This window comes from Xyrauchen texanus, chromosome 2, assembly GCF_025860055.1.
Source record: "Xyrauchen texanus isolate HMW12.3.18 chromosome 2, RBS_HiC_50CHRs, whole genome shotgun sequence".
Lineage (NCBI taxonomy): Eukaryota > Metazoa > Chordata > Actinopteri > Cypriniformes > Catostomidae > Xyrauchen > Xyrauchen texanus.
Genome location: NC_068277.1, coordinates 33698583 through 33942719, shown reverse-complemented (window position 1 = coordinate 33942719; position 244137 = coordinate 33698583). Strand labels below are relative to the sequence as shown.

The window sequence follows — 244137 nt, the reverse complement described above, 5'->3', positions numbered from 1 at the left end:
TTGTAGAATATGCCATTTCTCCCTACCACTGGCCCGTCGCTTGGCCAGCAGCATGCCACGCGTGCAAAGCAAGCACAGGAAATCTGTCCCCCAGGAGACAGCCAACCAAACTATGACCAGGCAATTCCCCTCCGCACCATTCGTGTGAATGAACATATACATTATACATACTCAGCCGCCATGTGCAATCAATTACAAGCCTTAATGAAAGCCAGCCAGGACTCACAGTGTGTGCAAAAGTGTGTGCATGTGTGTATGTTTAGGGTCTGAACAGGCGCTTTACCATTGAAGTCTGAACAAAAATTAAAGCTGCAAAGAAACATAAATAAAAAACGTATTACAAAATAACAAAAAGAAAACTAGAATATATTTTTACTTAGTCAGGGTACAAACGTTTATCAGAAGAGATATAAAGCAGGCGTCGCCACTACCCAAGTATTAACCTTGTTGATGGTAACATGCTGGGAAGGGTGGGTGTAACCCAGCCACTTCATGCAGGGTTGTAGTTTCCATGGCAGTCTTTTCTGTGTTTCCTGTTCAATGAAAGGTCCAAGAGACATGCAACAGGGACTTTCCTGACGCGTTTCCATGCCGGCTTCCGAAATGTTCCCGGTAGTCATCAAAAAGACTCCTGACAGACAAGGTCTAAACGTAAAATATTCACACAAACCAAGAGAGTGTTCAATACAGACTGCTCATAATGGGGTTTGATAACCTGACCGGATACTATTACGAGTCCAACTAGCTATATCAGGGCAAATATATTTAAGCCATTCTAAAATCCTAATAAACCCCTTGTGCATTGTGGTCTATTCTCTATGTCAGTTCCAGTTCCTCAAAACCATTCCCACCACCATCATCATTATCTGCATGCCTCCATGACTTAAGACGTTGGTTGGATGCTAACTTCTTGAAGCTCAATGCGGAGAAGACCGAGATTTTAATAATGGCCTCAAATCATTTGTGTCATGATGTTCAGACCTTACTTTGGAAGTTGATGGTACTGCCATTAAGTCCTCTCTCGCTGTTTGTAACCTTGGGGTGATTTTTGATCCATCACTCACCTTTGTGGCGCATGTAAATAACATTATAAAGATGTCTTTTGTCACCTACGCAATATTGCCTGTCTCCGTTCAGTGCTCAACACGAACGATGCAAAAACACTAGTCCATGTGTTAATTTCCTCTAGATTTGATTATTATAATTAACTATTCTTTGGTTAACCACTAAGACCCTAAATCGCCTACATTACATCCAAAATTCTGCAGCTAAAGTCTGCACACATCACCCCTATTCTGCGACAGCTCCATTGGTTATCGTATTCAATACAATATATTGATTACAACTTTCAAGGCTCTTCACATACATATGGATTTGCTCCACCCTTAAACTCCCGCTCACACTCTAAGGTCTACTGGTGCAAACTTCCTGTTTATCCTGAAGTTAAGGTTGTCTTCTATGGGAGGCAGGTAATTTATGACTGTTGCTCCTCGACTTTGGAATACTCTCCCACAACCCCTTCGGGAACTCACCACTCTCTCATAATTTAAATCAAAATTTAAAACTCATCCCTTCACTCAGTGTTATCACTCGGCTGTTAGTTACTTACTTAGGGAATGGGGGGGGGGGGTATATCAGCCCATTTGCTGATTTACATGTATTTACTATCATGTAAAGCGACCTTGGGTTCAAGAAAGGTGCCATTTCAAATAAACGTATTAATAATAATAATAATAATAATAATTATTATTATTATTATTATATTATTATAGGCCTTTGACATTGAACACAAAACACAAAAACAACTTTTTCTATATTTTTTTTCTAATTCCTAAACTTGCTCAAATGGATTGAGACCTGGGGAATTTGGAGACCAGGGCAACACCTAGAACTCTTCATCATGTTCCTCAAACCATTTGCAAACAATGTGTGCAGTGTGGCAGGGCACATTATCCTGATGAAAGAGGCCACTGCCATCAGGGAATACCACTGGCATGAAGGGGTATACCTGGTCTGCAACAATTTTTAGATAGGTGGCATGTGTCAAATTAACGTCCACATGAAAGGCCGGACCCAGGTTTTCCCAGGAGAAAATTGCCCAGAGTATCCCTCTCCACCAATTCGTCATCTTCCCATAGTGCATCCTGGTGCCATCACTTCCCCAAGTAAATTGCACAGCCGTACATGGCCATCAATGTGATGTAAAAGAAAATGGGACTCATCGGACCTGGCAACATTCTTCTACTGCTTCAAGGTCCAGTTCTGACACTCGCGTGCCCATTGTAGGCACTTTTGACAGTGAACAGGGGTCATTATGGGCACTCTGACTGGTCTGTGTCTATGCAGCCCCATACACAGCAGGGTGCGATACACTGTGTGTTGTGACACATTCCTTCTGTAACCATCATTAAAACAGTGACTTGTGCCACAGTAGACCTTCTGTCGGTTTGTACCAGACGAGATAGTTTTCGTTGACCTCACACATCAATGTGCCTTGGGCGCCCTACACCCTCTCACTGCATGATCAACATTATTTGCTTTACCAGGGAGTGATCATAACGTATTGGCTCATTGGTGTGTATGTATGTATATCTATCTATCTATATATATACACACATACATACTGTACATACATATATATATATATATATATATACACACATACATACATACATATATATATATACACATACACACACACACTGTATATATTCTCACTGAGCACTTTATTAGGAGCACTTTATTAGGAACACTATAGTCTTAAAGTGCCTGATGTGGTCTTGTGCTGTTGTAGACCAACCGCCTCAAGGTTCGATGTGTTATGCATTCTGAGAAGCTATTATGCTCACTATGTATACATGTATACATAGATTGGAAGGCTGCAATTTAGTCTGCAAGTGCAGCATGCATTAAAGTTTGTGAAGCTGATTAAACACTACAAACTCCACATTATGAGCATCACACATGCTGTGGATATTGTAGGAGATGACAGAGCAGAGCACTCATTCAATGTAAACTACCCAAAAATGAAAATTATCTCATCATTTACTCACCCTCATGCCATCCCAGATGTGTGTTTTCTTTCTTCTGCTGAACACAAACAAATATTTTTAGAATAATATCTCACCTCTGTAGATCCATATAATGTAATTGAATGGTGACCATAAAAGTAGCTCCTTTTTCACTGTACATCTTGACATCAGCAGTCTCCTTGGCAATCATGATTTCAAGCTCGATTACACTTCCTATAGTGCCATCTAGCGCTTTGCGCATACGTCTAGCACTACGAAGTGTAACCAAGCCTGAAATAATGATTGTGCCTAGAGACTGCTATGGCAAGACTTATTGTAGTTATAGGAGTTTTGTATTATTGTATTATTATTTTGGTCTGTTCTCACTCAAAACCAACTGTATAAGAAAACATTGATTAAACCACTGAAGTCTTATGGATTATTTTATGTCCTTTTTGGAGATTTGGAGTTCTGATCATAATAAAAAATCATTGTGTTCAGCAGATGAAAAAGTAATACACATCTGAGATGAAGTGTGAGTAAATGATGAGACAATTTTCATTTTTGAGTGAACTATCCCTTTAAAACATGGAATTATGAAAAAATTTAATGGAAAACACGGAATTTGGGTAAAACTAAAACAGATTTCAGTACGGCCATACTTAAATTTCAGTGCTTAATTGAGACACACATCAAGAAAACATGCATTTTTTTTTTATTTATAATTTACATTGACATTTCACTTTATATAGGCTAAAGAAGTGTGTTCAATAGCATATTACCCATTTTTATGTGGTATTGAAATTGGTGTCAAGAATCGTGAAATATCACTAGAATCAATATGGGTCATGATAGTGTTGACCTTTGCTTTCTCTTTTTAAACTCACTTCCAATTCACTCATTTCTTATACAGTACATACATACACACACACACACACACACACACACACACACACACATACATATATATTATACACATATATATATATATATATATATATATATATATATATATATATATATATATATATATATATTATACACATACATGTAGGCACACTTTATGTCAAGATGGATCCCCTTTCAAGGGGAAGAAGCTTTTAAATGATTTAACACTATGATCTAGGAGACATTCCAAGCAATTTCATACACCACTGATATTCACAATGCCACTCTTAGGAAATGTGTAGGGCATATGCTACCCCCACCATGCACAAACACACAATAGCAATTGTGACATTGATGGTAGATATAAAAAATAATGCAGGGGATTATGTCCTGATACTAGGCCTTATTTACTCATGGATGTATTAGGAAAAACACCTGCCTCCAACTCCAATAGGATCAAGAGATTAATCTTATTGAGACTTAATACATACAGCTGGTCAGACAAGAAAAAATAGAAAAATATGAAATATGAATACATTCGTCTTGTATAATATAAAAAATGATTCATCTCTTGCAGAGATTATAGCTTGATGTATTAGTGTACTTAACAGGGAGACAAAGTTAATTTCTTTATAGGCCAAATGTTGCTGGCACGATCCGTAGAATAATAATGATTCTTCTGGGAATATTATATAAATTAAACTTAAGCCATCTTCTCTGTTTGCATATTAATGGCTTCTGGTGCAAGGCTGTTTTTGATTCATATGCTGTCACAATGCTCTTCACCTAACATCTGACAGCTCAGAACGGCATTTATTTATTCAACACTGAAACACGCTCACCTTTAATGCTGAAGATACTCTACACAGAGCAGGCATTTTGCAATCTTGGGCTTTATTCTACTTCTAAAATAAGATTACAGCTGAAATACTGTTCTCCTGTTTACTGATTTAAATCTAAGATGCTGCAGTGACATGGATCTACTAACAATGCTTACAGTGGAATTTCTTATCAATGGAGACTCGCTGAACACAATGATTTATTTAAGTACAGTTCTAAAAAACAAAACATCATGGAATAGGAATTAAGGCAAGCACTGATCATCTCACATAAAGCTATAATAAAGGTTCTCAAAGGCTCTGATTTTCAAGCTTTGCATTCATTAAAAACAATCCAATTAACAATAACACTAAGACCTCTCATTATGATGCAACACTTTCAGCACTCTGTTTTTAACCATAAGCCTTGGGTACCCACAGTCTGAAAAGTTAACATTGCATCTTTTTTAGCTACACTCTGAAAAGTGATCCAGTGCTTTGTGTCTCTTTCCTCCCCAACACCCCATGGGCCTCTACTTCCTGACAAAGGTCCTTCTCAATAACCTGAACAGAGACTGAGAGGGTAAGGTATGAGTAAGTAAGAGAGACAGAGAAAAATCAACAGAGTGAGGGAAAGGAAAGGAGAGAGATGGCGTGCCAGCTACTGCTTAAAAATAAAGAGAGGAGGCCATTTAGGCAGGACTTAGATCACAGGAAACATAAATAATGGGAGGCAAGACGTCTGCACCAGAATAATCTACATCTTTACTCCCTAAACACATGCACACATCACAACAGAGTTACTAGTTTTATGCAGCAGACACAGACGTGACTCTACTTTTTTCAGGTGGCACATTCCTACAAGAAAACCACTAGCATGACTTACTATGTCTTGTAACACAAAGTCCTCAGACGTTAGCCTCCAGGCTGGATATGACCCACATTCTAATCACTATGGCCTCTTGAAAAAATTTGAAAAGAAAACTAAATCCAGACCTATTAAAATATCTGCCTAAAAAAGTGATGACCACGGAACTTCCAGGAAAAGATCATTTAAATTTGCATAGCCGCTAGGGGGGCACCATTCTCATTCAATTCAATGTGGCTGAAAATATATCTAGATCATTAATTAACTATTAAAAAATCTTCTAATATATTTCTAATGTTCACTAATGCATTTTGTTAGACGTCTTTTCTGTTCCTTACTTCTTTCTTTCCCTTACCTGTTTTTGTTCTCAGCCAACATAAAAATCAAGTGTACAATGAAAAGGAAAACTGAAAAGAAAAAAAGAAAAACAGGAAACAACTTCACAATTTTTGGTGGCTTTAATTAGAAATTCTGAAGTAAAGCAAACTTGGCAATACTCTATTTCACATTTTGTACATTTTAATCAAGCAATGTTGAATTAAACCATATTTTTAAGTATATTAGCATTTCATTTATTTACATTATTTACATAACATACTGTAGTCATATACCAACATGACACAGGGATGCTCAATTCATGCTATGTAGTCTATGAGACAACATCACCTTGCTTTATAGCAACAGAAACAAATTCCAGTGCTTCGAACGCAGACCTGAATACATGGTGCACAAAACATGATGACGGTAACAATCAATAGATTTTATTAAATTTTTATAAAAAACAGGAAATTATTTAGTAGAAAATGAACTTCAAACCTCAAATCATAAAAGCTAATTAATTATTCAGTCCTCATAAACACTGGGGACACCAGCTTCCAACATGACATAAATGTGTTATTTCATTTACCTGTGAAATTTACTCAAATTAGCTAATAACTATGACAATGGTCCCTACCTTTAAGATTGATACATGATGATGCATTTTAAAAGATAACAAACAATCATACATAACATTTACTTAATTAAAAAATGTAAAAATGTATGTTCAAGCTTAAGTACAAATGTAGAATTTACTTAATATTTTCAAGTTCACATTTTAATTAAATATAGAAAGTCTTAATCTTTTCAGCTATATTTATCTCCACAAAATATGTTTTCAGTGAAGACCTTTATTTCTTCAATGATTTTATTTTGTTTCACTAACAACATTTTTCAGCAGTTATTACATCTGCTTATGTAATTTATGAGTTCTTATTTAAAGTAGCAGTGTGTTATGTGCATAACACATGTAAATACTTATTCATTTTCATAGTTATGTTAGTAGGCCATTTCTAAAAAACACTGAATTGAACTTTTTAGTGACAGCAAGAACATGCAATCTGCTTTGGAAATTGTGATGGGGGACAACCCAAAGTAGTTAAATAATTCAAATCCATATTTGCACACAGTAATTCAAATATGCTCTTTGATATAAGGCTATCTGTGAAATCCAGCTCTTACTGCACCCACATTTCTAAAGCTGATTAACCGAGTATATTACAACAGATCTCAATCAAGGACAGCGGGACGGAGCAGATTTTAATCTATGTGAGAGACAAACATGCTGCAAACCAATCTAATATCACACATATGTACACACAAAGTGCACAGAGTAAAAACAGTTCATGTCTGAATCCATATTCAAGCAGTATAACATCAGAGCACATGGCTGCCCCTGGGGTTACACTTAGAAGGGACGAGAGTAGGAAAGATATTTGAGGAAGTAACAGACTGATGTGACACTGTCGTCGCCAAAGCATCTGAATCATTGCATCACATTTTAAATAATTATTTTTTAATCTACAACAAAACAGTTTACATTTTTGTTAGTATTTGCATCTTTAAAGGCAGCGACACAGATTTGAAAAAATCTAAATGTGAAAAAGTAATCATGTTCTGTCAACCTGGTGAGAAACAGCCCTGTAATAATACTGTAAATATTTTAAAGTAACTAAAAGCAATTCAAGGTACCCATGAATGTTTCATCTGAATGTTCACACACTTTTTGACATCCTTTAGAGTAATTTGTATGTGGCTTGAGAAAACATAAATATTTCAAACTGGTAAAGGGTAAACAGATTCAGAAAATGCCTAAAGGGTGATTCGTATTCTCAGAGTTGAATTTTCTCAGTAAACTCATCCACACCATCTGCACCAAACAGCACTAGTATGAATATGCCTGAGTTTAGATGAGGTCCTGTTGCCTACTAATCTAAATGTCAGTTACGGTCCGATTGCTCTGTGAGGGATATGTGTGTATGAGTTTGAGCAAATGCACATAATACAAAGGCAAAGCAATCACTCGAACTTGTTTCCACACGCGCCTGCGGAGCACGCTCATGCCGGTGGAGAATACGCACTTGCGTGTCCTATAAAGGCACAAATCATTTACATGCTTGTCTCATCACAGGTAGCTCCACTCATCTCAACTGAGATTTTCCACCGTTCAGAGTGCTCCAGTTGCATCTCCAAGCGCAATGGGCTAGCCTTTGCGACTGTCAAGAATGTGATTAATTTTTTAAATACAGCTGTTGACCTATTATTGAGACGAAGAGACGCCACAGGAGACACTCCATGCGCCAACACCATCATTAAGGAACGTGTTATTCCATCAGTGTTTACAAGTTCACGCTCAAAAAGTAATACGCTCGTTGAAAAGGTGGTAAATCAAAATAATTCCACAAATGCTGTTCTGGGCCATTTTCCTGAGCAAAACGTCAATCAAGCCAAAGTCCCTAGATTCATTGAAGACTTTTGACAGGAAAATAGTAACAACAATAGAGAAATAATCACTTCAAATCATTTGAATAGCTTGTTAATGCGCTCATGAATAAACTATGCCGGCGATAATGGGTTTGTTTTCAATAATTCATCGCAATATGTCATGTAACTGTAACAGCATGCACTTCACAAATTGAGCTCCACAAATGTACTTAACAAAATTGGCCTAACCCGTTCACTCTTTCAGGAGTCCTTTTTAGACGATATTTATTTAAGATCGGTGTTGAGTTACTCAAAAATAGTAATCCACTACAAATGACTAATTACTTCTCTAAAAACTGTAATCAGAATACTTTACTAATTACTTCATGTGTAAAGTAATCGAATTACAAAATACTTTCTAAAACAATTTTTTCAAAAAATACTTTAAAAAAAAAAAAAAACATTGCGCTCCACAAATTCTAAATAATGTCTGTATTTTCACATTATTAATTATCACAATATAGACAATTATCAATGTCTTACAACAAAAGTAAATGTACATATGAACATAATTCATGTTTCAAATGTATTCTACATAAATAATATTGTGGTTATTGTGCACTTTATTGTTTCCACATACTTTATTGTGCACAATAATCGTGGTTATCTCTAATAACCATGGTTATTATGCACTTTAAATTCCAATCACATTTCACATTTATGTTTCAAATATAAACAAGGATTTTAGTGAAAATAATGTGCTTTGTTTCACTTTAATGTAACAATCATGTAATAGCAAATGTTTTTTTGTGTTAATGACACACAGTGACACAGAGGAGCCCTGCGTCACACACAAGATGATATAATGAAGAAACACAGAATCTCAAAGATCTTTCTTCTTGTGAAATAAGGGCTCATGGGTTTAAAATGAGAGACTTAAAGTAATATGTGAAAGTGAAATTGGATAAATATATTTTACTATTGCATGGTATAATACAGTATACAGTAATATAATATCATATAATAGCTATTGAGGTTGCCTGGGTTCCAACAACAAAGGTGCAAATGCAAACTGGACCAAGACTACATTTGAGAGAGACAGATATGTTAAGTATTTTAAAATATATTATAATGTCATTCAAATGTTTTAAAGCCATAAAGGAATTAAACAAATTCCATTAAATATAAACAAATAACTTCTTAAGGTTTATGAAGCACACATACACCTATGAAAAAACATGACAATTTGTATAACAAACATCATAATAGTGAAAGCCCTACAATGGACAATTAATCATCATAATCGTGAGAGCCCTAAAAAAAAACAGAAAATTAATCGTCAGCCAAATGGTAGGAAGGTCAGACTTGTACACTTGCCCTTTATCGAAAAATGCATTAACTTTGTTCTTAGCACTTGAACACACTCACATCCAAATTGGAACAGGACCACAAGTGTCAAGTGTAGAAAAGACCAGCAGGGACAGGTCACAGATCTGTGGCACATAAGAACATGGTCAGAACATGTCCCAAATGGACTGATGTGCCGACAGTGATCTGACGTGTTGACAGAACTTCTAACATGACCCAAATTCATCCCAACCCAACACTATCGAGTACCCTCCAAAAGAGGGTAGAATGAGATGAGATGGCCCTTGAATAGACACAGATACTGGCCCATTGGAACTAACCAGAGAGAAATGCCAGGCAGAGTGAAATATGATGTTTTCACTATGTCAAAGGGTTTTCCGACTCCCACAGAGTCATCTTATGAATATAGCCTATTTAGTTTTAAACTCAGCCAAGAATGTTGATTAAATGTTTTATCAACCAACAGATGAATAAGATGTGCATTTGCATTCTGGTAGAGAAAAAGTGTGTGTGTGTGTGTGCTGGGGTTGGAAGTATCAGCGAGAGAGACAGAAAGGAGAGAGCAAGCTATAAGTAAAGGATCTCTGGCAGTCAACAAATGCAGAACAAAAGAAACAATTTGCATACAAATCAAAGTTTATCAGTCTCCCTATGCATGTTGTGCATTCATACACACATACACACACACAAGTCTTGAGAGAACAGGACACCTCTTACTGTTCTCTACACTGATATAGGCCTTACAGTATTTTCATCATAAAAGAGGATGGAGAAAGCTGTTGAAAGCAGAAAAAGGGAGCAGTGAGGGGAGGATGAGATAATCACTCCACACTTCAGTGAAAATTTGTTTCCTTTCTGAATATGTTCCATGAAATGAGCATGAAATGAGTCTTGTCTCTGAAAAGAGATGAACACTTGCACATCATTGGCAGACTAACATTACACACACAATTTCCATCTGCAAACACTTACAGATAAAAAAAAATTAACTCTTCTCTGTGCAAGGAGAATTGAAAGGTGAGATATGCATTAGAAACCCCTTTTGAGAGCTTTCAGCCTGTTCGATTTAAGTCCTCTAGCTTTCTCCTACAAAGAGTCCACATCAATACACTGTCATCTTTAATCCCTTCACTGGATGAAAAGAAAGATGTCAAGAGGAGTTAGAGGAAATCCAGGGGCAAACTGCGGGCCTGCTGAAGCTCAATAAACCCCACCGAGGACACATGTAAGACCTCATGTCTACCACCAGAGGGCATACTTAATATAATTTGGATTAATTTCAAGAACACCAATTCTAATCTATTTCAATCTATTGCATTTGCAGCATTTTGCAGAATTCTCTCTGGGGATGTTTTACTGTGCATTGATTTTATTATTATATATATAAGCTGTATTATTAAAAACAACAAAAATGGCTTACAAGGACATTGCATTCATAGACTTAAAGGAACAGTATAACCAAAAGTCTCATAATTTACTCACCCACATATTTACATTTACATTACATTTATGCATTTGGCAGACGCTTTTATCCAAAGCCACTTACAGTGCACTTATTACAGGGACAACCTGGAGTTGAGTGCCCTGCTCAAGGACACAATGGTGGTTGCTGTGGGGATCGAACTAGTGACCTTCTGATTAACAGTTATGTGCTTTAGCCCACTGAACCACCACCCCTCCAAGCCTGTATGCTATGTTTTTTCTTCCATCAAACACAATAGTGGATATCACTATTCACTTTCATTGTATGGAAAATAAATGCAATGAAAGTGGATAACGTCATATGTGTTCAACAGAGGAAAAGTCATACAGGGAGTAAATGATGAAAGAAGTCTAAATTGAGGGTGAACTAAAGATAAAAATAAATTATATGTCAGGATTAAAATGTGTCAGTTGTTAGTTGTATGGAGACGGCATCAAGCTGCTTATCATAGAAGAGAGAGGAGTAGGCCTATATTAACAAATTAGTGTATATTTTTCCTAGAGCAAGCAAAAAGTGCTTTTCAAGGCCAGTCATTCTACCAAGCAGCCATCTTTGGAAAGATCCCAGGCAGCTATGTTGTATGGATACAAAAGGCATGAAAGTACAGCTCCTATCAATTTGAATAGGTAAAGACCAAAACCTCCAAAAAGGTAGGTCAAGATTATGATCAAGGAACATTATTCAAATCAGCAGTCAAATCTTACAATAATTGTTTAATACATTGTGCTTCTTTAGCTCAGATCATGCTAAAAAACACTATTTTCCCAGCTGTTCTAAAGCTATTAGCCCTAGCTAATGTGGATGCGCTTTCAGGAGCTGATTGACAGGTGATGTCTGTATCTAAATGGCTCTTTTACCTGTAATGCAGGACTTCTTTTTCTACATCCACCAAATTGGGTATTCCAAAACCTCCCATTCATTTTAATACAAGTGTTCCGTCTTGGGCTAAACAGTCTTTGGCGCAAGAATGAGTTTAGCAGCTCCAGTCTGGAGAACTGCAGTGAACACATGGATGAATCTCCAGATCATGTTAGGCCAGTATATCCATTGCTCTGATCTGAATTTTTTTTAATGGCATTTATTTATTTATTTAAAAATGTAGGGCAAAGTCACATTTAACTCTTAAATGCACAGGAATTTCACCAAACACTCATTTTCAGGTCTTTATAGACCTGGCACACAACACAAATGGATCTACAAAATGCAGATGGTGTAACATTTAGAAAATTATAGAATAAAATATATTTTCATATACCTCTGTTTTATTTTTTCATACATCAAAGAGATAATGCAACAAATCTGGACAAATCTAGAACAGAATTCATTCAATGTTTGGTTCAAGACAAGGCTTTGGGCATGGGGCTGAAGGTGAAGGCGAAGTGTGTGCACGGGGGTATTCAGACTACCCTGTAGTGACAATAACTATTCAATTATGTGGGACAAAAACAGTGTTGAGGCTGTGGTTAACTCCCACTTCACCCATCCACTAATTCTGGGAACGAATTGGCCGGCATTTACGATTTAATTGAGGGGAATGTGTGTGGATGGGTCCAGCAACAATGCGTATCGGTGTGTGGAGTGACGTGCTGGTTGGGGATGCGGAGCTAGGGCCGTCGACATCACCTTCATGTCAGGATGACTTAGGGGAGGGGGAAGTCTCGGCTTCCCCAGCCCTTAAAGGGTTCCCTGCTAGGGATTTCCCTAAGGGGGAATCTAGCAAGACGAGTCCCTTAGGCACGCGTTTGATCAAGTGAAAGTGATTGATGGTCAACACCTCCAGCCAGAAGTTGCACTTGCATATCTGTATTTTACCATTTTTAAAGATAGGTTGTATCGAGTGATGCAGAACTCTCACACACTAGAGGATACAACCCAATTGTTCATACCGAAAATCCATCGGAAAACGCTATTCCAGACAGCTCATAATAATCTGATGGCGGGTCACTTAGGGCGAGAGAAAACAATAAATTGTCTGATGGCCCATTTCTACTGGCCAGGCAATCATGGGGATGTCCGCACGTGATGTGCAGCATGCTGCGTGAATCCGCCGGCTGCCCCAGAGTCGTCATTGTGCCCTCTTCCATTAGTGAAGTTCCCCTTCAAAAGAATTGGTATGGACCTCGTCGGGCCATTAGAAAGGACTGCACGGTTGTGTCGTTTTGTGTAAATTCTGGTGGATTACAAAACGCGATACCCAGAAGCAGTGACTCTCAGCATGTAGTTTTGCGGAGGCACTCTTCAAAATTATCTCCCAAGAGGTGATTTCTGAAAGAAATCCTCAAGGATCAAGGCACACTACGCAAACTGTATGAATTATTGGGTATTAATTCGATTTGCAGCAGTTTTTATCACCCACAAACAGATGGTTTGGTGGATCTAATTATTAAAACCCTGAAAAATAGGATTTTTAAGTTCGTGCACAAGGACACTAGGAATTGGGATAAGTGGCTCAAACACCTATTATTCGCAGTTCGAGAGGTCCCACAAGCCTCCACAGAGTTTTCCCCATTCGAGCTGCTGTATGGGCGTCGGCCATGCGGTGTGCTTGACATCAAGCGAGAAGCTTGGGAGGAGGGACATTCAAACAGTAAAAACTAAATTCAGTACGTTCTTGATCTTAGAGCAAAACTCCACACTTCAGGTTGACTAACACAGGAAAATTTGGTCCAAGCTCAAATGTCAAAGCCGGCTGTATATCAAGGGCACTCGGCTATGGGAATTTGCACCAGGAGACAAAGTGCTTGTATTACTCCCCAAGTGGCAAGGGCCCTTTGAGGTTGCACGACAAGTGGGAGGTCTCGATTATGAGGTAAAACAAAAAGATAGAGGCGGTCAAATATACTATCTCAACCTCCAAAATGATGGAGGAAGGCGGTCCCTGTGATGTTGGGTCTGGAGAGGGCGGAGCTCGGGCCGGAGGTGAACTTAAAAGCCAATCATCTCACCCCAGTCACTTGTGGAGACTACTGTAACGCGATGAGCAAGGAGGCGGCAGGAACCGGCTGAGCAGTCAATGTAAACTTTTAATGACACAAATAAACAAAACACAGCATAAACTGACGCGCGCACGCACACACACACACACACACACACACAGCTTCATGCATCTGTCTCTGTAACTGGTGTCCCAGGCTCCTCTTTATTCCTCTCCTGGCTGATTGGGCCGATTCAGCATCGGCATCCATCATTATGGCCCAGCCACACCCTCCTCCTCGTCACATATCCCCAAAGCCCGATTCAGGCTGGGGAAACCTCTGACCTGACTTACTCCCCCCACCCTTCCTGGAGGGGAGGTGTTGCTCTTTCGGCCATCCTTCCAAGCCTCCTAGGAATCTGAGTTGGACGAGGGGAGGGGAGGGGAGAGAGAAAGGGTGAGCAGTAGAGACAAAGAGAGAGGAGAGAGAAATTGAAAAAGAATGGCTCGGCGTTCCCCACGCTGTCAACTGGTCCTCAGCCAGATGTAAAGCAGTACTCCGCAACGCTGGGCGATTGCACTGGACCTCGCCTCTTGGTGGATGGCAGTGGGACCCTCCTCCGCCCCCTAGCGAATGACAGCGGGCTTCTGGTCCACCCCCTTGCAAACCACTCCAGTACCACTGAACCTCCATGGCGTCGTGACCCTCCATCAGTGGTGAGTGCTCTCTGACAGCGCATCCCTCCTCCCTCCCGGGTTTCGGCACCAATGTAATGGATAAGCTCATCGGGAAATGAGGAAGCGGGAACCAGAATAACTATTAACAAGACTTAAATTCACATTGAGACCACGCCCGGGGTAGTAGTATGTACTCGTCCCAACCAAAATAAATGGTATGGAAGAATTTGACGCTATGCTCGAGATGGGAGTAATAGAGGAATCACCACAGTGAGTGGTCCAGCCCAGTGGTGCTGGTTCCTAAGATCGACGGTAAGTCCAGTTCATTGTGGATTATCAAAAAGTAAACGCTGTGTCTAAATTTGATACATACCCAATGCCTTGTTTTGATGAACTGCTCGATCAGTTAGGCACAGCTCGTTTTTATTCTACACTGGATTAAACAAAGGGCTATTGACAGGTCCCCTTAACACCAATATGCCGTGAGAAAATGGCCTTCTCCACACCGTTCGGCCTACACTGATTTGTGACACATCCGTTCAGTTTGTTTTGGGCTCCGGCTATGTTCCAGCAGCTAATGGACCGAGTCCTCAGACCGGACATTGCTTACACCACTGCCTACTTGGTTGATATCATTATTTAAAGTAATGATTGGAACCGGCACCTGTAAAATTTGAGGGCTGTCCTAAGGTTGTTGAGGCGAACGGGGCTCAGGGAAGACCCAAAAAAAGTGTGCAATTGTGCGAGTGGAGGTATGGTATCTGGGCTTCCTCTTGGGCCATGGGCAGGTGCAGCCCCAGATTGATAAAACCACAGTGATTGCAGCCTACCCGAGACCCAAGTACAAAAAGGAGGTAAGACGGTTCCTGGGGCTGGCTGGCTGGCTGGCTTCTATTGTAGGTTTGTACCTAATTATTCGGCTGTCACCAGCTCGCTGACTGATCTTACTAAAAAGGCAGCACCAGATCTGGTCCAGACAGGGGGTTGGGTGGTTTCCTGAGTCAGGTGGTGGGGTGTGTGTGGCGAGGGCGTGGTTGAGCATCTTTCCAGGGAGAGGGGAAGTGGTAAGTATTCGTCCCAGGGTGATAATGTTTCTTGTTGCAGTAATCCGGAGTGAGCGATAAGAGGTGCCCATGCGTGAGTCGTGAGAGAGAGAGAGTGATGCACAGGAGTGCAATACATTAGACTGTTTATCGACGTTAAAGAGTGTTATTTCTTGTAATAAAAGAGTCTGAAGATACCTGAACCACATGTCCTCATTGCCATACAAACCAACCCTGTTACACAAGTCAATAACTGAAACAACAGTGCCACCTCTAGTAAGAAATAGCATGTATAATATTTATACATGCAAGCAATACTGATAATTCACCACTGTCACACAGAAAAACAGTGTTATATAGTATTTATTTGAATGAATATAGTACTCATTTATCTTGTAATAAAGAAAAAGATATAATGTGATAGTAAACTTATATAAATAGGAAAATCATAAAAATAGAATTTATGGGTGTGCAAAAAACAAACAAAAAAAAAACAACACTATTATATACCTAGGGTCTCTTATGACCCTATACACATTTGGTACTTAAGCCATTATAAAAAAAATATTATTTTTTTTGTGTTACGCTATTTATAAGAGAAAGATTGAGAAATACTAAAGAGGTGTGGGCAAAGCTCCAAAAAATGTATGAGTTACAAGGGGTGGAATGAGGTACTGGGTCACTAAAGACCCGTGGTTTGGATTTAAGTGTTAAACAAATTTTTCTATGTTTGGAGCGTTTGAGGATAAGGTCCCTAAACTGTACACCACTAACAGTATTACAGGGATTGAACACAACTACAGTCCTGCTCTTGTTGAACTGGGGAATGATAGTTATCCAATATAGAGTAATATTCTATATTTAGTCATTGAGTCAAATGTCCTCAAGTCAATCAAAAAGGAGGGTTTAAGTTATTGAATAAATATGTTTTACTGAAAGAGTTAATCATCAGCATGATGGTGATAGTATAGTTTTGTGTTTTTGAAAAAGTATCCCAAGTGAATATATAGGAAAAATAAAAGGGTGTAGATTTCCAATGCCTGTAAAGAGATTTAGGCTCAAGTTTCCCGGATCTTGTCGTAGCCCAATCTGAGAGGGGACATAACCAAAAGGTTAGATGGATGATATTATGGTATTAATCTTTCCAATAAAATACATTATTAACGAGGTGAATTTCGGTCGCTTTATTCACATTAGGCCACTTTTACGGCATCATTTAATTATTTCAAAATGCATTTTCACGACTTTGCCACCAGAGGGAAGGCTTTACATTCTTTACTTGTAATATTACTATCTTTTTTTTTGGCACATTAACTCCTTTTTACTATGTCCCCAACGGAAATTTTCAGTTTCAATGAGACATTTGCAAAATAAATGAATTTTGCATTTATTATTGTGTGGATCAAGTTAAAATCTCTCTAATTATAAATATATAATCAATAGAAACAGTAGTTATTATTTTAATAATTTCCTGTGTGTCCACGAAATCACGTTCCACACTGTTAGTTTGTGGTTTATCGTCACCTGAACAACAACATAAAAAAACAAACTACAGTTTCCATGAATCCACATCAGGAAATGACATCACTGTTTTGGATGTAATATAATGAAGCAAAGTGAGTTGAGCAAAAATATATATTTTTTATGATGTTAACCTGTATGTCCTACTCTTAATTTTACACCCTGTTAGGTTAATTATGAAGTAAACAACATTTAAAAAATTTTACAAACATGTTTGATAGATATATTACTATTTGTGTGTTGAGAGCTAGCTAAGTTTGCTGCCTCAATTAGCAATGGCTAATTTGTTGAAAAAATGCCCACCCTGTTAGGAAAGTCTATTATGGCAAGTGTTGTTGTAATGTGTTTACAGAGTAATTAGTTACTGTAATCTAATTACTTTTGACCAAAAAATGCAGTGTAACACATTACATTTTAGATTAGTGTAATCAGATTATGGTCACTGAGTTTTAATTCATCTAATTACTTGTGAGGTCAATAATATAGTGAGTAATGTGAGGTGCTGAGTGTATGATTTATGAACAATAAAGAGGAAAGAGAGACATTATTTTGAGCAAGGTAGGGGAGTAACGGAATACATGTAACAGGATTACATATTTAAAATACAAAATATAAGTAACTGTATTCCACTACAGTTACAATTTATATCATTGGTAATTAGAATACAGTTACATTCAAAAAGTGTTTTGATTACTGAAGAGATTACTTTGCATTTTATTGTCATTTGTTTCATTTAATATTTAGTCCTTTCAGATGGAAAACATTTATACATATAAATGATATGATTCAAAATGCATTTGAACAGAGGTGAAACACTTTCTTATGATGTGTTACATTCATACGAGCAGACAGAGAAGTTTGAAATCAGTTTGGAGCAGAAGAAACAGAAATAAGCCTTGTGTAAATTGTCAGCTTTACGTTAAGCTAAAATGCTATTTCTAGCCATTTTACATGCACACATTACCAGGCAAAATATATATATATATATATATTTTTATTAATGTTAGATCATATTTTTTTTTTCTAGTAAGACCTTTGATAATAGGGCAAAAATCATATTCTTGATCATTTTTCTTTTAAAATATCTAAAAATCAGAAAGAGGGGGAGAAATGGCAGAGAGACCAAATGACAGGGAAAAAGAATGCTGAGCTTAGTGAAAGAGAGCAGTGTGCAAAGGTAGAAATGGACACAGAGGAAGAGGGAAGTAAAACTCAGGGAAAATGCTAGGGCAGATATACCTTCACCTACAGCACCTCTTGGGGAGCTCAAAGAAGCAACTCTGCAAGATGTTGTGGCTCCAGATGTCCTTATAACTAAAACCCGTTGGCATCCAGAGGCTATTACCAGCAACCATTTTGGGAGGTGGTGTGTGGTGAGGTACGATGATGACCCCCACCCTGGCATCATAATGGCCGTTGGAGAAAATAACATCCAAGTTTCTTGGATTCACACATTCTTCTGGGCTGGCCCTCGCAAAGATGTCAACTGGTATGCTGACAGTCAGGTATTTGTGCCTAATTGAAGTGCCTCAAGCACTAAACAAAAAGGTCGGTGCAATTGGACATGGCAACATCAAGATATGTTGAAAAATCTGAGCATTGTAGGCAGGTTGAGAATTCTGCTAACATGTTGTTCTGCTATGTAAACATGTTCAAAGTTGGCTATGGAACAGTAGTCTTCCCGAAGGTGACACAACAGTCTTAGAATGATATTAAATTTGCCTAGAGACACACACGCACACACTTTCGGACTACTTTTAAATGTGTCTCAACATGCCATATGTTTCAACCACTGCAGTACCAATCTTTCCCAGTGAGAGATTCACCAAGGCTTACAATAAAATAACTTATATACTTATTAAAAAAATATATCAAATTAAATATTGGCCTGTACACAAACTGTGTGCATCTCTTAAGTTAGGGAATGGTTGGGGAAGAAGCAGTTTTGTTTGTAGGGAGAGGCATTGGTGTATATTTGTCCATGTGTTTAATGTCCTGTTTTTACGATAAATGTTAAATGATCTGCGAGTTAATAATACAATTATTGTTGAAATTCACAGAGTCATTGTTGGTAAATCCACCCTGTTTAGGTCCTTTCCACCCTGTAAGGCACATTATATATTTTTTTAATAACATAAATATTTTTAAATTTTTGCATGTTTTTATTTTAATTTGCAAAGCCAAAAAGGATTAACAGAATACATGTGTTTTTTATGTGCAAATTTCTGTTATTATCTACCATTTGAAAATGTAAAAAAGGCAAAAATGTGACTGTTCTAAATAATGAACACAACCTCTACTCAACAATTCTTGTTTCATTATTATTCAAAGAAAAAACAAAAACTTATATGATGGAATAAGGGACACATAAGGTGGAGGAAAAGTTAACTATTGTTGAATATTTACATCATTAACACTTTGAAATATATTATGTATATGTCCATAACAGGGTGGAACTCTATTACGGTCCACGTCTGAATGCAATACAAGTTCCTGAAGGTTACACATGTCATTTACCTGATATAATGTTAAAAACATGAAAGTGTATTCAAAGTTATCACATTGAAAAGTCACCAATAGCTAGGAATGACTTTATTTTGCAATACTTTATATTTTTGCAAATGTGGCATGGAATTGATTCCATACGCGCCCACACATCTCTCTGCTCGCTCCCGCTGTCGCGCGTCTCCTATTTCACTGCTTTCCTAAATTCTTGGATCTGGAGGCTGCGCAGTCTCTAGCATCAGAAAAGTGCGTGTGCAAGCAGAACCTATTCCACAGACCACGGGAGCAGGATGTGTCGCTGAGGAAAAGAAAGAACATTTGCAGTGCAGTCGAGAAACTCGTCTTAAAGGCTCTTTCGCCACCTTATTTTCAAGACACAGGCATCTTTGAACCGGACCAACATGATGCGCTTTACGTTTTTCAGCTGTAGGCATTTCGTCCTCAAAGTTTTCCTCGTTCTGTTTCTTGCTTCCCTGCAAACCTTAGCTGCGCCCTCACCCATCATAAGGTTCCCAGGCGATGATACTTCTCACACAGACAAAGAGGTGGCCCTGGTGAGTGTAATTTCATTTCACTGGAAGGATTAAAACAGTCCTAACTTTAAAAAGTTGTATGTATTTTCTTAATAAAAGAAGCATTTCATATATGATGACCCTTGAAATGAGGGATTGTTTAGTTTGATTTTTAATCTCTCTCTCTCTCTCTCTCTCTCTCTCTCTCTCTCACACTCTCTCTCTCTCTCTCTCTCTCTCTCTCACACTCTCTCTCTCTCTCTCTCTCTCTCTCTCTCTCTCTCTCTCTCTCTCCTACAGCACTATTTAAATAAGTTCTATGGCTGCCCAAGAGACAGGTGTAATCTGATGGTGTTGAAGGACACACTGAAAAAGATGCAGAAGTTTTTTGCTTTGCCGGAGACAGGGGAGATTGACCAGAATACGGTAGAGATCATGAAGAAGCCACGATGTGGAGTTCCTGATGTGGCCAATTACAATTTCTTTCACAGGAAACCCTTGTGGGGACAGAAAAACGTTACATACAGGTGTGTGTGTGTCTGTGTGTTTTTTCTTACTCCCTTGATTCCCCACCATTTGTCAGCCGCTCCTAGTATTTTGAAGACCTTGTGAAATCAAAAGTAAAGTTTTTCTGCTTTTAGTCCATGTCTATTAGCTTTAAGGTCATCTATGTGCTAAAAGTTGACAAAGCATTTGACAAGATACAAGCATTTAATATCTGCAGTCTCGCTCTTCCAGCTAAAAAGGCTCAGGAACATCCATGATATCACATAGAGGTTCAGAAACCCTGTCCATTCAAATGCTCTCTTGATCTAAAACGGCTTTCGCAGGGCACTTTGAAGGAAGCACAATCCATGTATTGTTATTCTAAACACATTTTCCAATAAGAATAGTTTAAAAAGTGAGTTCTGACTGACCGTTATCGCCTTTCAGCAATCTGAAGCTCTCGAATGTTGTCTTCGAAGGGAAGAAGGCGTAAGGATGATCACTTCTAAATCGGACAGGCCAATGCGGGAACTAGAGGCAAGGAAAGTTGATAGAGTTTATTTATATTTTTTGTGCAGCCTGAGGTTTTTTGGGATGTACAGCTTAGGTACTGTAAGTGTTCTTTATTCATCATGCTTAGTGTATTGTGTTTCAAAACATGGATGATTATCTTTTACTCACTTGTTTGTTATTCATCTGTTTTGTCACGGGCTCCAGCCTTGTTGTAAGCAAAGACCGCAATGTGCTGTGTTTGTTTGTAGGCTGGTTATGCAGTAACTTGTTTAGATTATCATTTGGTCCTCAAGTCTTAGAAAAGCTGTCCAGTATTGAGACAGCTTTTCAAGTTTCCCTGGTAAGCTGCTCTGACATAAGCAGCATGGTGAAAAGGGTGTGTGTGTTTGTGTGTACACTATAGCTTATTGGCTATTTTTAAAAATGGGATGAGTCCTTCAACATGTCCCACCCTCACTTCCTGTTTCAGACAGTAGGAAATATTTCAAAACACCAAATCGAATCGTGCTCATCATAGCACTTCACAGGGACTATAAACATATTTAACACAATAGAAATCAACGAAGTTCTTTAACATTAAATGTATTGTATCTTATATGATCTTAAGGGTGTTTTTAATAAAAAAAGAAAGAAAGAAGTGATCCTGTTTGAATTACTTAAAAAGCCATACATGAAAAAAAACATACATGATTTATCAAAAATATTCCTATTAGGACCTTTGTGTGTTATTTGAACAGCAATTGATGTGGAACTTCAAAAGAAAAACAAATCTAAACTGATTAGAGGTTATAAAGTTACTGTGCTGATGACATGAAATGTTTCTCAAAGGAATGTTGGCCAGTTGACTGAATTGGTGCTATTGGTGAAAGAAATTGACCAATATTCAAAGCACAACATAGATTGTTATGAATAAGGACTTATACATATTAGAACACATACTATAAGCTTTAGAAGGTTAACAGTCCATTCTAAGAAAAGAGAGGACAACAATTGAGAGCTCTGGGAGATTCACCGTCCTTTATGTCGAGGCAGTGTTTCATTTCATGAGTCATTACCACAGCTATGTTGTTTTAGCAGTAGCAGTTTTCAGACTCCGTATGCAGATTATGGAATAAAGGGTTCATCTTTAGCTTTTCTGTCAGCATGCAGCTTTGCTCTGTTTAGAAATATATGATGCAATTCAAAGACAGTAAATGAGATTGTAACAAGGTTGGGAAAGGAGGCGGCGGGAACCAGCTGAACAGTCAAAATAATTGTTAATAAGAACTTAAACAAAAAGACACACAACATAATCCCACACATGGCAGCTGCATGTGGCTCTCTCTCTTCCAAACGGCCGCACACGCCCGTCCCCACCCTCCTCATCGTCACACTCCTCTCTCCTTTGCCACAGGCCAGGGAACCCCCGGCATGACGTGCACCCACCCCCCCACCCCCCCATCGTGGGCCTTGGTGGAGTGCCGAGAAGACGATCGAACTTTACTAGCTAGATGAAGTTGTGGCCAGCAGGCTTTTCCCCACCTCGCTAGGGCTGGTGAGGGAGAAAAAAAGAGGTGAGGAAAGAGCAAGGCAGAGCAACACTGAGAGAGAGAAAGGAGAGAGAAAAACTTTGTCGTCGGTTCCCAGACATGCCATCGCCTGGTTCTCCATCACTCCTCCACTCTTTGGCTGATGACAGCCGCTCGTCCCCGTGCGGACCGGAGCCAGTCCTCCAACCTCTGGTGGATGGAATGGCCCTCCGCTTTTTGACGGCGGGTGGGGAACTCCTCCACCCCTGGCAGCGGCTCCACCGCTCCAGGTGGACGGCAGCGCACCACTGCTCCATGCCAGCTAAATCTTCCTGCAGGGCGTTTGTAGTGATATGGGGGTTTTCTTTTGGATTTCTGACCAGTCTACAAGCCTTTTCTTGGTCTTCCAGATATTGTCTTGCCTTCGATATCTCTTTTTTCAACTTTTATTATGACATTGTGGACAGTAGAAATTGCAAGCAGGAAGCATTTGGAGCTTCCCCCTGTTTGTTATGTCAATTATCTATATTGTTTAAACCACAGTCAGCTGCTTAGGAGTGCCCATGGATGGTAAATGCAAACACATCACCATGAGAGATTGGAAGAGTCAGATACAATATTACGCTTGATAATTTATAAATTATTAAGCTCTGTAAAGCGTTTAACCTTGTATACTTGTTGGTTTTGATGTGATGATTGTGTGGAAGATTTCATGAGATTTCATGAATTTACCATTGTAAATTCTTTCTTTTATCAGAGATAAGTTGTATCTGGCTACATGTGTCTTTCAAAGTGGTCTGCATAACAATTTTTGCATCATACTCATCTGGGCATATTTAAGACCTTTAAATACTCTCTTACTAGTAAGTAGAGAACCCTTTTAGATTTTGCACCCGACTAATGTGTTTGCAGCCTCTGATGTTGCTCCATTTTTCTTCTGCAATAGGTGTCCTGTAGGGACCTTTTCAGGCTGCCTTGTAATGCCAATACAGGTTTGGATTTGACAGTCCTGTTTTGGTTTGGAGCAGAGCATCTTCCTTAGGAGAAACCAGACCATCTAGGTGTGTTATTTCAGAATTGATCAGTAAAGGTGTAATGGGGAGACCTTGGATATCCCACACCTCTTTTTGATGAAGAATTAATTGATGACGGAGGATTTTCCATTTATACTGTAATTGTATGGCAACGAAAAGGGAAACATGGAAAGAATATGCCTCCCATCGTACTCTATGGGACCCAAAGGTTTACTGCATATGATCAGTTTGGATCCAGGAACTCCCTCCAAACAGCATGCCATTTGGGAACTTGACATTTTCTCAGAGAGTTGTTGCCTGAACTTCACTTAACCTTTTGGATCCCTGAGCAACTATACCAAAAAACACTATGTCCTAATAAAGAGCCTGATGTGGTCTTCTGCTGTTGTAGTCCATCTACCTCAAGTTTCAACACATTCTGAGATGCTATTCTGCTCACTACAACTGTACAGAGTGGTTATCTGAGTTACAGCTCAAATCAGTCTGGTCATTCTCCGTTGAGCTCTCTCATCAACAAGGCATTTTCATCCACAAAACTGCAACTCACTGGATGTTTTTTGTTTTTGCTTCTGAGTAAATTGTAGAGACTGTTGTGCATGAAATTCCCTGGAGATCAGCAGTTGGAAATATTCAAACCAGCCCGCCTGGCACCAACAATCATGCCATGGTTGAAATCATTGAGATCACATTTTTCCCCATTCTGATGGTTGATGTGAACATTAACTGAAGCACCTGACCCTGATCCGCATGATTTGACGCATTGCACTGCTGCCACAAGATTGGCTGATTAGATAATCACATTAATAAATAGGTGTACAAGAGTTCCTAATAAAGTTCTCAGTGAGTATAATGTATAATCAAACTGGAAGGAGATTTTATGATTAAGAAACCTAACCAGTTTCAATGAACAAATCTGATCATGATGTAAAATGGCTTTTCTTCCTTCAACAGGATCTTGGGTCACACCCCGGATCTGGATGAAGAAACAATTGATGATGCCTTCTATCGTGCATTTAAAGTCTGGAGTGATGTCACACCTCTTAACTTCACCAGGATCATGGACGGAGATGCTGACATTATGATTAACTTTGGCCGAAATGGTAGCCCAGAAAATTGTTTGTCTTTCAATAGAATAAGTTTTAAAATGTGCAAAGTACTCTTCTTTAAACTTACAAACCTCAGTTTCTTTTTGGCCTTTTTCTGAATCCTATTTAAAGCTCTTGAAGCTCTTTTCTTGTCTTTTTAATACCATGTAAACCACAGTCACTCTAGTAAATCTCAGCACCTGAGACTGTTGGCTTTGTGGTCTTTAGAAATACTTTCTTGAGTGCAGAATACAATTACTTAACAATATCAACTGTTTAAATTAATCTTTACGAAGAACCCTTAAAACCTTGCAATTAGCTACCTGTGTTCAATTATCAAAAGGTTAGCCCTGGTGCAGTAGAATCAAAATAAGTAAAATGTCTGTTTTTTTCTGTAGAACATGGTGACGGTTACCCATTTGATGGGAAGGATGGTCTGCTAGCTCATGCCTTCGCCCCTGGACCTGGTATTGGAGGAGACTCTCACTTTGATGATGATGAGCTGTGGACATTAGGAGAGGGACAAGGTACCAATTACTATTTCAATTGTCTTGCTTCTTGTAACTTGTTCTTTAAGGTTCCTTTTGGTCAAGCAGTTCAGTTTTACAATATTTCACTCTGAAATATACTAAATCTGTTCATCAAAAGTCACATAATGTAGTTACAAATGTCTATCTCTCTCTCTCTTTCTCTCTCTCTCTCACTCACTCCCTCTTATTTTAGTTGTAAAGGTCAAGTACGGTAATGCAGAGGGGGAGTTTTGTAAGTTTCCATTTTTGTTCATGGATAAAGAGTATACCAGCTGCACCTCTCAGGGTCGAGATGATGGGTTCCTTTGGTGCTCGACCACATACAACTTTGATAAAGATGGAAAGTATGGCTTCTGTCCTCACGAGCGTGAGTACCCTTTGTGCTAAATTGTACAATGTATTATTTTTTATTCAAGTTAAATTCAACAAGTTCAGAGAGTTAGAGCTTAGACTTAATTTGAGGAAGAAACACAAAAACTATCATGACCAGAATATGTCACAATCAATGACTCAATGAGGTTTGCATCCCTCCCTGTGTTGCAGTCCTGTTCACATTGGGTGGAAATGCAGATGGAGTGCCTTGTAAATTCCCCTTCACATTCCAGGGAGATAAATATGATAGTTGCACAACTTCAGGCAGGGATGATGGGTACCGTTGGTGTGCCACCACAGACGATTATGACCGGGATAAGACTTATGGATTTTGTCCAGAGACGGGTGAGTCTATTAGTTTCACCTGTTTCTTCAAAATGTCAAAAATGTATCAAAAGCTAATCATATAGTTTTTGTGGTTCATTTAATGGGTTTATTTGATGTCATCATTATCGGGCTGATTGATTAAACATTACAGTTCCCTTTACAAAAGCTTCACTAGGGTGCTGCACTGAGAAAACACATCAATGAACATTGACTGGAATTTATAGCCTCGGTTGGTGTAATCATTAGATGCACCTGTGACCGGGCTATAAACGACTCAAAATCTTCTGAGGAGTTACTCGATGTGGTTACTCATTCGGTGGCCAGACTCCAGTTATGCTGGCCACGCGATCAAGAGACCCCCAAACGCTCCAAATTAGAGGACAGATTTCTGTCTGGTGGCCAGAGGAAGGGAACGCCTCATCAGTCCCTTCCCTTCTTTTAGGCCTTATACCTCTCGCGTTTATGTGCCCTCGACGTCGTTATATTTGACTATCGTGGGTGCTGGGGCGCGAGGGTATTCAATGATGCCGCCAGTCGAAGAGACACTTGCGGGTTATCTCTCGCCGGGTTCAGCATCATCACTGAAGAAACCCGCTCTCCCCACTAAGCCATGCAGGACTACCTCCATGCTAGTGGGGAGGGCTTATCAAGTGGCAGGTTAGGCTGGTGCTGCGCTGCACACCATGGCCGTGTTACAGGCTTACCAGGCTGACCTACTGAAAGACCTGAGTGCGGGTGCAATGCTTGACGAAGAAACCTTTCTGAACTTCGTCGGGCCACAGATTTTTCTTAAAAACCTTTCGGGCATCAAGGATAAGGACAGAGTTTTCCTACTCGATGCCCCATGTGGGAAGGCCAACCAGTTGGAGTGGAAAAAAAGGAAATGACATGCTGTACAAAAAAGTTGATGCAAGATCCAAAATGGTGTTTTATTGGAGAGTGCTAAAATATTTACAGTGCAGGAGAAACAAAAATAAATAAAAACTGTACAAAACGAAAAGAAAACCGCAACAATGTGCTAATTTTGGCTAAACCAAATGGCCCAACGTTCGCAACACTGCTTACTATACAAGTTCACAATCAAAAGTGCTATCCTTTAAGCCAGCAAGCTTATTTATAGGCTGAAGCCCCGCCTATAGGGCATACCAACCAGAGGTACAAAAGTAAAACGTTTGTAACAATCAATTTAAATAATATAAACACCCAACACAACACTTAAACCTTCCAAACAGCTAAAACAACAACCATTAACAGAAAAAGAGTTTAACAACAAAATATATGACAAACACAACTGTTTCCAAATCCCCCCTTCTCTGACATCACACCCAAAATGGTATCTTCCACAGGAAGTGATGTGGCTGTTGCTTTAAAAAACAGTTTAACCTGGATTATGGGTTTGGTTGTGCAGAGTATGAACCCGGGAAGTTTAACTGCAATAAGGTTTGTGGAAAATATGTGGGAAAATAAAGGTAATTATCATATAAATTATTGCGTGTTCTGGCATTCTGTTCATTTAGGAAAATAATGACAAACTTTAAGAAAAACTATAAAGAGTTGCAAACTTTAACAAAACACAGCAGTGACAAACTTTGGACTGAACAAAGCAAAAGATACATAACACGTTCCTGATGTGTACACAGATGTAAATATTGCCGGCAATGCACAGTATCCATGAAATGGGTGTATGTTTGTAAGTCCAAGTTTATAGAGTCACTAGGTTAACCTGTGACACCCCAGTTTCGCCTTCTGGTCTCTTCGGAGACGTCATGAATACGGTTATCTCCAGATTCCAGGAGGCGAAAAGCCACGAGGAAGCCTTCGGGCAGTTTTTTCCTCGCCGCACTCAGGGGCCGTCGGCCACCCAGTCCCGCCCCGACTCTGCGAGGAGGGAGGCTCAGAAACAGAGCGTGGGGCGAGTCGTGCTCCCCCTAGTAAAAGCTTGGGACAGGCTCGTCGCCCTCAGCAGCCCCCCAAGCAGGACCTCATGGTCGTGATTTCTAAAAGAAAGAAACCCTAACGGTCTTGTACCCAGCCTTGTGGGTGTAATTCCCCTCGGGACGGGGCGCGTGTACCATCCACTTCGGCCCTCCAGATACCCTCACGAAACCTCTTCACTCCCGCCGCCTTTGGTGTTTCGGGTGACTGAGGCTTCCAACAAAGAGTTGGGTGTACCGTTGCTTCCTGCCTTAATCCAGGACGCGGAACACTAAACACCCCCTCAACAGGAAGTCTTAAATTAATACCATCTCAGAGTACATGGCAGCGTGGAAACTTGTGCCAGATACTTCTATGTGGGTCCTAAGAACAGTAGAAAAGGGCTACAGAATTCAATTCGCTCGCCTCCCTCCATGTTTCAACCTTGTGGTCCCCACTACCGTAAACCGGAGCAGGCATTTCTACTGTGGAAAGAACAGCGAAATCTCTCGGTCTAGGGGCCATAGAACATGTTCACCTTCCAGAGAAAGAGTCAGGTTATTACAGCGAATACTTCCTGGTTCCCAAGAAGGGTGGGGGGTTGCGTCTGTCCTTAGACCTTCAAAGCTTGAACTGCCCAGTCAGGGTGTTCAAGTCCAAGATGCTAACTATCAAGACGATCGTGTCACAAGCACAACATCACGTTTGGCTGATCACCATCGATCTCATGGATGCATTTCCCTCTACTAAAAGTTCATAATGCAGATCCAGTTAACTCCTAGATTGTTTCAGTTCTTGACTTTCTGCAGGGAAAAACTGTCAGCAGGCCTATTCCCTGCTACTCTCAGGGTTTATGTGGCCGCCATTTAGGCTTGCCATGCGTTGATTGACGGGGTGCCTTTGGGGAGACATCCTCTACTCGCTCGCTTCATTCGTGGAGCCATGCGACTGACACCTCCTGTTAGGATTAGGACTCCTTCTTGGGACTTAGCAATAAGTCCCAAGAAGGGAGTTCTGACTCTCAAGATGGTCTTTCTTAGGGCGATCACCTCTCTAAAGAGGATTGGGGATATACAGGCTCTGTCGGTTTTGCCGGCCTGTTTAGAATTTGCCCCAGGTATGGCTAAAGTTATTTTGCACCTTCATCCTGACTACCTTCCGAAGGTGCCTTTTTCGACATTACATCCGGTCACTCTTGAAGCTTTCTGCTGTCCGCCGTTTTTAACGCCGGAGCAGGAAAGACTTCACAGACTTTGTCCAGTCCGTGCCCTTCAGACCTACGTCCACCGCACAAGCCAGTGGCGTAAGTCAGGGCAATTATTCATCTGCCATGGGGGCCGCAACAAGGGGGCGGCCGCCACAAAGCAGACAATATCGCATTGGGTTAGGGATGCTATTACCCTGGCCTACGAGGTGCGCGGTCAATCTTCGCCAGTAGGTATCAGGGCTCACTCCACCAGAGGGGTCGCCTCCTTTAAAGCCTTGGCTAGAGGGGTCCCTCTGCAGCAAGTTTGTGATGCGGCAGGCTGGTCCTCTCCGCACACATTCATCAGATTTTATAGTTTGGATGTTCATACTACTCCAGGCTCTTATGTCCTTGAGTCGACCTCTCAAGCTCTTATCTGAGACCTCTCACGTTCTTGTGAGCACACTTCACAACCGTAGGGGTCCGGACAGCCTCAGTGAGGCGGCGTCGGTATTCTCGTTCCCAAAGCGCTTTTCTCAGCGCAGCATCTCGTTCCGCTTTTTTCAGGGAACAAGGGTTACAATACGTAACTCGAGACGTTTGGTTGCCGAAATACATTAAGAAGGGTGGCAATACTTTGATCATGCAACAGGTGTCATTAATTCATAATTAATAAAAAAATAGGTGAATGTGGAATGGGGGCGTGGTCGTGTGTCGGTCTGCGGGAGAGAGAGAGAGGGCGGAAATTCTCTCCCCCTCTCTCGACACTTGGCGTTCCTTAAATGTCTCTCTCCGTATCACTATAATAAGACACAGGTGTTAGAGGTAATTACAAACCAGGTGACAAGCCTTACCGCTCTCTCTCTCTCTCCCGCAGACTGACACACGACCACGCCCCCCATGCCACAGTTAATTCAACACAGTTTTATCAGTTTCATACATATTGTCACATAGTTTTGATGGTTAATAACTGGCCCCAGCAGAGGAGCATCACACATTTGTGTTTCTGCAACAGCAAGTTACTTTACAAGCTGACTGATTCAAATTGGCTTTTGAACTGACACACAATGCTGCACTGGCCAAGCGCCTGTAACTCATTTTCGCACAAATATTGAACCATACTGTCCTTATAAGCACATGATGTTTATTTAATAAAACAAAGTACAAAGTACCACGAAAACAGTTTACAGCTCATATACGCACAGTCATCAGTGAAACGGAATATTACCAGTGCACGCAGGCATGTCTGTTTACATGAGCTTGTCATTCATAAGTCACAAACAGCAACTTGAATAGTATTGTCATGCACATGATACGTTTGTTTTATAAAAGAGACGAAAGCTTTACGATAACAGTTTACAAATTGTATACTTAGTCAACACATCTATAAACACGACCTCTGTTTACATTAGGTAACTGTGATTTTCAATTCAGAGAACCAGTTATATTGATTTCTTTGAAAAACAAAGATTAATGTAACTCTTTTTTTAAGCCTGTTGCTATTTTGTTCAAGATTTTTTAACAGCTGATGATGGAGATTATTTGACATTTTACCTAAAGCGACAAGAGTCTTTGCCGAGACTTTAAATCAATAATGTATTTAATGATGCATTTTATTTTTTAAGATAAGTCAGTTATTAAAGCAGTGCCCCATAGCTCTGGCCTGCATTCACTCTTTAATTTTCAGCAGACTGTAAAAGTTTCTCTCCTTATTACAGAATAGTTTCCATTGTATTAGTGATCTGGCATAAGCAAGCCAGGAGCACAGAAATCCTCATCTGGTTGTAATTCTCTGGGTATGTAGCCCAGATCACTCCCTATTTGTGTGCTGAATAAGAGTAACAGCTGAATAACAAAACATGTCTGGTGCAAGCATCAGCACAATTGGAGATTTGGACCACAGGAAAACAGAAGCCACTTATTTTAGCTGCTTTAACAAAACACAGCTCTGTTTATGCCTTGCAATTGGTGTGGGCTTCATTTTGAGGATCTGTTTGATTTAGAAGAACTCCTCCCTGATTTCTCTCTTTGCTATAGTCCTGTAGTTTTTCTTAAGGTTTAAATGCCAGGATCTAATGACACTTAGGTAATATATAGGTTTACCACTAACTACCAGTTTTACAGCTGTGACATCAGATTTGATAAACAGATACACTTAATGGCAACGTTTGTTAAGCTCAGAGAAGAGGAGGATAGGATTGATGAACCCAAACTCTGATTTATTAATTACACAAAATAACAAAGAACAGAACTGGATATCGAAAACAAAGTCAAACTTTTTGTTAAAGTCAAACAAACTAATAACTTAACTCAAACACAGGCAATATTCTTCTGGAAGAGTGACAAGGATGAGTAGTACACGTGAGAGGAGAGTAGGAGTTTGAGGTGAGTTTTTGTAGTGTCTTTGATGAGGTGGCTAATGAAGATCAGGTGAGGGTAATCAGTCAGGAGAGCTGGAGTAGGGAAGAGAGGAGGCAGAGGCTGATGAGGGGCCTGACACCCCTCCCACCACGTGTGGCTCCCGATGCCCAAAATGAAGATGACACCGAAGGCCAGATGATCAGGAGGTCTGTGAGGTGGCCACAAGGCAGGGTCAGGAGGCCTGGGAGGAGGATCAGGTGGCCAGGACAGAGTTAGCGGAGGATCAGGTTTGCAGATGGCCATGGAAGGCTTGGAGGAAGGTTAGGAGGATTTGGGAGGTGGAGCAAAATGAGGAGGCAGAGCTGGTGAACCTGGAGGCCGGAGTGTAGATGAAGGCTCCAAGGACCAGGTTGGAGCTGGAGGCTCGGAGGACCAAGGCAGCACCGGAGGCTCAGAGGACCAAGGTGGAGCAGGGGGTTCGGAAGACTGCGGTAGAGCTGGTGGGACTGAGAACCAAGTCTGTAGGGATGGATGTCCCCTGTGGAGCCAAAGGATCGGAGAGCCAAGGTGTAGCTGCAGGATCGAGAGCCAAGGTGGATACAGGGGACCAACAGACCGAGGCAGAGCTAGAGGGACGAGGAACCCCGGTGAAGGTTATAGGCTGGAGGACCATGGTGGAGTCGAGGGATCGTAGAGTCGAGGTGATGTCAAGGGATTGAAGCGCCAAGGCGGAGTCCAGGGCTCGGCTGTCCTAGGCGGAGTTGGAGGGTCGAAAGATCCTTTCGTCTGTGATGTCATAGGTCGAGCCGGTGACTTTGGGAGAACCGGCTGATCAGGAGGAGGAGGAGCAGCTAATGTCCTGGGCGGGGCCTGTGGAGGAGGAATGTCCATCATGCTGGATGGAACTAGCAGAGGAAGAAAGGTACTCCGGGTGGGTACAAGGGCAGGAACCAGCTCCAGATCTAACAGCGTAGCGAGCGCTGGCTCTGCGGTGGACAAGGCTTACAACGCAGGCTCTGGGATGGGCTCAGCTTGAGACGTGGGCTCTGGGACAGATGCGGCTTGGAACGCAGGCTCTGGGATGGACGCGCTTGCAACGCAGGCTCTAGGATGGACGAAGCATGCAACCCGGGCTCTGGGACGGACGAGGCTTCAAGAACTGGCTTGTTGACCTTGGCAGGAGTGGGTATTGGCTCGTTAGCAGGTGTTTGCTCATTGGCCCTGGCTGGTGTGGGCATTGGCTTGTTGGCCAAAGAAGGCCAGGAGGGCAAGGCCGTGGAAGGCCAGGAGAGTGGAGCCTTATTCAAACCCTGTTGATAGCAGATGATCAGTGCTGGTTCATTCCAATGGCTTACTGAGGCTAGCATGCGGAAGCTCACCATCATGGAAATCCCCCGCAACTCGCTCCAATACCTCCTGGAAGTGCATTGTGAAAGCCTCAATGGATTGCATGACGGAGCCTCCCTGTTTCCACATCGCCATTTCTGACGAGGGGAGAGATGATAAAACTCGGAGGTTCCGGATTTCATCAAGCATAACATTGTGTCGCTGAAGCTAATGTTTGAGTTTGGTTTGTCGCTCAATGTGAGATGTTGCTTCTGCTTTGTTCATTCTATAGAGGTCTAGTCTTCTGTTAAGCTCAGAGAAGAGGATTATAGAAGTAATTAACCCAATCACAGATTTATTTAAGTACACAAAATAAGCACGGGTATCACTGAAGAACAGAAATGGATATAAAAAAGGAGTAGTCAAACAAAATATTAACTTGACTCAAACATATGCGATATTTTTCAGGAAGAGTGACAAGTATGAGTAGTACACATGTGAGGAGTCAAAACGAGACTAGACCAAGAGTGGGAGTTTGAGGTGAGTATTTGTAGTGTCTTAATGAGATGGGCAATGAAGATCATGTGAGGGTAATCAGCGGGGAAGAGAGGGAGCAGAGACTGATGAGGGGCCTGACAACGTGAGAGTCCAATACAGTAATCTATTTTACAAATTTGTCTTTGCAATAATTCAACCATGTTGTTAATTTTTTCAAAATTTTTACTAGTGCTGTCAATTAATTATTTGAATTAATGGCATACATAACTATTTAATAAGAGAGCTCCTCAAATAACAATAATTAAATATATAATGATTGAAAAATTATAAATAGTTATATTTATATGCTAGAGATAGATTTATTATAAGGGGCTGTCTAAGGATGCGTCAGTGTACACTGCGTCTCAGTTTACTATGTCAATTTAAACGTAGTTAGAAAAACACATCTTGAGGCATTCTGATTTGCACTCCATCAAGCTGTGTTTGAAAGCAAAAATGCATCTGTCCTCATCTTGTGTTGTCTGCTGTCGGTAAGTTTGGTTTGTTCCCTGTATAAGCTGCACGTTGCCTATACAGCTGGAGTTTTCACTTACTGATGGTACTTTGTGCTTGAATTGCTCCATTGGTAGTATTCCTCACAGACTGGTGACTTGATTAATTGTGTAAAAAAATACATATATATATATACACACACACACACACACACACAAGTTATTTTCATATAAATTGCACTGAATTAACATGTTAACTCGACAACCCTAATTTTGGTCCTGGTCACAATAGCTTGGTTTAAAGCATGATGTTTAACATACTTTCAACTAAATGTTGCTCATAATTATCAGGCATTGGATGCTTTTATTACACAATTTTTTGTCATTGCCAACATTTAAAGATTTTGTCTATTCGCATTACCATTACAGCCATGTCAACAGTTGGAGGAAATTCAGAGGGTGCGCCATGTGTCTTCCCTTTTACATTCCTGGGCAATACCTATGACTGCTGCACTACCTCGGGGCGCAGTGATGGGAAGATGTGGTGTGCTGTCACCAAAAGCTTTGATGATGACCGCAAGTGGGGCTTCTGTCCTGATCAAGGTGGAATAGGAATATGTTTGTCTTTGTGTTTCATTGTTTGTACAATTATGGCTATAATATACAGTAGCTAGCCAAGAAGCCAATGCTATTAAGTTTTTTTTAATTGTATAGCAGTCTCCTACATATGAGTAGCATTAGTGATCTTAAGCACATTAAATCAGCCATTTGGCTTATTTTTTTGCACTCACATCCAATCGCTTCCTATTTCTGTCTCTTTTCTCTTGCTTTAAAGTACAGTATATTTTGATGCTATGCTTTTTATGTAACTTTGGCAAACATAATAAATCCACCTCTGTTCCTGTTTCTCAGGCTACAGTCTATTCCTGGTGGCGGCCCATGAGTTTGGTCATGCCCTGGGATTGGAACATTCAGAGGACCCTGGAGCTCTCATGGCTCCCATCTACACCTTCACCAAAAACTTAAGGTTGTCTGACGATGACATAAAAGGAATCCAGGAGCTCTACGGTAAGTGTCAAGTGTCAAAAAAGCTTCCAGTTGTTATGGGTCATATCATATGATATTCATATACCTTTCTCTCTTTCTGCCTCTCTTTTCCTTCTTGTACAGGTGTACCAACAGACAAACCTTTGCCTACTCACACCCCACCAGTCACTCCAATGGATGTGTGTAATGAAAACATCATATTTGATGCTGTAGCCCAGATCAGAGGAGAGATTTTCTTCTTTAAGGACAGGTAATTACAGCTCAACTCTCCAAAATTCAAAGAAATTCCAGAATGTGGTAAGTGGTATGATATTTTAACTTTTACCTCATTCTCAAGGTTTAAAGAACATGACAAGATGAACATCTTATGTTACTTGGTAATAAACTTGAGCAGAAACGAAATACTGGTTACTTTATGCTCCTTACACACAAAACTTCTATGCAAGAAGAATTTGACCTGTCAAAGAGAACACCATGATTCACTGCAATAAATGCACACTACTGTGGGTAGTAGTTTTTTTTTAAGCAATTTCTGGCAGGCCCTGCTCTATTAATGTTTTTGCGGTTTCAGAACCTTTCTGCTTGCATGCACAGGAAATGGCCCCACAGCCACCTGGGGACAACTTCATGACCCATTTTATCTGCTTTTAAAAACTAAATCATATCTTTTTTAAATCCATTATGGCAGCAGGAATTCATTTTTTACAGTGATTGGAATAACAGCATAATGATTTAAACAGGAGAAGAATCCAAGTTACGCTGAAGCTTTAGCCACATTGTTAGTTCAACATTTTAAGTAAAAGAAAGAATTAAGCCTGCATACTCAGGCATTGTGGTGAGACTAGAAGAGAATGTCCACAAAAACCACATGGACCTAAAACCTAAATGAGCCCAACTTAAATCACAGGAAGTGACAACAAATTGTCTCATCTGATAATTAGTCAAATGGAGGCCTCTCTCTGCTTGCTCTTTAGTACAGTATTTATTGAGGTGTTTAGGTTAACCCAGTCTGATATTGCCCATTATCATGTGAAACAGCCAAAATAAATTTACAAACGTTTGCTGGTTGTATGCATTTAAATATAATTTACTGATTGATTAATACTAATTAAAATCTTTTAGATTTTGTCCTATTGCTTTTTGTATTCAATACCTCACAGTAAAATATTATGGCTCATTTGCTCATTAGAGGTGTGTGTCATATCCAGAATTAAAATGTTGGAGAGGAGTCAAAGCAAATATTAGGACAGCATAATCTTGCACATCTTGCTCTCATTGGTTCTCACCAACATGCTCATGGATCAGGACCTCTGGAATGAAAAAAGCCTCCCACTATCCTGCACACACCTTCAGTTTTAAAGCTGACTACTCTGTGGTTACAGTGATCATCACAGGACCACACACACACTGAAAAGAGTGTATGCTGTTCTTGAGAAAATTTCTGCATAGTACTCAATGGGCTCTTGTACAAGACAACATCATGAGAAAATTATTCAAAGACCCAGATCATAATCTGAATAACGTAACACAAAGTTTATGATTTTGATTCATTCTAAATCCTTTATTCACCCACTTAGCTCTTCATTAGGAACATTATTTAAATAAAGTGCATGACGTGGTCTTCTGCTGTTGTAGCCCATCTGCCACAAGGTTCAACGTGTTGTGCATTCTGAGATACTATTCTGTTCACTACAATTGTACAGAGTGTATCTGAGTTACCATAGCATTTCTGTCAGCTAAAACCAGTCCGGCTATTCTCTGTTGACCTCTCTCATCAACAAGGCGTTTCCGTCCGTAGAACTATCGCTCAGTGCAAAATGTATTTATTTTTTTCACCATTCTAGAGTAAATGCTAGAGACTGTTTTGCTTAAAAATCCCAGAAGAACAGCAGTTACAGAAATATTTAAACCAGCCCATCTGGCACTATCAATCCCCATTCTGATGGCTGATGTGAACATTAGCTGAAGCTCCTGAACATTTTCTGCGTGATTTTCTGTGAATAAGTATGTTTACAGGTGTTCCTAATAAATTGCTCAGTATGTGTATATCTTCCATAGAACATACTATAGCCTACTATACCAAAAGGAAAGATATGGAAGTCAAGCATCTTCAGGAGTTTATTGTTTGATTGATATAGAGTCTATTGCGCTAATGTTTTATATGGTATTTCCATAATCTTTATTGTTTTATTATCAGTGGTGCTTGCTAACTGTGTAACTATTACACATAGTTTGGCATTTAAGCAAACCCTTACCCTAAGTATTTAACGCACCATGCACTGTTTGTGCAGTGTACATGAATGATACCTCAAATCATGCTTTGTCTTGAGCCATATCTAAGGACTTTAAAGCTGCACTACGTAACATTGTACTCATTAGCAACATCTGTGGTTGAAACATAAAATTGCAAGTAATTTATGGAGGAACACTTTAGTCAGTCATGTTACCGCACTGCTCTTCTGGCAGATTAATCTTTTTATTTGAGCTTACCTGGACATCGCCTTTGGGAGATATTCAGAGCCATGTTGAGATTATGTTATGTTTTACAATTAAGCATTTAAAACGTCTCGGGTTACATTTGTAACCCTTGTTCCCTGAAAAAAGCGGGACGAGATGATGCGCTGCTAAGCGCTACGGGGAACAACTCTAGCTGTGAACCGAGCTGAAATAGTGTGTGTAACACGTTAATGAACATTGACTGGAATTTATAGTCTCGGCTGATGTAATCATTAGATGCACCTGTGGCCAGGCTATAAATGGATACGTCACCAGGTGTCGTCACCGTTTTCAGGGAACAAGGGTTACACATGTAACCCGAGACGTTCCCTTTACAAAAAGCTTCACTTTGATGCTGCGCTGCTAAGCGCTACGGGGAACGCAATACCCACGCCGCCGCACTTGGGGCTGTCCGGACCCCTACGGTTGTGCAGTGTACTCACAAAAACGCGAGAGGTCTCAGACATGAGCTTGAGATGTTGACTCAAGGGCATAAGAGCCCGGAGTAGCATAAACATCTAAACCATTCAATTTTGATGAATGTGTGCGGAGAGGACCAGCCTGCCACATCACAAACTTGTTTAGGCATGGGCTGAGATGTCGACACAAGGGCATAAGAGCCCGGAGTATCAAAGCATCTAACCCATAAAATTTTATGAATGTGTGAAGAGAACCCTATCGCAACACAAACTTGTCATAAAAACTGATGAATGTGAGCGAAGAGGACCAGCCTGCCGCATCACAAACTTGTTCAGGCATGAGCTGAGATGTCGACTCAAGGGCATAAGAGCCCGGAGTGCAGAACATCCAAACTAGAAAAATCCAATGAATGTGTGCGGAGAGGACAACCTGCCGCATCACAAACTTGCTGCAGAGGGAGACCTCTAGCCAATGTTTTAGAGGAGGAGAGCCCTCTGGTAGAGTGTGCCCTAAAACCTACTGGCGAAGCTTGACCGCGCGCCTCGTAGGCCCGGGTAATAATGAGGATGCCTATTTGAGGGCACCCCGCCCACCAAGCCGTGGCAAACCGCAGTGGCCACATAGAAACTGGCAGTGGCGAGGCAAGTGCCCGCTGACAGTTCTTTCTACAAAAAATCCAGAACTGAAGCAAACTGGCAGTTAGCTGGTTCTGCAATAAGAACTTTAGTAGATGGAAACGCATGCAGGTGCATTTGTGCTATGAATGCGTTACTACGATCAGCCCCTCCATGGGGTTGCTGGGCGACTCGGGGAGAAGTAGAGGAGACATTGCGCTATCAACAGAGGCGAAGAGGTCCTCTTCTGCCCTGAAAAATCTACCCAGATCAGATCCAAGTGGAGGGAGCCCTAGCACTTGAAATGGTCTCGATAACCTCAAGAGAAAACCCTGTGAACCTTAGGGGCCAGGCATGAAAGGTTTCACAATTTGGGCCAAGGATGAGAAGGTCCTCCCTGTTCGGAATCGCCCAAGGCGAGCCATCGAGGAGAGGAATTAACTCTGAGAAACATATCCTGTTCGGCCAGCGCAGTGCCATTAATAGGAGGCAAGACCCTTGCTGGTGAACATTGCCAAGACTCCCGGGAGCAGAGAAACCGGGGAAAGAAACGCATACAGACGCATTCTGGGTCATGTATGTGTCTTAACGTCCAGTCCCAAGGGGGCTGGGTGATTTCAGGGAGAAGTAGACATTGCGCTATTCATAGAGGCGAAGAGGTCCTCTTCTGCCCTAAGATCTCACCCAAACTTGTTCCAAGTGGAAAAAGCCCGGCATTTAAAAAGGTCTCGATAACCTCAGGAGAGAGCCCTGTGTCCCTCAGTTGGTACCCTTAGGGGCCAAACATGAAAGATTCCACAATTTGGGGCAGGGATGATATATTGCCCTGTGCCTGAGATAGAAGATCCTTCCTGTTCAGAATCGCCCAAGGCGAGCCGTCGAGGGAAGAGATTAGCTCCGAGAACCAAGCCCTGTTCGGCCAGCGCGGTGCTATCAGTAAGAGGCAAAAACCCTTGCTGGCGAACTCTGGGCAACTATTACCTTAGGGTGGAGTTCTTAACTCCCCCGTTGGTATTTTCTGTCTGGACCATAAATCTGCTCCCATATACGGGCATCCAGGGATATAACTGACCTGAGAGACAGGAGCTTGCCCTGGGCCCTAAGGAGAACCCAACATGTCAGAAATACAGCTGACAAGAACGTGGGTCTCCTTGATGATTTATGTAAGAGGCTACCGCTGTATTGTCCACCCGCACCAAGACATGGCAGCCTCAGGAGGAGGTATTTCAGGGCCAGAAATACAGCCATCAACCCGAGACAGTGACTGTGACAACCGAGCTGACGACCCTCCTATCCCCTTAAGCTGGACGACCACTTAAGGCCGCTACCCCGCCCATCAGGGAGGCGTCTGTCGTTAGCAGCCTTCGACAACAAGACGCACCTAGAGTGGGACCCAAGGCAGAAAACCGGGTTCTGAACCACATAGAAAGGGAACGAAGCCTGAGGCGCGTAACCCTATTTAGCCTAGGGGTTTTGACCCTTGGAAGAAATCCCCTGGCTTTTGGCCACAACAAAAACGGTCTCATGAGCAGAAGGTCCAGAGGGATCACCATGGACGCGTTCGCCCTGAGACCTGGAAATCGTTGATACTGATAACAGTGCAACCTTGACCTAGCCTGACTTTGCTCAGGGTGATCTGAATGGACTCAATACTAGCGGGAGACAGTTGTGTCCGCATTGTGATTGAACTCCATATGATGCCTCGATAGACAGTGTTCTGAGTGGGAGAGAGGATGCTTTTCTTGGCGTTGAGCCTCAACCCCAGAGAAACAGATGAGCTAAGACGATGTCCCTGTGCTGAACTGCCAGTTCCTGGAACTGCGCTAGGATCAGCCAGTCGTCTACATAATTCAGAATGCAGATGCCCCGGAGTCGCAAGGAGCCAGCGCTTCATCATGCATTGTGAATGTGTGGGTAAAAAGGGCTAGGCTGAGTGAAAGAACCTGACCCTGGAAGACTTCGCCCCCGGAAGTGAACCTCAGGAACTTTCCATGTCGTGGCAGAACTTCTAAATGAAGTATAGAAGTGCGTCATAAGATCGATATTGACCAGCCAAACGAGTTGTAGGGCTTGAGACACGACCGTCTTGACAGGCATCATCTTGGACTTGAACACCCACGGGTAGTTCAAGCTTTAAGATCTAAGCCAGACGCCACCCCTCACCCTCCATGGGAAACGGGAAGTATATAGTGTAATAACCTAACTCTCTCTCTGGAAGGGGAACACATACCATGGCCCCTTTAACCAGGAGATTGAGTTTTTTGTTTTTACAAAAAAAGAAATCCGGTTTACGGTAGTGAGAACACGCCGTTGAAACACGGAAAAGCGGCGAGTGAATTAAATCCTGACGCCCTAATAAGACCCACAGAAAAGAATATATCCAGCAGAAGTTTCCACGCTGCCAGGATCTCTGAGATGGGTATTATATTTTAACACTTCCTGTTGAGGGGTTGTCGGGTGTTTCGCGTCCTGAATAAAATGCAGGAACAGCGAAAACACCCAATTCTGACGGAAGCCTCTGCAACCCGAAACACCAAGAGGTGGCGGGAATGGAGGGGCTTCGAGGGGGTACCGGGAGGGGTGAAGTGAAGCACGTGCCCCGTCCCGAGGGGAGCTACCCCCTAATCTAGGCGCAAGACCGTCAGGGTTTTCTCTTGGGTCTTGCTTCGGGGGCTGGCGAGGGCGGCGAGACTGTCCCCAATCCCTGGGAGGAGGAGCACGACTGAGGGTCTGAGGCTTGCTTGTCAAGCGCAGAACCCACACTCAGGTCGTCCAGGAGGTAAGCCTGGTACGCCTGTAAAACAGCATAGTGTGCATAAAGTGGAGGTTGTCCTACAAGGCTTTGAGGGGAGAGAGAACTTCTTAAGTGACGATGCCGAGCCCGGCGAGAGATAGCCCGCAAGCGTCTCTTCTACCGGCGGCATCACTGAATAGCCCTGTGCCTCAGCACACACGATAGTCAAATATAATGACGTCGAGGGTATGTGAACACGGGAAGAAATCTATATATATATTTTTTTTAGGGGTTCTCCATGAGCGATAAAGCTCTTCATGGAGGTTATCAAAGAAGGGAAGGGACCCATGAGGCGTTCCCTTTCTTCGACTGGAAGATAAAATCTATCCCCTAATTTGGAGCGTTTGGGGGTCTCTTTTTCGCGTGGCCAGTCCAATCTGGCAACCGCACGAGTAACAACATCGAGCAATTCCTCCGTAGATTTTCTATCGCGGACGGAAAGCTCGGAGGCGGGAAGAGAATCGCGATCCACCTCATGATCCGAAGAAGCGTCGGAACGTGCTTCAAGATCATGTGAAGGACCAGCTGGGTTTGGGGAGAAAGTGAGAGAAAGGGAACAACCCGTCTCTTGCTCCTCAGCCAAATCCATGCAAGAGCCCCACGAACAATATATATTTTTTTTCGTTAGTGCTGACTCCCGGAAGCAAGCGAGGCGAGCACGACGCACTCTGCCTGTTAAAGCAAATCGCAGTGCTCGCACCCGCCCTGCTGCAACGCGAGAGCAGCGTGCTCTTACCCCCAAACAAACAGAAAAAACTGATGTGTGTCGTCTTTAGCTATAGAGCGAGAAGAGGGGAACACGCACCGTTTATGGCTTTCAGTCATTCTCTCTTTTTTCTTTCTTTTTAGAAATATATATATATAATATTTTCTAAACAGAAGAGAAAAGAGAACAACGTTCACTGCACACTGCCTAACTGATTCTAACTTCTAACAGAGGAAAGAAAGTTTTGACAGGGTTTGTGTAACACACAGAAACAGAATCGCTCTGAAAAAAGAGTTTCTGATCCATTTATAGCCTGGCCCAGGGCCGGTTCTAGACATTTGGAGGCCCTATGCAAAATGTATGTTGGAGGCCCCCCGCCATGCCCTCCTCCCCTCCACCTTTCAGAATTCACGAGTTCACACTTACATCAAATTAAATAGAGTAAAGATTATGGGTATTTGGCATGCTGTCCAGGGGAGGTCTCCAGGCTCTGAATTTTGGCCAGATTTACACAGTATTACATTGGATTGCATTGTATTTTGGATTGTGTTGTTTACATCCAATAAGAGATTATTAAAAATCAAAGTGAGGAGATGGGGGCGGTGGAGGGATGCTGATAAACTGTCAATGAACAGAGGTAAGTCTGCAGTATATATACCTCTTATCTCGTTGATTATCTGAATGTGCTCCTCCCGAACTTTGTTAATAAAACATCATTTAATAAAACAAATATGATTCCTAACCATTTTATTTATACAAAACCTGTTATCAGTATTTTTATATTTTTACTTAAATGTGCATATTAATGTAACTTTAATTAAGGTAAACAAAAAAATAATCATCTGAAAAGTCTTCTATTTTTTTTAATAGCAGTCAGGAAGTTTTTTGCAGTAATTTGTTCAGTAATTTATTTATGGTAACACATTAACCCACTATTTGGGATAATGAACCGTTTTGTTTTGATAGACTAAATATAGTCATATTAGGTATGTATTGTAGAGAAATACCTTTATGATACACAAATCAGCTGCTAGTGGAAGTGAAAAGACAAGTTAATTTCGTCAACTGTAATTGTGTGCTTATTCATATGCTTAAGATTGCATACTTATTTTCAATAAATATTGCAACAGTATTTATGATTGGAAAACGAAAAAAATTAAGTCTATTATGGTCTATAATCTATTATGATAGACTAGAGCAGTTAATGTAGGCTAAACATCTGCGTTTTAGAAGATATACAGACTGTTTTAAAACATAATAAACAATGCTTATAGTGCGTTTGCTCTTTGACTGACAAACTTTACTTTTTCTGTAGTATTTTGCGAGTCAGCTCCTGACTAGGGCTGGAAATCGATTCTAAAAGAATTGATTCCTTGATTCAGAGGCGTTAGGAATCAAGATTCTATTCCACAGGTTGTAATCGATTCCATCGAGGAGAATCGACTCCTTTGTAAGATTCAGTTCAACAGTTAATCATGAATTCGCCTCTATCTCTCCAACAGTGACTGGAAGTCCGATTCATTTCCGCGAATCAGACTCTTTCAGACGATTCATTTAGAACGTATTTCTTTTTTCTAACAAAAGTCTGCATTGTAGCTACAAACGCTCGGATTAAAAGTGTCAGAAGCAAATTCAGTCCATCAACGGTGCTCTGCTTTTGAACTGGAAATAACCGTCAAATGATCCATCTCAAAATGACGCTGATTGTTAGAATCAGTTTATTTTTTACAATACATTACAATCACTCAAAAATAGATGATACCTGAATCACGAGCTGCACTTTCTTTGCGTGCCTGCTTAGCCTTACGCTTAGCAGCCCCTGAAGGATGAGTTCGTTTCGACGCCATCAGATACATTTGCAGAAAAGTTGTATTTTATTCATCTACAATCTCTTCATTCATAAATTCAGAGGTTGGGAGTGACTCGCATGTAAACGGTGATATTAATTGGTTTAACTACAGGTGAATGACAGTTGTTATATCCAATGGACAAACAGCATAGTATTTTGCTGCTCTTGATTGGTGGATAAGCATGTGTATGTTTTGGAGGCCCCGCCTCCAAGGCCGAGGCCCTAGGCAACTGCCTAGTTCGCCTATAGGTAGCGCCGGCCCTGGCCTGGCCACAGGTGCATCTAATGATTACATCAGCCGAGGCTATAAATTCCAGTCAATGTTCATTAACGTGTTACACACACTATTTCAGCTCGGTTCACAGCTAGAGTTGTTCCCCGTAGCGCTTAGCAGCGCAGCATCAAAGTGAAGCTTTTTATAAAGGGAACTGAAATATTCCTTGCTTTGATAAATAAAAAAAACCCACTCCTATGTACATATTTCAAATGTATTATTTTTACACTTGCAGCGAAGTCATGAATATTAGTAAACCGTCAAAGTAACTTCCCCCGACAACGCAGATGCATCACGATTGGTTAACACATGAGTAATGTTCTATTCAAACAAGCATGGCAAGCATTATAAGCTTCAACAATCCTACCAGAAAACATATCCAAGCATTATAGCAGGTAAACAACTTAGACAAATGGATAAACATCCATCCAGATTGATGCAGTTAACTTTGAGTGTGACTAACCAAACTTAATGTAGTTTCTCCAGCTGCAACATGAGACGGGCGGTATTTCTTTCCAGTGTTTATGGACATGATGTAATGACACAAGGATGACCGTTATGAGCCAAGAATTTCGCGTTAAATCTGATCCAACAGCTCAAAATACAAATACTTTTTATAGGCTTACCGTAGTGAATCTGGGTAAGTTAAAGACATTGTTTTGAACACTGATTGTGTATGTACACAATCAGTAATAGCAATTTGATAATTTTTAACCAATAAATCTTACCCAGTGTAGATTTAATAATATAATTAATAAAACTTGGAGTGGGCTCTTTTGACCCTTTTGAAATTATACCAACCACATGCCCTAGCAGCAGCCCAGGAGACCTTAGAAACCACATTTCAATGTACTAAAAACTACTCTAAACACAGTAGCAACCGTATGCTGTAGCAACATCTTGCAATGTGGCTGTTAGTTTGCAAGCATCACACACTTTTTTTTTTTCTTTTTGAAAATTTAGAAATCTAGATGTTATTATTTTGGGATTCATAACACAAAACAAAACAAAAAAAACATTGTTTCTAAAGCAATACAATTCTTAATTGCAATATATGATCCAAATGTTGATAGAATATCCCTGGTGGTTCCTTCCTCTAATATTTAAACCTATATCTTAAAATCAATACAGCCTAAAGCTGTCTTTTCTTCTCTATGTGTGTGTGTCCCCTCTCCCTATTTTCACTGGTTAATATTGTTAGTCTGTGAAAGCTAAGAGTAGAACAGTTCAGCAGTGGAAATGTCATTATATAGTTCTGATCATATTACAGTGTAATTCTGTGAATCCCTGCAACAGCAAGTCTCCCTTTGCTGTGTAAAAATCTGACATTCACCCAGCTAGATAAATGCTACAGCTGTATAAGCCATTCCAAAGAGAAAAGGGAGAGGTTGACATGAGTGTGAATGAGGCCAGAGAGTGCACCCCCAAAAGGTTCACTAATGCTTTGTTTATTCAGCTGCATCAGAATGTCTTTTATTTTATAAAAAATTTTTATACAATCTTTGACTCATATTTATACATCTGAGGCATTCCACCAAATAAATTATTCTTTTGTTTCATTGTGTTTCATTTATTGCACAGTTGCAAGTCAGAGCAGACCTGCAATAGAGTCTCAACTACAAGAGTGTTCCTTTGGATGTTCTGTTATAACATGTTTAAGTGCGGAGAGAGAAAAGGGAGGGATGCTAAAATCGCTGTGTCTTTTAAATCACTATGTATACTGCTGAAGGAGTGGTGCTTTGGAGCAAGAGACTTGATTACTCATCAGTAATTCAGTCAAACTCTCTAAGCTGACACTATAATGTAAAATTTAACTGTGCAGCTCACAGAACATTTCACTCTGGTGAGTTATATTCACATTGCTTAAAAGTCCAAATATCTGCATTTTTCACTGAAACTGTGAAATATTGGCCTTTGAAAAATAGGTCAATGGAAAGATGTCTGGGGTGGTGGGTTTTGTTTCTGTCGTTGATGCTGGGTCAGCAGGCATGTTAGGATATGTCCAACTGGCTCTTAACTCACTCTTCAACAATAATAAGAAACAGCTGCTCAATGAATCACCTCATTGTAGCTAGAGTGAAGTGCTCTCTCTCTCTCTCTCTCTCTCTCTCTCTCTCTCTCTCTCTTTCTCTATCCTACTTTCTTGGTTTTTTTTCTCATGTGTCATCCCATCTCTTCTCTGCATACACATATCATTATGGATGAATGGTACCACTTCTTTTATTTTCAATAAAATAAAAGAGTAGTAAAAAGTCAAAAATTGCTGATAGCAATACAATTTCTAATTTAAAATGTTTTTGTTTGTGTGTGTTTTCTGGAGCTAAAATGAGTAACTATAGGCATTACACATTAAAATACATTTTTAACATTAAATTAGCCTAAACTGCCAATTATCCCACCACTTTTTTTTCCATTTATAAGTAACAATTATAGAATATTATCAATAATTTACACTGTTTTGTGGAACTGTTTTGCAAATTACATTTGAGCCATCATTGTTCACAATGTCAAGTTATTTTTATTTGTATAGTGCTTTTCACAACACGCATAGTTTTAAAGCAGCTTTACAGAAAACCATGCATTAACAGAAAATGAAACTACTATATATGTATAGTCTTAGTCATCATTGTGCTTAAGTAACATTAGCTGATCACAGCATATAAGAGACGAGATAATGATCTGAAATGTCATCGCTCTGTGGCAGAATTTCTACAGTATCAAAATCAAGTCCATATGACAGAATTAAATCTAGACTATGATTATGCCGAAGAGTTGGTCATGTCACATTTTGTCTGACTCAAAGAGAGTTGACAATATCGATAAATGCTAATCCCAATTTGTCATTTTCATTGTCTGTGTGAATGTTGAAGTCACCAACAATGAAAGCTCTATCCACAGTTACTAGTAGATCTGTTAGAAAATGTGCAAATCCAACAAGTAAATCAGAATACGGCCCAGGTGATCTATATACTGTGGCAAGGGCAAAAGATGACTGAGATTTTTTATTTGTATCTGATGGTGTCACATTAAGCATTATTAGTTCAAAAGACTTTATCTTTTATCCTGTCCCCTGAGTAACAACAATAAAGTCACTGGAAATTGCAGCAACCCCTCCTTTCGACCCTTCAGGTGAGGCTCATGTTTATAACATACCGGCTTCTCTTTCTCACTGACCTCCACTAGCATTCGGATGCATGCCTCTAACTCAATAAACTTCTCCGTCAGCCTGACTAATTCCTTACATTTATCACATGTAAACCGCTCACTGCTGATGGAAGAAGCTATAGTAAACATGTGGCATGCAATGCAGGAAGCAATAATATGATCGGATGCCATGACATACCACAATTTTTTGTTGATGATGTTGTTATGGTTGTTCTTGATCGGCGAGGGTTTGAGATCGATGTGAATCCCTCACTCAATTGTTTGCTGTTTTGTTGGTTCCTGATCAGCAGATGTTTGAGACTGATGTAAAAATATTTGTAAAACACAGAGGAGAAAACAAATGTATGCAGTCAAAATGCAAGATGTAGACAAGTGGGAAAAAAAAGAAAACAGGTGTGGGTGGTAATATACATGCAGTAGAAAGCGTAGAAAAAAACTAAACACACTGTAAAATGGCAAAGGATAAAAAATGAGAGTAGAGGAATAAGCAATGATAAGAAGGCTAGCAAGTTACAAACAAACTGACTTTTGCAGTGTGCCGGCAGTGTGACACGATAAACAAAGGCCCAACTAAAGCAGAGGTTGCCAAATTACAGCAACTCACCCAGTCTGAAAAGATTCAGTAAACTGTCAATTCATTAATACTGTACTGTAAGAGTAGAGTAGTATACAGTACAGTGAATTACATTACAGTGTACATAGCTGTACTTGTTATACAACTGTACTATTCTTAGTGTCACTTATGGTATTGACAGCATTCTTTGTACTCTTAGAATTGACAAAGAACGTCAGTCCAATTTCATACTGTATCTTCGTTGATCACACCTTTTGATTGAAATTGAGTTGATATTACAGGCATTATGAATTTACAGTAATGTCAATTTGGTTACACAACATTCTCTAAGTGTATTTCCTAATACAATTCTGCAGTACTGTAAAATAATTTATTCAACACCTTTTGAGGTAAATTTAAAACATGCACATGTATCTTACATTGTTTGCTAGTTAATTAACTAATTTGTTAAAATTACTAAATTGAAAGTAATACATTCTATTGTGTTTTGGTGATTAAACCAAATATTTTCATTACTTGTTACAATGAAACAATGATTATATGAAATGAAACATGTACAATCCTAATGAGTATTTGATAGAATAACCAGGTGTGATCAGTTTAGTATTTTGTATAGAGTGTTTTAAAAATGTACCACTTACTTTTACAAATAGTACCAAAGTTACTAAATAAAACCTGTAATAAATTTTACTGTTGTATAAAGTTATATATATTTATATTTGAATGACTGAGCACTGCCTGAGTTGCCTTTTCTCTCTTTAACTCTAACCCTCCTGTTACAGATTCCTCTTCAGGACTGATGATGCAAGGAAGAATCCGACAGGCCCCATGCTGGTGGCTACATTCTGGAGTGAACTTCCAGACAAGATTGATGCAGCATATGAGAACCCTCTGGAGGAAAAGACAGTATTCTTTGCAGGTAAAGTAGTGTGTACAGTATACAATTTTGGGCAATGCAGTAACTAATTGAGTGTGATAATACAAAAGTTAGATAATTATATGAAACATTGCATGTAATTGCAAGGATCTTCTTTTGATTTCATAACTTGCATGTAAATTAAATTATATTTCATCTTGATTCTGCTTTATTTCACTTCTCTTGACATTTTGTGCATGCGTGTGTGTGTGTTTACTGGAGATAAAATGAGTAACTATGGCCATCACACATTAAAAGCCATTTTTAACATTAAGCCTAAACTGCAAATTATCCCACAACTTCTTTTGTTTCCGTTTTTAAGCAACAATTATAGAATATGATCAATCATTTACAGTTTTCTACCTCAAAACACAATAATTTTTATTAAACTATTGTAATTGTTATTATAACTGTTTTCTAGGTGATGAGATGTGGGTATATTCTGCCAGTACTCTGGAGAGAGGCTATCCCAAGAAGATCTCCACCATGGGTCTTCCTTCAGATTTGCATGGAATCGATACTGCCTACTCCTTCCACAAGAGCAAGAAGACATACTTATTTGCTGGCAACAAGTTCTGGAGGTAATCCTTAAACATTTTGATCAAGTATACATCAATCTGTGTTGACTGTGTTTAATGGACAAAACATTGTAGAAGAATACAAGCATTGTAACAAGGGATGTGCCATGGTGCTTTACTAATCGACTAGTCGTCCAAAAAAAATGACTAGTTGATTAGTGGGGTCGACTACCAAAATGTATATTTTAGTGGTGGTGGTTTTAATGGTAGACACAATTCTCATATTAACCCTCTGGGGTCGACGGACGCGCCGTCCTGCTGGATATTTTCTTCATTACAGCGGAAACAGCTTAAAGTACTCTGGCATTTTTGGGTATACAGATAAGTGTAAGACATCATTAGAGACTATAAAGGGTCTACTTTTATTTGTGTACACTCACAATAACAACAAAACCTTTTGCTTTTGTAAAATAAAGAAAATGAAAAGGGTGAGCTATCTGACGTCTCTGTCTCCACGAGCATATTTCTGAAACGTGTCACAAAAATGAACTGAAACTCCGCGAATACTTATCACACAAACATGAAACATATGTCTAAAGAAAGCTTAAAATTTCTAATTTTAAATAAACCAATTCAAATTTAAAACAAATATTCTCCTGCAATGTAATCTGTATGAAACCAAGCGATGTACCCTTTTTAATGACTCAGCTCATTATAGCTAATGTGATCACACACACCAGCAGAGCGTGCCATTCATACGCTAATGTGCTGAGGCGATCAATGCAAATGGTAAACGCCCCCGACAGTGAGGTTTGATGTAAACACAATTCATTCACTTTACTGCGCATTTGGAATGATACACAGGCGAGGAAACTCCTGGATAGTAAGGAAGAGTTAACATTTTCCTCAGAAAAAGAGCGGGACTCCGATGAACGTTTGTATTTTGAAGAGAGACTTGATCCAGTCGAGGATACAATTTCGGACGAGTAAGTCATTTAGTTTTCATTAGTTGACATGCTATTTTATATAAACATGTACATATTTTACTAGTAGGTCTGTTTCCAGACTTGTCAGCCAGGATTCAGAGTATTGAAATTTGAAATATGTCCTGATAGGCAAGTTTTAGTTACATTTAAATGCTGTTTCGGCAAAAGCAGGTATTTAAATTGTATGCTATATGATATAAATGTGATATGTAATATGATATAAAATTATATGAATGTTTAGATTATATTTTATCGAGTGTTTATGCTCCCACATTATCATCAATGCTTGTGCTTGCAAATATCTGTTCAGGTGTAAATGAGTAAAATGCACTTTTAAATATGCCCATATTAGAAAATCACCATCTTTATAATGATTTATGAAGGATCATGTGACACTGATGACTGCAGTAATGATGCTGAAAATTCAGCTTTGATCACAAATTGCATTTTACAATATTTTCAAATAGAAAACTGTTCTTTTAAATTGTCATTGTCAATTGTCAACTAGTCATTGTGTGAAATAGTTCACCCAATGTTTTTACTGTATTTTGGATCAAATAAATGCAGTCTTGGTGAGCAGAAGAGACTTCTTCTAAAACTTTTAAATGGTAGTGTAGGTCTAAAATTAAGTCTTTATGTAAAAAAATGTGTAGTAAGATTACTTCTTTTAACTTAACTTAATTTTGATCATTAAGTCTCCTCACATTCATTCTCTTTCTGTCACATTCCTCATTGATAGTCCCAGGGGAGGGGTCTTTGTCTCCTCAAATGTGAATCACCTCAATATTCATGATAGTTCACACCTCCTTGCATATGAAATTTCTAACACTAAAATTGTCTTACAGAAGTTAAATTAGTATATTGTTTTGTATGAATGAGTGATCAGGATGGTTTTCACATAATTTTGTAGCAAAAACTCTAGGCTACAAGATTCAGTTCTCAAATGTCTTGTGGACAAATGTTTAGTGTGTGTTATATGGCCTTATTTCAATGACTTCAAAAACCACGCATAAACGTTATTTTCTCAAAAGTACAAACCTGTACACACATGTTGCTCACATATTATTGTAGCCCAATTTGTGCTGAATACAGTGTTATCAGACTTTAGCCATTAATATGTTATTAAGCAACTGAAAAAAGCACAAATGTCAAGGCAAGTCAAAACTTCTCCAGGGCCCAAAACACCCTCAGATCCCAGAGGGTTAATTGAGAGATGCATCATTTTTGCATCAGTGCAGTAAAACCCTCTGCAAGAACTTTTGTCTCTTTTATGCTTTAAGCTTAGTCCATTTATGCACCGCTCCTGTTACAGCCATCAAAGCACCGCATTAAAAATGCATTTCAAGACGCTTCACTGTTGGATGTTAAATCCTCTGCTGTTATATATGTTCCTGTATTTGAGGTGCTGTGGAGAGACTGAAGTCTTTTGCTGATTCTGTCTGAAATTGCTTAAATAAATAGCTGCAGTAAAGTATGTTTAAAATTCTTAATGTTATAAACTAGACTTTTACCCAGGTTATCTTGCAGTTCTGCACTTTTAAGTACACAGTAAGGATAACTCTGTGACTCCCAAACGCTCTGTTTACATTGAAGCAAATCATTCTGCCTTTAGGTTTCGCATAAGCGGTTTTATGCTGCTCTGTATTGAAGCCTTTCTTATTTTTTACTTTTTTTACTTTGATAGTTTTTTGCAATAAGATATTATAGTTATTTAGTAGAGCTGTTGGAAAAAATAGTTGCAGCGATGCATCGCAATTCATACTCAAATGATTCTGAGCCGATTCTTAAAAGTTCAGAGTTCAGTTTAAATCATGGCAGAGCAGTGGTGCATGCCAAAGACAGATGTGGAAACAAAGACGTGAGTTAACTGCATACACTAAAGTCAAGTGCACAAACACGACTGTTTGCAGACCAGCTGTATGAAACACATGACCATTTTTACCCAAATGAAACTACGATCCTGTAGATTCTTTCACAAACCCAAGCACATATCAACAGGAGAGTTTATTCGTGCTAAGAAGCCAACAAACGGCATGAAAGACGAGCTTGCACCCATAATTGCACTGATTTGCACACAACGGGGGAAATACAGAAGAAAATAATGATGAGGCAGTGGTTCGGGAGATGTTTTCATTTAATAATTTAAATGAGTTACAAGAGTAGACTTTCTTTACTCTTGTGCACTCGCCATTTCACTGGCTTTTGTCATTGCCGGTCACTCATTTGTCAGGACAGTGCGTACACCTGATGATAAAGGTTTTATCTTCTACTCGCAGAGCAAACAGGTAGAACAGTGCATACAGGAGGCTTGATCAATTTCTGAAGCAACAACTGCGCTATTTAAACCACTTTACTATCACCTGTGCAGGTGAGGAGAGGAGAAGCTGACAGCTGCACACTCATAGAAGCAGATATATCTCCCATCCTGGTCCAGGAACTTCCATTTGTGCTTAAAAATGAAAATGAATAGCATGGCATAGATTAATTTTAAATATTAATTAAATACTATTAAATGATTTACAATGCTTAAACAAAAATAAAAAATAATAATATAATCAGTTGAATTAATAGTATTCAGTGTTTTGATAGAGAACCAATATATTTTTTGTGGTTTTAAGAGATTTTTTACAAGGATCTAAAGAAAGAAACTGAAAAACTGAGATACTCTTTTAAACTATAGAACCATTTATTTTAATCTTGTGGATGTTCCATGTTTTGTTCACTGCTCATACTGAATGTAAAAGGCCAGTTTATGTAATGTGACTCATTCTGATTTTTAAAAAAGCTGTTAAATGAAAAGCTGAAAGGGAAAAAATAGAGAGTAAAAACGTCTAGGTTACGTATGTAACCTCCGTTCCCCGATGGAGGGAACGAGACGTTGTGTCAGAGAAGCGACACTAGGGGTCTCTCTTGAGCGCCGATATTCACCTCTGAACTATGAAAAAAGGCCAATGAGAGTTGGCAACCAGTATTTGCATGTCCCGCCCCCGGACATACGGGTATTTAAGCGGCGCAAATACGGGAGTTCATTCAGGATTTTTCTGAGGAGCCGGAAATGGTCCGGCCACAACAGGGGCTCGGCTCAGCGACGTGGCAGGGGAGACACAGCGTCTCGTTCCCTCCATCGGGGAACGGAGGTTACATACGTAACCTAGATGTTCCCCTTCTGTCGCTCTCTCCACGTTGTGTCAGAGAAGCGACACTAGGGGTCCACTTAAAAGAGCCATGCGCTGAGCCGTGTACGTGATCTGCTGATACAGGAGCGAGCAGGTATTCCTACGTGCAGAACGACCAACTGTATCAGGCTGCACGTACCCTTCCCCAATGCCCCATTTAAGCCATCAGAATTCCTTATTGTTACCCTGGAGGGGGAAAAAAGGTGACAGCCGCCAACATGGGAACGGGCCAGCCTGGCTGGGCCTCTTTTCTCTCTATGTTTCTCGCATAGAGCAACTACGGCCAGGGCCCTTACACGCATTGAGGGAAGGGGGTCTTAGCCCTTATTAGGGCGGAGAAGACCCTGCGGAGGCCACACCTACCCGGGAGGGGAGGCAAATTTTGAGTGGCAAATACATCGCATGGCCTATACTTAGGTCTTATGCGGAAAAGTAGTGTGGTGGTAGATCCAGCCTCGCAGAGGGGGGAAGCATACAGCACGGCAACCGAGGCAGCTGTAACTGCCTAAGGGAAACACGGAGTCAACTCGTGAGGGGACAGAACCGTGGTTTTACACACAGGGGGAGTCCGAACAGGAGGCCTTACCTGTGGGGCACCTATACCAGTACAGGGTAGCTTGCGGTACCCGTAGTGGTTTGGGTCGGCGAGTTCCTCCACGAGAACTGCGACCCACGAGGGCTAGGGAGGAGTCAACCAGTGTCCCAAACCTGGGATCTCCTGGGAATGAAGGCGCACTGTTTCCCTGGTTAGGGGAAGGGCACTGGGTGCAAGCGATTCACCCGGTCAGATCGTGGGCGTGCCACCGAGTTCTCACGGGCTCGGTACCTGAGAGAACACGGGACGATACTGACTCAACTTCGGAGATTGTAGAATCTTGCAAAAGTGTTAGGTGTTGCCCAGCCCGCTGCTCTACAAATGTCTGCTAGGGCAGTGCCCTAGCCAGTGCCCATGAGGACGCTAACACTCCTGGTGGAGTGGGCTCGGACCCGCAAAGGGGGGCACGGCCTGGGTGTGATAAGCCAGGGAAATGGCGTCGACAACCCAGTGGGCGAGTCTCTGCTTGGAGACAGCATTCCCTTTCTGCTGTCCCCAAAGCAGTCAAAGAGCTGCTCAGAGCGTCTGGTGCTCTGTGTGCGGTCCAGGTAAATACGTAAGGCACGTACTGGACACAGCAGTGAAAGGGCTGGGTCTGCCTCCTCCCGGGGCAACGCTTGCAGGTTCACCACCTGATCCCTGAAGGGTGTGGTAGGAACCTTGGTCACGTAGCCCGGTCGCGGTCTTAGGATCACGAAAGTGTCCGCCGGACCAAACTCCAGGCAAGCGTCGCTAACAGAGAACGCATGCAGGTCCCTGACCCTCTTGATGGAAGCGAGCGCGATCAACAGGGCGGTCTTGAGAGAGAGGGCCCTGAGTCCAACTGAGTCAAGCGGCTCGAAGGGGGTCTCTGGAGTACCATAAGGGCGACCGAGAGATCCCAGGAGGGAAACAGGTTAGGCCGGGAGGAGTCATCCTCCGGGCACCTTTTAGGAACCTGACGATTAAGTCGTGCTTACCAAGAGACTTGCCATCTACCGTAGTCGTGGTGGGCAGCGATAGCGGCAACATACACCTTGAGGGTGGAGGGGACAGCCTCCTCTCCAGCCTCTCCTGAAGAAACACGAGCACTGACCTAACTGCGCACTTCTGCGGGTCTTCGGCTCGGGAAGAACACCAGTCCATGAACAGGCGGCACTTCAGAGCGTAAAGATGCCTGGTAGAAGGGGCTCTGGCTTGGTTAATAGTGTCTATGACGGCCGAAGGTAGGCTGGCTAGATCCTCCAGCGTCCCATCCAGGGACCAGGCGTGGAGATTCCAGAGGTCTGGATCGCGGATGCCAGAGCGTGCCCGTCCCTGAGAAAGAAGGTCCTTCCTCAGGGGAATTCGCCAGGGAGGGGCTGTCATGAGGAGCGTGAGATCCGAAAACCACGTCGGTTGGGCCAGTAGGGGGCCACCAGAGTGACTTGCTCCTTGTCCTCCCTGACCTTGCATAGCACCTGTGCAAGAAGGCTCACTGGGGAAAAGCGTGCTAGCCCAGCGGCCAGCTGTCCAGAGCATCTGTCCCAAGGGGAGCCTCTGTGAGGGCATACCAGAGCGGACAGTGGGAGGTTTCCTGGGAGGCAAACAGGTCTACCTGGGCCTTGCCGAACCTGTCCCAAATCAGCTGGACCGATTGGGGGTGGAGCCTCCACTCTCCGCCGGGCAAGTTTTGCCTTGACAGCGCGTCCGCTATCACATTGAGGTTGCCGGGGATGTGAGTGGCGCGCAGTGACTCCAGTCGCTGCTGACTCCAAAGGAGGAGACGACGGGCGAGCTGTGACATGTGGAGGGAGCGTACTCCGCCTTGGCGGTTTATGTAGGCCACCACCGTGGTGCTGTCTGTCCTGACTAGGACATGCTTGCCACGAATCAATGGAAGAAATTTCTTCAGGGCAAGAAAAACTGCCAGCAGCTCTAGGCAGTTGATGTGTCAGCGCAGCGGGCCTCGGTTCCACCGGCCTGTGGCTGTGCGCCCGTTGCACACGGCGCCCCAACCCAATTTGGAGGCGTCGGTTGTAACCAGAACGTGACGGGACACCTGCTGCAAGGGTACTCCTGCCCGTAGAAAGCAGAGGTCTGTCCAGGGTTTGAAGGTTTGGCGGCAGGCGGGGGTAACTTCCACGCCGTGCGTGCTGTGGCGCCATGCTCGTCTCGGGACTCGAGTCTGGAGCCAATGCTGAAGTGGTCTCATATGCAACCCCAGTGGCGCGGCCGCCGTGGAGGATGCCATATGCCCCAGGAGCCGTTGGAAGCGTTTCAAAGGGACCACGGTGCCTGGTTCGAAGAAGCGAGGCATTCCAGCACTGACTGAGCACGCTCGTTGGAGAGACGTGCTGTCATTGAGACTGAGTCTAACTCCAAACCGAGAAAATAGATGCTCTGGACCGGGGTGAGCTTGCTCTTTTCCCAGTTGACCTGAAACCCTAAGCGGCCGAGGTGCTCGAGCACCTGGTCTCTGTGTCGCATAGTAATTCCTCGCGAGGAGGCCAAAATGAGCCAATCATCGAGGTAATTGAGTATGCGTATGCCCGCTCCTTGTAGCGGGGCAAGAGCCGCCTCTGCGACCTTCGTGAAGACGCGAGGGACAGAGACAGGCGAAGGGGAGGACCTTGTACTGATCACGCCTGGCCGTCGAACGCGAACCGCAGAAAGGGTCGATGTCGAGGGCTAATTGAGACATGGAAGTACGGCGTCCTTCAGGTCTACCGCTGCTGAACCAATCTAGATGCCGGACGCCAGATAGAATTTGTTTCTGGGTAAGCATTTTGAGCGGGAGTTTGGACAAGGTCCGATTGAAAACTTCGCGAGGTCCAAGATCGGTCGTATGCCGCCGCCTTTCTTGGGTACAACGAAGTAAGGGCTGTAGAAACCCTTCTTCGTTTCGGTCGGAGGGACAGGCTCTATCGCGTCCTTGATTAGAAGGGAGGCGATTTCCTCGCGCAGGGAGTGGGCATGTTCGCCCACTCAAAGCACTTACCTTGTTCCGCGCACCCGGCAGGGGGCGGGTTCGTGACTGAGGAGGAGGTCTGATGCTGGCGTCCTCTGGACTCGTCTGAACCGGCCGGCCAGGGAACAGTCATGGGGCTGAGGGCGGAAGCACCGCATCCTGGGCGCCGAGACTGTTGAGGCCTGAAAGCAGAGTGCCGTGAGAACGGCATTTGCGGGCCATGTGACCCAGAGGTAAAGGAAATAGCTCTTTTATTGAGAATTTGGGTACCGCAGCCCCCGTCAGGGGGTGCCGCAAATGAAAAAACAAAAGATTCTCCTCACGGCCCTCCACCGGGGGACGGTGTGGTCTTACCACCTCCGGAGCTAACTTCTTGTCCTCTGGGTCCGCTGTCTCAGGGACACTTGGGAGCCTTCCGGGTCCTCGAAGGGGTCCGTGAGGCAGGGGGCGTACGCTTCCTGCGGTTTGCTCGACGCCGGGGCTGAGAGCTGGGCCCAGGTTGGGGCGGAGCAGAAGGTCTTCTGGCCGCGGGAGGACGCCCTCGGCGAGCAGGTGAGGCCTGGGCCGTGGCGGCAAGCTTGCGGCGCGGCATGATGTGCGAAATGGCCTCCGTCTGCTTCTTCACCAGGGAGAACTGCTGGGCAAAGTCCTCAACGGTGTCGCCGAAGAGGCCGAACTGGGAGACGGGGCGTTGAGGAAGCGAGTCTTGTCAGCTTCACACATCTCAACCAAGTCCAGCCATTGCTGACGTTCCTGGACCACCAGAGTGGCCATCGCCTGCCCGAGTGCCTGTGCTGTGACCTTCGTCGCTCTCATGGCGAGGTAGGTCACTGAGCGCAGTTCCTGCAGCGTGTCGGGATCAGGGCCACCCCCGTGCATGTTGCGAAGTGCCTTGGCTTGGTGGACCTGCAGGAGAGCCATGGCATGCAGGGCGGAAGCGGCGCGTCCGGTAGCGCTGTAGGCCTTCGTGGTGAGCAAGGATGTTGCTCTACAGGACCGGGAAGGGAGTACAGGGCGGCCCCGCCAGGTGGTAGTGTACTCCCGTATTTGCGTCATTTAAATACCCGTATGTCCGGGGGCGGGACATGCAAATACCGGTTGCCAACTCTCATTGGCCTTTTTTCATAGTTCAGAGGTGAATATCGGCGCTCCCTAAATAAAGAAAACTGAAAAAAGAAAGATACTGAAGGGCAAGATGCATCGTGATGCATCGAGAATCGTTTATAATCGAATCATTACCCTTTGAAACGTAATCTAATCGTGAGGCCAGTGAAGATTCATAGCTCTATTATTTAGCCTGTTTATTTGTTGTATAACCATTAGTTTCTACACCGATTAGCCACAACATTAAAACCACCTGCTTAATATTGTGTAGGTCCCCCTCGTGCCGCCAAAACATCACTAACCCACATTACATTCTGAGATGCTATTCTTCTCACCACAATTGTACAGATCTGTTATCTGAGTTACTTTAGACTTTGTCAGTTCGAACTAATCTGGCCATTCTCTGTTGACCTCTCATCAACAAGGCATTTCCATCCAGAGAACTGCCGCTCACTGGATGTGTATTTTTTTTTTCATCTGATTCAGATACTCGTCAGGAGCTTTAGTTAGTGTTCACAACAACCATCAGAATGGAGGAAAAAAATAATATCTCAGTGATTTTGATTGTGGCATGACTGTTGGTGCCAGATGGGCTGGTTTGAGTATTTCTGTAACTGCTGAACTCCTGGGATTTCCATTTCCATGTCTCTAGAATTTACATCTGAAACACGTCTGATCGGGGTCATGTGATCATAACGAAGCCTATATTATACATTATTATCATAAACACTGACTGGTCGACTAGTCGTTCAAACAACTTACCAACTAGTCATTATGAAAATTTGAAGTTGTGCACATAACTAGTTGTAACTATAATGTAACTAGTGATGTAACAATAACTACTTTCATAATTGCTTGTTCTTGTGCGAGTTATAGCGGAATCTGGAATCATGAAATATGTTTTTTCCAGAGTTTCAATGAATATTCCCTCATTCCCATCATAATCAACACTTGTAAAGCCTTTGTTGCTCCATATTATAGCATAATGTCTCCAAAGGATGTGGGTTTGTAATAAGGAATAATTTAAATATATAACAGTGTGATGTTAATTACACTGTTATTTAATAGGTTTACTAAAATGTACACATTTTAAAATTACACACCCACTGCAGGATTATCAGGAGAAATTTTAAAGGAGGAGTAGAAATGTATTCGTTATAACCGTGTAGTTGCTCACATTTTCCATAACTTTTCAGATACAATGAAGCCAAGAAAAAGATGGATCCAGGCTTCCCTAAACTTATTGCTGATTCTTGGGCCGCTGTCCCTGATGACCTTGATGCTGCCTTCAGCCTTAATGGTGATGGTATGAAACCTACTTGCTTCAGATCCAATGCTGTCTGTTGTAAAAGTCTGTGGTATTAACCTCTAATCTGAATGGAGTTCATCTAATTTATTTCTACTCCCACACCTACACTCTGTTAGCTCTCACAAATATGTCTGAAAATGTCTGAACTGAATGATGTGTCGTATTTGTGTATGCTCCTTATGAATGTGTTGGGCCAAAGTAGATCCTGATAGAGAATTCTTGGCAAATAACTCCAACCCAATTACTGCTGGCATTAGGCCTTCAACAGCAAAAAGCCCAGCAATATGGTTCCCCAGCTCAAGATGAGTAGCTTTTTTTTCCAGCTCTGTCAGAAGAGCACATAAAGACTCTAAATGAGAAACATTTTTAAAGGAAATGGAGAGAGGTGAAGGATATAACAGTTTTACGGAAGGCGCTCTTGTTTCATTTAGATTTACAGGAATTTACTTAACATGCTTTTACAACCACCCAACTTTTCTGTCCATTACTAAGGCACATATACATTCATACCGGTATACACAAACACACATACACACCTAATAAAGCAAGTGTGTATGTGTGTGTAACGTAGTTCAATGGAAAGGAGGAGGTGAGAACCGGCTTGACAATATAAATTATATTTTAATTATAAACTTAAACAAAAGACACAAACACACATGACAGACATGTCCGTAAATGATCTCTCTCTCCTGCACAATCCTCCGCAGTCGGCCTTTATCCCTCTCAGAGAATTGATTAGCCTGATAAGGGACCGGGTGTGTATAATCACAACCCGGCCCCGCCGTCCGCCCTGCCACAGTGTGTGTTAGGGTGAGTTGGTTTTTGTGGTTTGAGGACATTTGTTTTAGGTTACACACGAGTAATTCTGGGAGTATTATGCTATAAATGTGGTTTATGTGGACACCCCTTGTACCACTGTAATTGAAACGGCTTTAAAAACATACTAAACATGTTTTTTTTTTTTATGTAAACATTTTTAGGGGTAGGGTTAGGGGATAGAATATATAGTTTGTACAGTAAAAAAAAACAATTATGTCTATGGAGAGTCCTCGTAATGATAGGACTACCAACTAGGGTTGCATGGTTTATCAGTGCTAATGAAGTATCGCGATACCAAAAAATAAAATAGTACAATATCATCAATTCCGGTGACATATTAGAGTATGCTGTCATTAGCAAAATGAAATGAGATGTGACAGTTTTTTGAAAATATATTAAAATACCTCTGGATATGGCCAAGTGTGATCTTTAAACAGGATGTAATTTTATTAAATAATATACAGTCACATGCCCTGCATGCTCCAGAATGATCAAGAGGTGCCGCTCTGCTCTGTCAAATGATACACACACACTCACACAAATGCAACACACATTACTGGTGCTTGAATTTCATGCAGTGTGTTTAGAGTGTAAGTGGCTGTTAACACTTAAATTAACTCCTCCAGTGCAGTTTGGTGATTTTAGCTCGAGAGTTGCGACAGGAGTATACCAGTATTAATGTGAAGTTTGATATAACTAACCAGTAAAAACAGGAAGAACTAAAAGTCTGTCAAAATAAAAGTCCAGCTAACATGAAAGCACTATTCAACTAGATGTGTTAAATTGAAGACAGAAAAATATAACTACTTTATAAAAATGTATAATAATAGCAATAATACTCATAATAAGAATTATAATGTTAAATGAATGTATTATCATTATTATTATCTGTAAGCAGTATCACAAATGCAAGTTATTTATCAGCATGTTGTGATTAAGCCATAGCAGCCTTGTGCCACAGGTTATAAGATTGTTTTCATCATTAATGTTTTCCTTAAAACTGTGAAGTTCTATTGAAGCTCAATTTATTTTACCAAAATGATATATACAGTATATAATATATACAGTATATAATATATATAAAATATTAGTATTTTATTAAAGCTAATATTAGTATTTTTATTAAAAATTATCAATTTGATTAAACACCATTTTATTATAACATTTAATTAAAACATTAACATGAAATCCAGAAAATGTAAATGCTTTGTATGTATCTGTGAGACTTGTATTAAAAGAAATATGTATTTCTTTTAATCAAGGCTGAGGCTTTTTATTTGTTGATTAAAGTATCTATTTAGTATTGATACGGAGGTACCAGGGCTGGTGTCAACCGAAGCCAACATTTTGTTATCTGAGCAACCTACTACCAACGTGTGTGTGTGTGTGTGTGTTAGGGTGTGTGTGTTATGTGTGTGTGTGTCAGTTCAGTCATTAGAACCTTTAAAAAAAAAAAAAAAAACAGAATGTAGATTTCATTTTGATTAAGTATTTTGATTTGGCTTTTACACTTATTGCATTCTTTCAGGTCACAGCTACTTCTTCAAAGACTCCCACTACCTGAAAATGAACGACAGCAGTCTAAAAGTGGTCAAAGTCGGGGAAATCAAAAGGGATTGGCTACGCTGCTGAGCACCAGTAGAACATTTAGTCTGTAGCACTCTTTGATGATCTTCATCTCTAGGTAAACAAAGCCAGTGTGCCATATGACAGCACTTACATTTACAATACTGCCCCTCTTGGTTACCCAGACCCTATGAAATTATAACCTGTCATTAGCTAACCAGAGAGGCCTGGTGATTTCATTGACTGCCTGGACGTATGTAAAACATAGCTAAACAAGAATTTACATATTTATAACTGATGTTGTTTTGTCATAACTTGAGATGTTTCTTGTTTATTTTTCATTTGAAAGTGTTTAGTAGAGTCTCTGCCCCTTAATATATCTAGCCTATGTGTATATCTTTAGATTTTAAAGGACTTCTGACATTTCCCATTTTTTTAGCAGTGAGATGCATCTCCTGGTTTTTATATATATTTGCACAAAATAAATCCATCCATCAGTATGTCAAAAGCACAAATGTAATATGTTGATGGTACTGATATTAATTCATGTTTTATTATGTATTAAATACTATCGAATAAAAATGCCTACATTACATTTAATTGGAGAACACATTTTAATACATGAATATTGTGTTGCGTACAAACACAGAGACCAAACATCTGTCAAAGCACATCGTTTTCGTTAGTCTTGTTTCTTCCTCCCATGGTACAGAGAGATTCACCGCACGGGTTGCCTGAAGACTGTATAGAGTTTGATGCATGATGGACTCATGTCAAGCAAGTATCATGAGAATACAGAATAAAAATATTTTTTTCTCTATTTTTTTTTCATTGACATATGCAATCTGTTTATATTTGTACTGTTTTTTTTTTTTGTTTTTTTTTGTTTTTTATATATATAACCTTTGTCCAATTTTTTACTATCTGTCTCATAATAAAGATTAATTATCTTTTTCGTGGGTTTTTAATATTCAAGTTGTAATTTTTGGAAAGCATTCTACAGCATTTACAGTGTTGGTGCTTCACCTTGCATCAACAAATCAGTAGGTACTGTATGGTCCCCATTATGTTTCTCCTCTAATTGTCGCAATAATAATAATAGATCAGTAAGAGCCCTATTCCAAGAAGACAATGTTACATGACGGAATCAGTTTGGGGATGATGTTAAATGAGCAAATGAGATGTTAAAAGTTTAACTCCAATTTTTGCAATTTTTGCAATATATGTATGAAATCATGACCACTCACATTAAAATTAAGACTCCAGTCATATAAGTAACATTATAAAAGCTGTTGTATTCTACATGGTGAGGGTCGGCACATGGGGACTGTTAGAATAACATGGCCATCCGTATAATACTTGCTTAATCTCAGTAACGTCCTGTTATTTGACACTTTCACTTATTGATTCAAGTAATCATGGCTGACTATTAATACTAAATGTCTGCAATGGCATCTGAAACTGAAAACAATTGATTTTAAATGACGCCGCATCCAAGCCACTAGGAGTGCACCTTTAAATGGAAAAAAGTTTGGCTCTTACCTAATCATTATCTAATAACAAATAAGGTTAAAGAATATAAGCTTGATAAGCATTGTTTCATTTAATTTAAAAATATATATAAATGTAAGGTGCAGCTTTTGCAATCAATATACAGAGAAGGCTATTCATTTGTTTTGGCACTGCCCATTTATAGAGTAATTTTTTGCTAAATGTATTTAATTTTATTGTTGAAAAATTAAATGTAAATATATTTACTCAAATATATTTGATCAACTTTTTTCTTTTAATGCCAGAATTTAATATTGACAGGGATGTAAATTACTCATTTTTGAGCTAATTATTACCTTAAGCCGAGGTAAAAAAAAAAAAATATATATATATATATATATATATATATATATATATATATATATATATATATATATATATATTAAAGAAGAAGAGGAACGAATCAACCAGAAATATTAATTTAGAACACCAGCTATGACTTTTCTCACCTCTCATGAGTTTGCATCTCTGCATTCATAAATGCAAAATCTCAGGAAAGAAGCCATGTTTTATAGTGTTTAAAATTAATTGTGCATAGAGTTAATTCAGTATTGCTATGACTTTTCTCACCTCTCATGAGTTTGTATCTCTGCATTCATAAATGCAAAATCTCAGGAAAGAAGCCATGTTTTATAGTGTGTAAAATTAATTGTGCATAGAGTTAATTCAGTATTGCCCTTGCAGTAGCAAAACGCTGCATGTATTGGGACTTTATGTAATCATGTTAATGATAACAACAACAATAATACACTTCAATAGAAAAAAGGTATGGTTCCCAGTATTTAGTTTAATTCCCAGTGTCATATCTGGACAAACAGCGATATCTAGTGGTATACAGAGCACACTTCTATCGTGCGTAACACTTGGGTACAACATTACTAACTGCTTATTATTTAAGTTATTTATGAGGTGAGAACATTATAACATGTTTAACGTACACCTAGCAGCGGATGCTTACTTAATTGGGTCATAAAAGTACATGAATATAGGCGTAAAGTTAATTTCCTTGATGTGGTACTTCTAAGTTTGGTTAAATTTTTCCGTAAAAACAAGCTTGTTAGGTTTCAAATAAACCTTATTTCGAGAATAACGACGAGGGCACCAACTGCTCTAAATGGCTACTACAGGGCTAAATAGGATTATGTCTGTAAGAGGTGGAGTGTAAACGTAAACACACAGGCTGTGTCTCAAAAACAATTGAACTGCCTACCTAGACATGCTGCATGCTATGATTCCCAAATATAATTCCTAGTTAAGTGCTATTCACACCGAACGCGGATTTTTAGGACTGTGCTGTTTTTCGAGTGTTTTTCTATGTAAACATGCGCTAGACAGACGTCTTTGACCGTTGTGCAGCTTTATTTTCCACTTGCTTTCAGTTACAGACAGCGCTGCGTCTGCCTTGTTTGCCGCAAAAATCTCTCTCTCTCTCACTCTCTCTCTCTCTCTCTCTCTCTCTCTCTCACACACACACACACACAGTGTTTCAAAATCTATGAGCTGCCTAGTGCCTTTTTTGCCCTCACTAGGCAGCTCATAGATTTTGAAACACTGTGTGTGTGTGTGTGTGTGTGTGTGTGTGTGTGTGAGAGAGAGAGAGAGAGAGAGAGAGAGAGAGAGAGAGAGAGATGAGAGATGCGCAATCAGGAAGCGCTTCCGTCATAGAGGTTTGAACACATGAAGAAGCTGCAGTGATCTGTGAAGATGCCGCCGCAGAGAGTGTTCGCGCTTCCCCGTCAGAAGTCCCTGTTTCTACCGGCTGTCCTTAATCCATTCGTGCACGACCTTAAACTAACCAAAGCCGATCAAGTCAAAGTGAGTCCATACTTTTCATTAATGTCATGTATATTCATATTATTCGCTAATTCTTCATTGTATTGACTATGATAATGGCCTACTCGGACAGCACATTGTTTTCTAGACCTGGCAGAAAATACTCAAAACAGACACAAGCAGTGTATCTATCAACCACCAGGGTTGGGGAGTAACAGAATACATGTAACAGGATTATGCCTTTAAAATAAAAAATATAAGTAACTGTATTCCACTACAGTTACAATTTAAATAAATTAGAATACAGTTACATTCAAAAGAGATTACTTTGCATTTTATTATCATTTGTTTCATTTAATATTTAGTCCTTTCAGATGGAAACATTTAAACATATAAATGATGCAATCCAAAGCGCATTTGAACAGCGGTGAAACACTTTCTTATGATGCGTTACATTCAAACGAGCAGACAGAGAAGTAAGTTTGAAGTACGAAAAATGCTATTTCAGTCCATTTTACATGCACATTACCAGACACGATCATATTTTTATTATCAAGAAAATTCACGCTGGATGTGTAAGAGGATCGGTTGATATTAGAGCAAAAATCATATTCTTGATCATTTTTGTATTGTTTTCCTGTTAAAATATCTAAAAATCCTTAAAACAAGATCAGGTTGATTGATCTTGTTTTATAAACAACAATAAGATATTTTGGTTTTTCAAAGAATGTATTTTTAACATGTGTATTTTGTCTTTCTGTGCTGACAGAGTTTTATACTCAGAAGAAGTAATCCAAAGTATATAGAATATGTAACTGACCTTGAGTAATCTAACGGAATACGTTACTTTCAACTGGTTGAACCAGTAGACAGATGGCATTTAAATGAGCTACTTCTGGTGTTTGAATATTTGCAAATAATTGTTAAACTTCATGCTTAGGGATAGTTATAATTTGTGTCTTGCATAATACATTTCCCTCAAACCAATTAAATGAAAGAATACTGTAGTAATAAAGTCCCTATGGAAACATTTCAGGGAGGTTGAATTGCTGCTCCCTTGACTTGAATACACATGCACATATAATTGAGTCATTTGCCTCATGTTAAATTATAGCTTATTATGTGGGTCTGTCTGTTTATCCTGCTCATGTCTCTGTGTGTAGTGTTTTCTTCTGGGAATCATCCTTGTGCCTCTCCGATCCATTTTCTTGATTCTCGTCATCATGGTCATGTGGCCAGTTGCTGCAATGATAACATTCAGACAGCCTCTGAAAGGAGCTGTGGAGCCTGTGACTGGCTGGAGAAGGTACATACAGATCTTTGTGATTTCTCCCATTGCTTCCATTTAAAAAAATGTTGTGGCCAAAATCCAATTCAAGACCATGTTTTTTGGCTTGGGTATTTGGGATACATACACTGTATCTTTGCTAATTACCTTTGCCGTTTCAGGTTCATATATGTAATGATGGTTAATAAGTATACTCTTTGATCAGAAGGAATAAATGATTAAATTACTCACTTTTGTCAACATCAAAACTTCAGTCTTCTCTCATGGCAGGCATGTACACCTCTCTCAGTTATTATTTCCATGGTTACCACTCAAACAGGTGTTACCCCCTCAAAGATTCCCACAGAAATGATATGCTGTGATGGTAATGACGAGAATGTTGGGGACAGTGATACATTGTCCAAAAATATATACAAATTGTACAGATGTAAAATAAATTAATATAGCTCCTACCTTAAACTACTATGAAGACACACGATGAGAATTGTGCATGATTTGATCACTTTTCATGAGTTAATCGAAACAGAGATGGTTAAAAGTCTGGGTTGGGGACAAGGCCAAAGTAGCAAAGTATTGGTATTTAAAATAAATAAATTAGAAAGTCAACATTAGTGCATTTTGTCAAGTTAAAATAACTATTGTTTTTAATTACTAAACATTTTGTTTAATAGTTAAGTGTTTTTAGATGAATTTGTGGTCCAGAGACATAAAAGTGCCTCCAATTGAAGAATCATCCACATGTACACCTACAATACCTAAATTTAAGGACGTGATTAAAATGCACCTTTCCAAATTTTATTGTATTTAACTCTTAAATTAATTTACCAAATACTCTTATATTTAATTTATTACAGACTAAGTAACTTCACACTGAAATTTCATGAGACGCAACTGACTGTCAAACACATATTGAGCTGTACATAAGATACACACAAGAATTTTCTCAGGCCCTTATTGAGTCTAAATAGATGCACAACTTATATAATTTCAGTAGTACACCCAAATGACAATAGTCATATCATACTGTTCATATGCTGTATTTGCTATAGTTTACTTCCACATTGCTTCTTTGTCAAACAGCGAAGTCAAATGTAAATCAGTTCAATCACTGAAACAATTTTTTTGTAGAAATCATGCTTTTTGTAATTTTATATAAATATTAAATAATCATATACATTTATGAAGGAGAAAAAAAAAACAGACACTATTGCATACCTAGGGTCTCTAATGACCCTATACAATTTTGGCTTAAGTCATTTTATTATAATAACAATGATTGCAATAATTTTTGTTTTTGTCACACTATTGATAAGACAATGATTGAGTTAAAAAAAAACTCCAAAAATATTGTTGAGGTACAGGGGGTGGAATGACGTCCTGGGTCACTAAAGACCCTATTAGTTAGTTGGCCAAAAGAGTGAAAAAAATACAAATAAAATCTGACTTGTTTGGCCAACTAACTAAACCAGACCTAGCACTTCACCTTAAACCTTACACTTTGGCCTTACTGATAGAACAACCTTTTAGCATTTTCGTGCTTTGTCTTCATTCATGATTTGAAGCTTTTGCTACAAGATAAATTATAATTGTAATTTACAATGAAATTGGAATTAGAATTTGTAAATTATAGGCATTGTTTTGTTTTCGGCATAAAAGATGTGCATTGGTGATGTGAAATGTGTGGTCATTGCTATTAATGGTTCAGTGGACGGTATCTGGTTTGTCAAAGTTTACTGGTCTGTTGAGAAATCAGACCACTGTAGCCATTTTGACACAAGGGTTCTTACAAAATGGCTTATATTTTTGTTTGCCATTTCTGCTCAGAATGACCACACTGATCAGATAAATTAACTCTTATCGTAGAAGGTAGTTGGAAGGCTGTCGGGGGATGTGGTTATTCTCTTAACTGATAAAACAACATGCTTATCCGACACCTGATGAACACACCAGTGTCAAAGCCGTTAAAGCAAACATTTTGTTTTTGTGTGCTTGTGCACTCATTGTGATTCACCATGTTTTGTGCATTTGTTTATGTGTTTATGAGCAGGTTTATGTGCCAAAGAGTGTTTACATTTCTGGGCCGGATGTATTTCTTCGGGATGGGCTTCAGGGTGGTGGTGAAGGGGAAGCAGGCCAGCAGTGTAGAAGCTCCCATTCTAGCTGTGGCCCCCCACTCTTCTTTCTTTGATGCTATCGTCTGTATTGAAGCTGGTCTGCCCTCTACAGTATCCCGCTCAGAGTCCTTGGAAGCACCAATCTTTGGAAGTAATCAATATGGATATTTACACCAATAGGGGCTTATACAATAAGTAACACAAAAGGAAAATGCAACATCAAATTATATTAAATGTTTTTCTGTAGCTCCTGAATATATTTTACCTACTTCATAATTTTATGTCACTTTGACCCAGTAACACATTTTGAGAACTAAAGTGGATTAGGCTCTGTCAGTAAACATTTAAATGATTATATATCTGCAACAGTTTGGAGTAGACAAAACAATGATGTCATTTGAAAATTGAAACTTTCCTTTTTGCCTTAAAAACTCAAAATGTGTTTCTGGGTCATAGTGACTCAAAATGATGGAGTAGGGAACATACACATTTTATCAGTCAGGTTCATATCTGATCAGTCATTGCAAAACTGTCAGATGGCACAGTCCACATTAAAATACTAATCAGTAGCTGAGGCGGCTTCTCATACATATTCAGCCAATGGCAAAACAGGATGAGAGCAGAGCAGAGTCCTGATTGGTTTCATTGAGTGGCCATTGCTGCTACCGAATGTGGAATTTCCCAGCAAAAAAAATTAAGAATTAAAATTAAAGGAAGCATAACATTGTTAAGCCTTGAAAATTACCCATTATTGTTCACATGTGTTATTAATGATAATATGATGTGATACCAACTAAAGAATCAAGTGCATTTTATGTTCATCAGGGTTTTTGCGCTGTGTGCAGCCAGTGCTTGTTTCACGCAAAGATCCAGATTCTCGTAGAAACACTATCCTTGAGATCACTAGGAGAGCACAATCAGAAGGCCGCTGGCCACAGGTGAGTGCCTCCCTTTACTTTAGGTTATGCTCAGAATTCTAAAGTCTTAATACCTTTGACACCAAAACCTGTTATGCTTAATTTGCCACAAATTAATATTATTAAATGATTCACACCAGGATTTACTATTTTATTTTCATGTGAGTTGTGAGAATTATTTTTTGAAAATTGCTATGATAAAATTGTTAAAAAAGTTTAAAAGTTCTTGCTCTGAAAATGAATTTCACAATGTGTCAACAAAGTGAGTTTCAACTTTTGAAAGCAGGAAATTACTTGAGACCCATACTTCCTCATCCAGAGTTCCTAAATATCCCTCATAAAAAAAACATATAGCAAGTTATGTTGCAACACTGTGGGTGTTTACTTTCTTTTAATGTAAAAACACACATATTGTTAAGTGTGAAGTGTGTGTGTGTGTGTGTGTGTGTGTGTGTGTGTGTGTGTGTGTGTGTGTGTGAGCTTGTATTTATCTCTTTGTGGGGACCAAATGTCACCATAAGGATAGTAAAACTCAAAATGTTTGACCTTGTGGGGACATTTTGTTGGGAAATGAGGAAAACAGCTTATAAATCTTACTAAATTATGTTTTTTGAAAATGTAAAAATGCAGAAAGTGTTCTGTGAGGTTTAGGTTTAGGGGTAGGATTAGGGGATAGAATATAAAGTTTGTACAGTATAAAAACCATTATGTCTATGGAAAGTCCCCATAAAACATGGAAACACAACGTGTGTGTGTGTGTGTGTGACCGTGTGTGAGACCGTGTGACCGTGCGTGACCGTGTGTGTGTGTGTGTGTGTGTGTGTGACCGTGTCTGTGTGTGTGACCGTGCGTGTGTACACCCAGAGTGCTAAATCGGACAAAACCTCCCTTTGGGGACATTTTGGGATATCTTCATTTGAAAAAAAACAGTCCATACATAAATTAAATAAAGTGTAATAATAAAATAAACTTTTTTTTAACTATAATAATGGTTTACTGTGCAGTTTAGTTTAAAGTAATTATATTTAGCTTATATAAAAACAATAGAAGTCTGTGATATGTCCCCATTTAATTCACACCATGATAGCACTCACTGAAAACATTGCAGGTGTTATTTTCTTTTTCAGATGATAATTTTTCCTGAAGGAACATGTACAAACAGGTCATGTCTCATTACCTTTAAACAAGGTAAGTAGGTTTTGTGTTTAATTTTGTTTGTTGTTGTGTGTTTTTAGTATTGTTTTTTTCTAGAAAGGTTAATTGTGATTAAACATTAAAAAAAACATTAAAACAATTAAAAAAAAAAATATTTACAGTAAAATGCAATAAACTGTAGCAAAAGTAAATAATTCAGTAGGTAATTAATGAAGGAATTGAATGAACTGTGTATGAAAATCATGTTGGCTGTTATCAGTCAACTATGCAATGCAAATATAAACAAAAACATGCACACATACGGGAAGAGAAGGGAAAGAAAAACTTTCATGGAATTAGTTGCTGTTTGTTGTGGCTTGCTGGGGTCAGAGAAAGAGTGTTTTGCCTATGAATTGTATTGTTCTCATCAGCAGGACAGTTTGATATTTATGTCTGTGACATGACTTATTGATTCTTTCTACATTCAGGTCATATCATGAGGACAGTGTTTGCTTCATTGATACTCATTGATTTCCCAATTGAGTTAATATAACCATTCAAATTGTTGTGACCTGATATGTAGGGCATGTTGTGAATAGAGTGTCAGACAAGCATTGAGCTTCATTCTGAAGCATATGACTCCAAACAGAAAAAAGATATGTTTTTAGAATTGAGGACAGTCTCTATATGATTTTCAATGTTGCACTGTTGTACTGAGCTGTTTATTTAGGAGGTATGAATCAAGGTGAACAACTAAGGCTGAAAGGAAAAAAAAAAAAAAGAACAAAAGTGATGAATGAAAGGTACTTATGTGCTTGTCTATTTGCCTCCACAGGTGCCTTTGTCCCAGGGGTCCCAGTGCAGCCTGTTCTTATCAGATACCCAAATAAGCTGGTCAGTATTCATCAGAAATTCATCAAAAGTCTCATATTATTGTGTTAATTTCTGTTGACCAACTCAAATGGATGAACTGGAATGGATTTATATTTCTAAAAGCAAGCATTGCGAAAATATGTAAAATAAATTATACTGCAATAAATCCATAATACTGTAACTCTGAGCCAATAGCATAAAGTAGGATACTAAAACATGGGACCACCAGCCAAACTTGTAAACGATATAGTGTATACTCAAAGGCCTTCTCAGCTGAGCTCATTTACAATATGCTGCTTTTTTGCTGTTGCAATTCTTGTATAAATTGCAATATTTATATCATCTCTAAATAGCTTTTGTCTTTTTATTACAAACAGGACACGGTCACATGGACATGGCAAGGCCCAAAGTCGTGAGTAATATGAAAAATAAAAAGCCTTTAAATCATGCATATAATTGACTAAATGTTGTCTGAAGTTTGAGAAAAAAAGTATATAAACATAATAAAAATTTAGAGCCACTGCATGCTGACTCCATGATCATCTCAGAGATGTTTTCTTTGGTTACTGACATTGGAACTAGGAAAAAGGGGGATAAATGTATTAAGTAGATCAAAGAAAGGTAAACAGTCTGCTGTCTGACTAAATTATCATTTTTAAGATATCTATCTTCTCTGCATGTGCAGAAAATATCTGGTTGCTCACTTTCTTAGATAAGCTCAGCTTGCAGACTTGAGTATGTTGTACTGTAACTGTAGTTGCACATTAATGCATATAAAGAGGGCAATACTTCCTGAGAATGTTGGTATCGAACCTCACCACCAGTTACTGTTTTAGGGCCAGACTGCTGCTGCTTACACTCTGTCAGCTCTACACAACAGTGGAAATTGAGGTCTGTGAGAAACATTTGTGCATTTTTTTCGGGCAATGTTCTTTTCTTATAAAACTTTGATTTAGAAGCATTTTAACCCTTATATGCATACCTCGGGTCTTTAGTAACATGCAACCTAATTCCACCCCCTTTTCTCCATCCATCTTTTGGAGTTGTGCCCACACCTCTTTAGTTGTCCTCAATCTCTCTTTTGTAAATGGTGTAACACCAAAAAAAAAAAAATGCCAAAATTGCATAACAAGTTATTTTTTTCAGTGATTGTCTTGATTTACATTTGACATTACTATTTGATGAAGTAAGAATGTGGAAGTAAACTACAGCAAGTACAACATGTGAACAGTACGATATGACTATTGTCATTTGGGTGTAGTACTGAAATTATTTAAGTTGTGCATCTATTTATATTCAATATCTGCCTGCAAAAATATGTTATTATGTGTATCTTAATATGTGTTTGACAGCCAGTTACATCTCAGGAAAGTTCAGTGTGAAAGTAATGAATTCTGTTCTAGATTTGTCCTTATTTGTTGCAATTTATCTTTGATATATTAAAAATTAAACATTCAAATATATTTTAATCTATTATTTTCTAATTGTCTTGAAAATATTTTGAAAATGATTATTAACTATTTGGACATTTTGTAGATCCATTTGTGATGGATATATATGCCGGGCAGGGTTGGGGAGTAACGGAAAACATGTAACAGGATTACGTATTTAAAATACAAAATATAAGTAACTGTATTCCACTACAATTACAATTTAAATCATTGGTAATTAGAATACAGTTACATTCAAAAAGTATTTTGATTACTGAAGAGATTACTTTGCATTTAATTGTCATTTGTTTCATTTAATATTTAGTCCTTTCAGATGGAAAACATTTAAACATATAAATTATGCATTTGTGTGCATTTGAACAGTGGTGAAACACTTTCTTATGATGTTTTCATACAACATTCATACAAGCAAACAGAGAAGTAAGTTTGAAGGAAGTTTGGAGCAGAAGAAATTGAAATAAACCTTGTGTAAATTGTCAGCATGATACTAAGCTAAAATGCTATTTCTAGACATTTTACATGCATATGTTACCAGGCACAATCATATTTTTATTATCAAGAAGATTCACGTTGGATCAGAATTTTGTTTTCTTTCTAGTAATACCTTTGATTATTAGGGCAAAAATCATATTCTTGATAATAATGTTTGTATTGTTTTCCTGTTAAAATATCTAAAAATCCTTAAAACAAGATCAATTTGATTATCATGTTTTAGAAACAACACTACATAAGATATTTAGGTTTTTCAGAGAATATATTTTTAACATGTGTATTTTGTCACTGTACTGGCAGTTTTTATTGTTAAATCAAGTGAAAAATCTACCAGTGCTGAATAAGTAATCCAAAGTATTTAGAATCCGTTACTGACCTTGAGTAATCTAACGGAATCCGTTACAAATTAAATTTTACAGCATGTATTCTGTAATCTGTAGTGGAATACATTTCAAAATGAACCCTCTTAACCCTGGTGCCGGGTCTCTAATGATACCCTTTTAAGGGTTAAAATCTGAGCAGCTTTATGGTGTTTACAAATCACATGCAGCTTCAAACAAGCTCTTTATATATTTTAAATGAGTCCACATTTGATTGTCTCTGTGTTTTAGTTTCTACCCCCTCATATTCCTACCGAGACCGAGAAAAAGAGTCCTACCAAGTTTGCTCAGTCCGTGAGAGCTGTCATGGCAGAGTAAGCACATCATGTTTCTCCTATTCTTTTGTATTTGGTATACCTACACATGGGCATCTACAGTGTAAGCACAATGAAACAATCATGTTGATAGATGATTCACAAGTCAATACAGTGCCAGCCTGAACTGTATGTGTGTTTGGAACTAGGTCGCTGGGCTTGTTGGTCACAGACCACACTTATGAAGATTGTCGTCTCATGATTGCAGCTGGAGAATTGACCCTGCCTATGGAGGCAGGTCTTGTGGAGTTTACCAAGATCAGCAGGAAATTGGAGTATGACTGTTTAATCTAAAAATGCATTACAAATTACTTCATTGACATAATAAATTATATCTATAAAAAAATAAGTCAAAATCATTCCCAATGACAGTTGTTAATTCGTCTCCGTTGCTGTTGTAAATTCAGATTAAAATGGGACAATTTGAGGAAGGAGTTGCAGAGTTTTGCCAACATAGCCTGTTCGTGCAAAGGTGGAAGGATCACAATTGAGGAGTTTGCCAGCTTCCTCAAACTGCCAATCAGCCCAGCTTTGCAGGAGCTCTTCGCTCTGTTTGACAGGGTGAGTGTGTCCATAACTAACCCCTTGAAGTTAGATGCCGAAAAGAATTGAAAAAGTACGAAATACTAGCTTTAAGATATGCACAGTTTTTAGTCCAAATATGTAACATTGTTAGAATTATATATATATATTTAAACAATTTTTCATCACTATTATTATATGTTTTCTGTTCTTTCTGTAGAATGGGGATGGCACTATTGATTTCAGAGAGTATGTCATTGGTGTAACTGTTTTGTGCCGACCAGCTAATAATGAGGATGTAATTCAGACTGCATTTAAGGTAACGATATTAAAGATGCCACTAATGCCATTACAAGAATATAACTGCAATGCCTAGATTCTCAAACAATGACAATGACAATGAAAAGATTAAATAAAGACCAAAAAACATAAAGGTAGTCATGTGTCAGTGGTGATTTGCACCTTATGGAGGTTTTAAACAGATAAAAACACAACAAAAAGAAACCGCATTAATCGAGTCAACAGTAGAGCATAAGGATGGTTGACATTGATGTGATAACATTGATAGTCTTGTGATAATTTGTTCATATATATATATATATATATATATATTAGGGCTGTCGATTTAACGCGTTAATAACATGCGATTAATTTTAACGCATTTAATCGCAATGCCCACGGACCATAATAAGGAAGAGTCCTGAGAAATTCAAGCTTGTAATACCACCTGTTTACTCCAGAGGGCTGTATGTGAAATTTCAGCTGTGTGAGCAACACACAGTTTATTACAGTGAACAAAACATTAACAACTCTTCAGCAGACACACAACACAAACTCGCATTATGTTATAAAGGCCCTATTTGCACTTTTTTGTAAAGACTTAATATTATTTAAATATTCTTTGTACCTCCAACAACTCCAAAGCATTGAAAACCATTGCACTATGTAATGAATATAATGTCTTGGCATTATTGTAAAATATATCTGTAGTATTGTGTACTATGTATACCCCTGGCTTGTTTCTAAAAAAAAGAAAATGTCTGACGCAGGTGTACATTGACGGATCCTTAAACAATCCCTCATAATAAATCTCCAACTCCAATTTTTTTATATTTAAAGATAACTATGTATAATTATTTCATCATTATATATTGAATTATTGTTATATGAGGGGCTTTCTCAGCAAATATTTGTATATGTGATTAATCGTGATTAATTAATCGGGACGCCATGTAATTAATTCGATAAAATTTGTTAATCGATTGACATATAGTTAGTTAGTATATATATACATACATACACATACAAAGGGGTAGATTATCAGTCATGTCTGTGAACTCTTTCTGCAGCTGTTTGACATTGATGAAGACAACTGTATCACACGTGAGGAGTTTAGCAGTTTGCTACGTTCTGCTCTTGGAGTGTGTGATCTAGACGTCCACAGCCTCTTCACAGAGATTGATGCAGATCAATCAGGACATATAACTTATGGTCTGTATGCCTGTGTAACTGCCACAGTGCTAAAAATGTCAGTCTTATTTGCAGTGCTATCATTCATACTCCAGATAATACCACTCATTGATTTGAAGAAGCTGTCTTGACATTTTGCCATATTTATGTTGCCAATTAATCGGCATACTAAGAATCATAATTAATTATTTAATTGTGTTTTTGTTTATTTTTCTTCTTCTAGGCTATGTTTTGGTTGTATAATATGTTATTTATTTTTTTAACTTGTGCCATTTGGTATTATCAACTTTTAATTTAAGCACTCCAGCGCTGGTTTTGGTGTGTATTTTACTTCAGACATTGCAGAGCCTGTTAGTTTGCATAACCAATGTTATTAAAATGGCATAATTTGATTTGAGGTTAAGACTTTTTTGTGTGCATGCACTGAGCTTGGAATAATGTACAGATTTTGCTCATATAAAAAGACATTGGTACTTTTATTCACCAAAGTAGCATTCAACTGATCACAACGTATATTCAGGATATTAATAATACGAAAAATTACAATTTGAAAAAAATTATTCAGAACTTCTTAAACTACAAAGTGTTCTCGTCAAAATATCCTCCATGTGCAGCAATGACAGCTTTGCAGATCCTTGCCATTCTAGCTGTCATTTTGTCTAGATACTCAGCTGACATTTCACCCCACACTTCCTGTAGCACTTGCCATAGATGTGGCTGTCTTGTCGGGCACTTCTCACGCACCGTACAGTCTAGCTGATCCCACAAATGCTCAATGGGGTTAAGATCCATAACACTCTTTTCCAATTGTCTGTTGTGTCTGTGTTTCTTTGCACACTCTAACCTTTTCTTTTTGTTTTTCTGGTTTCAAATGTGGCTTTTTCTTTGCCATTTTTCCCATAAGACCTGCACCCCTGAGTCTTCTCTTCATTGTTTTCACTGTATTTCAAGCAAGGCATACCCTTCATTTCTCAAAACAATGATTGACTGACGAGTATCTAGAGAAAGCTGTTTCTTTTTTTGCTATTTTTGACCTAATATTGACCTTAAAACATGAAAGTCTATGGCACACTGTGGAAACTCAAAAACAAACACAATGTTAAGCTTCATTTAACGATCCAAATATCTTTCAACTGTGTTTTATATAATGACAAGGGATTTTTCTAGTACCAAATTATCAATTTATCATGATTACTCAAGGATAAGGTGTTGGGGTGATAGCTGCTGGAAATGGGGTCTGTCTAGATTTGATCAAAAATGACTTTTTTCAAATAGTGATGGTGCAGTTTTTTACATCAGTATTGTCCTGACTATTCTTTGTGATCAGTTGAATGACACCTTGGTGAATTAAAGTACTAATTTCCTTCTGGAACCGCAAAATTTGTACATTATTTCAAACTTTTGGCTGCCAGTGTAAACTATCAAATCTTTTAGTGAATCCCTCAGAGGATTCAACAGTAATCTGTGGTATTTATTGAGCATCACCTTGAAGCCCAGGGGCTTTGTCTACACCTGAAAGTATCTTAGTTAACACTCTTGATTTCATGCTTGTGCATGTGCTTCTGTTGAGGCAATAAATATGATACATTATCTCTCTCTTTCTCTCTTAGATGAGTTCCGTTCATTTGCTCTCACCCACCCCGAGTATGCCAAACTTTTCACCACCTACATCGAGCTACAGCGATACCAGGCTTTTCAGGGAGAGGAGTCAGACTTTGACGCTGATTTTTCTGAATGCTGTAACGCTTCTCATGATGATCACCAAGAGGACAGTCAGACTTCTGATAAGAAAGATGACTGACACAGCCAAAGAATGTAAAGCAACAAAATATGAAGCAGAAAAAGATACAGCCATAAGCATGATATTCTGTCTTGCCATTTGAAGAGGTACCTTAGGCTTGGGTGGATTTTGTTTTTGTACACAAGCATACGCCCCTTCACACAGTTAAGCAAACTTGGTTTTCCCTGTAACCCTTTTTTTTTTTTTAAACGTTTTCATGTTTTATTTCAAGGCCTTCAGATAAGTGTTTACAAACTGTGTTCACAAAATATGTGCTATGATATTTCTTATTCTGACACAATACATAATCTCATTTAATTATTCTATACCCCTTGATTTATTTTTTTATTTATTTTCTTTCACATAAATCTTGTAGTCCCAAATACATTTTTCATTCATGTCATTATTTGAAGTATGATATCATAAATATAATTTGCATACCTGTAATAGAGAAAGTGATTTTCTGATCTGGTACTTTGAACACAGGGCCCACAATAAGGACAAATGTCAAAACTTAAGGGTGTTTTTTGAATAGTGGATACTATAGTGGATTTTCAGATAAGATGAAAGTGATTTCAAAATAGATTTTATACATATACAGTAGTCTTTATTTCTTTCTATTCTCTGCTCAGGGACTGGGGTGCAGAAATTGTATCAAAGGTTTTGCTTTGCATTTCCATTGAGGGGAGATGTTGCTGAGTTAGCCCCTGCTGCTTGTTCTGACTAATATTCTGTTGCATCCACTGAAAATAGGCCAATTTGTGAGCAAACAGGCAACACAACACACCCACAACAGCATGCACCTGAGGGCTTGGTTCCAAATTATCCCACTGCAGTTGTATTTATTTAGCAATGCAGCTTGCAATTATGATTTTTGTTAACACAGCAAAGTTAGCTTATTTTGCAATAAAAAAATCCTTTGAATTTTAACTAGTATTTGTTGTGCCTTTTATGTTTGAGTGCATGAACACTTGTTAAAAGAGTTTTTACACTCTTGAGAACTATCAGAATATATAATGGGAAAACTGCTGAAGCTGCTTTCCTGCAGACAAATACTCTCATACTTAAAGATTCCACTAGGTGGCAGCAGATCCCAGTATGTCAAAATAGGCTGGTGGCTGTCGAGCCTGCATAAGCAGCTCACTCATTTCTAGAAATGTGTCGGAATGTCAATCCGTAGTAGCAGTGCAGGTACATTTGCAATAGTGGACATCTCATTACTTTATAAAGGAAATTGCTGTGTGGGCATGACTTTCGGTATGCATGTTAAAAAACATTTAAAATTAGAAGCAAGACTCCCTTTGTAACTTCCCTAGGGCCACAAAAGTGCACAGAAATAATAATCAGTGTTTTTGTATTGTTGTCCTTTAAAAATATGTAAACATCCATAAAACATGAGAAATTAAGAGAAGGTTATGCTATAAAACTAGAAAAATAAAATGGTCAATTGGGTGAGAAAATATGTGTTTTCTCTTTAATTAATCAAATAAAAATTTTCTGGCCCTATTATTGGAAAGATGGATGAATAAGTGAAGGAATAGTTCACCCAATAATGTAAATTCTCTCATCATTTACTCACCCTCATGCCATCCCAGATGTGTATGACTTTCTTCTTCTAAATGCAAACGAAGTTTGAGAAACATGAATATTTAAGGGGCTTTCACACTTGGTTCGATTGCCTGTTCCGAACCAGAGTTCGATTGCTACCCCCTCCCCCCTGCCCCCGATGGACTGTGTTCACATTATATATTTGTATCCGAACCGCGGTACGCTTGCGTCATCAAGCTGCAGCTGGTGCGTAATCGTGTTGCTTGATAACCGCAAAATGAAAAGGCATCAAAATTCAATGAATAGACTTGCTCGGTTCACATTTGTTCTTCTTTTTTTTAACCTTTGGTTTTGTTTTCAACATCAAGATACAGAAACACGCTTGCGTCTGTCTGCCGCAAAAATACTGAAATCGTTCAAAAGACAGCGGGCTGTCCGCCGAAGACAATTTTTGCGAAGGCAAGCAGAAATCATCTCTCTGCTTGCAGTGCGTGTGCGTGTGCGTCAATCCCGCTTTTCGTCAAGGTAAGTGTATACACACACGCACGCACGCACGAAAGTAAACCCTTTCCGCTCATTTTGAAAGTGACGCGTGTGAGACTGACGACCACATTATACGTCATTAATAGCGGTTCACTTCCGCGGTTTGGTTCGACTGCGTTCATATAAGCAGCGAACCGTACTGGAGTTCACATGAACCGTACCCCAGACCAACTTTTTAAGCGGACCCGAGTACGGTTCGCGGGTGCGCACCCGAGTTCGGAAGACAGCGTTCACATCATCCAAACGAACCTAACTCTGACGTCATTCGAACCGGGGTGCGCACCAAAAGTGCTAGTGTGAAAGCCCCCTAAGTCATTTTTACTATAAAGCTCCACTTTCACTTTCATCTTCTTTTCAGTAGTTTGCAAATTAATGTAATCCTGCATTTGAAGATAGTGTAAACGTGTTTGTCTCGCTGTCCTGGGCGAAGGGCTCGAGGCTCAAGACTTGACCCAAGATCAAATACCCCACAAAAAGAAGCCAGGAAACAGTGAACAGCTGGCTACAGAGCCTTGTACGAAGTGGAGTTTACTATGCCTCTTATTCCCTCCAAAAGAAACGAGCATGAAACAACGAAATAGGGAGGGGAGGGGGCACTTGCTAAGACCTGTGTGAGATGGGCAGAGGTGTCAAAGTTGATAGAATGAGCAGAGCCGCTAGCAGAGGTAGCCTCACATACGGTACTGACATAAGGTTTGCATGGCGAATTGGATGGGTAAGCCCAGCCTGCATTTGAATGGGGGTCCTTCCACGTTAGAACGAAAGAGACCTATTGCGATTCGAACAGGAGAGCCCACAGCCTAGGCATGGTGACTCTTGCTGCATTTGAATGGGAGAGCTCCTTACTCCAATTCGAACAGGTGATCCCGTGCTGCTTTCGAACAGAACAGCCCTCGAGGCTATTGAAACGGGAGAGCCCATGGCCCAGACGTGTTGACTTGTTGCATTCGAATGGGGGAACCCTTACTGCGATTTGAATGGGACAGACCATGCTGCATTTGAATAGGAGAACCGTACTGGGTTTGCTCATGGTGTCTCTCACTGCCTTCGAATGGGAGAGATCTTACTATGATACGAATGGGAGAGCCCCTGCTTTTGTGTGAAAAGTTTACGTTGCATGTAAACAAGAACTCACTCTGTGATACACTGGTTGATTCGACGAGCACAGTATTCGACGTGGGGGTGTATAGTAGGCTATGTTAGAATTAATTGATAGATGCAGAAGCAGGCTTGTGGAGAACTGTTATGGGAAGACTCAAAACAGCCAGATGTCGTTGATAATTAGATGGGTAATAGTTTGTTGACACAACATGGGTTACAGAGCTATGGATGATCGGACGCATAGCGATCACAGTTGCGGCACCTGGACAGCACATTTGTGCTGCTTAGGTATGTATTGAGCCAATGGCAGGGGCACCGGGGTTGCGGTGTCACGAAGATTGACTGGTAATAAATTCAACAGGAAATATAAATGTTGAAAGTATGAAGCAAAATGAGAAGACGAATCATCTGGCATTTATTTCAACACATTTCTTTAAACTTGGGTGGAGTGCAAGATTACGATATATTGTTGAACACTTTTAAAGTCATGCTGAAATTAGGTTCTATGGTCGAGCTTGTTGAGAGTTTGTAATCCAATGAAGTAGAAGAGAAGACTTGTCTGTAAAATTAAAATGATGGATTGATTTTACCTGTGTGAATGCTTGTCCTGGGTGGGAGGAGATAAAGTCATGTTATAGTCTAGAGATGAGTAACATTTTTTAGAAGCCCTTGCTTCATGGTTATCAGGGCTGCACGGTGAGAATGAGAAGGGATTCGGGACCATGTTCGCTTGCGGAGGCAGCCTCACGGAAGGAACGGTTCCGGAGTAGGGGATATTAGAATGATAGAAAGGAGGGGGATAAAATGAAGAGGGGAATAATCTGGAGCGGTGTTCTCATGTGGGAATCCACTCCAGTGGCCATGGATAGATTGTCCTGGGCGGGAGGAGAGAAAGTCATGTTATGGTCCAGAGATGAGTAGAAGATTGTAAAAGTGCTTGCTTCATGGTTATCAGGGCTGCACGGTGAGGTGAGAATGAGAAAGGATTCGGGACCGTATTCTCTTGCAGAGGCAGCCTCACGCAAGGAACAGTTCCGGAGTAGGGGATATTAGAATGATAGAAAGGAGGGGGATAAAATGAAGAGGGGAATAATCTGGAGCGGTGTTCTCATGCGGGAATCCACTCCAGTGGCCATGGATAGTTTGTCCTGGGCGGGAGGAGAGAAAGTCATGTTATGGTCTAGAGATGAGTAGAAGATTGTGAAAGCGCTTGCTTCATGGTCATCGGGGCTGTGCGGCAAGGCAAGCTCGAATGCTGCGAGGAGGCGAGACACATTTGAGGAATGATTTGTGAACGAGTTGTGACACGGTGCGACCCGCCTCTAGCAGAGCAGAATTCAGCTTGTGTCTGTTCAACAGAAGCTGTATATAGCTGTAGTGAGCTGCGGCATGATCAGAGCATATGCTGCTGCAGTGGCAAGCTTGCGCTAATATGTCTGCGCTGATTTTGAAAGATGTTTGTAGCAGTTGTTGCAGAATTGCCCCTGTGTTCCAAATAGATTAAATCACACTCCGAAAGACACGTTGAAGGGAGAACAATCGTAATAGTTGTGTTGGAAGATGACTTCAAATGGAATCAATGAATGGAACATGCCCTAAACGAGCTGTGTGGTGAGGTGTTCAGGCTGATGGGAATCACCTGTGTGGGAGTATTGGGTTGAAACACTGGGGAGCATTGGAAAGATGATTGAGTAAAATCTATTGTTCTTTTGTTTCCCTCGCATTTGATTAAAGCTGTAATGGAGCTCAATTGGCATGAAGCCGGAGCCACGCTCATTCACGTAAGCCTGCTCATAACAGAACGCTCCGGGTGGAACGTTTAGTTAAGAGAACATGTAAACAGTCATAGAGAGCTGTTTGACATGTATACAGTGCCAAAGCAGCCAGTTTGTGGAAGCAGCTTTACACTATTATCTGCTTCGGTGAATGGAAATAATAATAAAAAAAAGCATAGCACTTAAAGTGGTAGCGGTCAAATGCTGCAAAACACAAATGAGCTGCGACTGCATTTGTTGAATAACAAGATTATTTAGATGGAATAGCTGTTCTGGTGACGGTGAATGCTTAGCAGCGAAGTGGGTAAATGGGTGGGGCCAAATTCCAGAAGGCTCGAAACTATGTAGAGATAAGTAGCTGTTTATATACCCTTGCACTGTCAGTGTGATTGGTCGGATTAAATTAACTTGCTCCTCCCAAACTTTGTTAAAGATATTCCATTTGTTTTTGATGATCCTTATTTTTCGTGCATATCGCCACCACCTGGGTAGGGAGGAGAATTTATATTAGAAAGGACGTAAATATTAATCTGTTTCTTACATACACTTATCACTACTGAAGACAGATTTAAAGGGATAGTTCACCCCAAAATGAAATTTATCTTGTCATTTTCTCACCCTCATACCATCCCAGATGTATATGACTTTTTTGAAGAAAAATAGCAAAATATCTCAGCTGAGCCGGTCCTTATAATGGATGTACATGGTAACATAATTTTTGATGCACCAAAATGCACAGACAATCAACATTAACGTAAACTATATGACTCCAGTGGTTAAATGAATGTCTTATAAAGCGATACAAACGTTTTTGTTGCAAAAAAAGATCAATATTTAAGTAATTTTAACTATAAATAATTGTGTCTGGTAAGCAGCAGTATGTGTGTTTGAGAGAGGGCTGAGGTGACAAGGTCTTTCCAGCGATGGCATTGCAAAGTTCCATTCAATGCAGCAGACACTCTCTACCTGTGTTGGCATTGCCTACATGTGCACCAGCTCATCTCCTGTGCTCTCTCTCTCTGAGGTTTGTTCCTGGTCAGAATGCTCTGGTTCAAATAAATATGGCTGTCCAAAATGTTTTATCTCCTCTTATCTTAAATCAAAATCTTCTGGCATCTTTGCTTAAATTTGCTTCAATTTGTTTATGGTGTTCAGACAGACAGCATACACAGTAGTAAACAGCACTGCTCTTCCTTGTGTGACGCGCATGCTTCACTACTTGTTTGAACATGCCAACGCCAATATGCTCGTGAATGTGCATACTGCTGCTTAAAGGAAGTAATTATTTATAGTTCAAAAGTACTTTAATATTGATCTTTTTCATCAAGAGTGATCATATCGCTTTATAATACATTCATTTAACCACTGGAGTCATATGGATGACGTTAATGTTGATTGTCTGTGCTTTTTGGAGCATCAAAAATCGTGTTACCATCCACATCATTATAAGGACCTACTTAGCTGATATATGTATTCTTCAAATGTGTTCTGCTGAAGAAAGGAATCATATACATCATATACAGCTGGGATTGCATAATTTTTGGCTGAACTGTCCCTTTAACCACTGGAGTCTAGATTACATATATGCTGCCTTTATATGCTTTTTGGCCCTTCAAAGTCATGGCTACCATTCACTTGCATTGAAAGGACCTACAGAGTTGAAATATTCTTCTAAAAATCTTTGTTTGTGTTCAGCAGAAGAAAGAAAGTCATGCACATTTGGAAGGCATGAGGATAAGTAAATGATGAGAGTGAATGATGATGAATTTTTAATTCTTGGGGAACTATCCCTTTAATGCATCCTGATACCCAGCAACACTCCTGTCAGCTTGAGACAAAGTTAAACTGCTTTTCCATTAATGGCAATAGGTTAAATACCTGTCTTTCAAAAATATTATAAAGGAGAATTGTAAATGAGAAACATTAAACACTAATGAGAAACAAGTTTATCATTAAGCAGCTTGTATAATGCGCCTTTTATTGTGCTGAGCTGCACTGTATCAAAAACAAGTTAGACATCCTGTGCAGCACTAAAGAAAGATAGTTTGTAATGAGTGACTTGCAGAGTACTTTTGTCAATAAAATATAATTAGAGGGCAGGTCAGGGACGATGATAATGATGATGTCTTATGAGAGGCTAATGTTCTCTCCCTCGTCAGATACAGCAGGATGAAGAATGGGATTGCACTCAATTCATTAAAGTCCTGCTGTTCCACACGCTGTGATAACCAACTGTAATTTCCACCGTTAATTTGTTTTAACCTTTTTAAACGTGAGGGGGCATTTCATTTTAATCACAATTGATGAGATTGCATGGAATCAATTAAGTCACATTGTTGTTTCATTCCCTCCCTTCCTTTATCTCTTTGTCGCTGACTCCCTTTCTTTCACAGTACTTTCTCCCTTTTTTCACTCACAATATTGCTTCATTCATTTGATTTCAGCCTGAGGTGAGTCTGCCTAGTCAAATTGTGGACATTCAGCCCAAGTAATCGGGTTTTATTTGCACAATACCAAACAAGCATTAGCTGGTAGGGCTTTTTGCTGGGCTGTCTGTACTCGAAAAAATGAGGGGGCTGATCAGGGCCTTGCCTGAAAAGGTCAGTGCTGACAAGTTGCACAGCTAATTGACGGCTTGCAAAATAGCTGCAAATAACAGACTCTTCACTCCCCATGCAAGCATAGACAATGTATGAAGTAAATACTTTTGAATTAGGAGATATCTACAAACATATTACATTCTCTCTATTCTCACTTTTATATGTTATGTTTAATTTGCATTGTCAAAATGTCAGAACATGGCTTTTTTGTCTCTCTGTGTGTTTTTCATTTCCTTTGCTAGCAGGGCAATCTTGGACACAGAGAAGGGGGTCCAGATCTTGGCGAGAAGCATCTTAAAGTCATCTCAGAGAGAGTACATAAACCATGCATTATCCATCCTCAAACCACTGGATAAATCTATGCTGATTTACTAAACTAAACCTCTCAAAGAGGTCAAGCAAAACACAACCTTACATTTCATTCATATCATCACCACAGCTACTTCTTCAATTATTATTTTCTGGTTATATATTATATTATTTTATAAATTATTGTATCATAAGTAGTCCATAATATACAATTGTTAAGGCCTAAATATTGTAAAGTGTCTCCTGATTGTAGTTAACACGTTGACTTTTTCATCCATTATCCATGCCGGTGCTCATGCATCTATTCATCAGAAGAAAGAAATCAAGGTTCCCACAGAAAATCACATTATATTTCTCAGTCCTATGAAAATGCACCACTGTGTGCTCTCTCTGTTATTTTTTTTTTGAGGGAAAGAGGGTACCTGTGAATATTGTATTGATGCAGGTGGGGGGCTTTGTTTGTGTTCAGCAAAAAGAAGAAAGTCATACATGTGGGTCGGCATGAGGTTGAGTAAATGTTGAAAGTATTTTCATTTTTGGGTGAACTATCCCTTTAACCTTAGGAAAATACAGTACTATGAATTGAGTCTGTACAAACAGTTTGCAATTTCTAAAAGTTAAGATTTGAGTCCACATGTTCTACAGCTTTTAGACAAATGCTAACATTACTTTGAGCTCAGGAATCACATTATTGATGATACAGAACGCTCAACAAATGTAATTCCAGTTCAGTTTCTCATGATGAGGAAATTTGATATAACGAACTACAGATGTAAAAATATACAATAGTTCTGTGGTTCAGTGAAGAAGTTATTGCTGTCCAGTCTTTGTTTTTGTTAACATTTCATAAACAAAAAATAAAAATAAATTGCATTATAACACCTTTATAGTGTTCCTTCTTTACTCCGAATGCAAACATTTTCTTATTGTGACAGAAAAACAAAAACAGGAGTCTTCAAGCACTGTCACGCTGCTTCTGTTGGATTTTGTAACAAATGCAATTCTGTCTTTTATAACTGACATGCCGGTTGTGATGCACAGCTCAATTAATATTGATATTTAATATTGTCTAGTTAAACAAAAAGCTGTATGCTGCCAAGTTTTGCAGACAAGAAAACCTTTATAATGGTGGCTGCACTGTCCCTGCACTACACTATCCTATACTTTCCTTTAAACTTTAAAGACATAAAAGTTTTCCTATTGAAAAATCGACTAATATTCCTATCTTAATCAATACGTTGAAAAGTAGGTTTTTCTATTTGATGATCATCTCTTAGTAAATGTGCATATGTTTAATGGTCAATGTACACAATATCAAACATTTGCAGAGTAGGAGTATTGATCTATGATCACATTCAAACTACATGTAATACTTTGATTAGAAAATTAAAGGGCACAAACAAATCCTAGGTTATCACACTTGTGCTGATTGACACACATGACCCTATATTTGAGATATTGATCTGTCAGGGAACTGGAAATTTAAGAATACTAATGTCTTGACATTAGTAGTTTAAGTCAGTTTAAATCTAGACTAAAGACTCATCTATTTATCCAGGCATACACCTAATTTTCCATCAACTTGTTGCATTTGTTAGGTCTGCTAGAACTGGAAAAAACTTATCATATTCTATAATTCTGTTTCAAAGTGAATGGCATCTAAGCTAATATTATTCTATTTGTTCCCTGTCTTAACCTCGGGATACATATCCTGAGGTTACCAGAGCCTGCCATATCCAGCTCCAGTCCTGCCTGATGTCTGACTACCACTACTACGTGTTGCTGAGTGATGACAACTAACTGCAGCCAGTGCCCGCCAGATATCACTTCAGTTTACTATGATAGACTTCACAGAGGATGAATTGAGGCCAGCACCAACCATCAGCAATGGGAAACTTCACTGGACACTGCCTGAAACTTGGACTTAAGATGGACTACACTGGAAATGAATCTGCCACAAGTTTACAGTCGAACTGCAGTGCACTTCACTGACCTCTGCCTGCATCACCTTGGTCTAAAGACTACACTCTTAAAATGGAATACATCGATAATAGATTTATTACCAACTTAAGCCTTCATCAGCCAAATATCAAAGGAAAATACATCTATGTGAACTTCTGCATTTAATCAAGGATGGACTTCTAAGACTTTAGTCATTAATCTTAAAGTTCATACAGAATCTTTTTGTTTACAAATTAGCTTACTGTACTTAGTTTACTTATTTTAAACCATGACTTGTACATAAATAACAAATATTGGCATTATATTTATGCTGTTTAGCCAGAGGGGAACTGGCCCCCGTAGTGAGCCTGGTTTCCCTGAGAATATTTTTCTCTATAAATCCAACATTTTATGGAGCTTTGTGTTTCTTATCACAGTCGCCTTTAGCGTGCTCACTGGGGGTCTAAATACAAATATTATTTATTTATTTATTTTATTATTTATTTTATTGCACAATTTACAATCATGTTTTGTTTTTTTTAATGACTCAAAGACATTACTATATTACAGCTTCTTTTTCTGTTTAAGCATAATTTTCTGTAATTTTCTGCTTTGAAATGATGCACAATAAAAATGTTTCAACTTGACTTGACTTGAAGGTCTATGGTCCAGAATTTTTTTTTTTTTAAATCCTGCAGAGCCCTGACAATGTCAGTCCTAAATGCATAAAGAAACATTAGAAACTTGAAGCTTGTTTTGTTTTCACTACAAATAGTCTTAAATTTAACTACAGTATACTGGGGTTATATAGGGTTATGAATCCGACCCAGCTTATCTATCAAATAAAGTGTGGGTCATTTGGTCTCTGCTTGATGAAGATACAGTGTAGGGCTACATTCAAAAGTGTTTTATAAGAAGAAAGGAAATAATACTCTAAGACATTCATTTGATGGGCCAAAACACATTTTAAAGGGCAAGCTAGCTTTATGATCTTTAGATCCTGAAATGAATTATAGCTGAACCATACTAAATCTATAATATGTAATGATTGGATATAAATAATAGATAGCAATGGTAGTAATTCTGTAATTCTCATTCTGAGATAGATTTCACGGTTTAAGTGAGACTCCTCATGTCAAAGGTCAAAGGTTATCTAATGGCATTATGGTAAATCCCAGGCAGGGCAAATATACTCCTTCAGCAGGATGGTAGTGGATCACATAGTCACAATCCATCATATATGGTTATATGTAGAATAACCTTTATTTATCATGTGCAATAACAGATATCGGAGTGGTGGTGGCGTAGAGGCTAAAGCACAGGGCTGTTAATCAGAAGGTTGCTGGTTCGAACCCCAAGGCCACCACCATTGTTCCCTTGAGCAAGACACTTAACTCCAGGTTGCTGTAATAATTGCACTGTAAGATAAAAGTGTCTGCCAAATGCATAAATGTAAATGCAATAAACTGAACTTTATGAAACACTATTGAAAGTCTGTTTCCTGATTGGCTTGTTGCAAGATACCAAAGAGTTATGGTATAGTAACTAGCTCTACCTGTCAAATGGAAACACTTGCAATATTAATTCAGAATATTTAAAAATCCTTTGTTTTACAAGGAAAGAGATGGCAACTTGTTTACTCTAAAGGTGCCCTTTAGCACCACCCTTTCTCATATAAAATCATCATGAAATAGAGATTCCAGCTCCTTTGGAGGAACAATGTGTGTTGACAAAAAAATAAATCAGCATCTAAAACCTTATTCCTTACTTTTGTTATTTAGTCTGGACCAGAATATGTACAAAACTGCAAAAACAGGCCTGTGAAGGTTTCATAAAATAAATGCTGGATAGCTTTAAGGGGACATTCATTGACTTTAATGGGATGAACTGATCGCCCATATTTAATAGAAATCGTGGCCTATGGCTAAAGTGGGAGTGGAATTAGATTACATGTGGAACACTATGCTTTTACTGCTTCTTAGTAAACAACTAATTTAATATGTGAAGAATAAGAGAAGAAACAGGCAAATCAAAGGAAAGGGATGGGTGGGGGTAAAAACAAACTTTTTCAAAAACAAGTGGTAGGAGACAGATTAAACATAGTTGTATAATTCATGGTTTCTAATTGTAACTTAGCCTCTTAGAAATATTTAACGTGTTTTTTGTAATTGAGAGTTGACCTTCTTTAATGACGATTAATTTCAAGCATAGCATTTAATCGCAGTGCATGTTAATCGAACTCATGTAGTAGGTTACGACCTGGTTACAATTGTCCAGTTGCTATTGGGTTATTTACAGTAGAAAACTTTGATGAGATTCATTATTAGAGAAAAAATAATGAATGAGTCCGGTGGCGCACCATGTATTTGTGGAAGAAGAAGAAGAGTGTCACGTTCAAGGGGGCGGAGGGCAAAAAAAAAAAAAAAAAAAAAAACAGATTAACAAGAAGGGGTGGATGACAATCATATAGAAAATATCACGTGGAGGAACTGGATGTCGCTTTTAAAAGTTCACGATTTAGTCACTAGCTACAAGGGAGGGTAGAGTAAAACATCCACGAGAAGCTCCAGCTTCCCATTTTCTGAATCAAGCAGGAGGGACGGATCATGGAGGAACCCCCTCAGGATGACAAGTACAGAGTGAACTTTAATATGAAATACATTAATTTCGAATTGAAAAGCGACGCAGCTTCACTTTATACATATATTCCATGAATTGTGACGCTTCCAAGAGTAAATTGCCACTTGTAAAGTTTTCTTTTCCTCGTTAACCGTGACCGAATGATCTCGCGCATTCATTGCAGGCTGTTTTGCTCTTTATTAACTGTGACAGGCGAAAGTACTCACTGAGTGAGTATGATGACGCTTTATTGGCCATTCATTCTGAACGCGTTCTTGAAAAAAGTTTGACGCAGCGCAACGAAAATAACAGAACGCAACGCAGGTGAGATCGCTTTCAGAACGTGTTTGGTGTGAGCTGTCTTTACTTCGCTCATTTTGCTAAGTTTAGCGACACAGCATCACTTCATACAGATAGTCAACGAATTATTGTGGCTTGCAAAGTTTTCTCCTCGTTTACCGTGACAGAATGGTCACACGTATTCACTGTAAACTTTTTTTTTTTTTTTTTTTACTAAAGTGACAGACAAAACTACTTAAGAGGGTGCGTGCAGATGCTTGACTGTCGTATCATAGCAGAAAACTTCTAATTTTCTCTCTTTCACAGCTGATGAAACCTTGGCAGAAATTTCCACCTCACCTGGATAGCAATTGTAGTGTTCCTATTCATCATTGTCGTCTTCGTCCGTGCGAACGGCGCGCGCCTCACTTTCTCCGCATCATTGGGGCCTCGAGAGCGCCAGGGCGCGAAGATGAACATCCAAGTCCTGCCCGAGCACAAACTGTCCGCGGTGGCCCCGTTAAACCCGTTTAACGGGGAGAAGAAGGAAGTGGAGCTGATTCTGGTGAAGGAGCTGAACGGTGTGCAGTACACGAACTCCTCTGTCGTGGCCTCTCCGAGCTCCACTGAGGATGGGGAAAGGGAGACATGGGGCAAGAAACTGGACTTTCTGCTCTCTGTCATTGGCTTTGCGGTGGACCTGGCCAATGTGTGGAGGTTCCCCTACCTGTGTTACAAAAACGGAGGAGGTAAGATTTTTTTTTATTTTCAGGGTCACTCTTTACATTACTGTGTTACCGTGTATGTTTGGTTCACTTTACAATAAGGTTCAATTCGTTGGGGTTAGTTAATGCATTATGTATTATGAATTAACAATGTATATATTTTTATAGCATTTATTAGTCTTTGTAAATGTTAGTTAATAAAAATACAATTGTTCATTGTTAGTTCAATGTTGTTTGCTAATTTTATTAAATGGAACTGTATAGTGTTTCCATGTGGATTTACATAAGTGGCTACTAATACTAATTAGCAACATTGTACTTAATGCAATGTGTTTACCTGTTATATTCTGGCACATCTCATAAACACGTTGTGTTTCTTGTTGTTATTGAAAGTCATTTTATTTATTATATGGTTATATACATTAATGATGTTTAACAGACACTGTAATATTAAGTGTTACTATTATGTAGCCTGTTCAGTCATCAGTTACTGTTCTGATGAGTAAGTGTCAAGTGGGTCTTATAATAAAAGCTTTTTTTTTTTGTTGAAAAAATGCACTAGGTCACAAAAGTGTTAAAGGTATGTTCCGGGTTCAATGCAAGTTAAGCTCAATCCACAGGATTTGTGGCATAATATTAATTAATACAAAAATGAATGTTGACTCATCAATCCCCCTTTCCTTAAAAAAAAAGCACATATCTGAGTTACAGTGAGGCATTTGCAATGGAAGTGAATGGGGCCAATCCATAAATGTTAAAATACTCACTGTTTCAAAAGTATAGCCACAAGACAAACAATATGTGTGTTAACATGATTTTAGTATGATTAAATCACTTACTAACCAATTTTACAACTTCGTTGCCATGACGATGTAATGTCAACAAATCCTAAAATTACTCTTAAGTATTATGATTTAAACAACTTTATAGCTCAAATAATGCATGGGTTTTAACAGAATAATGAATGTAAGTGTTTTTATAAAATTATAAGCTTCAGATTTCTGCATTTAAACCATCCAAAATTGGCCCATTCACTTCCATTGTAAGTGCCTCACTGTAACCTCGATTTTTGCTTTTTTTTTTTAAAGGAGGGACGAGTCAAAATATTTGTTGTGGCAATCAACATTATGGCACAAATGCTGTCGATTTAGCTGAACTTGTATTGAACATGGAATATTCCTTCAAGAAAGACAACAGTAAATTAATAGGAATGACTCATCATTCAAACATGAAACAGTATCTGAACAACCTGCAAAATCACAAACCTGATTTTGCTTGTGCGTTTCAGAAATAAGACATTAACCACTATTGAGCTATTGTTTAACAGTTTTGTGATCTGTTATAATTAATGAATAACTGAATAAATGTTGTCACTCTTTGTAAATAAGGCAGATTTCCTGCATTTCCTGAAGACAGGTCACACTCAGAAAGATATTGGCTAATAGTGATACAGACATGCACATATTTAAATGGTCATTTCAGTTTCAATGAGAAGGTTCAAACAGTTTAATGAGAAGGTAGCAGGTTATACCTCTGAAATCATAATTTCATTTTACATTTGGCCTTTATGTAATTGTTACACCATGAAGAATTGTCCACATGAATATATACTAATACAAATTCTAGATTTCTGGCAAACCCCTATAGTAAATTCGCTTATCCTTATTTTCACATGCAAATGAGCTCTGCGCCAAACTTTTTATTTTTGCCACAGGTTTGCCATATAATTGTTGCCAAACAATGTTGCCAAATGTTTTTCTGCAGCTTCTCCATTATTACTTCTTGCAATAATGTGCAACAAATTGTATAATTTGCTGCAAATTTACCTCATATTAACAGGCACTTTGCCACAGTTTGCAAATAAACCATTATTGCAAAAGAACTACAGACTGTCAGAGTTACAAACTATGATACTGTACTGTAAGTCATACTGACTCTAGCTCAAAGTTTACTGGATTTGCCATGTAGCTTTTGTTTAGCTATCATTTATTCCTTGGCTGCCCTGAGGAATAAATTATCTGGTAAAAAGTGTCAAATGTAATGTGTCCCCCAGGTGCCTTTTTGATTCCGTACATTCTGTTCCTGTTTATTGCTGGGATGCCGCTGTTTTACATGGAACTTGCCCTGGGTCAGTATAACAGAGAGGGAGCAGCAACTGTTTGGAAGATCTGCCCTGCATTTAAAGGTAGGTTTAATGACATGAAAGTTGTTGATATGGAATGTACCATGTTCTCAAACCAGAGTTGCAACACTAACAAATTCCAATAGACATTGTAGTCATTACAATGCATGCAATTTAAAGGGATAATTTGCCCAAAAATTCTAAAATTTGAAAATTCTCTAATCATTTACTTACCCTCATGCCATCCTAGATGTGCATTACTTTTTTCTGCAGAACAAAAACAAAGATGTTGATATCTCAGAATATCTCAGCTCTGTTGGTCCATAAAATGCAAGTGAAATTTACATTTTACATTTACATTTTATGCATTTGGTAGACGCTTTTATCCAAAGCGACTTACAGAGCTCTTATTATAGGGACAATCCCCCCGGAGCAACCTGGAGTTAAGTGCCTTGCTCAAGGACACAATGGTGGTGGCCGTGGGGTTCGAACCAGCAACCTTCTGATTAACAGCCCTGTGCTTTAGCCACTACGCCACCACCACAATGTGACCAGACTTTTGAAGCTCCAAAAATCACACAAAGGCAGCATCCATAGACTCCAGTGGTTAAATCCATGTACTCAGAAGTGATATAATAGGTGTGGGTGAGAAAAAAATATCAATATTTAAGTATCATTTTTTTTACTATAAACAACCACTTTCACATTCTGAATAAAAAAGAAGTGAAATATTGATCTATTTCTTAACCAAAGACATATATTAAACCACTGGATTTATATGGATTACTTTTATGCTGCCTTTATGTGATTTTTGGAGCTTCAAAGGTCTGGTCACATTTCACATGCATTGAACGGACCAACAGATATTCATGAGATATTCATCTAAAAATCTTAATTTGTATTCAGGAGAAGAAAGAAAGTCATGCACATCTAGGATGGCTTGAAAATTGAGTAAATGATGAGATAATAATTTTTTTTTTTTTGGGAACTATCCCTTTAATTTCATATGAAGTAAGCAACTTTTTCCATTTAATAGCAATCTTTTTTTTTTACTTTCCTCCTCAGGGGTTGGCTATACTGTGATCATCATAGCATTGTATGTTGGGTTTTACTACAACGTCATCATAGCTTGGTCACTGTATTACTTATTTGCCTCGTTGACGAATGAGCTGCCCTGGCTCAAATGTGGTAACTTGTGGAATAGCCCCAACTGCACAGATCCACAGCTTATTAATGGTACCTTCTTGGGTAACGGGACTTCCTATGCCAAGTACAAAAACACACCTGCCGCCGAGTACTATGAGTAAGTTCTTTGAGTTCTTAATTACATGATATCGTTGTCTTTTGCCCTGGACCTTTGCCATTGCAATCAAGTATCTTAATTTCCTCTCCTTATGTGTATTGTTTCACCAGTTTCTTTGCAGTAGTTTTTTGACATACGTTTGAGAGCATAAAGCTGTACAATGTGAATGTGAATATCAATATCAGTTTTATGAATCTGGTTGCAAAGCTGGCACTTTTTCATGTTGATGGACTAATTATTTAATCCACTGCAGTCAGCTCGAGATTTTCTCAAATTAATAGTGCAAGTACCATGATTATTTGCTTTCATTTTGTCTTGTGAGTAGATAGTTTTTCCAAAATTAGAAGTAAATTAAAAACATCACTACTAACAAAACCAATTAGGTTTCTCTTGGCAGGCATATCCTTATGCTTAACAATGTCTGTGATGTTAATACAAAGTTACTCTATTGACATTGTTCCAATTTGTCATGTTGTACCAGTCATTTGTCACTTCCTTTGGAGTCTTGCTGATATGGCACCTAATGGAGCTATCGCTCAGCAAGCGCTGTTCTGGATTTGTTTTCCATCTATTCTTTCATTCCATTGTGCAAGTAATATGTTGCAGGGCTGGCACGAAGCATGGGAAATCTGACATTATTGCCTGTGTGTTTGTGTTTGTGTGTGTGTGTGTGTGTGTGTGTGTGTGTGTGTGTGTGTGTGTGTGTGTGTGTGTGTGTGTGTGTGTGTGTGTGTGCGCGTGCATGTGTGTCTGCGTGTGCTTATAAAAACATTTTCTTTTAGATTCAGTATCAAGGATATATTTAGAAAAACATAAAAAACACATTTGAAACCTGGTTGTGTCTCTGTCACGCCATATTGAGGGGTTTTGCTTTGGTTAATCATTACTGGTACCTCTAGTTGACTGAGGAGTCAACATTGAGGGAGGTTTTGTAGCCTAAATGAGTCAGGTTTTATCACTAGTTTAGCTGGTTAATTTTCAGCCATATTTTTAGTGTTATTATCATTTAAACAAAGGATGACAGTTCTTGTTTTTGCTAAAGGAGAATTTGGAAGCACCCTGATGATATAATTTTCTTCAAGCAGATTGTATCTTCAAAACACAAATAAAGTCTAGTTTTTTTTTGTTGTTGTTGTAATGTTTCAATAATACGTTTAAGACATATTCTATATATATATATATGTATATATATATATATATATATATATATATATATATATACACACACACAATCTATTATGCCAATATTGCCATTTCTAAAAAGAGATATTTCTGTTTTGAAGGCCTTCTGCCTAAAAAATATGTTTACATCCAAAAAAGATTGGTGGGATTTCCAAATTGAGAATTGCTTCAGATATTAAATATTTAAATCATCCAGGTGTCATCCATTCTTCTGCCTGTTGTTGCTCTGGGGTACAGCACAGGCACAGTGATTAGCTTATCATATGGAATCGCTTTTGCTTAACAAAATTAGGTCAATATCACTGAAACTTGTATGAAGCACTTTAAAGTCTGAAACTCCTGCTAACACTCTATTACGCTGTACCAGGCTATGTAAAAAGCTCAGTTCTGTAGCTTTTGATGTTGACTGAAAGAAAGGCATCCGTTTGCACTTCAGTGGAAAGCAATCATTTTCCCTGTGTTAGGGAAAACCAGAGGAATGCCTTGAACAATGAAGAATGTTTGTTATCTTGCTGATTTTTTAATAGCCAGTTATGAACACACACACACACACACACACACACACACACACACACACAAATCAGAGAGACACTTTTCACCGGTGTCTAGTGAGAGATCCTATTGTTGTCCCTATAAACGATTACTTCAGCCATTCTTTTCTGTTTACATTGTGTGAAAAACTTCTGTTGAATAGAAACAGATATGTCCTTTGACTTAGAATTATTGTGGATCATTGAAGGAGAAATGTAAGCTTTGGGCAACAATGACGCCAAGCCCAGCATAGATGTTGTAACACTGTTAGTACAAGCAACAAACAAAGAAATATCTTGATTCCATCTGCACCGCAAGACTTCATGACAACGGTTGCGCTCTCTCATTGTCTCTAGTGAAGAGCGCAATAGAACAACAGCTCTGATCTTTCTGTGCTGTAATCTTGAATATTGTTCTCTAGCACCAAACATGCATAATGTCTGCCCTGTCCCGCTCGCGTTTTCCCTGCATGTGTGTAGACATGAAGCGCTGCATGAGTTAATTTTGATTTCAAATCACCTTTTAGACCATAACGTTTTTCCCTTCTAAATGTATCTTTATTAATCAGCATGTTACGAGCCTTTAATAATAAACAAATTGAATAAACAAATCGATTTCTGTTCTAATTTTGTGAAAATTAATTAGATGTATGGAATGGATAAGGAAAGACTAAAATTACTAGTTGGTAAACTAGTCTCTCACTTTAATGAAAATATACAAATGCTTTTTAAAAAAAAAAAAACGTTTTCTAAATTTTCTCTCGGGACACCCCTGAACCACATTCAGCATCATTCCACAGTCACAAGGGCTTCTATGCCCCATACTTGGCTATCTGAATCTAAAGAAATATATAAAAATATTTAATTTGAATGTAAAAATATTCCAACAAATACTGGACTGCTGTCACTATGCTTCAGAACAAACAGATGATTTTTTAACATTCATTTTCAATTGATAAAGATGGTAAAAGATACCAATTTTCTAACCCCACTGCTTTGGCCATCTCTGGACCCCCTGTGCAGTTTTGTAGAGATTATTTTGACTTTTTAGAATAAATTTTTTCTTCTTTTCTTCCGTCAACTTTGAAATAAAAAAAAGAAAGTGCAATGTGTAAAAGTATATTGTGATACATATCGATATCGAACAATATGAAAAAGATTATCGTGATAAAAATTTTGGCCATATCGCCCAGCTCTACTAGGTGTGCATTAAACGATTTTAAATGCACAACGTGGAGGTGAAGAACCACCCAGATTATCCTGCTTTTACCATTTGCTAGCATTGATTAGTAAAAGCTGTCATTAATTAATGCGGTGCAAATTTTGACTGGAAGAAAAAAAAATACGATTAACTTTGTCCAGGAGTTCTGTCCATTCTAAATCAGATACAAAAGATAAAGTAGTGTGATAATATAATTTTTTGGAGACCAAACTCTCTTTAAAAACTGTGAATTGAAATACTCAATCCAGAAATAATAATAGTTACATAATATAGAGGGGTTGGCATTCCTGAGAACATTGTTATTTTCACATTAGTGAGGAAAAAGTGGCGGTGCTGACGTGACAGTTGAAAAAGATTGATTGAATTAAGAATAAAAATCTTGATGTGGCATTGCTCGATATCAAAACAGCAAAAGGCTCGCTTTAGTCAGCGATGTCTAATCGCAAGACGCCCCCTATAGGTGCATGTGTGGAGTAAAGCAGCAATTTTAGATTTTTTTTTTTTTCATATTACAATATAAATATATAAATAATCTTGAAAGATGCATTTGATTGGTCCTGGTTACCTTCTCTTCACCTAGCGTCACAGTTGATTTAAAGATGACACGGCTTGACTTGATGCTGTTATTTTGTGATGTGATAGTTAATCCCAGCTCTGACACTATATTTGCATCCAGAGTTAATTTGAACAGAGGCATAATACTCTCGTAATGTGTCATTACGGAGGACAGCGAGAAGGCGCATTAATATAGAACAGTGATTAAAACTGACCGGGACTACCTGTGCATTAAACAGTTTGATTTAATCTTTTTTGGCACCATTCTGAGTAAATTCTAGAGACTCTTGAGCGTGAAATCCCAGGAGATCAGCAGTTACAGAAATAATTAATCCAACACGTCTGGCATCAACAATCATGTCGTGGTCGGAATCATTGAGATCACATTTTTTCCCATTCTGATGGTTGATGTGAACATTAACTGAAGCTCCTAACAGTAGCCTAAACACATTTAGAAACTATAAATACAAAATATGAAAAATAAAAAAAATGATATAGTTTTATGTAAATATGGTATCAATTTATATCTTTAGATAAATTAAGCCTGTTAAAAAAAGAAATATTTTGGAATCTCAAACTGATAGTTCCTGTTGACACACTGAAGCAGAAGATATAAAACTGCTGACAACTGATTGTAAATTAATTGGGAATTCTGTATTCTTACCAAACTGTAATGCCTATTATTTTTTTTTTAAAACAAATCTTTTATTTTTATAGGTTAAGCAAAGCAAAATTTTTGTGTATCCCCTGGAACCTGCTTACGTGCCCTCGGTTGGGAATCACTTCGTAATAGGACAGCTTTGCAGTGCAGTTGTGAGTCAAAATGTCTGCCTCTTTTGTTTCTTTACTTTAATTTATCCAATCCTTCTAATTTCTTTCACCATTTTCCTGTCTTTCCTGGCTATCACTTTTTCTCTCACACTTTCTTGTCACTCTGTTTTGTTCTCAGAAACTGTTTAGCTACTTATCTCATTTTCTCCTTCTCCTGTATTCTTTCCCTGTTTTGGAATGGTTTCCCACTCAGAAGTGCTTTGATGTGTCATTTCCCCAGCTGTCTTCTATGTGTAAGGGCATGTGGAAATCTGTCATTTCCTGAGCTCTTCGTCCTCACACTCTTTTATAATGTGGTCTTCGGCCAGCGGTAATCTTGGCATCATGGGACAGCACACAGGGCACTAGAGAACATTCATTACTGTCACACATACAGCGGAGTCATACACTCAGCAGGTGTGCCACTGACTATTATATTAAACAGAGCTCTGCCTAGAATAGCTAAAAATGACAAAGAGAGCCACAAAGCCATCACAGAAAAAGGTGTTTTACCAGCAGCTGTCAATCCTGAATTTCAATCAAACACACCAAGTTAGTCTTACACAAACCATAATGTCACACATTTTTCAATAATAACTGACAACAAGACAAAAGCAAAATAAAGTTATATGACAAGCTCAACAAAGCAAATTTCATCAGCTTGTGTGCCACCCACATAGCCTAGAATTTGACTACATTGTCTCTGCCAATTTTGAGAAGTCTAAATCTGTCACTGTTTGTTGAAAATAATGAACAGTTACTGCTCTGTTCTATTGTTTTACACAGTGAGTGTCCTGAATCGAATTATCTCGTAATTACTGAAATCTTGTTACATCATACACAGTCTCAGAATAAACAAATGACTGATGTCGTAAAGACAGAAATAGTAGATTTTGAGGAAAAATACAATCAATTGACGAGTCAAGAAAGAGACTTTAACCATACTTAAACTTTACTTTATAGTGCTTATATATAAGCGATATCTCCAGCACATCCCAAAGACTTTCAATGAGGTTAAGGTCAGGACTCTGGTGGCCAATTAATGTGTGAAAATTATTTCTCATACTCCCTGAACCACTCTTTCACAATATGAGCCTGACGAATCTTGACATTGACGTCCTGTCCTGAAATATGCCTCTGCTGTCAGGAAAGACATTTTTGATGGGATAACCTGGTCATTCAGTACATTCAGGTAGTCAGCAGGTAGTCATAATTATATTGCCGCATAACCTTTCTGAGACTAGACCTGACCAATTGAAGCAACCCCAGATCATATCACAGTGGGCACTATGCATGATGGGTGCATCGCTTCATGCGCTTCCCTTCTTACCCTGACACACCCATTGCATTGGAATAGGGCAAATCTGAACTCATCAGACCACATGACCGTTTTCCATCGATCCACAGTCCAATCTTTATGCTCCCTAGCAAATTGAAGTCATTTTTTCCAATTAGCCTCACTAACAAGTGGCTTTCTTGTGGCCACACAGCTGATTAGTCCCAATCCTGTAAATTCTTGTTACATTGTGCATGTGGAAATGCTCTTACTTTCACTATTAAACATAACCATGAGTTCTACTGTTGATTTTTTTATGATCTGGCTTCACCAAGCGTTTTATTACGACCAAATGTTTTCATATTTCCAGGTTTTAATAATGTGTTGAACAGTTCTTATCCCAATTCCAGTGATTTCAGCAATCTCCTTACTTGTTTTATTTGCTTGATGCAGGCCAATAATCTGCCCCTTCTGAAACACAGTAACATCTTTTCCATGACAATGGGATACGTCTTCCGACGTGGTTGTTTAAGAAATAAGAAGCTACACACTGCATCAGTTAGGGTTAAAAGAATTATTGCCAGCTGAATCATATTAATCATTGCAATAATGATCCAATCATATTCTCTTATTTAAATGCAAACAGCTACCTTTTTTTTTTTTTGACCAGGCATTGTATGTTAAGCAACTACTAATAAATAATGTGATATAAATGTTAGATGTCTAACAAATACTATTGCCTGTATGTTCAGAAATGGCAAATATCAAAACAGCACTGAACTTGAACTTGTGTCAGCAAGAAGGATCCATAACAACACTAATGTGCGGCTTCACAAAAAAACATTTGAGACATTCTGTTATTTGCTATGAAAACAAAGGTAATACGCTTTAGATTTAAGCAAGCTGTGAAGAGACTCCAATTGCCATCATAGTTCTCTTCTGGGTTGTTTTCTGGCTGAGAGCACATGATTGAAGATATGTTGAAATCATAGGAGTTTGGATTTTGCTTGGCAAGGACAGGACCTGTGATGAATGGAGAGCTCTTGAGGGAACAATTGCCAAGATACTCGCCAATCTAATGTAATTATTGATTTAGAGGGTCTGTGATAACATCTGTCCTGACCTAGCGAGACAGAGGAAGCTCCAGATCTGTTGCCATAGATTGAAAAGAGATGGTGGTTTATAACGTTTTGTGTCTAGAAAGATAATCCAGGATACAACTTTTGTCTTTGTGTGCGTGTTTGGACTATATATTAAGACAATATAATGGCTTGATAATATAAAAAGACTTCTAGCATTGTGTAGCACCCAGTTATGCACTATTGACCAATGATGTTTCAGTCTTGTCTTTTGTAAACACAATAAACATTCAAGCATTGAACTCTTTCATAAAGTACATAAAATTCAATGATCCCATTAATATTGTTAATAAAATTCAATATCCAAGGCAAAGCATGAACAACAGATGACCAAAGTGACCAAGTCATTCCTGATTCTGCCTTTTCATTATATTATTTTTAAGGGGATTAGAGGTCTGAATGGGCCTTAAAATCAAGCTGACCTGTGCACTAGACCGTGTGGCTGGACCCTACCAGACTGGTACCATCAGATGTTAAGCCCGAACCCAACCCAAACCCGAATTGCTCACTCTCTTTATAATTTCTACCCAAGTACATTGGTTGTTAGGCTGTATTTTATGTAAGCATCATAGGCAACATACATAACAGAATAATAACCATAAACATAAACTGTTTTTGCAAGGCCAGGCCCCTCAGCACTCTGAAAAATCATTGGCTTAACGTTTATCAAACATCGAAACTTTGCTTGATGCAGAACAATCTTGAATCACAAGTTAAAGTCTAACAGTCAGATGAAGTCCTCTTTGCAGCCTTAACTTCTTCAGAATGTCAAATCTTTGTGTCTTGAGATGGTGTCTAAAAAATGTGGCGGGCCTGCATGAGACACTGATGGCAAGATGTGGTGCAACAATCAAAGTTGTCTTTACAACAAGTGTTTCCATAGGAAAACTATGAAAACAGGGCAGAATGCACAAAAATGTTTGGTGTGAATGGCCCCTAACTCATTTGCGTGTCTGAGAGTGAAAGCATGGGTACAAAATTTGTTAGGTTGGCCTATTTATTTTTTTAATTAATTACAAAACCGACAAAGCCCGAACCCAAAGTCATACAGTACTTGAAAAACTGACCTGAACCTGGCCTGAAACATGGAAGTTTCTCATGTCACAACTGACGCATGACACACTAGGGACAGAGAAATTATGCAGTGACATGGTTGCTTCAACCAGTGTGCTTTCCATTTCTTCTTCTTCTTCTTTCTTTCACGTATTCTGCATTTTATAACACTATCGGTTAAGGTTAGGTGTTGGTTAAGAGTAAGGATGTCTGTTTTGTTAAATACTCATTTCTCTTTTCCAACACTATTGTGCAATTTTAGGGTAAAGTTTTAGGTTAGGGAGGTAAGTTTTATTAAAACCTCTAAATCTAAAATTCACCTTCAAAACCTTGTCTGATTACATCTTCATTTCGCTCGGTTTAGGTGCCCCCTGCTGGACATTTCACTTGAAATGTGCAGCCAAATGTTTTACGAAGGACGTCATTTCAGTTTTGCAAAAGCGTTGCAATGCTCATGTAAATTTCACAAGACCAGGCTTTAACTTGCAAGATGATGTCAGGATCAAGGTTTTGTTATACCTGTAGTCTACTGCACAAGTCATATTTTTTATTTTTTATTTTCATAATACACATTGTTTTATTGCACCTTAATGATGCCTTAATTTCCCCAGTGAACAATCCATAAGTGAATTGTGGCAAGGGAAAATTCCCTAAATGCATTTTTTCCACTGCAGTGTTACCTGTAGTTTACTGCATGTCACTCATGTGCATATAAGCATTTAATGTCATGGCCTGTCTAGTATTGGATGTAAAAGATTGTCTCTTTTAATCACTTTTTAATGAAAGCCCATGTCACACTGTCACATCTGTTTTTTTATCAACAACAATGTTAAAAATCACCTTTGTAAATTCTTATGTAAATAAGTTAACAATTATGGGTAGTTGACCTGGAATATTTTGGGAACTTTAGCCTGTCACACCACAGGACATGGATAACATTTTTAACCTAACTCTTGGAATCCATGGACTTCCCTTCCCTTGTATAACCAGATTATTTATTATTATACATCTTAAAGTGTGAAGGAACTCATTTGTAAAATTATTTATTTTCATGACAAACCGTGACACTAAACATTGTTGTACCGGATTTGTATGTTAAAGTGCCTGAGGGTCAAATTAAATGTCACATAGAGTGGATTAAAGGTCAAACTGTAGCAGGACAGACAGGTCGGCAGGTTCCAGCATGATGTTATTGGAATGACGCAAATTGGAGACTTCAAACGACAGTTCCTAAATGAGCTGACTGAGATTCGACCATCTCTTGAGCTCTCAGGGTTCGTCTGGTTTTCCTTTTCCTCATTAACAGAGCCATGATGGCTTCATCACCCATGATGGCTTCATCACCCATGATGGCTTCATCACCTCACTCACGTTTTTCCTGAGTACAGGACTGAATTACTCTTCTGATGGATTCATGAGAAGTTAAGCAACTCTTAAACAGAGAATACTGCCAAACCAAACCTGTACGTCTGATCCACATTGAATCCTTTATTGTTATTGTTGACATCAAAAAATAAGCTATGGCGTATAACACAGAAATCGTTCATCTGGGAGATTAATCGGTAGGGTGGAAAGATGGTGAAAAAATAGCAAGAATTTGTGAATGACACGTCACTTGACAACTGTGCTAAGGCTGTTATTCTGGGTCTGAAAGCTTGGTTTTTAAATGAATACTATGGGTTCAATACAAGTTAAGATTAGTTTAGATAAAATCCCTTATTAATCTGTAAAGTTATATCCAATTTTACAACTTTGTTGCCATGATAATCTAATGTCCCTAAAACCCTAAAACGACTTTAAAAATTATAATTTGTAAAACTTTACTTTTTTATATTATAGGCTTCACATTTTTGCCTTCAAACCCTACAGAAATTGGCCCCATTCACTTCCCATTGGTAAGTGCCTCCTTTGAAATGTAACCTGCATTTTTCTTTTTTTAAAGAATAGGAGGGACAAGTCAAAATAATTTGTTGTGGTAATCAAAATTATGCCACAAATGCTGTCGATTGAGCTTAACTTGTATTGGACCTGGAATATTCCTTTTGAAGTTGAAGACAGATAGATCAAGTCTGCTTCATATTTGGAGAGATTCTTTCATTCATACCAAGGTTTCATGGCCTAAGAGTGTTCATAGAGAGCACACCGCATTCTTTTTCCCCCTGCAAGAGACCTCTTTAAGAAAGAAAGTCTACATTAATATTCTGGCAGTCCTATAGGGGTTTGTTTACAATGGCCTTTTCTGTTTCATCTCTTTGAACTTCACTGGGAGGTAAAGCACAGGAATCATTTAGATCCCATTCTACACTCTTAAGAAAAATGGTTTTAAATAGTACCAAATAAGAGTTCTTCAGCTTACAGTAGCAGAACCCTTTTCGGTACTAAATAGAAGATTTTTTTAAAGGTTCCATAAAGAACCTTCCTTTAAAAGTGCAATAACGAATATTTTATGCTCTATATTTCTGCTCCTATAAAACATTATAACCTCAATTATGGTTTTATATTAAATATAAAAACAAACATACAAACACATAAATAAAAGTAAGGCATTTGTTCTTCCATACTGACAACTAACCATTCAAGGAAGAGTAATGTCCCATGGAAACACAAAATAGATGCAATGAAGGCTAAATTCCACTAAAATATCTGTACAATCCTCTATGATGTCTTCACCATCCATCACTGTGTATTTTGGTGTAATTGAGTGGCAGTCCCTCTCTACAAGTAAAGAGGTTGTTGGGTCTAGAGTAGAAATTCACAATTAGGTTCAGAGTCAGTGTTTCATTATACGTGGACATTATATGTGAGGAACATGTGTTTGCATAATCTCAAGTAAATAACTGAAACATTCAAAAATTCTATATAGATCACAAATTCTTTAGAGAGTCTTTAACACTCATGTGCTTAGTGGAGAAGCAGAGAGAAGTATCCTCACCAAACACAGCTGGAAGACATAGTGTAGCTGCTTTATAACTGTAAACCTATGACACAAAGAAATTAGATTATATTAAATAATAATAGTGTATAATTGTGATTTTACACACCCGGCCCCTTATCAGGCTATGCAAACTGCCGAGAGGGATAAAGGCTGACTGCGGACAGTGGTGCGACAAAGAGAGAATGTTTACGGCAGCTGTCTATCCTATGTGTGTGTTTGTGTCTTTTGGTTTATTTCTTCATTAAACTATTATTTATATTGTCAAGCCGGTTCTCGCCTCCTCCTTTCCCTTAATCCGCTTTACAGATATAAAAAGGAAAGAGAGGACTACTTAAAACTCACATAATCTGATAGCTTTAAGGCAGGCATTTGATGTTATTAGAGCAGACAACTCATACCACCGGTGGGATGGATAGTTGAAAACACAATAAAAATCCAAAATGACCTCCTTTTTTCAGAACATGTCAGTATTTTAAACAAAATGACAGCTCACCTCTTGAGTTGGTCACAGTTGCATGTTTTGGAAGAGATCTATTAAAAATGTAAGGTGCTTAATATAGACTTACTCAGCATTTTGCAAAAACTTAACCATGTGCTGTGCTGCCTTTATCAAGCAGTGACAAAATTGTCTGTTGTCTGATAACAGGCATAGTTTCATTCACTCTGTGATCACTAATTACAGGTTAAAAGCACTAAAGTTGGTCCATCAGTCTCATGCCCTACAGGAAGAGAAAAACAGATGTCATGAGCTCTTGGATCTATCTTCTTGAATTGTCATCAGGATTGGTAAATGTATTTGCAAAAAATAACTGGCTGCAGGTTTTATTTGGAAATTTTGGCTACATTTCTAAATCTAAAGGTTAAGATGCTTTGAGTAATGTAATTTATAATTATTGAATGCGTAAAGGACAATGTTGCAACAAGTAAAATTATTTTGCACAATTATTCATGGTAATGCTTAAAATAGTAAGAGCTTGGGGAACGTTTTGCCATACAGTTTACAGTACATTCATCTTGAATTTTTATTATGTGAATGAGCTGAGAAAATGTAATCTCCCCAACATCAACAGTTACAGCCATAGTGGTTACAAAAGTGTTAACAATCATGAATTCAAATTTGGCCAACCTCTTGCTGTCAAACAACACATTTATAATAAACTAAACTTTAAATTTGCCATGGCTTCACTTTCAAAAACATCAAGTGAAGCAAAAGGAAAAATAAGCAAATGCTCACTCCCATTTAACTGCGCTAATGGGATTGGTTATCCCTGATAGCTTTCCTGCTAAAACTACTAATAAGAGAACCTTACAGAGACTCTTTTCTGAGGGTTTATCCAGATTATTTACTCAAAAGAGGATTTTGAGCAAAATCCAGCAATAATATTCATCTTTGGATCATTGAGAGCCTATTTGTCTCCACTATTATTCACCCTTTTATGCAGCCATAAAATGCTAAAGCCTTTGGTCATCCCTCCTAGGGGAGCAAGGACCTGAGGAAGAAAGAGGGATTTATGAGTTAATTATGTTCTGGCAAATCGGTTACAAGGATAGTGTGACACCGATTGAGTTTGTGTGTAAATGCAGGAGAGCAGACTGTACATTGGACACAGCCATAAAAAAAGAGTGTGCATAACATATAAAGAACATGAAAGGGTGGAAGAATGTGCTAGAATAACAAGACCTGGTTCCCTAGACAGACTACATTCTCTGTTGTTGATGATAAAAGATTCTTTATTTGACCTTCAGTAATCTGGAGTAAACTTTATGATATCCTCATTTGGAAGAACATCCCTTACTATTTGAGACATGCAGTAATCCCTCTGGTACGTCCCAAACAGTAAGAGGTGTTCTCCCAGTCCACCCCCCCCCAATCATCTTTACTCTGTTTCCTGAAATCATAACAGCCATCATAAAAATTGGTTGAATTATTTGTGCAAGACATTGACCAGAACCTCATAATTGAGGAGGAAGACACCACAAGGACATCCATTGGAAAAGTTTGTATGCTGCAGAAAGACTGTAGCCTAATGCAGAAAACACTGCATTTCTCCAGGAGGAATGAACCTTTACTTTGGATAAAAGTGTCTTTTTTTTTCAAACCAACAACTAAAAACAGGAAAAAAATTACTGATTTAATAATACATTTATTTAATTACACTGAACATTTTTCCTCTATAGGCGCGGAGTTCTACACATTTATCAGAGTAAAGGTATCCATGATCTGGGTCTTCCTTGCTGGGAACTCACCATCTGCCTTGTCGTGGTTGTCTTTATCCTCTACTTCAGCCTGTGGAAGGGGGTCAGATCATCAGGAAAGGTTCAATACTCCAAAATAAGTATCAAATAATAATTATGTAATATATATATATACATTTTGTTTTAGGCCATTCTGTCAAAGTGGCATCTAAAATTCTGAGATGTATGTATATAAATTCAGATTTTGATCTGCATTTGCAGAGTTTTATTTGTTCTTGTGTGTTTAGGTTGTGTATATTACAGCTACTATGCCCTACATAGTGTTATTGGTGTTGCTGATTCGAGGCATCACTCTCCCTGGTGCAATGAATGGAATTAGGGCGTATCTCCATATTGACCTAAAGAAGCTAAATAACCCTCAAGTAAGTTCATGCTCAAGGCATTCAACTGATTCCCTGAACTAATTTAGACATTTTCAGATCTGGAAAGTCTTGATAAAAGAAGTCACAGAGACATACTTGTTTTTTTACAGACAGATCACTAATATCACACATTTTTAATATGTCGATAACACAGTATAAGTGAGCCTGTTGGTGGGGGAAGATGTAACAAACTGGCCATGGAGAAGGTATTAGGATCCATGTGCAGGAAGTTAATTAAAATAGACACAAGCAAACAATCCAAAACAGCAGGCAGAGACGTAGTCGTAAAGCAGGCAGATAAATCCAATAAACCAAATAGACCAGGCAAACAAAGCAAAGGGTAATCCAAAAAGCAGTAAATCCAGAAAAACAGGCAGTGGTCATAACATGAATCAAGAAACAATGGCAATGAAAAAATGATTGGTAAGGCAGGGTAAACTGGCAATACTTCGCGATGAACAATTGAACTGCTTGGCTATACATATACATGTGGTAAACAGGAAATGAGCAGTGAAGAAATGGGTGAAGATCAATATTCGGGAGAGGGCTCCTTCTTGTGGTTGGAAGGATGTGTATCAACCTCAGGTGTTACAGAACCCCACCCCTCTACGAACAACTCATGGTGTTCTACTGCTGGGATGTCCCCTTGGTCATAATGCTGCACAATTAGGATGGGCTTGGATCAGGTCCAGGTCCTTGGTGGCTACCCACGATCTCTCCTCCAGTCTGTAGCCTTCCCAGTCCACAAAGTATTGCATCTGGCTCCGTCGTCGCCTTGAGTCCATGATATCTCTGACCATATACGCTGGTGCTCCATCAACCTCCAATGGCGGTGGAGGCTTGGGATCCGTGATTCCAGGGCCAGATGATGAGTGGAACAGTTTCAACAAGGACACATGGAATGAAGGAGAGATGCAGTAGTTAGCAGCAAGCACTAATCGATAAGTAACTAAGTTTATTTGATGGATAATTCTGAATTCCCACATACATTGGATTGAGCTTCCTGTAGGGTAGATGCAGCTTAATATTCCAGGCTGATAGTTAGGGTGAGGGCACATCAGCCTGAAAGCGTGTTTGGCATTTTTGGTGACTAAATCGATGGACAGGTGGGACCATGGTCTTTGGGGTATTGGCATTGGTTGGATTAATCCTGTTGGCAGTTGAAAAATGATTGATTAGATTGTGCACACACACTAGACAAGACTTCACATAGTTAGTAACATCACGAATTACAGATGGCCACCAGAAGTAATTACGTACCAGAATGATTCTTTGAATGCCAGGGTGTCCTGTGCTCAATTAAGTGTGGACTGATTGGATAGTTCTTAGAGGTAGAGCTTGTGGTACAAAGTGCTTGGTTGGGGGGACACTCAGGTGGTGATTGTTTGTGCTGTTGTAAATGGTCTGCACTTATATAGTGCCTTTTTAAGCCTTAACGGTATTCAAAGTGCTTTACACTGTGACTCATTCACCCATTCACACACACATTCATACATCCAATGGCGGCAGAGCTGCTATGTAAGGTGCTAGCCTGCCATTGGGAGCAACTTGGGGTTCAGTGTCTTGCCCAAGGACACTTTGGCATGTGGAGTCGTGTGGGCCAGGATTCGAACCACCAACCCTGCGATTAGTGGCCACTCTACCAACTGAGCCACAGCCGCCCACGGTTGTGCTTGTATTTACATTTATACATTTACATTTATGCATTTGGCAGATGCTTTTATCAAAAGTGACTTACAGTGCACTTATTACAGGGACAATCCCCCCGGAGCAACCTGGAGTTAAGTGTCTTGCTCAAGCACACAATGGTGGTGGCTGTGGGGATCGAACCAGCGACCTTCTGATTGCCAGTGATGTGCTTTAGTCCACTAAGCCACCACCACTATTTCTTCAATGATATCCCAACTAATCGGTGCAGTGATGACCGATGGTGGTAGGATTGATGCAGGATGAGGTTGGATGTTGGGTGGATCATGCCTGCATGAAAGTGCATCTGCTTTGCTATTCTTGCTGCCAGGGCGGTAAGTGACGGCAAAATTTTACCTGGCGAAGAACAAGGACTATCGGGCTTGACCTGGATTCAGCTCTTGGCTCTCTTGATGTATACAAGTTTCTTGTGATCAGTGATCACTTGGAACGGGTGTACTGCCCCCTCTAACCAGTGACGCCTCTCTTCGAGTGCTGCCTTCGTGTAAAGTAATTCCTTGTTTCCCAGATCATAGTTTCAGTCAGCAGAATTTAACATTCTGGAGAAAAATGCACAAGGGTAAAGTTTGCCTGGGGTTCTGTGATGTTTTGACAGGACTGCTCTAATCCCACAATCAGAGGAGTCTACTTCAACGACGAAAGGAAGATTGGGGTCAGGGTGTTTGAATATAGAAGCGGTCATGAAGCTTGACTTAAGACAAAGGCTTGGTATGAGGCGTCGTTCCATGGCAACTTGTTGGGTTTTCCCTTGAGCAATGATGTGAGTTGTGTTGCAATGAGACCGTAGTTTATGATGAAGTGGCAGTAGAAATTGTCAATGCCCAGAAACCACTGTAGTTCTTTGATTGTGGAAGGTCAAGGCCATACTGTAACTGTTGTGATTTTAGAGACATCCATTTCTACACCTTGGTGGCTGAAATTGTTACCTAGTAACATGGTATGGGAGATATAAAACTCAATTTTTCTGCCTTGACAAATAGCTGGTGTTCCTGGAGACAAGATAGGACTGTCCTGACATGCTGGATATGTTGTTCCTTTTTTTTTTAATAGATGAGGATATCGTCAATGTAGGCAGATTCAGTAGGTCTCTGAAAATCTCATTGACAAAAGACTGTAAAACAGAAGGGGCATTAGCAAGTCCATACGGCATGACCAGATATTTATAGTGCCCCCTGTTGGTGATGAATGTAGTTTTCCACTCATCTCCTCCTCTGATTCTGATGAGGTTATAAGCACTTCTTAGATCAAGCTTAGTATAAATCTTAGCCTCATGGAGTTGTTCAAGTGCTGAGGGGATAACGGTATTTCAAGGCGACAGTGTTCAGGCCTTGATAGTCGATACATGGACGTAGACCTCCTACCTGCAGCTACTGGAGAGGTGGAGGGATGGATGTAACCGGTGGCAAGAGCTTCCTCAATGTAAGTTGCCATAGCTAGGGTCTCGGGTCGTGACAATGGATATTCCTTGCTTCTCGGTGGAGCTGTATTAGACAGAAGTTCAATGGTGCAGTCCCATGGACGGTGAGGAGGAAGTTAGCTTTGACTTTACTAAAAACTTCATTGAATTATGCATACTCCTCTGGAATCATGGTTACTGTTTGGATTTCAGGGCTTTCAATGCTGGTGGTAAGACAAGGCATGGAGACATTGTTCATGACAGAAACTTGATCATTGCGTGAGCTTACCCTGGTTCCAGGATATTGTTGGAATGCATTGAATGGTGTGTATATTGAGTTATTGTATGATCTCTTGATTTATCAGATTCACAGCAGCCCCAGACTCCACTAAAGCTGTATAAAATTCTATATGATCACCAATGGAGAACTCTACAGGCAACAAAAATCTGTGAAGGATAGGTGATGCAAAGTTTGTGGTACTCACTTTCAACTTTGATTCATGGAAACTTGATTTCTTGTGTGGGCATGCAGCATTGAGATGACCTGTTTCACCACAGTAATAGCAAAGTTTTTCATTACGTCGACATTGGTGTTGCTCCATAGAAACACTGGCTTAAACAACTTGCATAGTTTTGGGTGTTTCAGTGGATGCCTGTGCCTGTCCTGAGACTGTAGACTTAGAAGTGGAGTGAAACTGGAACTGTGGGGCATTACCAAGCAGGATATCCTTCTGAAAGAGCAGAACCCTCACACTTGCATATCAGTTTAGCCTTGAGTTCTTGATGAAGGCCCTTGCAGAAAACTGTTTTCAGAGGGACATCGTTCCACCCACTTTGAGTCATTAGCGACCTGAACAGAATTGCGTATTCTGGTGTAGATTGATGGCCCTGGCATAAATGAAAAAGCTGAACAGAGATATCTTGACCATCCGCTGGATACTCGAAGACTTTGTGGATCTGTTGAATGAAGTAGTCAAACGAGGTCTGGATTTGAGGATCTTTGTCCCAAACAGTGGCGGCCCAATCGAATGCTTTACTGGCAAGCAGATACATCATAAAAGTTCAATTTCTTGGCATCTTCATAGAATGATTCAGGTTGGTTAGAGAAGTAGACTTTACACTGTTGTAAAAAAAAATTGCATTTTACAGCAAAACCATCAAACTTGTCAGGAAGAGCAAAACTTACCCGTTTAGATTAGGGAGATGGCAGTGAGTGAATTTAGTTAATCAAACATTCGTTGGTGGCTCGTAGGTTGTTCAGCTGGTCTTGATAACTCTTTAAAACCTTGCACTGGTGTGCAAATGCAGCCTGCAGCTGTGAGACTTCCGCTGTATCCATGGTAGGTGAAGTATTCTGTAACAAACTGGGCACGGAGGATGTGTTAGGATCCATGTGCTGGAAGTTAATTAAAAGAGACACAAACAAACAATCCAAAACAGCAGGCAGAGATGTAGTCGTAAAGCAGGTAGATTAATCCAATAAACCAAATAGACAGTATAACCAGGCAAACAAATCAAAGGGTAATCCAAAAAGCAGTAAATCCAGAAAAACAGGCAATGGTCATAACATGAATTAAGAAAAATGCTCGGTAAACTGGCAATACTTCGCAATGAACAATGGAACTGTATGGCTATGTATACATGTGGTAAACAGGAAATGAGCAGTGAAGAAATGGGTGAAGATCAGTATTCGGGAGAGGGCTCCCTCTGGTGGTTGTTAGGATGGGTAAAATCTCAGATGTTACAGAAGAAAAAGATCATGGGCCTGTTGTTTATCGCTTCTTAAAATGATGTTGCAATGCTTTTTTAGAGTTAAAGGGATAGTTCACCCAAAAAAAGAAAGTCTCTCATAATTTACTCTCACTAATGCCATCCCAGATGTGTAAGAGTTTATTTATTTTGCTGAACATAAATAAAGATTTTTGAAGAATAGTTCAGCTCTGTAGGTCCTCCTCGTGGACAGACCTTTAAAGCTCCAAAAATCATATAAAGGCAGCATAAAAGTAATCCATATGACTCCAGTGGAAAAATCCATATTTTATAGAAGCGATATGATAGACGTGGGTGAGAAACAGATCACCGCTGAAACGCGGTGGGGTTTAAGAACGGCGACTGCGAGCGGGGAGGGGCTCACTGCGACCGCCTGGAGCGGGAAAACCGCTGCCAGGGTCGGGGGAGACCCCTTCTGTTCCCCGAGAACGTGACGGGGCGTTCCGTCCGCCAGGGGCTGGAGGTCTGACTCTGATCTGCCCGGAGAGGCGTGGCTGTCATCCGATAGAGGGTGGAGGAGTGGCCGAGGAACAAGCTGTGGCGTATCGGAGAACTGGCAAGAAAGAGGTTTTTTTTTTCATCTTTCTCTCCTCTCTCTCTCTCTCACTGCCGCTCTGCATTGGCCTTTTCCCTCTCTTTTAAATTTTACAGTGTTTTTTGGGGGGCACTACACTGTTACAGGAAGTACCCCCCCCAGTTTAATTATTTCTGTTCTGTTCGTTACAGACATGTCCGTAAACGATCTCTCTCTCCCGCTTGATCCTCTGCAGTCCACCCTTATCCCTCTCGAAGGCTTGATTAGCCTAATATGAGACCGGGCGTGTAGGATCACGACCCGGCCCCACCCTCCGCCCTGCCACATTCTTTAAATGTTCGTAAAACCAAAGAGATGTGTATTAATGATAATAATAATTATTATTATTTTTATAGCACCTTTACAGTGCAAAAATATTGGAGTACAATAGACAAATTTGCCTGATTTATTTAATACACAGGTTTTAAGAAAAGTATAGTCCATTGTGTCCGACAGTGCCCATCCTCTCAATCGAGCGTTTCTGGCCTTGCTGTCATGTACCCTTTATAGAGTTCCTTTTGAGATGACAAATAGAAATAAATTCTGGCATTTCCTTGCTCAGCTCTATATGGGAAAGGTAGTATACTCTCCCTCTATCTTTTACTATGAGAACTATTCCTTTAAGCTTCTTTTTCTGCTCCTTTTTACCATTTGTTATATCTTATTATGTTTCTCAATATTGTATTTGTGTATTGTAATAATGTCTTGATGTATGGCATTGCTGCAAAGCAAACTGCCCAGGGACAAATAAAGGTCAAGTTATCACTAATTATTGTTTTCCTGCAGGTATGGATTGAAGCAGCTACTCAGATTTTCTTTTCTCTAGGAGCAGGCTTTGGAGTCCTCATTGCCTTCGCTAGCTACAATAAATTTAACAATAACTGCTACAGGTAAGACAGGTCTTTGGTATAAGTGGTAAGTTGTAAAGGCTGCCTGTAACCAGTGGTGTATTAAGGTCAGCTTTGTCTGTTTTATAATTACATCTCTATCATTAAATAAATGTCCAGTTCTCAGCATCCAGAGAGTGGGAGATATAGGAACTCGTTTTGTACCTGACAATACAAATATGTTCCATTGTGTCACACAATCTTATCTCAGAGCATATACTGATTGTTGCTTGATCTGTTATCCTAAAATCATTCCATGCTGCAGCTTAACCCTGGAAGTCCACTGAGACTAAGAAGCTGTGGTTGTGTTTGCTTCGAAAAAAGTTCTCCTGGGAAAACCAGCATTCTTTTTCCAGAGATAATTGTTTGGGAAAGTTGTTGGCGGGACCAGTAGGTGGAAGTCACCTTGTGGAGTGCACGGATCCTAATAGTAATGATAACGCCTAAAAAATGGGCTGTGGCTCTAATGGGCTGTTTTTAAACACACGTTCTTGATAGAGGAAGATAGTATAGACTATTAATATTATACAATCTTATATATCCAAGTTTAATTGGTCACAAAATGCTGGTGGATAAGGTTGATGATGTGAATTACACTGTAAAAAAAATTTTGTCCGGTAACCTACAAATGTAATGTGCTTCATGTGATAATATATAAATTAAATGGTTGTGTTCAAGTAAAAAAATATTACATAAATAAATTACTAAATCAACCTAACTAAATTAGGTTACACCTACACCTACCACCTAAGTCATTTTTAAGTGTTATAATAAGTGGAAATACAGTAGACCATTATGGCAACAATTTCACATGACCACTTTTTACCATGTATTTTGTCACACTTGAAGAATGGGAAGACAAGAGGTGCGGATCCAAATGCGTTTTTTATTTAACATATAATAACTAAAAGGGTAAACACAAAGCAAATTCCACGATGGGAAAACACACAGTGATAACAAAACAAGCAACAGGTGCGGACAATAACGCTGTGACAGCGGTGATGAGGAGTGAGGAAGAAGGGAAGTGTAGTTTTAACAGAGACAGTGAAACACAGGCGGACAACAAGGAAGAAATGACAGGGAGCGTGTTAGGTGAAACAGAAAACACGGGACGGATAACAAGGACGAGCGACATGGAACGTGACTGGCGAGGGTGAAACAGAAAACACGGGACGGACCACATGGAAACGTGACAAGAGAAACAGAGAACACAGTGAGGACAACGGGGAATCGTGACATATTTTCATGTGAATTAAAAGCAAAACTTTCACTTTGGTTAGCTTGTCTAATTAAAATTAAAACACATATGCAATCATGCTTCTGTTAAATGCACACATTTAAAGTATGTAAAGACGTACAGCAAGCAATATTGATTTCACATCACAATATGGTAAATCTGGACCTTTTTTCTCACTCAGGCACAGATGTCTTACAAAGACCTAGCATGTACAGTTATATCAAAAGTTTATTACAAAAAATGGCTTTTGAAAATGCCCTTTTGTATGTTCACATGCTTTAAATTGAAATAAATCAATGTAAAATATTAACCGGACCACCTCTTTAGCATTTGGCCATGAAGATAAAATGTTGCAAGCTGCCAAGATGTGGCTCCAGTTGAAATGGCTGATCAGATTTATGTGCTTCTTACAGAATACCAATGGTTCCACTCTGGGTCACGCACTTTGAAATGATTAAAATCAGGCATTTTTTGTTTTGTTTTCCTTTGTTTAAAAATTCTCTGTCATGGTCATTGTTTAAATTGTTTGGTGATGGCTAGTAAAAAAAAGTAAGTCCTTTAGTTATTAAAGATATTTTTTGTTTCATTGCTTATTGGAAATTGTGGGCATTGTTAGTTTCAGTTATTTGTTACTAGGTTGAAAGAGCAATCAGGAGTCATTCTAACTGGTAAACACTGTGGGACCATGACAACATGTTTTCAAAAAATAATGCTCAATGTCATGGTTTGTGCTCTGCAGCAAGTGTTTTCAGTTAAAATGCATTGATTGTACTACTTTTACGGTCCTCATCCAGACTTTAGAAGAAGCTCTCTAGTCCTGCATAATTTGGAAACTATGAGGTTTGGAAACTGAAATGGTGTTTTCAACTGAAAATGTATTAGTGTGGATGTGGACTGAGCCTTGATATGAAACTCAAAACTAATTCACAATGGGGCTAAGCCACAGTTTTAACATTACCTCACTGTGGCTTTTAATTATTCAATTGTGCAAGTAGATCATGTTCAGTTGTTTTAAATCATGATGTTTAATGCACACATTTATCTTGTACTCTGTTACAGGGATGCTCTCCTGACCAGCACAATAAACTGCATTACCAGTTTCTTCTCAGGGTTTGCCATCTTCTCAGTACTGGGTTATATGGCTTATCGGCATGGTGTCAACATTAAGGATGTGGCCACTGAGGGTCTGTTGCTCCCACAACTTCACTGTCCTGTATTTTTATCATCTATTAGTCATCTGTTTCTCAGTTTTACATTATGCATTCTATCAGTTTCTTTTTCAGAGTTTTACAGTGTCATTCTGTGTGTGTATGATATTGTGTATTCTGTGTGCAGGGGCTGGACTGGTATTTATCATCTACCCAGAAGCGATCTCAACTCTACCTGGATCTACATTTTTTGCAATAGCCTTTTTTATCATGCTATTGACACTTGGGATTGACAGCTCTGTGAGTACTAAGAAATCTTGGTTTGGTTAAAAGGCAACCAGTTTGTATTGTTTTTGAATGCTATTTAAAGAGTATGTTCAGATATTTTTCATCTCACATGAAATTGAATAGACACCACTGACTCGTTTACATGAAAGTTATTTAACAATTACACCAACAATGCAAACTAAAAATTGTGTGGCTCTAAAATCTACTCCCAGCATACAAACAATGCTTGATGTATTTTCCTGTTTAGATGGGCGGCATGGAGGCAGTCATCACAGGGCTCTCAGATGACTTCAAAATCCTCAAGAGGAATAGAAAGTTATTTACATTCGCTACAGCATTTGGGACATTCCTGGTAGCCCTCATTTGTGTCACAAATGTAAGTCTTGTTTGGACACTATAACATGAACATTATAAATAATATTTTCTGACATTGTGTGCTCTTCAGTCACCAAAGTTAGACTTTGGCCACATCTATGCCAATCTGTTGAATTTTCAATTCTCTGTTTCCTAAAGTCATTGTTTTTTCCAAAGTATGTGGTTGTGGAGGCATTTTTGAAAGTCTCCCTTTTCGGTGGAAGAAAACACAATTCTAGTGTGGATGAGAGGTGTAAACAGGACTGGACTAGTAATCTGGCATAACGGGCATTTTCTCGGTGGGCCGACGCACTTTGTAACCGAGCGGGCCGGTGTGTCGGCCACGAAACAGGCCGCGATAAGCTAAAATGAGCCGCCGCGTTATAGAGAATGGGCCACAAAACAGCGCCGTGATATGCAGAAAAGGCCCGCGATTCCCCTACCCCCAAAACAACTTTTGGGCCAGTTGCTATGTAAAATCTCGAGCCGATTTCTCTTCCCAGTCCAGCCCTGGGTCTAAATGTAGCAAAATCAATGCATTTTTAAAATTAAACAGGTAAGTATGAACATAGCCTTTGCTAAAACCATAAGGGATGTTCGGTTAATGTAATTAAAGTCCAACAATATCTTGTGTTTAGGCAGTATCACAATATGAAACTTAGAGGTAGACCGATAAATCGGTTTTACCGATTAATCATGCCGATGTTACTTTTTGGAACTATCGGTTATCTGCAAAACTCTGTCAATATTTGCCAGTAGTTTTTTTGTCATTTATTCATTTTAAAATAAGAGTCCCCAGTCTGTTTAGGTCTTGTTTATACTTAAAAGTCCTGCGTTATGTATGTACGTTAAGTCTTAATTTTTTTATAGTTATTATAAGAATTTTAGTTTTGGGTGGTTTATGAGGAAATTTTTTTAGGTTACAAACTGGTAATTACAAGGGTATTATGCTATAAATTTGGTTCACCTTCTGTCGCTCTCTCCACGTTGTGTCGGAGAAGCAACACTAGGGGTCTCTCTTGAGCGCCGATATCCACCTCTGATCTATGAAAAAAGGCCAATGAGAGTTGGCAGCCGGTATTTGCATGTCCCGCCCCCGGACATACGGGTATTTAAGCGGCGCAAATACGGGAGTTCATTCAGAAAATTTCTTCAGAGCCGATGGTTTGTCTGCAGTTTGCTGCGAGTTACACACCACTTTAAACGTTCCTGTTTCCTCTGACGATCTGCATGCTGTTGGATCTTGACGGCGCACAACAGCGACTTTCTCCTTCACATTGCACGGCGTGCATTGTTGCCCCTGAGCGCTTCGACAGCGCAGACACACACACACACACTGTGTATTAAAAGAGTAAATTCCTATTAAAAGAGTAATTTCTCTAAAAGAGCAAAACACAGCGGCGTTGAACGTCCTTTTCAGGACGCGTCTTTTTCAAGATGCCCTTCCGCCCCTGTGTTTTTCCTGGATGCGGTAGAGTGCTCTCCGCTTCAGACGGCCACAGTCTCATGTGTTTGGGCCGCGATCACACCGAGGCGGCGTTTGTGGATGGCTCATGTTCTCACTGCGAAAACATGACCATGACCACGTTGTGGTCGCGGCTTGCTTTCAACAGAAAGCAAGCCACCCCAGCTGCACCCCGCATTGCTCCTTCTTCCCACAGGATTGAGGACGATACGGTTGGTGCTGGGGGCGATTTGGGGGCGGCAGCGGGTGCAGTTTCGCCGGGTAGCCCCTCGCGAACCTCCCATTCCCCAACACGCTCGCTGGTCCCGCTTACGCCAGGCGATAGCGCTCGCCTCACGGCCTGGCTGTCTATCCTCCGAGCCCGGCAGATGAGCTCGCCGCTGCATCGGAGAGTGTGATGTCTGATGCCGAGGACTCCCCTGGACTGCTGCCTTCGGGCCAGCAGGCCCAGGCTGAGGCCGACGCTCAGATGTCTGACATGCTTTCCCGGGCCGCCGTGAGCGTGGGGTTGGATTGGAACCCTCCATCCTCCCCACAGCCTTCACGGTTGGATGACCGGTTCCTGGGGGCAGCGCGCCATTAACGGCCTCGCATCCCCCCGGTCCCGTTTTTCCCGGAGGTGCATGACGAGCTGACATCTACGTGGAGAGCCCCGCTCTCCGCCCGTCTAGGTGCCACCCGCTCCACTTTCACCACCCTCGACGGCGGAGAGCGCCACGGATACGGGGCGATTCCCCAGGTCGATAGGGCAGTTGCGTACCATCTATGCCCGGTAGCCCTACCTCCTGGCGTGGCCGCCCCGTACTCCCATCCAAGCCCTGTAGGACAACATCCTCGCTCAATGCGAAGGCCTACAGTGCGGCTGGACGTGCTGCCTCCGCCCTGCATGCGATGGCCCTCCTGCAAGTCCACCAGAACAAAGCACTCAGAAACATGCACGGGGGTGGACCTGATCCTGATGTGCTGCAGGAACTGCGCTCAGCGACCGATCTCGCCCTGAGAGCGACGAAGGCCACAGTGCAGGCACTCGGACAGGCGATGGCCACCCTAGTGGTCCAGGAATGCCATCTTTGGCTCAATCTGGTCGAGATGCTTGAGGCCGACAAGAACCGCTTCCTGGACGCACCTGTCTCTCAGATTGGCCTTTTCGGCGACACCGTCGAGGACTTCGCCCAACAGTTCTCCGCGGTGAAGAAGCAGACGGAGGCCATCTCTCACTTCATGCCCCGCCGCAGACCTGCCGCTACGGGCCCTGCCCCGTCTGCCCGCCGAGGATGTCCCCCTGCAAAGAAACCAGCTCCTGCTCCGCCTCAACCCGGGCCCAGCTCTCAGCCCCAGCGTCGAGCACCCCGCAGGCGGCACACGCCCCTGTCTCACGAACCCCCTCTAGGACCCGGAAGGCTCCCAAGCGTTCCTGAGACAGCCGACCCAGAGCCGAAGACGTTAGCTCCGAAGGTGGTAAGACCGCTCCGTCCCCCGGTGGAGGGCCGGGAGGAGAATCCTTTGTTTTTTCATTTGCCACACCCCCTGACGGGGGCTGTGGTACCCACATTCTCAATAAAAGAGCTATTTCCTTTGCCTCTGGGTCACCTGGCCCGCAAATGCCGTTCACACGGCTTTTAGATTACGACAGTCCCGGTACACCGGACGCGGCGATCCCGCCTTCCGCCTGCCCACGACTGTTCCCCGGCCGGTCGGTTCAGACGAGTCCAGAGGACGCCAGCATCAGACCTCCTCCTCAGTCACAGACCCGCCCCCTGTCGGGTGCACGGAGCAAGGTAAGTGCTTTGAGTCTATTCTCAGCACCTCAGCCTCAGGCCGCAACGAAGCCGCCCGACGCTGCACTACCTCTTCCGCCCCGCTGCGAGGCCCCGCCGGGTACGTCCAAAATACTTGTCCCTTTGGTGCCCCTAGCGCAGAGCTGGGAAGCGTGGCTTTCGCTTCCCAACGCATCACGCTGGCTGCACCGGACCATTCGACTCGGTTACGCAATTCAGTTTGCCCGGCTCCTGCCCCCCTTCAGGGGCGTCCGCTTTTCCACAGTACACGGCGAGCATGCCAGTTCCCTGAGCACGGAAATCGCGACCCTCTTAGCCAAGGGCGCGGTAGAGCCCGTCCCTCCAACCGAAATGAGGAAGGGTTTCTACAGCCCTTACTTCATTGTACCCAAGAAAGGCAGCGGCTTACGACCAATCCTGGACCTGCGAGTTTTCAATTGGGCCTTGTTAAAAATCCCGTTAAAAATGCTCACGCAGAGAAATATTCTGGCTGGTGTTCAGCATCTAGATTGGTTCGCAGCGGTAGACCTGAAGGACGCGTACTTCCACGTCTCAATTCTGCCACGACACCGACCCTTCTTACGGTTTGCGTTCGACGGCCAGGCGTTTCAGTACAAAGTCCTCCCCTTCGGCCTGTCTCTGTCCCCTCGCGTCTTCACGAAGGTCGCAGAGGCGGCCCTTGCCCCGCTACGAGTAGCCGGCATCCGCACAGAGACCAGGTGCTCCGGCACCTCAGCCGCTTGGGGCTTCAGGTCAACTGGGAAAAGAGCAAGCTCACTCCGGTTCAGAGCATCTCTTTTCTCGGGTTGGAGTTAGACTCAGTCTCAATGACAGCACGTCTCATGAGCGAGCATGCTCAGTCGGTGCTGGACTGCCTCGCTTCCTTCAAGCCAGGCACAGCGGTCCCTCTAAAACTTTTCCAGAGGCTCCTGGGGCATATGGTGTCCTCTGCGGCGGTCGCGCCGCTGGGGTTGATGCATATGAGACCACTCCAGCACTGGCTCCAGACTCGAGTCCCGAGACAAACATCGCACCATGGCACGCATCGGGTAAGGATCAGCCCCGCCTGCCTCAAAACACTCCGACCCTGGACAGACCTCTGCTTTTTACGGGCAGGAGTGCCCCTGCAGCAGGTGTCCCGACGCGTTCTGGTCACAACCGACGCCTCCCGGTCCGGGTGGGGTGCCGTGTGCAGCGGGCACGCAGCAGCGGGCTGTTGGAAAGGGGCCCCGGTGCGTTGGCACATCAATTGCCTGGAGTTGCTGACCGTCCTTCTTGCTCTCAGGAAGTTCCTCCCGTTAGTTGGGGACAAACATGTCCTCGTGAGATCGGACAGCACCACGTTGGTGGCGTACATAAACCGCCAAGGTGGCGTACGCTCCCGCCACATGTCACAACTCACCCGCCGTCTCCTCCTATGGAGCCAGCAGTGACTCAAGTCCACTCACATCCCCGGCAAGCTCAACGTCGTAGCGGACGCGCTATCACGACAACGCCTGCCCGGCGGGGAGTGGAGGCTTCACCCCCAGTCGGTCCAGCTGATTTGGGAACGGTTTGGCAAGGCCCAGGTAGACCTGTTTGCCTTCCAGGAAACCTCCCACTGCCCGCTCTGGTACGCCCTAACAGAGGCTCCCCTCGGGACAGACGCGCTGGCACACAGCTGGCCCTTGGGGCTGCACAAGTACGCATTTCCCCCAGTGAGCCTTCTTGCACCGGTGCTGTGCAAGGTCAGGGAGGACGAGGAGCAAGTCACGTTAGTGGCCCCCTACTGGCCCACTCGGACTTGGTTCTCGGAACTCAGACTTCTCGCGACAGCTCCTCCCTGGCGAATTCCCCTGAGAAAGGACCTCCTCTCTCAGGGACGGGGCATGCTCTGGCACCCGCGCCCAGACATCTGGAACCTCCATGTCTGGTCCCTGGACGGGATGCGGAAGAGCTAGCCGGCTTACCGGCGACCGTTGTGAATACAATCAACCAAGCCAGAGTCCCCTCTACCAGGCACCTTTACTTCCTAAAGTGGCGCTTGTTCGCAGATTGGTGTTCTTCCCGAACTGAAGACCCGCAGATATGCGCGATCAAGTCAGTGCTCCTGTTCCTACAGGAGAGGCTGGACAGGAGGCTGTCCCTGTCCACCCTCAAGGTGTATGTTGCCGCCATTGCCGCCCACCACGATCCTGTAGACGGCAAGTCTTTGGGTAAGCACGACCTGATCCTCAGGTTCCTGAGAGGCGCCCGGAGGTTGAATCGCTCCCGGCCAGGCCTAGTTCCCTCCTGGGATCTCTTGGTAGTCTTGGCAGGACTCCAGAGACCTCCCTTCGAGCCGCTTGAATCAATTGGACTCAGGGCCCTCTCACTTAAGATGGCCCTGCTGATCGCGCTCGCCTCTATCAAGAGGGTCGGGGACCTGCAAGCGTTCTCTGTCAGCGACACTTGCCTGGAGTTCGTTCCGGCAGATACATCTATGATCCTAAGACCGCGACCGGGCTATGTGCCCAAGGTTCCTACCACACCCTTCCAAGATCAGGTAGTGAACCTGCAAGCGCTGCCCCGGGAGGAGGCAGACCCAGGCCTTTCGTTGCTATGTCCAGTGCGCGCCCTGCGCATTTACCTGGACCGCACACAGAGCAACAGACGCTCTGAGCAGCTCTTTGTCTGCTTTGGGGGACGGCAGAAACGGAATGCCGTCTCCAAACAAAGGCTCGCCCACTGGGTTGTCGACGCCATCACACTGGCTTATCACACCCAGGCCGTGCCCCTACCCTCAACAAGGGGTGTTGTGTCCTCGTGGGCACTGGCCAAGGGCACCTCCCTAGCAGACATCTGTAGAGCTGCGGGTTGGGCAACACCCAACACCTTTGCGAGGTTTTACAACCTCCGCGTTGAGTCGGTTGCATCTCGTGTTTTGTCAGGTCTGAGCCCGAAGAACTCGGTAACACGTAGACCGACCGGCCGGGTGGATCGCTTGCGCCCAGCGCCCTTTTCCTGACGTCAAGGTAAAGTAGTGCACCTTCTTCCCAGGGCGCCCCACTCCGAGTCGGGACCCTGGTCGATTCCTCCCCAGCCCTCCGGGTCCACGGTTCAGCGGAGGAACTCGCCGACCCAAGCCACTGCGGGTACCCTGATGGCTACCCTGTACTGGTATAGGTGCTCCACAGGTAACGCCTCCTGCTCGGACTCCCCCTGTGTGTAATTCCACGGTTCTGTCCCCTTACGAGCGGACCCCTGTGTCTCCCTTAGGCAGTTACAGCTGCCCCGGTCGCCGTGCTGTAGCAACTCCCCCCTTTCGAGGCTGGATCTACCACTGCACCATACTTTCCACACGAGCCCTAAGACGGCCGTGTGACGTGTCTACCACATTTCCTCCCCAAGAAAAAGGGCAGGTGTGGTCTCCGCAGGGTCTGGGTAAGACCCCCTACCCTATATGCGTATAAGGGCCCCGGCCGTGATTGCTCTATGCGAGAAACATAGAGAGAAAAGTTCCCATGTTGGCAAACATCGCCTTGTTCCCCTCCCAGGGTAACTAGAAGGATTCCGATGTTCTTATGGGGCATTGGGGAAGGGTACGTGCAGCCAGGTACAGACGATGCGCAGCACTGGATGAAATCCCTGCCCGCCTCTGTATCGGCGGTTCACGTACACGGTTCAGCGCATGGCAAGATTGGAATGGGTCCCCTAGTGTCGCTTCTCCGACACAACGTGGAGAGAGCGACAGAAGGGGAACGTTTGGTTACGTATGTAACCTCCGTTCCCCGAGGGAGGGAACGACACGTTGTGTCTTTCCTCCGCCATGTCGCTGAACCGAGCCACTGTTGAGGCCGGACCACTTCCGGCTCCTCAGAAAAATCCTGAATGAACTCCCGTATTTGCGCCGCTTAAATACCCGTATGTCCGGGGGCGGGACATGCAAATACCTGCTGCCGACTCTCATTGGCCTTTTTTCATAGATCAGAGGTGGATATCGGCGCTCAAGAGAGACCCCTAGTGTCGCTTCTCCGACACAACATGTCGTTCCCTCCCTCGGGGAACGGAGGTTACATACGTAACCAAACGTTTATGAGGGCTTTTCTAAATCACATCACATATTAAACGTTGTTTATTTGAAAATGTATAAATGAATTTAATCTATAGTTTGTACAGTATAAAATCATTATGTTTATGGAGAGTCCTCATAAGGATAGCCACACCAACGTGAGTGTGTGTGTGTTCTTTTGCCTCTATTTGTATGTCACATTTTAATTTGTGGAAGAGGAAAGAGAGGGCCAGTGTCTTTAGATTCACATGGTGTAACCCATGTGATTTCATAAATTGGAGATGTTCATTTTTTAAATAAAATGTTTGCAGCCTTTTATCCAGCAGCTCAGTGCAGGCCCTCATCTAAAGTTTTTCTTTGTTGTATATCGGCCATAACAGGGTGGGATCTATGTGTTGACCTTGTTGGACAAGTATGCTGCAGGGACATCCATTCTATTTGGTGTGCTGATTGAGGCCATTGGAGTGTCTTGGTTCTATGGTGAGTGGATGCTTCATAAATGTGTTTTACACATCTTATAATTACTCATTGTTTATGCCACAAAGTCATCATGAGTATCATAATATGAGTGTAAAGAACTTATATGTTTATGGATCTGCTTCCACTATATAATGAAAAAGTGGTAACCTGATTTGTTGACTTTAAGGTCTATTTGTACTTGATCAAACCCATACAAATTGCTTTTGTAGTGTAGCATAATTTGGTTAGTATAGTTAGATAAATAAAATGTACTTTCTTAACTAATTTAGATGTTACCACATGGAGCACTTTTTTTTAGGTTAACTGAGAAACAATTTTTAGTGTACTGTGCTTTTCAGAAATATTACATTTCTCAAGTGATCTAGTAAGAAACAACCTAATTCACAATTACATTGATTTTATACATTATAGAGACATGTAATGATAATCTGTTAGCAGGAAAGACTTCACAGGCTTTGTCCAGTCCGTGCCCTTCAGACTTATGTCCACCGCACTAGCCAGTGGCGTAAGTCAGGGCAACTACTCATTTGCCATGGGGGCCGCAACAGGGGGCAGCTGCCACCAAGCAGACTATGTCGCATTGGGTGAGGGACGCTATTGCCCTGGCCTACGAGGTGTGTGGTAAAGCTTTGCCAGTAGGTATCAGGGCTCACTCTACCAGAGGGGTCGCCTCCTCTAAAGCCTTGGCTAGAGGTGTCCCTCTGCAGCATGTTTGTGATGCGGAAGGCTGGTCCTCTCCGAACACATTCATTAGATTTTTAAATTCGGATGTTCATGCCACTCCGGGCTCTTATGTCCTTGAGTCGACATCACAAGCTCATGTCTGAGACCTCTTGCGCTCTTGTGAGCACACTTCACAACCGTAAGGGGTCCGGACATCCACCGTGCGGCGGCATGGGTATTCTCGTTCCCAAAGCGCTAACTCAGCGCAGCAAGTGTAGCTTTTTGAAAGGGAATGTCTCGGGTTACTTGATTGTAGCCCTTGTTCCCTGATAAAAGCCGCACTGGGATGCCCCAGGACTGCTCTTCAGACAAAATACCTGATGATGCACCTGTGACGCATCTATTTATAGCCCTGCTACAGGTGCATCCAGTGATGTCACTGGCAGAGGCTATAAATTCTGGTCAATATTCATTGACGTGTTGCACACATATTCACAGCTGGTCACACCTAAAGTTGTTCCCAAAGCGCTTTTCAGCGCAGCATCTGTTTCCGCTTTTATCAGGGAACAAGGGTTACAGTCAAGTAACCCGAGACATTTTCCAACTTTTAAAATGCAGCTTCTTGTTTTTAGTTGCAAATAAATAATTCTGGTTCGCAATCTGGTTTCTGGTAATGTGTGCAGTAGCCTTGCAGTATCTGTATAGTGTTTTTTAATCACCCACAACACTGCACAATTTAAATTTTGGAAATGATATCTGTTTCATCTCATTAGTAGTTGAATGAGTTGAGTTGAGTTTTTCAGAATAGTAAGACCTCAAGTACCTAAAATACACAGTGTTAGAGCCCCCAGGAGCATGTTTGTTACCAGCATTGATGTGCACCACAAAAATGCATTACAATATAAGTCTCTGTCTTACATTATCTTAACAATTTAGAGCATCATTGCAAAGAATGTAACTTGTGAAATTGATAAAGATTGAAGGATGACCAAAAAATCTATATAAAGTTATCTAAACATTATGAAAATGATTAATTCAGACCAAGGCATGTGCAATTCTTGCATTAAGAGGGAGGGCATTTACTGTATACTCCTGTTGCCGTATTTCTGTGTATTACAGAAACTTCCTATCTTACGTCTTAAGACTAAGACATATATACTGTAGGTCCTGAGTGACATTGCCATGATTACTAACAGATAAGACAGGATTCTAGAATTACTGTAGGATGTCTCTTTAATACAACCTCTGGTGTCATAGAGGTTGCACTCAATACTGAAGGTACTTTCTGAAAATCTAAATGTCTAAATTGTTTGCTTACATGTAGTGCACTATTAGGGCAGTCATGTTAATTCTGTAATATTATTACACAATAACTCAAGAAAGATTCAAAGCAATCTCATGACTATAAAGATCAGTAACATCCCCCCAGAGTAAACAAGTACAAAATTAAAGAACATTCAAGATTATCGGCCCTGCATTCCATGACATTGCTTCCTGACTTCCAACACTTCTCATATCTCCTTCTAATTTGATTACATACATTTTGAACACAGTTATGCCTGAGAGTAAAGTACAAATTGTTCAGATCAACCCTGATATTGTAAGAAGAGAGGCCACAATTCATAGAAAGGTCTCACGTGTCTTTTTCTTTAAATTACATCCAGATGCTGCAAATTTCTTTGTACTGTATATTCCTTAGGCGTGGACAGATTTAGTGAGGATATTGAACGCATGATGGGCTTCAAACCAGGAATCTACTGGAGGCTTTGCTGGAAGTTCGTCAGTCCAGCGTTCTTACTGGTGAGTGAAAATGAAGGGGAGATTTTAAAGTATGAACATAACACCCAATCCAATAAATATTTACTTGATTTTGATTCATTATTATTTATCCTTTCTCTGCCACTATTACCTCACACAACTTTTATTGTATATGTAATGGTCAATAAATAAAAATGACTTTTGACAAAAATGACAAATTAGATTTTAATGATTTTCTACAGAATAGTGAACCAGTTTTTGTTTTGCAGTTTGTGGTGATTGCCAGCATTGTTACTTCCAGTGACCTGAGATATGATGACTATATTTTCCCTTACTGGTCAAATGTGGTGGGCTGGTCCATAGCCTTGTCTTCCATGCTGTTTGTACCCATCTATGCCATCTACAAGTTCCTGAGTATGCCAGGCACCTTCAAGGAGGTTAGTAACAATATACATATACAGTCGACCCAGAATTTTTTTTTTTTTTAATTGGGGCTGTCAAAATTAACATGTTAACACATGCGATTAATTAAAAAAGTTTAGCGTGTACATTTTTCTTAATCGCAATTAACACATTTACTTTGAAATTAACGTTAATAGAGCATAAACACTGGTGAGAAGGGAGGAACCTTTGTAATGTGTCTGCCTGGAGTCATTACACTGGCACATACCACAAAAGGGCCAGAGCCCTTCTACCAATTTGAGCCAACAAGCTTGGCAAAAAATGGCATAACTCGCGGTCCCATAGACATTCTATCGTAACACGCTGGTTGACCGTTATGCTCTCTCCTATGATAGAGCCGTAGAGGTTGTTATGAAGTCTTAACTATCACCAAAACACAGAATGAGACGTGTTTGTTTGCAAGCTCTATTCATGGCGAGTTCAAAGCAGCGTTAATGCTCTGTGGTATGGCACTTAACAAGCCACATGATAAGATGTGTGGATTGACGTCTCAGACGTGGAGGCAAATGAGATTCGTCCTCCACCACCCAGATTGAGGTGAGTCACTACGCCACCACGAGGACTTAGAGCACATTGGGAATTAGGCATTCCAAATTGGGGAGAAAAAGGGAGAAAAAAAGAAGAAAAAAAAAAGAATCGAATGACAGCACTAATTTACATTTTTTTATGTTTTAAAAATATAAGTATTTACATGTATTAATATTAACAAATGTATGAATTTCATTGCATTAGATAACAAAATATCCTATTAGCATCAGCAAACAAATGATGCTAGACTTTTTCCACTAACTTTTCTGAACCATGCTTGCAATTGCTTTTAACAAAAACAATGTTTCCAAGATCATTTTAGTGAATGAATGACGTCAATTTTCTCCCAGACATGGTATCAAAGTAATGACAGGTGTATAGTTTCACAATAACTATGTGCATAGTTCTACAAATTGTATAATTAATCTTGATAACCGTCTTCATTTTGAGCTGTATATCTTACATTTTCATTTAAAACCTAACAAACATCTTTAATGACTTGTTTTGAATGTAAAATGTGCTTGTGCTATTTTAACTTACAATAAATGCCACTTGGTTAAATTTTTAAGTGTGTGTTAAGTGTCAATACAGTAGTTGGGACCACTATATACATTTCTGCTCAATTAAATTCAGATTAATGTCCATATCTTTGGCTCAATTCATTTTTTGTGAGGTCCCAGATTCTAAATATTAGATTAAACTGTAAAAGTTACTTTCCAAAGCCACAAACATGCTACTGACATCTGGCTTAGTGCTTGTATACTGTACACTCACATTTTCCACAAACACCCTTCTGTCTTAAATGGTTTCAGAGATAATCTAACATTTGAAAACTAAAATGGCACATTTCCCTTCAGCTATCTGTTGCTAAGCAGATGATTAAGTTTTTGTTTGGATCTGTGCGTCATTATTGCTGTGTGTTTATGCTTGCAAGTTCACTATGTTTTCTCAACCTTCTTCATTTCAGAGGATAGCATACTGCATTACTCCAGAACATGAACATCACATGGTGGCTGAGGGTAATGTCAGGCAGTTCACGGTAAGACTCAAGCACAATGCGCTAATGGTTCCATTGCAAAAATCTGTTACTAGGACCATACGGAATCTGCTGACTTTTTTCAAATTTTCTGTGCTGATTTTGAGGGAAAATCTACAGAATTCTGTGGAGCATAATAAAAGGTTTTAAAGCTGTATTACGGAACTTTTGAGCTCTCTACTGACATCTGTGGTAACTTTCTCATTCACTAACCGTGTGTTTGCACGTATTGTGTGTGAAATCTGTGCACAAATGTTTTCACACAGAAATCATGCTCCATCAATAAGTTTGCACTAAAATGTATTTTAAATGTACACATAAATTTAGGACCTGACCACGCGTATGCACAAACTCCCAGTGTCCTTATAAACATTGAATAAAAACAAAATTAATTAAATTATACATACTATATACATATATACATGTGCACGTTTAAAAGTCTTATTATATATAGTCTTAATTCAAAGCAACAAAAATTGTGCGTAATAGCTCGAGCTGGGTTCTCTTTTTAACACTCATTTGGTATTTCACTATGGGAACGCCTAAGACCAATCGCTGTAGCAATCGGGGAGTCCCGCCTCCAAAATATAAACCCCAGCTAGCTGCAGCTGCCTCGTTCAAGATATTTGAGAAGTGGTCCTCAGTAGATGCATTTTTCTTGTGAATTTTTGTTAAGCAGTTAATTGACGGAGCCTCAAGGTAACGGATGCAATTATTCTTCTTTGTTTGTTGAGTGGCTTTCTTTTTCTCTGTGAGAGAGAGCGAAACTAATGCAGTAAGGTGAGTTTTCTCTCTCTGCCTTCTGTGGAAACTCTTAACACTTCTCAGTGTTTTTTCCCCTACTTTTGAGGCACTCACCCCGCCCTACAAAGGAAGGAAAAATAGTTCACCCACTCTTTACACTGCTCTGTGCTAAGAGATTTTATGTTGTGGTGGACTTAGCGTACCAGACTTATGTCTCTCCTCTCACCCAGGAGAAGAGTTTATGGAGAGTTCTCAAAGCCCGTGCACATGGGGGAAAATGATGGATGACGTCTCTTCAGCACTTCCTCTGCTGTTTTAAGACCAGTTAGTGGGAAAGTGAGACGATTACTTTTTCTATATCAGTCCTGTCATCCGAGCACACAAGGGGATAGTGCCCCTTTCCCGGTGCAGGCAGACATAGACCTTATCACTCTGTCACAGGGCAGCAATCAAACTGTCGCTGGTGCACATGCGCAGATCAGTCCTGGGTTTTAGCCACTATGAAAAAGGGCTGCAGACTGCAATTGCTGTAAAACAACCTCTTGTTTAAAGGAGTGGTCATGTTAGTGACTCAAAGAGAATCAGCTCAGCTATTCGAGGAAGAGATATCCTCTTTACTGAGCAAAGAAGTTATAAGAAAGATACCGGTAGAAGAAAGCCATCAGGGTTTTTACTTCTGGTATTTCCCAAGAGAGAGGGAGGTTGCCGTCCCATTTTAGATTTGCAGAACCTAAACAAACACCTCAGAAAATGTTATTTCAAAATGCTCACCATTTTCAGAACTCATTCTATTTATCACAGAGACTGTTTTATATCAGTAGATCTCTGAGATGCTTATTTTCACAAAGACATATTTCCTGCTCACAGGAAAAATGTCAGGTTTGCTTTTCAGGTTATAGTTTACGAGTATGGGAAAATCCCTTTTAGACTTTCTCTTGCACCTCGAGTATTCATGAAATGTGTAGAGGTGTCTCTGACGTTAAGAAATTCGGGAATCAGAGTGTCTGCTTATGCTGACAATCTGCTCGTATGCATGCCATCTCAGCTGCAAGCGGGGAGAGATACAAGCACACTGGTGACACATTTGGTGAGCTTGGGATTCAACATAAACCAAGCAAAGAGCTGTCTTATTCCCTCGTAAGAAATAATTTATCTGGGGCTCAGGCTGAACTCTGATGTGTCTCCGGCTGCTGGACTTGATAGCCTCAACAGTGGTCGTGGTTCACCTGGAATTGTTGTGAATGAGGGAATTTCAGAACTGGAAAGGGTCCCCAAGCTTGGGCCATCACCATCATTGATGAAAAGCATTTTGACAGAATGCATGAAGACTCTCTGATTGGAGAGCCCTGTCCTTTCTCAGGGCAGGGTGCATGTTGGGTCCTATTCTGATGAGAAATGTGGTGACGACAGATGGATCTCTCACAGGCTGGTGTGCGGTTGTCAAGGGCAGAGCAGTGAGGGGAGTTTGGGCTTCCGCACTGAGAGAAAAGAACACTTTGCTACTGACAAACTTTGTGAGCTTCTAGGAGTAATGAACAGGGGAGCAGATTTGCTGTTCAGGGGGAATCCTCTGTACAGTGAATGGAGGCTTCATCCTCAAATGGGGAGCCTCATATGGCTGAGCCGCCTGGGCTTTCGTCGCTGCAGGGGGATACCCTAGGCGAGCAGATGGGGTACGGGATCTTGAGCCGTGCCACGCCTCCATCTGCTTCTTCACCGCCGAGAACTGCTAGAAAAGTGGTCAGCGGCCCGGGCAAGCATAGTGTTCAGCTCTATGTCAGCCTCAGACTGGGTCGGCAGACCAAAATGTGGCAGCCCAGTTGAGTCCTCGGCATCTGAAATCACCAGAGCAATCATAGATAGAGCAATCGAGAACTCATCCTGCTCACGAGCCCGAAAGAGGTTAAGCTGGTCTTGAGGCGAGCTGGTCCCATCTCAGAACTCAACTGGGGCAAACGAGCATGCTGTGAACAGGAGTTCCTATGGGATTTACCCGGCAAGACCACGCCCATTGATCTTTCCAAATCGCCTTCAGCGCCAGCCGGGCCGGCCTCGTACCGTAGGTAAAAGGCGCTGCACGGCGGCGGCTGGAGCAACTTTCCCCAGGAAGAAGGAATGCAGTGACCGCAACGTTGCCATGGTCATATTCTCATATGAGAACATGAATCATCCACAAATGCTGCCTCAGTATGATCGCTGCTGAGACACGTGAGGCAGTGCCCGTGGCCATCGGAGGTGGAGAGATAACGACTGCATCCAGGAATCACGCAAAAACGGTAAGGCATCTTTATAGAGATGTGTCTTTCAAAAAACGTTCACGTCAATATGTTTGCTCTTAACAAGGAAATATACTCTTTTAGCAGAAATATTCTCGTAATCTGCACTAGGAATGCAGAAGGAGATAATGCTGCTGGAATGTGCCGTATATTCAACAGCATACGCTTCTTCGAGGTGAATGGAACAGCAGTAGTATTCAGCTCGCTGATACACAACTGCTCGGCTCTGAAGAAAATATCTGAATGAGAGTGGGCAGTCCTTCTCCTTTTATACCCATATGTCCAGGGGAGTGGAATGCAAATTCCACTCACCAATTTTCATTGGCCTTTTCTCACAGATCTGAGGTGTTTTAGGGCTCCCAAGAGCAACCCCAAGTGTCACTACATTGACACAATATTGAGTGACACAAGGGGGAACACATAAAATATCCTCTGTTTAAGAGTTGAAACCCGTGATATGGCTGATATGAATTCAAAAAATCATATGCAGAAATATGTAACATAACAATTACACTAATACGTCTTTTCATCATACATTTGTTGTGGCAATAAATTAAAAATGGATGTAACAAAACACAATTCATACGTTTTATAGTAAAAAAAAAAAACTGTGCTAAGAATCTAAATCGACACACACACACACAACAGCAATGTTATACAATACTCAGAATTCATGATTATTGCTAAATGTTACCAGAAAACCTATAAACACTGTGCTTACTGACATGACATATACACACAAGGACAAATTATGTTAAAATGCAATTTCCCATATCAATAAATCATGTGTGTAGGTAAGTGTGATGTTATGACTGAAGTAAATCAGGGTAAGGCAAAAACACAGTTTTGAACATGGATTTTTTTATGTACTCACTGAATAATTTAAATTGAGCCAAAAGAAAACTTCACTAGTGCAGTTTTAAATAAAGCTGAGTGTACTATACTGTAACTGGTAGTTGAAAGCATACCCAAATTAGCAACAACAAAAAAAGAATAATAATAAAAAAGTGGTGGGGAATGCGTTTTATGAATGACTAAGGCAGCATATTACTGTGTTGAGCATAGCCTTTTCACAAAGAATGTTGTGTCTCAAATTTATTTTTATATTTTTGTTTTACAATTGTATGTTTTTGTCTTGTTTTTCCAGCTCCGACATTGGTTATCCATCTGATTAAGGGGCCAGGTGGGAGTGCCCTCTCAAATGCTACTTGAATTCCTGAGAAGATATGGTGTGTGTGTGTGTGGGAGAGAAAGGTTTCTTAAAATGTCTCTTACCAAATGAAAAGTTTCCCCTGAGAAAAGGACAGAATGAAGCAATGGCTATGTGAATTTCTCTACACCACACACACTGTACTGTCCAGACTGCTCCATTTGTGTTCAATTGTGGATTTGAGTTTATTTTGTATTGTAGGCGAATTTAATGATGTGCCTATATTTCTTTTATTCATACACCTTAGTCATAACACACCTCAAAAGACCTAAAAAAAAAAAACTCCTCAAACTGTATTTATGAAAAATACAAGTAAAATCCTTTTTTTTATTATTAAACAATGATTAGGTTGTTCTAGTTTTACTTTGATGACGTTTTGGATAATTGTTTGCGAAAAGTGTATACAGAAAAACACTACAGCTATATTCAACTGGCTATATAGCTGGGAAATGGTGTGTGTTTACAGTATATGGAGTACAGTAAGTATGTGTAACAGGTTAACATACACTGTAGATCATCCCTTGACATTCTAGGAGATCTTTAACTCGATATAGCAGGTTTGGAGCATTTTGTAGTCATTGTTCTAAGTTGGTGTACAGCTGTGTGAGTTTCTCAAATTTTACCTTGTTTTCCAAGAATTTTTTTTTTTTTTAACAGCTGGCTTTTATCAAGGGTCCACTGTGGATTATCTCAAGAACATCTTTTCCTTTTTTGACACACCTCATAAAGTAGACACACCACTGTGCCAGTGCCTTATCTAGCCATAAACTTCCTGCCATTAAGTCACTCGTCCTCATGTAGAGAGTGCAGGGATGTTCACTGAGGAGAGAGCCTCAATAATCTCCATGACACGAGAACTTTATACTTGTAGCTTTCAAAATATACCGAGACTTGTTCCAACGTGCTGCCTCATGTTGTGCTACAGGGCTCTTCATTCATTCTTTCTTTTTTTTTCTTCTTTCTTTATGTAAAAGGATTATTTATTTTTTCTGGTAATGGATATGGCCTTTTATTATTATAACAATTATTATTATACTAACATATGTTACTACAGGACAAATTTGCTACCTTTGCTAAAACGTTTTTGCCCTTTCAAAATAATCATTTTTGTATTGCTTCAAAATCAATAGAACAAACACACAGAACAATTCAAGGACTCATTGAATCACTTTGTTGAAAGTGAACTAGTGCTCTGAAACGTTAAGCAGAGGGTTAGCTTATTTAATTTGAATTCTGTTTGACATGACACAAGTTCCATTCAAAATTTCTGAATCCAAGAAATACAGTTTGTTTTCAAATTCCACTATACACTGTCAAATTCTGTTCAATTAATTAAGCTCTTGTGATCTGTTTGAACATTTCAAGCCTTTTTTAAGGGTTTTGTGTTTGCATATAGGTAACAGACTATGTCTCTTTGTTTTCAAACCAGTCAAAATCAATGATCTGTCTAACCTATGTGGTCTTTATCTTGAGATGACAAATACATTTTGTGATTCGCCGTGGCTTTCTTGTTTGAAGGACATTTTCACCAACATTCTGAAGTGCCAAATTTACTCCAATTATGGCATCTCTGTTTGTTTCTGTTTTATTTATTCATGCATAGAATCCTTTCAAATACAAAACAAATTAAACATGGTCACTGGTAGGATGCAAACAACGTGGATTATGAAATATAAAGAGGTACAAATATATTCTTTTGTTAAATATCTAATATTGTGTGTATCAAATTCTTTATAAAACGTGAATGTAAAACATTTTAAGCATAAAGTGTCTATTGTTATATCATGCTGTGTGATATTAGTAAAGATATGAATATTCAGAGATGTATTATTAAGTGTAACCGGAAGTGACGTAGCCACATGAATGTAAACAGAGCAGCTCTGGCATTTCTGAGCGATGCTTACAGAATACTGTGTGTACAAATAAAAATTTGTCCTTTTGATTGTGTGACAATTATATGTGGAAAAGTTAAAATATGCACATTATAACAATAAAGTCCTTTCCAGTACACAGACAGACAGAAATGTGTTTTTGTCTGCTCTTAATGGAGCTTTTTTGTTATTTTGTTTTTAACAATACGAACTTGACACTGCATACCAATTTTGTGTCACCCTTAAGAAATGCACATGGACTTTTCTTAATAGTCCTCTGGTCATAAATATAAAATAGACTATATACTGTCAGACAGAGCCATTTTTGTGTCTTTCTTTATAGCATTCTACTTTTGTGTGTGTTCTAATTACTTGTGTCTTTGCCAGGCACGCTGAGGTTATACAGAAGCCAAGCGTGTGTCCCTACTGTTTAAATAATAATATGACCCTTGGTCAGTTCATCACCTGGATTGGAAAATTATCCTCTTAAAGGGCACCTATTATGGCATTTCAAATGTTCCTAATATTGTTTTGGGAGTCCCCAACAACAGTTTTACATGCATGCAATGACAAAAAACACTTTTGTTATCTTATAATATGCATTTATGTTTACCTGATTTGCTCACCGACTCCCATATGATTCGTTCAATGACTCATTTTTCCAAACCCCTCCTTTGCGTGACGCTAATCTGCGGTGATTGGTCAGATGACCCAGTCAGTTGTGATTGGTATACTCTGTGCAGAGATTGTCGGAAACGGAACGCCCATCACCGCTTTGTAGTAAAAAATCAAAATCAGAGAAGGAATTTGAGTTGATTTATGTTAGCGATCATAGCCCAAAGTTCGGTGGTAAACACCCAATCAGTTATTGTTTGCGTTAGCCCAACGCATAAACATATTGATAAAGCACTGCATTACTACAAGTTATTGCTCTATTCTTTATGACAACTCCAATAACATCGACAAACATTTCACATATTTCAAAAAAATTGACATTGGAGACCTAGAAGCTGCGCTGAGCGTAACTTACACAACACACACAAATACTTATTAAGCATGCTAAAAAACACATAAAAGCAACAATTATTAATAATACTTACAGGTTGTGATTCGGAGGAGGAAGCTGATCCAAATAAACTTGGTACTGAAACTTCCTTCAGTATCAACCGGCACGCGAATCCACACTTGAAAGCATTCATGTTCGTAAAGCAATCGTCATTAAAATGACGCGAACACAGCACAAGGTTCGGGCTATACTTGTGTGGTATAGTTGTAAATATAAACTCTAGCCACTGATTCTTCACATGCTCGTCCCTGGGCAGTGAAAAAAAGGTCGCTTTTGATATGCACTTCAGAACACAGCGTCTTGTTGTCGACATGATGTTTTCAAGTTTTCCCTGGTGTCTGCGTGCGCAATGAGTGGGCGCGGCCAATTTGATAATTTTTCGTCTTGACGTCACAACAAAAAGGAAAATGACTCATTGGAAAAACGATTCATTAAATTGACTCAGAGTCGACTCCTACTTTTGAGAGACAATAACTTTTTTTACGGTGAACTTTCATATATAAAACTTTGCAGGATGTTTTTGTTCACTTAAATATATGTTACACACTACATGAAAGGTAATTTTCAAAATTCCATAATAGGTGCCCTTTGATCCTAATCAATTACAGTCATATAGTAAATTCTGGAGTACACATTATTGAAGTGGGTCCCCACAAACCTAATACTTATATTTTTATATTTCCTCACAAGATCAGAAATACTCACACAGGATAATGGCAGTATATGCATGAAAACAAAATAGGGCACAAACAAATAGGGAATAAGAAATGTTATTGTTTCTGTTTTTTATTATTATTATTTATATATATTTCACCATGACATTTTGGGTTCAAGGTGTGCAAAGATCATGTTAGTCACAAAGCATAATAAGAATAATTTGGTAAGTTTCTGAAATGACAGAAAGGGACTTGGAGTATTTCTGTCTCTCTTTCCTCTCACTCAGACACACGCAGTGCAGTCTTACAGGACAAATGAAACAAAGAGCCCATGGCATGGTAATTAGAAATAGAAGGTTTTAATGATTTGCTTCTTTAAAAAAATAAAATAAATAAATAAAAAAGCAGAAAGACAAGGGCCTATGCATATGAAAGACAGACAGACTACATACCAAGGAGACAGTAGGAATTAAGGGCCTGAAAGGAGATTATTCTGCTTCAGTTTGTCTAATCTTGGGAGAGAAAATAATGAATGAAGGAGAAAAAACAACAGGCTACTGTTTTCAACAAATAAGAGATGGACATAGACAATTAGAGTAAAGCACAAAATGTATGGGGACACAAAGAGGGAAGAAGAAACATTTAGAAAATGAAAAAGAGAATAAAGAAATAGAACCAGAACAAGAGTGTGTTTTAGGTAAAAACTCCAGAATATACAGACTGTAGTCAGAGTTGAACTTTAAACTTTCCTTAAAATGCCACTCAGCCACAAACTAGAAAGCCTGGAGGCTCTGTGAAAGGTCTTTCTGCAACCTCTCAAATGTGTCATTAAAGGGATAGTTCACCCGAAAATTCTCTCATCCTCATGTCATCCCAGATGTGCATGACATTCTCTCTTCTTATGAAAAAGGATTTTTTTGTAGGTCCATACAATGCAAGTGAATCGTGATCATGCCTTTGAAGCTCCAAAAATCGCATATAGGTCACATAAAATTAGCCCATAAGACTCCAGTGGTTAAATCTATATTTTCAGAAGTGATATTATAAGTGTGGGTAAAAAACAGGCCAATATTGATTTATTTTCTATAAAATAGAATAATTCTAAGAGAGAAAAAAAAAAAAACAATCTAGCTAAAATGGGAATTCTATGTATTTGAAAATGGGTCCGAATGTTTATAACATGCTGACCAAATTTGACAAAACTGATGCCTGAATTACCTGAAATGGTTAATATCCATTGGACTATATAAACCATTATAGTCTGAGTGCGTGTTTATTATATCGTGGTTGTCTGATGAAAAACACATATCTCCAAAAAACTATTTTTTTAATTGCATAGAAAAACTCTATTCTCATAAACAATCCGATTAAACATCTTTTCATTGGTCATTTCGATGCACAATTCAAACAATAGGAAGAGGTCATTTGGCGCATTCTGTCTGTGGTAAAAAGTCAAAATTACCAAAAGTGGAGATACGTCTCGGGTTACTTAACAGTAACCCCTGTTCCCTGATAAAAGCGGAACGAGATGCTGCGCTGATTTAGCGATTTGGGAACAACTTTAGGTGTGACCAGCTGTGAATATGTGTGCAACATGTCAATGAATATTGACCAGAATTTATAGCCTCTGCTGGTGACATCATTGGATACACCTGTAGCAGGGCTATAAATAGATGCGTCACAGGTGCATCATCAGGTATTTTGTCTGAAGAGCAGTCCTGGGGCATCCCAGCGCGGCAATGAAGAGCAACATCTCGTTCCTCTTTTATCAGGGAACAGGGGTTACAGTTAAGTAACCAGAGACGTTCCCTGTCCAAAAGCTACACTTTGATGCTGCGCTGATTTAGCGCTTTGGGAATGAGAATACCCAGGCCGCCGCACTGTGGATGTCCGGACCCCTTACGGTTGTGTAGTTGTGCTCACAAAAGCTCGAAAGGTCTCAGACATGAGCTTGGGTGACTCAGAGAGGAGTAGATGGGACATTACTCTGTCTGTTGAGAGGCGAAGAGGTCCACTTCTGCCCTAAAAAATCTCACCCAGATTTGTTCCACTACCTCAGGGTGGAGTTTCCACTCCTCCGTCGTTTTTTTCTGTCTGGACAGTAAATCTGCATCCAGGGATATAAACTGCCCTGACAGGAGCTTGCCCTGGTCCCAAAGTAGAATCTGACGTGCCAGAGTGTTCAGCTGGCGTGAACGTAGACCCCCTTGATGATTTATGTAAGAGACTGCTGCTGTTTTGTCCACCCACACCAGGACATGGCAGCCTCTCAAATGCTGGAGGAAGTATTTCAGGGCCAGAAATAAAGCCATCTACTCGAGACAGTTGATGTGCCAATCGAGCTGATGACCCTCCCATTCCCCTTGAGCTGGACGACCACTTAAGACCGCTCCCCAGCCCGTCAGGGAGGCGTTTGTTGTTAGCAACTTGCTACGGCAAGACGCACCTTGAGTGGGACCCAAAGTAAGGATCCGGGGTCTGAACCACATAGAAAGGATACGAAGTGTGCAGCGCGTAACCCTTATTAGCCTTAGGGGACTGGCCCTTGTATGAAATCCCCTGGCTTTGAGCCACAACTGAAATGGTCTCATGTGCAGAAGGCCCAAAGGGATCACAGAGGACGCAGATACCATGAGGCCTAGTATTCGTTGATACTGAAGAACAGTGAAACCTTGGCCTAGCCTGACTTTGCTCAGGGTATTCAGAATGGACATGATTCGAGCAGGAGACAATTGTGCCCGCATCGTGATCGAATTCCATACTACGCCCAGATAGGTAATTCCCTGAGTGGGAGAGAGAACGCTCTTTTTGACGTTGAGCCTCAGACCCAGAGAAACCAGATGAGCTAAGACTATATCCCTGTGCTGCACTGCCAGTTCTTGAGACTGTGCTAGTATCAGCCAGTTATCTATGTAATTCAGAATTCGGATGCTACGGAGCTGCAAAGGAGCCAGTGCTACATCCATGCAATTTGTGAATGCGCTGGGTGATAGGGCAAGGCCGAATGGAAGAACCCGATATTGGAAGGCTTCGCCCCCCGAAAGCGAACCTCCGGAACTTCCTGTGTTGTGGCAGAATTTCTAATTCAAGTGTCACTTCTACCGGCGCCGTCATTGAATACCCTCATGCCTCGGGACCCATGATAGTTGAATATGTCGACGTCGAGGGCACTAAGACATGGGAAGTATAAGTTTCCTCCACGAACGAGATAGCTTGTCATGGAGGTCATCAAAGAAAGGAAGAGACTGATATAGTGTTCTCTTCCTTTTTTTTTTTTTTTTTGGACACCAGACAAAAATCTGTATTCTAGTTTGGAGCGTTTGGGGGTCTCTTGTTCGTGTGGCCAGTCTAACTGTAGTTTGGCCACAGCCCAAGTAACCACCTTGAGTAATTCCTCAGCCGCTTTATTATTGTGCGTGGAATGTTCAGAGGTTCAGCGTCCCCCTCGTGAACCGAAGAGGCGCCAAATCGCGCTTCAGGCTTACGAGAAGGATCAGCTGGATCTGGGGAGAGAGCGAGCGATAGAGACGGACCCGTCTCTCGGTCTTCAGCCAGATCTATGCGAGAGTCCCATGATGAAAGATTGGGCACTGGCTCTTGGAAGTAAGCGAGACGAGTGTGAAGCATTTTGACTGTAAACAGATCGCAATGCTCACACCCTGCCCTGCCCACACACAAGAGCAGAAAGCTCTTCCCCCAAACACACAAAACAAAACTGGTGTGTGTATGTTTCGGGCATAGAGCGTAAACATGGGAGCACACACCGCTTGCTTTGTTTATCAGTCATTCTTTTTCTTCTTTTTTTTAAAGAAAAGAGAAAGAGAAAGGTTTCTGCGCACTGCCTAACAATTCTAAATCCTAACAGAGGAAAGTAGAAAGTTCTGACAGTCAAGAAGCACAACACACACAGAATGATCTGAAGACAAGAGATCTGACGATGCACGTGTGACTCATCGATTTATAGCCCTGCAACAGGTGCATCCAATGATGTCACCAGCAGAGGCTACAAATTCTGGTCAATTTCATTGATGTGTTGCACACATATTGTAACGAACTCTGATCCTCAAGTTCACCCCGCCCCCTCTCACGCTCGCTCCCAATCACCAGAATATTAGTTTCACCTGCACGGTTCATTTCCTCTATATATACTCTGCCCTCTCTCCCCACGTTTGTTGGTTATTGTTTAGTTTCCCCTTCGCTTTGCCAGCTCTAGTGTTTCGCAAGCTTCCCCTGTCTAAACTACTCGCTTGTCTTGTCTTTGTTATATTCTGATCTCCCGGCTTCGACCTCACGCTTCCCTGTATTACGCTTCTTTGTATTTGCCCCTTTGCCTTATTCTGATTTCCCGGCTTCGACCTTACGCTCCCCTTGACTACGCTTCTTTGGATTTGCCCCTGTGTACTTTTGCCATTCTGCCAATAAAGCAGTTTTACCCGACATTGTGACTATCTCTTCTTGTGCGTGTTACACATATTCACAGCTGGTCACACCTAAAGTTGTTCCCAAAGTGCTAAATCAGTGCAGCATCAAAGTGTAGCTTTTTGACAGGGAACATGTATTTCATCGGACAGCGACAATATTTCTAATAACATTAAATGCTTTTAATATGCACAGATTATATGGTTTTCAGTGTTGGTATGCTATTGAACATAGAAAATAGGCTTCTTGTAATCAATTAGCTTAATTGCATTACTGCAAAATAAAACCCATCCAGTTTTATATTGGTCCAGGCATGATAGCCTGCAGACACTTGCTTTTCTACCAGTGAAAGATTTTTGACAAAATTCTGCAGTAGTATACTCAAGGTTGAAGAAACTGGTCAGATCAAAGAGGAAACACTTTTGTTTCTATTAATTGTTATTAATTATAATAATTACATTTAGTAAATGTTTAAATTCATTTTAATAGTGCTTCAGTTAGAATACAGACTATAGAAAATCCCAGATTGTCAGTGCAGCTTGCGGTTCCCATAAGAAATGAGCTCTATGTATCTATATCAGCTCTATATCAAATATCCTTTATTTTGTTTCATTTGTGTTTTGGAGTTATTCCGGTCTGTATATCCTCTACTGATGAGGAAGAGAGATGACCTGTTCTGAATTCCCACACTCTTTTCTCCCAGCATGCCTGATACAGGAAGATACTCAGTGCTGATAACACTTTCTCTCTGCTTGTCTTTCTCTCTCTTGTATTCTCCCTCTCTTATTTATCTTATCTACTGTGGTCTGCCCTGCTTAATGCACCAAAAAGGTCAAAACCACAAACATTCATCAAATTTGCTTAGTCAATAAAAGTCAAGCTGGCTCTCCACAGACAGCAGGCTAATTGCAGGCCCTCTGCAGACGTAATGCAATTAAAGAGCTCAGGGACTTTTTAAAGTTCTCTTCATATTGAGGGCCTTGTTCTCTGCATCTAATCCAATCGCTGAAGATTTATCCATGTGACCATTTTGATAAAATCTGTAGTTTCTGTCGACAGCCAGAGAAGACCTAAAACCACCATGTGAGACAGAGAGTGTATTGTTGTCAGAAGATTAATTAAACATTCTTCAAAAGCCCAAATGAAAAGCAAATGAAAAGAAATGTTGATAACAAGAAACGTTCCATAGCAGTAAATCAGCTCCTGGTAATTCCTCTCATTATTTTTAATTACACAGATTACAGTATACCACAAAGGCAGTAAATCCATAATTTTTTTATTTATTTAAGCAGCGTTAACAAATAACCATCTTAACGTGCAGCACCAAAACATTTGAGAATCCATATGAGCACTTCTTGAGAAGGTCAATTTGGAAGACATCAAGCATGAGCTGATGTTGACACCAATAGATTGAATATCACAAGTCACTTCTCTTAAAGGAATAGTTCACCCAAAAATAAAAATTCTCTCATCGTTTACTCACCCTCATGCAATCCCACATGTGTATTACTTTATTCCTTCTGCTGACCACAAATTCAATTTTTTAGAAGTATATCTAATTTACAACTCCAGTGGTTAAATCCATGTCTTCTGAAGTGATATGATAGGTGTGGATCCTTTTTTTACCTTCAAATTCTATACTTGGCCAAGTAGGTGGTGATACGAAGAATTTTAATAGCCAAAAACAAAAGAAGAAGAATGCGGAAGTGAAAGTGGAGATTTATAGTAAAAAGAACTTAAATATTTATCTGTTTCTCACCCACACCTATCATATCAATCCTGAAGACATAGAAATAACCACTGGAGACTGATTGATTACTTTTATGCTGCCTTTATACGCTTTTTGGACCTTCAAAGTTCTGGCCACCATTCACATGAATTGTATGAAGAGAGAAAGTCTGACAAATCTTGGATGAGTAAATTATGAGACTTTTTTCATTTTAAGGTGAACTATCTCTTTAAGTCAGGCAAATGTTGTTTTTAGGTGTTAGCGAAAGGTGATCTACTCCTGGCTTTATCAGATTTTAAACAATTTCATTTATCCAGGTTTGCTCTACTGATGAAATTAGTATACACAAATGTAAATATTATATTTTTTTTTAAGGAAAAAATTTAAGTTCACAAGTGAAGGGGAACTGCCCTACAATATCACTCAACCACAAAAATTTGTTAGCATAAATTTGGTTTGTATAAAATATTCTTTATAAAAATGCAACATGGTTTGTATTTATTTAATGAATAGAACATCCTCTGAGAATTGTTTTTCATTTTGATGAAAATGTTTACATACCCCCAGGATCTAAAGCAATGTAGCTAAATTTTATTTGTCATGATTAGTACCAAAGTCAGGTTCACTTCTGTACAACCATGCATATTTAGCATTTTTTTTAATAAATAAACAAAACAAAGATTCAGCTGAGCTTAATATTAACTTTCTGAATGCAATATTCATTATATAGCCTGCTTTCATTGCTATTTCCCCTGCAGTGCAGCGTCTCTACTTTCTTCGAAGGCTGAGGAAAGCACATCTCCCACCCTCCATCCTCACTACATTCTATAGAGGGACTATTGAGAGCATCCTTAGCATCTGCATCACTGCCTGGTTTGGGACTTGCACTGTTTCGGACCGCAAAGCCCTGCAAAGGATAGTGAGGACAGCTGAGAAGATCATCGGGGTCTCTCTTCCCTCCATCAAAGACATTTACAAAAAACACAGTATCCGCAAAGCAACCAACATTGTGGACGACCCCACACACCCCTCACACAAACTCTTCACCCTTCTGCCGTCTGGCAAGAGGTACCGAAGCATTCGGGCCCTCACGGCCAGACTGTGTAACAGCTTCTTCCTCCAAGCCATCAGACTCCTCAATACTCAGAGACTGGTTTGACACACACACACACACACACACACACACATACACACACGTGTCATGAGTTGCACTTTAATTACTGTCACTTTATAACTGTCTGCTACCTCAATAACTGCTATGTGCATAGAACACTATCTCATAGTATGTTATGTTTATGTTTTTAGAAACTGTCATCTTTTTGCACTACTGTGTACTGGTCGGCGCTGCACTGTCTCTCACTGTGCCTATTGTCAGAAATGTATTGTACTGTCCCGTACTTTTTGCACATGTTTGCATGTGCACTTTATATAGGTATATATAGGTATTTTATATAGGTATTTTATTTAGTTGTGTAGTCTCATGTAGTCCTGTGTTTGTCCTATGTTGTTTTTATGTAGCACCATGGTCCTGGAGGAACGTTGTCTCATTTCGCTGTGTACTGTACTAACTGTATATGGTTGAAACGACAATAAAAACCACTTGACTTGAATAACATCTGCCAGTGTGGTAACTCTTTTCGTAAGAGTGCATCTCTAAGTTTTAGAGAACAGGGTCATTGCAGGGCATTTCCTCCCTTAACAGGGACTATTTTTGGTGTAACAGAGGAAGCCAGGAATCAATGGTCTTCTTCAGTATAGAGTAAATAATCCCAATGGTTATTTTTGTTGGACTGTACCAAGGAAGCAAAACGAGAATCAAGTATAGAGTCTGTATAGTCCAGCTAGGGTGGATCAGTCACTTGTCAAAGCACAGATCAAGCACAGATAACTGAATTTGTAGCGCATGAGGAATATGGAAATTTGTTTTTTGTTAGATCCAAATATTCTATTCAGTTTCCAGTGAGGTGGGCCAAAATGTTGCATGTGTAATAGTACTGCAGCTCCCAGATAAGTTTTGTTGTTGAAATCCAGAACACTGGATGTACTATTAATTTATCCTCCAAGCCTGCATTATAAAACAAACGTTCATAAAACGTATGGAACACATTATTGACAGTGGCGATGGTAGGATTTTTTAAACGGTGCTACAGAGGGCCAATCTGTGCAGAGGGGACAAATCATAATTATTTGTACATTATTAATATATAAAGTGGAATTATGTAATATAGTGTGCAATATACAAGATAACAAAACAGTGAACAAAGGGGAAACACTGAACACCAACACTCAACAGGAAACAAAACACTCCCACAAAAGAACAAGATCTGACTTGTACAAACAAGACCATAATTCAAAAACTCATACGTATTAATTTCTAGAAATTTAAGACAAGGTGACAAAACTTAAAATTAGAATTTTAAGGCAATAGTAACTCTCGCGAGGGGGCCAGGATGAGCCAGTCGTCGAGGTAATTGAGTATGCGTATGCCGGCTTCTCAGAGTGGGGCAAGAGCTGCCTCTGCGACTTTCGTGAAGACACGAGGGGACAGAGACAGGCCAAAGGGGAGGACTTTGTACTGATATGCCTGGCCGTCGAACGGGTCGATGTCGAGGGCGAATCGAGACATGGAAGTACGCGTCCTTCAGGTCTACTGCTGTGAACCAATCTAGATGCCGGACGCCAGATAGAATTTGTTTCTGGGTGAGCATTTTGAATGGGAGTTTGGACAAGGTCCAATTGAAAACTCGCAGGTCCAAGATCGGTCGTAAGCCGCCGCCTTTCTTGGGTACAACGAAGTAAGGGCTGTAGAAACCCTTCTTTATTTCGGTTGGAGGGACAGGCTCTATCGCTTTTGGACGTACCCGGCGGTAACAGTAACAGGTAACGCGGCGTCGGGAGGCAACGTAGCGTCCCGAGGCTCTGGTGCTGAGAATAAACTCAAAGCACTTACCTTGCTCCGCGCACCTGGCAGGGGGCGGGTTCATGACTGAGGAGGAGGTCTGATGCTGGCGTCCTCTGGACTCGTCTGAACCGGCCGGCCGGGGAACAGTCGTGGGGCTGAGCGCGGGGACACCGCGTCCGGGAAACCAGGACTGTTGAGGCCTGAAAGCAGAGTGCCGTGAGAACGACATTTGTGGGCCATGTGACCCAGAGACAAAGGAAATAGATCTTTTATTGAGAATTTGGGTACCGCAGCCCCTGTTGGGGGGTGTGGCAAATGAAAAAACACAGGATTCTCCTCCTGGCCCTCCACCAGGGGATGGAGCGGTCTTACCACCTCCGGAGATAACATCTTGGACTCTGGGTGCGTTGTCTCAGGAGCGCATGGTAGCCTTCCGGGTCCTCGAGGGGGTCCGTGAGACAGGGGGTGTGCGCTTCCCGCGGTTTGCTCGACGCTGGGGCTGAGAGCTGGACCCGGGTTGAGGAGGAGCAGAAGGTCTTCTGGCCACCGGAGGACACCCTCGGCGAGCAGATGGGGCACGGGCCGTGGCGGCAGGCTTGCGGCGAGGCATGATGTCTGTTTTTTCACCGTGGAGAACTGCTGGGCAAAGTCCTCCACGGTGTCACCGAAGAGGCCAAGTTGGGAGACAGGGGCGTTGAGGAAGCGAGTCTTGTCAGCGTCACGCATCTCGACCATGTTCAGCCATTGCTGACATTCCTGGACCACCAGAGTGGCCATCGCCTGCGCTGTGACCTTCGTCGCTCTCATGGCGAGGTCGGTCGCTGAGCGCAGTTCCTGCAGCGTGTCAGGGCCACCCCCGTGCCTGTTTCGCAGTGCCTTGGCTTTGTTGGACCAGCAGGAGAGCCATGGCATGCAGGGCGGAAGTGGCACATCCGGTGGTGCTGTAAGCCTTCGCGGTCAGCGAGGATGTTGCTCTATAGGTCCGGGAAGGGAGTACAGGGCGGCCCTGCCAGGTGGTAGGGCTTCCGGGGCATAGATGGAGCGCAACTGCCCTATCCACCTGGGGAATCGGCGTGTACCCATGGCGCGCTCCACCATCGAGGGTGGCGAGGGCGGATGAGCAGGAGGCGGTGTGACGAGTGGAGAGGGGTGCTCTCCACGAAGACGTCAGCTCATCATGCCCACGCTGTTGGCTGCCCGGGAAAGCATGTCAGCCATCTGTGTGTCGGCCTCAGCCTGGGCATGCAGGCCCAAAAGCGGCAGCCCAGGGGAATCCTCAGCATCAGATACCGCGCCCGCCGATGCCGCGGCGAGCTCATCTGCTTCGATCGCAGGAGGGTAGGCGGACTGGCTGTAAGGCGAGTCGCTGTTGCCTCGAGCACGGACGGGAGTCAACGAGCATGCTGGGGTGTGGGTGGTCCGAGGGGGTGTACCCGGTGGAGCTGCACCTGCTGCCATCCCCAAATCGCTTCCATTGCCAACCGCATCTTCCTCAATCCCGTGGGAAGGAGCAATGCGGGGGGCGACTGGAGTGGCTTGCTTAAGGTTGTAAGCGACAATCGCAGCCTCGGTGTGATCGCTACCCAGACATACGAGACAACGCCTGTGGCTGTCTGAAGCGGAGAGCACTCTACCGCATCCAGAAACAACACAGGGGCGGAAAGGCATCTTTATAAAGACGCGTCCTTAAAAGGACGTTCAACGCCGCTGTGTTTTGCTCTTTTAGAGGAAATTACTCTTTTAAATAAAATCACTCTTTTATGAAAAAACTCGTGAGAGTTCTTTAATCTGCACTGTTGAAGCGCCCAGGGTCAGGAATGCACAGCCATGCAAACAGGAGAAAGCCGCTGTTGTGCGCTGTAAGGTCCAACAGCATGCAGCAGAGAATGACAGGAACTGGTGTGTAACTCGCAGCAATTGCAGACATGACCATCGGCTCCGAAGAAATTTTCTGAATGAACTGCCGTATATGCGCTGCTTAAATACCTGTATGTCCGGGGGCGGGATATGCAAATACTGGCTGCCAACTTCTCATTGGCCTTTTTTCCCCTAGTGTCGCTTCTCTGACACAATGTGGAGAGAGCGACAGAAGGGGAAACTAAATTATATTTCCTGTATTTTAGTAAAATATGATTAAAAAAAGTTTAAAAAAAAATAAGTAGGGGCATACAGACGTGGTTCAGTTTACAGCACTGAATTCATGATTCCATACTCACAAAACTTTGAACAAAGCCTGAATGATGAAATGTTAAGTTTGAATTTATTATTAATAATAGTGCAAAATAGGACATGTGAAAACAGGTATTTTCCTTTACTTGTAAAACATTTTAAAGTCTTGTTCTTTAAAGAGTAAAATGATGCTTCAGGGATGTAGTGGGACCCAGCAGATGTAATGGTGGCACCAGAATAGAAATATTAATAAATCTGCCCCTCTGAAAAAAAAAATAATTATGTTAGATTCATATGCTTTTACACAGTCTCTAATTACATACATTTTAAGTATTTAAAATTAATATTGTAAGATTTAAAATTGTTTTGTCACTGATTACATGTTTCTAAACTGTTATTTTCAAAACTGTTTATCAAGTAAAAAAATGTCTCCATCAGTTTTCAAACAAATTTCATCATGCAACACATTTTTCACTAGGCTGTAAAGTGACATCACTGATGGAATTTCTCAGTGCTCACGGCAAATATACAACTGATCGTTCATGAAATTCATTGTCGATTATTTTCATTATCGTTCTGTAACACTCTTCAAATGATGGAGGACAGGAAACAGGTCTTCGGGGCACGGTAAGATTTTAATTCTCTTTTTTTTAATGACAGTATTTGCAATCATGTAGAACACAGCAGGGACTTCAAACGCTGAGTTTGTTGTTCCGTCTCCCCTCCTCTGTGGCTGCTGGCTTTTTAAACCGCTCTCCTCACTCTACTGCAATTAGAGACAGGTGTTAGACATAATTTAGCCCAGGTGTGAGCGCCTTACCGCTTTCTCTCTCGGACGGGCGCTTGACCACGCCCCGCTGCCACATACCCCCACCGCCCGACTCAGGCCGGGCGTCATCCGGCCTGCCTACCACTCCCCCCCCATTTCTGGAGAGGAAGTCGGCGGCAGCCATCTGCACCCCCGGTCTGTGGACCACCTTGAACTTAAAAGGCTGGAGGGCCAGATACCAACGGGTGATCCGGGCGTTAGTATCCTTCATGCGGTGGAGCCACTGCAGTGGGGCATGATCCGAGCAGAGGGTGAAGGCCCGCCCCAGCAGGTAGTACCGGAGGGTGAGGACCGCCCACTTGATGGCCAGACACTCCTTCTCCACGGTGCTGTACTTAGTCTCCCTTAAGGAGAGCTTCCGGCTGATGTACAGCACCGGGCGCTCCTCTCCCTCCACCAGCTGCGAGAGTACGGCCCCCAGCCCTCTGTCTGAAGCGTCCGTCTGTAATAAAAAGGGAGAGAGAAGTCAGGTGCATGCAAAAGCGGCCCCCACAAAGTGCAGCTTTAATCTGCGTAAACGCCTGTTGGCACTGCTCTGACCATTGGACCGGATCTGGAGCCCCTTTTTAGTGAGGTCAGTCAGTGGGCTGGTGACGTCCGAATAATTAGGCACAAATCTTCTGTAATAGCCAGCCAGCCCCAGGAACTGCCTCACCCCCTTTTTGGTCTTAGGTCTAGGGCAAGTCGCAATCGCCGCGGTCTTGTCAATTTGGGGACGCACCTGGCCATGACCCAAGTGGAACCCCAGATACCGTACCTCCACACGCCCAACCGCGCACTTCTTGGGGTTTGCTGTGAGCCCCGCCCGCCGCAGCGATCTCAGGACGGCCCTCAGATGTTGCATGTGCCGCTGCCAATCATTGCTATAAATGATAATGTCATCTAAATAGGCAGCGGCGTACGCGGTGTGCGGTCTGAGGATCCGATCCATGAGTCGCTGAAACGTGGCTGGTGCCCCAAACAAACCGAAAGGAAGCGTCACAAATTGGTGTAATCCAAACGGCGTGGTGAAGGCGGTTTTCTCACGGGACATTGGTGTCAAGGGGATCTGCCAATAACCCTTTGTTAAATCCAAGGTCGAATAAAATCGAGCAGTACCTAACCGATCGAGCAGTTCATCAACACGGGGCATTGGGTACGCGTCAAATTTAGACACCGCGTTGACTTTTCTGTAATCCACACAGAATCGAACAGACCCATCACTCTTGGGGACAAGAACAACCGGGCTGGACCAATCACTGTGGGATTCCTCTATTACGCCCATATCCAGCATGGCCTTTAATTCCTCCCCGGACTATTTTCTTTCTATGTTCGGGTAGGCGATAGGGCGGCAACGCACCACCGCGCCCGGCTCGGTCTCGATGTGGTGCTGTATGAGGTTTGTGCGGCCCGGTAGAGGGGAGAATACATCTGCAAATTCCCTTTGTAATTCCGAAACCTCTGTGAGCTGCCGCGGTGAGAGTTGGTCCCCACAAGTAACCGGAGTGTCGAGATTGTAATTTTTATTTATCTCCGGTCCGAGCTCCGCCCTCTCCGGAACTACCGTGGCTAATGTCACAGAGGCCGCCTCCTCCCTCCACAATTTCAGGAGGTTGAGGTGATAAATTTGATGCGCGCGCCCTCTATCGGTACGTTTAACCTCATAATCGAGATCCCCACTCGTCGTGTGACCTCAAAGGGTCCTTGCCACCTGGCGAGTAATTTAGAGCTTGATGTTGGGAGTAATACGAGTACCTTATCTCCCGGTGCAAATTCCCTTAGCCGAGCACCCCTGTCATACAGCCGGCGTTGGCGTTCTTGAGCTTGGAGCAAATTTTCCTGTGTTAGCCGCCCCAGTGTGTGGAGTTTTGCTCTAAGATCAAGAACGAACTGAATTTCATTTTTACTATTAGAAGGTCCCTCCTCCCATGCTTCGCGGATGACGTCAAGGACACCGCGGGGGCGTCGCCCGTACAGCAGCTCAAACGGGGAGAACCCGGTGGAGGCTTGCGGGACCTCTCGTACTGCAAATAACAGGGGGTCTAGCCACTTATCCCAATTCCTAGCGTCATCGTGTACGAATTTACGAATCATGTTCTTGAGCGTTTTATTAAATCGTTCCACTAGGCCATCTGTCTGAGGATGGTAAACGCTAGTGCGAATCGATTTGATGCCCAAGAGCTCGTAAAGTTCGCGCAGTGTCCGTGACATAAAAGTCGTGCCTTGATCGGTGAGGATTTCCTTGGGAATCCCCACCCGGGAGATTATCTTGAAGAGTGCCCCTGCAACACTACGTGCGGAGATGTTGCTCAGAGGCACTGCTTCCGGATATCGCGTCGCGTAATCCACTAGGACTAACACGAAGCGATGTCCGCGTGCTGACCGTTCTAATGGCCCGACGAGGTCCATTCCAATTCTTTCGAAGGGGACCTCGATTAACGGTAGAGGGCGCAATGGCGCTTTTGGGGTGGCCGGTGGGTTTACCAACTGACATTCACGGCACGCCGCACACCACCTGCGGACGTCACCGCCAATGCCCGGCCAATAGAAACGGGCTATTAGACGGAGAAGTGTTTTCCGTTCCCCTAGGTGACCGGCCATGGGATTATGGTGAGCCGCCTGGAAAACCATTTCCCGGCGGCTCCGTGGAATCAATAATTGGGTTACTTCCTCCTTTGTTTGGGCGTCCTGCGTCACCCTGTATAACCGATCTTTAATAAGTGAAAAATACGGGTATGAAACGGCGACACCCGGCCGGAGATGTTGACCATCGATTACTCTCACTTGGTCAAAGGCGTGCTTAAGGGTTTCATCCCGCGACTGCTCCAAGGGGAAGTCCCCCTCCGAGAATTCCCGGAGAGGAGGAGCGTCCACCACGCCCCTTCCCACGTCACTCGGAGCAGCAGAGGACGGCCCTGGCTCCGCCTCCCCCGCCAAAGCATTGCACATCACACACCCCTTCACTTTCACGCAGGACCCATCCGCACAAACTCCCTCCAATAACTTTCTAAAATTCGGCCAATCCGTACCCAAAATTAGCGGATGGGTGAGGCGGGGAACTAACCGCTGCCTCTACACTATGTTTTTCTCCCCTGAATTTGATCGCCAGAGTCACCACGGGATATTTGTGAACATCCCCGTGCACACACCTTACCCTTACCAGTTTAGCTGAGCCCAAAGCCCCGGGTTGAACCAAGCGTTGGTGGATGGTGGTCTGGTTACAGCCGGTATCCAACAAAGCTTGGTATGTACCCCCCTGGATTCTTACCGAATCCGGCACGCTCCAGCCCGATCGGGGCAGCCTGCGGAACATCGGAGACCCGCACCACTGCCCCTATTTCCATCAGCGGACACTGATCCCGGAAGTGGTCCGGGTCTCCGCACCTCCAGCAGACCGGCCCAGGCGCTGCGGCCGCACCCGTGCTGGCGGGTGCCCCCACCTGAGGAGGAGAGCGGCTGAAGGATGGGGAAGGGCTTGGCGGGTGTTCCCAAGGCCGGGGAGCTGGGCGCGCAAACGCTCCGCGCCTGCGGTGGGCAGGAACGGACCCTGGGGAGAGAGCAGAGCGAGAGGGAAGAGGGGAGGGAAAAAAACAGGGGAAGACACAGGGGAAGGGGAGACAGACAGAGAGGGCTCATCCGCCCTGGGAATCGCCGCCATGTGGTCCTCCGCGAGTTGGACGGCTTCCTCCAGCGACGCCGGGCGGTGGCACTGGACCCACTCGGCCGTCTTCCGGGCAGTCGCTGAACAAACTGCTCCAGTACCACCTGGTCGATTAGTTCCTCGACGCCGCGGTCCCGCGCGAGCAGCCACCTCCGACAGGCATCACGGAGCCGCTGAGCGAACGCAAACGGGCGGTCGGACTTATCGAGCTTCAGGGCCCGGAAGAGCTGGCGACTTTCCTCCGGGCTCCGACCAACCCGTTGCAGGATGGCTTTCCTCAGGTCGTGGTAGGCCAGGAGGCTTGTTGCCGGCAGTTGTTGGGCCGCGAGTTGTGCTTCCCGGACAGAAGAGGGACTAGACGGGCTGCCCACTGGTCTTGGGGCCACCCCCAAATTTCCGCCGTGCGTTCGAATAGGTCGACAAACGCTTCTGGGTCATCTGCCGGCCCCATCTTCTGCAACGCGGGTGGGGGCAACGTGGCGCGGGTGTCCGGGGTCGCGGCTGCGGCTGGAGCGGCCTCCTGGCTGAGGAGGCTCCGGATGGCGAGCCGGTCCTCTGCTTGAGCCCGCATGATCTCAAAGAAGCGACGATCCTGGTCTTGCCGGAGCTCAAGCAGGGATTGTTGGTGGCTCTGATGGAGTGTGGCGAGGGACTGGAGGACTTCCGCCAGCTGGGAGGACTCTACGGGGCGATTCTGTTCCATCCTTTGACGGCAGGTGTTTCCTAATAACGATCCTGGGTTTCGGCACCAGTGTAACACTCTTCAAATGATGGAGGACAGGAAACAGGTCTTCGGGGCACGGTAAGATTTTAATTCTCTTTTTTTTAATGACAGTATTTGCAATCATGTAGAACACAGCAGGGACTTCAAACGCTGAGTTTGTTGTTCCGTCTCCCCTCCTCTGTGGCTGCTGGCTTTTTAAACCGCTCTCCTCACTCTACTGCAATTAGAGACAGGTGTTAGACATAATTTAGCCCAGGTGTGAGCGCCCTTACCGCTTTTCTCTCTCGGACGGGCGCTTGACCACGCCCCCGCTGCCACACGTTCATTTTCATTCATTCACTCAATTTTATCGATTAGTTGTCACAGTCCTAGAATATACTGTATTAGCAATTGTGAGCACTGAGGGTGCTTTTAATTACCAACCATTCCTTTCTGACATGATTCTATTCCACTCTCTTGTTTAAAGATTGGTGGTGATGTGTTCCGGTTCACTCCCTCAAACACAATGGCTGTGTCTTGTTTCGAAGGAAGCGTCCTCCGGAGGTCGCATTTGTCGGTCGCATACGTCGTCAATGCTGTCTCGTTTCAGAAAAGCGAGTGTGAATGTGACCTTCTTTCACAGGAATTCAGAGGATACATGACGTGTATTCTTCATGGGCACTCACAACCCACGATTCTTTGCTTCAACGGGAATGAACATCATTTGTCTAAAAAAATTATGCCAATTTGCCCGCAATTATTATATTCAAACGCAAGTAATGTAGGACACTCAATATACTGCAGCCTTCAAAGGACGCATCCTACCTAGCACGCAGCCTTTAACGAGAAACGAGAAATCTATGACATTTGTGACTTCAGAGAGTTATCCCTGGGAAAAGGTTCAGCGTCCGGTGAAGTGAATACCAGCACCACTATAGAAAAATGTTGTGGTGAAATAAATATAGCAGAAAAGATTAAGTACTTTCTACATTGAATGAATTAGTTTAAGTGTGAACTTGAGAATATTAAGTAAATTCTACATTTGTAATCATGTAAAAATTAATGCTTTAGTTTATAAAAGTAAATATTATTTGATTATTTGTTATCTATATAATGCATCATCATGTACCAGTCCTTCAGTGGATAACCTACAAATATTGATTTGCTTATTTGAGTAAATATACAGGTAACAAAAAAAAAATAAAGTAAATTTTAGATGGTATTCCCAGCATTCACCAGGCATGACTAATTAATGAACCTGCGTGGTTTCACTGCTTGCAAGTTTATTTACACAGTTTTTATCATTTATTTTGTTAAGTTCGGTAACTTCTTGTTTTGTGACATCTATTTAAATCAGTTTTTACTATCTATCTCCAATTTCACTTTCACATTCTTCATCTTTTGTTTTTGCCAATTCACATTCTTTGTGCATATTGCCATCTACTGGGCAGAGAGGAGAATTTATAGTAAAAAATAAATCTGTTTCTCACCCACACTTATATGGCTTCAGAAGATATTGATTTTACCACTGGAGTTTTATGGATTACTTTTATGCTGCATATATATCAAGTCAAGTCAATTTGATTTCTATAGCACCTTTCACAACACACATCGTTTCAAAGCAGCTTTACAGAATATCAGGCCTTAACAGAAGATAAAACTGTAATGTCTATAATGTCGATGAGTCATCATTGTGTAATTAGATAAAATACAGTTTGATTGTTAATCGTTTATAAAAATAAGTAATTAAATAATAATTGTATTAATAACCCCAGTGAGCAAGCTGAATGTGGCTGTGGCAAGGAACACAAAAATCCACAAGATGTTGGTTAATGGGAGAAAAATAACCTTGGGAGAAAACAGAATCACTGTGGGGGCCAGTTCCCCTCTGGCTAACATCATGAATATAATGTAAATATTACTTATGTATAGTGCAAGTCATGGTTTAAAATTATTAAACAAAGTAAGTGTTAAGGGTCAGTGTTCAAACAAAGATTTTGTATGAACTGTAAGATTAATGACCAATACATTTGAAGTCCATCCTGGATTAACTGCAGAAGTTCACATAGATGCAGTTGTCCTTGTTAATTGACTGATGAAGGGTTTTGTTGGCAATTGATAGTCTATGTATTCCATTTCAAGATCGTAGTTCATCAATAGGCCGAGGTGATGCAGGCAAAGATCAGTGAGGTGCATCACAGTTCAACCTGGCCGGTAATTTCGGTGAGGTTCGGTGTGGTCCATCCTAAATCCAAGGTTCAGCCAATGGCATATGAAGTATCCCATGTCTTATGGTTGGAGTTGGCATCAGTTCATCATCTGATGTCCATCATAATAGACTGAAGTGATGTTTGGCTGGACCGGCTGCTATTTGTCATCATCACACAGCGACACGTAGCAGTGGAGTCCAACACGAAAGAGGAATGGAGCTGAATTCAGCCGGTTCTGGTGACCTCAGTGTAGGAGTACTGAGGTTGAGAAAGGGAAACAAATAAAATAATATAAGCATAGATGCAATTAAATTTAGAGTTATAGATCATTATCAATGTTTCTGGTTTCTGGTTATGGCAGACTAAACTAAAGCAGCCTATTTGTGGTTTGAAGGATAAATTCGGTGTATGCCTGGCTAAATAGATGAGTCTTTAGTCTAGACTTAAACTGAGGGAGTGTGTCTGCATCTCGAACTGTGTTAGGGAGGCTATTTCATAGTTTAGGAGTCAAATATGAAAAGGATCTACGTCCATATGTGGATTTTGATATTCTAGGAACTATTAACAGGCCAGAATTTTGTGATCTTAATGAAAGTGATGGAATATAGCATGGTAGAAGGTCACTTAAGTACTGTGGAGCTAGACCATTCAAAGCATTGTATTATAATTAATATATAAGGAATACAATTAATAAGGAATTTAACAGGTAGTCAATGTAACGATGATAAAATGGGGCTAATATGATCATATTTCTTGGTTTGTTAGCACTCTGGCTGCTGCATTTTGAACCAATTTAAGTTTATTTATTGAGCCTGGGGCAGTGGTGGCTCAGTAGTTGAGGCTCAGGGTTACTGACCAGAAGGTTGGGGGTTCAAGCCCCAGCACCACCAAGATGCCACTGTTGGGCCCTTGAGCAAGGCACTTAACTCCAGGTTGCTCTGGGAGGATTGTCCCTGTGATAAGTGCACTGTAAGCCGATTTGGATAAAAGTGTCTGCCAAATGCATAAATGTAAATTTATTGATCTTGCTGGACATCCTCCCAGTAATGCATTACGATAAGCTAGTCATGAATGCATGAATTAGTTTTTCAGCAACAGACAGCAAATGCTGTAAATTAGCAATATTTCTTAGGCGGAAGAATGCTGTTCTACAAACATTGGAAATTTAATTTTCTAAGGACAGATTGGTATAAAATATAACACCTAAGTTCTTTAATGATGAAGATGATGTAACAGTACATCCATCGCGAGTCAAATTATATTTAAGCGGCTAATTTTTAGAGTTTTTTGGTTCAATAATTAGTACCTCTGTTTTGTCAGAATTGAGTAGAAGGACATTTCTGGCGATTCAATCTTTTATTTCATGATACATTCTGCTAATTTATAGAATTGTGAAATTTCATCAGGTTTTGAAGAAATATAAAGTTGTGTATGGTCGGCATAGCAGTGGAAACTTATTACACGGTTCCTGATAATATGTCCCAGGGAAAGCCCCTAAAAGGCCCTAAAACGGATCCCTGTTGCACTCCATACTTTACTTTTGTTTGGTCTGACAATTCCTTATTTACATAGAGAAAGTGGTGGCGGTCCGCTAAATAGGACCTAAACCATGCTAATACAACTCCACAAATGCCAACATAATTCTCTAGCCTATTCAAGAGAATGTCGTGATCTATCTTGTCGAATGCAGCACTAAGATCTAAAAGCAGTAGAAAAGAAATGCAGCCACAATCAGCAAGTCATTTGTAACTTTGATAAATATATGTGCAGCGCATTTCTAGCAGGAAGACTAGAAGCTGTACATCTGAGGGCCTAAATCCTGACTGAAATTCTTTGTATATATTATTTCTCTGTAGAAATGAACACATTTGGGAGGATACTACCGTTTCTAGTATTTTCGATATAAACAGGAGATTTGAAATCGGTCTATAATCAGCCAGTTCTCCAGGATCAAGTTGTGACTTCTTAATAAGCGGTTTGATAACTGCCATTTAAAATTTTCTTGGGACATGTCCTAAGGATAGCGAGGAGTTAATAATATTAAGAAGAGGTTCAGAAATTTCAGGAGATACCTCTTTTAAGAGCTTAGTTAGTATTGGGTCTAACAAACATGTTGTGGCTTTTGATGTTTCGATAAGTTTTGTTAGCTCTTCATGACCTATGGTAAGGATTGAAGTTGCACGTGAGGAAAATGATTAGACACTGTTTTTTGAGGTGCTATGACAGATGATTTCATAATTCCAATTTTATTTCTGATTATTTCAATTTTATCTGTAAAGAAATTCATGAAGTCATTACTCTTGTGCTGCAATGCAATATCTGGTTCTCTTGAGGCTTTATTTCTAACCAATTTAGCCACAGTACTGAATAAACACCTTGGATTGTTGTGGGGGGTTTTTTCTATGAGTTTACTAAAATATGCTGACCTGGCAGCTTTTAGTGCCTGTCTGTAGCTACAGACACTGTCCTTCCATGCACCATGAAATACTTCAAATTTGTTTTTATTCCACATGTGCTCCATTTTACGAGCTGCTCTCTTGAGAGCATGAGTGTGATCATTGTACCGTGGTGCAGGGCTTATTTCTTTAATTTTCTTTAATCAAAGTGGGGTGACACTATCAAGAGTCAATATATATATATATATATATATATATATATATATATATATATATATATATATATATATATATATATATATATGTATACTCTTTACTTATTGTATTGTATATTGTGTATTCTATATTGTGTGTATTGTTTACTGTACATTGTATATAATTATTGTGTTGTGTAAGTATGTGTACATCTGATATGTAAATTGTGTTGTGTAAGTATGTTGTTTACTGTAATTGGTATATGTCTCATCACTGTCATGACTGCTATGTTGCTCAGACCTGCACACTAGAATTTCACCTACTGTTGCACTTGTGTACATGGTAGTGTGACAATAAAATGATTTGATTTTTATATTTGATTTGATTTGAGAGCTAGAGAAGACTGCATTTATATTTTTTGTTATTTCATCAAGTTTGCCTGGGCTTTGGGGTTTATTGAGTGTATGAGATAGATCAGGAAGATTATTAGTGAAGCTATCTTTAGTGGACGAAAGAATAGTTCTACCTGAATGATAGTGTTGTGTAGATTGAATAAAATTAGCTGATTGCAGCACACAAGAGACGAGGTAATGATCCGAGATGTCATCACTCTGCTGCAGAATTTCTATATTATCAACATCAAATCCACATGACAGAATTACATCTAGTGTATGATTATGGTGATGAGTTGGTCCTGTTACATTTAGTCTCCAAGAGAGTTAATGCTAATCCCAATGTGTCATTATCATTATCTAAGTGAATGTTGAAGTCACCAACAATTAAATCTCTATCTACAGTCACTACAAGATCTGATAAAAAAAATGTGAAAATTCACCAAGGAAATCAGAATAAGGTCTGGGTGATCTATACACCCGGTTCATCTTTAATTGGTTTGTTCAAGTTTGACCTTAATAAAAAACATTCTAAATTATTTAGTGAGGGTTTTGTGGTTAGTAGTTTGGGGAACAGACACAGTCTCTATGAGATATCTAGGTGATACTGTCTCTATGTGTTGTAGTTTATGAGACCTGTGTGATGTCTCAAGGCAGCTAGCAGACGTTCGGATTAACTAGTTTGTCTGCTTCCTGACTTGGGCCCCAGTTAGTCAAATACTATCATTAAGACTCTCAGCCAAATTACTAGAGAAGAGAGCGGCACCTTCCCTTTAGGGATGGAGTCCATGTCTCTTTAGCAGGTCAGGTCTACACCAAAAACTATTCTTCAGACACCACTCAGACATGCAGCCATTCAGTGACACTAATCTACTATAAACCTCATCACCATGATGAGCAGGGTGGGGACCAGAGTATATTACAGTGTCTGACATAATTTTAACAAATTCACACACCTCTTTAAAATTATCTTTAGTGGTCTCTGACTGGCGAAGCCGAACATCATTAATGCTGAACTGAATAACAATTTTAGAAAATCTATGTTTAGTATTAGCCAGCACTTGTAAATTTGATTTGATGTTAGACGCTCTGGCACCCAAAATGCAATTAACAATCGTGTTCCTTACAATAGTGTGATGATTGGAGAATAAGGGAAAGGCAGAAGGGTGTGCGGATCCAAATGCAGCTTTATTACAGTACCAAAACAAACAAACACTGGAGCAAATAAACAGTCCACTTGGGGAAAAGCAAACTCAGACACTAACTAACATAACACTGAACACGAGACAGAACATCCACGGAGGGCTGGGAAACCTGGAGTAAACACGCATGGAGAGAACACATGCAACGACACATACAATCAACGAAAGACAGGGACTAAAACCAAAAACCAGGATATATATACATGAACATAGAACTAAGGGGCCAATGAACAAACAGAACACCAAACAAGATAACGAGGGAAGAAACAGAGGCAAGTGGCAAGTTGACGATGGACAGGTGAAAGCAATGACGGAAAACACGAACGCTAACAAAGAGACTATGGAGTTACATAAGGGACAAAAGTGAAAACTAAGGAATGCAGAAAGTGACGAAAATGGTAAACAAGAGGGAACAGTGAAACAAGACAAGGTAATAAAAGAAACTACAAAAGAACTACAAAAACCAAAACAGGCAACAGGAGCTAAACTAAACTTCAACATAAAAGCACAAAACAAAAGACAACAGTGAACATGACAGAACCCCCCCTCAAAGGATCGGATTCCAGACAATCCTAAAAAATAAATGACAAAAAACCACAAGAAACAAAGTGAGGGCACCAGGGGCCAATAGACAGACCAAAGGGGGCACAAGGGGCAATCAGGAAGTCCGAGGTGGCAATAGGGGCAAATAGGCAGTCCATGGGGGCACAAGGGGCAGACAGGCAGTCCAGGGGGCAACGAGGGGCAGACAGGCAGTCCAGGGGGCAACGAGGGGAAGACAGGCAGTCCAGGGGGCAACGAGGGGCAGACAAGAAAAAAGGGACCGGTTCGGGGGGCCTGGGAGGTGGCCACAGGACAGAGGCCGGTCAGGGGGCCTGGGAAGAGGCCATAGTACTGGGACCGGGTCAGGAGGCCTGGAAGGCGGCCACAGGACAGGGACTGGGTCAGGAGGCCTGGAAGGAGGCCGCAGGACAGGAATAGGGTCAGGAGGCCTGGGAGGAGGCCACAGGACAGGGACTAGGTCAGGGGCCCTGGGAGAAGGCCACACTATGGGGACAGGTTTGGGTGGCCCGGGAGCTGGCCACAAGGCAAAGGCTGGTTCAGAGGACCTGGGAGGTGGCCATCGGACAGGGACAGGTCCAGGAGGCCTGGGAGGCAGCCTCAGGACAGGGCCAGGTCCCGGAGGCGGAGCTGAGAGGGGCTCTGGAGACGAAGCTGTGGGAGGTTCTGGAGGCCCAGGAGGCGGAGCCAAGGGAGGCGGACCCATGGAAAGCTCTGGAGGAGCAGGAGGCGAAGCTGTAGGAGGCTCAGGAGACGGAGCTGAGGAAGGCCCAGGACACAGAGCCGAGGATGGCTCAGGAGGTGGAGCCGAGGGTGGTGGCACCGCAGGAGGCTCCAGAGGCGAAGCTCTGGGAGGCTCGGGGAGAAGAGCCGTAGGAGGCTCAGGAGGCGGAGTCATAGGAGGCTCGGGGAGAACGGCCCTAGGAGGCTCTGGAGGCGGAGCCGTAGGAGGCTCTGGAGGCGGAGCTCTAGAAGGTTCTGGAGTCTCTGGGAACAGATCCGTAGGAGGCTCTGGGAGCAGAGCCGTAGGAGGCTCAGGAGGCGGAGCCGTAGGAGGCTCGGGGAGAAGGGCCCTAGGAGGCGGAGCCGTAGGAGGCTCTGGAGGTGGAGCCGTAGGAGGCTCGGGAGGCGGAGCTCTAGAAGGTTCTGGAGTCTCTGGGAACAGAGCCGTAGGAGGCTCTGGAGGCGGAGTCGTAGGAGGCTCAGGGAGAAGAGCCCTAGGAGGCTCGGGAGGTGGAGCTGTAGGAGGCTCTGGAGGCGGAGCCGAAGGAGGCTCGGGGAGAAGAGCTATAGGAGGCTCGGGAGGTGGAGCCGTGGAAGGCTCAGGAGGCTCTGGGGGTGGAGCCATGGAAGGCTCGAGGGGCTTGAGAGGCGGAGCCGTGGAAGGCTCGAGAGACCTGAGGAGTGGAGCCCTGGGAGGCTCAAGAGACTTGAGGGGTGGAGCCCTGGAAGGCTCGAGAGGCTGAGCTCTGGAAAGCTCTGGAAAGCTCGGAAGGCGCTGACTCTTGGGCGGGTATGACCACTGGCGCTGGCTCTTGGACGGTCGAGGCTACAGGCGTTGGCTCAGGGACGGTCGAGGCTACAGGCGCTGGCTCAGGGACGGTCGAGGCTACAGGCGCTGGCTCAGGGACGGTCGAGGCTACAGGCGCTGGCTCAGGGACGGTCGAGGCTACAGGCGCTGGCTCAGGGACGGTCGAGGCTACAGGCGCTGGCTCAGGGACGGTCGAGGCTACAGGCGCTGGCTCTCTCACAGTGACAGGCGTGGGCGCCGGCTCGCTCACAGTGACAGGCGTGGGCGCTGGCTCGCTCACCGTGACAGGCGTGGGCTGGGGGGGCGGAGGCCCGTCTTCTCTTCCTCCTCCGGGTCGACGAAGTAGACCGTGTGGGTGCTGGGGATGCGACTGGCGTGGGAGTTTGTTCGCTGGCAGGTGGGGTTGGTGTTACAAGTTCCAAGACCGCTCCCGGGATTGAGAGAGGTGGTTCCCCAGTCGCATATCTCTCCACAATGAGCTCCACATACTCCTGCCAGGTGCAATCTCCGGCCTCTGGCAGATCGTGATGTCGGTGTTTGGGTACTCCGATCCTGTAGACTTCCTTCAGAAGGTTGTCATCCCAACCGGTGAGGACAGCCACGCAGGAGAAGAAGTGAGAGTACTCATGGATGGTTAAATCCGTCCGCGTCAGCTCCACAAAGAATGCCGCTGGATCAATCATTTTGGTCTTTCGTTCTGTGATGATTGGAGAATAAGGGAAAGGCAGAAGGGTGTGCGGCTCCAAATGCAGCTTTATTACAGTACCAAAACAACAAACACTGGAACAAATAAACAGTCCACGAGGGGAAAAGCAAACTCAGACACTAACTAACATAACACTGAACACGAGGAGACAGAACATCCACGGAGGGCTGGGAAACCTGGAGTAAACACGCATAGAGAGAACACATGCAACGGCACATACAATCAACGAAAGACAGGGATTAAACCAAAAACCAGGATATATATACATGAACATAGAACTAAGGGGCCAATGAACAAACAGAACACCAAACAAGATAACGAGGGAAGAAACAGAGGCAAGTGGCAAGTTGACGAGGGACAGGTGAAAGCAATGACGGAAAACACGAACGCTAACAAAGAGACTATGGAGTTACATAAGGGACAAAAGTGAAAACTAAGGAATGCAGAAAGTGACGAAAATGGTAAACAAGAGGGAACAGTGAAACAAGACAAGGTAATAAAAGAAACTACAAAGGACTACAAAAACCAAAACAGGAAACAGGAGCTAAACTAAACTTCAACATAAAAGCACAAAACAAAAGACAACAGTGAACATGACAAATAGAGTCACCAATAAGCCGAGACGTCACCCAAATGCCCTGCTCCGGGGCTCTACAGCCGGAACCAAAATGTGTGTGTTGCTCTCTGTATTACCCGCATCCGAAACAGTATTTACCGGCTTCTCTTTCTCACTGACATCCACTAGAGTTTGGATGCGTGTCTCTCTAACTCATTAACCTTCTCCGGCAGCCTGACTTATTCCTTACATTTCTCACATGTAAATTCCTCAACTTTGACAGATGAGGATATTGTAAACATGTGACATGCAATGCAGGAAGAAATAACATGAGCAGATGCCATGACTTACTGCAAATTGTTTGTTGTTGGTTGTTCCTGAGCGGTGAGGGTTTGAGATTGATGTGAATCACTCACGCAATTGTTTGTTGTTGGTTGTTCTTGATAAGCGTTGCTTTGAGATCGATTCAATAATCTTGAAAGATTCTTCTTTCTAAAAATCTTAGTTTGTATTCAGCAGAAGTAAGGAAGTCATGCACATCTGGGATGATATGAGAGTGAGTAAATGTTGAGAGAATATGCATTTTTGGATGAACTTTTCCTTTAAGCTTCCCTGTGGAATAATTAAACATGCGTTAATCAGGAGAATTCAGACCACATACAAATCATTGAAAGTTTGTTTAATTCATAATGTGGCAATCAGCAATTTTTTTAGGATGAGGTAGATTTCTGCAAAGTGCTCTACAGTTGGTCACTTTACATGTCCGTCAGATCATCTTTAAGTGTCTAAAAAGTCTTTTTTTAAATTGTTATTTTTCTGTCTGTCTTTCTTTTTTTTTTTTTTTTGCCATATAAAACATGCAATGTTGAATAAACGTTATGCACCAAGTCAAAGTGGCATAATACTGTAAAAGTTGTTTAGTCACATGATGTTCAAGAAGTAAGTATCTCTGTCAGTCTATAGATGTGTAATCTATCTGCAAGATTTCCTTGAGAAAATTGTTCCAACATACTGGTTTGAATACCTGCTGACAGAAATTTGATCAAATAAAAAATAGGATATGTCTCTCCCCATACTGAGAGGCAATCATTAGTTCCTGGAGTGTTTAAAAGAAGAGAGCAGAGCCAGAGATTACATAAGTTCAGCAGACAAAAGACAGATTTCTCAAAACAAAGATGTAAGCTGTATGACTGACAACAACAAAAACCCTGTTTTCCTGTGGGAATTTTTCTATCTCAAGGACTCCTAATGTGTAAGTAATTGGCTGTTGTAAATGAAAAATAGGATAATATTTAGAAATAATAGAGCGAGACAGGAAGAAAGAGAGAGGGAGAGAGAGATTTGTCATATCTTGGTATTCAAAATTGAAACAGCCATCTATGTTCAAGCAAACATTAGAGGCCTAAATGAAGTTACATTTACTCTGTTACATTTACTTGAGTAACGTTTTGGGGAAAATGTTACTTTTAGAGTAGGTTTAAAAGTGGGTAATTTTTACTCTCACTCAAGTAAATTTCTAATGATTTTTTTTTTTTACTTTTACTTCTTTACAATGTGTGGCGTTACTGTCGTTGCATTACTTTAATTTGAATGAATGTGTAATTTACGAGAGCGGAAGTTCACAGCTGCGCGCGATGAGACGCTCCCACTTCAGTGATGAGACTGTCACTCAAGTCATCAGTGCAGCAGTATAAAACTCTTCAAAGTGAAACACTTTCTTCACTCCACACAGTGAAAAAAATTATAGTTTTGTCATGCAAAGCCTTCATTTAACACCAAGATAAGCTGATATTTCAAGATTAAAGTCACAGCTCCAACTTCAGGCAGCACGCTGAGGTAAGTTAACGGAGGCTTTTCTGTGTAATGAGATGGTCATTTTCAGGGTGATTCTGTAACTGGGCTCTTATGACATCAGTTTATAAGTGTACATTTTTAAATTAGTGCAGCAATATATCAGTGTGCTTTGTCCCGCATGTCATAAGCAGCATTTATGCATTTACTCCGCGTTCTAGCGGGGGTACTGGAAACTATCGCAGCTACATCAGGAAGATTAACTGTATAAATCCATATAAACATCCAAGTTGATCACTGCCATTCGCGTGATCGACAACTGGAGCGTGAACATACAGCATTTCAGACAGAGTGGCTGTGTTATCATTAATTCATTCACTATTTCCTATATAGGTGCACGATATCTCAGCTGTAAGTGAACGAAATGAGTGAATTTTGACGTGAATGTACACTTGAAATTAGAGTGCATTGTGGGTAAGAATGAGTGAACAAATGTAGGGAACGAGTGGCTCACTCAGAATTCAGAAACTCCTACAAAATAGCAAAAACTCGTAATAGTGCACTATATAGTGGATGGGGGCAGTTTCAGACACAGCGAGTGTTCCACACTCAAGGTTGGTGCCCTACGGAGGTTGTGTACATTTAGAGAGCAGTAGTGCTGTACATAACTAACGATCTAAATACTTACGACACTGAAAACTGTAACTACACTGAAATCCACACAGAACTTTAAAAGCTATGAAATAGCAAAAGAAGGTATTATACACTCACCTAAAGGATTATTAGGAACACCTGTTCAATTTCTCATTAATGCAATTATCTAATCAACCAATCACATGGCAGTTGCTTCAATGCATTTAGGGGTGTGGTCCTGGTCAAGATAATCTCCTGAACTCCAAACTGAATGTCAGAATGGGAAAGAAAGGTGATTTTAGCAATTTTGAGCGTGGCATGGTTGTTGGTGCCAGACGGGCCGGTCTGAGTATTTCACAATCTGCTCAGTTACTGGGATTTTCACACACAACCATTTCTAGGGATTACAAAGAATGGTGTGAAAAGGGAAAAACATCCAGTATGTGGCAGTCCTGTGGGCGAAAATGCCTTATTGATGCTAGAGGTCAGAGGAGAATGGGCCGACTGATTCAAGCTGATAGAAGAGCAACTTTGCCTGAATTAACCACTCGTTACAACCGAGGTATGCAGCAAAGCATTTGTGAAGCCACAACACGCACAACCTTGAGGCGGATGGGCTACAACAGCAGAAGACCCCACCGGGTACCACTCATCTCCACTACAAATAGGAAAAAGAGGCTACAATTTGCAAGAGCTCACCAAAATTGGACAGTTGAAAACTGGAAAAATGTTGCCTGGTCTGATGAGTCTCGATTTCTGTTGAGACATTCAGATGGTAGAGTCAGAATTTGGCGTAAACAGAATGAGAACATGGATCCATCATGCCTTGTTACCACTGTGCAGGCTGGTGGTGGTGGTGTAATGGTGTGGGGGATGTTTTCTTGGCACACTTTAGGCCCCTTAGTGCCAACTGGGCATCGTTTAAATGCCACAGCCTACCTGAGCATTGTTTCTGACCATGTCCATCCCTTTATGGCCACCATGTACCCATCCTCTGATGGCTACATCCAGCAGGATAATACAGCATGTCACAAAGCTCGAATCATTTCAAATTGGTTTCTTGAACATGACAATGAGTTCACTGTACTAAAATGGCCCTCACAGTCACCAGATCTCAACCCAATAGAGCATCTTTGGGATGTGATGGAACGGGAGCTTCGTGCCCTGGATGTGCATCCCACAAATCTCCATCAACTGCAAGATGATATCCTATCAATATGGGCCAACATTTCTAAAGAATGCTTTCAGCACCTTGTTGAATCAATGTCACGTAGAATTAAGGCAGTTCTGAAGGCGAAAGGGGATCAAACACAGTATTAGTATGGTGTTCCTAATAATCCTTTAGGTGAGTGTATTTCAGCATTATATAAAATGTCCTTGTGGGATATTTTAATGTTTTCACTGTAATAATTAGAGAGGAATGTTTCCAAACCTCTCTTCTTATTGACAAATTCATCCAGATCTGACAAGAGCCCTTAAAGGGTTAGTTCACCCAAAAATTACAATTCTCATTATTTACTCACCCTCATGCAACCTCAGATGTTTATGACTTACTTTCTTCTGCTTAATTCAATTGATGATTTTTTAGAAGAATTTCTCAGCTATGTAGGTCCATACAATGCAAGTGAATGGGTGACAACATTTTAAAGCTAAACAAACAAAAATATATGTCAGCATAAAAGTAATCCATAAGACTCTAGTGGTTAAATCAGTATCTTCAGAAGCGATGTGAAAGGTGTGGAGAAGCACGCTCAATCAAAGTTGTTTTTCTGCCCTAAAAAAACAAGACAGCACAGAAGCACAACTGTCATCAAATAGACTCCTAATGAGAGACATGAAGAGAGACTGGGAGTGAGTACAGACTTTGAGGACTAAAATCTACAACTATTTGTACCCTCATAACACTGTACTATAAATAACAATCTAGGTGCAACAGAGCATTCAGACAGCTTTTTGGAGACCAAAACTAAAATAAAAAAAGACTCCAAAAAACATTCCACTAAAATGTTGTACAACAATGAATAAAACTGGATGGTGGAATAACGTACCTACAGGTGTCTGCTGTCAAGACTGCAAAAAATGCTTAGACATAAATTACTTTAATAAATTCAGTTCATGTAATTCTAAATTAAATGATGTTTCACAAGCCAAAGGAGAAACTGTACATAATGGCACTTAGAGGGACCTTGTTTAACCAGTGAAGTCAGAAAACCTTAAGTAAATCTTGCTGTGTAGCCTTTTGTATGGTTCAGACTGTTCCACAGGCAACAATCATACATTCTCATCAGCTGTTTTAAATGCTTAGTTTGATAACATGATTTATCTTTATCTGTTCAGTGGAGGCTATTTTTATATTTCTACAAAACTGCCACATAAATGCACAAGAAAATCCGCCATGTCACAGCATTGTAGGGATTATTAGAGCTAGTCATTCTTCGACTAAACCAGTGAATGGCATGGAAAGCACACTTGCTGTGCAAAACAGCAGTTGCTGTATTTTACTCAAGTCACAAAACTGCATATTTGTTTAACACAGCATGCATGCTTCCAGCACAGATGTTTTGTTTTTGTGCTTATATCGTCTATTACGAGGGTCTATTGACATGCCTTATGGGTCAAGGACATTTCACTGTTTTAGTTCTCCTGTCTAACTATTGTGCAGTTCTTCGTCAGACCATTGTATATCTACTGTATATTTTACATCATGTGGACTTTTCATCTGACCTGTTTGATCACACGAAGTGCATCCTGGTGCCATCACTTCCCCAGGTAAATTGTGTACACATAGACAGCTGTCCACATGACGGTTTCGATGGTGGATAGGGGTCTTCATGGGCACTCTGACCGGTCTGCAGCTACACAGCCCCATACACAGCAGGGTGCGATACACTGTGTGTTGTGACTCATTCCTCTCGTAACCATCATTAACATTTTCTGTGATATGTGCCACATTAGACCTTCTGTCAGTTCAGACCAAATGCGATAGCCTTTCTTGCCCTCAAACATCGCACCCTGTCGCCAGTTTGTGATTTGCACCCCACAAGCTTCAGAGATGTTCTGACCCAGTTGTCTGGCCCTTACAATTTGGCTCTTGTCAAAGTCGCTCAGGTCTTTACTCCTGCCCATTTCTCCTCCATTCAACATGTTGACTATGAGATCTGATTGTTCACTTACCATCTAATCTACCCAGACCTTGACATGTTGCATTGCTAGGAGATAATCAACATTATTCCATTACCAGTGAGTGGTCAAAGTTTTGGCTCATCAGTGTATGTTTATGAAAGTATATAGCAAGAAAGTACTTGCTTTTATACAACACAATTTACAGAATACTTATCAGTCACCCTTTAGCTGGGGTTACGTTTACACACACAAACTAACTTACAGTGGGCTATAATTAAAATTTTTAAATAAAACTGACTAAAGACATTTCTATAATGAACATGCATCCAATTGCATCTAATGTGCATTTGAGGGGGATGCATTTAGCTATGTATTATTTAGTTACAATGAGATGTTTTCTGACAGTACCAAGTGCTATTACAGATTAATAAAGCTTGGAAAGTGTGGCAACATACATTTAGGCTGTGAAATGTGATTGGACAGTATAAAGGAGCAGAAATGAGTCCTTGACATTGACTTTTAGAAAATTTACTGAGGTGAAAATCAAGAGGAAATGAGAAATAATCAGTGTTTTCCCAAGGTTATTGTGAGCATTTGCCATCAGCCATGATACGTTTGTCTTACGTCAGCAAGTGAGGAACAGTGATGGGTGAAAGTTCATGTGGTCATAACTGTTTATGAAATGTCAATTTATCTATTAACCACACACTTTCCAACACTAACATAAACTATTACTATCTTGCAGTTTGGTCTCAGTGTTCCTAAGAGATCACAGTGTAAGTCAAGTTCACTGGAAGTGATTTAAACTAAACATATAACATCCACTGTATTTGTAAACACAACGATTGCAGATGGTGGTGCGAGAGAGAGAGATCATTTACGAACATGTCCGTCGTGTGTGTGTGTTAATCATTAAAATATTGTTTATATCACCAAGCCGGTTCTCGCCTCCTTCTCCTTTCCATTGAACTGCTTCACACTGGTGCCGAAACCCAGGAAGGAGGAGGGATATGCCGTAGTAGAGTTCTCGCCACTACCACCCACCCCAATGGAGCAGCCGTGGCCATCTGCAGGGGGACTGAGGAGCCCGGCCACCTGGAAGCGGAGGAACGGCCGCCGACCCCGAGGGGAGAAGGGGCTCCTAACCAACCACCTGAAGCGGTCAGGGTTGCTGCCAGAGGCGGAGAGGTCCCCTACCGGCCGCTGAAACGCAGCGGGGTCTGAGACTGCTGACCGCCTGGAGCGGGAGAACCACTGCCAGGGGCGGGGGGAGACCACTTCTGTTCCCCGAGAATGCAGCGGGGCATTCTGTCCTCCAGGGGCTGGAGGACTGCCTCAGATCCGCCTGGAGAGGCGTGGCTGTCGTCCGTTAGAGGGTGGAGGAGTGGCCGAGGAACAAGCTACGGCGTATTGGAGAACTGGCGAGTAAGTGTTTTGTTTTTTTCATCTCTCTCTCTCTCTTACTGCCGATCCGCATTGGCCTTTTCCCTCTCATTTACATTTTACAGTGTTTTTTGGGGGGTACTACACTGTTACAGGAAGTAACCCCCCATTTTTTATATTTCTGTTTCCCTCCACTTGTCCCCTCCCTCACCCAGGTAGACGGGGATGACCTGCCAGCAGACGGGGCTTAGGGCATGCCCCTCCCCCAGGGAAAGGGGGGAGGGTGTACATCATTCTGGGGGCTCCCCTGCCTGAGAGAACGAGGGAGGAATGTGACAGGGCGGAGGGCGGGCCGGGTCCTGATTATACACACCCGGTCCCTTATCAGGCTAATTAAGCCTCCGAGAGGGATAAAGACCGACTGCGGATGGTGGTGCGATGAGAGAGAGATCGTTTACGGACATGTCCGTCGTGTGTGTGTGTTTGTCTTTTGTTTAAGTTAATCATTAAAATATTGTTTATATCGCCTAGCAGGTTCTCGCCTCCTTTCCATTGAACAGCTTTACACACACACACACACACACACACACACACACACACACACACACACACACACACACACACACACACACACACACACACACACACACACACACACACACACACACACACACACACACTCACAGAGAGAGAGAGAGAGAGAGAGAGAGACTGACAGTGTGGTGGGTGTTTGCTAAATAACACAGATCCAAAACGTGCGTGCCTTCCGGATAGTTCATATGAAAGCAACAACTTGTCGATAAGCTTAAAATCAGCTAAAATCTTAATAATAATAATGTTTTCTAAATGTGTATATTCATAATTACAACTAAAATTAAAATAGGCCAAGTACGTAACTATTTCCTCAGGTTATACAAGGTTCTTTAAAGGGATAGATCACCCCAAAATTTAAATTCTCTCATTATTTACTCACCCATATGCCATCCCTGATGTCTATGACTTTCTTTCTTCTGCAGAAACAAACAAACACAAATTAGAAGAATATTTCAGCTTAAGTCCTTACAGTGCAAGTGAATGGTGACCAGACATTTGCAGCTCCAAAAATCACATTAATGAAATATAAAAGTAATACATATGACATCAGTGGTGAACTCTATATCTTCAAAAGCAATATTATAGGTGTGCGTGGGATATATATATATATTTAAGTAAAACATCTCCACTTTCACTTTCAGTAAGTGAAACTAAACAGGCACCACTTGTTATTTTTGGGATTTGGGATTTAGGGTAGAACAAGGTGTTACGGGTTGGGGAGAGGAAGGAGATCAGGGTAAACAGGACACAAAAACACATGCAGAACCGACCAGAGAACAAGACAATCTGGCACTGGACAGCAAACATGAGGAAACTAAAATAGGGAAAGAAATCAAGCGGGTTAAATCAGGGCAGGTGTTAACAATGAAGAAATAATTAGCAAATAAGGAGGTGGGGTGTGACGTCACCCCGAGTGTGCCCCGGCACAGTGGTTGGGAAACACTGGTCTAGGGTATATGAAATAAGTGATGATATGCATGGCCGCCAGACAGAGGTGGATAGAGTAGCCAAAAACTGTACTCAAGTAAAAGTTAAATTACTTCAAAAAACGAAAAAGTACTAACATAAATTATTACTTGAGTAAGAGTAAGAAAGTATCCAATTAAAAGAGTACTCCAGTAGTGAGTAACTCGTTACTTTCACAAATTACATAATATGTTTACTCCCCTATATTCCATTACATAATACACATTGAACATGTACTACAGAATTATTATTATTATTAATGGAAATTCTGTCATCATTTACCATCATGCTGTACCAAACACATATGACTTATTCCTCCATGCAACACAATAAGGAGATATTAGACAAAATGTTTGCCTGAGTCACTATTTACTTTCAGTGAATGTTTTTTTTATGATGTTTATATATATATATATATATATATATATATATATATATATATATATATATATATATATATATATATATATATATTATATATATACATTTTGAAAGTGAATCATGACTGAGTCTGTCACACCCTAACATTCTGTCTAACATAGTTTGTGTTCCACATAATACAAAGCATCACACCGGTTTGGAATAATATGAGGGTAGAGAAATGATGACAGAATATTACATTATGGCTGAGCTATCACTTTAAAGAGATAGTTTAACCAAAAATTTAAATTATCTCATCATTTACTCACCCTCATGCCATTCCAGATGTGTATGACTTCCTTTCTTCTGCAGAACACAAATTAAGATTTTTAAAAGAATATTTTAGCTCTGTAGGCCAAAATGTTGATGCATTTTCCAAAAAGCACATAAAGGCAGTAGAAATGTAATTCATAAGTCTCCAGTGGTTTAATCCATGTCTTCAGAAGTAATATGATAGGTGTGGGTGAGAAAAAGATCAATATTTGTCATTTTTTGCTAGACAGCAGGGGGCGATATGCAGAGAAGAATGTGAATCACCAAAACCACAAGAAGAAGAATGTGAAAGTGATCTGGTTCTCTGTTTATATTCCATATCTTTCACATCGCTTCTGAAGATACTGATTAGACCACTAGAGTCTTATGGATTACTTTTATGCTGACTTATATTTGTTTGTTTCACCTATTCACTCACATTGTATGGACCTACAGAGCTGAGAAATGCTTCTAGAAATCTTAATTTGAGTTAATAATGAGAATTTAGATTTTGGGTGAACTATACCTTTAAGGGCTCTTGTCAGATCTGGATGAATTTGTGAATAAGAAGAGAGGTTTGGAAACATTTCTAGTAATTATTAGTGAAAATGTGAAAATGTCCCACAAGGACATTTTATATATAAGGCTGAAATATAAACCAAAGTAAAATCATGCATTATTAATGCCTTCTTTCGCTATTTCATAGCTTTTAAAGTCCTGTGTGGATTCTTATTTCAGTGAAGTTTTCAGTGTCGCAAGTATTTAGATCATTAGTTCTGTACAGCAGTACCACCACTCTTTAAATGCTGAGTACGCAGCCTATATAGGGCACCAACTTCGGTCATGGTACACTCGCTGTGTATGAAACCGCCCCCGATCCACTATATAGTTACAATTTGTACATTTCAAGAACACTCAATGATGGTTAATTTCCCACAATCCACCAAAGACGTACGAGCTGGGAGTTTTCTGCTTCCTTCACTCCTGCAATGTTTTATTTCATGCTGAATGTAGTAAATTACTTTTTGACAAATCATTACTTTGCCTGTCATTCTCTCCCAGTTACTTGGAGAACTGTCCCTGAGTGGGACCTCTCCATGGTGCTGGAGGCTTTATGTCAGCCACCTTTTGAGCCCCTGGGAAGCATTTCCCTAAAATTACTGTCTTTCAAGACAGCGTTGTTCCTGGCCTTAGCATCAACTAAATGTGTCAGTGACCTGCATGCACTCTCTGTTCATTCTTCGTGCACTAAATTCTCTCTTAGTGGAGATAAGATTTTCCTTTAGCCTAACCCGGCCTTTATGCCAAAATGCTTCCCAGCATTCTAGTGTGAGGTAATGGAGCTTTCCGCTTTTCACCCTCCTCCTTTTTCATCTGTGGAGGATCAGAGGCTGAATGGTCTGTGTCAGGTCCGTGCCCTGCAGGCTTACTTGGATAGGAACAGTGCTTTTCGGAAGAGTAATCAGCTCTTTATCTCTTGGGCCCCCCCTCACTCGGGGAATCCCATTTCTAAGCAACATCTCTCGCATTGGCTTGTGGAAGCTATAATTTTGGCTTATGAATCTAGGGGAGTGCTACCTTCACAAGGCATCAGTGCCCACTCCACAAGGGGCATGGCCACCTCTTGGGCTCTGTTCAGCGGAATTTCATTGCAGGACATCTGTTCTGCTGCCAGCTGGGCTTCTCCCCATACTTTTGTACGTTACTACCAGCTGGATGTTACCAGGACCCCGGTAGCTCATTCTGTCTTGGGGGTGAGTTCTTCATAGCCCCTCCCCTGTTAGCTCCTTTTCTTTATATAATATATATATATATATATATAAATAAAGTAAGAAAAAGTGGTAATGGGCCGGTTGGCTGTGCACATTCATGTCACCAAGCATGCATTAACATTCCTGCCTGGGTGTTGTCTTTACTGTATGCTGCTGGGATGATTTTTAAGTTTGTGCCACTAACATGTTACTTATGCTCTACCTGTACACAGTTCTCACTTGTGTGCTTCAGTGTTGCCATGTGTGTGATTATGGGACATGTCAAGCACCGCCTCCTCGGGGCGACCGTTCCCTTAACTGGCTTGCAGGACCTCACTGTGAGTGTATTGTGCAATCGGGGAGCTGTCCATGTCTCCCATAGGTGGATCTCGAACAATGATGAAAGAGAACAATAGGTTACTAACGTAAACCCGGTTCTCTGAAACATCGAGTGGAGAGATCCACCAAGCTTGCCCCGCTTGCTGCAAGAGAAGCGAATATACTTACTGGAGCAGCAGCGTGTGCAGGTTGTTATATGCTCTTAGGTAAGGAGGTGGGTCCTTACCAAGCATTGGTCACACGCTTCTGTCTGTCTAGCCAGACTTGGTGCAATTGGATGCTTCTGCAGAGGTCAGGTACGGATGCCCTTCCCATAGGTGGATCTCTCCACTCAATGTTTCAGAGAACCGGGGTTACATGAGTAACCTATTGTTTCAACATCACCTTCAAAAAACTGTCAAAAATGTGTCTCTCTGAGCATATCACAGAGGATAATACAGTTAAGTCTTTTTTTTGTCTTGGAAACTGGCTTCAAAAGTTATCAAACATACTGTACACTGTCAAGGATTTCCTCCAAGGGATGACACTTGAAGCAGTGGCTCACAGGTGAGGTTCTTTTATTGCCTTAATCTGGACGTGCACACAGCACTTTTACAATGATCACACTTCTTAACACAAACACAGTTATTCTCAAGTCAGTCTCTCTCTCTCATGGAGGCCCTCTGGCTGCCTTTTATGCCGCTCTCCCCGTGCTCACTGAAATTAGAGACAGGTGTTAGACATAATTTAGCTCAGGTGTAAAACACCCTTACCACTTTTCTCTCCCGGACGGGCGCTTGACCACGCTCCTGCTGCCACATACCCCCACCGCCCGACACAGGCCGGGGCGTCATCCGGCCTGTCTACCACTCCCCCCCCCCATTTCTGGAGAGGAAGTCGGCGACAGCCATCTGCACCCCCGGTCTGTGGACCACCTTGAATTTAAAGAGTTGGAGGGCCAGATACCAAAGGGTGATCCGGGCGTTAGTATCTTTCATGCGGTGGAGCCACTGCAGTGGGGTGTGATCCAAGCAGAGGGTGAAGGCCCGCCCCAGCAGGTAGTAAAGGAGAGTGAGGACCGCCCACTTGATGGCCAAACACGCCTTCTCCACGGTGCTTTAATTAGTCTCCCTTAAGGAGAGCTTACGGCTAATGTACATCACCGGGCGCTCCTCCCCCTCCACCACCTGCGAGAGTACGGCCCCCAGCCCTCTGTCTGAAGCGTCCGTCTGCAATACAAAAGGGAGAGAGAAGTCAGGTGCATGAAGAAGTGGCCCCCCACAAAGTGCGGCTTTAATCTGCATAATGAGGCATTGGGTACGCGTCAAATTTAGACACCGCATTGACTTTTCTGTAATCCACACAGAATCGAACAGACCCGTCGCTCTTGGGAAAAAGGACAACCGGGCTGGACCAATCACTGTGGGATTCTTCTATTACCCCCATCTCAAGCATCGCATCCAATTCCTCCCGCACTATTTTCTTTTTATGTTCGGGTAAGCGATGGGGCAGCAACGTACCACCACTGCCGGCTCGGTCTCGATGTGGTGCTGTATGATATTTGTATGTCCCGGTAGAGGGGAAAACACATCTGCAAATTCCTTTTGTAAATCGGAAACCTCTGTGAGTTGACGTGGTGAGAGGTGGTCTCCACAAGCAACCGGAGTGTTGAGACTGTGGGCTTTGTTTACATCCGGCCCGAGCTCCGCCCTTTCCAGAACTACCGTGGCCAACGTCACAGAGGCCGCCTCTTCCCTCCACAATTTCAGGAGGTTGAGGTGATATATTTGCCGTGCGCCCCCTCTATCTGTACATTTAACCTCATAATCAAGATCCCCTACTCGTCGTGTGACCTCAAAGGGCCCTTGCCACTTGGCGAGTAATTTAGAGCTCGATGTTGGGAGTAATACAAGCACCTTATCTCCCAGTGCAATTTCCGTAGCTGAGCACCCCTTTCATACAGCCGTCGTTGGTGTTCTTGAGCCTGGAGCAAATTCTCCTGTGTTAGTGGAGTTTTGCTCGAAGATCAAGAACGTACTGAATTTCATTTTTGCTATTAGAAGGCCCCTCCTCCCAAGCTTCGCGGATGACGTCGAGGACCCCGCGTGGGCCTCGCCCGGATAGCAGCTCAAACGGGGAGAACCCTGTGGAGGCTTGTGGGACCTCTCGTACTGCAAACAACAGGGGGTCCAGCCACTTATCCCAATTTCTAGTATCATCGTGTACGAATTTACGAATCATGTTCTTGAGCGTTTTATTAAATCGTTCCACTAGGCCATCGGTCTGGGGATGGTAAACGCTAGTGTGAATCGACTTAATGCCCAAGAGCTCGTAAAGTTCACGGAGTGTTCGTGACATAAAAGTCGTGCCTTGATCGGTGAGGATTTCTTTCAGAATCCCCACCTGGTAGATTATCTTGAAGAGTGCCCCTGCAACACTATGTGCGGAGATGTTGCTCAGGGGCACTGCTTCCGGATATCGCGTTGCAAAATCCACTAGAACTAACACGAAGCGATGCCCGCGTGTTGACCGTTCTAATGGCCCGACGAGGTCCATGCCAATTCTCTCGAAGGGGAATTTGATCAATGGTAGAGGGCGCAATGGCGCTTTTGGGGTGGCCGGTGGGTTTACCAGCTGACATTCACGGAACGCCGCACACCACCTGCGGACATCAACGCCAATGCCCGGCCAATAGAAACGGGCTATTAGACGGAGAAGTGGTTTTCGTTCCCCTAGGTGACCGGCCATAGGATTATAGTGAGCTGCCTGGAAAATCATTTCCCGGCGGCTCTGTGGGATCAACAATTGGGTCACGTCCTCTTTTGTTTGAGCGTCCTGCGTCACTCTATATAGCCGATCTTTAATCATGGCAAAATACGGGTATGAAATGGCGATGCCCGGCCGGAGCTGTTGACCATCAATTACTCTCACTTGGTCAAGAGCATGTTTAAGGGTTTCGTACCGTGACTGCTGTAGAGGGAAGTCCCCCTCAGGGCTCATCATTCAGAGCAGCCGAGGACGGCCCCAGCTCCGCCTCCCCTGCCAGAGCATCGCACACCACACACCTCCTTATGCAGGACCCATCCGCGCAAATACCCTCTAAAATATCTTTAAAACTCGGCCAATCAGTACCCAAGATTAGCGGATGGGTGAGGTGGGAACTAACCGCTGCCTCCACACTATGGTTTCTTCCCCTGAATTTAATCGCCAAAGTCACCATGGGATAATTGTGAACATCCCCATGCACACCCTCACCAGTTTAGCTAAACCCAAAGCCCCGGGTTGAATCAAGCGTTGGTGGATGGTGGTCTGATTGCAGCCGGTATCCAGCAAAGCTTGGTAAATACCCCCCCTGATCCTTACCGGAATCCAATATGCTCCAGCCCGATCGGGGGCAGCCTGTGGGACGTCGGAGACCCGCACCACCGTCCCCACCTCCATCAGCGGACACTGATCCCGGAAGTGTTCCGGGTCGCCGCACCTCCAACAGGCCGGCCCAGGCGTTACGCCCGCACTTGTGCTGGCGGGTGCCCCCACCTGAGGAGGAGAGAGGCTGAAGGACGGAGAAGGGGAGGGTACATTCTCCAAAGGCCGGGAAGCTGGTCTCTGGTACACTCCATGCCTGCGCGGGGCAGGAACGGGCCCTGGGGAGAGAGCAGAGCGAAAGGACATAGGGGAGGGGGAGAAGGCAGGGGCAAACACAGGGGAAGGGGAGAGAGAGAGAGAGAGGAGGGCTCGTCCGCCCTCGGGATCGCCACCAGATGGTCCTACGCAAGATGAACGGCTTCCTCCAGCAACGCCGGGCGGTGGCACTGGACCCACTCCGCCATTTTTCGGGGCAGCCATTGGACAAATTGCTCCAGTACCACCTGATCGATCACTCCCTCGACGTCGCGGTCCCCCGCAAGCAGCCACCTCCGACAGGCGTCCCAGAGCCGTTAGGCAAATGCGAACGGGCGATCAGACTTTTCCAACTTCATGCCCCGGAAGAGCTGACGACTCTCTTCTGAGCTCCGACCGACCCGCTGCAAAATGGCTCTCTTTAGGTCTGTATAGGCCAGGAGGTTAGTTGCCGGCAGTTGTTGTGCTGCGAGTTGAGCTTCCCCGGACAGGAGAGGAACTAGCCGGGCTGCCCATTGTTCATGCGGCCAGTCCCAGATTTCTGCCGTTCGCTCAAACAAATCAAGGAAGGCCTCAGGATCATCTGCTGCCCCCATCTTCTGTAACGTGGGCGGGGGCAGCGTGGCACGGGCGTCCGGGGTCGCGGCTGCGGCCGGCGCGGCCTCCTGGCTGAGGAGGCTCCGTATGGCGTGTCGGTCCTCTGCCTGAGCCCGCATGACCTGTTCCTGCCGGAGCTCAAGCAGGGATTGTTGGTGCTCTGATGTAGTGCTGCGAGGGACTGGAGGACCTCCTCCAGCTGGGAGGACCCATCTCCATACTTGGACGAACTTTTTCCCGGGTTTTGGCACCAGTGTAAAGGATTTCCTCCAAGGGATGACACTTGAAGCAGTGGCTCACAGGGCTTTTGCACACAGCACTTTTACAATGATCACACTTCTTAACACAAACATATTTATTCTCAAGTCAGTCTCTCTCTCTCATGGAAGCCCTCTGGCTGCCTTTTATGCTGCTCTCCCCTTGCTCACTGAAAAAAGAGACAGGTGTTAGACATAATTTAGCTCAGGTGTAAGCGCCCTTACCGCTATTTTCTCCAGGACGGGCGCTTGACCACGCCCCCGCTGCCACATACACTTACTCAGAAACAGAGCATTTCCCCTTTGTACTATCATTATATCTTTTTTTTGTTCTTTCATTATCTCTTTTTTTTAGACAATCAGTTTTCCTTGAGTCACATGAAATATGGTGGGAATGTCAATTTAACCATCATTAACTCTAACCTCTAAACACAAACAACACTAGCATCAGAGGAGCAATCCATATAAAATGATGTGCATGTACAGCAATCTTGTGTTAAGAGATCTGAACAAAGTGGCACGGCAATCAATTTGTGTTAACAAATCTCTAGATCACATTGTATGTCATTACTTAATCATCTTCATTCATCAACAAATGTGCAGCAATTTCACAGGGATTATTTCCCTATGTAAAAATATCCATCAACATCCTTGACAACAAGAGCAACATTAAAGGAAAACAAACAGAGAACTGTCTGGAGTCTGTATTTTAGAGACCACAGTGTGTGGTGGACTGGCTCAGATCATATCTTCACCTTTTCAGGCCTAGGGGACAAACAGACACAAAGAGAAAGCAACAAAACAAAATTGGGGAACAATGTGAATTTGCTCCATTAAGTAACTTGAAGACATAGTCTGCAGGTGGAGCAAAATAAGATGTACAAAATCATCAGGTAACAGTGTAATAAAGCCATCTGATTCTTTTTTCTCTTACTTTTGTTGTGTAGAACTGATGGTCATCACAGCTTCTTGCTTGGCATCCTCATGGCCATACAGCCAAGGGCTCAGCAGACAGGGGGGATGTGGGGAACACGTCCCCCAAACTCTATAAAAAAGGTGATTCTGTGTGTTGAGTGACTCCAGCCTGAGTGTCTCCTAAGCAACAAAATTGGCCCAGTTGCAAGGGAGGGTAGAGTCACATGGGGTAACCTCCACGTGGTCGTGATTAGTGGTTCTCGCTCTCAATGGGGCGCATGGTAATTTGTGCGTGGATCGCCGAGAGTAGCATGAGCCTCCACATGCTGGGAGTCTACGTGGTGTCATGCACAATGAGCCACGTGATAAGATGCACAGATTGACTGTCTCAGAAGCAGAGGCAACTGAGACTTCCAGATTGAGTTGAGTGGCCGCGCCACCACGAGAACCTTGGAAGTAGTGGGAATTGGGCATGCCAATTTGGGGAGAAAAGGTGATCAAATTAGGTAACACTTTATTTTAAAGGTCCAGAATTATGCATTAGTTAAGCACGAACACACTAGTAATTAATTATTAAAAGGGCATATTAGCCATTATTTACAATTTAATGAACATTTGAAAGATCCACATTTATGCGATAATTAAGCAAAATTAAGCTAGTAATTAATGATTAACTGAATGTACAGTAAACACCTTTTAGCCATTATTAACAAACCATATATTATTTTTGTGTAGTGATGTACTTGGTTATATTTGTGATTCACCATTTATTAAGTTAACTGAACTATATGAAGCTGGCACTTATTGTGTGATATTCAAGTTTATTGACCAGAATAAGCCAATAATTATGGTTATACTGCCACTAATACAGCATTATTAAAGACAATTTGACCCCCTGTTCTAGGTAATCACTAAAGAATAATAGTGTTTTTCAAATACTGCTTATGCTGACTTAATTTTAAAATTAACAGATAGAAATACAGATGAAGCTCACTGAATAACAAATACAGCAAGTTAAATGACCCATGTGTAGGTCATAAAATAAGAACGCAAATACAGATATAACTTTTATTTCAACTGCTTGTTGAACTGAAATTGCGTTGTTGTTACAAATTACAGTGCAAATAAAATCCTGTAAAGGAAAATGGCATATATTGTTTTATACAATAGACAAAAAAAAACAATATATATATATATATATATATATATATATATATATATATATATATATATATATTATAAAGATAGGGAGATTACTCTCAGACAAATGTGAATCGAAAATATTTGGAGCATATAAATGTTTGTTTTCTTTATCATATAAGCGGACGATAACTGTAAGAATTATCCAAGAGATATTTGCCGATTTCCTTTAAATGTAACAGCTGAAACAGTGAAACACTACTCACAAACAGTGAAGAACACTGAGTAATAAGAATACAAGAATAGTGGATTAAGAGGTCTGTAATAGTTTTACACAGTGCAAACACAATCGAACAATTCTGCACATTACAGATTTGTTTGCTCAGAACAATGAGTAGCCTATTTGCTTTGTAGTAGCAGACATCATTGCATTGCACCTTTTTGCAAAGTCAAGAAGAGTTTCCATGTCATATTTTTTTATCTCATGGTAAAAACCAGGATCTGCAATTGCAAGCTCTGCAATTGAAGCAGTGGATGCAATAGTTCCTCTGTCTACCCCATGTCGATGGAAGGCTGCAGACATTGTCCTCACTTTCCTGAAAGTCTTCAGTACTTCTTTGTAGCGTTTAATAGCTTCTTCTGGCTTTCTGGCTGAAAAAAAGAAAACTGTCAATGGACCAAATAAACAGTTAATGTTAAAAGGCAATAAAATATTTAAAACACCAAAATGGAGTTTTAGTTACTTGCCACAGTTATCTGTAGCGGCTCACTGAGGGATTAAATCACATGACAAAAATCTTACAGGATATGAGCTTTTTTCAATCTCAGTAACAGTGTTGGGGGTAATACATTACAAGAAACGCGAATTACGTAATCAGATTACTTTTCCATGTAACTATTAAACACATTACTTGTAAATTTACAACAAAATCTCTGAGTTACTTTTTCAAATAAGTTACGGAAGTTACTTTGTTTTCCCATGTATTGACTGACCGCTCTCCTGTCCCCATGTTGAAATAATTGCAGAGGTGTGTGCGCTGTGTAAACATGATGCTTATTGTAGTTCTAGACTAAAGTGAGCATGCATCTCAACTCACTTGCACAAACACAGATTCAGTTTTATTCAAAATGAATAAAAACAGTGAAATGCAACCTCAGAATATTATGCAAACTTAAAATAATTAAATGTGTTAAATAACACAAATATACTTAACGTATTTAATCTCACTTTATTATCCAGTGTCTTTGCTGCTGACTTTTGACGATCCAATTCAACCTTACTAATAGACAAAAATTTTCAAACACTTCAGTTTGACTTCATTAACACTTTAGACTTTAGTTAAACCTCACATTTGTGTTTAGTTTTTTGTTTTTATTGCTGAAGTAAGAGTTTTACACTTTCTTCTCCTGTGTCCTATTCTTCTGCAATCGAGAATGGCAGCACAGCTGAAAGGTTTGTTTGAGCTGCGCCCTCTACTGTACAGGCGTGAATTTGCATTTCCTTCAGCCTGAGGCTTATTATTTCACTTTTGTTTTAAAGGGCCTTTACATTTGCAAATGTATTATTTAATTTTGTGCTATTAAAAAACAAACAAGCCCAGCCCAGGTGAGAAAAAGTAACACAAACACATTATAACGGATTACTTTCCATAAACATAATTAGTTACTTTTTAAGGGAGTAATGCAATATTGTAACACATTACTTTTAAAAGTAACTTTCCCCAACACTGCTCAGTAATGATACACATCATGTTATAGTAATTATGTTACTAATCGAAATAAAAATTCTGTAGTTCTCAACATCACCACAAAAATGACTGTTGACTAAATTTGAGAAATGTTAAACAAACAGCAGGCTATGTGCCAAATGGTTACATACACAAAACTAATCATACTGACATTAAAAATGCTTGCATTCGTTTAGAATTTTTTTTTATGTGTTTACTAGAATATTTGTTAAATGGAATAAAATGTTAATTGCTGCAGTCTATTTAAAAATATTGTTTTATTTTAAATTAATTATTAAAAAATAAATTATAAGGAATTTTTAATAATTCAATGACTCACTCATAAAGACTTCACCTGTTTCATTACTGGACGAATCAGCGTTTTTGAACAAATCTCTAGAATGAATGATTCAATGACAAATATATATTTTTTAGTCACTTGTCGCCACCTGTAATGATGCAATTGATACAATCTTTATTTGAAGCGTCAAGTTACTTTCAAAAGGTGATTTACTCTATTTTGTCGCTACAGTAGACATCAGTGTTTATATCCAAACTATAAACTGTTATTCCAGTTCTTCTGTGATAATTTTAATTATTGTAAGACAGAAATAATGATACTGTGTGGTTGAAGACTGTTTACGAAACTGTTTCATACCTATACATGACAACAGCCCTCTCTGGGTCAGCAGCAGCGCCAATGCAGATTTGAATCGCTGTGATTGCACTTGTCAAAAGTAGAGTAGACAAAGGTGAATCGTTGTCATTTAGGAATGACTTGCGTGGGTGTTTGAATCGAGACTGCTATCTTTTAACGATAAATCGTGTAGCTAAACTTACATACTGTGATATAATTATAACAAAAAAACAAAATTGAAAAAATATGCAATTTGGTGCACAAGATGAAATTCTGATGCTTGTAATGTAAATTAATATATAAATATAAATACCAGTTGTGACTATATCTCACCATAATGTCTTAGTAAGATGATATTTAAATGCTTAGTTTAATGATCAAAGCTCTGTAGTTTTAATTGTGGTGAGGTAAAACATAACGTAACGCAACATATTGATGATTGGGAAATGAATAAATAAATGTTCCTTAAAAGCTTAATGGATCCTATTTGATGCTCACATTTTAACATGATTTTTCTAAAAATGATGGGGAATGTTTTTAAAATTATACAAAAAAATGTACTAGTTAAAAAAGTATAAACTATCAATCAGACGACAGAAGGCATGGAGTAGATTGTGCGCAACAGGATTTTCAGGAATGTTTAAATCATGTTGATCATTTAGAGAGGCCTTAGAAATCAAATATGATACAGTAGGTTTCATCACATAGCATGCGTGATTTCTGTGAACACATGCTGTGTTATTTGAAGTTAAGTTAAAGGATTTTGAAATGTTATTTCAGAAATGTTTGTTGACATATCATATTTGAAAAACTCAGAAAACAGGTGTGGAAAGATGTTGTAAGGTGAAAGGGTAGAAGGTAAAAAGAGAGTTGTGTCTCTGCCAGATATAGAGTCACACCACAGATAGAAGGCAAACACTTGCATATATTTTGCTCATAAGTTAAAATATGTCATATTTGCGTTATTTGTTTAATTGGATTCTTTTGATCTAGTTATTGGACTTGAAGATCCAAACTCAATTATCAGCACAACTGTACAAATGTAACGAGTCTTAAAGGTGTGAATTACGAATTGAATGTCATTTCAATTGAGATGTATCATTTTTAATGATAAAAATTATTCTTACCTCGTCCAGTTCTATGTTTCTTTCTACGGCTCTTCTTTTTTTACTTCTTTTCCCCACTGGATGAACTGGTATCATCTTCAGATGAGCTACAGGAACTACTGCTCAACACTTAAGGTAATGGTACCTTTATCTCTGTAGCTTTTAAATACAGAAAAATAAATATTGTAAATGTGCTTTATATTGTCTATGACAAGCTTTATATAGATCTTTGGAATGCTAAAAAGTCCATAAGAATACTAAAATGAACCCTTACATAGTTTTCTGGATGTACTTCCAGAGATTGTCCCACTCAACTGGCTCCTAAGGAAATCTCTCTTTTTTTCCAAGTCTGCTATCAGTTTTTGTTGCCATTTATTCTTTTCGATCAGCAGCTGCGTGACTGGGGATTCTCCTGTAAAGACAATGCTGTATAAACCTCATCTTAAATCTTATGTAATTTTAATATCTCTTAAACTTATTGAAATCAACATCAATGATGATGAAAATCTTTCAAATGCAAAGCAATGCTTGGTTTTATTATTTTAATATTGGTTTTGGCTTATGAAAAAAAAAAACATGTAGAACAACTGAACATATATTTTTCACAACAGCTTCTATTTCCTATAATAGTGCATCCCCAAAATTATAGTAGAGATCCATACATTTCATTAAGTGATGCTTTAGTTGCCACAACTGCTGAAATCTAGGCAATGCAATGCAGACCAAAACAGAATTGTTTGATAAACATCTTTAGAACATACTAGTATAAGTGTTCTTTCAAAGGTGGCTTATAATATACATCATTAAGTTGAATTATTGTTCATGTTTTCATCAATAAGTTTTGATTGCTTGATTTCAGACAGAATGTGTAAGAATGATTAAAATTGTGAGCAATACCCACAAATCCCAAGCTGAAATTCAGCAACTGTTTACATATAATTTGCAAGCTGCTGCACAAGATAGATGTTTCATTACTAATAAAATAGCATTTTCAAAACTTACCACCAGTTGTATCATTTTCCTCAACTTTTACAATTGTTGAGCTCATTCCTACTGCCATGGATGCTTTTTCTGGTGCTGCTGGATCTTTATGTTGTAAAAGAATAAATATATATATATATATATATATATATATATATATATATATATATATATATATATATATATATATATATATATATATATATATATATAAACACACACACACACACACAAACAGTTGTCTACATTGACTATCTACATATCAGTGTGGGATACTTTATATACTTATTTTTCTTTAATAAATTATCCATATATTTTATGCATCTTTATTGTTTACATAAACATATATCATTTTGACTATTGATTAAATACAATGAAATAACCTGATAAATAATATTAACAATGAAATAAATGCAAATAAAAAAACAGTGTCCTAATACTGAAGTATTACATAAAGTGTAAATAGTAATTGTATCAAGCAACAGTATGGTTGCCCTTGATGATGTAAATTTCTGTATCCTTTTCTACCTCCAGACTGTTATTCTGTTCCACACAATATATTAGGCATTTTGTTTCAATATGTATTTGTAATGTCCCTCCAGTTACATTGTAATCTGCAGTTATTGCTTCTAATGTCACTTGAATTTTAATTTAACAAATAACTATAGAATGACATTCACTTAAATAATTTTTCAATTTTAAATAAAATATCATGGAAAAAAGGGCATCACTAAAATCATTTTTCAATGTGGATGTTGGATAGAAGTGTTGGCTGGTGTATTGCTAAAGTACTGCAAAAGTAAACTTACCATCCTCACTATCCAGCTGTTGAGTTGGTTCTGCCACAACCTTCACGTTTTTATGTCTGACTGTTCTTTTAGGCTGTAAGAATAATGAGAGAAACAAGCATAGTTACAGTGAATGAATAGAAGCTGAACACAGAGTAGCTACTCATATTCAAATTCTGAGAGTGAAGAAGGTAAACACTTGGAATGGAAGTTGCACTGTAGAATTCAGAAAATTATATGAAAAGTGGCATGATACATAATGCATTACCTCCCTACTTGACTGATAGCTCATCTCTAGCGTGAAATCATTCACTCAGGGGTGCAACTACCCAGTGTTAGAGGGGTATGCAGCAACAATTTTGGCCGATAAAACTATTTTATATATATATATATATATATATATATATATATATATATATATATATATATATATATATATATATATATATATATATATATTATTAACAATGTTAACAAATAATAAAAAGTTACAAACAGAATAAACAGTAACAAACAGAATAAACAGCTAGACATCATAGACATGCTATGACCTCAAGGACACCCAGGAAATTTCCATTTTTAGGATCTCCTAACTTAGCATTCTTCCCCCTTAGTGGCAAGTTCCTTTCTGCAAGGAAGAGTATGCAGTCAATCACTCTCGTTAACACATTTCTCCAGTGTGCCTTTTCAGCATCTATGGCTCTTTGCAATGTTCTGTCAATAGTTTTACCAAGGCGTAAGCGTGATGCTAATTCTTTCCACAACAGATAAGCATTGATGTGATCACCACTGGTTTCATGGTGCTGCAGTGTTTCTGAAAGACACTGCCAGTTATTGTACCCCACCACAAAGCGTGTGTCTACAACTCTAGCTCCACCTAAAAGCTTACATGCAAAACAATACACTTTATTTGTGCTTTTGGAGTACAGTAACCAATCACGCTGCACTTTTTCTCCATTGGACATTGAACGAAAACAGTATGCTTTGGAAAAACACCTTCTACTCTTGTCTGATCTTGGATACGGCCCATCAGGACATTTCTGTGGGCCATTCTCAACCATACACTGCCTAAATGAGTCCCCAATCTGGTGTGGTGGTGGCCAGTCAGATGGATCTTCTGAGTAATGCCTTGTCTCAGCCCTCTCCTCTTCACCTCTCTGTTCCATATTCTCTTCCACCTCATCTTCACCTCCCTTTTCCACATTCTCCTCCAATTCCTCCTCAGTGGTGAGTGGCTTTCCATATCTGTCTGCACTAATGTTTACCCAAAAAGGACACAGTGAATAGGTTGGTCAACATAACTTCAAACCATACTGGACATTTAGTTTTGTGTAGTCTAACTAATATAACTCCTACCTGATGTCATCACTGGTCTCCTCTATACTTGATGCCATCGCCGACATCATGTCTGTCTCTTTTACCCCTTGCCTGTGTTCTTCTCCACTAAGACATTGTCAAACAAACATTATGTAATAGATTTTCCATATTACTTTTTCCATATCAATAATATTAATAAATTAATCTGTTGGTATCAAGTGTCTACCTGTTGCCTTCCCCTGTCTTTCCTGATCCACCATCCTCACACCTGAAAGAAATGAACTCACTGTTAAATAAAGCAGCCTAAATTCAATTCTTAAATCAGCCTAGTGATGGCACCATATAAGACAACTATTATGCAGTAAGGTTGTTTTGGATTTTAAAAAGAACAAATATGGCGCGCACACACACACACACACACACATATATATATAGATATGTAATTACAGGGTCACATCTCTCTCTCCCTTTAAAGGTCTGTGCTATATATATATATATATATATACACACACACACACACACACACACACACACACACACACACACACACACACACACACACACACACACACACACACACATAGCACAGATTTTTAAAGAGTCAGACTCTGCTATCGATTCGAGCTACGGTTAGCATTTTTCGACAAGGCAGCACAAATCGTCAGAACACCGGCGCCTACTCTACCCTGTTAGTCCTCTAAAATTTATATAACTTTTTTTATATTTAACTTATATAACTTTTATATAAATTTATAAAACTTATATAAATTAGAATTTTCTTTCGTTTTTTTTTTTTTTTTTTTACCATCGCTTTGGCGCCCCCATGGTGCGGCGCCCCTATGCGCCGCATATAGCGCATACACACGTTTTGCGAAACTGCATTCACTACAAGGTTTTGTTTAAATTCGTTCACCGATTTGTTGTGTGAACATTTCATTTTCTTCATATTACATATTTATGCTTGGTGGCGACAAATAAAGAGCATCTTTAAAAAAAAATTATGGAAGTGAATGAGAGCGATCCCTTCACTTAAAAGATTTGTTAACAAACATCACTAACAAGTGGACATGAACTGCGTCCTTTGAGACAGGGATGTCTTAGCAAAGTAATACAATTATTTGAACTCGATATATCATCTTTACTTATTTGGCAAGATAAACTTCAGTAAGTCGTCATTATCTTGTACCCACTCAAGCGGTGTACTTTGGAACAACGACAATAATCATGTAAATTGCTTTAAACTGCTGAACAAGTATATCAAAAAATAAAATGTGAATATATGATATAATGTATTAGAATGTTTTTCTTATGTTATATAGTAAAACTCTGAACTTTTTGTTTTTATAATTTTTCCTGAAACTGTAGGCCTACAGAATAACTGCTAAACAAACCAGAAAACGCCCCCCACCTGTTTTCCCCAAAATAACCACTAGAGGGAGTCAAGATACATTTTTACTGTTGCTATGAACTACGTTGAAATCGGGGATAAACAAATCTCCATGGAGAAGCTGACACCAGCGGCGAGGATTACATGGTAAGCGCTATAATTTTCAGATATTTTTAAACAAGTTTTTAAGAGAATTTTGTTCTGCAGGATATCGCAGTGATGTATGATAGATGAACAGTGAAGTCTGTAGTTTGAGAGCATATGTTATTTATAAGGAATATAATTATATTTTTTAAATTAAACAATTATTTAAAAAAGTCATAGCTTGTGGGGTAAAACGCCCCCCAGGGGGCATAGTTTCTCTCTATCATAATTACTATAATAACACATTTCTGTCTATCAAATCCTTTGTTTTACACTTAATGCAGGATAACTAGGTGGTAAAATCAAAATATTTGAACAAAACATGAAAAAATTACCTCAAGTGAGCATAAGCTAGTTAGCTTGCTAGCACAGTCAGCTGATGGAAGGTGGTTAGGTGACACAAGGATAAAACAGTGGCTTTTAATGCATTTATTGAATATATTTCACTACATAAATATACAAATTTATAAGTTTAATATTTATTTAGGGTTTTCTGTTTGTTTTGATGATAGTGGTGAACAAATACATCAATTATCAACCCCATGTAGGCCTATTGTACAAATTTCAACCTCATATATATATATTTTTCTCTCCTTATAGATGCAGACATATAAGAGACAAAGTAACCGTGGTGCTTATACAGATCCAATGAGATTCGAGGGGAATTCATCTGCGAAATTTGCATGGCTGAACAATGAATTAATGTTTGTTTGTTTATTTATTTATTAATTACAACATATTTGTTTGTATGTCTTAGTTATATGTTATATGTATAAATATAAAATTAAAAAAAATATTCCTGAAATAAACATTAATATATATACATGTTGATACATTACTTGCCTTTTACTTTTAGAGACTAAAAACAATAGTCTTGCTGCTGATCTATGAAGCAAACTGGCTATTATGAAAGGGGGCATTTTACCCCACCTTGGGGGGCGTTTTACCCCAACGCTGGGGCAAAATGCCCCCTTTGTACAAAAATATTTTCAGTCAAAATACTAATTAATCATGAAGGCTGAGCAATTTTATTATTTGGTAAATAACTCCTGCCACAGTCACTCAAATCTGGGATGGCAATTCTAGTCACATTTATTTTTTGTTTCACAGTAATGTCACATTTTCCTTAAGGGGGGCGTTTTTTCCCCACTCTACCCTATATAGTGTAAATAAGAACCTAACTTCAGAACAGGGGGTCAAATTGTCTTTAATAATGCTGTTTTAGTGGCAGTTTATCCATAATTATTGGCTTATTCTGGTCTATAAACCTGAATATCACACAATAAGTGCCAGCTTCATATAGTTCAGTTAACTTAATAGATGGTAAATCACAAATATAACCAAGTACATCACTACACAAAAATAATATATGGTTTGTTAATAATGGCTAAAAGGTGTTTACTGTAAATTGTTAATCATTAATTACTAGCTTAATTTTGCTTAATTATCGCATAAATGTGGATCTTTCAAATGTTTAATAAATTGTAAATAATGGTTAACATGCCCTTAACAATATGTTAAGTTAATCATTAATTTCTAATGTGTTCGTGCTTAACTAATGCATAATTCTGGACCCTTAAAATAAAGTGTTAGCTAAAATATTTTTTTTTAAAAAGATTCAGTCCCCTGCACTTTTCCAAGGTAAACCCACACATAGTCCAAATGGTGGATTTGTATACAGTATTCTTTGAATTTTGTTACTTTGGGCTGACTGAGCAACAATACAGCCAATCTAAGGTGAATTTCATGAGCCGAAACAACCCTTATAGTCCATCAGTCAGACAGTCTAATCAACGTGGCTCTGTTAATTTCTACAAAGCAGCTTTCAACTGTGACGAAGCAGGCAGAGAATGAGGATCTAAGCACAGCTGTTTATTTAACAAACATAAAGAAAACTCAGAACAAAGAAAACCACGGGAAACCTGGCACAGAGCATACCAAAACATGCAAGAACTAACAAAGCAAACAAGAAAACTAAGGGCTTAAATACACAAAAGGAACAAACAAGGGAATGAGGAACACCTGGGGAATCAATCAGGGAATGAGAACTAATCAGGGGAAAAACAATCATAAAATGAAATTACAAAGGACTACAAAACCAAACAGGAACTAAACTAAACTTCAACATAAAAGCGCAAAAAACAGAAGACAACAGTGAACATGACATCAACAATGCTCATTTATCCATGTTTTTTTATCAGCATTGATGTTGATCTAAATTAATAATCTAGAGATTAAGTACACACAAGTACACATAAGTAATTTATCAGCATATCATCTGTAAGTGGGGTTTATGTCAGCGAATGAGTCTTCATTAAGTTATGCTTTTACATTTTTGTGAGGTAATAGTTTGATCGGTTCTCTTTGCAAATTTAAGCAGATTACTAGATTTGTGTGAAAATGTAAAGCTATTTTAAATATCAGCTCTATGTTGGTGTGCAGTCGACGAACTTTAGGAAAAAGATAGATCTCCAGTGTTCTTATGACACATGCATTTTACTGAAGTCAATAGATACAGTATGTAGACATGCTTTTTATACATGAAAACAAATGGATGATATTGAAACTCATTATAATATAAGATTTTAATGTAGTCTTTTGATAAAAGTCATCCACAACAGCTCACAAACAGTAAGGAAATTATGGATTTGCTTTGATCTTATAATGATTAAAACCTTCTACCAAAGTTTCTTTGTAGGTTTGTTGACATACACATTTTCAAAGATTAAAATTTTCTTTTGATTGTTGGTTTGGAATAACTCATTTCACACAAGACATCACCAGGTGGCATCACCAGAAATGGTCACTGAATCATTACATGGATCTGTAAAGATTTTGTGAACACAGTCAAAACAATCAAGCCACTTGGATGTATTTAAATCCCACAATGCACAAGCACAGAGTAAAAAAACAAAAGTGCAGGGGAAAAAAAAAGAGTAATAATAAAAGTGTAAAAACAATATATTAAACTAAGCCTAATAGGAAACAGAATTTAACTAAGATAACTTTCTCACAAGAAATATGATTGTATCAAGCATAATATGAGTATGTCACTGTTAGAGTTTTTTATTTTTTCACTGTTTACTTCACATTAAACACCATTGAGCAAATAATGCACACTTATGGTTGCTTAATGAATGTGCTGTTTTCAGGCGTTCAGTGTTCAATTGACAAGAAGAACGTTGGCTACACCTACAGGGTAATAGTGGAAATTATTTATTGAAGTCCAAATCTCAAACATTCAAAACAAAACATTTATTGGATTTTTTTTTTCTCAGAGATTGAGTTATTCATAGCTCATCAGTTCTTAGTTATGTTTCTTTAAAAAATAAACTTTGACTCAGATACAACACTTCCAAGCTTCCAAAAGTACAGCATAAAGGTAATACATAAAACTAAAGTGGTTTAATCTATGTCTTCAGAAGTGATCAGATCAGTTTTGGGTGAGAAACAGACCAAAATTAATTTGCCTTCTGCAGTCTCCTTGGTATGATCATGATCTGAAGCTTGATTACAATTCCTCAGCGCACTGCACATCCATCAAGCTCAACGAAGTGTAATCGAGTTTCAAATCAAGTATGAATTAAATTAATACTGCCTTTATGTCCTTTTCAGGGCTTGGAAGTGTTGGTCCCCATTGACTTGCATTGTGTGGATATGTTGACAGTACATTATACCTCCATCAGAATATCTTTTTTTTTTTCCTGCAGAAGAAATAAAGTCATACAAGTTTGAGATGGCACAATGGTGAGTAAATGATGAGAGAATTGTCATTTTTGGGTGAACTATTCTTTTCAGAGATCACTAACTTTTGTAACTAACTTTAATTTAACTTATTAAAACTAGTCCAGTGGCATGTTAGTTTACTGTAGCTTCTGTACAAACCTGAATATTAATTATTTGTTTACAAACAATCAGGGACAATAGGGTGGATTTTTCTCTCTCTTTTCTTTTTTACTGGGGTGTGGGGGTGTTCCCTGTTTTATAGCTGTTTTGACGTAAAGTGCACTGTAAAACCTCTGCCTTAGGAGGGCAGCAGAGACAGCTGAAGAGTTTACCATAAGAAAATATGCAGATTTTACAACATCATCCAACCAGCTGTGCTACATTGTATTGTTTTTTGTTTTGCTTAAAGGCATATATATATATATATATATATATATATATATATATATATATATATATAATGTCAAATTATTTGAAATTACTTTTGGTATCCATGATTGTGTGATTTTGTGACTCTCTTAAAAAAGAGTGAAACTGGATGTCTGGCCCATAGTGTCCACAGTGGAAATCTATGCTTACCACTTCCTGTTACCCATGAGTCAATGAGAAACAAAGACAACAAAGATTTTCCCTCTATCTTCTGAGGAATTTACTGTTTTCTCTTTCAAATTGCCCTTCTGAATCAATTATGTTAAATCCCAGTGCAGTTTATAATTGTATTTTTGATTCTGTAATCAAACTAATCCCAGTCTTTCTCCTCCCTTTTGTCTTAATCAAAGACAAGTAGGAGTAAACACACAGGTGGTCGGCAGGTTTCAGAACTATGTGTGATACACAACACCCTTGTGAGATCTGTATGTGTGTCCAAGTGTGTGTGCCTAGCCTACAAACTATTGGGTTTCTGTTTGTTAACAGCTGTAATGGCTGTATTCTTCAAAATTAATTGAAGTGACTCCCACTATAATGTCACTGTAAAGTTTTAAATAGACACAGATAAAGTGATGTCAGTTTAAAAATAGTAGTGTTAATGATTTCTTGGTTTCTGAGTAGTATAGGTGTGGTACATTTGCACATTTAAATGAATAATGAACCCACATAACATATAAAGCCATTTATAATATTTAAAGGTGCATTCAGTAATATTTGAACTACAAGCTGTGCTAACATTTGGCGTACAGTTAACAGATGCAACATAACATCTTGATTGTAACCCTTGTTCCCTGAAAAAGCGGAACGAGATGCTGAGCTTGATTCAGCGCTTTGGGATCATCTTTAGGAGTGACCAGCTGTGAATATGTGTGCAACACGTCAATTAAATTGACTAGAACCTTTAAAGCCTCTGTTGGTTACATCATCAAAATGCACCAGTACCAGGGACTATAAATAGATGTGCCACAGGCGCATTGTCAGATATATTTGTTTGAAAAACAGTCCTGGGATATCCTCAGTGCGGCAATGAAGCGCAGCATCTCATTCCGCTTTTTCAGGGAACAAGGGTTACAGTCAATTAACCTGAGACCTTCCATGTCAAAAGCTACACTTAATGCTGTGCCTCATAGGCAAGGGCAATAGCATCCCTCACCCAATGTGACATTGTCTGTTTTGTGGCGGCCGCCCCCCTGTTATTTCCCCCATGACAAACAATAGTTGCCCTGACTTACGCCACCAGCAATTACGGTGGACGTAGGCCTGAAGAGCCTGTGACTGTGTCCAGTCTGTGAAGTTTCCTGATCCGTCATTGTGAAAAGCGGAGTACAGAAGGCCCCAAGAGTGACCGGATGTATGGTCGAGAAAGGAACCTTAGACAGGTAGTCAGGATGAGGATGCAATATCGCTTTTGCCATTCCTGGGGCAAAGTCTAAGCAGGATGGCAAATCCCAAATTATTTTTATAGTAGTAATAGCCATAGGAAAAAACATCTTTAGAGTCAGAAGCTTGTCAGAAGCTTGACACTGACTATAGAGGTTCAAAGAGGGTATCAACCACACACTCAAGGACTATAGCTAAGTCACATGAAGGGATCCTGGTTCTAATGGGAGGCCTCAGTCGCATGGCCTCACAAATGAAGCGAGCAAGCAAAGGAAGTTTCCCCAGTGGCACCCCATCAATCAAGGCATGGCAAGAAGACAGAGCGGCCATATAAACACTGAGAGTGGTGGGACGTGTGCCTGCTGATAATTTCTCCAGCAGGAAGTCCAGAATTGAAGCAATCTGGCAGTTAACTGGATCTTCATTACGTGCAGTGCACCACCTTTCAAAGACACCCCATTTATTGGCATAACTTTTTCTATTGTAAGGAGCCCTAGCACTCAGAATAGTCTCAATAACCTGAAAACCCAGTGTCCCTCAGTTGGTACCCTTCAGGGGCCAAACATGAAGGTTCCAGAACTCAGGCCGGAGATTAAATATTGTCCCCTGAGCATGAGACAGAAGGTCCCTCCTCTCCGGTATCGCCCAAGGAGAGGAGAGATATTATCTCCGAAAAACATACTCTGTTCGCGCAACTTGACGCTATCAGTAAGAGGCAAGATCCTTGTTGGCGAACTCTGGCAAGAACTCCCTGGACACGCATGCAGGCGCATTTTGGGCCATGTATGCGGCATCGCGTCCACACCCAAGGGGGGCTGGGTGACTCAGAGATAAGTAGAGGGGACATTTGCGCTGTCTGTTGGGAGGCGAAGAGGTCCACCTCTGCTTCATAAAATCTTAACCAAATATGTTTCACTACCTCAAGATGAAGTTTCCATTCTCCCGTCTGTATTTTTTGTCTGGACAGTAAATCCGCTCCCACGTTCAGGCATCCAGGGATATATACTGCTTTGAGTGACAGGAGCTTGCCCTGGGCCCAAAGGAAAATGTGCCACGCTAGTCTGTTTAGCTAACGTAACTGCAGACCTCCTTGGTGATTTATTTAAGAGACTGCTGCTGTGTTTTCCACCTGCACCAGGACATGGCAGCCTCTCAGATACTGGAGGAAGTACTTCAGGGCCAGAAATACACCCATCAACTCGAGATGTGCCAATCTAACTGATGACCCTCCCATTCCCCTTAAGCTGGACAGGGAGGCATCTGTCATTAACAATCTGTGAAGGCAAGATGCACCTAGAGTGGGACCCAAGGTGAGGTACCAGGTACTGAGCCACATAGAGAGGGTATGCAGCCACAGCGCATAACCTTTATCTGTCTTCGGGGATTGGCCCTTGGATGAAATCCCCTGGCTTTGAGCCACAACTGGAACGGTCTCATATGCAAAAGGCCCATAGGGACCACAGAGGACTTAGATGCCATGAGACCAAACATCTGTTGATTCTGAAGAGCAGTATGATCTTGGCCTAGCCTGACTTTGTTCAAGGTATTCTGAATGGTCTCGATTCGAGCGGGAGACAGCTGTGCCCGCATCGTGATCAAATTCCATACGATCCCTAAATATGTCGTTCCCTGGGCAGGAGAGAGAACCCTTTTCTTGTCATTGAGTCTCAACCCCAGAGAAACCAGATGAGCTAAGACAATATTTCTGTGCTCTAAAACTAGTTTTTGCGACTGTGCTAGTATCAGCCAGTCGTCTATATAATTCAAAATGCGGATGCCCTGGAGTCGCAATTGAGCCAGTGCTACATCCATGCACTTTGTGTATGTGCGAGGTGATAAGGCTAGGCCGAATGGAAGAACCCGATATTGGTAAGCTTCGCCCCAGAAAACAAACCACAGGAACTTCCTGTGTTGTGGCAGTATTTCAATATGAAAGTATGCGTCCATGAGATTGATCGTGACTAACCAATCACGATGTTGAATTTGTGACACTATCGTCTTGACAGTTAGCATCTTGAACTTGAGTGCCTAGACTGAGCGGTTCAATCCTCGAAGATCTAAAATCGGACACAATCCCCCATCCTCCTTGGGAACCAGGAAGTATCTGCTGTAGTAACCTGACTCTATGGCCCCTTTGACCAGAAGATATTGCAGCTCTTGTGACAGTAAATTTGGTTGTTCTGGTTTCACGGTAGTGGGAACCATGCCGTTGAAACGGAGGACGATGAACAAATTTAACCCTGTCCCGAGGGGGGCTACACCCACAAGGCTGGGCGCAAGACCACCAGGACTTCTTTTTGGAAATGACGGTCCTGAGGTTTTGCTTTGGAGGCTGCTGAGGGTGACGAAGTGGTCCCCAATCTTTACGTGGGGGAGCGCGATACACCACACTTTGTTTTGAGCCTCTCTTCTAGAATGACCGGGGTGAGGCTGGGTGGCCGACAGCGAGTGCGGCAAGGAAGGAATTGCACAAAGACTTCCTCCTGTTTTTTCACCTCCCAAAACCTGGTGACGACTGTATTCACCAAATCGCAAAACAGGCCAGAAGGTGAGACTAGGGCATCAAGTAGGAATACCCTGTCCTTATCCTTGATGCCCATGAGGTTTAGCCACAGATGCCTCTCCATGCTGACCAAAGCAGCCATTGAATGGCCGATAGCACGAGCCGTCTGCTTGGTTGCACGGAGAGATAAATCTGTGGCTCGACAAAGCTCTGAGAATGTTTCCTCATCGATTGTACTACCCGCACTCAAGTCCTTCAACAGATCAGCCTGGTATGCCTGTAACGGAATGGTATGTAGTGTGGCTCAAGCCAGACCTGCTGCTTGGTAAGCTTTCCCCACAAGCGTTGAGGTGGTTCTACACGGCTTTGTGGGGAGAGTTGGTCTTTTCAATGATGATGCCGAGCCAGGCGAGAGATAGCCCGCGAGCGTCTCTTCTACCTGTGGCATCATCGTATACCCCCGTGCCTTAGCATATGTCGAAGGCACAAAGATAGGGGAAGTATAAGGTTTCCCCCATGAACCAGTTAACTTGTCATGCAGTTCTTCAAAGAAGGGGAGAGACTGATTTTGTGTTCCTTTCCCCTGGCCACAAGACATAAATCTGTCTTCTGGTTTCGATCATTTGGGGGGCCTCTTTTTCGCATGGCCAGTCTAACTGTAATCTGGCCACCGCACGAGTAACGACCTCGAGTAATTCTTCAACTGCTTTGTCATAACGTGAGGTACACTCAGAGGTAGGCAACTCAAAATCCGCAAACCCAAGAGATTCATCGTCCCCCTCATGAACTGAAGAGGTATGGAGAGAGAGCAAGTGATAGGGACGGACTCACCAGATCCATACGCGAGCCCCATGATGGAATGGTGGGTGCTGGCTCTTGTAAGTAAGCGAGACGAGCGTGCAGCATCTTCACTGTGAACAGCTCACAATGCTCACACTCGCCTCTCTCCAATACAAGAGCAGCGTGCGCCTCCCCCAGACAAACAAAGCAAAACTGGTGTGTGTCCGATTCAGCCATAGGACGTAGGCCTATGCATGGAAACACACACTGTTTGCTTTGTTGATCTCTCATTATTTTTTTTCATGATTTTTTTTCACATGAATGACAGAAAATGTTTTCTGCACAGTGCCTGACAAATCTAACTCCTATCAAAAGAAAAATAGAGAGCTTGAGAAGCACAAACACATCACAGAGTGGTCCGAATATCTATTTATAGACCCTGGTACTGGCGCATTCTGATGATGTCACCAACAGAGGCTATAAAGGTTCTAGTCAATTTAATTGATGTGTTGCACACATATTCACACCAGGTCACTCCTAAAGATGTTCCCAAAGCACTGAATCAAGCATAGCATTAAATATAGCTTTTGACAGGGAACGCAAAAACAGAACTTTTCGACTTATCGCTTCACTTTTATACATAAATAAATAGTAACAGTAGAGTAGTAGCCTACTAGCAGTAATATTACTAATAGTAATAGTAAGTACTAATAGTAATAGTAGAGAAAAATTTGCTATTTGCAGTCTGCCATAACACATGTATTCAGAGACTGAAAGCAAATTACAGGGGGTTATTGAGATTAAACAAGTAATATTTGACTGGTCATACGATCTCAACATGGTGGCTTTCATGAATGTGTTCCCAACACCATATGCACAGTAAAATAATGCATATTTTCTCTAAGAATGATATGACTATTATTCATTTCATGGCCATCATGAGAACCGAGCGGGCTGGTGTGTCGGCAGCGAAATGTGCCGAATTGACCACGCAAAGCTAAATTGAGCCGCAGCATTATGCAGAACGGACCATAAAACGGCGCTGGGATATGCAGAAAAGGACTTCAAAAAGGAAAGGATTTATTTTCCCAATCCAGCCCTGGTCATGCAGACAGGGGTGGCCATGTAAGACCCATTGATTTTATTGGGGTGGCCAAAAAAATCACTACTGACTGTGACATGCTCTACCAAAAGCACATTCTACAGACAGAAATTCTGTAAATTCTACAAAATGTATAGATCACAAATGTGCACAACTAATATAACCTGTAAAAAACATGTACAAATATAACATTTTTAATTTAAGGGAGTTGTTTTACAAAGATAATTGTGTTAAACAGACATATTTTCAAATTATCTTGTGTGAATTATCTATGCATAGAGAGGGGGTACGCTAAAGGATGTTTAATTTTTGAAGGGGTACGCCACAGAAAAAAGTTTGCGAACCACTGACATAGTGTATACAACTTCAGTAACATTTGAAGCAAATGACTTCCAGGCATACAACCAATATAGGTGTCAGCAATAATGCAAACCATTTAGATTTTTGATATAATTAAAAGAAATGTCCAGTTATATGTAAGCATTTCTATATTCATCAGTATTGTAATAGGCCTTGGTGTCGGGATCTGGATTTTATTTAATGGAAAAGCGGATCAAGTCAAGTGGTTTTTATTGTCGTTTCAACCATATACAGTTAGTACAGTACACAGCAAAACGAGACAACGTTCCTCCAGGACCATGGTGCTACATAAAAACAACAAAGGACCAACACAGGACCACATGAGACAGCACAACGAAATAAAATACCTATATAAAATACCTATATATACCTATATGAAGTGCACGTGCAAACATGTGCAAAGTACGGGACAGTACAACAAATGTCTGACAATGAACAGGACAATAGACACAGTGCAGCGCCGACCAGTACTCAGTAGTGCAAAAAGATGACTGTTTCTAAAAACGTAAACATAACATACTATGAGATAGTGTTCTATGCACATAGCAGTTATTGAGGTAGCAGACAGTTATAAAGTGACAGTAATTAAAGTGCAACTCAGGACACGTGTGTGTGTGTGTCAAACCAGTCTCTGAGTATTGAGGAGTCTGATGGCTTGGGGGGGAAGAAGCTGTTACACAGTCTGGCCGTGAGGGCCCGAATGCTTCGGTACCTCTTGCCAGACGGCAGGAGGGTAAAGAGTTTGTGTGAGGGGTGTGTAGGGTCGTCCACAATGCTGGTTGCTTTGCGGATACAGTGTTTTTTGTAAATGTCTTTGATGGAGGGAAGAGAGACCCCAATGATCTTCTCAGCTGTCCTCACTATCCTCTGCAGGGCTTTGCGGTCCGAAACGGTGCAAGTCCCAAACCAGGCAGTGATGCAGCTGCTCAGGATGCTCTCAATAGTCCCTCTATAGAATGTAGTGTGGATGGGGGGTGGGAGATGTGCTTTCCTCAGCCTTCGAAGAAAGTAGAGACGCTGCTGGGCTTTCTTGGTGATAGAGCTGGTGTTGAGGGACCAGGTGAGGTTCTCCGCCAAGTGAACACCAAGGAATTTGGTGCTTTTGACGATCTCCACAGAGGAGCCGTCGATGTTCAGTGGAGTGTGTTCACATTGTGCTCTCCTAAAGTCAACAACCATCTCTTTTGTTTTGTCGACATTCAGGGACAGGTTGTTGGCTCTACACCAGTTCGTCAGCCGCTGCACCTCCTCTCTAGCAAGTAAAAACATGCATCAAACATTTACACCAACCCAGCCTTGATTTTTGTTGTTTTTTTTTAGATATGCAGCCATTAACCTACAAACAAGGAAGTTTAAATAATGCCTAAACTAAAGACTCTGCTAACTAAATTCAGCTGACTCATGTATTAACGGATTATGATAATGGCCTACTTGGACAACACATTATTTCTAGACCTGGCAGAAAATACTCAAAACAGACACAAGCAGTGTATCTATCAACCACCAGGGTTGGGGAGTAACAGAATACATGTAACAGGATTATGCCTTTAAAATAAAAAATATAAGTAACTGTATTCCACTACAGTTACAATTTAAATAAATTAGAATACAGTTACATTCAAAAAGTATTTTGATTACTGAAGAGATTACTTTGCATTTTATTATCATTTGTTTCATTTAATATTTAGTCCTTTCAGATGGAAACATTTATACATAAAAATTATGCAATCCAAAGCGCATTTGAACAGCGGTGGAACACTTTCGTATGATGTGTTACATTCATACGAGCAGACAGAGAAGTAAGTTTGAAGTCAGTTCGAAGCAGAAGAAATATAAATAAACCTTGTGTAAATTGTCAGCTTTGGATCACAATTTCTTTTTTTAGTAAGACCTTTGATATTAGGGCAAAAATCGTATTCTTGATAATAATTTTTTATTGTTTTCCTGTAAATAAAAATCTAAAAATTACAAAATTAGATTGATCTTGTTTTAGAAACAACACTGCATAAGATATTTAGGTTTTTCAGAGAATGTATTTTTAATGTGTATTTTGTCTTAATGTACTGGCAGTTTTTATTGTCAAAACAAGTGAAAAAAATCTACCAGTGCTGAAGAAGTAATCCAAAGTATTTAGAATACGTTACTGACCTTTAGTAATCTAACGGAATAATTACATTTTACAGCATGCATTCTGTAATCTGTAGTTGAATACATTTCAATAGTTTCCCTACTAACCCTGTCAACCACAAATAATATAATATTGAGCAGCAGCTGTCAGAGTCGCATTGGAGTGACGTCACCTCTCCTCTTTGACTGATTGGCTTGATGAGGAGCTGTCGATCAAGAACTAGTGGACCAATAGGGATGCAAGTCGCCCTAATTTACATGAAACTCTATTCACAAGTTTTGGAAAATCAAGCGCAGAACTTGGAAACAAAAGCAAACAAAATTGTCAGAGAGCACAAAAAACAGTAATATAACCAAGGAAAACATGATTTTGTTTGCAATTCTGATGATTTTTTTTTTTTTTTTTTTTTTTGCTTATTTGCAGCATATTTTAAGTGTTTATATATTTTTTATTCATTCTTGTTATTTTTTCATCTGTGCTTATTTATTTTTGCGCTTATTAATTTTTAATCTGCGCATATTTGTTTTTTTATCTGTGTTTATTATTTTTTGATTCACACTCATTATTATGATTCACGTTCATTATTTTTGGATCTGTGACCACACTACATTTGGCGGGATTCTGACCCCATACACTGCAATGGTTGTTATATGACATCACACTTCTACACACAGAGGTTTGTGCCATGTGGGCAGTTGTGGCTCAGTGGTTGAGGCTCAGGGTTACTGACCAGAAGGTCGGTAGGCTGGGTTCAAGCCCCAGCACCACCAAGATGCCACAGGTTTTGTGATCTGATCACAAAACCTTTTGACCCTGTTTAGACCTGTGTTTAACACTGACTGCATCTTAATACCAGGTGGAAAAGGGGTCTTAAAGTTACTGCTTCTGCATTAAGGCTTATCATAGCTGAGAGACACAACAGACAGAGTAATCACTCAAACAAAGGGCTCTTACCTGATAGCAGAGTTCCCACGTTGGGAGGAGACATTAACATTGAACACGGCAGAGAAGAGTACAGTTTCTATGGGAGTCGTGACAGACGCAGGTAATCACACACACTCAATCTCTCTCTTTTTCAAACACACAAACACACACAGTGTGATATTGGTCATCTGAGCAAAAGTCTGGAGACAGTTGAGACCAGTAAGTCAGTATTTTATAGACTGTGCTTTTTTTAATCAAAAATGTTTACCATAAAATGTAAAGAGGCTCTCAGTGCATTTTTAGGAAAAACAACTATATTGTGAATGTGTGTGATTAATCTGTTAGCTCTTAACTTGTCGGAAAAAGCCACTGTTTATACACTGTCTTGCCAAGGTATTCACCATTTCCTTTGGACGTGCAGACAAAATCCGTAGTAGTGTTTCCCCTGTGAAACAGAGAGATTTTAAAAGATTTTAGCACCATTTTCTCATGTATAAGTGACATGATATTTTACTACAATTATATTCTCCCAGTCCTCAAATTAGAGCTGATTTAATTAATCTGATCCTGGACTAGTAAGAAAGTTGTTTTCATACAAAGACCATAGAGGATTTGAGTTTTAACAGCTGAAGAATGAAGCCACCATCACCAATACTGGTCCCTTTTCTTTCCAAGAATGTGATTCACATTTTAAGCCAGGAAACATGAGTGAGATAAATGAAGAGGAGAGTTAGACACAGCTGAGTGAGCAGGGGAAAAAGTGAGACAGGCCAAAGTGTCAGAGCCACTCTATTTGCCCGTACAGGAGGAGGAGCCCAGGGGAAGGAGGTCGGGACTATGCAAATGGCTTGAGAGGAAGTGAGGAAAGACTACAGGAATGTGTTTGAGATTTGAGGGAGAGTTCAGCTGGGAACGTGCTATCTGCCAAAAGAAAAGTGAGTGAAGGAGAGGAACTCATACGCACACTAAACGGATGAAAACATGCCCCATTTCACAGTGGTGCCAGTGCAGGACAACTCAGAGTCAAACTATGACAGTCTGGAGGGAATAAATTGGGTGGATTACAGAGACACAGGACAGGAAGGATACCCTGGATATGGAGACACACTCAGTTCAGATGGTAAGGTTTTTTTATTTTTTTTATGTCACAAAAAAAACACGTACTTTTAGGCTAAAATTGTATGGAATAGGAGCTGAGTTTTTTTTTTTTTTTTTTTAGATTATGTAGTTTAATGGAGATTTAACCCTGTTATTCTTGACAAAACAAACATCCCTAAGCCATCAGCAATATGGGAACCATATTAAGTTGTTACTCTCTAAAGTGATGCACTATATTTTCAATATGAGGAGGTAACTGAAGCAGAGACAATTGGCATAGTGCTGGCATGCAATACACCACTGGTGACAAAGGACTATAATCCAGAGCCAAAGCAGAGGCGGGACTGGGGGGTTTGTAATAATGGGACTTCAATTATTTACTTACACAAAAGATGGAGCTCTCTCTTTGTGCCAAGACTTTTTCTTTTTCATAGAAGCAGTTGAGAGGTTTAACATTTCTTTCTCTATCTTGTTCCTTTCTCTCTCTTTTCTATTTCTCTTTTCAAGTAAATTGAACACATTATAAATGAGAGAGAGAGAAACAGCAAGACTGTACAGTACTTAAGGCATTATTGAGAGAGACCGGCATCTGTTCATTGCAGCTGTAACTATGGAGAGACCATCATGTCTGCAAAGATGCAGTTAAAGTTTTCTAAATATAGAGAGATTTTGGCTCTGTATGCCACCACTATGAATTTGAAAGTGCAGCCTGTCAGCTTTAATTTAAAGTTTTTCACATCCAAATTGAGTGAACAGTTTAGGAATTACAGCACTTTTTATACACAAACCCCCATTTTCTGAGGCTCAAAAGTAATGGGACAATGGATTGAGAAGCTGTATCATGACTAGGTGTGGACTGTTCCCAAGATATTTCATTAAAAATTAGGCAGTTAAAAGGTCTGGTTTCAAATGTGGAAGTTGTAAACTGTTGACATGAGCTCGAAAGAACAAATAAAGCTGGCCATCATTAGGCTGGAAAAAAACAAAATCCATTGTAGTGGCATACAGAGCCAAAATTATGAAAAGAATCTCACTGTTCCAAAACGTATGGAGGGCACTATATCTCGTTTTTTTTAGTGTTAGGGTAAAAAGGTTCAAATCAGGTATATGCACGACGTGAGGCTTCTATAAATGAGATATGCAAACAATCACACACCAAAATCATAATGAACGTAATGGGAGCCAGTCTTGATAAATTTTTCCCTATAGCCTTAAACAAAACTATTAATATATTGCATGATTTGCAATATACCATAAGCTACACTTGGCTGGCATGTTAAAATGAATGAACACATTGAATCATAGATTGAATCAAATAAAATGTTGTTCTGAATGTAAAATGGCCCTTTATGTGTCTGCATGTCTGAATTTAGTGAGTGATTTTACATACAGCGCTCACCTCATAGATGGTTTTCAGGAGACTTCAGTGTGAGAGAGATTTAGACGTGATGCTGATAGGTTTGTAGGTCCTTGCATACTGGATGCGTTTGTATGAATGTCTACAGCAGGTGTGTACAGTTGAAGTCAGAAGTTTACATAAACTTAGGTTGAAGTCATTAAAACTCATTTTTTAACCACTCCACAGATTTAATATCAGCAAACTATAGTTTTGGCAAGTTGTTTAGGACATCTACTTTGTGCATCATACATTGTTGAGTAATTTCCCCAACAATTGTGTACAGACACATTCTTTCACTTTAAATTAACTATATCACAATTTCAGTGGGTCAGACTTTTACATACACTAAGTTAACCGTGCCTTTAAGCAGCTTGGAAAATTCCAGAAAATGATGTCAAGCCGTTAGACAATTAGCCAATTAGCTACTGATAGGAGGTGTACTAAACTGGATGTATAATTGTGGATGTATTTTATGGCCCACCTTCAAATTCAGTTCCTTTTTGTTTGACATCATGGGAAAATCAAAAGAAATCAGATGTGGGGACAAATATCTTACATTTTGAAGAAATGTCCTGTGGTCTGATGAAACAAAAATTGTACTGTTTGGCCATAATAACCATTGTTATGTTTGGAGGAGAAAGGGTGAGGCTTGCAAGCTGAAGATCACCATCCCAATCGTGAAGCATGGGGGTGGCAGCATCATGTTGTGGGGGTGCTTTGCTGCAGGGGAGACTGGTGCACTTCACAAAATAGATGATATCATGAGGAAGAAAAATGATGTGGATATACTGAAGCAACATCTCAAGACATCAGCCAGGAAGTTAAAGCTTGTCGCAAATGGGTCTTCCAAATGGACAATGACCCCAAGCATACCTCCAAAATTGTGGCAAAATGGCTCAAGGACAACAAAGTCAAGGTATTGCAGTGGCCATCACAAAGCCCTGACCTCAATCCGAAAATATGTGGGTAGAACTGAAAAAGCGTGAAGCAAGGAGGCGTACAAACCTGACACAGTTTCACCAGTTCTGTCTGGAGGAATGGGCCAAAATTCAGTTTGTTCAAAGCTTCAAAATGTTTGACCAAAGTTAAACAATTTAATGGCAATGCTACCAAATACTAATAAAGTGTATGTAAACTTCTGACCCACTAGGAATGTGATGAAATAAATAAAAGCTGAAATAAATCATTCTCTCTACTATTATTCTGACATTTCACATTCTTAAAATAAAGTAGTGATACTAACTGACCTAAGACAGGGAATTTGTTCTACCATTAAATGTCAGGAATTGTGAAAAACTTTTTTTAGTTTAAATGTATTTGGCTAAGGCATAAACTTGTGGTGTGACTTCAACTTAGGTTGATGAAGACTAGTCTAGTGTGGCAGCTGCTGCACTGGTGGGTGGTTTAGCTTTAGGAGGGGCTGAGCAGAAGCAGGGTGTTCACACTGCTAACTTTGTTTTCCAATGTGTCAGCTTGGCAATGCAGGACTGCACACTGTGGTCATTGTGCTAAAACAGGCCTGTAATGGATAAGCGACCAGAGCACCAAACCCCTACACCACTTCATGTCTTACTTCCACATTACTGCGAGGAAACAAGAGGAAGAGAGTGAGGAAAGTAGATAAAGAGAGATTTTTCCATGAATATGAGTATTTTTACAGTCCTGTCCTGTGTGCACAATTGAGAATATTAGCCAAGGAGAGAACAGAGAGAGAGAGAGAGAGAAAGAGAAAGAGAAATAGAGAGCAGGTTAGAGATCTCTCAACTTATTGAACAGAATACAAGGGGAGCACTTTGCGAGCATCATACACAGGCAAATAACTTAAAGAGATCTCAGGAAATCTTAAGGTTATATTTCACCCAAAAACAAATTCTCTCATCATTTACTTACCCTCATGCAATTTCAGATGTGTATGACTTTCTGTCTTCTGCTGAACACAAATGAAGATTTTTAGAAGAATATCTCAGAAACAGACCTGTGAAACAGATCATTTTATCTGTGAGAAACAGATCAATATTTAAGTGCTTTTTTACTATTAATCTCCACTTACACATGGTTCTTCTATTGCTTTTGCAGATTTGCATTCTTTGTCCATATCAACACCTAATGGGCAGAAATCTTTAGTAAAAAAGGACTTAAATATCAATATACACACCTATCATATTGCTTCTAAATATCTAGATTTAACCAATGGAGTCTTATGTACTTGCCTTTGTTGTTGCCTATATGCTTTTTGGACCTTCAAAGTTCTGGTCACCATTGTGTTCCGCAGAAGCAAAAAGTCTCATGAAGGTGAGTAAATGATGAGATAATTTTCATTTTTGGGTGAACACTCCCTTTAAACTCTGTATAATCTGAATATCAGGCACCTCATGTTCATTCTGGCATCTATATGTAGTTGTATTAAAGATGTTGTTAGGATGAAATAACATTGTTGTCTGACCCCTGTATACATAGCAACATAGGTAAAAAAGATATGGCAAGCAAATGTTATCCCAGTTGTTTTTCTCAGACAAAGTATTATCTATGGCAGGCTCAAATAATATATATACACAGTATGTATATATATATATATATATATATATGGGTGGGCATGACATAAAACTAGCTGGTATATTCTAACTCAACTGCCTCCTAAAGCCCAGGAAGTCAGTAATCCTCCCTAGAACCTGAGGGATAGTTATTTGACATAGAAAATATGTCTATTTTGGAGAGGGAGCTGCCTGTCAGTCCTCACACCAAGAATTTGTTTGAGCTCATCATGTCCATGTTGGTTCTTTAGGCTTGCTACAATGGGTCCTCTTCCTGAGAAGAGGCCTGTATTAGGTTTTACTGAAAGACAGCTCTACCTGACAGGCAGAGAATGTCTCATAATATGTCTTTTCTTACTAATCTCTTACATGAAATAGTTTTTTAGACTAACATTGAGATCATGAAGAAAGATAATAAATACTGTAGGTATAAAAGCAGTCACTGATCCCCTTATTGATTATTCAGGGGTTATCTATATCTCATGTGCAGAATGGGGGCAAGTCAAGCATCCAATAACAGATACAATATACTAATTCGGCTTACTTTGGGATCTTTCCTAATATAGGGTGAGCTTGAAGGTATAGATAAATTCTGGAACAGGACACTGGGGATTTTACAGTAGTTAAATAACACTCAAGAATTTAAATGTTATTTTAGGAGTTCATCAGAGCAGCCAAGTCATATCCAATGTGATCTTTTTAAGACAATTATTAGTTGTATCCATGGTAGGATTTAACGGGGGACCAGTGAGCGCATTTCCCCCCCTAGATTGTCCTTGTGGTCCCCCTGAAACTTCTGATGCCCACGGACCAATGCCGAAACTTGATCAAGGGGGCCCAATCAAAATCAAAGGGAACAACCCTCAATGTGACTTCATGACTGCTCTAACATAGTGGATAGCCACAGTCTGCCAGCTGATTAATATTGGGGAGGATGAGTGTTTAAGAGATTGATTGTCCATTGCAATGAATACTTAACCTATGGGGAATAGTTTTTTCAATTAGTCAAACTCACACAGAGAATTGGCAAATGTTTAATATTCCTTGAATTGATGCTAATTAAGAGCAATTTCTGTCTGTATACAGCAGAAGACTTTGTGTAGGACCTTTTCACACGTTCATTTCTCCATTACTTGCAGACACCCTAGTGTGAGTTCTTTAATGTGTGCTGTAATTTAAAAAAAAAAAAAGATATTAACTTTCACTTCATAGTAGATGAACTGGGGACAGATTATATATGATCATGTTTATAATGTTTAATTGTGATAGATAAGATGAGATCGCGAATGCTCTTGCCGGCTATCCATGCCACTGTATTGTTTACATGCAATGCAGCATGGGATTCTGAGTTTGCCTTAGAAGCATTAAAGGTTCTAAAAGCCCCTCCACTTTCCCAGCACCGGAAGTGGTTAGAATGAGTGATGGACGGAATGGGAGAAGGCTCGAGTGGACTGACTTGTTTGTATATTCTTTGTTTGATATCAGAAAACATGGCCGCTTTGCGGCATCAAAACAGTGCGCTCCGACGATAACGGCTTTACTCTTTTATTTAATGATTGATTGAATGTTTGTAACATATAAAAATAAAGATTTTGTGATGTTGAAAAGACTATTTGAGCAGATGGTTTATTATGACAACCGCTTCAGCCCAACGTCTGAGCCCAGCCTAGTGTAATCGCACCGTTTGATTGCACATGTGAACAGATTAATAAAGCTTTATACTGTATTGTTACATATTGTTTAGTTTTCTTTCCTAAGACGGACATAAATGCACTTTGACAGGAAAAAGTATATATATTGTCAAATTTCAGCACTTTCAATATCTGTGATTAATCGCAATTGACTATGAAAAATAATGTGATTAATCGTGATTAAAAAAATCTTATCGACTGACAGCACTAATAATTATATATCTTGGTGCTTGTGATTTTAAATTACAGTACTGGAGCTTAATGAGTAGTACAGTACAGCTTCTTCTCCCTCTGGCTCTAGATTCTCCCTTATTAATGGACATCAAAGTCTGCAAACATTCTGCTCTCCCAGCATGGTAGAATTCCACAGACTTACTCAACTGTACTTTCCTAATAGAGAAAAGGCTATTGACAATCATGGGCTATTGTGCCTGAAAGAAACACTCCTCTCTTCTCAGGAAAAAGATAAAAGACAGGCTATCCATCCAATGATCTTTTAAAAGCTTGGTTGGTAGAACAGCGGCTAAAATCCAAAACCACGGTCTGAAAACCTATTTGTGATTATGAAGATTCCATATGCTATGCAAATACAAATCAATTGACCCTTTTCATTCATCCGCGTTCACAAAGCAGAGGTCGACATAGTTGGATAAACTTGAATGGCGGTGAAGAGGTGACCACAACAAATTCGATTTTTGCATACCCATTTGCTCCAACAGCAAAAAAAAAAAAAAAAAAAACTGTGATTATGCTTTCAGAGCTTTGCAAAAGAAGATACAAATATAGAGCAGTAAGAAGGGAGAAACAGGCCACATTTTCTGTCACTCCCTCAGCAGCTGTGTTAGAAGCCTCATTGCAGCTATGGTTCCTGATTTTTTTTCTTACTTATTCCAGAGTAATATTATATATTAAATATATATTATGTATTATAATATTATATGTTATTAATAATATTAGTACAATATTATACATTTACAATAAAGGTTTTTAAAATTGGAAATGTAAAAAAGTTTGCCACATTTACATTGTTAAAGAAGGCGGAAAAAATTCTTTGAAACTGTTCCATTGTGTTTTAAACTCCAAGTCATACTCACCTGTCATCTCCCTCAGATTGAAACGCTGAAATTATTAACTTACACAGTGTGGGAGTACACTTTTCATTTTTCATAATCCATCAGGCAATGATCACCTGAGAAGACATCTCTTTTCCATTAAGTATAAAATAGTGGTCGACCGATATGGGTTTTTTAATGGTCAATGGTGATACCGATATTCAGAGAGCAGGGTGGCTGATAGACCTATACAATGCCGTTATATCATACAATTTAATATAGTAACAAACATAAAATTGCTAAAAAAAAATAATAATCTCTTATTTAACACTATATTTATAAAATGTCAAACAAAACAAAAATTTTTTATTGTATTTTAAATGGTAGATAGCAGTTTCTTCAGATTTCTGTTTAGTCATCACATATTTGTAATTTACTGATGAAAATGAAGAAATTATTCATATATTAGGAAGAAGGAAATATCTGTACATCCAGTAGTTCACCAACCATGGATGGCATGTCTATGTTAAGACATTTACTCACAGCACACGTGAAGCACTTTTACTTTGGGCTGCATCTGAAAATGTAGGCAGCTGACTTGCTACCTTGCTGCCTAATCAGTTAATGGCTTAACTGAATTCTGTTTTGAATGAATTGAACACCTAAGGAATCTGGTCTCCAAGCAGTTTGAAAAGCGTCTTATTTTCATCGTACGTCCATATAGAGCTTCCAGAGGCAGCATTTTCCTGGTTTTGGATGCAGCCTTGAAGTTGCACTCATGTGCTTGTGCAGATCCAGTGTGAGATTCAATCTCCTGACAGTTTAAACAGTCTGGATTGCCTGCTTCATGATTTGTGAATGAGAGTAACTTTTGATCCTGATACTTAAGTTTTTTAACTGGCAGATAGAATGCACGCTTCAGAGAAAGATATTAGATGAGCGGTTCATTATTGTAGTAACATGATGGAATGTAACAAAAAAAACAAACCATGATGGGTCATTTACATGTCTCAGATGCTTCACATGCAAGCAGGCAATTTTCATCGACCTCCAAAACAATTAAATAGTCCAAACAGAAAAAATTATCAGCCAACGTCGATGATGAAAAATTCAGAATATTGCAGATTTATCAGCCTCTGCGATATATCTGTCGACCACTAGTATTAATCTCTTAATGATTATTATTATAGTTTTTTTTTTTATCTGTAAATTCATTGTAACCCTGCTTTCTGAATAACAGTGTAAATGATGTGCTTTAACTTTCAGCTAAACTGTTTTTGCCATAAGTGGTCAAGCAAATTTGCCTCTTCAGAAATTTTGCAGAATAAGAGGTACATCTCCATGCAAATCTGTGAACATGTGTCTAGAAGATAAAATCATATACAGTAAGATTTATACAGCAAATATGACATAATATGAAAACTGCTAATTATTGACAAGGTAAAATGAAACAAGTTAGCATTATTATGCACATTTAGTAGTGCACTAAATAAGTAACGCATGGACTGTAAGTAATTGATATGGACTGTTTTTCATACTGTAATACTCACTGGAGCTGGTTGACTAACCTTTAAGGAAGCATCAGGAGAGTGCTGTGTCTGTCTAGGGACCTCTTTCTCCAGTTGAGAGATCAGAGTGGGTTTGTTATCAGCACAGTGGTTAATCACAAATTAGTACACTAATATATAACATCACAGTCAGGGGCACACAGGACTGCACACACACACAGTAATGTACCCACACAGCGGATGTTATTATGAAAATCACATCAAACAACCAAGTATGTCATCATAACTCAATATATTGCCAAAAAACTCTAGAGCTAAAATAGTCCTTAACAGCGTGACATTCACTAATAATGAAGACTTTAAATGTTTAATAGAACATAAGCTCCTTACATGGTTGTAACATTTTTTCTGTGGTTAATCAGCTTGAGCATTTTCCAAAACAAAATAGTTTGGCAGATGCTTTTGCACCCTGGTACAAATAAATGTAGATGCTATTTACACCACGATACAAATAGTTGCAGACACTATTTGTATTCCTAATTAAAAACTAACAGTATAGGGGCATCACTGCAGCATGAATATTGTGTTTAGTTATAGTCATAGACACACTACTACAACCCTGTAGCAGCAGGGGCGTGGTTGAGTGTTCGTCCGGAGAGAGAGAAAGCGGTAAGGGCACACACTTGAGCGTTATAAGGTCTAACACCTGTTTCTGATTGCAGTAAGCACTGGGGAGAGCAATAATACTAGAGACACAGGCAGACTTCAGTTGTCTTGGTGACCTTGAGTTTAGGCTGAAAAGCCACCTTGAAAAAACTGTTGTAAAGCTGTTCAATGGAAAGGAGGAGGCGAGAGCCGGCTTGGCAATGTAAATTATATTTTAATTGTAAACTTAAACAAAAGACAACAACACACACATGACGGACATGTCCGTAAACGATCTCTCTCTCCTGCACCATCCTCCGCAGTCAGCCTTTATCCCTCTCGGAGGCTTAATTAGCCTGATATGGTACCGGGTGTGTAGAATCACGACCCGGCCCCGCCCTCCACCCTGCCACAACTGTTAATAAAGAATGGAATTTGAGTTCAACGTACATGAGTCCCATTTCTTCCTTCCCACAACGACAAACCTGTTACAGTGGTGCCGAAACCTGGGAGTTTGGAAGAAGTACATGCCGGTATGGAGTCCTTGCCGTTGACTGAAGTCATTCAATCTCTTGCCAGCATGCATCATTCCCAACATCAGGCCCTGCTTGAGCTTTGCAAGGATCAGGATCGTCAGTTCCAGGAGGTTCTCAAGCAGAGAACCAGCAGGTGATCCAGAGCTTACAATGCCAGTAGAAAGCAGCCCCCATGTCTCTGGCCGCCTTCATTAAATTGGGGCAAGAAGATGAACCAGAGGCATTCCTGGACTTGTTTCAGAGAACGGAAGAGATCTGGATTTGGCCGCATACACAGTGGGAGGCCAAACTCATTCCACTGTTGTCCAGGGAAGTTGCGGTGACTCCATGACGCAGAAGAAGTAGTCAATCTGGTGGTGCCGGAGCAGTTTATCCGTTGTCTGCTGAAAGGAATGGCGGAGTGGGTCCAGTGAAATTGCCCGCCGTCACTGGAGGAGGCTGTCCAATTGGCTGAGGACCATATGTCGGCATACGTCGGCATGTCGGCATACCAGAGGGCATAAGACCCCTCCCACTCTCTCTCCCCTGCCCCCCCACTTTCTCTCCTCTCACTCTCACTCTGTCCCTTTTTTCCATCCTACCCCAAATGTGGGAATGTCCCTCCGAAGCCGGCTCCCCGTTTGCTGGGTTTTTCTCTGCTGCCGGTGCCCTCTATATCTCTTCACTCTCCCCCTCAGGTGGCTAAACCTACTAACGCAGGTGCGGACATAACACCTAGGCTGGCATGCTGGAGTTGCAGGGAACCTGATCATTTCTGGACCAATGTCCTGTGATGGAGCTGGGAACATTGGTCTGGGTCCCCGACACTCCACAGGCTGTGCTCAATTGAGCTAGAGCATACAGAATACCGGTGAGTGTCGAGGGGAGTACACATCAAGCCTTGGTGGATACTGGCTGCAATCAGACCACTATACACCACTATTTGTTTCAAGACGAGGCTTTGGGCACAAGTAAAAGGTTAAGGTGAGGTGTGTGGATGGGGATATTCACAATTATCCTGTAGTGTCACTCATCATTACATTTCGGTGGCAGAAGTATAGAGTGGAGGCTGCGGTTAGTTCCCGCCTCACCCCTCCACTAATTTTGGGAACTAATTGTCCAGAATTTTCTCAAGGGAATATGTGTGGATTGGTCCTGCGAGAAAATTATTAGATATGAGATGTGCGATGCCTTGGTAGCGGAGGCAGTGCCAGGGCAGTGTTCATCAGCTCCTCTGCAGGATGACATAAGGGAGGGTGAGGCTTCAGCCCCTCCCGTCCTTAGAGGATTTCCTGAATAGGACGTCCCTCTGGAGCAGTTGAGATATGAAACCCTTAAGCATACTTTTGATCAAGTGAAAGTTATTGATGGTCAACAGCTCCAGCCAAAAATTGCACTTTCATATAAGTACTTCGCTATTATAAAAGAGCGGTTGAATCGAGCGACGCAGGATGCTCAGACAAAGGAAGGTGCAGCCCAGTTGTTGGTACCGAAGAGCCATCGGGAAATGTTAATCCAGGCAGCTCATTATAATCTGATGGTGGGACACTTGGGGCAGAAAAAAACACTCAACTGCATAATGGCCCATATTTATTGGCCGGGCATTTGCGAGGATGTCTGCAGTTGGTGTGCAGCATGCCACAGATGTCAGTTGGTGAACCCACTGACCACCCCAAAAGCAACATTGTGCCCTCTAACACTAAACGAGGTTTCTTTCAAGAGAATTGACATGGACCTCGTCAGCAGATTAGAACGGACAGCGCGCGGGCATTGCTTTGTATTAGTTCTGGTGGATTATGCAACGCGATACCTGGAAGCAGTGTCACTGCGCAACATTTCAGCACATATTGTTGCACCCTCCCCGAGACCAAAGACCAAAAAGGAGGTGAGACAGTTCCTAGGGCTGGCTATTATAGAAGGTTTGTGCCTAATTATTCGGCAACCACCAGCCTGTTGACTGATATCACTAAAAGGGAGCACCAGATCCGGTCCAGAGGATGGAGCAGTGTCAACGTTTACGCAGGTTTTGAAAGCTGCACTTTGTGATGGACTGCTTTTACATTCACCTTATTTCTCTCTCACTTTCCTTTTACAGACAGACACTTCAGACAGGGGGCTGGGGGCAGTGCTCTCTCAGGTAGTGGAGGGGGAGGAATGGCTGGTGCTGTACATTAGTTTCAAGCTCTATCTGAGGGAGACTAAGTACAGCACCATTGAAAAAAAGTGTCTTGCCATCAAGTGGGCTGGCCTCTCTCTCCAGTACTACCTGTTGGGGTGTGCCTTCACCCTCTGTTCAGATAACGCCCCACTCTAATGGCTCCACAGCATAAAAGATGCCAAAAAACAAAGAACCCTGAGTTGGGCGGTAGGGGTATGTGGCAGCGGGGCATAGTTGAGCATTTGTCTGGAGAGAGAGAAAGCGGGAGTGCTATAAGGTCTAACACCTGTTTCTGATTGCAGTAAGCACTGGGGAGAGCAATAAAAGGAGAAACCAGGCCAGAGACACGGAGAGAGAGACACAAGCAGAGTTCAGTTGTGTTGGTGACCAATGAATTTAGGCTGAAAAACCACCTTGAAAAAACTGTTAATAAAGAACAGAGTTTGAGTCCCACTTCCGCGTTCCCTTTTCAATATTGTAGGTCCATATAATGCAAGTGAATGGTGACCAAACTTTGAAGCAAAAAGCCAGTGAAGGCAGTATAAAAGTAATCCATAAGACTCTGAAGCGATCCAATCAGTTTTGTGTGAGAACTTTAACTCCTTTTTCACTGTACATCTTGAAAATTGCAGTCTCAAAGGAAGATCATGATTTCAAGCTCGATTATACTTCCCAGAGCTTGACACATGCACAGAGCACTAGATGGCGCTAGGAAGTGTAATGAAGCTTGAAATCATGATTGCCAAGGAGACTGCTGATGTCAGGATTTATATTGAAAACTAGGCTTGGGATCTATGCCAATTTCACATATCAATAATCTGAAGATTTTCCTGATTATTATCGATATATGTCGGGGGTTTTTCAGATGTAAATGGGGCTGCTCATTGGACAGTAGTCTTTGTGTCTTCATACATATTCCTCAACACAATTTTGGCAAAGTGTGAGAGGCAGGTTTACTTAAAGTAGGTCGCGCACCAGACACGTCTGGCGGATGCTATGGCACATTCTAAAAAAATATATTTTTTTATAAAGATACATATGCACACACCACACTTGCATTGTTTTCCATTAAATTCAACCCAAATCATTATCAAAATCATAGATTATTTACTCTAATCATCACTGGAATATACAGTATATTGAGTATATGTACGTATCCTTCATAGAGCGTACACAATGTATTTTCAGTTACAAGTATGTCTTTTTGTGGTTTGACAGCTTAAATGAAACCCCTATTCAATAATAAACATACAGGGAAATTGCATAATAAACATTGCCATTTCTAATCATCCAGTTTGCACAGTTGCACCAGTTACAATACACTAACCTGCACACGTAATATTGTTTATTCTTGAAGAAGTACAAAGGCCTTTGTGATTTTGGACTGTTATCAGTTCTTAATGTGGACTGCAAAAAATAAAAAATAAAAAAAAAATAAAAAAATGTGGACTGCCAACAGCTCTTAATGTGTGTATGTGATATATTATCTGCCTTGTCCATGCCATGACTGGCTTCAGTAAATGTAATGACACCCTTTTGTGGTCTCTGAAAGCTATTTTGTCAGACTACATTAAATGGAATGCAACTGGCAGTGAAATGAAAGCTCACAAATTAGGCTTCTAATTTGAATGTCAGATGATGTTAATATATCAATGCTTCAAAAATGTATAGATTATAAAACATGCTGATTAATAATTGATATATCAATATTTTATGACATCCCCAGTGAAAAGTTATGTTTTGGTCAGTTCAATGGATTGGATCGCTTCAGAAGATATATATTTTTTTAAACCATAGAGTGGTATGGATAATGTTATGCTGCTTTTATGAGCTTTTTGGAACTTCAAAGTTTTGGTGTTTTGAAGAACAAAAAAATATACACATCTGGGATGGCATGAGGTTGTGAAAATGAATTTTCATTTTCTATCCCTTTAATAATCACTGTCTAGTGTACTGGCGCCTTGAAACCACCATCTTTGCAGGATCATATTCACTGTGTTCCACTTTGGAGGTATAATTTGCAAATTTCCTTTTTATCTTTTTGGTCTACCTTTAGGCTATCGTCTTGTCAACAATTTGGAGATGTTTGAACAGAACTGTTCTCTACAGCTGGCCCCCAAATGTGCCTCAGTCATGCCATGTACTAGTATGGAACAACAGTATGTGTGTGCGATGTATGAAGATAATTGAAAAATACAAAACATTTGTAACCGTTAGAGAAATACTAAAATAAAGTTTTTACTATAAACATGTACTTACAACAAGTATACAAGCTCAAGACTATAAACTGGATTTTCAATGAACAGCTGTAAGGTTTACTAACATTAAGGATCTAAATATAGCCATGATTGCATACACAAAGAAAATAGAGAATCGATTAGAAAATAAAAGTATTTTAATCAAACAATTATAATGTTCAATACAATGTTCTTGTACTCTAGAAGAGATAAATGCTTATGGTAAATGAATGGGCAATTAATCCAATTGTATTTTCAATTACGATTTTGTCTTCCAACGATTATAAAACAAGATCGAGATAAAAAGATTATTTAGTTTCGCAATGAAACACCCCGATGTTATATCTTTAAAACATCCTTTATTAAAGGTCAATAATAAGGAAGTGTATTATGAAAATAAACTCAGGTTGCAACACATTCTCACACCCCAACTCGTCACATACGGACGCTCGGGCAGGACCCCTTGGCGTCGCTTATTGACGCGCCGGGTGTACCTTTGGCGTCGTTTTACGACGCGTCCGGTTTGGAAACATAAAAACCGGTTGGAGGGCCATTGTAGCGTATTCCTTTTGATTTTTATTGATCGCGGTCTCGACTTTCGACCCGTTCGCGGCGTGAGCTTACCCGAGACGTGACATTTCAACGCTATACGCTCCGGTTCGGAGATATGTAGAACGTGACGTGTCCGGGGTTTTAAACATCACAACACAGTTGGAGGGCCATTGTAGCGTATTCCTTTTGATTGTTATTTATCGCGGTCTCGACTGTCCACCCGTTCGCGGCATAAGCTTACCCGAGACGTGACATTTGAACGCTGCACGCTCCGGTTCGCGGAGATACATGGAAGTCTATGGGACTGCCCTGCGCGTCGAAAAATGACGCCAAAGATTTGATTGAATCTTCTCTCGGCTGATGCACATTCTTGCACAGGGACGCTCGTCACTCGCGCGCGTTTGCTGCAGCTAGATTATAACATGATGGCTCGCGACATAGTGAATCGTAATATATGTGTCAAGTTCACTGTGTGTATCTTATCATGAAGAAAATTAGCAATACATAGCTCTATTAGGAAGAGAAAGTTTGTTTTTTGTGTCTTAAGTTGGATCAAAGTGAACATAAAGTTAAGAGAGTGTAGTCTTACCCCTTTATAAACTAGAACAAAAGTATTTGATATTTTCAAAAATATTTTTTTACTTGTTTTCTAAAATATCTAAAACTCCTTTAAAACAACATACATTTACTTTAGCTATACTGCAGAAGAATTTTTTTTTTATTATGAATGTTGAATACAATATTTAATCAGGGCTTGACATTTCCGCTTGTCTGGGACAAGTGGATTTTTGAAGGGGCAAGTGAAAGATCATTTTACTTGTCCGACCAGACAATCAGACTGATTAAAACGTCAGTAATGAAAAAATAACCAGCTATATTTGTGAAAGTAATTCAGGGCCTGTGTCACGTATTAGAAAGTTCATATTCTTATTCTGCTGTTGAAAGTAATTCAGAGCACATCATTTTATAATTTGCAAGTGATCTAGTAACATCTGCGCCCTGTTTGATTGACAGACGGCGTATGTGTGTGCTGAACATGCGCGTGTTCTGAAAATGCTAATGCGCACCTGAATGGTCAAATACATTTAAAAATTCCACCAAAATGCACATCTTGGAGATATATTCATGTAAACACAGACAGTCTAAAGTGAATATAAACAGCGGAGAAAAAAAAAGTGGATTTGTATTAAAATGTCAGATTTGTAAGTGTAAATGTAAACTAATAGACCTGCTGCTGTCCAGTGTGTCCTTATAATTATCAAACAACAAGAAAACAAAAAAACACACATGGCTCTTGACTGACTTTAGTAGCTTTATTAAGTATTAATGTATTATAATTATACAGTTAAGACCTGTAGTAGTTTTATGTCGCATTTCATTCTGAATATTTACTTGAATACTTGATAGCCTACTTTTGTAAAAAAAAAATTAAAGCTGTTAAAAAATGTACAATTTTCTTAATTTGTATTTTTTGTTCTATTATTTTTAGTCTATTTCTATTCATTGCTGTTTTTATTGTTATTGTATTACTGACTGTTTACTAGTCTTGATAAACTATTTAAGAACTTAATACCATTCTCCCATAATTAACTAATTAATTTGTGTTATTATTTGTTGTGTTTTTGAAGCTGGTATTGTGATTCGTCAAATTTTACTACAGACTATTGAAATTTTGGTAATGTAATAATGTTTAGCCTGTATTGTACATTGTAGATCTTGCTGCAATAACATGATGAAAAAAAGAATCTCATTCCATAGAAGTGTGAGCATCCCTGCTGTAAATGATGGAGGCTTTCCTTTATTTGACTACCATATGTAACATAAAATAATAATCATATGACAATAGCCTCCTCCTCTTTTTAATTTTTTTTTTAGTTTTCTTTAAAAGCTCAATAAATGCATGATGTTTCCAAAGTCATTGGGTTATCATGTTAAATAATTGGAATCTCAGTATTTTCAAGTCAAGTGGACCAAAATAATCATGATTATGATTTTTGCCATTATCGAGCAGCCCTAATGTAGAGTTTCTCAACACACACAAAACACTACAGCTATGAGGCTGGTTGCTTTGGCTTTGATCTGCAGCATTTTGGCACAGTCCTGTTAACGTGTTCAGACCTGTCACTTCAAAGCTTTTGCTTCCCCCTCCTGCAGCTACCCAAGAGACATTTTGTGTGGGCGCTGTCAAGAGTTTTAAACACATCAGATCTGAGAACAAATTTACTTTTTAACATTTGTTCCAAATACAGAGGGAAAGACAGCTGACAAATCAGCAAAACTTCCGAAAAGCTACTGAAAGCTAGAGGGCAGCATTTGACAAATGTTGAGATCCTTGAGGCCAATGTCACAGTATTGATTTGTTAAAAAAGAAAACAAATATTAAGACTCCATCACTGGATGATAGCTGATACATTCCCTGAATTTAGATGTATTAATTGAGTACTGTATGTCTTGTGCTTAAGTTTGATATGTTTGGTGTTCTTGACCCTAAACAAGTGTGTGATTCTGCTCACAGTCCTATTAGCACATACTGGCTGTAGTGTGGAAGACTGTGTGTAACAGTGTTAGTGATGCATCAGTACGCACTCTGAGCCTGAGGGGCTGTGTGTATTGCATAGGCCTATACGTGTCTGATTGTATGTGTAAATGTGAAGTGTGCATACACATTTTAATGATTGTAAGTGTGTGTGGGCACACATTTTATATTAGTGCGTGTGTGTTGTGTGTCTGTGGATACTGGACCCTCTCGCTCTCTCAGCAACAGTTCACAGTGACCTGGATAGAGACTATGCACACAGCTCAGAGTGCCGCCTGCCTTGCTTTACATAGAACAACATGCTGACCCACAACCATTCTAAAGCAAACTCTACCAGTAATGGCACATTAACCCTGGATACAGGTGAGTAAGATCTATAGCAAACAGAGAGAGAGAGAGAGGAGAGAGAGAGAGAGAGAGAGAGAGAGAGAGAGAGAGCAAGCAAAAAGAACACAGCCTTGACATGAAAGAATCTACTGGCCTTTTATTATAGATCTGGACTCTGTATGTGTGGGATAATGTATACTGTATAATGCAGATAGAAGATGTATGTGAAGAAGTTGGTAAGAAGACTTGAAAAACTGCATGATCCACCAGTAAAGTTAAGTGATGTAGACTGAAATAAATGGAAATAAAATCAATACACAATCAAAATAATCTATTTTTGAAATAACACTGCTTCTTTGCTCTCTGTAATGTGTTGAGAGGGAAAACAGAGAGAGGATTTAAATATTCCATCTGTAATGTCTGACTTCTACCCTTTAAATGGCAAATATTGAAATTTTGACTTACTTAAAACGTGCCAAAAATTAACGCTCGCATACATACCAAACACATACACACAAACATATAGATAAAACACAAACACAAAAACATTCATTAGGGGTGTAAACTGTATGTCTGGTTTTTTTCCATTAAAAAAAATTACCTTCCCTTCCAGGCCATGGCAATCATAAAGAAGACAGTCCCTTCCTCAGCAGTTCAGACTCAGCATCTAAAAGGAACGACTTCTACGACAGAAACCTGGCCCTGTTTGAGGTTAATTTTGCACAGATATATATATATATTTTTTTTTGCAAAGTATCTAATCTAAAACTCATTAACTATCCAATGAGTACTCTGATGGAGCAATAAAACCATTGTCTGAAAGAACTTTCCATAAAGTAATGTACGGTATATTATAAACATTTTAAAGTGTACATGTAATTGATAATTCACGGCTAGTTGTGCATTAAACGATTGTAAATGCATGACATAGAGGTGAAGATCCACACGACACAAAGCTGACATTACACAGAACAGGGGCTGTAGGGGTGCAACCCCCCTCCCTCTTCACACTCTGTCCATGTCCTTTCGCCCCTGCTAAGGTCTGTGCACGTCACTGCACCTAGCCGTGGGTTATCCCTCTTATACCATGGTCACTTGCCAGCATTGATTAGTTATAGCTGTCATAGATTTTTTTTGCAGAGCAAATTATAACTGGTACAATAAAAAATAATGGTTACATTTACTTAAGGGGAGTTAGATCTACAGCTCCGCCTGTTCTAAATCAAACACAGAGTAAAAGTAGTGCGACCACACATTGGTCAAAACTGTGAATTTAAATGCGCAATCCAGAAATAATAATAACCAAAGAATGTAGAGGGGTTTACACTCCAGAGGAAAGGTTTTATTTAACAATGTTACAAAAATGGCATTGATGGTAAAAGTAGCACTTACTGTATGGTAAGGGAAAAACCATTCAAAACAACCTGCGGATTATGACCTCTAGAGGCTATAGGCAGTACTCCAGCCGAGCAACATAACACACTTATGTTACTTGTTACGTTTATATTACCTTGCATCGCCTTGCCGGAAAGCAAAATACGCATTTAATAGATTTCAATGCTTCAGTGCTCATGAAACAACACAAAGGCATTTAAAATATATCTGTAAGATACATCTGACCATCTCATGTCATTCACCCATCACATTATAGTTAAGGTAAGCAAATTGTTTTGAGCGTTTACCAGGATGGGGTGAGATGACACTATATTTAAACACACACACACACACACACACACACACACACACACACACACACACACACACACACACACACACATACACATGTGAAAGTGTATGTTTTATTTTATATTCTGTTTACAACCATTTTAATCACATAAAAATGCATGGTGACAAATTAATTTAATATAGTTGAAACCCAAAACATTTTCAGTGACAGAAAAAAACACCTCATGAGCATTTTCATGTAGTAAAGGGGCACTGTAGACACACACACATCAACTCTTGGTGAAAAGTACTTTCTGTGCTGGCAAATGTAGTTCATTTTGATTGACTCTTACTCAGTAGCTTAATAACAAAAATGAAGTTAGATGACAAAATTCTGAATAAGGTGAATAGCTCACTCTACTAATGAAATGTATTTTTTTTAATGTAATTTTATGTATGGTTACACACAGCGCATTAATATCGAGCAGTGATTAAGGACGAATTTCAAATGGAAGTGAGCATCCCTATGCCCTACTCGCTCCGAAGGGCTGAGCCCTTGAATGGGAACTCTGGAGGGAGCAGGGCACTCACGTCTCATGTATGGCCATTTGGAACACCCTTGATGAAGGGAGTGATTAAAGACATATGTCACTTCTACTTTATCTTCGCCTGAAACGTTACCATGATGACGCAGCATAGCTGTTCTAACAGGAATCTCTTATTTATTGCTGTTAATTTGTTGCAAATAAATATATGTTTTGTAATAGTTTTTCCCCAAACATTGCCTTTTGTGTATTATTTAAAATGTCTTACTGTTGCTGTTTTAATAGTAATAATAATAATAATAATAATAATAATAGTAATAAATCTGGACATAAATGTATATAACATACACTGGCGGCCAAAAGTTTGGAACATTGGAAATTGGTACTTTAATTCACCAAAGTGGCATTCAACTGATCACAAAGTATAGATAGGACATATCTGATGTAAAAAACAGCACTGTCACTATTTGAGAAGACATTTTTGACTAGACAGGCCCCATTTCCAGCACCTATCACTCCAACACCTTGTCCTTGAGTAATCATGCCAAACTGCTAATTTGGTACTATAAAAATCACTTGTCATTATATCAAACACTGCTGAAAGCTATTTGGTTTGTTAAATGAAGCTTAACGTTGTTTTTGTGTTTGTTTTTGACTTGCCACAGTATGCAATAGACTGGCATGCCTTAAGGTCAATATTAGGTCAAAAATGGCAGAAAAGAAACGGCTTTCGCTAGAAACTCATCAGTCAATCATTGTTTTGATGAATGAAGGCTATATAATGCTTGAAATGGTCAAAAACTGAAGATTTTATACAAAGGTGTACACTAGAGTCTTCAAAGACAAAGGACAACTGACTCCAACAAGGATAGAAAGAGACGTGGAAGTTCAGATGTACAACTAAACAAGAGGATAAGTATATCAGAGTCTCTAGTTTGAGAAATAGACGCCTCACATGTCCTCAGCTGACAGCTTCATTGAATTCTACCCGCTCAACACCAGTTTCATGTACAACAGTAAAGAGAAGAATTAGGGGTGCATACAGGATGTGTGCGGTGAAATGTCACCTGAGTATCTGGACAAACTGACAGCTAGAATGGTAAGGATCTGCAAAGCTGTCATTGTTGCTTTGAAGTAGTTTAATTCTAATATAAATATTTCAGGTTATTAATGTCCTGACTATACATTCAATTGAATGCCACTTTTGTGAAGAAAAGTACCAATTTCTTTCAATAAGAGCAAAATCTGTACATTATTCAAATATTTTGGCCACCAGTGTACATGAATGAACATTTCCCGCTGAAAGTTATTTGGTGCACGAGAGGTCTTAATAATAAATAAATAAATAATAATAAATCACAGGGTTTAGACTAGCCTACAGGAACAAATAGACTATCTCTCTGCTTATGGCTGTCTACTATCTTATGTATGAGGATGAACGTAAACTGCGGCTGAGGATAAGTATCTGTTATAAAAGGGCAGTGTTTGAACATGTAATATTTTCTGATCGACAACCTTGCTTTAAAATATATCCGGAGGACACGGCACCCAGGGTCACGTGATCATAAACGGTAAAATTACTTCCTCGAAGTGACCATCGAACGTACCCTTCACTAACGGCCTTGTGGTAGGGCCCTTTGTGGAGGACTTGAGTTGCTTACTTTTGTTTGGAACACCGCTTTGTGTGGTGTCCCTTTCGCGCAGTGCCCTTCAATGGTGCAAAAACGCTGTTTGGAATCCCTAATCTGACCAGAAACACCTGTGCATTCAACGTTTTGAACCGCGTGCATTCCAGCCAATCAGAATCGAGTATTCGAACAGACCATGGTATAATTATTTTTTATGTACATTTACAACTTAGATATTTCCCAAATTCCATGTTAAAACATAGAAATTAGGGAAACACGTTTTAGATGTGGAATTCTGTTACCTATTGTGTCTTTCCATAGGAAGAGCTGGACATCCGGCCAAAGGTCTCCTCTTTCCTTAGCCGGCTGGTCAATTACACAAATGTTACTCAGGGAGCCAAAGAGCATGAAGAAGCAGAGAGTGCTGATGCATCCAAGAGGAAACTCCCCAAGGTAGAAATAAAGGAAAGTAGAATGTGGCAGCGGGGGCGTGGTCAAGCGCCCATCCGGGAGAGAAAAGTGGTAAGGGCGCTTACACCTGAGCTAAATTAAGCCTAACACCTGTGTTTAATTGCAGTAATGTGAGGAGAGCGGATAAAAACAGCAGCCACAAAACATTGAGGAGAGAGAACCCGACACGAAGGCCAAGAAGCTGCTGTGTTAAGATAGTGTGTAACCTCTTGATTTATAATTAAAAAGGAACCTTACCTGAAATCTGTCATTGTTTCTGTCCTTTCCTCAGTGAAAAATGCTACACTGGTGCCAAAACCCGGGATTTGATCGCCAAAGTCACCATGGGATACTTGTGAACATCCCCATGCACACACCTCACCCTCACCCGTTTAGCTGTGCCCAAAGCCCCGGGTTGAACCGGATTTATCCAGTTTCAAGGCCCGGAAGAGCTGGCGACTTTCTTCCGGGCTCCGACCAACCCGTTGCAGGATGGCTCTCCTCAAGTCTGTATAAGCCAGGAGGCTTGTTGCCGGAAGTTGTTGTGCCGCGAGTTGCGCTTCCCCGGACAAGAGAGGGACTAGGCGGGCTGCCCACTGGTCGCGTGGCCACCCCCAAATTTCCGCCGTGCGCTCAAAGAGGTCCAGGAAGGCCTCCGGATCATCTGCCGGCCCTATCTTCTGTAGCGCGGGTGGGGGCAGTGTGGCGCGGGTGTCCGGGGTCACGGCTGCGGCTGGAGCGGCCTCCTGGCTGAGGAGGCTCCGGATGGCAAGCCGGTCCTCTGCTTGAGCCCACATGATCTCAAAGAACCGATGATCCTGGTCCTGTCGAAGCTCAAGCAGGGATTGTTGATGGCTCTGATGGAGCGTAGCGAGGGACTGGAGGACTTCCGCCAGCTGGGAGGACTCTATGGGGCGACTCTGTTCCATAGCTTGGACAACTGTTCCTTCGAATTCCCGGGTTTCGGCACCAGTGTAGCATTTTCCACTGAGGATAGGACGGAAACAACGACAGATTTCAGGTAAGGTTCCTTTTTAATTATAAATCAAGAGGTTACATACAATCTTAACACAGCAGCTTCTTGGCCTTCGTGTCGGGTTCTCTCTCCTCAATGTTCTGTGGCTGCTGTTTTTATCCGCTCTCCTCACATTACTGCAATTAAACACAGGTGTTAGGCTTAATTTAGCTCAGGTGTAAGCACCCTTACCGCTTTTCTCTCCCGGACGGGCGCTTGACCACGCCCTGCTGCCACATAGACACACAACTTTTAAATAGTAGTAATTATACCACTGTATTTTCATAAACCTTCATAAATACTTTTTACAGAATATTATAAAATTATTTAGTCAGATTATAGTCAAAAGCATGCTTCACTATGACAATATGACACATTCAGAAAATTACTTGTGACCTCCAGTGAATGCAGGTACAGATATGATAGTCCCCTATGATAGTTATGATCCACTAAAGCGATGGCCACATTTGCACGACAAATCATAGATCAGTAATTTATAGATGCTTTGGAATGTCTGGTTTACAAGACTTTTAAAATGAAAAATGCTAGACTAATGATCACCACCTGTCAAAATGTTCTGAGATATTTTCTCTCTCTCTGCCACTTTTTCTCTCTAGTCTCCGAATATGGGCACACTGATGGGAGTGTACCTGCCTTGTCTGCAGAACATCTTTGGTGTGATTCTATTTCTGCGCCTAACCTGGATAGTGGGCACAGCAGGTGTCGTTCAGTCCTTCCTCATCGTTCTCATGTGCTGTACCTGTGTGAGTTCTTGCAAACAAAACTGTCAGGCTACTCGCACTACTTACACTTATAGAATAGTAAAAAAGTCTGTGGTTTGGGATGCACCTTATGTGACCATATGTGCCACCATTGGTGTGTGAATGTGAGTGTGGATGGGTGATTGGGACACAGTGTAAAGCGCTTTGGTAACCTCTAAGGTTAATAAAAAAGTGCTATATAAGTGCAGACCATTTACCATTATGTCCACTGTGCATGTATGTAAGGTGTCTGTTTAGGACATCCCCTATGTGTCATGTTTGTAAACAAACAGCCTACCATGATTAGCACTCGTCCATGGACTATTTTGTCACTTGGCATAGCCTAATCAGAAGGCACAGATTAAGTGTTTTTAAACATTGCAAACAACACATAAGACCATATAAAAAGTTTAAAGCGTTCATCATATGTTAGAAAATGTATTCCAGGTGTTAGCTGTATATTAGCCTACATCTGGAACACATCTATTCAATTAATCTGCTGAGATTACATGAATCAACTGGAAATCTATTTCATTTGATTATGTTAATCCTGCAGAAAAGTAGAAGTTAAAACTGAATAATCCACAAATGCACATTATAATAAGGTATTAGTTGATTTGTGTTTGCTAAAGTGATTAGCCCTGTTCTGTGTGAGCATTCTCTCTCTTTTGCTCCCCTTCCCAGGTGCCCCCTTCTGGATAATATTGTTCATTTAAGACACATTGTATGTTCAAATGTATAATTGTGTGTTCTTTTTAACTTTAACAGACCATGTTAACAGCAATATCAATGAGTGCCATTGCCACCAATGGAGTTGTACCAGGTAATTTTAAAAGTTTTGAGGTTCATACAACTTCACAAATGGTAGGCTAATACTATTTAAAAATACTTTTGATTAAATCTTTTACCAAAACACTACACAGCAACAGAAAACACTGCATATATATATATATATATATTGCAACTAGATGTAGCTAATGAAATATTATTACATTTATTTTTAGACAAAATACTTTTTGATCATTTTCAGTTTTGTTCAAGATGATTAATAACTGACCTATAAGTGAAAGGATAGTATTTGGGGTAAAAAAAAAAAATGCCCCAATTTTATTCAAAACAACCTTTCTTTTTTTATCTATTTTAACACAAATTATGTTGTCCTTCAATATTCAATAAAAAGAAATGTCTTTGTTCAAACTTGACAAAACACGTACCGCAAATATTCATAAATTGTATCTCACAATTAAACTCTTTGCTAATACTTATATTCTTACAGATATCATTGTAAATTGGGAAGAAATATCAATATTGAAACTGTTAGCCACTTTCAAAATATATTTTAGTTGTCCATTGCTATACCTTTGATAGAAAAGTTTTGCATTAGATGTTGATGTTGATCATTGCTATTTTTATTCTCATAAAGATTTGTTAATAGTTATTTATTGTTTTTTTTTTGTTTTTTTTATTGACAGCTGGTGGGGCTTATTTTATGATATCCCGGTCTCTGGGTCCTGAGTTTGGTGGTGCAGTTGGTCTCTGTTTTTATCTGGGCACAACCTTTGCTGCTGCCATGTACATACTGGGAGCAATTGAAATATTTCTGGTTAGTGTCCTTTCTTAATGAAAACCATCTGTCAATTAAATGTGTATAAATATATATATATACACACATTTAATTGACAGATGTTTGTGTGTGTATTATACAGTATATATATATATATATATATATATATATATATATATATATACTGTATAATACACACACACCTACATTTCTATGTCAGAAAAGTGTATGTCTGAGTCGACTATAGAGGTCATTAGACTAGGGGCTTTTTCATAACCCAAAGATGATCCAACCTTGAAAATAATCATTCATCAACTCTTTTGTCCACAGAAATATTTGATTCCTCAGGCTGCCATATTCCATCCCACAGATATTCATGCAGGCAATGGTGCATTGCTGAATAACATGCGGGTGTATGGCACAATATGTTTGAGCCTTATGGCTGTGGTTGTCTTTGTGGGGGTCAAGTATGTCAACAAGTTTGCCTCCCTCTTCCTGGCCTGTGTCATAATTTCCATTGTTTCCATCTATGCTGGAGCTGTCAAATCCATCTCCCATCCTCCTGAGTTTCCGTAAGTCTGTAAAAACAGGTGTAGAAAGTCCAAAGAAAACACAAAATGGTTTACTTTACTTTAGGATGTGTTAAATTCCACTTACAAATTGAGCCTAGAATATACATATGTTGGATATTATATCAAGGTCAATTGAACCACAGATCAGTAGATTTTCCAACTTAATTGTCAGATAACAAAAGTGGAGTGTTGCTGATGTTTTCTTGTATTGGAAAATGAGATTTAGACACAAATAGGTCAGTAATGTGCTTTTCTGAAATTCTATCTGTTTACTTTTTTCATTCGAATTCTATAGGATCTGTATGTTAGGAAATAGGACTTTGGCTCGGGATCTGTTTGATACGTGTGGGAAGACGGTAGTTATCGGTAATGAGACGGTTCCTAGCAAGCTGTGGAAGAATTTCTGCAGCTCTGAGAATTACAGCACAGCTCATTGTGATGAGTATTTTGTGCAGAACAATGTTACAGAGATCCAGGGCATTCCTGGGATGGCCAGTGGCATCATTAAAGGTAGGTAGACACATTTGTCTGGTCTACAGGATTGATACAATTACACAACAAGTCAGCTCATATAGGTGCTTGCTTGTCAATTGATGTGTACAGAATGTGGATTCATCCCTTTATTTCATTAAGGCTGAGTTCTTTGTGTCTTGAAGAAAACATGTGGGGGGATTACATGGAAAAGGGGCAGATTCTAGAGAAGGCGAGCCTGCCCTCTGTTGATGTTCACGGCTCCATGGAGAGCTTTGGCTTCTACGTGACTGCTGACATCGGCACATCCTTTACCCTTTTGGTGGGAATCTTTTTTCCCTCTGCTACAGGTACAGTAAAATGTATCAGTCCACGCAAATGTATGTGTCTATGCCTGTACTATGACCTCAGTAAAAATTGCTTTAAAATGTAAGTATTCACTTCTATCTCTCTTGTGTCTCTGGAAAAGGCATTATGGCAGGATCAAACAGATCTGGAGATCTGAGAGATGCACAGAAGTCTATACCAATAGGGACAATTCTTGCTATTACAACTACCTCTCTTGTCTGTATCCTTTATTGCTACTGTTGTGATGTAAAAAGCACTGTTACAGTGCTCTCATCAACAGAATTTGATGTTGTTTATATGACTAATTACAGTACATAATGTTTCTGTTGCATTAAATCTTTCAATCAAAATCACAACCAATGAGGAAACCATTTCCGCAAACATTCCTTGATTACTTTGATAGATTTCAGCTCCGTGTTACTGTTTGGGGCCTGTATTGAGGGCGTGGTGCTGAGAGATAAGCAAGTCCTCTAAAGAGTCCAGTGCACATACAAACACAAACATTTTTCAAAACATTATACTTGATAATATTACATGTGCAATGTTAAATGGGGACAGTTCACACAAAATTGAAAATGATCTCATAATGTATTCACCCTCATGTTGTTTCAAACCCATATGAATTTCTTTCCACCGTTGAACAAAACATGAAATGTTAGGTAGAATGTTAACCTCAGTCGCTATTCACATTCATGGCATCTTTTTCCATGCAACAAAAGTGAATCAGCTAAAACTCTGCCTAACAACTTTTTGTGTTTTACAGAGGAAAGAAATTCATATGGTTTTGAACACCCATTGAGAAAACAATGTTTGGAGGGATAAAAAGCCAATATTGAGTCGAATGTGTTCTTGTGTTTGCATTTTAGATTTGGAGATGCTGTCAATAAAAACTTGGTAGTTGGCACTCTTTCTTGGCCCTCGCCCTGGGTCATTGTGATCGGCTCTTTCTTCTCTACAGTGGGTGCAGGACTTCAGTCCCTGACAGGAGCTCCCCGCCTCCTGCAAGCCATTGCTAAAGATAATATCATTCCTTTCCTAAGAGTAAGAGACACTTCACTTCATTCATCAGCATGTGCCTTTTGTTTGTTATAATATCAATATGCACATACTGTATATAGCACTTTTGTCTTCCATCTGTGGTTCATAACATACATTTGAAAGCTTTATCTACCACTATAAGTACTTTTCAAATTAACTTTTCAAACATTTAGGCCTTAATAGAGAGGAATTTAAATGAGATGGAAACTTTTGTATTCTGAATTCCTGTTTTATGTGTATTTTATGTGTACTTCCAAGCCACAAAAGTCATAAAAACAAGTATTTCATGCCAACATATAAAATGTTTTAAATATTTAATGCTGATTGCTGACAGCTGACTGCAACTTTCTCTCTGTGTGTGTGTGTGTGTGTGTGTGTGTGCACATGCATATTTAAAAATACAGGTGTTTGGACATGGTAAAGCTAACGGAGAGCCCACCTGGGCTCTGCTGCTGACAGGACTCATAGCAGAGCTCGGCATCCTCATTGCTTCTCTGGATATGGTCGCCCCTATTCTCTCCATGTGAGTCCTGTTATGACATACGTACCACAGATATACAAATATAGACACACCAGTTCACCAAATGAATGCAGCCCATACAGAAACTTTATATAAAGAAAAAGGTTATAGTTTTATATTGAACACCATATGAAAATGCATTTCATCATTTTCTGATACATATGACACTTGTGCTAAAATGTCATTGAATTCTAAAGAGAATCAGCATATCTGTAAAATAATTGTTCTGTATTGACAAGAACAAGAAAATAAAATGACCATTGTGCCTGAGTACTGTATGTCTATGCTAAATAACTACTTAGAAGCTTAGATCAGATGAAAACTGAAAGTCATCACTTCATAGATATTTATTATGCAACTTAGTGACATAGGCAGACTGTATGAACAGTACATTTTCTACAGTATTCTTGCCACCCACACATTTGATATTAAACATGTGGTATGTTATTACCTTTCACAAATTCTCATTTAAATACGCTTGCTCTCTCAACAGGTTTTTCCTGATGTGTTATCTTTTTGTTAACTTGGCGTGTGCAGTACAAACACTTTTAAGGACGCCTAACTGGAGACCAAGATTTAAATACTATCACTGGTATGTGTGTGCATTTGCATGGTCTGTTGCATGCTTGCTTTCATAGGACCTGAGATCTTCTCTGTAGTCACATTTGCATTCAGCTCAAACTGTGTTAACAAAAAAGTTCACTGACATTTTGCGCATGATACTATCTGCTATTTCCTTCCTGCTGTTACTTAAACAATTTGAGTAGGCAGTGACAGCCAAACACACAAACTGGAGAATTGACCTTTACTGAAATAAATCTGACAATAGTATAAAGTAAAATAATGGGTCTTCTTTCTGATGAGCAGGATTTCATTGTATTTTCTCCCTTTAGGGCTCTGTCTTTTCTGGGTATGAGTATGTGTTTAGCCCTGATGTTTATCTCCTCTTGGTACTATGCCATTGTAGCGATGTGCATAGCTGGTATGATCTACAAGTACATTGAGTATCAAGGGTAAGTGATTCCTAATGCCATCCATTAAACTGACATAACTCACTGGGAAGGGGATGATTTCCCCTCTTTTATTTACAGCCCTCTATCATGTTTATTTTTCTTTCTCTTACAGAGCAGAGAAGGAATGGGGGGATGGGATTCGTGGGTTGTCTCTCAGTGCAGCCCGTTACTCTCTCCTACGCCTGGAAGCTGGACCACCACACACCAAAAATTGGAGGTTCATCACTATTTTTTTCCAAACAATAGCTTGTATGTCACAGATTTTAGATTTGGCACAGACCAAGAATGTCTCTATTGTCCACAAATGAGTATTCTTTATATATAATAGATTATATAAGACAAATCATGAAAGATCAAATATATACAGATGTTAGATCAAAATGTTTTCTAAATAAATAACTTTTAACTGTTATCAGCTGATATATTCCAAAACAGATATTTTAAAGTGATTTGGCTAAATTATTGTTTTTCCATTAGATGTCTAACCAGAAGATATTGTTTGAAATAATGCACTCTTGTAGGCATACTTTAAACAGTGTTTGTTCGAACAGCAGTGTTATTTAGGTTACACATTAGTATCACGAAAGCTTCAAACGTCTGCTGTTGAAAATGCTATAAATGTTCTTTTTTCATTGAATTTTTTATAAATCACTAAAATGTTAGCACATTAAATTGAATAATGTTAATAGGCCTCAACTGCTGGTTCTGTTGAAGTTGGATGAGGACCTACATGTGAAGTATCCCAGAATGCTTACTTTTGCCTCACAGTTGAAGGCAGGGAAAGGCCTGACCATCGTGGGATCAGTGATACAGGGAAACTTCTTGGAAAGCTACGGGGAAACACAAGCCTCAGAGCAGGTGAGGAAGTTACCCTAATTGCACCCACTTTTACCCATCAAAATGACTTTACAGTAATTTTAATCTAAAATTACAGTTTTTACAGTGTCAAAACCAAAAACAATTTACACAATTAATCATCAACATCATCATCAAGCAAACTAACTTTACTGGTCAAGTTTAAGATCATTGCAACTCTCGACACACTCTATACAATGCACATGTTTGAGTGCTGAGAAATACTGTAACAAGAGGATACAAGTAATATCTTAAAATAAAACCATGGATATTGAGGTTTTTATGATTTTGCTGTGTTTGTACCCTTCACCAGGCAATAAAGAACATGATGGAGATTGAGCGGGTGAAGGGGTTCTGTCAGGTGGTGGTTGCCACAAAAGTGAGAGAGGGGATTGCTCACCTGATTCAGTCCTGTGGTCTGGGAGGCATGAAGCACAACACAGTCGTTATGGGTTGGCCATATGGCTGGAGACAGAGTGAAGACCCACGTGCATGGAAAACTTTTATCAGTAAGAGCAAAATTGTACATTTTGTCCTGAAATTGTGAACATTCCTGAGAGTTTAAATTTTGGCGATTGTTTATTTGAAGTAGGTAAACTCTTAATTGTCTGCGTTTAATCTGTAATTCACTTAAATTAGGCTGATGTTAATATTCACATTTTCCATATTTTCTCACTCTTATTTTTACCATAGATACGGTCCGCTGTACTACAGCAGCCCATCTGGCTCTGATGGTCCCAAAGAATGTATCATTCTATCCCAGCAACCATGAGCGCTTCACTGATGGCTACATTGATGTCTGGTGGATTGTTCATGATGGTGGAATGCTAATGCTCCTGCCTTTTCTCCTCAAACAACATAAGGTAAACAATTAACTATTTAATTTCTGTAAAATAATTCATGAACTCTTTATTCATGAATTATTATATAAAATTATATAAAAAACAGGGAATTTGTGACAAAAATATTATTTTGACTTGTCCCTCTTTTTTATATAAAATGTAAAAATCAAGGTTGACATGAAGCATTTTCAATTGTAAACATCCATTGTAAGTGCCTCATTAAGACCTATAATTTTGCTTTGCTTCTTTAAAGAATAGTAGGGGACAAGTTCTTCATTATTATGCCACAAATGCTGGCGATTGAGCTTAACTTGTATTGAACCTGGAATATTCCTTTAACATTTTGTAAATTGTGATGTGTGTGTGTACTTACAATGGACATTTTACAGGACTAACTTAATCCATTCCTTTGGCTTTATATGTGACCTTCAGGTCTGGCGTAAATGTAAAATGCGAATCTTCACTGTGGCCCAAATGGATGATAACAGTATTCAGATGAAGAAGGACCTGGCAACCTTCCTGTACCAGCTTAGAATAGAAGCAGAGGTGGAGGTTGTTGAGATGGTATGCCAGAACAATTTCTCTTCACTGTTTATACTCCATTTACAATCTCACCAGAAGCAGCATTTATGCCAATTAAAGTGCATTTATATTGAATGCCGTCTAATTTTGCCATTATTTGCAGCACGACAGTGACATTTCAGCATATACGTATGAGAGGACACTGATGATGGAACAGAGGTCACAGATGCTAAAACAGATGAGGCTATCCAGTGCAGAAAGAGACAGAGAGGTACTTTCCAACACTTGTATTATTTTATTTACATATACAAAAATTATTTATTTGTATATATTGTTCTTTAAAATATAGTGATAATTTAAGTGTTTTCTAAGTAATAAGTCAGCAGGATGGGACCTGAACTGGTGGTGAAGGGGTGGATGAGGTGTAAAAATAACACAAATGATGCAATAACCGAGATATTTATAAAGAAGAGGCTGGATTATGATTGGACGAGAAGCCTAAATTGAATGAACAGTGTACACTACTACGAGTCTTCCTGACAGAACTAAAGCTACGCTTCCATTTACCTTTTGTCTGGACAAAAATCATTCAATAGGAAACCTTAAAGAAATAGTATTTCATAGGTAAGAAATGATTGAGAGACTATAACTTGTAAAGTGAGACTAAAGCATCAAATGCCCAAAAAGCTTATTGAAAATAACAGAGCTTGTTAATAGCTAATTAAAGCTAGAAAACATCGCCAAAAAGAGACTAAATCTAGACTCTTTCTCAACTACATTATGAAAGGTTGACATAATCAAGAAAAGACAGGACAGAAAAGACAGAAGAAAATTCTCTGCTGTGATTGTTAACTGTGAAATGTAATAGAGAATGTAGCAGATCTCTTTTCATAACTTTTCCACTCTAGGCCCAGCTAGTGAAGGACAGACACTCATTGGTAAGAATGGGCAGTCTATACTCGGATGAAGATGAGGAAACCATTGAAGTATTACCAGAGAAAACTCAGATGACATGGACCAGTGAAAAGATCGAGGCAGAGAGACGAAACAGAAACACTGCACCAGAAAACTTCAGAGAACTAATCAGCATTAAACCGTGAGTGGGCAAGCAAGTACAAGAACATACACACACCACCACTGCACAGACACGATTAGTATAAATGTGAGAAGGATCTTTGACTTTCGTCTAATAAATGGTTAATTTAAATTTCGTTTGTAAATATTTGTTTCTGTTTCTTGTTTTATTTGCCTTTTTTTTTTTTTTTTTTTACAGATAAGCGACATATGTAGATGTGTTTGTTTATTTTCTTCAATGGTACTACCTGTAGTCACCAAACGCAAAGATTGGAGTCCTATTGAGCTATTGGTCCTATTGGTTTAATTACACTGCACCTCACAGTTTTTAAATGTACTTTAAATGTACATTTGCAAAACATGTAGCTTTGTTTGGATCCATCTTGTTTAATTCTAAATTGAGCATGTAATTGTGTTTGTTACAGTGACCAGTCAAATGTTCGGCGGATGCACACAGCTGTGAAGCTGAATGAGGTTATTGTTAATAGGTCCCATGATGCTAGACTGGTACTGTTGAATATGCCCGGTCCACCCCGCAATCAAGAGGGAGATGAAAACTGTATCCTTCACAAATAGTGTTGCCAGTCTGCCCATATAAAATACTAATAGATTTTTCAAATAAATAAAAATAGTTAACTCAACTTAAGCTTTATTTTTACTATTCTCACAAGTTTTAATTAAGTTACTGTTACTCTAGAAACCCTAAAGTTGTCATTAATAAAAACAATGTAAGATAAGTGGTCCTAATTTAATAGTACATGAAATGCCACATTTTTTATTCATAACTCAAATATATATATATATATATATATATATATATATATATCGTTCTTTAAAATTTGGCTTCGAGTACAAGTAACACAAAATTATCAAGTGCAAAATTGAGGCTCTGTGGAGTACCCATAAGCTCATGCACTTGAATAATTTATGGCTGGGTTTCACGCTAATGTTGCAACTTAAGCTTTAACGATCATCTTATCTAAAGTTTTTTTTGATAACGCCTGTTTCCCAAACCAGCACATAGATCATTCCTTATAAAATTGATCTTAAGTGCTTCCTTACGGGAGCTTTCCAATTATCAAAATATATTAATACAATTTATTAAATGTCCTATTGTCTTTGATAAACTGTGAAAGATGTCAGAAAGATATGGTGAGTTTGAAATCTCATTCGGGGCTTGTGAAGTGGATGAGCTTTCAATTGCGGCATTGGAGAGCGGCTGGTTCAGTTTGATGCCGAGGACTTGACAGGCCGCCGCATAGATGACGGCCATGCTTGCCTGGGCAACTGCGAGCATCGGGTTGGAGTGGACCCCTCCACCCCGCCCTGAACCCTTGCAGTTTGAAGATTTGTTCCTGGGCGCAGAACGCCGCTCATGGCTATGCCCCACCCCACCTCAGTCCCTTTCTTCCCAGAGGTGCATGAGGAGCTCACAAAGTCATGGATGGCACCTTTTACTCCCTGGACCCGATCTCTGAGCTCCTCCACTCTCACTACCCTTGACGGTGGAGCTGCCAGGGGGTACTTGACAATTCCCCAGGTGGAAATGTCACCGCCACCTGGCGGAAATGCCCGAGACTTCTGTCCAGGGCCTGTAGGCTCATCCTGTCACTGGCGACTAAGGCCTACAGTGCCGCTGGACAGGCAGCCTCTGCCCTGCATGTCATTGCTCTCCTGCAAGTGCACCAAGCCAAGGCACTGAGAGAACAGCACGAGGGTAGTTCTGACCGGGGATTGATGCGTTTAGCCGATCTCACCCTCCGGGCAACGAAGGTCATGGCGCGGACTCTCGGGCAGGCATTGTGCACCTTGGTGGTCCAGGAGAGCCACCTTTGGCACAACTTGGTCAAGATGAGGGAGGCTGACAAGGCACAGTTCCTTGACACCCCCATCTCCCAGGTTGGCCTATTCGGCAACACCATCAAGGACTTTGCCCAGCAGTTCTCGGTGGTTAAGAAGCAGACAGAGGCTCTCCAGCACATCCTGCCCCGGCGTGGATCAAGATACACATTTAAAAAAAAGTGGTTTCCTCAAACCCTGGGTCACACATCCGGTGTTCTTGGCTGTTGTTATCATGACCGCCAGACACCGCACGTTTACGGTAGGTACGGTGCTGCTGATGTGGGTCCCCTGCCCTTGCACGCCCTGCTGTGGCACAAACCCACCCATGCCAGGGTGGTTGTGACTGACAGCAAGGACGGGTTCCCTCCTCCCCCGTTGAGGAGCAGTTTGTCCTAGTAGCACCTTACTGCCCACCCAGACTTGGTTCTTGGACCTCACACTCCCTGTGACAGCCCACCCCTGGTGAATTCCCCTGAGGAGAGATCTCCTCTCTCAGGGACAGGGCACCATCTGGCACCCATGACCAGACCTCTGGAATCTCCATGTCCTTTGGTCAGCGCCTTTATGCCTTGAAGTGGTGTCTGTTCGCTAAGTAGGGTTCTTCCCGAGATGAAGACCCCCAGAGATGTGCAGTCGGGTCCATGCTGTCCTTCCTGCAGCACAGGCTGGAGGGGTGGCTGTCCCCCTCCACCTTGAAAGTATATGTGGCCTCTATAGAGGTGCACCACAAAGCAGTTGATGGTAAGTCTCTTGGGAAGCATGATCTGATCATCAAGTTCCTTTGAGGCACGAGGAGGCTGAATCCTCCTAGACCGCACCTCATACCTTCATGGGATCACTCCATGGTCCTATGGGGTATACGAGAAGCACCGTTTGAGACTCTGGAGTCAGTTGAGCTAAAAGCGGTCTCTTTAAAGACTGCCCTCCTGACTGCGATCGTGTCCATCAAGAGGATAGGGGACCTGCAGGCGTTCTCAGTCAGCGACACGTGCCTGGTGTTCGGTACGGAATACACTCACGTGGTCCTGAAACCCTGACCGGGCTATGTGCCCAAGGTTCCCACGACCCCGTTTAGGGATCAGGTGGTGAATCCGCAAGCGCTGACGAACAGTATTTACCTTCCCTTATACTTTATAAGACGTGCTATAACTAAATATAAATAATTTAATAAAAACAACAATACTTTAATCATAGATGTGTTAAGTTTAATTGTAACAAGTAAACTGTACTTAAATAATTAAGTTCACTTTACTTGAGCCAAAAAAGTGTTTTAAGGCAATCAGTTTGCATGTTTTTTCTAAGTAAGGCCAACTAATTTGATGTTACAGTGAATACTGTTGAAAGTATTACAGCTTACTTTATTGCTTGAGTGTGCATGATGCAATCAGCAGCAAGATTTGTTTTGATATATCAACATCACGTGAACAGTTCTTGTTAGCTTTGTTTAAAGATCCACCTTAAATGCATGCCTAATTTCTGCAGAATTGCACACAGTGGTATTAAATGGTATTATTTCATAAATTTACCACTCATTCACATTGATGTAAACATTACATTTCATTAATATTTCCCAGGCTGTTTCTTAAACACAGAGCTTTCAGATATGGAATTTCTTGAGGTGTTGACTGAAGGTCTAGAAAGAGTGCTTCTTGTAAGAGGGGGAGGTCGTGAGGTCATCACCATCTATTCCTGAAAGGCCAACAATCATCACACACTGTAAACTATGTGTCTACACCTAAATCAGTTTTAAAAAAAATTGTTATTTAAAAAATATACATACAGAACTGCAGACCATCTTATGCCAATTTAGACATATCTGTCATGATTATAAAGGGGTTTAACACAGAAGTGCAAAATTAGGTAAATTAATTTAACTTTAAATATAATGGCATATTTGAGCTGTTTCAAATACCTTTTCAAATGGACAAATTCCACATTCGCACCATAAAATTAATAATTAGGCCATTATTGTGACACAAAAATAATAACCTTTTATTCCAAATAAGTACAGATTATCTCTGTTAAAAGTAAAGCTTTGCCATTATATCTGTGATGATGATGATGGAGCAACAAGCACTTTCAACATGTTAACATTTGAGACTTGCGTAACTGTAACAGTTCATTATATTAACATGTTTCTATTCAACTAGAAACATTGTTTTATACCCTAGAACAGGGGTGCCCACACTTTTTTGTGTGATGATCTACTTTTAAATGACCAACACAATAAGATCTACCAACTAATAAATACAGTTTCATTTAAAATAAGAAAATGCTTGTTGGGACTACTGCATGTATCCCTACATGGAATTAATCTTCTACTTAATAAAAAAATATATAACAATGTTCAATGTTAATATCATTCAGTTTTAACACTAAACCCAAAACACCTACAGCACAATAGATTACAATAGCCAGGGCATTTACCTTATTCTGATGACGAGTAAATTTTGACCAGGCGAGGTTTTGTTTATTCAGTTGCCATGACAACTAGGTTTAGCATACACGCCTTCCAAGGACTTCTGAGAAAAGAGCTGAAATTGTGATGCTACTGCCCGGATTAGGCTGAAACTGAATGGAATCAGACAATTTCAGCTCTGTTCTCAGAAGTCCTTGGAAGGCGTGTATGTGCAAACCTAGTTGTCATGGCAACTGCATAAACAAAACCTCGCCTGGTCAATATTTACTCGTCAAGTGCAAGTCAAACAGAAACTAAAAGAAGGAAAGACATTATATTTATTTTTATAAAAATTTAACGAAAGTACATTTAAATTTTGTGCGATCTACCAGCATTGCCTTTGCAATCGACTGGTAGATCGCGATCGACGTATTGGGCACCCCTGCCCTAGAACAACATGCAAAAGAGGAAGTCTCTATTATGACTCTAACAGGCCAAGTTAACAAATGAACAAGTGCTTCCAGATACACCCAAGGCTATCATTCAGAACACAAATGCTAAACTAATATTTCCACTTGGGTTCTTGTAATTATTTTTATTTATTTTTTCTTTATTATTTATTTGTAGAAACACCCCTTATTGCATTGAAAGTATTAAGAAAATAACCAAAGAAACAGGAATGGGATGGATGTTGGACATGACTTTAGTAGGTTTTGTTATTTATAAATGGATTTTTAACACAGTTACAAAGAGACAGAAATTTCATTGTAAATGAACTGTTCATCTCAACATTCTGCACATGCATTTTAGTACACAACTCACATTTAGAGGAAAACATTTTGGATAAAGATACAAAGTTTTTATTCTTTTTTTTTGTAGGGCATGATGACTGTACAGACAATTATTTTTAAAATTATAGATATAGAAGAAATATATGAAAGATTGTGTTGAATTTTATAACATTTTATTTGATATATAAAGGCAATAATCCATAACTAGTTATTGGTCTTAGTTTGCTATGAAGACGCTGTATAGTGTTTTATGTTATAGAAGATTATGCACTTGTTGTGTAGGCTATGGAATGTAGGAAATTCAATTTTTAATGCTTTAAAACTGAAATATGAAAAATGTACAATAAAGTGCTCTATGAATTTAAAAACATTCTACGTGAAAATCTATTGAAGCCACAGATTGGTTGTTTTACAAACACTGAGGAGTTCATGCACTCATATCTTAAAGATTATACTCTGCACCTCACATATTCTTTTCAAGAAGTTTTTCAAGATGAACAGTTGAAGTCCATTTCTCCTATCCCAGATCATGTGCAAAGATGACTATACTGTAAGTGTGCAATTCATAGGTTGACTTCCTAACGGGTGTAAGACCTTGTGGTGTTTGGAATTTATTTTTTATTTTTTTTTTAGACCAGAATAAACTACAAAATATGAACTTCTTGCACAACCAATAGGTGAGTTTGGGACACCTGTTTAACAAAACAATCGGAGACAGAGGTAGAGTAGCAAGAGTGTTTGAGAAATCTGTCTGGCAACAATGATTATTACTGTAATTCTGTTTGGTGCTGCTATTAGCACAGAAAAGACAAACTTCACTTTTAAGGAGACAGCAAGCTGAAAGATTGTTTCAAGTTAACAAACCAAGTTACTGTGTTGCCCTTACTTTATTATTTAATTAACTAATGGGCCACTTAAGAATTTCTTATGTTCAAAAAGACTTCACAGGTTGCTATATAACTGTCACGAATGACGGTGAAGGTAGAGTCGGGACGAGGATCTAAATGCAGCAGGTTTTATTAATAATAACGGCAACACAAAAGAACACCAACAAAAGAAACATCCACGATGGAAAAAGGTAAATAAACACGAAAGGCAAACAAAGGGTTAACTTAACACGGAGGGTAAACACGGGGATAGCTGGAGTGAAAACGACGAAGGACGCATGGGAACAGGCATCTACATACAACAAAGACCGACAAGGGAAAGGAGAAACAGACACGGTTAAATACACACAAACACAATGAAGACTCAACGAGACACAGGTGAGAACAATGAAGAGTGCAGGCAGTGAGAGGGGCCAGGAATTGTGGGATTTGCAGTTTCACGCTCGGACAGTGAGACTACGGGCGGGCAACAGGGAAAACGTGACATGGAATGGGAGCGGTGACAGGTGAAACGGAAAACACGGAGCAGACCAGGAAACATGACATAAACGTGATGGGTGACAACAGAGAACATAGGACAGACACACCGGAACGTTACATAATCCCCCCTCAAAAGGACCGGATTCCAGACGGTCCTAAGAGACAGGAGGGAAAAACCAACAGGAATAAACAGATGTACAGGGCGAGAGGGGCTAGAAGGGAGGAAAAACAAACAGACCAAAGGGGGCACAAGGCACACAAAGACAGAGTAAGGAGGTACACGGAACAATTAGGCAGTCCATGGGGGCACAGGGGGCAAGTCAGTCCACGGGGGCAAGGAGGGAAACGAGACAGTCCACGGGGGCACAAGGGGCGGACCGGAAGACCAGGGAGGCCGAGAGGGCAGGTAAGCAGTCTCTGGGGGTGTGTGAAGGGAACCAGGTCAGGTGGCCTGGGGGTGAAGGGAACCGGGTCAGGTGGTCTGGGGGGGACAGGTTTAGGAGGCCAGGGAGGTTTCGACCGGGCAAGGACAGGTTTGGGTGGCACGGGAGCTGGCCGAAAGGCAAGGGCCGGTTCAGGGGGCCTGGGAGGTGGCCACAGGACAGAGGCCGGTTCAGATGGCCCGGGAGCTGGCCACTTGGCAAGGGCCGGTTCAGGGGACCTGGGAGGTGGCCACCGGACAGGGACAGGTCGAGGAGGCCTGGGAGACGGCCACCGGACAGGGACAGGTCCAGGAGGTCTGGGAGGTGGCCGCAGAACAGGGGCCAGTTCAGGGGACCTGGGATGTGGCTCCAGGACAGGGACTGGCTTAGGTGACCTAGGAGGTGGCTATAGGGCTAGGGCTGATTCAAGGGGCCTGGGAGGAAGAGTGGCCACTAGGGGAGCTGGCGGAGCCAAGGAGGACTTCTGAGGCGGAGCAGACGAAGACTTGGGTGGTGGCGCCGAAGGAGGCGCAGGCAAGGCCGTAGGAGACCCCGGGGCGGATCTGCAAGGGGCTCTGGAGACGAAGCTGAGGGAGGCTCTGGAGCCTCAGGAGGCGGAGCTGAGGGAGGCTCAGGAGGCAGAGCAGAGGGAGGCTCAGGAGGCAGAGCAGAGGGAGGCTCAGGAGGCAGAGCAGAGGGAGGCTCAGGAGGCAGAGCCGTGGGAGGCTCGGGAGGCGGAGCCATAGGAGGCTCAGGAGTCTCTGGGAGCAGAGCTGTAGGAGGCTCGAGAGGTGGAGCCGAAGACTGCTCGGGAGGTGGATCTCTAGTAGGCTCTGGAGTCTCTGGGAGCAGGGCCGTAGGAGGCTTGGGAGGCGGAGCCGTAGGAGGCTCTGGAGGTGGAGCCGTAGGAGGCTCAGGGAGAAGGGCCGTGGAAGACTCGAGAGGCTTGAGAGGCGGAGCCCTGGAAGGCTCGAGAGAAGGAGCCCTGGAAGGCTCGAGAGGCTTGAGGGGCGGAGCTCTGGGAGGCTCGAGAGACTTGAGAGGCGGAGCCCTGGAAGGCTTGAGAAGCTTGAGAGGCGGAGCCCAGGAAGGCTCGAGAGGCTTGAGAGGTGGAGCCCTAGAAGGCTCGAGAGGCTTGAGAGGCGGAGCCCTGGAAGACTCGAGTGACTTGAGAGGCGGAGCCCTGGGAGGCTCGAGAGACGGAGCTCTGGGAAGCTCGGGAGGCGGAGCTCTGGAAAGCTCGGGAGGCGGAGCCCTGGAAAGCTCGGGAGGCGGAGCCCTGGAAAGCTCGGGAGGCGGAGCCCTGGAAAGCTCGGGAGACTTGAGAGACGGAGCCCTGGGAGGCTCGGGAGGCACTGACACTTGGACGGGCACGACCACTGGTGCTGGCTTTTGGAC

General features: G+C 40.6%; 4 protein-coding genes across 8 annotated transcripts; all 4 read left to right on the top strand.

The window, feature by feature from the left end:
* Window positions 1–20060: 20060 nt before the first annotated feature.
* mmp2 (matrix metallopeptidase 2) lies at window positions 20061–62794 on the top strand. Its single transcript, XM_052151943.1, has 13 exons — window positions 20061–20393; window positions 20652–20878; window positions 24844–24992; window positions 25376–25504; window positions 25701–25874; window positions 26051–26224; window positions 34412–34585; window positions 34895–35050; window positions 35153–35279; window positions 48704–48840; window positions 49259–49418; window positions 59342–59451; window positions 61802–62794. The coding sequence occupies exons 1-13, from the start codon at window positions 20241–20243 to the stop codon at window positions 61903–61905; spliced, it is 1974 nt and encodes a 657-aa protein (XP_052007903.1). The 5' UTR covers window positions 20061–20240; the 3' UTR covers window positions 61906–62794.
* A 2189-nt stretch (window positions 62795–64983) lies between these two features.
* On the top strand, window positions 64984–78814 carry lpcat2 (lysophosphatidylcholine acyltransferase 2). Its single transcript, XM_052147024.1, has 14 exons — window positions 64984–65205; window positions 66327–66469; window positions 68499–68716; window positions 69391–69503; window positions 70610–70670; window positions 71452–71510; window positions 71867–71901; window positions 72326–72380; window positions 74044–74126; window positions 74276–74401; window positions 74534–74687; window positions 74869–74967; window positions 75998–76139; window positions 77729–78814. The coding sequence occupies exons 1-14, from the start codon at window positions 65095–65097 to the stop codon at window positions 77917–77919; spliced, it is 1590 nt and encodes a 529-aa protein (XP_052002984.1). The 5' UTR covers window positions 64984–65094; the 3' UTR covers window positions 77920–78814.
* Window positions 78815–90205: 11391 nt separating this feature from the next.
* On the top strand, window positions 90206–136051 carry LOC127657961 (sodium-dependent noradrenaline transporter-like). Of its 2 annotated transcripts, none has more exons than XM_052147005.1 (15): window positions 90206–90347; window positions 90941–91362; window positions 93392–93523; window positions 94526–94763; window positions 107644–107782; window positions 107949–108083; window positions 114317–114420; window positions 116714–116838; window positions 116990–117102; window positions 117338–117466; window positions 125098–125197; window positions 127560–127660; window positions 127888–128055; window positions 129576–129647; window positions 133812–136051. In XM_052147005.1, exons 2-15 carry the CDS (start codon window positions 91086–91088, stop codon window positions 133833–133835), a joined length of 1857 nt encoding a protein of 618 aa, XP_052002965.1. In that variant the 5' UTR covers window positions 90206–90347; window positions 90941–91085; the 3' UTR covers window positions 133836–136051. The 2 variants fall into 2 exon arrangements, with proteins under 2 accessions (XP_052002965.1, XP_052002973.1); XM_052147013.1 differs by lacking the exon at window positions 90206–90347 and adding an exon at window positions 90374–90658.
* Window positions 136052–202810: 66759 nt separating this feature from the next.
* Window positions 202811–240239, top strand: slc12a4 (solute carrier family 12 member 4). 4 transcript variants are annotated; one of them, XM_052147158.1, is made up of 24 exons: window positions 203593–203907; window positions 221650–221747; window positions 225196–225327; window positions 226957–227103; window positions 227869–227923; window positions 228573–228703; window positions 228995–229236; window positions 229532–229746; window positions 229893–230057; window positions 230177–230275; window positions 230459–230516; window positions 230922–231096; window positions 231498–231616; window positions 232107–232205; window positions 232507–232626; window positions 232739–232843; window positions 233316–233484; window positions 233795–233990; window positions 234175–234344; window positions 234756–234887; window positions 235009–235116; window positions 235754–235941; window positions 236345–236478; window positions 239356–240239. In XM_052147158.1, the coding sequence occupies exons 1-24, from the start codon at window positions 203769–203771 to the stop codon at window positions 239376–239378; spliced, it is 3219 nt and encodes a 1072-aa protein (XP_052003118.1). In that variant the 5' UTR covers window positions 203593–203768; the 3' UTR covers window positions 239379–240239. The 4 variants fall into 4 exon arrangements, with proteins under 4 accessions (XP_052003126.1, XP_052003118.1, XP_052003111.1 ...); XM_052147151.1 differs by having other exon boundaries at window positions 203595–203907; window positions 239363–240239; XM_052147166.1 differs by lacking the exons at window positions 236345–236478; window positions 239356–240239 and adding an exon at window positions 202811–202908 and having other exon boundaries at window positions 235754–235945.
* Window positions 240240–244137: the final 3898 nt, after the last annotated feature.

Bases quoted from the DNA above. Each gene is read 5' to 3' on its own strand.
- mmp2 (XM_052151943.1), top strand. From the start codon at position 20,241: ATGATGCGCTTTACGTTTTTCAGCTGTAGGCATTTCGTCCTCAAAGTT. The intron at 20,394-20,651 runs GTGAGTGTAATT...TCTCTCCTACAG, and splicing joins CAGACAAAGAGGTGGCCCTG to CACTATTTAAATAAGTTCTA. The intron at 35,051-35,152 runs GTAAGTGTCAAG...CTTCTTGTACAG, and splicing joins AGGAATCCAGGAGCTCTACG to GTGTACCAACAGACAAACCT.
- lpcat2 (XM_052147024.1), top strand. From the start codon at position 65,095: ATGCCGCCGCAGAGAGTGTTCGCGCTTCCCCGTCAGAAGTCCCTGTTT. The intron at 68,717-69,390 runs GTAATCAATATG...TATGTTCATCAG, and splicing joins GGAAGCACCAATCTTTGGAA to GGTTTTTGCGCTGTGTGCAG. The intron at 69,504-70,609 runs GTGAGTGCCTCC...TTTCTTTTTCAG, and splicing joins CAGAAGGCCGCTGGCCACAG to ATGATAATTTTTCCTGAAGG.
- LOC127657961 (XM_052147005.1), top strand. From the start codon at position 91,086: ATGAACATCCAAGTCCTGCCCGAGCACAAACTGTCCGCGGTGGCCCCG. The intron at 117,467-125,097 runs GTAAGTCTTGTT...CGGCCATAACAG, and splicing joins CCCTCATTTGTGTCACAAAT to GGTGGGATCTATGTGTTGAC. The intron at 127,661-127,887 runs GTGAGTGAAAAT...TTTGTTTTGCAG, and splicing joins TCAGTCCAGCGTTCTTACTG to TTTGTGGTGATTGCCAGCAT.
- slc12a4 (XM_052147151.1), top strand. From the start codon at position 203,769: ATGCCCCATTTCACAGTGGTGCCAGTGCAGGACAACTCAGAGTCAAAC. The intron at 230,058-230,176 runs GTACAGTAAAAT...TCTCTGGAAAAG, and splicing joins CTTTTTTCCCTCTGCTACAG to GCATTATGGCAGGATCAAAC. The intron at 234,888-235,008 runs GTATGCCAGAAC...CATTATTTGCAG, and splicing joins AGGTGGAGGTTGTTGAGATG to CACGACAGTGACATTTCAGC.